Source organism: Gobius niger (assembly GCF_951799975.1).
Source record: "Gobius niger genome assembly, chromosome: 15".
Taxonomy (NCBI): Eukaryota; Metazoa; Chordata; class Actinopteri; order Gobiiformes; family Gobiidae; genus Gobius; species Gobius niger.
Window position 1 is genome coordinate 1,029,428 of NC_136866.1, and position 288,358 is coordinate 1,317,785.

A 288,358-nucleotide genomic window follows, 5' to 3' on the forward strand; every position below is an offset into this window, starting at 1 on the left:
TCTTTGGCACAGTCTCGCAATTGTGCTCATGGATGTAGTAGGAGTAAGTGAGCGAGCCGGCGAGAACGAGCTTCACCGAGAGACGGATTCTGGATGGAGGACGACAAAAAACAAAAACAGAAAAAAACAAAACAAAAACAAACACACGATGCTCGTCTCGCCCGGCGTCGCCGCAGAGATTGCTACAGATCGACATAGAAACAGGTAAGACAAAACAGCCATCTTCGCTCCAGGAAACGCGATTCGATTTAGTCCAAATTAGTGACGACTTTTGTATGGCTTTCATCCCCGTTTAAGAACAAGAAAAAAAAAACAACCGAGACACGTGAGAAATACCCATTAGTGTTGTGGAACATGTAGGAAAACATAGATTTTTGATATTGCCACAAATAAGTAGGATTCACCTAATGCCCTGCAGAGAGATAAAAGTTAGAGGGAGAGATGAGAAGTGTCCGTATATAAACTAATGCTGTTACCTGTTGACCTAGCGATATAGCTTCAGCGGCCCCCGGGGAAAGCTCCTCTGTGGGATACTCGCAGCGGGCTGATTGTGTCGAGTGGGTGCGCTGAACAGAGGGAGGTAGCAACGTGAGGTGCGCCTTAAAGCATAGTTTGACAGTGAGGATTCCCATTCACGTAATACTGTAAGTGTGTAGGCATCTGGGCGTATTTGAAAAGGTATACTGGGTCTGTATCCTGCAGAATCTACTTTTGTGGAGCTTCTAATCATGTCGAAACAACACACACTGCAAAAAGTGAATCAAGCATTGGCTTAAGAGGAAATGTTTCTTGTTTGAAGCAGTTTTATCTCATTTAGACTTTTTTTCCTGATCTGACCAAGTTTATTTTGCTCTTTTGAGGACGTTTGTGACCAGTTCTAAGGTAAATCTCGCTTGAAATAAGAAAGTAAAACTGCCAATGAGATGAGACCAATGTTCTTTCCCCATTGGCAAAGAAAATGACCTGAAATAAGGACAAAATGTGTTGAAACGAGTCAGAAACGTCTCAAAACAAGTGAAATAATCCGGGTCAGGAGCCCACCTACACCTTTCACAGTCAAAACATCTCAAATTGGGATTATTATGCTCAAATTGAGACTTTTATACTAATCTACTTCATTACTTTTTGCAGTGCAGGAAGTGATCAATGACTTTTTTTCTTCTACTGTTTTTTAAAGTCTCGGAACCTTCATCCAAATTGTTCCGATCGTGTCTGTGGCCAAACTCTCCTGGTTAGTGCTAGATGGTCTGCTCCGGAGGGACAGTCTGCTGTGAAAACGTGAGATATCATGACACAAATGAAGGTTAGGGCCAGGGAAATGGTTCACCTCTTAACTCCCGCCTGAACCGAGAGGATCTTTTTCCTCACGTCATCACATTTTTTTTCCAACATTTTGTAGTTGGGTGTTCAACTCATTTTTGTAACTTTTTTGTAATTTTTTTTATCACATTTTTGTCATTTTTTCGTCCATTTTTCGTCAATTTTTTTGTCACATTTTTTGTCACAAATTGTCACATTTTTGACATTTTTTCGTCAATTTTTCGTCAATTTTTTTGTCACATTTTTTAAAATTTTTGGTCCATTTTTTGTGACATTTTTGTGACATTTTTGACATTTTTTCATAAATTTTTCGTCACTTTTTTTGTCAATGTTTTCTCACTTTTTTGTCACATTTCCATCATTGTTTTCGTCTCAGTTTTGTTGCTATTTTCACAGCTTTTTTCCAGAAGCTTTTGGATTGGGGTAAAGCCAAACTGGAGAAAACGTGCTCGGTTCAGGTGGGAGTTAAGGGGTTAACCTTAAGGATTAGGATTATTTGTATTTTTAGACAAACCAACTCCTAGATCTATACAAACAGACTGTCCCTCCGGAGCAGACGATCTAGCACTAAAGCCCTTTTGAATCACTTCCTGGTTCGCCGCAGCCGCAGGGTTACGCCTCATTACAATTAATAACATCCAGATACTTTAAATTGTACGACTAAAGTGTCAAGGCTGAGCTGTCCTACAGTAGTTTAAATAACCTGTAGGACCATTATAGAGTCGTGTGGGCCGTGTCACCAGCGCCCCTAGTGGTCACGTGCTGCCAAAGTGTGAGAGAAGTGAACCACCGACCGCTACACTGCAAAAAGTAAATATCAAGCATTGGCTTAAATGACTTGAATTGAGGAAATGTTTCTTGTTTTGAGCGGTTTTCACTCATTTAGACACTTTTCCTGATCGGACCAAGTTTACTTTGCTTGTTTGAGGACATTTCACACCAGTTCTAGGGTAAATCTCGCTTGAAATAAGAAAGTAAAGTTGCCAATGAGATAAGACCAATTTTCTTTCCCCATTGGCAAAGAAAATGACCTGAAATAAGAACGAAATGTATCGAAACGAGTCAGAAACATCTCAGAACAAGTGAAACAATCCAGGACAAATGCCCAACAACTTCTTAACCAGTCACAACAGCTAAAATGTGGATTATTGTGCTCAGATTGAGATGTTTATACTGATCTAGTTCATTACTTTTTGCAGTTTACAGATTACAGCCCAAAGGAGGATTCTCTAAACTTTGCAAATAAGCCCCAGACGCGTACATGAAGGAGGTGTTGAACATAAATGCATGTATGGACAGAGGCGGGGCGGGGGGGGGGGACTGCAGGTATCCCTCACAGGAGCCTGGCGGGGGCCGGTGTGGACTGGATCATGTGCGTGCTTGTGTTTAGTTTCTCAGAGTGTCTTTCTGCTCCTTCTGGCCCTTGGCGGCGCGGTTGGTGATGTTGTTGAGGCAGGCGCGCACCCCGGCCAGATGCAGCAGGGAGCCCGCCGCCTCCTTCATCTCCTCGTCGTCGCTCTCCGGCTTCTCCAGCGCCGCCGCGCGCCTCTTCTTCAGGGGCAGCGTGTCGCTAATGCCCCGCGCTTTGCTTTTGGTCCAGGGCAAACTGCTCCCGGCTAGCGTCCCGGCCCCGACCGCGGCCGTCGCTCCGGGGGCCGTGCTACTGTTGCGTCTCTGTGCGCGCAGGGCATTCTGGGTAATGTAGGCCGCGCTCGTGATGTGGGGGTCCAGGGGGATCTCGCGGGGCTCCTGCTTGACGTCCTCCTGGATTTCCACGGCGATGATGTCGTCGTCGATGGGGGGGGAGGGCGCTCCGGGCTGGGTGGGGGACTTGGCTGTGCTGTAGGTGTGGTCGATCTGCAGGTCGTCGCCGCAGAGGGGGGGGGAGTATCTCAGCGGGCTGTCCGGTCCTCGACTCAGGTACTCTCCCAGGGACGATCTGCGGAGACAAGGGCGAGGACGTTAGAGACACTTAGCAACGCCACACGTTTCATTCACTTCATTTATTTATTCATTTATGCCAACATTTACAGAAAGAAAAAATACAAAACAAGACTTTGTGCTCAAAAGGAGTAGGAAGAAGTTCAAGAACTGATAGTAAACCCTTATCTCTCATTCAAGTCATCATCACATAAACTTTCCACTAGACTCACGCAAGAAACCGATGCATGAGTCTGGGCTTACATATTGATATAAATCGTTTATGATCTTACAAAATGTCAAAGAATTTCATCATTTACAGTTACCAAAAAATAAAAATAAAGGATTTATCATTTACAGTGGTAAATAAGTAAACACACCATATGGTACATAAGAGTTATACTAAGGCACATCTCTCTTTTGTTCTGATCACACAAAAATATATATAATATCGCTCAGCCCTGCTATACCAACTATACCCAATGTACAAGCTCCGTATGACCATGTGGAAACAGAAACTATCTGTCCATAGTCACTCACTTAAGACTGACAGGGAAAGGGAGAGAAAAAAGACCTGTAAACATCACATTGGTATGTAATCCATGAACATATTGGAAACATGTGTTTTGTCCATTGTCATGTAAACTTGAACTAACAACCTCACTTTGAGTTCACACAAAATGATTTCCAAACGCACAAAAACTTAGTTGTCAATGCAAAATAATGCTTTAGTGTCTTAACTTTCTTTATATTTTGATATTCATATCCAGGCAAATACACACAAAAACGCAAGTGTGTGCCTGTCTAAGAATGTAATAGTAATTAAGATAAGATAAGATAAACCTTTATTAATCTCACAAAGGAGAAATTCACTTGTTACAGTCGGCGTTACTTCACAGTCTTATTGTTCAGTCTGACAGCAGTGGGGATGAAGGACCTGCTCCGTCCTGCACTGAGGGTGTCTCAGTCTGCCACTGAGAGAGCTGCTCAGCTCCTCTACAGTCCCGTGCAGTGGGTGGGAGGTGTTGTCCATGATGGAGGTGAGCTTGGCTAACACCCTCCTGTCCCCCAGGGGGCAGCCCAGGACGGAGCTGGCCCTCCTGACCAGCTTGTTCAGTCTGTTCTTATGATTATGATACTTCTTGATTCTTATGATTATGATACTTCACTAACATACTTTTTAAAGATAATGTCTTTACATGTTCTTTTAAAGTGTCCGAGTGTTTTGCTCCGTTTAGCCTCTTTAACTCATTCCACAGTGTTATTCCTGCTTGGGAGACACACATACTTTTAAAGGTGGTGTGAACACAACGTTTTCTCATCACAAATTCTCCTCTTAAACTATAATGCCCTTCTCTACTGTTGAACAATGTTTGGATGTTTCTAGGGAGAAGATTCCGGCCTTGCTTTATACATTACAATAAGAGTTTTAAATGTAATCAAGTCTTCAATTTTCATTACATGAGCACGTCACAGCCCGGGACACAAAAGACACACCACAAACCTCTTATGTGGATTACGGCGCAGTGAAAAACGCATGTGCTGTGAAGTAAATCCATCTGAAAGGACTGTACATATGTTTCTGGCCTGAGGTGCTCCTCCAGCTGTAAAGGTCTCTAATTGTAAGCACAGATCCACTTAAACAGGGCCGTCAGAGCGGGCCAGGTGGCCTCGCGCACGCTCCACTTCCTGTCAGCGCGCATTCGGCCGCTCCAGTGATAATCTATCAGCCTAAAACACCCCCCGCGGCCCGCACTCATACTCGCGGCTCAGATTAAAACCTTTCGGAAAAGCGCGGACTCATTTGCAGATTGCCACCTCTGCATTTTCGGCGACACGCTTGCATGTCGGGGCGGCTTTCACGCTCCGAGTGCCGCGACTGGACTCAGCACTGCGGGGCCTCGTGATTGTGCAGTGAAGCCGTTTAACCGCTGTCCGGAGCAACGGTGGTTTACATTATCACAGCAGCTCCTTGTTTGTCATATTTTTGTCATTTTTAGTCATTTTTTCGGCATTTTTTTGTCAATTTCTAGTGACATTTTTGTGACATTTTTGCCACTTTTTCATCAATTTTTCGTCCCTTTTTTGTCAATGTTTTCTCACTTTTTTTGGTCACATTTTTATCAAATTTTTGTCACATTTTTGTCCTTTTTTTCGTCATTTTTTTAATCACATTTTTGTCATTTTTTCGTCAAATTTTTTCACATTTTTTTGGGTCACATTTAGTCAATTTTTTGTCATATTTTTGTGATTTTTTGGTGATTTTTTTGGTCATTTTTTTTCAATTTCTAGTGACATTTTTGTGACATTTTTGTGACATTTTTGCCACGTTTTCATCAAGTTTTCGTCCCTTTTTTGTCATATTTCCATCCTTGTTTTCGTCTCAGTTTTGTCGCTATTTCCATTTTCGGCGACACGCTTGCATGTCGGGGCGGCTTTCACGCTCCGAGTGCCGCGACTGGGCTCAGCACTGCGGGGCCTCGTGATTGTGCAGTGAAGCCGTTTAACCACTGTCCAGAGCACGGTGGTTTACATTATCACAACAGCTCCTTGTTTGTCATATTTTTGTCATTTTTAGTCATTTTTTTCGGCATTTTTTTGTCAATTTCTAGTGACATTTTTGTGACATTTTTGCCACTTTTTCATCAATTTTTCGTCCCTTTTTTGTCAATGTTTTCTCACTTTTTTGGTCACATTTTTATCAAATTTTTGTCACATTTTTGTCCTTTTTTTCGTCATTTTTTTAATCACATTTTTGTCATTTTTCGTCAAATTTTTTCACATTTTTTTTGGTCACATTTAGTCAATTTTTTGTCATATTTTTGTGATTTTTTTGGTGATTTTTTTGGTCATTTTTTTTCAATTTCTAGTGACATTTTTGTGACATTTTTGCCACGTTTTCATCAATTTTTCGTCCCTTTTTTGTCACATTTCCATCCTTGTTTTCGTCTCAGTTTTGTCGCTATTTCCATTTTCGGCGACACGCTTGCCTGTCGGGGCGGCTTTCACGCTCCGAGTGCCGCGACTGGACTCAGCACTGCGGGGCCTCGTGATTGTGCAGTGAAGCCGTTTAACCGCTGTCCGGAGCAACGGTGGTTTACATTATCACAGCAGCTCCGTATTGGGCTCTATTAGCACTGACAGTCCTCTGAGTAAAGCGTTACAGGACGGGACCCCTCTGACAACCCATAAATCAGAGCTGCTCCTGGACATTACCCATCCAGACTGAGCACATTCATTTCTTATAAGCAAAACATGCACCTCTTACAGTGATCAAATATTCACTGCATACCTTTAGCGAGCCTTTGGGTATGTTTAATTCATCATATGGCGCAGACCTTCTTACTCCCGTGCTCCGGTGATGGATGTGCATGTCCGGGCCTGTTCCGTGAATCATGAGCCTCTCCCTCCAGTAAACCGGTTTGTGTTTGAGAGAGGTTATATAAACACAGCTGGATGACATGTTATGAACACAATGAAGATATAATTAAACTATCGGGAGGAGTTGTCGGAGCAAGTGGAAGAATGTTTTGTTTTGGTGCTTGGAAAGCCTTCTGCAAACAGCACTTGTGTAACAGTGAGAGTAAAGCTCAGGACACAGAGCGGACCAATCGGCTTGTAGCACAATGTGGCTACGCTAGTTCCTCTGAGCTGAAGCTGTGGGCGCTAGTACTTCCTGTTCGTGTTCATTTCCATTAAGATTAGCTCAGACCAGTGAGTTCCTGGTAGAAATATTTCCGTAGAGGAGACGTTTATGTTTGTGAGGATCAGGGAGTTTGTCTTGAAGCTAAAGGCTAATTTAACCTCTTAACTCCGCCTGAACCGAGAGGATCTTTTTCCTCACGTCATCACATTTTTCCATCATTTTTTTGTTGGATATTTAACTCATTTTTGCAACTTTTTTGTCACTTTTTGTTTTGTTTTTTTTGTCCATTTTTTATCAAATTTTTGTCACATTTTTGTTATTTTTTTTGTCAAAATTTTGTCCTTTTCTGTCAATTTTTTTGTAATTTTTTTGGTCAAATTTGTATCACATTTTGGTCATTTTTTCGTCATTTTTTTTAATCACATTTTTGTCATTTTTTGACACATTTTTGCCTCTTTTTCATAAATTTTTCGTCACTTTTATGTCAATGTTTTCTCACATTTTTGTAATTTTTTAGTCAAATTTTTTCACATTTTTGCCATTTTTTTGGTCACATTTACTCAATTGTTTGTCATATTTTTGTAATTTTTAGTCATTTTTTTCGGCATTTTTTTGTCCATTTCTAGTGACATTTTTGTGACATTTTTGCCACTTTTTCATCAATTTTTCGTCCCTTTTTTGTCAATGTTTTCTCACTTTTTTGGTCACATTTTTGTCATTTTTTCGTCAAATTTTGTCACATTTTTTCACATTTTTTTTGTCACATTTAGTCAATTTTTTGTCATATTTTTGTGATTTTTTGGTCATTTTTTTGGTCATTTTTTTTCAATTTCTAGTGACATTTTTGTGACATTTTTGCCACTTTTTCATCAATTTTTCGTCCCTTTTTCGTCACATTTCCATCCTTGTTTTCGTCTCAGTTTTGTCGCTATTTCCACACCTTTTTTCCTGAAGCTTTTGGATCTCGGTTCAGGTGGGAGTTAAGGGGTTAATGCTTTACACAATTTGAAATAGTGCCTTTTTATGTATATTCTTTTATAGCACGTTAGCCTTTAGCTTCAAAACAAACTATCAACCCTTCATGATCACAGGCGTCTCCCCTGAACTCGCTACATCAGGATTTGAACCGGGAACTCACCGCCCACAACGTCATCTGTAGACAATGTGATTATTAACCCAGGAAAAGAACACAGACAGGAAGTCCAGGCGCTCACACCTTCAGGTCAGAGGAACTAGCATAGCCACACCGTGCAACAAGCCAATACTGCGGCTCAGAGGTGAGGGGGCCGGTCAGACCCGTCCCGTATACTACACGTCTCTGTGAAGCATCTGACTTCTGCTCTGTCTCCATATTACTGATCTCCAATAAGAGGCGCTGACTTGACCCACCTGATCGCCGAGGTCCTGCTCCCCACTGGGTTGACAGGGAGGGGTCTGATCACTGGGAATAGCGCCTGGCTTCTGACGCGAGCTCCGTTTTGGATCACGCCGCGGGGAACTGGAGAAAAGAACAAAGAAAAGACTATGAGAATCACACACAGACAAACGACTTCACGCCCCCCGCGCTGGGACGGGGGGGCCGCACGACGTCACCGAAGTCTCGCGATACTTTAAAGTCTCACAGCGATCAAGTATTGTGATTGGTTAGTGCTAGATCATATGCTCCGGAGGGACAGTCTGCTGTGAAAACGTGAGATATCATGACACAAATGAAGGTGAGGGCCAGGGAAATGGTTTAACCTCTTAACTCCCGCCTGAACCGAGAGGATCTTTTTCCTCACGTCATCACATTTTTTTTCCAACATTTTTTTGTTGGGTATTCAACTCATTTTTGTAACTTTTTTGTGATTTTTTTATCACATTTTTGTCATTTTTTCGGCAATTTTTTCGTCCATTTTTTCGTCAATTTTTAATCCATTTTTAATCCATTTTTAATCCATTTTTAATCCATTTTTTGTCCATTTCTTGTGACATTTTTGTAATTTTTTCGTCCATTTTTTCGTCCATTTTTTCGTCCATTTTTAATCCATTTTTAATCCATTTTTAATCCATTTTTAATCCATTTTTTGTCCATTTCTTGTGACATTTTTGCCACTTTTTCATAAATTTTTCGTCACTTTTTTTGTCAATGTTTTCTCACTTTTTTGTCACATTTCCATCATTGTTTTGTTGCTATTTTCACAACTTTTTTCCAGAGGCTTTTGGATTGGGGTAAAGCCAAACTGGAGAAAATGTGCTCGGTTCAGGCGGGAGTTAAGGGGTTAACCTTAAGGTGGACAAACCAGCTCATAGATCTCTACAAACTCACAGCAGACCGTCCCTCCGGAGCAGACGATCTAGCACTAACCATTGTGATTCCTTCTCGTGTGGTGCAGCCTGACAGTGGAGTGTGTGGAGCTGTTCCAGGACGCCGGCCCGGGCAGAGGGCGCAGCAGCAGCTCGATGCACACTCACTGCCTGTCAGGGGGGGGGGGGGGGGGGGGACACTCACTGCCTGTCGGGGGGGGGGGGGGGGGGCGGGGGGGGGGCCAACAGGGCAGTATTGATGAGCCGGCCTCGGTGAAATTGAGCGGGAAAGCGTCATAACCGAGTTAGGAGCGCTGCGAATCATTCAATTACCAACGACCGCTGGGCCAGACTACATTTGGCCTGTCTGGAAGTGCGGGCGCTACAGAAGCCCAGGAGAACACAGGAGAACACAGGAGAACGCAGGAGAACACAGGAGAACACAGGAGAACACAGGAGAACTGGGGACTGACACAAAGAATACAGAGAGCACAGTACAACACACTACCTACTACGAAAATGTAATTCGATTTTAGTCTAGTTTTAGTCGACTTAAGGCGAGACACTGCAGGTGAATAGGGGAAAAATGTATATTTACAGATATCAATGTGAAACTGTTGCTGTCGATCACTGGCATAAATGTGAGAATAAATACAAGGCAAGTTTTCTGTCATTTTATCTTTTCATATAAGAACAAGGTGTTTTATGCCTAAAAATGCCCCAAATTTCCCATCTTTTCGGCGACGAAATCTGAATAATGGACAGAGCTACATTCAAATGTATGGTTTCATTTTATTGATGAATGAGTTACCAAGACTTTTTCAGAGGGGATTTAGGATTTCTTGTTTAGTTTTAAAATAAGCTGTTTTTTAGTGGAAAAATTAGTAAAAATTAAATTTTCGCCTTATTTTTTGACATTCAAAACTCAATAAATGGGGCTTAAGGGATTAAATAATAAAAAACTTTTAGTCACAGTTTTAGTCTCATGAGAAACTTTTCATTTAGTTTTAGTCCAATTTTAGTCACAAAAATATCACTTTGACTAAAATTAAGACTAAATATTTTAGTCGACGACATTAACACTGATCAGGACTTTATTAGGATTATTTGGCGACGTGTAAACAAGCAACAACTCCCTCTCTCTTGGTACAGCTGTGTTTTTTGTCTCTGTGCTCCACATTGTTTTGCCGGATGCCTTTGTGTTCTGTCGGGTTCGGCAGATTTTATTTTTTACTCCAGGGCCCATAACGGTTCTGAAGAAAACAGCTTTTTAACGTAAACAAACAGCAGCTTATGAGCTAAAGACATGTGAGACCTACACATTTCTTCTTCTGAAACACCTGCAGCACCTGGAGGCGTCACAAGAGGCGCTGCAGGAAACAAGGAAGGGACAAACGAGGGGGTATCCAGGCAAGACTCGCAGCTACGCCTCACAAGCCTAAAGGTGCGTACACACCAAACGTGCGTCCACGCCCCATGTGCCTCTCGTTGGACGCCAAACAACGCCGCTTCACGTACTTCACACTCGCGACAAACGCCTGTTTGCTGCGCGTGAAGTTTTGCAAGCGTCATACATGGAGGCGTGTCTGGTCACGCAAGGCGCACTCACACTTGACATCCGAACCTGCCCTTCTGCTCGTTTGAGGAAAGGCCTGGATGCCCCGAACGGCCCGCGCTCACACTTACACAAACGAACCGAGCCGTGGCCGAACACGAGGAGTTGTTTACAAGTGCACGTGAGCAGCAACAGCGCAACATAATGAGGAAGAAAAAAAAACTATACAGCTGCATGAAATAATGTCTATATGAGCCCTGTCAAATCTCTTCACTCCACTTTTCTTTGCATTTTACTACAGTTTAACAAAAAGGGCTGTGGTGAATATAATAGTCAATTTTAATAAAGCAGAGAAATAGAGAAGTGCGTCCCTCTGTCCCGCTCAGCTGAGGCGGGGGGTGGGGGGTGGGGGGGGGAGCAGCACCTGCCGCTCTGAGCCTTTCTTTGGAGTCATATACAGCCTTCAAAACAACGCTACGAGAACAGAAGATATGACGCTCAGTTTATCATTCATTGCTGCTTCGGCCACTGGTTAAACAGCTTTATGTTGGCGAACTCCTGGAAGTCTTTATGTTACAACAAAGCACTTAACACGAACGCGCACCAAAATCACAAGCGATAAAAGCACCCGCAGGTTTTATCTGTCCGACTAAAGCCTGCGGCCAAACCGGGTACAGTAGCAGAGAGGGCGTGAGAAGCGCAGCCGCTCCCGTATAGTCAGCCCGAGACGCGCGTGAAGCGGCCAGGGCGTCGGGAGTGAGCGGTCGGGGAGAGTCAGCATCTCTGATTGGTTAACAAGGCGTAAATGAACGCACGTGTAGATTGGATTACTTGAGTGCATGAGGCAGTGGGCGTGGCCTCCCTGTTCGCTCACCGCGCTGTTCTCCCTGGCTTTGACGCGCGTCCTTCCTCATCCGCTCGCGTTTGCTACGCGTAATACGCGCGGACAGCTTTGCTTGCATTTCGAAGCGCGTTGAAGCGCCTCTACATAGGGTTAACATGGAAGCTGGAGGCGTGGACGCTTTTGGTCTGTACGCACCTTTAGTGTCCTGGCTAATGGACGTTCACTGGAGGATAAAACAGATGAACCGCTTAGCTCCTCCCAGAAGACGGTGAAAGATGTCCAAAATCAAGCCTGACCTGGATCCTTCATGCAACCGTTGCGGACAAACACCTGCTACACTTTTTCACACATTTTGGACTTGCCCAAGACTTTGTGGTTATTGGCTTTCTATCTTTGAAGCTTTTTCCAGCATTTGTGGGAAATCAGTACGCCCCTCCCTCTGACTGCTTTGTTTGGAGCAATATCCGTAGACGCTCCTTTTGAGAAGCGTCAAATAAGTATGATTGCCTTTTGTTCATTGTTAGCTCGAAGACTTATTTTGTGCAAATGGAAAGATCCATGCCCTCCAACATATGGCCACTGGATGAGAGAGGTTATGGGCCATATACATTTGGAAAAGATCAGATACACCCTTAAAGGTCATACTGGTACATTTTATGAGCAATGGTTGCCATTTATGCAATATTTTGAAAGTATATCTGCTGACAAACCTATTTAAGTTGCAAAGCACTGTAATGTACTGTAATGTACAAATTAGTATTTATCGTTTTGATCCGGTATAGCAGGGGTGGGAGGGGGGGACTTTTTGTTTGTTTGTTTTTATTTGTTTGTTTAAATGTATCAAAGTATGTTTTAAAAAAACAATAAAAAGACCTTGATCTAAAAAAAAAGAAGACGGTGAAAGACTGTGGAGCGGAGGGAGCTGTGCAGGAGGAGGAGGAGGAGGAGCTGACCAGTGCAGGACACCACGCTCGGACACAGGGACAAACCCAGGAGGCTCTGCACTACAAAAAGTGAATATCAAGCATTGTCTTAAATGACTTGAATTGAGGAAATGTTTCTTGTTTTGAGCGGTTTTCACTCATTTAGACACTTTTCCTGATCGGACCAAGTTTGCTTTGCTTGTTTGAGGACATTTCACACCAGTTCTAGGGTAAATCTCGCTTGAAATAAGAAAGTAAAGTTGCCAATGAGATAAGAACAGTTTTCTTTCCCCATTGGCAAAGAAAATGACCTGAAATAAGGACGAGATGTATCGAAACGAGTCAGAAACATCTCAGAACAAGTGAAATAATCGGGGACAAATGCCCAACAACTTCTTAACTAGTCAAAACAACTAAAATTAGGATTATTGTGCTCAAACTGAGATGTTTATACTGATGTAGTTAATTACTTTTTGCAGTGTGCTCAGCTTCAGAGGATCAGAGGAGACTGAAGGCGGCCGGGTTTCCTCCAGAAACACGCGGGTCAGGCTGGCCCACAGTGGCTCAGTCGCAGCGGCTCAGGACTAACACCTGCACACTATGGTTGTACAATGACAAATAAAGCAGTACTGACTTATTCATGAGGACTGAGCTAAACCTAAGACAGTCTGAGAAACCAAGAGCTTCAGAGCAGATGAGACGGTTAATAAATGTTACAATGGAGGAAATGGAAACTGCTCTGCTCCCTGTGCGGCGTGCGCTGCTCAAAGACGAGCGAGGGGACGGTTTTAATAGAAAAACTCTGCCACCGAGTTATAAAAAAGTCACATTTAAATGACGGCAATAAATGCATGGAAGTTTTTAATGTATTCCTGACTGTGTTTGGAGATAACGTGGGAGACGGCGGAGCAATGTCACCTCAGAAGGCGGCGCCATGTGAAGGTTTGTGATGTTCGGTCCGTTTTAGACCTGTTTTTTTAGACCCGGTTTTGTCCCAGTGTGACCTCGACCTCGACCTCGTGTGACCTCGATCTCGACCTCGTGTGACCTCGATCTCGAGCTCGTGTGACCTCGATCTCGAGCTCGTGTGACCTCGATCTCGACCTCGTGTGACCTCGACCTCGACCTCGTGTGACCTCGATCTCGACCTCGTGTGACCTCGATCTCGTGTGACCTCGATCTCGACCTCGTGTGACCTCGATCTCGACCTCGTGTGACTTCGATCTCGACCTCGTGTGACCTCGATCTCGACCTCGTGTGACCTCGATCTCGAGCTCGTGTGACCTCGATCTCGACCTCGTGTGACCTCGATCTCGAGCTCGTGTGACCTCGAGCTCGAGCTCGTGTGACCTCGATCTCGACCTCGTGTGACCTCGACCTCGAGCTCGTGTGACCTTGATCTCGAGCTCGTGTGACCTCGATCTCGAGCTCGTGTGACCTCGATCTCGAGCTCGTGTGACCTCGATCTCGAGCTCGTGGTTCTCGTGTAGGGCTGCGTACACTCAAACAAATAACTGGCCCAAAAAGACAGACTTTAAGTGATTGAATCGGGTGATTTTCCGTGTGAATTTATCACATACATGCCGTCTAAATGATGCAATAAAAGTTAAAGACTTTCTATGAGTAAACTTTAGCCAGTGAAATCACATAAACATTCTCAAGTAAAGGTTCAAAAAACTCCATGTTTTCAAATCACTTAATCTTTATAAATCTAAAAAGTGAACCTTTAAGGGAATATTCACAAAAACAGTAGTATTGAGTCATTGTTTTTAGTTGAAGTTTATGTAAGTGCTACATGTAGTTCTAAACTGAAATGGAAGAAATTACCAAATTGTGTAGATTTTTAACTTTTATTAGAAAACTATAAAAACACTTCAAAAACAGGCTAAAACTTAAAACAACAACAATCAACAAAGTGTAACTCGCTGCTGCCCCCTATCGTCCTGGAGAGAAATGGCTGGAGTCTTTTTACGGGATTCATTCAATTAAAGTTTTTATGTTTTAGTGAACTTTGTCTGAAAAATACACATTCTCTTAGACTTTACTTCTGGAGAGAAATGGCTGGAGTCTTAAGGGATTCATTCAATTCAAGTTTATATGTTTTATTAAAGCAGTACTAAGTAACTCTTCCCCCTAGAGGCCATAAGCGCAACTGCAGGTGTCGTAGCAAGTTACGATTTTTTAACTTATTAATTGTCTTGGAGAGTAAATACTACGCTGACAGGAAAGGCGAAGGGACAGAGGGTCACTGTGCATCCAATTATACAACGGAAATATTTTTTTTCACTCAAACTTGGCTGTAAATACTGTTTAAAGTGACGTTAGCCGCAGTTAGCTTTGCCCGTTAGCATGTTAGCTTCTTCTTCGTGATTCCATTAGTGTGTATTGCTTTCTCCGCACCGGTGGCAGTCAAGTTGCAAACATGGTTTTCTGGCCAGAGACACCAGGGGGCGACGAAAGACCCTCCACTCATCCCATAAACACTTGTATCACCCCCACAGGGACTACGGGGAGGGTTTATTAAGGTAAACACGTTACTTAGTGCTGCTTTAAGTCTTGTCCGAAAAATACACATTCACGTACACTGTACTTCTGTCACATAAATAAAATGCTGTTTTTCAAAGAATTAGTTCATAGTTAACATTTTGCATTTATTATCTTTTACAAGAGCAAAGAATGACTTTTTTGAGTTTACCGTTAAGCGATGCCAGTGCGGTGTCGAAAATGAAGGTTTAGGCACTACCGGTAACGGAAAAATAAAAGTATCGAAAGCAGGTACGGAAAAGAAATGTAAAATCTTTATATTCAAGTGTTTATGCTGTTGGTTTTACAAATTTAAAACAAAACAAAAAAAGTGAAAGACAAGTAAAAGCCCCCAAAAAATCTAAATAGTGGGAAAAATTGGGTTAAATTTGGGAAAAATTTGGGGAATAAAAATATCAAAAAGGGAAATAACGTGGGGAAAAAATGGAAGAAAAAAAAATGGGGGGAAATTAGGAGAAAAAAAAAACACCAAAAAAATTGGGGAAATATTTGAAGAAAAATTTAGGGCGGACATTTTTCTTTTCAATTGTTAAAAATGGGGGAAAAAATAAGAAACGTGGAAAGTTTTTTTCCCGCCTGTTGTTAAAGGAAGTTTCATCTCAAACAACTAATACGAATGTAAAAGAAACTAAATGGAAGGAAAAGAATAAATTAACATTATTCATCTGTTTTGTGGTTCTATATGAAAAGTAATTAAGTATCGGTATCGAAAACTAAGTATCGTTTCACTGCAAAAAGTAATTAACTAGATCAGTATAAACATCATAATTTGAGCACAATAATCCACATTTTAGTTGTTTTGACTGGTTAAGAAGTTGTTGTGCATTTGTCCTGGATTATTTCACTTGTTCTGAGATGTTTCTGACTCGCTTCGATACATTTCGTCCTTATTTCAGGTCATTTTTTTTGCAAATGGGGAAAGAACATTGGTCTTATCTCATTGGCAATTTTACTTTCTTATTTCAAGCGAGATTTACCCTAGAACTGGCCTGAAATGTCCTCAAACAAGCAAAGCAAACTCGGTCCGATCAGGAAAAGTGTCTAAATGAGTGAAAACCGCTCAAAACAAGACACATTTCCTCAGTTCAAGTCATTTAAGCCAATGCTTGATACCGGTATTGAAAGCCCAGAATGGCCGCCGCTCTTGTCTGGCTTGGGCGCCGGGGCTGAGAGATACACCTCCTCCCGGCGACACTCGCACAGCCCGGGATAATGGAGCGGCTTTCCCACAAATCCCCGAGTGGGCCACCGAAAGCCCGGGCCCGAAACCCGCGGGGGGAACGCTCAAAAAGACGCTGTTTACCGACGCTCGGAGATCCCATCAGTCAACGTCCTCATCCCTCAGACGCCGCCGATATATCGTCTCTCTGAAGGGATTCCTCCTGGTTCAGGATGTGAGGAATCCAGATCCCGCCAAGGGAATAAAACACGAGTAAAAACAGGGAAAATGTATGATAAGGATTTGCATCTGCGAGCGAGGGGAGTGCACGGCGTTTTACCAACAGGACACAGAAGCAGAGGAGGAGAGTGAGGAGAGTGCGCAGTGGAGCTTCGGGAGCCGCACTGTCCACCCATAGTAGCCAAGGTCACGGCAACATATGTATTTCAAACCTCCCGGGCATCGAGCGGGGCGGTAATGGTCGCCCGCTGGCCTCTTTGCGGCACACGGCGTCCTATAGTGCGAGTAATGCTACGGACTGGTGCCATTTTTACATGTTTTTCCAGAGTTTTTTGTGCGATTGGATACACAAAGCAAATATCTAAGTCTCTGATGACATGGCAACATCAGAGAAATATCAAAACAAACCGATATGTGGATATGTTTAGGCTTGGTTTATTGAGAAAAGAGAAGCAACGCACACCAGAAGTGCTCTCAGAGGTGCAGATGTTGAGGAAAATCTTCATAAATCAGAAAACAGCATCGCACACTCAAGTAGCCTGTTAGAGGATAACATTAAATCGCTATTTATCACACTGGGTCAGGCTGTACAGTCGTACTATCTCTGTCATAGCCTTGACTGTGCTGCTCAGGCGCCCACTCTCTGCCACTGAATGCTTGCGTATCAGTGTGACGCTCTGAGAGGGTATTTATCCCTCTTCTGTGGAAGAATAGACAGACTTGAATGGTAGGACTAGCACAATGTCTCGAGTTCATGTCTCCGGGTCCCGCACCGATGGTAAATAAACTTCTCCTGCATAAGACATCCAGACTGCTGCCTGTCATTCATCTATCCTCTCCAACACCATTGTTATTTCTCTAACAATTAGAATTTTTTAAATCAAGTTTGACGATAACGTTTCGGCACAGCCTTCATCGGATCATTCTTTCTTCATCTTTGAACCACAGTGTATGTGGTTTATTGTCACCTGTAGAGTCCACAAACACGGAAATCCATCTGCTGCTTCGCCTTTGACTGCTGTACATTTCAAAACTGTTTGATCAAATCTGCAGTCTTTGTGAAGCAGCAAATGAGGCGACAACTGCTGTGATACTGGACTCTACGGCGCCTTCACCTGCTTTAGGCACTCAAAGCGCTTTATCAAGGAACCAGTCACCCATTCACACTCTCATTCACACGCCAACGTACGCAGAAGCTGGAGGCAAGGTGGGCGAAGGATTCGAACCGCCGACCCTCCGATCACAAGACGACCCGCTCTGCTCTCAAATGATCGGAACTGCACAGACACTCATCAGGCTGATCCGCTCCTGGTTCACTCCGGTATATTATTTGTTCCAGGGTCACCTAGTTTTTTCTGTCCCTTAAACACCAAAGAGCACCTTCGCGACGGAGGGGACGGGGACAAGTGCTCCCGTCCAGGCCTTTCCTTCAGACTCACCAAACACCCGAGCCTGACCAACCGCCCGGATCAGCTCCGAGAAGCAACTGCAACAACACTAATGTTCGTTCACAGCTGAAGGTCCCGGGTTCAGAGACCAAACGGGGCCTTCCTGTGTGGAGTTTGCATGTTCTCCCTGTGTCTATGGAGGTTTCTCTTCCCATTCATTCTCAATGGCAAATATGGATGCAGTACACTTTTTGGCCACCGGCGACAAATTGGGGGCGCTGTTTCACTCCTTTCGCAAAGTTAACCTCTTAACTCCCGCCCGAACCGAGCACGTTTTCTCCAGTTCAGCTTTACCCAAATCTAGTGTCTTCTTGGATGGAGCGTACAGCCTGTAGGCCAGAGTAATGTCTCATTTGAAAGCTAAGACCTACAAAACTGATGGGAATGGATCTTTTTTCTTGCGTTATCTTTTACACCACATTTTTGTCTCTTATTCGTCGCTTTTTGTCTGTTTTGTCACTTTTTTGTCACATATTTCATCATATTTTTGTCACTTTTTCTTCATATTTTTGTCACTTTTTCTTCATATTTTTGTCACTTTTTCGTCACATTTTTGTCTCTTTCATCACTTTTTTTCGTCGCATTATTGCCTCTTTTAAGTCATATTTTTGTCTCTTTTTGTTGTGTTTTCAACCGAGTTTTCCTCTCAATTTGTCTCTACTATGTTCAAGAAGCTTCATCAACTCCATATTTTATTGCAAAGGTCGTGACATCTATGACTTATAAAAGACTTTATGCTGAACTGACACTTTCAAATGGGTCTAAAGTGGCATTTTCTTTGACTTAAAGAAATGAATGAGTTAAAGTCACTGTAGGTGCTGCAGGTACAGGTGGTGGTGTTGTTTACATGTTGCTCTGTATTGCTACAATAATTGATTTTGTTCCACTAAAACTAGGCTTTTGTAGCGTGTTATTTGCATAGATAGAATTAAATGCAAATGTAAACCAAAAAAGAAAACAAAGTAACTAGTATTATTTGCAGTTATATGTGTTTCACGCTAACATTCAACAGACGCTTTTTCATTTTGGCCTCAGAGACAAAATGTTTGGGCACTCCTGCTTTAACCAATCATAATCATGGCCCCCAGGATCACCTTCTGAAGCTCCCCTGTCAATCACTCGGCCGTTTCCCAGCCGTGCTGCGACCCTCCTCCGCCTGGCCTCTCCTCGGGTCTCATCCTACCACCCCCAGTGTCCGGGCTGCGGGATGCCATGTGTTCCATATCATTAGTAGCCTGGCATCCAGACTAGTCTCCTGTTTATTAATGAATAAACAGGAGACTAGTCTGGCGACCCTGTCGTAGAAAAGCTACTGCTGGAGGCGGGACTAATGTGGGACGACCGAAGCGCAGCAGCCAATGAGAACAGAGCGGATGTGACGACAGAAACAGCGACATTAACAATGGCGCTCCTGCCACACGGAGTTCAGTAAATCACTTCTGTCGTTTATGTCAGAAACACTTCAGAACACAAGCAAACCATTTTGCATTACGGGAAGCTTGTGTTGAAAAACTACAAAACAAAGGCGCAACAACGTGACGCCCGTTCAGGAGCTGCTCTGATTGGTCGGTCGGCTCCATATCGCTGCGTCACTTCCTTTGAAAGCGCGAGTGTTGCCAGACCCTCTTCAGTAAAGAAGAGTTTCAGGTTGAAACACTTATAGGAACACGATGTCTTTACACATCTCTGAAGGTCGCGCCTCCTCATGTGCATCAGATACAGTTTGATTGATAACCTCAGTCTTACAGCCTCTCTTTACATACATGCTCTGTCCCTTTGTCCCGAGCGAGCAGCATCCGCCGAGGTGCAAAGCCCATAAAGCGGCGCGTGCACCCGGCCCGATACGAGCCTCCCCTTTCGCTCGCCTCCCTCTCGCTTTTAAATCACAGCCCACACGCTCAAATTTATGATCAATGTTATGAGGAGAAATTTAATTTGCCCCGGGAACCACAAGCTCATTAAACCCTACAAGTTGTCATGGGAGAGAGGAGAGAGCCGTGCCCCCCCGGAAAGCCTCGGCCGGGTCTATTTGTCAGCGGGACAAAATGAGTTACGACGGATACCTGTGCGTTTGTCGTTTGTCACGGGAGGGAGGGAGGCGTTCCGGCGTCGCCCCCTCGCCTCCCCCCCCCCCGTCCACACCATTGGAGGGCAGCTCGTGGGAAGCACCGCTCTGTTTGAAGTGGTTTATTAAATTAGGGATTGAATTAAAACCTGGTGAGTGGCTGCAGTGCCATGAGCCCGGTACAAACAATACACAAGTATATACAGTATATACAAAAAAAGCCTGTTGCCTTTGGGATTTACATTTCATAGCTCGCTTTCCATCTCAAAGCAAAAACCCCGCCTAAGTTTGGTGAATCTACAGAAGCATTTCATCCTCTGGCCTCCCCACCTCCGGCCTGGACGTGTCCCTGTCCCCCTGCCCTTCACGTGGATGTTTAGATTTCCCCCGGCCGCCTTCCTCGTGTTTGCCTTTCTAATCCCATCGGCGGTGCTGTGTGTACCGGTGACTCATGCAGCATCTCCGAGCGGGACGCTGCCATCTCCGCAGGTGGAAAGTCAGGAGGCATATGCCGGGGACACGAGGCGGCAGAACCCCGGACAGAGCGGGAAAAGAAGAGGCAAACATGGAGGCGTGTTCTGTTACGGGACACGTGTGGGAACGCAAAGTTGTGTCTCAATTTGGCAACATGTTTACTACAACTTATGCTGAAGATAAAACCTTTTCCTCGAAGTAGAGTGTCATTATTTTGTTGCCATATTGTTTGTTTGGCACAGCTGTGTTAAATAGAAAATGCCCGGATGTTGATTGCTAATAATAGCTACAACTCTCGTAACTTTTCATCTGGTAAAGTTAGCTTTAGTTCATAAACTCCACTATCCTTAAGGTTAGGGCTAAGGTAAGGTTAGCTTTAGTTCATAAACTCCACTATCCTTAAGGTTAGGGCTAAGGTAAGGTTAGCTTTAGTTCATAAACTCCACTATCCTTAAGGTTAGGGCTAAGGTAAGGTTAGCTTTAGCTCGTAAACTCCACTATCCTTAAGGTTAGGGCTAAGGTAAGGTTAGCTTTAGCTCGTAAACTCCACTATCCTTAAGGTTAGGGCTAAGGTAAGGTTAGCTTTAGCTCGTAAACTCCACTATCCTTAAGGTTAGGGCTAAGGTAAGGTTAGCTTTAGCTCGTAAACTCCACTGTCCTTAAGGTTAGGGCTAAGGTAAGGTTAGCTTTAGCTCGTAAACTCCACTGTCCTTAAGGTTAGGGCTAAGGTAAGGTTAGCTTTAGCTCGTAAACTCCACTATCCTTAAGGTTAGGGCTAAGGTAAGGTTAGCTTTAGTTCGTAAACTCCACTATCCTTAAGTTTAGGGCTAAGGTAAGGTTAGCTTTAGCTCGTAAACTCCACTATCCTTAAGGTTAGGGCTAAGGTAAGGTTAGCTTTAGTTCGTAAACTCCACTATCCTTAAGGTTAGGGCTAAGGTAAGGTTAGCTTTAGTTCGTAAACTTCACTATCCTTAAGGTTAGGGCTAAGGTAAGGTTAGCTTTAGTTCGTAAACTCCACTATTCTTAAGGTTAGGGCTAAGGTAAGGTTAGCTTTAGTTCGTAAACTTCACTATCCTTAAGGTTAGGGCTAAGGTAAGGTTAGCTTTAGTTCGTAAACTCCACTATTCTTAAGGTTAGGGCTAAGGTAAGGTTAGCTTTAGTTTGTAAACTCCACTATCCTGAAGGTTAGGGCTAAGGTAAGGTTAGCTTTAGCTCGTAAACTCCACTATCCTTAAGTTTAGGGCTAAGGTAAGGTTAGCTTTAGTTCGTAAACTTCACTATCCTTAAGGTTAGGGCTAAGGTAAGGTTAGCTTTAGTTCGTAAACTCCACTATCCTTAAGTTTAGGGCTAAGGTAAGGTTAGCTTTAGTTCATAAACTCCACTATCCTTAAGTTTAGGGCTAAGGTAAGGTTAGCTTTAGTTCATAAACTCCACTATCCTTAAGGTTAGGGCTAAGGTAAGGTTAGCTTTAGTTCGTAAACTCCACTATCCTTAAGGTTAGGGCTAAGGTAAGATTAGCTTTAGTTCATAAACTCCACTATCCTTAAGGTTAGGGCTAAGGTAAGGTTAGCTTTAGTTCGTAAACTCCACTATCCTTAAGGTTAGGGCTAAGGTAAGATTAGCTTTAGCTCGTGAACTCCACTATCCTTAAGGTTAGGGCTAAGGTAAGGTTAGCTTTAGCTCGTAAACTCCACTATCCTTAAGGTTAGGGCTAAGGTAAAGTTAGCTTTAGCTCGTAAACTCCACTATCCTTAAGGTTAGGGCTAAGGTAAGGTTAGCTTTAGTTCATAAACTCCACTATCCTTAAGTTTAGGGCTAAGGTAAGGTTAGCTTTAGTTCATAAACTCCACTGTCCTTAAGGCTAGGGCTAAGGTAAGGTTAGCTTTAGCTCGTAAACTCCACTATCCTTAAGGTTAGGGCTAAGGTAAAGTTAGCTTTAGCTCGTAAACTCCACTATCCTTAAGGTTAGGGCTAAGGTAAGGTTAGCTTTAGTTCGTAAACTCCACTATCCTTAAGGTTAGGGCTAAGGTAAGGTTAGCTTTAGTTCGTAAACTCCACTATCCTTAAGGTTAGGGCTAAGGTAAGGTTAGCTTTAGTTCGTAAACTCCACTATCCTTAAGGTTAGGGCTAAGGTAAGGTTAGCTTTAGTTCGTAAACTCCACTGTCCTTAAGGTTAGGGCTAAGGTAAGGTTAGCTTTAGTTCGTAAACTCCACTATCCTTAAGGTTAGGGCTAAGGTAAGGTTAGCTTTAGTTCGTAAACTCTACTATCCTTAAGGTTAGGGCTAAGGTAAGGTTAGCTTTAGTTCGTAAACTCCACTGTCCTTAAGGTTAGGGCTAAGGTAAGGTTAGCTTTAGTTCGTAAACTCCACTATCCTTAAGGTTAGGGCTAAGGTAAGGTTAGCTTTAGTTCGTAAACTCCACTGTCCTTAAGGTTAGGGCTAAGGTAAGGTTAGCTTTAGCTCATAAACTCCACTATCCTTAAGGTTACGGCTAAGGTAAGATTAGCTTTAGCTCGTGAACTCCACTATCCTTAAGGTTTGGGCTAAGGTAAGGTTAGCTTTAGTTCGTAAACTCCACTATCCTTAAGGTTAGGGCTAAGGTAAAGTTAGCTTTAGCTCGTAAACTCCACTATCCTTAAGGTTAGGGCTAAGGTAAGGTTAGCTTTAGCTCGTAAACTCCACTATCCTTAAGGTTAGGGCTAAGGTAAGGTTAGCTTTAGTTCGTAAACTCCACTATCCTTAAGGTTAGGGCTAAGGTAAGGTTAGCTTTAGTTCGTAAACTCCACTGTCCTTAAGGTTAGGGCTAAGGTAAGGTTAGCTTTAGTTCGTAAACTCCACTATCCTTAAGGTTAGGGCTAAGGTAAGGTTAGCTTTAGTTCGTAAACTCTACTATCCTTAAGGTTAGGGCTAAGGTAAGGTTAGCTTTAGTTCGTAAACTCTACTATCCTTAAGGTTAGGGCTAAGGTAAGGTTAGCTTTAGTTCGTAAACTCCACTATCCTTAAGGTTAGGGCTAAGGTAAGGTTAGCTTTAGCTCGTAAACTCCACTATCCTTAAGGTTAGGGCTAAGGTAAGGTTAGCTTTAGCTCGTAAACTCCACTATCCTTAAGGTTAGGGCTAAGGTAAGGTTAGCTTTAGTTCGTAAACTCCACTATCCTTAAGGTTAGGGCTAAGGTAAGGTTAGCTTTAGTTCGTAAACTCCACTGTCCTTAAGGTTAGGGCTAAGGTAAGGTTAGCTTTAGTTCTCAAACTCCACTATCCTTAAGGTTAGGGCTAAGGTAAGGTTAGCTTTAGTTCGTAAACTCTACTATCCTTAAGGTTAGGGCTAAGGTAAGGTTAGCTTTAGTTCGTAAACTCCACTGTCCTTAAGGTTAGGGCTAAGGTAAGGTTAGCTTTAGTTCATAAACTCCACTATCCTTAAGGTTAGGGCTAAGGTAAGGTTAGCTTTAGTTCGTAAACTCTACTATCCTTAAGGTTAGGGCTAAGGTAAGGTTAGCTTTAGTTCGTAAACTCCACTATCCTTAAGGTTAGGGCTAAGGTAAGGTTAGCTTTAGTTCGTAAACTCCACTGTCCTTAAGGTTAGGGCTAAGGTAAGGTTAGCTTTAGTTCGTAAACTCCACTGTCCTTAAGGTTAGGGCTAAGGTAAGGTTAGCTTTAGTTCGTAAACTCCACTATCCTTAAGGTTAGGGCTAAGGTAAGGTTAGCTTTAGTTCGTAAACTCCACTGTCCTTAAGGTTAGGGCTAAGGTAAGGTTAGCTTTAGTTCATAAACTCCACTATCCTTAAGGTTAGGGCTAAGGTAAGGTTAGCTTTAGTTCGTAAACTCTACTATCCTTAAGGTTAGGGCTAAGGTAAGGTTAGCTTTAGTTCGTAAACTCCACTATCCTTAAGGTTAGGACTAAGGTAAGGTTAGCTTTAGTTCGTAAACTCCACTATCCTTAAGGGTTAGGGCTAAGGTAAGGTTAGCTTTAGTTCGTAAACTCCACTATCCTTAAGGGTTAGGGCTACCTTGGACGGCCCAGTAGCGCAGTGGTTAGTGCTCTCGCTTCACAGCTAGAAGGTCCCGGGTTCGATTCCCACCTGGACGGGGCCTTTCTGTGTGGAGTTTGCATGTTCTCCCCGTGTCTGCGTAGGTTTCCTCCGGGTACTCCGGTTTCCCCTACCACTAAAAACATGCACAATAGGCCAGGATGAATGATGTGTGTGAGTGTATGGTGGTGTCAGAGGGACCGTTGGCGCAGACGTGTGTACTCGCGAAAGCGCCTCTGACAGTCTCCCCCAGGGGAAACTGAAGCTACAAACGTAGTTTACACCGAGTGTGGAGTGAATGTACAACTGTCTCATGTAAAGCGCTTTGTGACCATGTCTGTGAAAGGAGCTGTATAAATAAAGATCTTCTTCTAGTTGTGAAGCGCTAATCGCTGTACACCCGTGCCGTCTGTAATCACAACCTGTTACATTTCCCTACGGGGACGATAAAACACACCTTACCCACAATTCAATATGAGAAAAGGATGTCGATTCTTTGGCATAACTGACAGTATTTGCTAAAGTGAGAAAAGAGCAATAATGTCTGGGGATGAGCTGTATTTCCTGAGTAAACTTTAGTCTCGTGTAAGCCAGTTTTCAGTCCACTCTGTGCACCTCCCCTGTGCCCCTCCCCTGTGCCCCTGCGCCGCCTCCATGTTTGTAGTCTTTTAAAGGTTCCTCACATGCCCTGCAGCCTACAACACACGCTCCATCCACTCACACGCAGCCCCCGGGAGGTCAAAGATCAGCACAGCTGGGCTGCTGTTTGAGAGAGAGACTTTTGTTGAGTCAAAACAACACTTCCTGCTCCGTGTCAGACCCGGCCTTGTTATTGGGGAGCGGGAGTTTAACCGGACGGCGATAACCAGCCTGTGAGCAGCAGCTACTTAGAGGCCGACTGATGGTGCTTTGACAAACACGGGGGGGGGTAAAATCAACAAGGAGTAAAGTGTCATAAAGCCTCCGAAGCACACAGGGGTTTACATGAACACAAAGAGTGAATGGTGATGGGAAATGATCACAAAATCACACATAAACTCACTCTTGCATAGTGTACAGAGTATTAACATATTAACTTAGTATTAACATAGTAACATAGTATTAGTATTAACATAGTATTCAGCGGGACAAACATATGTGATTTAAAAAAACTACGGGAATCCCACTCTAGTACTTTGGAGACTCCATTGTGTGAAAAACTACAAAGTTAGTTCAATATTGGCCCCAATATTGAAAATATGGTGAAGCTGTGGCCTTTTCAGCAGATCCACTATCAAAACAAAATGAGGAGGAGGAACAAGATGATGAAGGAGGAGGAGAAGGAAACGAGGAAGAAGAGGAGGGAGAAGAAGAGGAAGAAGATGAGGTGGAAGAGTAAGAAGAAGAAGAGGAGAAGAAGAAGAAGAGGAGGAGGAGGAGAATAAGAGGAAGAACAAGATGATGAAGGAGGAGAAGGAAACGAGGAAGAAGAGGAGGTAGAAGAAGTAGAAGGAGGAGGAGAAGAAGAGGAGGGAGAAGAAGAGTAAGGAACAGAGGTAGAAGAAGAAGGGGAGGAGAAGTAGACAAGGAAGAAGAAGAAAGAGAAGAACTAGAAGAAGAACAACAAAATAAACAACAAGCACCACAGACTCCTGAGAACAAGGAAGGAAGTGCTTCCTGCTCATCCACTCACAGATGTTGGCGGCAGTATGTGCAGATGTGGCGTCTGAGCGGGACCTGATCTCACACCCCTGATCCAGACGTGGTGAAAATGAAGGTTTAGTGGGAAAAGGCCACGTTTCCCTGCATCCCGTACAGCTGGATCCTCCTGAAAACAGCCACACTCTGACTCTGACTCTGCAGTTCTACCTCCAGCTGCAGGCACTCGCACAACACCGTATTTCCATGATAATAAATCAGAAAGTTCGCCGTTACTCGCACATAACTAGCGCAGACGTCTCTGGCATCTGGTTTCTGAAAGGAAACGCAGACTCTCGATAAACGCCTGCATCGCGCGACCTCCAGTGACCTCCGCGAATGTCGACTACACAGAAATAACGGCGAAAAGCACATTCAGACAGAGCTCGTGCTGGCGCCGCCGTAATGGGAGCCTGTCACAATATTGCATTTAGCCGCGCTCTGTTCATTTCACAAGTAATAATTTGCTCAATGACCCGATTCAATACAATCAACGCGGCGTTTTCCTCCCCGTGATACGCCGCAATTAAACATTTAACACTTTTGGGCTCCGACGCGCCTTCGCTTTCCCGCGGTTGACAAGTTAATTAAAGCGTCTCGCGATCCGAGTCGGTGAGGTATGACTTGTATCCAGGTAACACGGCGGGAAACACGTGCCACAACATCCTCAAAGAAAAGCCACAACAGCAGAACGTGATTAGCCTCGTTAATGATTCGTCACGCTCAGTTTTTAATGTTATCCACAAAAAAAAAGTTCTTTAAAGTGGACGTAACATTTAAAACTGCTGCTTATAAAGTTAAAAAACGTACTGTGTGTCATGTGTTTCCAGTTAAATGTGTGTGTGGCAAATACACAGAAAGGTCAGGTCTTGTCTTGTATCTTGCATGGAGCGCCCTCCACTGGCCGCAGAAGGAATTACACACAACATTAACAAGATACAAGACACCGATTGTAGCTACAACGGCTCAGAGTGGATCCGGTGATGGTTTCAAGACTTTACAAATGTCTAGGACTCTTCTAGATTCTATAGGCAACACATTCCAGGGTGTAAAGATAGGAGCGCTTCTGTAGTGGTGGAAGAAACGACCAAAGTAAACAGGATTTGAAGGGAAATACTCCAATACAGGTGTGTTTTTGATTATCTTACAGTTTTACAGCATGGTTTAAACTCTTAAGCCCCACCTGAACCGAGCACCTTTTCTCCAATTTGGCATCACAAAATCGGGACAAAAACTAAGAAAAACGAAACAAGAAAACAATGAAAGAGCAACAAAATTGTGATAAAAAAAAGCGATAAAAAAGTGACAAAATAAGCTATGAAAAAGCTTAGGTTAAAGGGACTATATGGGGTTTAAAAATGTTAAAACTAAATATTTTCATCCTCCAACATAAGGTCATATCTTTGCTCTGCCCAATCCCATCAGACCCTGGAAGCTCAGCAGGGACCGGCCTGGTCGACACTTGGAGACCGTTTGGTAACACGAGGAAGCCTGGGTGAGTGAAGTGAGTGGGTGGGGGTCGGAGGGGCCGATGGCACAGACTGGTTGCCTCGCTTCTGTCAGTCTACTTCAGGGCAGCTGTGGCTACAACAGTAGCTTACCATCATTGAGCATGGAATGAATGAATAATAACGACAGTTTAGCGCTTTGAGAAACTTGGTAATACAGGCTTGTAAAGCACATTACAAGTGTAAGGCATCATTATTACATGTTCCTCCATGTCCTCATGTGTAGAAAGAGCTCAGACCTGTTCACCTCAACTGCCTCTGAAACCCTGCACTGTCACAAAGCTGTTACTTCAGGTCTGAAGTCATGCACGAGCTTCATATAGAGACTGCAGTTACATGTAAGACCTGAGGTGGCAGTAGTGAGTGTAAAATGACCAACTTGCATCTAGTCCCTTTAAGGTGCTTTTCTTTATCATAATCCAAATGTACAAAGAAGTTTGTCCTCTGCATTCCATCCTTTACTGGGACGACCCTTAAGCGACAAAAGGGGAACAAAAAAGTGACAAAAAAGTGACAAAACAAACTATGAAAAAGTGACAAAAGAGTGACAAAAAAGTGGCAAAGGAAAAAGATCCATTTAGATCAGTTTAGTAAGTCTTAGCTTTCAAATAAGGCGTTAGACTGGCCCGGAGGTTAAAGCTCCAACAGGTCGATTTTGCCTGATAAGCAACATGTGCTGACGGGGAAGATGTTATTCTTACTGAACCATTCTGACCATCTGAACAAACACGTAAATGACAGAATCCACTGTCTCCATCGTAACGAAGTCCCCGTGACCCGGCAGCTCGTGAACCGGCCGCTCGTGAACACACGGCTCCTCAGCTCCTCCACCTCCGGGGGCGGCGGGGGCGGGTGGGGTTGAGGACACAGCTGCTGTAGCTTTTGTCCTTGCGCGAGGCGTTCGGGGCCACTGGGAGCGGCGGGTTTCAGCCGCATCAGCTCAGCCAGAGCACGGGCAGGTCTGAAAGCTCTGGGAGCGGGAGACGGAGGAAGCAATAATGGGATGGAAAAGGCACTCACTGTGTGGAGTACACGCTCTACCCCTCGTGCCTTTGCCCCGGGCGCTCCGTCACAACTCCGCCGCTAAGCAAACATTATTTCCAACTCTTCGGCAGCGACACTTTCAAATGCGTTTACAGAAGTTCGGGTTCTCCCTGGGTGGTCTGACGGCGCATGATGCAACGAGGAGGGTTTGAAGTCGTGTGATATGGAGGGAGTTCATGCGACTGTCAGGTGCCGGGGTCCAGGGGGTGGGGGGCTTTTATCTTTGCAGTCATTCAGATCAGCATTTCCACCAGAGGATTGTGGGTGATTGTGCCATTCACTGTTTCTCTCTCTACCTTTAACCTCTTAACCCTGAACATGAACCGAGCACAGTTTGGCTTTACCTTATTCCAATTAAAAGCAAACAAGTGGCAAAACTGTACATGATTGTAATTGCTATTGTAAATACTGTAAATATTGTATCTGAATGTTTGATCCTTTTGCCGGTGCCTTATATGTGTTTTATATTGTGAACGAACTCTAAAGTCAGATGCTCATTGGTCACTGTTTAAACCTGCGGTCACTTTGCCTCTGCCCAGGGACCACAGAGGGAAATGAGCTCGGAGCATCTCTGGTCTGTGCAACACATTTGTTGTGCAATGTCCCTGTCAAATAAATAAATAAATAAGATTAAAAAAAGAGCTACAAAAATACACGGCTAAAGGGTGATGAAAAAGCAGCAAAAAAAGACCGGAAAAAGATGCAAAATCAACAAGAAAGAGCGACAATAACGCAGTGAAAAAGTGACTGAATCGCTTTAAAAAAGTGACCAAAAAGCGGCAACAAAACAACAATAAAGCCATGATCAGTTTAGTAGGACTTGGCTTTCAAATGAGGCGTTAGACTGTTGAGCTCTGGTCGAGAAGCTTCTGGATTTTGGGGAAAAGCTGAACTTGAGAATACGCGCTCGGTTAAGACGAAGGGGAAGAGGTTCATTTCTGGGACTCGTCACGTCTGCTTCGAGCGCAAGTCCCAAAACTTTGTCCATTTTGTTTTTATTACATCTCGAGGCTCAAGACCAAGTCATGTCTTGAAAGAGAGTTTAATTTAACGCCATTTTAAAGTCACCGATACTTATGGAAGCACGAAGAAGAAGCTAACAGGCTAACGGGCAAAGCTAACTGCGGGCTAGCGCCACTTAAACAGTATTTACAGCCAAGTTTGAGTGAAAACAATGATCTTAACTGTGTAACTGGATGCACAATATCCCTCTGTCCCTTTGTCTTTTCTGCCAGCGTAGTATTTACTCTCACGGACAATTAGTGAGTAAAAAAACGCAACATGCTACGACACCTGCAGTGGCGCTTACGGCCTCTAGGGACACGAGTTCCTTAGTACTGCTTTAAAGCCCCACACAAATGCAACAAATCTCAAGTATTTACTCTCTCTTCAGACTCGTAGCCCTTCCCTTTGGGGGGTCACACAGTTAGTTTTGCAGGTTTTGCGCCTGTGTTTTGTAAAGCTGAGGCGGCCGAGGTCACGCGGCAGAACGACGCCTTTGTTCTGGGATGAGACGGGCCCACAGACTTCCTCACACACTCCCCTCTGCACACGACGAGCTGGAGATAATACTCCCCATGTTTGAACGATGATAGAGCAGACTGTATACTTCTGTACACACTTCAGTCCTGGGCAGCGCGGCCGTGACTGCTGAAGGCACTTCTGATTCAGTAAAGGCTCCGCTCGTCTCCCTGCCGGTCCTTTCGGGTGTTCCAGTGTGGAGCGGGACGGGACCTTTAACACTACAGACACATGTGTATATGATGCACTATATGTTCATTTGTCCTGGTTTATCAGAGCTCTTTAAGTAAATGGTGGTAACACTTTACATTACGGGCCGGTAAGTCCGTGGTACTTATAGTGTAATTACTAGTAATGACAGTGGTTCTTCTTGGTACTTACTGTGGTAATTACAGTGTAATTACAGTGGTAAGTACTAGTATTTACAGTGACAATTCTAGGTTATTATTGTGGTACTAAAAGTCATAATTACTAGTCATTAGGGTTTAGGGTTAGGGAGACACAGAGTTACCGCTGTATCTCTCATTACTAAGTCATAACTCTTAGTAATGAAGGTCATACTTCTATTTACTTTGGTACTTTAAATCAGTGGTTCTCAACCTTATGGAGCCGCGACCCCCATCATAACAGGTAAAGGGGTTCGTGACCCCCCGCCCGGGTCACACTGTGAGAAATAGGAACATTAGCCGACATCATTCTTAAAAAACAAAGAAAAAAAACAAACGGCTGAAATAAAATTCATCAAACTACAAACAAATAATGGCCCTCTGGTAAAATAGCAAACACATGCTACAATAAAACACTAGATTATACGCTAATGAAAATATGTATATTTTATCTAAATGATGTGGCGACCCCCCAAATTTGTCTCGCGACCCCCAGGTTGAGAACCACTGCTTTAAATGATAGTTTCTAGTAGTTTCAGTGATACATTTATGGTACTTATTGGAAGTCAAGGATACTACAGCAGCAATTCATAGGTAGTGAATGTGCTACTTCTACAAACAGACGTAATTTCTAGGATTGTGTGACTATAAAACAACATAAAACAGCGTTAGAGAAAACAAGAAGTACGACCTTCATTACTAAGAGTTACCACTGTATCTAGAAGTACATACCTTGTAATTCCCACTATAGTATCCTTTAAGTACCACCATAAGTACCTAGAATTACCACTGTAAGTACCAAGGACGTACCGGCCCGTAAAGTAAAGTGTTTCCTAAATGTTTAGTCTGGTTTGATATTGGACTAACTTCTTAAAGAGCGTTTAGGTCTGAGGAGCCAGGCTACGATCCGAGCCGCTCTCCTCGGTCTCCCTTTAAGCCCGACCCCCGTCCCCCAGCAGCTGAGCCCCCCCTGCACACACAGTCTGGGGGGGGGGGGACTCTGGAGCTCAGACTCTCCTCTCTTTGGCCCGTGGGCTTCTTCTTGACCATTACCACTCCATTACGAGGGGGGGCGGCGGAGGGGAAGCCACAGACGCTTCCTAATGTATCCATTTCCCCCTCCATTTGGGAACCGGCAGCCCCAGCGCGTCCCGGAGTGCAGCCTGATTGGGATTGAATGTCCATTTAAGCTGCCGTCCAGCCACCGGAGAGAGGGGGGAGCGGGGGAGGGGGGGGAGGGGGGAGAGAGGAATAAAAGGATGCGCGTAAGGAAAGGAAGTAACTGGATTTATAACATAATGCAAAATGTACTTTTTAGAGCTTTAAACCATGTGTTACGACCCGGCTCTGCTAGTTAAGGACGTAACAAAAACCAAGATGTAAAATGGTAATATAAAGTTGTAATTTAATAAAAGGAGCGTAAAAGGTAAACGAACGAGTGACAAAAATAACCATAAGAACAAAGGCTATTTACAGTGTTTACAAAAAGGTTAACCAAAACAAAGCTAGTCAAACTAAACAGACAAAATCAGGCCTAACAAAACCAAACAAAGTCATGACTAGACAACAAGTGTCACTTGATTCCACGTCACTACTTTATAGTGAACGTCCCAAGAAGTGACACAAACTAAACACAACACACAGAACGAGTGTCTCTGAATACACAAAAGTTAACATTAACAACAAAGAGACACAGTACACAAAATAGCATACTGGCCACAAAGCCCAGCAGCCTACACACACACGAGTGTTCCCTGGACACACACAGTCATTAATGACACGAAGGGACACAGACACTAATACAAATGGCGTACTGGTCACACAGAGACCAGCCGCCCCGAATGAGCCACAGTGGAGTCCATTTATAGGAGTGGCTGCACAGGTGGCTTTAACGAGCTCTCCAGGTGTAGAACTGCTCCCCCAATCAGCAGCCAGGACCCCAATGCACTCCACCAATCGCAGCCCAGGACCACAGCAGCAAATTTACATGGGGGGGGAAACAGGTTTAGGCCACACAAACAAAAATATGCAAAAAGGAGGAAACCTGGAGGCCTGGGGCCGTAACACCATGTTATAAAGTTATTCTCTTGTGATATTAATAATGGCTTTGACTTATATTGCACTTTACAATAGCCTGTATTAGCAAGTCACCAACCGTCGCCATCTCCGACCCCCACCAGCCACTCACTACATCCACCCAGGCTTCCATCCGAGCACCAGCCAGACTCTGCCGGGATCGGGCAGAGCAAAGGCGGGATGCTCTTGTTCATGTTTCATTCCCTTTGCTGCCAACAGGGGGCGCTTCAGCCAAACTTTGAGACACAAACCAACATAGTGTCCACATTTTGTAGTGGCGTCCGAATGTCCAGAGGCTCAGAATTCTTCCAAATCACTCGGAAAAGTGTTGAGGAACGATAGACGGGTCAATATGATGGAGAACAGCCGACGTTTCATGAATAAACCACACAGATCTAACCTGTTATGATGAAAAGTCGCAAACATTATCAGCTTACATTTACTTTAAAGGGGGTCAGTGCTAGATCGTCTGCTCCGGAGGGACGGTCTGCTGTGAGTTTGTATAGATCTATGAGTTGGTTTGTCTAAAAATACAAATAATCCTAATCCTTAAAGTTAACCCCTTAACTCCCACCTGAACCGAGCACATTTTCTCCAATTTGGCTTTACCCCAGTCCAAAAGCTTCTGGGAAAAAAGCTGTGAAAATAGCAACAAAACAATGATGAAAAAGTGGCAAAAATGTCACAAGAAATTGACAAAAAATGGACGAAAAAATGACAAAAATGTGACAAAAAAAATCAAAAAAATGATAAAAAATTGACAGAAAAATGTTAAAAATGTGACAAAAATGTGACAAAAATTTGATTAAAAATGGACGAAAAAATTGACGGGAAAAAAAATGACGAAAATGTGATAAATTAGAAAAAAGTTACAAAAATGAGCTGAACACCCAACAAAAAAATGTTGGAAGAAAAAATGTGATGACGTGAGGAAAAAGATCCTCTCGGTTCAGGCGGGAGTTAAGAGGTGAACCATTTCCCTGGCCCTAACCTTCATTTGTGTCATGATATCTCACGTTTTCACAGCAGACTGTCCCTCCGGAGCAGAACATCTAGCACTAACCTTTAAAGGGACTATAAGGAGTTCAAAAATGTTAAAATGATGTATTTTCCTCCCCCTACATGTTCCTCCATGTCCTGTGTAGAATGAGCTCAGACCTGTTCACCACAACTGCCTCTAAAATCCTGCTCTGTCAGTCAGAAAGGTAATGCACGAGCTTAATATAGGAGGTGCAGTTACACGTATGACCTGAGGTGGCAGTAGTGAGCATAAAATGGCCAATTTGCATCTATCCCCTTTAAACTTGGTAAATAAATGGGCAAAAAGGCAAAAATCCAAGCCGTTTTCGCCATTCATGCAAAATACATGTTAAAGAAAACTTATTTAATCCGTACATATTAAACTGTCTTTTGATTTCGGTCGGTTTATTCATATCACAATCATTTACAAAGAAGATCAGACAAATATATCCTGCTTCTGACTGGACAGGGGAGTGATTTGTGTTGGGATGAGGCTGGAACTGCCCGGCCTGTGGTTCGTGGGTGCATTCGTGTAACAGCGCTTTGTAAAGAGGCAAGTTCTGCACAGCTAAACTCTGCATCACTTCCTCAAAGAATCTCCAGCGTTTGTGTAGTAAATGTGACGACTCTCGAAGGTCTGCCGCTGAACCGTAAGCGCTCCCAAGCCTCCCATTCTGAAGTGGAGCGTTCCTGGCTTCTTTGTAATCAAATCTCTCTGTCTCAATGATTTCTCCGTCTTCTTTTTTTTTCCTCCCCCTCCTCAAACTTAAGAATCCGCCTCGGAAAAAAGGAAAAAGCAAAAGAAGCATCTCTCCTCTGGCTCTGAGCCGAGCGTCTGAACTCAGCGCTCAGTATTCTCAAGGTGTGCTGGGAAAAAAAAGAGGGATTGGAAATTGAGATGATTGGAGTTGGCAGATCCGGAGGGAGAGGGAGGAGCCAGGGCGACGCGAGAGGCGGATCACACGGTAAGTCTAAACCGCCTTTTGTAACGCCGTTTAACCAAGGAATATAGATTATATATATGTATATATATTATTATAATTTAGATTCAGCAAATGAAGCTGAAACGTTGATTGTGGTGTTGGAGAAGTGAAGTTATTTCCCCTGTCTGTCAGTCGGTCACCTCTGACTCACCTCTAAGGTCCTGCAGGTGCAGGAGGCGGGAAGTACTCAGTTACATCTACTCAAGTATGAATGAATGAATGAAGGTTTATTCGGTTACAAAACATAAAACAAAACGTATGTTCTGCAAATTCATCACAGACGAGGCGGGAAACCGGAAAGGTGAAGCTGAAGCCGTGGCTTATTTTGCCCTAATTACAAAACAACAAAACAACATCTACCATCAAAGACGTTACAAAAAACAAATATATACAATATATTATATATATACTTATACATACACACATATACAGTACACATATGTTTTATTCTTTACTAAAATAAAAATATGGTCATTTGTAAATACAAATGCTCGTTTGTTTCTCTGTTCCAGTTTATGCACAACAGTAATGCAAACTTAACCACATTTTCTTAAGCATTTTTTGTATATTTCTCAAAAACATGAACTGAAGTAACTTATCAAAGTGACTGTACTTTTGTAAGTAGTTATTGCCATACAGTACTTCTTACTTCTACTTGAGTAATAGTAATTGTGCTCTTACTGTGACACTGAGCAAATATTTAAGTGACAAATACTGTAAAATAGATGCATTTGTTTTTATTTAACTTAATTCTTTTTATTTGTTTTCATGGTATTTTCTTTGAATATATATAAATATATATATTTTTACATGATTTCATGTTTTGTTTCTCATAATTCATGTCATTACTGAAACATGAATGTTTTACACTCAGTTACTCAGTACTCTCAGTACTCAAGTAAGGTTTTCTCTCTCTTTTTGTTTGTTGAGAAAATACTTTTTTACTCTGAATATTTGGGCCACTTCTTGATACTTCTACTTGAGTATGTTTGAACATTACTAACATTACTTTTGAGTACCTCTGAAGTCTGGATATCAGTGCTGGTATCGGATCTCAGGTCAATACACGATACTTCAGGAATCAATATTAAAGCAGCACTAACGTGTTTACCTTCATAAATCCTTTCCCTCTGGGTTAAAGGGATGATTAGGGGGTCTTTCATCGCCCCCTTTGCAACTTTCCCATCTCCGACCCGGAGCACCAATACACACTAATAGAATCACGAAGAAGAAGCTAACAGGCTAACGGGCAATGCTAACTGCGGGCTAGCGCCACTTTAGCAGCGTTTACAGCCGAGTTAGAGAGAAAAAAATGATCTCCATTATGTCATGGACTTGTGGCACAATATACAACATCCCTCTGTCCTTTGTCCTTTCTGTCAGTGTAGTGTTTACTCTCACGGACGATTAATGAGTAAAAAACCTAACATGCTACGACACCTGCAGTGGCGCTTATGGCCTCTAGGGGCATAAGTTGCTTAGTTCTGCTTTAGAGGAGTTTAGTGCTAAAATTCGAAAATGTTGTCAAGCAAAGGTCAATGAGGATATTATTTTTGTTATAATTCAGTGAGCCTGATTGTATCAACATTATTGCTTTTTTTATTTAATAAAATCCATTATCACTCCTAAATAGCAGCTCTTATTAATTCACACACTGTTGCCAAAGTAAACAGCTTCTGCTCATTTGTCACTCCTCCACACTGAGCCCAGGTTCAGTCTCGGTTCAGACCTGCTCACGGCTCATTCTATCAATCACAAAAAAAAAAAGCCTCCATCTATAAAAGTCTTTTCAAGAAAATGATTGAAAGCAGCAGCATTAATGATGGCTAATTGCCGGCGTGCATATTTAATGCGATACTTACGGTCCTCCCAAAGGTCAGACATATTTGACTCTTGCGTTGACAGCACATTGCAGCTCAAGTCCACCCTGTTTACATCCACCTCACTCTGCAGAAGGGCTGCCAGATCTGACATTTCTATCTCACAAAACTCCGTCTTAAAAGGAAGTTCAAGCTCATACGTTTGCGCTTTAAATTCACCGATGATCCAGACATACCACGTGGCAGGAATTTCACTCCAAATATCGGCAAATAAAACTATACGGATACACTGTCAGGCTCAACAACATCAACCACAAAGTTTCAGTCCAGCAGCTCCAGCCTCAGAACCCAGAGACGAGCGTTAAAGGTAAATGAGTGTGACTTACAAATGCCGGAGCTTTGTAGCAGCACACCGCCGTTCTTCCTGAAGAGCGGACTCCCCGACCACAGCGGAGGACTGCGGAGAAGAAGAGAGTGTGAACAGTTAAGGACGAAAGTTAGACACAAAACGGACACTCACGCACATGAACAGGCACAATCGAAATGACTATCACCGATACTGGAAAAAATACCAAATCGGGAATCGGCGACAAATATCCGATACTATCCGATCCCTCACTTAAAACATGGCTGAAGTGTTGCCTTGGCACATTCACGTATTTCTGAGTAATCTGTAAAAACTGTGATGGCGGCCATTTTAGGGATAGGTTTTTGTCAAATTTTTGTCACTTTTTGGTTAAGTTTTTGTCACTTTTTGTTGAGTTTTTGTCACTTTTTTGTTGAGTTTTTGTCATTTTTTTGTTGAATTTTTGTCACTTTTTTGTTGAGTTTTTGTCACATTTTTGTTGAGTTTTTGTCACATTTTTGTTGAGTTTTTGTCACTTTTTTGTTGAGTTTTTGTCACTTTTTGTTGAGTTTTTGTCATTTTTTTGTTGAATTTTTGTCACATTTTTGTTGAGTTTTTGTCACTTTTTTGTTGAGTTTTTGTCACATTTTTGTTGAATTTTTGTCACTTTTTTGTTGAATTTTTGTGTTTTTTTTGTTGAATTTTTGTCACATTTTTGTTGAATTTTTGTCACTTTTTTGTTGAATTTTTGTCACTTTTTTGTTGAGTTTTTGTCATTTTTTGTTGAATTTTTGTGGTTTTTTTGTTGAGTTTTTGTCATTTTTTTGTTGAATTTTTGTCACTTTTTTGTTGAGTTTTTGTCATTTTTTTGTTGAATTTTTGTCACATTTTTGTTGAGTTTTTGTCACTTTTTTGTTGAGTTTTTGTCACATTTTTGTTGAATTTTTGTCACTTTTTTGTTGAGTTTTTGTCACATTTTTGTTGAATTTTTGTCACTTTTTTGTTGAATTTTTGTGTTTTTTTTTTGAATTTTTGTGTTTTTTTTGTTGAATTTTTGTCACATTTTTGTTGAATTTTTGTCACTTTTTTGTTGAATTTTTGTGTTTTTTTTGTTGAATTTTTGTCACATTTTTGTTGAATTTTTGTCACTTTTTTGTTGAATTTTTGTCATTTTTTGTTGAGTTTTTGTCATTTTTTGTTGAATTTTTGTGGTTTTTTTGTTGAGTTTTTGTCATTTTTTTGTTGAATTTTTGTCACTTTTTTGTTGAGTTTTTGTCATTTTTTTGTTGAATTTTTGTCACTTTTTTGTTGAATTTTTGTGTTTTTTTTGTTGAATTTTTGTGTTTTTTTTGTTGAATTTTTGTCACATTTTTGTTGAATTTTTGTCACTTTTTTGTTGAATTTTTGTCACTTTTTTGTTGAGTTTTTGTCATTTTTTGTTGAATTTTTGTGGTTTTTTTGTTGAGTTTTTGTCATTTTTTTGTTGAAATTTTGTCACTTTTTTGTTGAATTTTTGTCACATTTTTGTTGAATTTTTGACTGATGGCGGCCATTTTAGGGATAGGTTTGCCTGAGTCCTCCTAGGAACGCCCCCACCTCCTGGAGACGCCTCCGAGCTTTGGTCACCAGCCGAGTAACCAACCACTGCTCCTCAGCAGAACCCCCTCCCCACTGATGCCACAGACAGCGTGTGGAGGGGGCGTGTCTAAAGGCTCAGAGGTTCTTAAAGAGACAGAGGCCTATTTCAAGACATTCACTACAGCCATTTTGAGAGAGACATTTTATACAAGGCAGTTATTCTAATTTACTGCATTTACAGACCAACAGAAGGTTTGTCATCATTGTAGTGAGATATAGACTGGTGCTATGGGACTGACAAAAGCAGAACACCCCCTCTTTAAAGCAGAATACCCCCTCTTTAAAGCAGAACACCCCCTCTTTAATGTGAGTGGTTTATAATAATGTAACCTAAAGCCTGTCGTATATCCAAGGGTTTAGTGTAGAAAAGTCACCCTTGTAAAATGTTCATCCAAGAGTTTATCAATTGATAATCGATCTGTAATATGACAATAAAATATGACATCATTGATCTTACAAAGGAGAAGATTCAGTTATTTTCTTCACTCAGAGAAAGCCACTTTTAAGAAATTCTCTTGGTATCGGTAAATATTGGATATCGGCAGATACTTGCGGGGCGAGCGTCAGACGGGGCATCGCGGCCAGTCCGATATCGAAGCAGGACTTTGAGCCTATAAGCCGGCGCTCCTGATTATAGTGATTAGACTCCCGGGTGTCCCACTGTTGCCATTATTCCCTGTGATTACCTCCGAGAATTACAGCCTCGCCGTCCTGGTACCACGGGGGTAATTTCTCACGACAGCCCCCCCGCCGCCCCCTACCCGCCGGCCAGCCCCCTCCCCACTCACACGGCACACACACCAACGCCGGGGAATAAAGGCAGCGATGTGGAGCTCATGAGCGGCTCGACAGACAGAGTTCAGTTCATCCTTTTCCCTCTTTTATACCAAACAGATCTGACTGAACACAAGAAACACCAAGCATCCACTTCACATTGTTGGACCAGAGCGAATGTTACACAGATTCTGGGCCCTGTCACTTTTTGGTGGGTGCAGGTTTGTGCCATTTCCAGGTTTATGATCCTGAAAAACAGTTCATGATGTGGCGTCGACTTCAAACCATGAGGTAAATACGATCAAATAAACAGAACTCAAATCTTAACAAGCAATGATAAGAGGAACTCCCTATCATTGACTTCCTGTTTCAGTCCAGCACGCCAAAATAAAAGCACCATCATATTCACGAGTTCAACTTTCTAGACAAAACACTTAAAATGTGTGTATTTAATTATATTCATGTAATGTTGCAAGAACCTGCCAAACTAATGAGGAACCCGGGTGAACGGAGGAACCGGCCCTGGGTCTCTATAGCCTGTCCGTCCATGGGAGTGGATCTCTCGGGGGGACGGGGGACGCCCACGCCGCTCGTCGCCGCCTCCTATTGGACATTATATTTGCCTGGATTCACCTTTTAATTGTCATATTTATTGCTCTGTTTTATTGCCTTGATGTTTGTTGCAGCTGTGAGGCCACTTCTGTTGTGATATTGGGCGATACAAAACCATTAAACTTAAACTTAAACGAGCTGTGCTTTTACTTTGGCGTGCTGGATCAAAACAGGAAGTCACTTCTTGGGCAGCGCTGTTTTGATTTGAAGTTATGCACAGAGTCAAGTACTCTATAATCTACACAGCTAATGGTTCTGATCTGAGGTTGGTGAGGTTCAGGTCGAGGTTCAGTAACTCTATAAGATCAGGCTGATCCTGAGTGACCAGGTTATTCCATCAGTGGATTTCTTCTTCCCTGATGACCATATTCCAAGATGACAATGCCAGGATTCATCGGGCTCACGATGTGAAAGAGCATCAAAGAGTCTAGTTCTTAACCCCATTGAGAATCTTTGCACAGTGGTCACGCTCTCCCATCATCGATACAAGACCTGAGTGAATAATGAACAACTCTGGATGTTTTTGCAGAGGAGTTTTAAAACGTGCTGTAATCAAAGCTAAAGGCAACACAATATTAAAGCGTCAGTGAAGCTCTTTGCCATTTTTATTTAAATATATACACTGTATATATCAGTGTTAATTTTGACAACATATTTTAATGTAGTTTTAGTCTTTTGACGAAAATGTAATTCGATTTTAGTCTAGTTTTAGTCGACTAAACTTAAGACTAATTGAGTGGACTTTGCATTGATAATATTCATTATAATCATGTTTAATGTTGTTCCTCTGCTTCATGTTTCTGCTCCACATGAACAAAGCTCAGAGCTGATCCTTTAAACATGATCTGAGGCTCTTTCAGACGCTCAATACAAGTTTGGATGATTTTAGTCTCTCCTTTTCATTTTTATTTAGTCTGATTTTAGTCGACTCAAATATCTGGACATTTTAGTCACAGTTTTAGTCTCATGAGGAACTTTTCATTTAGTTTTGGTCCAATTTTAGTCGGAAAAATATCACTTTGACTAAAATTAAGACTAAATATTTTAGTCGACGAAATGAACACACAGTATGTCACAGGAGAAAAGGTTGGATACTTCTGCTTTAAAGGTGCAATGTGCAACATTCTATGAGGAAATACTTGTTGATATTTGTGTGTATTTGACCTTGTAGTGACCCTGTATGAGAGGTCAGCATGGTGCCTTTAACTTCCATCACAGTGGCCTCTACAACGCTCCAGGATCAATTGCTTTGTAGGTTTTCTGCTGAGAGGCTCCGTCAGCAGTGAGGCCCCGTGATGGAAAGTAAAGGCTCCATGTTCACACTCACACCGCTGGGTCACTACAAGGTCAAACACACACATATCAGGGGTTTTCCTGCACAAAAGTAGCATAATGCACCTTTAAATAAGAATACATTCCCTACACGTCCATATGTGCACGTGGATTTCCTCTGTGCTTGTATGTGCCGGTGCCTCGTGCACAGACACAGCCGAGCGGCGCAGAGCCAGTTTAGGTGATCATTGCTCCGCTAATGAGGGAGGTAATGACGGCATTCCTCACAGAGATGGAGACGTCTCCTCCAGCACGCGGCGGCAGCAGACAATAGAGCGGCGCTAAATCTATACGGGGACGCGGGAGGGGGGGGGGGGGGGGGGGTTCTGGGTTGAGTGGTCTTTAGCAGGTCATTAATCAACGCTGCACTTTTCCTGACGCTGCCGGATTCTTTCACACAGGATTATGGAGGAGAGAAGCGGAGACACCTGGCTTTGTGCGCGGAGCTTCAGGTTTCCAGACACAATCGGAAACGCTGATGTTTTGTAAAGGCTCCGGCCAGTCGGAGGCTCGGCGCTCACATGGTCGCAGCTTCTTCCTGTGTCTGGGTTTCCTCCGTCAACTCAAAGCATGTGCCATAAGTTCATCCTCGAGATACGGGAACTGCGGACCAAGATCTTGCTCTTGTAGGGAATAAAGTTGTCATGGTCTGCTTTCTGTTGCCCTGTTTTAGTTTGTTTTCTTGTGTTTATGGCCTTGGTGTTTTATTTTGACATGTCTTTTTGGTCTGTTGTGATTTTCTGTTTGACTTCCCTCTCGTTCTCGCCTGCCCCGCCCTAATGTGCCTCACCTGTGCCCCGTTTCCTCATGTATTTCTACCCCTGTGTTTCCTTTGTTCTTTGTCAGTTCATTGTCTTCATGTCTGTGTTTGTGAGTTGGGTTTTTCAGTTGCTCCTGCTTTATTTTTGTTTTTTGTCAGTTTCTTGATTTTTGCACATATTAAATCTAGTTCTGTTGCAGTCTGCATTTTGGGCCATTTCTTTCTTCATTTTACTTTAAACCATGACAAAAGTCACATTATTGTTCAGGTTTTTGGTTCTTGATGACAAATATTTTGGTATAACAGTGCCCAGCTGTTCATGAGGCACTTTGAGAACAACACAGTCGATAAGTACAAGCAGTGACACAAAAGTACAGTAAAGGTCAAGGAGAAAGAGTAGCTTTTTAACCTCTTAACCATCGACTTGTGCATTTGCTCTAGTTTGGCTTTACCTGAATCTAAAACAGCCCGTAGGCTTGAGTGACGCCTCATTTCGAAGCTAAAACCGACAAAACTGATCCCGTTTCGGTCACATTTCTGTCGGATTTTTGTCACTTTTTGTTGCTTTCTTCCTCTCTTCTTTTTCCTTGCTCTTTTGTCACATTTTTTGCTGTATTTTAGTCGCCTGTTCATCGCACTCTTTGTCGCTTTTTCGTGACTCTTTTGCTGCGTTGCCGCCACAAATTTTGTCTTGTTCTTGTCGCTTTTAAGTCGTGTTTTTGTGACTTTTTTTATTGATTGATTGTTGCTTTTTTTCCCAGCGCGCTTTTGTTCCTTCTTTGTCACTTCACTGTCGCTCTGTCACTTTTTAATTGTGTTTTTGTCGCTCTTTTGTTGCTTTTTAAAAAATGTTCTCATCCTCGTTTCCGTCGTTTTATCGGAGGAGCTTTTAGATTTGGGTAAAGCCAAACCGAAGGCAACGTGCTCGGTTCAGGCCGGGGTTAAGAGTTTAAAAGGGACAGAGGGGGACTCAGTTAAAGCAAATCGCTAACAAAACCCTTGCATCCTCATCCTCACCATTAGGGCAACTAACGATTATTTTGGTAATCGATTAATCTAGCGAATATTTTTACAATTAATCGATTAATCACTTGGCTGTGAAAGGTGTATGAAAATTGTATTTATTCATTTCTTTTAATCACATAAAGCTATAGTGGCATCACTTGAGGACGTGTTGATGGAGTAAACTTAAAGTGAGTGTTTTTGGAGGCTCTTAGTGCCAATTCTGCTTTAGGACTGGACGAGACACAGACAGATATTTATGAAACTGTCAATGTACAAAACACTAAAGACTCTAACTTGTAAAACAAAGTAGGTTTCCATCAAAAATAAGTAAAATGTAATGTCATTTTTGCTCTTTTTAAGTCTGTGTTTACTAGAAAACGATTAATCAATTAGTAAAATAGTTGACAACTATTTTACTAATCGATTAGTTGGCGATTAATCGATTAGTTGTTTCAGCCCTACTCATCATCCTCATCATCCTCATCATCCTCATCCTCCTCATACTGAGACACTGAGTTTACAGAGAGTGAGCTGGAGGTAGAGGAGTTTCTCTCAGACAAACTGTACGTGCACTATAACAAATACAGGGAGCGACATCACTTGGGCCACACCTCACAAACAGGTTCAGTCTCTGGCAGGTTTCTGGTCTTATCGAGCTACAAAACACGTATCTAAGTACTTAAGATCTAAAATAAAAGAAGTGCCAAGTGGAAATAAGATCAGATCAGACTTTATTGATATGACGATGGAGAAATGACTTCATATGAAGGATTAGAGACATATACATATAAGACACATAAACTGTAGAGGTGAAGCTTAGAGGTTCAGTTCAGGTCAATGAAAAGGTGAGAAAACAGAGACACAATGTTGTGGTCACAGTGTTTGCTACAGATGTGCAGGGAGTGAGGAGGAAAACATGGATGAGATGATTGAAAGTCATTTTGAAAGCTCTTCTGACTTCCTTACAGTGTTAATGTTGACAACATATTTTAATTTAGTTTTAGTCCTTTGACGAAAATGTCATTCGGTTTTAGTCTAGTTTTAGTCGACTAAAATTGCAAGTAAATTGAGTGGACTTTGCATTGATAATATTGATTCTAATCATGTTTAATGTTGTTCCTCTGCTTCATGTTTCTGCTCCACATGAACAAAGCTCAGAGCTGATCCTTTAAACATGATCTGAGGCTCTTTCAGACGCTCAATACAAGTTTGGATGATTTTAGTCTCTCCTTTTCATTTTTATTTAGTCTGATTTTAGTCGACTCAAATATCTGGACATTTTAGTCACAGTTTTAGTCTCATGAGAAACTTTTCATTTAGTTTTAGTCCAATTTTAGTCACAAAAAATATCACTTTGACTAAAATTAAGTCTAAATATTTTAGTCGACGAAATTAACACTGCTTCCTTATGGAGACTGCACACCATCCTTTCCGTTTCTAATCACAGACTCCACCTCCGTCACTGCTGTTTACAACCCGACGCTGCTGAACGTCTGCGAGATGAAAGAAGAACCAAATAAAAACAAAACAACAAAAAACAGAAGAAAAAGAAAAAAAAAATGAAGGAGACGGACGGCCCCGCGAGCACCCGCCCCTCTCACATCACAGACCCGACAGCGCAGACAGGCCCGCGCCGGCGCCGGGGCGAGCGCCGCGTTCGCAGCCCCCCCCCCCCCCCCCCCGAGCCACCTGCTGTTGCCATGGAGAGCTGCCACACAGCGTTGCCACGGCGATAACATATTTTTCCCCCCGCGCTAACGGCCTGTCTGTTTTCCCTAGCACCCCGCCCCCGCCGCTTACTCTCCCCCTCCCTCCCCCCTCTCCACTCTCTCTGCACCTAAAACATGCACAACGGGCTACGCATCGTTGCCAAAGCCTGTGTGTGTGGACGGGGGTCGATCGCTGAGGGAGGGGTCAAGGACACCCCCCCCCCCCAGAAGCGCTCTTTAAATGTACATTTCCCAACTTTTCTGAATCCACATTTTTCACAAAGTCACGACAATACAAAAAAAAACAACAATAAAAAGGCTTTGGAATCAGACGCACAAATGTCGTCCACCATCGCCCGCTGGTTCCTCTTCCTCTCCTCTTCCTCCTCCTCCTCCTCTTTTTCCTTTTTTTTTCTCTCCTCCTACAAATGGCTTCACAGCGCGACGGCACCTGCCTTATAAACTACATGTGTTGCCATGGCGGCGTTCCCGTTACCCGGGCGACACCGTGCGTTGCTGTCACCAAGGCAACACCGTGCGTTTTAACGGATGGGGATGAGTAAAAAAAAAAAAGAAATCCGCACATTTAGCCGGACAGATCTGCGATGGGAAGGAACGATGGAAAAAGGGGAGGAAAAAGATAGAAATATAACAAAATAAAAGAGTCGGATGTAGGAATGAAGGCAGGAGAAGGTCATCCATGTGCCTCATCCACATCTTCACCACTAAAATACCACTAGTTCTCCCTTTCCTAATGTAGTTGCACACGACGCCAGCAGAGGGCGTGAACCCGCACCCACATGAGGGCCATAATGAGGCGCAGTCGTTACTACAGTGTGGAGGAGATGCAGGAGGACGTGAGGAGGTGAGGATGAAGAATGAAGTGTGATACAGACGTCCCACGGCGCTCGTCTCTCCTCCCCCCCCGGTGCTCGTCTCTCCTCCCCCTTCACCCCCCCTCCCCCCCTCCCTCCCTCTCTCCTCCAGATGCTGAGGGGTGTGAAGGAATGCACTGCGGAGCTGACCTCGCCTCCTCCACCTCACACGCGCCTCCGTGCCTTTGAGGACTCGTTAACATTTGGGAGGCGCTGCTTTTAATATGTAAACCTAAAAACAACTCTCCACAACGCATGGACACCTTCACGCTCGCGCTCAGGCCGACCGAACCCCGGCGGCGATTACATATCTGTGGGTAAACGTTCAGATGAGTTTTATTTGACATGGATTTTACGTTGAAGAAGAAAACTCACTGGACTGAGAGGGAGAGATATCGATCATGTAACAGCTCGAGCGAAAGGAAAGCTACAGCATCTTTCACTGCACAGGCGGCTCCGAGAAGCTTCGTCAGCGACACTAACGATCTCTGACCACAGTGAGTCTGTAGGTCCGCCTCAGATGTTTAGAAGCAAGTGTGTCTTTACATGAATATGGTGAATGGACTTTTCTACCTTTAGCCCAAAGTGCTTTACAGTCTCATTCACACACCCATGTACACGGGAGGCAAGTGGTGAAGTGTCTTGCCCAAGGACACAACGAAAGTGTGCATGTGCAGTAGCTGGGATTCGAACCCACGACCAGCTCTCCCAACTGTGCCACCGCTGCCCGTACAGCAGTGTTAATGTTGACAACATATTTTTATTTAGTTTTAGTCTCAGTCTTTTGACGAAAATGTAATTCGATTTTAGTCTAGTTTTAGTCGACTAAAATTGCAAGTAAATTCAGTCGACTAAATTTCAGACTAATTGAGTGGACTTTGCATTGATGATATTGATTCTAATCATATTTAATGTTGTTCCTCTGCTTCATGTTTCTGCTCCACATGAACAAAGCTCAGAGCTGATCCTTTAAACATGATCTGAGGCTCTTTCAGACGCTCAATACAAGTTTGGATGATTTTAGTCTCTCCTTTTCATTTTTATTTAGTCTGATTTTAGTCGACTCAAATATCTGGACATTTTAGTCACAGTTTTAGTCTCATGAGAAACTTTTCATTTAGTTTTAGTCCAATTTTAGTCACAATAATATCACTTTGACTAAAATTAAGACTAAATATTTTGGTCGACGACATTAACACTGCCGTACAGTGGCCGTGTGACGCTCGTTCAGCTCTATGGACCTCCCGTCTCATAAGCGAGATAGAGAAGCTCATCTCTTCATTTATTTATTGTCGGGTGGTTTGACTGGGCAGGGGGGCAGGGGGCAGGGGGCCCCCTCTGGGAAAAACATAAATCAGGCCTAAGTGCAACATGCGTTTAAAACAGCGTGTTATGTCCAGGTCAAAGACCTGACGCTTTCGGCTGGTCTCCTCTGACTTTCGCAATGCATTGTGGTCTATATGACCTGGGACCGTCCGTGCTCTCGTCTTTTCCACGTGCATTGTGTGAAATTGTGAGTGCACAGTGTTTCTCTGTGGACTCGTCGTGACCGCTGTGCTGTACAGGCCCTATAGTGCGGACACTCGGATATCTGTCTTTATGCTGTGACTCTCTTCCTAAATCCCCCTTGCCATCCCTCTCAGGCCCCGCCCCTCTCAGGCCCCGCCCCTCTCTACCTCTCCCCCTCTCCCTCCCTCCCTCCCTACACTCCCCTCAATCTCACGTGCACAGTAGCTATAATGTCCGCTGACCCTTGCGGCGTGAGTTATTATGATGACTAAAAAAGCTGCAAAGCCACGAAAGCAGCAGAGGACAAAGCCGCGTTACTGTACCCTCCCCCCCTCCCCCAACCCCCCCCACCAGCCCCCCCCCCCCACCAGCCCCCCCCCCCATCGCCACTCTGCCACTGATCTTTATTCAACCTATAGTTTTCCCCCTCGTCTGTGCGCCTCTCTCTGCACCTTTTCACTCCGAGCGTTCGTCTCCCACTCCAGGTCCTTCAGACAGTCCTTGACCTTAACACAACAGACGCGCCGGGCCACCGCGCAGCCATTACGCTCCATAACGGGATCTCGCGGCGGCCGAGGGCTCTTGAGGGGAGATATTGTGCCGTATTGATTGAGCTCGCCGCGATCCGAGAGGCAACAACATAAACGCGGCGAGTCGGAGAAAAGAGCGCTCTGAATATCTCCGCGTTCAGAAGTCTCGAGGTTAAAATACGGAACGATTCACAAAAAGGCAAACAGTTCATTTCCCGGCGAGAAAAAAGTGAAGAGAGAATGATTTTGTAAAGGCGGCGTTGAGGAGCCGAGGACGCGGCTTTGTAAAGAGTGAATGGACTGACTGTACTTGAAGCTAACGTGTGAGCATCCCCGGCAGTGGAGGAGAAAACTGTGCTTAAAGTGGACATAACTGAGGCCTGCACACACTCCTCTGGGTCCTGCAGCTTTCATATTCTATGTAAGGAAAAGAGAGCGCCCTCTGCAGACAGCTATGGGAATAACACGTGGAAGTATAATGTTTTTTTTACTATTCATTGTTTGTGAGAGTAAATACTGAGAAAAGACAGACGGAGAGAGGGATATTGTATTTGTAATAACTTGGCTGTAAATGGTGCTAAAGCGGCGTTAGCTTCTTCTGATTGTGAAAAAAAACAAAACAAACAGTGTTAAGTAAGTTACTTTAATATTGTAATATATTCTATATTAGTAGTTACAGCTTTAAAGCAGCACTAAGTAACGTGTTTACCTTAATAAACCCTCCCCGTAGTCCCTGTGGGGGTAATACAAGTGTTTATGGGATGATTGGAGGGTCTTTCATCGCCCCCTGGTGTCTCTGGACAGAAAACCATGTTTGCAACTTGACTGCCACCGGTCCGGAGAAAGCAATACACACTAATGTAATCACGAAGAAGAAGCTAACAGGCTAACGGGCCAAGCTAACTGCGGCTAACGTCACTTTAAACAGTATTTACAGCCAAGTTTGAGTGAAAAAAAATATTTCCATTGTATAATTAGATGCACAATAACCCTCTGTCCCTTCGCCTTTCCTGTCAGCGTAGTGTTTACTCTCCAAGACCATTAATAAGTTAAAAAATCGTAACTTGCTACTACACCTGCAGTTGCGCTTATGGCCTCTAGGGGGAAGAGTTACTTAGTACTGCTTTAATAAATCCTTTCCGTAGTCCTTCTGGGGGTAATACAAGTGTTTATGGGATGACTGAGGGTCTTTCATCGCCCCCTGGTGTCTCTGGCCAGAAAACCATGTTTGCAACTTCGCTGCCTATACACACTAATAGAATCACGAAGAAGAAGCTAACAGGCTAACGGGCAAAGCTAACTGCGGGCTAGCGCCACTTAAACAGATTTTACAGCCAAGTGTGAGTGAAAAAACTATTTCCATTGTGTAATTGGATGTTCAATATCCCTCTGTCCCTTTGTCTTTCCTGTCAGCGTAGTATTTACTCTCATGGACGATTCATAAGTTAAAAAAGTGCAACTTGCTACGACACCTGCAGTTGCGCTTATGGCCTCTAGGAGCAAGAGTTACTGCTTTAAAAATGTAATATGTTTGTATTAGAAATCACTGTTTCAAAAATGTAGCTTTGAGTTACTTTTGAGTTACTTTTGGCAAAATATAAACGTCAAAAAGTCAACAATTTCCTTTTCTTTACTTTCCCCCCGTTCTCTTGTGCTTTGTTTTGACGACATTAACTACGCGCAGCTGCAGATCTTACACCAGTGTCCAACATGATTTGGTGCTGCACTCTTTTCATTAGTGTGTATTGGAGCTGCCGGGTCGGAGGCAGGGAAAGTTGCATGTGTGGTTTTCTGGCCAGCAACACCAGGGGGAGATGAAAGACCCTCAGTCATCCCATTAACACTTGTATTACCCTCAAAGGGACTAGGAAAGGGACTCATTAAGGTAAAAAAGTGACTAAGTTCTGCTTTAACGTATGAAGGAAAATGTTTACGCAGAGTGAAAGTGCTACCAAAACAATGTTCATTTAGTACTCGTGACCAGGTTATACAAACCTTGCTGCTCTGGGGCTGAGGTCTCCTGAATGTGACCCTACTGTACATGTTTTCAGAGACCGGTCCCAAACGTGTGGCTCAAACGTGCCCCCCCTCCCCTCACTGAAGGGCTGTCGGGTTTGGTGCAGCCCATTAGAAGTAAATGGTGCATAGGCTTCATGCCGTGCCTCTACTGTACAGAGCTGCTGGGAAATTTCAATAGCACACAGTAAATTCTTTTTATTGATCTGCCACCTCCACGCTGCCCCCGGTCTCTGTTCATTTAAGAAGCATGTAAAAGGAAAAAAAAGTGCGCTTGAAGGGACAGGGAACGGCGGAGAATCACTCAGAGTTTAAGAGACGCCGTGTGTTTGGGGCAAATTGAAGAGAACTGAGAATATGTGGCAAGAAGTGGACACAATAATAACGCTATATATCGGTATAAGTGATGTTTAAGGCCAGACGCTGCAGGTGAATAGAGAAACTTTTTTAGATTTAGAGAAATCAATCTGAAATGTTTGCTGTAGCTTCCTGACATAAATATGAGGGAAAAATGTGTTTTCAGTCATTTTATATTTTCATACAAGAATAAGGCTTTTATGCCCAGAAATGCTCCAAAGTTCCCATGATTATGGAAATCTGAATAATGGATCTAGCCAGGTTTAAATGTATGGAGGGGATTGTGGATCTTGTATAGTTTTTAGTGTGGAAAATCTGTAAAAAATGTAAATTCCGCCTTGTTTTTTTTAAATTCAAAACTCAATCAATCAGGCCAGAAATTAGATATTAAAAAAATCCCTCTTAAAAACCTTCAAAGTATTGTTCAGTCCAATGCTGGGAAGTTTGAAGCCTGTAGCTGCTACTTGTGTGGAGATATTGTCAAATCAGTGAGAAAATAGCCCTTGAAATGACATTTTCATCTATGGTGCACATTCACAATACAGGGCCTAAAGCAGGGGTGTCAAACAAATGGCCCGCGGGTCTGATCTGGCCCGCAAGATGATTTAATCCGGCCCCTGCCTTGTAGAGCATAAATTCCAGAGTATGTAAAAAAATAAAATAAAGTAAGTCTCTTGCCCATTCCTGTGCGGAGTTATGCATTTCTAAAGAAAAAACAGAATGCTCCTTCTTGCCACCAGGGGGCATTACATTTAAAAAAGGAAAGAGTTCCACACGTGTCCAGCAGAGGGCACTGACATAATAAGAGCTCAGGACATGAACAAAACATTATATTAGCCACATGGTAAATGGACAGTCTGCCGCAGGGCGGCTGTGGCTTCAATAACAGCTCACCACCCCCGAGTGTGGAGTGAATGAATAATGACTATGTAGCACTTTGAGGAACTTGTGACACAGGCTTGTAAAGTGCAATACAAGTGTGAGCTGTTGTTATTAATGAAGCTACAGTAAAGTTGACCAAATCACAGCTTATTATTATTCATTTATTGGAAACATTTTCTCTATTATATTATATTTGACCCACCACAGGGGCTCACAAAACAGAAACCACTTTCAATCGCAATGTTTTCTCACATACAGGCCGATAAAGGGTTAAAGTTCTGTCATGGTGCTTTGAGCTTGGGCATAAAACACTGACAGTGAGAAAAGGTAAAAGAGGTAATAATGAATCACGTCCGTACAGTGTGATGCTAGTTCAGGCCTAGCGTATAGTACAGTGTGATGCTAGTTCAGGCCTAGCGTATAGCACAGTGTGATGCTAGTTCAGGCCTAGCGTATAGTACAGTGTGATGCTAGTTCAGGCCTAGCGTATAGTACAGTGTGATGCTAGTTCAGGCCTAGCGTATAGTACAGTGTGATGCTAGTTCAGGCCTAGCGTAAAGCACAGTGTGATGCTAGTTCAGGCCTAGCGTATAGTACAGTGTGATGCTAGTTCAGGCCTAACGTATAGCACAGTGTGATGCTAGTTCAGGCCTAGCGTATAGTACAGTGTGATGCTAGTTCAGGCCTAGCGTATAGTACAGTGTGATGCTAGTTCAGGCCTAGCGTATAGTACAGTGTGATGCTAGTTCAGGCCTAGCGTATAGTACAGTGTGATGCTAGTTGAGGCCTAGCGTATAGTACAGTGTGATGCTAGTTCAGGCCTAGCGTATAGTACAGTGTGATGCTAGTTCAGGCCTAGCGTATAGTACAGTGTGATGCTAGTTGAGGCCTAGCGTATAGCACAGTGTGATGCTAGTTCAGGCCTAGCGTATAGTACAGTGTGATGCTAGTTGAGGCCTAGCGTATAGTACAGTGTGATGCTAGTTCAGGCCTAACGTATAGCACAGTGTGATGCTAGTTCAGGTCTAACGTATAGCACAGTGTGATGCTAGTTCAGGCCTAGCGTATAGCACAGTGTGATGCTAGTTCAGGCCTAGCGTATAGCACAGTGTGATGCTAGTTCAGGCCTAGCGTATAGCACAGTGTGATGCTAGTTCAGGCCTAACGTATAGCACAGTGTGATGCTAGTTCAGGCCTAGCGTATAGTACAGTGTGATGCTAGTTCAGGCTTAACGTATAGTACAGTGTGATGCTAATGCAGGCCTAGCGTATAGCAGTGTGTGATGCTAGTTCAGGCCTAGCGTATAGCACAGTGTGATGCTAGTTCAGGCCTAACGTATAGTACAGTGTGATGCTAGTTCAGGCCTAACGTATAGTACAGTGTGATGCTAGTTCAGGCCTAACGTATAGCACAGTGTGATGCTAGTTCAGGCCTAACGCATAGCACAGTGTGATGCTAGTTCAGGCCTAGCGTATAGCACAGTGTGATGCTAGTTCAGGCCTAACGTATAGTACAGTGTGATGCTAGTTCAGGCCTAACGCATAGCACAGTGTGATGCTAGTTCAGGCCTAGCGTATAGTACAGTGTGATGCTAGTTCAGGCTTAACGTATAGCACAGTGTGATGCTAGTTCAGGCCTAGCGTATAGCACAGTGTGATGCTAGTTTACGCCTAACGTATTGCACAGTGTGATGCTAGTTTAGGCCTAACGTATAGCACAGTGTGATGCTAATGCAGGCCTAGCGTATAGCACAGTGTGATGCTAGTTCAGGCCTAACGTATAGTACAGTGTGATGCTAGTTCAGGTCTAGCGTATAGCACAGTGTGATGCTAGTTCAGGCCTAACGTATAGCACAGTGTGATGCTAGTTCAGGTCTAGCGTATAGCACAGTGTGATGCTAGTTCAGGCCTAACGTATAGCACAGTGTGATGCTAGTTCAGGCCTAACGTATAGCACAGTGTGATGCTAGCTCAGGCCTAGCGTATAGCACAGTGTGATGCTAGCTCAGGCCTAGCGTATAGCACAGTGTGATGCTAGTTCAGGCCTAGCGTATAGCACAGTGTGATGCTAGTTCAGGCCTAACGTATAGTACAGTGTGATGCTAGTTCAGGCCTAGCGTATAGCACAGTGTGATGCTAGTTCAGGCCTAGCGTATAGCACAGTGTGATGCTAGTTCAGGCCTAGCGTATAGTACAGTGTGATGCTAGTGCAGGCCTAACGTATAGTACAGTGTGATGCTAGTTCAGGCCTAGCGTATAGCACAGTGTGATGCTAGTGCAGGCCTAGCGTATAGTACAGTGTGATGCTAGTGCAGGCCTAACGTATAGTACAGTGTGATGCTAGTTCAGGCCTAACGTATAGCACAGTGTGATGCTAGTTCAGGCCTAACGTATAGCACAGTGTGATGCTAGTTCAGGCCTAGCGTATAGCACAGTGTGATGCTAGTTCAGGCCTAACGTATAGTACAGTGTGATGCTAGTTCAGGCCTAACGTATAGCACAGTGTGATGCTAGTTCAGGCCTAACGTATAGTACAGTGTGATGCTAGTTCAGGCCTAACGTATAGCACAGTGTGATGCTAGTTCAGGCCTAACGTATAGTACAGTGTGATGCTAGTTCAGGCCTAACGTATAGCACAGTGTGATGCTAGTTCAGGCCTAACGTATAGCACAGTGTGATGCTAGTTCAGGCCTAGCGTATAGTACAGTGTGATGCTAGTTCAGGCCTAGCGTATAGCACAGTGTGATGCTAGTTCAGGCCTAGCGTATAGTACAGTGTGATGCTAGTTCAGGCCTAGCGTATAGCACAGTGTGATGCTAGTTCAGGCCTAACGTATAGCACAGTGTGATGCTAGCTCAGGCCTAGCGTATAGCACAGTGTGATGCTAGTTCAGGCCTAGCGTATAGCACAGTGTGATGCTAGTTCAGGCCTAGCGTATAGCACAGTGTGATGCTAGTGCAGGCCTAGCGTATAGCACAGTGTGATGCTAGTTTAGGCCTAACGTATAGTACAGTGTGATGCTAGTTCAGGCCTAGCGTATAGCACAGTGTGATGCTAGTTCAGGCCTAGCGTATAGCACAGTGTGATGCTAGTTCAGGCCTAGCGTATAGTACAGTGTGATGCTAGTTCAGGCCTAACGTATAGCACAGTGTGATGCTAGTTCAGGCCTAGCGTATAGCACAGTGTGATGCTAGTTCAGGCCTAGCGTATAGCACAGTGTGATGCTAGTTCAGGCCTAGCGTATAGTACAGTGTGATGCTAGTTCAGGCCTAACGTATAGCACAGTGTGATGCTAGTTCAGGCCTAGCGTATAGCAGTGTGTGATGCTAGTTCAGGCCTAGCGTATAGCACAGTGTGATGCTAGTTCAGGCCTAGCGTATAGCACAGTGTGATGCTAGTTCAGGCCTAGCGTATAGTACAGTGTGATGCTAGTTCAGGCCTAACGTATAGTACAGTGTGATGCTAGTTCAGGCCTAGCGTATAGTACAGTGTGATGCTAGTTCAGGCCTAACGTATAGCACAGTGTGATGCTAGTGCAGGCCTAACGTATAGTACAGTGTGATGCTAGTTCAGGCCTAGCGTATAGTACAGTGTGATGCTAGTTCAGGCCTAACGTATAGTACAGTGTGATGCTAGTTCAGGCCTAGCGTATAGTACAGTGTGATGCTAGTTCAGGCCTAACGTATAGCACAGTGTGATGCTAGTTCAGGCCTAGCGTATAGCACAGTGTGATGCTAGTTCAGGTCTAACGTATAGCACAGTGTGATGCTAGCTCAGGCCTAGCGTATAGCACAGTGTGATGTTAGTTCAGGCCTAGCGTATAGCACAGTGTGATGCTAGTTCAGGCCTAGCGTATAGTACAGTGTGATGCTAGTTCAGGCCTAACGTATAGTACAGTGTGATGCTAGTTCAGGCCTAGCGTATAGTACAGTGTGATGCTAGTTCAGGCCTAGCGTATAGTACAGTGTGATGCTAGTTCAGGCCTAACGTATAGTACAGTGTGATGCTAGTTCAGGCCTAGCGTATAGCACAGTGTGATGCTAGTTCAGGCCTAACGTATAGCACAGTGTGATGCTAGTTCAGGCCTAACGTATAGTACAGTGTGATGCTAGTTCAGGCCTAGCGTATAGCACAGTGTGATGCTAGTTCAGGTCTAACGTATAGCACAGTGTGATGCTAGTTCAGGCCTAGCGTATAATACAGTGTGATGCTAGTTCAGGCCTAGCGTATAGTACAGTGTGATGCTAGTTCAGGCCTAACGTATAGCACAGTGTGATGCTAGTTTAGGCCTAACGTATAGCACAGTGTGATGCTAGTTTAGGCCTAGCGTATAGCACAGTGTGATGCTAGTTCAGGTCTAGCGTATAGCACAGTGTGATGCTAGTTTAGGCCTAACGTATAGTACAGTGTGATGCTAGTTCAGGTCTAACGTATAGTACAGTGTGATGCTAATGCAGGCCTAGCGTATAGCACAGTGTGATGCTAGTTTAGGCCTAGCGTATAGCACAGTGTGATGCTAGTTCAGGTCTAGCGTATAGTACAGTGTGATGCTAGTTCAGGTCTAGCGTATAGCACAGTGTGATGCTAGTTCAGGCCTAGCGTATAGTACAGTGTGATGCTAGTTCAGGCCTAGCGTATAGCACAGTGTGATGCTAGTTCAGGCCTAGCGTATAGCACAGTGTGAGTGTAGGAGGACTCCTCAGGTGCACTGTCATCAGGGACCAACAAATGGACTCTGCACTTCTCCCTCCTCCTTCTTACTCTCTCCCCACTGCAATGCAAATGACCAACCCCCCCCCCCCCCCCCCCCGCTCCCTCATCCCCTTCTCCCCCCCCCCCCGGTGCCGTGTTCCCAATCCGGCCTCCAATTTGTTCCACTTCCCCATACCTCATTGTTCAAAATGACACTTTTACATTTTATGGTGAACCAATTATTCTGTCTTACACAGTCGGCTGGTTACGCGCAAGCTCAACCTGCCCGGATCAGCAGCAGCAGCAGCGGCGAGGGGGGGGCGAGGGGGGTGGCGAGGGGGGGGAGGGGGGAGAGAAGAAGTCCAGAGAGAGAAATAGAGAAAGGGTAAGGGAAGAGGTGTAATAGGAGGGTTCTCTGGCTATATTTTTTGCGGGGAGCAGACATGGAGACCTGGAGTTGTGGGGCGATAAGGACGACGAGAAGGTCAAGGAGCAGGTGTGTCCAGAGAGAATAACATTATTGCCTGAATGCTTAAAGGCACTATACCTACTGCAACCTTGCATTTTAAATTCATGGTTTCCTCTTTCATTGTTTGTAAAAATAATTAATAATAATAAAAAAGGTGCTTATGACACATTAGGCACAATTTTTGCTCAAACATAGTTAACACAATTATTATTATTTAAGATTTAGCTAAAGATTGTACCCAACGTTCTTTAGTTTGGTCCGTTGTGATGTTTATAGTTTCATTTCCTTATTGGACATCGACAGGAAGCGACATAGGAGAAGGTAAACATTTTTTTTAAACTGTTGCCGTGCCGACCATCCACCCATCCACCCATCCATCCATCCATCCAGTGTTAATTTCATCGACTAAAATATTTAGTCTTAATTTTAGTCAAAGTGATATTTTTGTGACTAAAATTGGACTAAAACTAAAGTAAAAGTTTCTCATGAGACTAAAACTGTGACTAAAATGTCCAGATATTTTAGTCGACTAAAATCAGACTAAATAAAAATGAAAAGGAGAGACTAAAATCATCCAAACTTGTATTGAGCGTCTGAAAGAGCCTCAGATCATGTTTAAAGGATCAGCTCTGAGCTTTGTTCATGTGGAGCAGAAACATGAAGCAGAGGAACAACATTAAATATGATTAGAATCAATATTATCAATGCAAAGTCGACTAAATTAGTCTTAAATTTAGTCGACTAAAACTAGACTAAAATTGAAAAGATTTTTTTGACTAAATCTTGACTAAAATGAAATTACATTTCCGTCAATAGACTTAAACTAAACTAAAATATGTTCTCAAAATTACCACTGCATCCATCCATCCAGGTGTTGGAGCTGCCCAAATCACATTGCACCAGCTCCTTATGGCTCCATCCGGGCGCTCAAACCCCTCCAACAGGTTAAGGTGGCGGTTCCAGGGGGGGCCGTGCCGACCATGTTGAGTCAAACAGCTACGAAACTTTACCTTTATCTATGTCACTTCCTGTCAGTAGCCTTTTCTGCCCAACATTTCTCCATTAAAATTCCTGCTTCACTGAAATAAAATGATTTTTATGCCACTGATGTTTTCCTTCTAAATAAGTCATATTTTCTACAGCGTTAAACCCCTCATATACACGTTAAGCGATGCGTTTAAGGTGAGACACTGCAGGTGAATAAGGGAAAGAATGTAACCTCTTAACCCCCACCTGAACCGAGCACATTTTCCCCAGTCTGGCTTTACCCAAATCTAAAAGCTTCTTGAAAAAAAGCGACAAAGTGGTGTCAAAAAAGCCCCATAAATTTGACAAAAAAGTCACAAAAAAAGCCCAAACAAAAAAGTGTCAAAAAGTGATGAAAGTGCAGCAAACGGATGACAAAAGGAAGGTGATAAAAGTGACACAGACATGGCAACAATGCATGGAAAAAGATCTGTTAACATCAGTTTTTGTAGGTCTTAGCTTTCAAATGAGCCGTTACACTGGCCTAGACTGTCAAGAAGTTGCAAAGCTGAACTGGAGGAAATGTTCTCTCATTTTCTCCATCTAATTTACCTGAAAAAAGATCGTTGTAAGTTTTTTTCTTTCTCTTTTTACTTATAGATGCTCAAATCAAGGACAAATTGACTCGTTATTACAAGTAAACGTGACTTTTTTGAGTGGAAATGTTTGATGAAGTGGGACTTGGTTGGTGTGAAAAGAACCACTGTGCTACAGGGAAAACACTCACGGTTAGATTTGTAACACGCACTAAACATGGAGATTTGGCTAATATGTTTATGATGAACGACACTGACGCCGACGCTGCCAGTTAGCGCTTCCAAATTTCAGCCTATAAATAAATCATGCTTTGAATAGTATTGAAACTGAGCGGAGTTTGCTTGTTCTCACAGTGACTTTTCATTCATTCCTGCACCGGCCAAAGGAAAGTCCATAACTGTAGCATTTTTACACATCAACGAACATGAAAACTAACTGAGGAAGTGAAGAGTTCGTCTGTCTCCCAGCCAAGCCTCGCAAACCTCTTCTTCTTTTTGAGAACAGAAACTCGCCCCGTCCTCCCTGCTGAAAGGGGAGGAGGATTGAGGGTGTGGGAGGGGGGGCGGTGGTACCTGTGCGGCGCCCTGGAGGCAGAGGGACAGAAGGATGGGAGTGGACCGGGTGAATGTGGAGGGTCTGGAGAGAGAAACCGCGACAGATGGAGACGCAGCGTCAGGACGAGGGGCGATGTTTGTCTTTCGGAAGTTACTTTGTCAAGTTGGCAGAAGAAACGGAGGCAAAAGAAGCAAGACATTAAAGGGATGGTTCATAGGGCCTAATTTCCTAGTTATCCACAGTGGAGATATATATTATTTTTATTCATGCAGTCCTTATATTTGAAGAGTTTGGTGGTGCTAGGCTAGTGCTAAGCTAGTGCATGTCTATGGTAACTAGTAGCCTGCATTAAAAAACCTCGGATAGTCGTCCAAACGTTGCCATATCTGATTTGCAGAAAGCTCCTTTTTGAATTCCCCTTGTAGTAATGCCGGCCGCAGTCAAACAACTGTAGATCCGGTAAGCTAGCACAGTGGTTCTCAACCTGGGGGTCGCGAGACAAATTTGGGGGGTCGCCAGATCATTTAGATCAGGGGTGTCCAAAGTGCGCCCCGGGGGCCAAATGTGGCCCTCAGACCAATTTTTGGTGGCCCTCTGCCTTCTTGCTGAATCATCAGAGATAGTCCTTTTAATTTGAAATGTAATAATTCCACACAATTCTAACCAAACAACTAACCTGTTACTGTGAGACAGAGCTGCATGAAGGTTTTGAGCAGAAATAGAGGTGGGGCGCAATTTAAACCTCTGCTAGTCAAAGGTTTTGCGGCACTAACTACTGATCTACGGCCCTTCACCCCGTGTACGCTTCAGTATGCGGCCCCCCAGGAAAAATGTTTGGACACCCCTGATTTAGATAAAATATACATATTTTCATTAGCATATCTAGTATTATCTTATTGTAGCATGTGTTTGCTATTGTACCAGAGGGCCATTATTTGTTCGTAGTTTAATGAATTCTATTTCAGCCATTTGTTTTTTTTCTTTGTTTTTTAAGAATTATGTCGGCTAATGTTCCTATTTCTCACTGTGTGACCCGGGCGGGGGGTCACGAACCCCTTTACCTGTTATAAATGGAGGTCGCGGCTCCAAAAGGTCGAGAACCACTGAGCTAGCAGATCACACCGCCTAGCTTACAACCAGGAAGCTGATGCTAAATAAGTTCTTTTAAATGCAAAATGGTCATATTTAAAAAAATATTCAGTCGACACAGACATGTATATGGGTAGTCTGGTGTTATAAGTGATTTGCCTCAGGTGCTCTGTGCTCGGGTCAGACTGTTTTTAATGCAGGCTAGCTGATACCATAGACATACGCTAGCCTAGCACTAGCCTAGCGCCACTAAACTCTTCAAATATAAGGACTGCATGAATGAAAAAAGAAAAAAAGAAATCGCTCTGGATAACGAGGAAATGAGGCCCTGAACTGTCCCTTTAAGCTTTATGATGATAAGTTACACGTTGTACTTGTTGAGAGGTGTGAGTACACGCTAAAGTTGGCGCTCCCGTGTCTCCTCGCTCAACAATACATCCGCTAACTAACCTATTTTCTTGTTTCCCGGCAGTAAATCGCAGAGAAAACTGTCGACAGCTGCGCAGAATGACAAACAACTGCCGAGTCGAACGTTTAATGTCAACAATGGCTGTTTGATGTGACAGCGAGTTCAATATTTTCTCGCGTGTGAAACGAGGAAATGTAAATCCGTCCCTTCAATTAGTCACAACAAGCACTCCAGGTTGACAAAGAGAAGTAAAAAATAAATAAATCGTCCGTTTATTCGAGTGATTTGGCAGAATTTATAAAGGCTGTTTTCACGTTTTCAAAGTTTGACGCCTCGATTTCAATAAAACGGGCACATTTTTCAAAAGCGAAACTGAAAATTCACAATGTTTTCTCTTGTCATTGTTAGTGATTGATTCGCCATATGTGACTTTGAGGAGAGCTTCTGTTTCATGTGGATTCATACGTCCAGTATCTAAGTTTTACACGTGGATCTCAAGCATGTGCAGCGTGGGAAACCGGCCGACGCGCCGTGATGTTGTTGTTACTTCCAGGAAATCTCGGGCTTTGTAAAGATGTTGAGGGAGAGAACTGTGGCTCAGCATCTCCACATGGACCACAGCGTGACCAATCCGTGTTCTCACAGGCCGTGTATCGCCTGAAGGCAGTGACGGCGGCCAAGCTCTGGAGCCGGGGCCAAAAAATGTACACGTGGTGTCGGTCGGGGCCGAAGTGAAACGTCTGTGATGATACAAAAAATATTCATTTGACGACTTTTTATTATTTGATGTAATATGCGTTTAAATAGATTGCACAACCTTTCTCCATTATCCCTATTTTTAAAGCAGCGCTAAGTAACTCTTGCCCCTAGAGGCCATAAGCGCCACTGCAGGTGTCGCAGCAAGTCCGTGAGAGTAAATACTACGGTGAAAGAAAAGACAAAGGGACAGTGTTAATGTCGTCGACTAAAATATTTAGTCTTAATTTTAGTCAAAGTGATATTTTTGTGACTAAAATTGGACTAAAACTAAATGAAAAGTTTCTCATGAGGCTAAAACTGTGACTAAAATGTCCAGATATTTGAGTCGACTAAAATCAGACTAAATAAAAATGAAAAGGAGAGACTAAAATCATCCAAACTTGTATTGAGCGTCTGAAAGAGCCTCAGATCATGTTTAAAGGATCAGCTCTCAGCTTTGTTCATGTGGAGCAGAAACATGAAGCAGAGGAACAACATTAAATATGATTAGAATTAATATTATCAATGCAAAGTCGACTAAATTAAAATTAAATAACATTTTAGTCAAAAGACTAAGACTAAAACTAAATTAAAATATGTTGTTAAAATTAACACTGGTACAATGTGAACCCCGATCATTATTTGTGATTAGGCACAAACACCGGAAATGTCAATCCTGCATAACGGGTCAACATTATGCATGTTTTTGAGAACTTTCACCACCACCTGTATGAGAAAATAATCAATGTGCTGACAGAGAAGATGCGGAACTTTTTACTTTTGTTTCATGCGGATAGACCCAGTTATTTCATAGATACAGTGGGGCAAAAAAGTGTTTAGTCAGCCACCAATTGTGCAAGTTCTCCCACTCAAAATAATGACAGAGGTCTGTAATTTTCATCACAGGTTCACTTCAACTGTGAGAGACAGAATGTGAAAAAATCCAGGAATTCACATTGTCGGATTTTTAAAGAATTTATTTGTAAATTATGGTGGAAAATAAGTAAATTCAACTCAATACTTTGTAATATAACCTTTGTTGGCAATAACAGGTCAAACGATTACTATAGGTCTGTACCAGGTTTGCACACACAGTAGCTGGTGTTTTGGCCCATTCCTCCTGCAGATCTTCTCCAGAGCAGTGATGTTTTGGGGCTGTCGCCGAGCAACACGGACTTTCACCTCCCTCCACAGATTTTCTATGGGGTTGACTTTTAAGTGGGAGAACTTGCACAATTGGTGGCTGACTAAATACTTTTTTGCCCCACTGCATAAGCCATAAACCAGGGCCAAACAGTTGCATTTTGACAGCTTTAGTGATTATAATGAATGATTGACTGAGGATTTATAATGAAATACTAACAAAAAGATCTTATAAACCTTTCGCTTGGCCTCCATTTCAGTATTAAACTAAAGACTCTGCATGTAATGATGTCACGACCCCTGATATCGACTCACAGCTGTAATATCGTACAAGGCTAAGAATAAACAACACAGAAAAACACACAGTGCTCGGAAATGAGATAATGATGTGACCTGGCTTTGGCTTTGGGCACGTTCTAGACTGACCATAAATCAAGGAAATAATAAGCAAAAGCTACACAAATTAGAAATCAGAGGCTCTCTTCTTCTTTCTTCTCATTATATCTGGGTTGAACATAATGTATAGCAAGAGATTGTTGTTCTTCGGCGCTGAACACCTGAAGAAACCGCGTGATGTTTTTCCTAATCCGTGCACAATGCCTTCGACATCAGCGCTTTACACTCCCTCACCGCGCAGGACCTGGATGCAGCTACTTGTTAGTTCTCGCACGGTAAACCGGAGTGAAAGTGCACCGACGGCAGCGGAAATATGTTATATGTAGCGTAAAATTAAAGTGAAAGCCTGACCTTTTTTTGAACAGCTAAAATATGAGTCGGCGCCGCTGCTGCCGCTGCATCCGGGGGCAGGCGCCGCGCTTATGTATAAATACACCGAGTATTCGCACAGGTATTTCAAGTACGGCTACGCGACAGTGGAAAAATCTGTGATCAGGAAAAACACACTGACATGAAACCTCTTCAAATGCCAACGATGTCAGAGTCACACTGAAACTCTCTCACAGGCGGGGGAAGTGTCTTGCCCGAGGAAACATCAATAGCAACAATCTGAGAATCAAAGGTCTCTGCAACATAACATGATGGGCAAAACATGATCGATAGATAGATAGATAGATAGATAGAAAGATAGATAGATAGATAGATAGATAGATAGATAGATAGATAGATAGATAGATAGATAGATAGATAGATAGATAGATAGATAGATAGATAGATAGATAGATATAGATAGATATAATAATGCATCGGTTTTATATAGCGCTTTTCTGGACACTCAAAGACGCTTTACATTGCACTATTCGTTCACTCCATGCTTGATAGTGGTAAGTTACTGTTGTAGCCACAGCTGCCCTGGGGTAGACTGACGGAAGCGAGGCAACCAGTCTGCGCCATCGCCCCCTCTGACCACCACCAACCACTCACTCACTCACTACATTCGCTCGGCTTCCTGGTGTTACTAAACGGTCTCCCATCCAAGTACCGACCAGGCCCTTCCCTGCTGAGCTTCCAGGGTCTGACGGGGCAGAGCAAAGGCGGTGTGACCACCTGTGGCTTGTGGACGGCAGTGGAGCAAAGAGGAGCGAAGTAAAACCATCATAGATCCATGAGGAAAACTCATTGTAAGGTCAGTATGGATCACAGACACCACTCTGGTGCTGTGACGTCACCGTTTTAGTAAAAGTTGCGGAAACATCATGTCAATGGAGCCACGTAAACAGCGTTTTGAGATCTTTCCGCTCTGGGACCTAGTTTGGAAAATGCTAGTCGACAGACCCCCAAAACGCCGGCTCGTATGGACGATACACTGGGTTGAGAGAATATCTTTGCGTTTAGTCCTCACCTCACTCGTGTGGACAGGGCCTCATATTCATGCCAGTAAATCTTCCTAATCGCTGCTTCTGGCTGTTTCAGTCTAGAACCATTTCAACACGATACGCTCCATTCTGATCAAACTCAAATCACCATCGTCACGTTTTTCAGTAAAAAGCCTCAAAAGAAGACTTAAAAAACACTCAAATCAAACTGAATCAGGACATTTTCAACTAAAACTGAACTTTGTCACATTTTTAAGTTCCGTTTATTGTTTGTTTTCGGCAGCAAAATATGTGTCGACCTCAATCAGATGAAGACTTAAGTGATGTTGCGATATATTGCGGCGTCTTGTGATACGATACATGATTTGCAACACAGCCTTAGTGAGTGGTATTACTGTCATCACACCTGCTGATGATAAACCTTAAAGCATCAGCGCAGTCCGTGTGGGCGGCGTGCAGATGGGCTTACCTGCTGTGGAAGGTCGGCGGCAGTGTGGGGGGAGGCGTGGAGGGCGTGGCCATGCTCGGGGGGTACGGGTGGTAGGGCGTCTTCTTCAGCGCCTGGATCAGGTTGTGTCTGTACTCCGGGTCTATGGACCACAGCGAACCTTTGCCTATGCTCTGCAAGACAAGAACAAGGGTGCGATAAAAGAATGATTCATAACGATGTTTAACTCCACAGAGGTGTCGCTGCTGAAATTCGACAACTTAAATGCATTATGTCAAAGGCTTTGCTTCAAAAACTGTAAGTCTGATCATTAGGAGCAGGTTTATCCATCCGTTCATCGATCTTCTTCCTCTTTTTTCCAGTGATGCCAAGACTTCCCTATCGTCCAGCTAAGCCTCCAGCATTTCCTGACTCCTCCCTCTGGCCTACACTCCCAACGCTTTGTTTATTTTACAACATGTATAATATAATATTCCACAGAAGAGACGGCTGTTTCATTGGTGAGCTTCAGGATGACTTTGTCCAAGCCTTAAGAGGAATAAGAGAGAGAGGGAACACGGAGCAAAAGTTATAACAGAGGGGCAGATGTGGAGGAAAATCTGCAAAACATAAAAAGGCATAAATCGTACACTCAGCCGATTAAATAATGATTGATCATCAGACAAAATAGAAAAAATAGGAGTCATTGGAAACTCTTTCGTATCCCTGGCCTCGACATTGACCGATTGAAATGTAACAACAACAACAATGCCTAAAAGATCAGCAGATCATAGAGCAGGACGTCAAAACAACACAACACACATATCATATATTTGTAACACGTCCACGACTTATCAGCCTAACATCATGTGACAAGGAGGGTACGATTCAATATTAGGCTTTTGAACTTTGCTTCTACTCTAGCACTTGTATGTTGTGTGTTGAAAGTGAAAATACTGACATTTCTGAACATTACAATATGTCTGGATGCGTTTATTCTCTGTTCTCTGCTGGTATAAGGTCAGTGTAGCAGTTTAAAGGAACAGTTTTCCAAACTGAAATATGTTCTTACCTGAGCTTAGATGAGTTCATATGTACCTGTCTGGTCTTTGTGTGTGCGCTCAGTCACACACACCGACTAAAGATGTTGTTAGCATTTGGCCTCTCCCTGTATATTCCTATAGCTCCAAACGGGGTGAAGTCAGAAGCTTTTTCCCCGCATTGTTGCCGTGTTTTTGACGAGAAGCTTTTACATGTGTGTAAAGCTGAACTCGAGACAATGCAGTCGGTTCAGGTGGGGGTTAAGAGGTTAAAATACTGTACAAACAATAGTTACCGTTACTATTAAGAATGAAGGTTTGGAGTGGGGGTAATTTGAGCGCTGAAAATACCAAAACCAGCCCATGTTCACGTTACATACGCGCAGTTTTAGATCAAAGCGCTGTCCCGTTCGTTCGCCTGATGAAAACGCAGCCTATCGGTGACACCCACGGGGCGCGAGAGCCGAGCCAGGCTGCCATGTTTCCTTCCCTCTCCCCGAGCCGCCTCCCTCAGCCCGTTTCCCCCGCCTTGTTATCTGAACGGGCCGCGCGACAGAGCAAACACGAAATGAAAGGGCCGTCCCGCGCCGCGCTGCGTGCTCACTTTGTAGCGCTCGCTTTGTAGCGCTCTGTGATGGCGGGGCAGGTACAGCGGCGAGGGAGGGGAGGTGTCAGGGCACTCACACGCACATAAAAAAAAGAGAGAAATCTATTAAGGGGGAACTGTCAGCGCGGCGGATTAATTGGGATCACACAAACATCTCGGAGCGGGAGGAGGACGTGTTTTTGGGGAAGTGCTGCGGTTTGAAAAGGATCGAGCTTGACACGGCACGGCTTAATTAAATCAGGAGAGTTGAAGAGTAAGATACATACACGGAGCATGTGGATTCAAACACGGAGCATGTGGATCCAAACACGGAGCATGTGGATCCAAACACGGAACATGTGGATTCAAACACGGAACATGTGGATTCAAACACGGAGCATGTGGATTCAAACACGGAACATGTGGATCCAAACACGGAACATGTGGATCCAAACACGGAACATGTGGATTCAAACACGGAACATGTGGATCCAAACGCTCTGTGATCACGGCTGATCAATCCCCATCATATTCATCATATTATGTGCTGGAGAAGAGTGTGCACAGTGGTCACGCTCTCACCGTCATCAATGCAAGATCTAACCCCCGCCTCGACCGAGCGCATTTACTCCAGTTCGGCTTTACCCAAATGTAAAAGCTTCTTGAGTGTAACGCCTCATGTGAAGGAAAAGTGATTGTAACTGCCGTGGTTTTGTCACATTTTTAAAGTGTTTTTAGTCTTTATTTATATGTTGCTTTTTGGTCACTTTTCTGTCACTTTTTCATCATGTTTTCGTCACTTTTTTGTCTCTGTTTAGTCACTATTTTGTCATTTTTTTTAATCAGGTTTTTGTCACTTTTTCATCATATCTTTGTCACTTTTTCGTCATGGATTTGTCACTTTGTCATTTTTTCAATCAGGTTTTTGTAATTTTTTCATCACATTTTTGATGCTTTTTTTTTGCCACTTTTTGTCATTTTTTCATCATGTTTTTGTCACTTTTTCGCCTCTGTTTAGTCACTATTTTGTCACTGTTTGGTCACTTTTCTGTCACTTTTTCATCATGTTTTTCTCTTTTTTTTGGTCATTTTTTCATCATGTTTTTCTCTTTTTTCTGTCACTTTTTCATCATGTTTTTTTCTTTTTTTTGGGTCATTTTTTCATCATGTTTTTGTCACTTTTTCGCCTCTGTTTAGTCACTATTTTGTCACTTTTCTGGTAACTTTTCTGCCACGTTTTCATCATGTTTTTCTCTTTTTTCTGTCACTTTTTCATCATGTTTTTGTCACTTTTTCGCCTCTGTTTAGTCACTATTTTGTCACTTTTTTGTCATGGATTTGTCACTTTCTCATTTTTTTAATCAGGTTTTTGTAATTTTTTCATCACATTTTTGATGCTTTTTTGCCACTTTATGGTCACTTCTTCATCATGTCGTCACTTGTCACTTTTTCGTCATGTTTGTGTCACTTTTCTAATGTGTGTGTCGCTTTTTTCTCCTGTTATTGTTGCTTTTGTCGCTGCTTTTGTCTCTGCTTTGTTGTTAATCACTTTTTTGTGCCTTTTTGTCATATTTCCAACACTTCTTCTCACTCCTCTGTTGCTTTAGCGCAGCTGTTTTCAGAACTAAAGGCCTTTTCTTGTGGTGAGTTTTGGTTCTTTTGCTCGTGCTTTGGACACTACAGCTCAGCAGGTGAAGCAGAACAAAAAGTGAAGTATTTCGTATATTTCCTGTGACTTATCTCAGCATCAGGCCTGACAGAATGCTCCTCAGCGCCCCCTGTCTGCTGCTCTGTCACAGCACATGTCCCGTCTCTCCGGGGCCGTGTTTGGCAGAGCGAGCTCGTGGCGTGTGTGGGCGACTGTGTATGTCCACTTCCCCCGGGGAGCGTGATATTACCCAGCAGGCCGTTCTCCTGGGAGGGCTGCTTCTATTACCGCCAGAGACGCCCCCTCCTGGTGAGCATGATATTACGCAGACGTGTGCCCAGCGAGAGGTGAGGCGCCGTGTGCCAGATTCCCTCTCGCGCCTCAGCCGTGTGAGCGTAAGGACTCGAACGGGACTTTCTATAAATGTACATATATACTTCATGTTTATGTCGTCTTCTATTACAAAGGAAATAAGGAAAAAAAGGAGCTAAAACAAAATTCTGTTCAAATAAAAAGTAAAAAAAGAGGATATAGGTTGGCAAGTGTTGTTAAAATTCAGACACATTTGCTGCCCGTGTACAGTGTGAGGAAAAAGTGAGTTCACCATTTGGAATTTCGTACATTTCTGCCTAAATTCTTCATAAAATGAGGTCTGATCTTTATTAAAATCACAAGACTGAATCCACAGCGTCGGCTTAAACTAAAACCACCCAGACATTCACACTTTATCATGTTTTTATTGGCCATAACATGTAAACAACCACAGGACAGCGTGGAATAAGTGAGTACACCCTCAGCTGGTTTACTGTTCGTTGGCAGCAATAACTTAATCCAGATGTTTCCGTTAGTTGCAGATGTGACATTGTTTACTCAGTCTGGTGATTTTAATAAAGATCAGACCACATTTTATGAGCAATTTTGGCAGAAATGTGAGAAATTCCAAACCGTGCACTCACTTTTTCCTCCCACTGTAGGAGTGACGTGACATTTCAGTCAGACCTCGAGAGCAGTGTGTGTTTGAAACATTTACCACAAAGTACCACCAGGTCAAGAAAACTATATCGCAGCCATTATTCATCCTTCAGAAAAGAGCGATAAGAACCATTTACAACGCTGGTTACCGAGACCACACCCATCCACAGTTATTAAAGCCAAAAATCTAAAGCTTCACGACAGGATCACTTTTAAAACTGATAAATGAATGTATAAAGCTAAACATAAGGAACTGCCTCAAAATTCAACAGTTGATTTCTGAAAGAGGGAAAATACATTCTGAGGGGCTTCTGTGGTCCTAACATCTCTGGAACCACCTGAGGAGGAGCTCAGACCTGAGGAGGAGCTCAGGGCTGAGGAGGAGCTCAGACCTGAGGAGGAGCTCAGACCTGAGGAGGAGCTCAGACCTGAGGAGGAGCTCAGGGCTGAGGAGGAGCTCAGGCCTGAGGAGGAGCTCAGACCTGAGGAGGAGCTCAGACCTGAGGAGGAGCTCAGACCTGAGGAGGAGCTCAGGGCTGCAGAGAACGTTCATGTTTTTAAGAACAGCTCAAGACCCGCCTTTTTAGCTTAGCCTTTAACAGACTAATCTATTTATTTAATCCTAATATATAATATATATATATGGGAGGTTGTGCAGGCGCATTGTTTTAAATGTTGTATCTGTAAAGCACTTTGTGATTCCTTTCGGTATGAAAAGCGCTTTATAAATAAAGTTTGATTGATTGATAAAATATGGAGTAAATTACACGTAGACCTCAAACGATGTCCAAACATCAGACAGTTTAAGCATCAACACAAAGAATGGATTTTCTCTAAGTATCTGAAGAAAATCTCTGACTTTTCATGTCCAGCTGTTGTAAACCAGATGTTGATTTGTAGGTAATATTCACACTCTGTTTTAGATCACAGGGCTCAGATGATTGTTACAAGGAAGCCTAATAAGTACATAGAACAAGATACTGAGAGTACTTCAAAGGGGTGGGACTAAATAAGTGTTTACTTCCCCCCACTCCCTCTCGGACAGCCTGTTTGTCCTAAACTGTAAATGTGCTGAGCTGCACATGTGATACTGAGCTCACAACTGCCTCAACCACGGCAGGGTGTTTTTCCAGTTCATATAAGTTTGTGTTTTTATGTTTTGTTTATGGTCCGAATAAATACTCATTCATTTAAGATCAAATCAGGACAAAAACATGTCTCAAAACAAAGCCACGGTCCATCAGACAGTGTGTTCCCTCTGCCATCAGACTCACGGACAGTAAACATATTTGCACTACATGATTATTCACCATTTGTACATTTGTAAATCCTCCATTATGTATATTGTTTTCCCTTGTTGACAATCACAATCAAAACTACTCTGATGCTCATAACAGATACATTGGATACAAATAGGACTAAAAGTGTGTGTAAACCACGTGTAAACCTTACATGAGTAGAGCACAAATCACATTAGAATCAAAATGAATATCGGTAAAACTGCAGATGTAAAAGAGAAATGAGGTATTTATTCAGACAAGTTTCAAAGTTTCTGCTACATGATACTTTTTTGCGAACTGTTTGCAAAGTCATTTTGGGGGTTGAAGCCTGAAAGGTTTGGGAGCCCCGGCCCTATGGCGCCCCCGACATGTCAATCACCGGTATGTAAAGCACAGGATTACAGAACTGATGATCCACAAATGTTTAAACCAAACACATAAAACTCTTATTTTTCCATTAGACTTTAAGCACCGTCTTACTTAAAGGTAATTCACTTAATTTATGCATCCGTGCTTGAAGAGCCCTTAAAAAGGAATTGCTGTAAACGATCGGGCAGATTCAGGTGAAAAGGAGAGAGGAGACTGAGGAGAGAGCAGACTGAGGAGAGAGCAGACTGAGGAGAGAGCAGACTGAGGAGAGAGCAGACTGAGGAGAGAGCAGACTGAGGAGAGAGCAGACTGAGGAGAGAGCAGACTGAGGAGAGAGCAGACTGAGGAGAGAGCAGACTGAGGAGAGAGCAGACCGAGGAGAGAGAGGAGAGAGCAGACTGAGGAGAGAGCAGACTGAGGAGAGAGAGGAGGGAGCAGACCGAGGAGAGAGCAGACTGAGGAGAGAGCAGACTGAGGAGAGAGCAGACTGAGGAGAGAGAGGAGAGAGCAGACTGAGGAGAGAGCAGACTGAGGAGAGAGCAGACTGAGGAGAGAGCAGACCGAGGAGAGAGCAGACCGAGGAGAGAGCAGACTGAGGAGAGAGCAGACTGAGGAGAGAGCAGACCGAGGAGAGAGCAGACCGAGGAGAGAGCAGACTGAGGAGAGAGCAGACTGAGGAGAGAGCAGACCGAGGAGAGAGCAGACTGAGGAGAGAGCAGACTGAGGAGAGAGCAGACTGAGGAGAGAGAGGAGAGAGCAGACTGAGGAGAGAGCAGACTGAGGAGAGAGAGGAGAGAGCAGACTGAGGAGAGAGCAGACTGAGGAGAGAGCAGACTGAGGAGAGAGCAGACTGAGGAGAGAGCAGACTGAGGAGAGAGCAGACTGAGGAGAGAGCAGACTGAGGAGAGAGCAGACTGAGGAGAGAGAGGAGAGAGCAGACTGAGGAGAGAGCAGACTGAGGAGAGAGAGGAGAGAGCAGACTGAGGAGAGAGCAGACTGAGGAGAGAGCAGACTGAGGAGAGAGCAGACCGAGGAGAGAGAGGAGAGAGCAGACTGAGGAGAGAGCAGACTGAGGAGAGAGAGGAGGGAGCAGACCGAGGAGAGAGCAGACTGAGGAGAGAGCAGACTGAGGAGAGAGCAGACTGAGGAGAGAGAGGAGAGAGCAGACTGAGGAGAGAGCAGACTGAGGAGAGAGCAGACTGAGGAGAGAGCAGACCGAGGAGAGAGCAGACCGAGGAGAGAGCAGACTGAGGAGAGAGCAGACTGAGGAGAGAGCAGACCGAGGAGAGAGCAGACCGAGGAGAGAGCAGACTGAGGAGAGAGCAGACTGAGGAGAGAGCAGACTGAGGAGAGAGCAGACTGAGGAGAGAGCAGACTGAGGAGAGAGAGGAGAGAGCAGACTGAGGAGAGAGCAGACTGAGGAGAGAGAGGAGAGAGCAGACTGAGGAGAGAGCAGACTGAGGAGAGAGCAGACTGAGGAGAGAGCAGACTGAGGAGAGAGCAGACTGAGGAGAGAGCAGACTGAGGAGAGAGCAGACTGAGGAGAGAGAGGAGAGAGCAGACTGAGGAGAGAGAGGAGAGAGCAGACTGAGGAGAGAGCAGACTGAGGAGAGAGCAGACTGAGGAGAGAGAGGAGAGAGCAGACTGAGGAGAGAGCAGACTGAGGAGAGAGAGGAGAGAGCAGACTGAGGAGAGAGCAGACTGAGGAGAGAGCAGACTGAGGAGAGAGCAGACTGAGGAGAGAGCAGACTGAGGAGAGAGAGGAGAGAGCAGACTGAGGAGAGAGCAGACTGAGGAGAGAGCAGACTGAGGAGAGAGCAGACTGAGGAGAGAGAGGAGAGAGCAGACTGAGGAGAGAGCAGACTGAGGAGAGAGAGGAGAGAGCAGACTGAGGAGAGAGCAGACTGAGGAGAGAGAGGAGAGAGCAGACTGAGGAGAGAGCAGACTGAGGAGAGAGAGGAGAGAGCAGACTGAGGAGAGAGCAGACTGAGGAGAGAGAGGAGAGAGCAGACTGAGGAGAGAGCAGACTGAGGAGAGAGCAGACTGAGGAGAGAGAGGAGAGAGCAGACTGAGGAGAGAGCAGACTGAGGAGAGAGAGGAGAGAGCAGACTGAGGAGAGAGCAGACTGAGGAGAGAGCAGACCGAGGAGAGAGCAGACTGAGGAGAGAGAGGAGAGAGCAGACTGAGGAGAGAGCAGACTGAGGAGAGAGAGGAGAGAGCAGACTGAGGAGAGAGCAGACTGAGGAGAGAGAGGAGAGAGCAGACTGAGGAGAGAGCAGACTGAGGAGAGAGCAGACTGAGGAGAGAGCAGACTGAGGAGAGAGCAGACTGAGGAGAGAGAGGAGAGAGCAGACTGAGGAGAGAGCAGACTGAGGAGAGAGAGGAGAGAGCAGACAGAGGAGAGAGCAGACTGAGGAGAGAGAGGAGAGAGCAGACTGAGGAGAGAGAGGAGAGAGCAGACTGAGGAGAGAGCAGACCGAGGAGAGAGCAGACTGAGGAGAGAGCAGACTGAGGAGAGAGCAGACTGAGGAGAGAGCAGACTGAGGAGAGAGCAGACTGAGGAGAGAGCAGACTGAGGAGAGAGCAGACTGAGGAGAGAGCAGACTGAGGAGAGAGCAGACTGAGGAGAGAGCAGACTGAGGAGAGAGCAGACCGAGGAGAGAGCAGACTGAGGAGAGAGCAGACTGAGGAGAGAGCAGACTGAGGAGAGAGCAGACTGAGGAGAGAGCAGACTGAGGAGAGAGCAGACTGAGGAGAGAGCAGACTGAGGAGAGAGCAGACTGAGGAGAGAGCAGACTGAGGAGAGAGCAGACTGAGGAGAGAGCAGACTGAGGAGAGAGAGGAGAGAGCAGACTGAGGAGAGAGCAGACTGAGGAGAGAGCAGACTGAGGAGAGAGCAGACTGAGGAGAGAGAGGAGAGAGCAGACTGAGGAGAGAGCAGACTGAGGAGAGAGAGGAGAGAGCAGACTGAGGAGAGAGCAGACTGAGGAGAGAGAGGAGAGAGCAGACTGAGGAGAGAGCAGACTGAGGAGAGAGAGGAGAGAGCAGACTGAGGAGAGAGCAGACTGAGGAGAGAGAGGAGAGAGCAGACTGAGGAGAGAGCAGACTGAGGAGAGAGCAGACTGAGGAGAGAGAGGAGAGAGCAGACTGAGGAGAGAGCAGACTGAGGAGAGAGAGGAGAGAGCAGACTGAGGAGAGAGCAGACTGAGGAGAGAGCAGACCGAGGAGAGAGCAGACTGAGGAGAGAGCAGACTGAGGAGAGAGAGGAGAGAGCAGACTGAGGAGAGAGCAGACTGAGGAGAGAGAGGAGAGAGCAGACTGAGGAGAGAGCAGACTGAGGAGAGAGCAGACTGAGGAGAGAGCAGACTGAGGAGAGAGAGGAGAGAGCAGACTGAGGAGAGAGCAGACTGAGGAGAGAGCAGACTGAGGAGAGAGCAGACTGAGGAGAGAGCAGACTGAGGAGAGAGAGGAGAGAGCAGACTGAGGAGAGAGCAGACTGAGGAGAGAGAGGAGAGAGCAGACAGAGGAGAGAGCAGACTGAGGAGAGAGAGGAGAGAGCAGACTGAGGAGAGAGAGGAGAGAGCAGACTGAGGAGAGAGCAGACCGAGGAGAGAGCAGACTGAGGAGAGAGCAGACTGAGGAGAGAGCAGACTGAGGAGAGAGCAGACTGAGGAGAGAGCAGACTGAGGAGAGAGCAGACTGAGGAGAGAGCAGACTGAGGAGAGAGCAGACTGAGGAGAGAGCAGACTGAGGAGAGAGCAGACTGAGGAGAGAGCAGACCGAGGAGAGAGCAGACTGAGGAGAGAGCAGACTGAGGAGAGAGCAGACTGAGGAGAGAGCAGACTGAGGAGAGAGCAGACTGAGGAGAGAGCAGACTGAGGAGAGAGCAGACTGAGGAGAGAGCAGACTGAGGAGAGAGCAGACTGAGGAGAGAGCAGACCGAGGAGAGAGCAGACTGAGGAGAGAGCAGACTGAGGAGAGAGCAGACTGAGGAGAGAGAGGAGAGAGCAGACTGAGGAGAGAGCAGACCGAGGAGAGAGCAGACTGAGGAGAGAGCAGACTGAGGAGAGAGAGAGAACATCTGTTTCCGCCGTTACATAAGGGCAGGAGGCCGGACTCTCCTGGAAAAAGGGAGACATTCCGGAATAAAAAGTCCTGCTGCTCCTGTGTCCTGAGTGGAGCGGTGGCCATGGCAACCGCGCAGACCAGGAAGTGCCGTTAGCGGTTAGCGGTTAGCGGGGCGGCCGAACTGTACAGCAACGTTTCTTTGGGGGATAAGGTTCGAAAGGACAGGGTTTTTTTTTTTAGTTGAAAAGTGTGAAAAAGGGACATGTTAAAAACCTCTTAACCCTCACCTGAACCAAGCACATGTAAAATCTAAAAGCTTCTTGAAAAAAGCATAAAAAAGAGACAAAAAATCGATGAAAGTGCAGCAAAAAAGTGACAAAAAAATGATGACGACACTGCAACAAGGCAAGGCAAAGATCTGTTTAGATCAGTTTGTAGGACTTAAAGGAACAGGCCAGCGTTTCTCCACACTGAGATATGTTCTTACCTGAGCTGTGACGAGTTCTTTAGGACCTGTCTGATCTTCAGTCACGTAAACACAGCGCAGACGGCGTTAGCATTTAGCCTCTCCCTCTCTCCTCTATAGCTCCAAAACAGGTCAAGATAGAAGCTACCGAGCTCTTCCACGTTTTCCCTATTTAAATATGGTTACGTGAAGTGTTCCACTACAAAGTATAATTACACACAATTAAACAATGTGGATTTTCTAAGCGGATAAAAGGGGGAACTATATTGTAAGGCGTAATAATACCAGGAGTAGTTCGAAATCTGCGCAGTAATCTTCACTTTACTGTGCGGATGCCAAACTACTCCTGGTATTACGAGTGTTTTAAATCTCGTCTTAAGACTCACTTTTATTCTCTGGCTTTTAGCACCGCGTAAGTTGTGTGGTCCCCTGTGTCTTTTTATTTATTTATTTATTTTTTGTTGAGTTTTATTCTTATTCATTGTTTTACACTCATATAGCGGTAGAGCTCATTTGCATTGTTTTGGTTTTATTGATTTTGTTGCATGTGCAGCACTTTGGAAACGTTTTGTTGTTTAAATGTGCTATATAAATAAAGTGGATTGGATTGAAACTCTTGCTCCATAAGCGCCACCGCAGGGGTCGTAGCATTTTGTGTTTTTTTACTCATTAATCGTCCGTGAGAGTAAATACTACACTGACAGGAAAGACAAAGGGACAGAGGGATCTTGTTCATCCAGTTACACAATGGAGATGCTTTTTTCACTCAAACTCGGCTGTAAATACTGTTTAAGTGATGCTAGCCCGCAGTTAGCGTTGCCCGTTAGCCTGTTAGCTTCTTCTTTGTGATTCCATTAGTGTGGTTTTCAGGCCACAGACACCAGGGGGAGATGAAAGACCCCCCAATCATCCTGTCAACACTTGTATTACCTCCAGAAGGACCAGGAAAAGGATTTATTAAGGTAAACAAGTTACTTAGTGCTGCTTTAAGGTCTTAAATTTGAAATGAGGCGTTACTCTGGCCGACTGTACAGGCTGAAAGCTCCAGTCAAGAAGCTTTTAGAAGAGGTTAAGTACAGAGTGGAACAGGGTAGAGCTAAGGTGAAGGCGCTGACCTATCGGGATTCAGATACAGCAGATTGTTTTGGTCGTGAGAGGCAGAGTTGGTTTCCCCTAAAACAGCGGATTTCTACAAAAGATGCCATTTGATCATAACGTGCATGAGTTAAGAACGTTTATGCTGATGAGGTTTGGACCGTCTTGGAATAAGGAACAGAAAAAGAGGATCCGAGACATTCTGACTTACAGTTAAAAGTCCTTATGTTAAAATAAGGAACACGTGTTAAAATGAAGGACTTTTAACCTCTTAACCCCCCACCTAAACCGAGCACATTCACTACCATTTGGCTTTACCCAAATCTAAAAGCTTCTCGAAAAAAGTGTCAAAGTAGCGACGAAAACGCAGCGACAAAGTGTAAAAAATGCCACAAAAGAGCGGCAAAAAACGTGACGGAAACATGACGAAAAGGCAACAAAAGAAGCCATAAAAATGCGATGAAAAACTGACGAAAATAAGACAAAAAAGACTGAAAAAAGGAAAGGAAGAAGCGATGGAAAACACACTCACAAAAAGAGATGAAAACACGCTTCAAAAATGGGATAAAAATGCAGCAGTTTAGCAGGTCTTAGCTTTCAAACGAGCCATTGCACAAGGAGCTTTTGGATTCGGGTAAAGGCGAACTGGGAAGAAATGCACTTGGTTAAAGTGGGGGGAAATTGCAAGGTGTAGTAATATCTTAGCAGCACTTCGACTTTACTGCGGGGAAGTCGAAGTGCTGCTGGTGTTATTACGCTTTGCAATATAGTTCCCTTTTATCCACTTAGAAAATCCACATGTTTGATCTTGTGTAACTAGACTTTAAACGCTCACGTAACCCCATGGAAATAGGGGATAGGGGATACGATCCACATCTGTAACCACCACCAGCCCGATACGATCCACATCTGTAACCACCACCAGCCCGATACGATTCCGTTTAGGCCGATTATCACGATGCATCTCCATGTTTCGTGATCCACGCTTTGCTTGATGCAATGATTCAACAGAAGCTCAAATAAATTAAGATTTGACACATATTCACAACCGCCATTAATTGATATTAGACAACTTTAAAGTTAACTACATATTGTTTTTATGTAGACGGCATGTTTAACTTGTTTTTGGTTTTGTATCCTATATATTCTATGGGTTTATCCACCTTAAGGTTGTTTGTTCTTTGGTTTTTTCAACAATTTTGGAGGGACAATTATTATTAATCTATGATCAGTATTGTTAAATTAAAAACACAAGCTCACATGGTTATGCTAATGAGTGGGCGGGGCTCCCTCTGCCTCAGTCTCACGTGTTCTTCCACCCGGCTCTAATGCAGTAAAGTGGATTTCTCCTCCTGGACTCTTTACGCTCGTAAGTGACATCATGACTTGGGCAAACGAAGATGGCTGATCAGGGCGATGTTTGGAATATTTATCAGCGTTTGTTCCTGCGACTTTTCATCACGTTCTGCACAAGGAGTTTACCGGTAAGAATCGTTTTTTCGTCCCACACATAGTAATAACATATCTCAGTATTTAAAAACGGTGGCCTGTTCCTTTAAAGTGGAACAAAAAGACGAGAAAAATCCTTCCATGTCCATTGGGAATAAGACAGTCCAAACATACTCAGAATTAGCTCAAACTGCGATAATCCAGGCTCTTAAAATAAAGATAAAACAGCATTTGTTATGTAATACTGAAGTGATAACAGTGGAACTTCTCAAACTCTATTGTGAGCAGTTTGAGCAAAGTCTTTTATCAACTCTGTGAAATGTTGCACCGTGAACCGCCCTGAAGGCTTTTCTCTGGCATTTCTCCTTTTTTTTCAGCCAATCGTGTCTTTCTCGCCTCCACTGCAGTAGAACCAGCAGCCGCCTCAGCCCCTCTGACTCTCCACCCCTCACACCTCACTCATGTGTCTGTGCGTCTCCTGAATCCAACACGATACCAATTAATAACCGTGTAAAGCTTTCGAAAGGGGGAAACAAAAAAACAACAACTTAATGTACAGCAAGACATCGAGAGAGAAAATATTCAACCTGAAACATCCCTGACACTTTTTCCTTGAAATCCCTTTGTAATTCGGATGACGCGTCAGGCCTCGCGCTCGGCTGTCACGCGAATAAAAACATCACGCCTGATCCGTGGCAGGTTCTGAGCGCGTTTCAGAGCAAAATCGCAGAAGTCACAGCAGCTTTGACGTCTGGATTCCCAGTAGATACGGCGTCTTTATTATAATTGGCTACAGGGCGACGGGAGCTAAAGCTAGGGCTGCTCGATTATAGAAAAAATAATAATCACCATTATTTTAGTAATAATTGAAATCACGATTATTCAAACGATTATTTGTTCCCTTAAAAACAAAAAAATCTTTGTTTTATTTATTCATTTTTATTATTATTTTGAAAAAACAACAACTATGGACTACATATTCGTTGGACAATAAAACCCTTTTTTTTATTTTTTACTTTTTAATCAGTGTCTAAACTAATCCTATAGGGACAGCCCTCACACCTGCCCCCTGCTGGCCAGCCCTCACACCTGCCCCCTGCTGGCCAGCCCTCACACCTGCCCCCTGCTGGCCTCACACCTGCCCCCCGCTGGCCAGCCCTGACACCTGCCCCCTGCTGGCCAGCCCTCACACCTGCCCCCTGCTGGCCAGCCCTCACACCTGCCCCCTGCTGGCCAGCCCTCACACCTGCCCCCTGCTGGCCGGCCCTCACACCTGCCCCCTGCTGACCAGCCCTGACACCTGCCCCCTGCTGGCCAGCCCTCACACCTGCCCCCTGCTGGCCAGCCCTGACACCTGCCCCCTGCTGGCCAGCCCTGACACCTGCCCCCTGCTGGCCAGCCCTGACACCTGCCCCCTGCTGGCCAGCCCTGACACCTGCCCCCTGCTGGCCAGCCCTGACACCTGCCCCCTGCTGGCCAGCCCTCACACCTGCCCCCTGCTGGCCAGCCCTCACACCTGCCCCCTGCTGGCCAGCCCTCACACCTGCCCCCTGCTGGCCGGCCCTCACACCTGCCCCCTGCTGGCCAGCCCTCACACCTGTCCAACAGGGCCGCGCGGCCTGATGACATCATCACACAGCGCTAATGTTTTTATGTCAGACCAAAGCCTTTAGCTCGTGAAATGCGAAGGAACAGAAACAATCATCTCAGCAGCTGAAGTAATAAGAGTTTGTTTGAGCTCCGTTGATCTGCTCCTGAACAAGAGTTTTAGACTTTTCTACTAAACAAAACCAGGGCCTGAGCAAAGGATGTGGAGGCTTCTGAACAGCTGTTCTCCTTCAGCACAAGGTGAGCTCTGAACAGCGGCGTTTTCTCAAGAGTTAGGTATAAGAAATATTAGTACAATATTATTCACAGTTCTATCACGCTGGTGTTTCAGCTGATCAGACGCGTCACACAAACCGCGTAGGACGAGCGGGAGCATCCTTACTAATCGTTTGTTCTCGATTATGCTATTTTAGTGATCGTCTAGTGTAATAATCGAAATCGTAATCGAATTTCGATTAATTGCACAGCCCTAGCTAAAGCTGCTCCCTGGTTCATGCTCATTGGTCAGAGCGTATAAATGACGCCACATTGAAGGAGGTCGGTCACTAACCTCATATGAAAGAGAGTGTTTGGAGCTCGCGTAAAGGCAATAAACTGGATATGAATAATACAAAACACAAGTCTATGTTTCTGGAGAGTCGGCGACGTTGTAATAAAAACTCTTCATCGATGAGAGCATAAGCCTCATACGTGCTTACATTTGAACGGCGTAATGTAATCATAAAGCGACCACTCGTGTCCAGCCATCAACGTAAGCCGCTTTGTTGACCCTGATATAATATGGAAACTCATCTTGACCCGCCGCGTACACACAGATCTCACGACGGCGTGTTTGACGGACATGCGCGGCCGGACTGAAAGCATTAAAACCTGGACGCGGTTAAGCCCGATTAATCTAGTGCGATTCGAGCGTCCGTCAACACTGGGATGGGAGGCGGCTCATTACATCACAGAGCGCGTGAGATACACGGCGAAAAGCAGAAAACGGAGCAGATATGAAGAGGCGCCGCGGCTTTAGCTTCACGTCTGTCGGCTGAACAATAATTACTGCATTTTGACACTGAAATATACTCGAAATATGTGAAAACCTTCCAAACAATTGATCTGGAAGCGTCCTACAGGCCACTGCTGCCCACTCACACAGCCTCTGGGTCATCACAAGGTCAAATATGCAAAACAAGCTGCATAATGTACCTTTAAAGGGACAAGATGCAAGTTGGTCATTTTATACTCGATACTGCCACCTCAGGCCTTATGCGTAACTGCACCTTCTATATTAAGCTCATGCGTGACGGCTCTTTGGACCCGAATTAACACCTTTTTGAGTGACATGATTTTAGAGGCAACAGGCCTGAGCTCATTCTACACATTAGGACATGGGGGAACGTGTAGGGGGAGGAAAATACTTCATTTTAACATTTTTGAACCCCGTATAGTCCATTTGATGAGTTAACACTTAAAGAGGGGGTGTTCTGCTTTTCTCAGTCCCATAGCACCAGTCTATATCACACTACAATGATGACAAACCTTCTGTTGGTCTGTAAATGCAGTAAATTAGAATAACTGCCTTGTATAAAATGTCTCTCTCAAAATGGCTGTAGTGAATGTCTTGAAATAGGCCTCTGTCTCTTTAAGAACCTCTGAGCCTTTAGACACGCCCCCTCCACACGCTGTCTGTGGCATCAGTGGGGAGGGGGTTCTGCTGAGGAGCAGTGGTTGGTTACTCGGCTGGTGACCAAAGCTCGGAGGCGTCTCCAGGAGGTGGGGGCGTTCCTAGGAGGACTCAGGCAAACCTATCCCTAAAATGGCCGCCATCAGAGTTTTTACAGATTACTCAGAAATACGTGAATGTGCCAAGGCAACACTTCAGCCATGTTTTTAATGAGGGAGTGACAGAATAACATGATGGAAAGCTGGAAAAAGTCAATTTTGCAGAATACCCCCCCTTAACCTCTTACCCCCCGCCTTAACCGAGTCCATTTTCTCAGCTTTACCGTAAACTTACAGCCTCCAGGCCAGTGTGACGCCTCATTTGAAAGCTAAGGCCTACAAAAATGATCACAGCATTTTTGTCGTGTTTTTGTAGGTTTTTGTTGCTTTTTCATCACTTTTTAGACATGTTTTTGTCTCTCGTTGTTTTTTTTTTTCCCCCACTCTTTTTGATGATTTATTTTCAAGAAGATTTTAGATTTGGGTAAAGCCAAACTGGAGAGAATGTGCTCGGTTCAGGTGGGGGTTAAGAGGTTAATTCCTTTGTTAAAGTGCATATAATGCGTTTGCACAGTGATCATTTTATTTGAGTGAAGCAGCCGTTGTATTGAGGAAATGTCGGCCAGAAAAGTTTTGAAAACTCACTTGAAAACAACATTTTGAAGCCGCCGACAGTTTCACTCATTTCCCATTGACATAACATGGTTGGCATGGCAACAGTTTAAAATTGTTTGCCTTCATCTATGTCACTTCCTGTCGGTGAACAATCAGTCATCAAGTGAAACTAAAAACATCACAAAAACAAAGCTGGGTACAATCTTAAGCAAAATATATTTGTGTTTTAGCAACATTGTGTGTAATGTGTCACATGGTTAGCCACATAATTAGCATAGCATAATTAAGTCATTTTGTTTTGTTACAATGGCACTAAGAGAAAAACAATGTGTTTCCTAAACATTTCTTTTTACATGTTTTCCAAAAACAAAACAACTAACTATAAGCACTTTAAATCATTATTTATTAAGGCTGAATGAGATGATTTTTTCTTTTGCCCCAAAGTCTAAGAGCGACACCGTTTCTGTTTCTGTGCATGAGCTTCACATGTGGTAGAACTGACGATAAAGCGACTGAAAGTTCAAAAGTCCCAAAAACTTATGAGCCAACGCGCTTTTTAAAACTGTCAAAGTTTGAGCTGTTCCACAAAAGTTTTCAGAAATCCCAAATTTAACCGAAATCTTTCTGTAGAACCATTTTTAATTTTGACAATTTGAGAGATTCATAAAATAAAATAGAAAAATGACCAGAAAACCTGAGGGTGACGAGAACATTTCACCAGAGCTGGATCAGAACCGACACCTTTCAGAACAAGACACTTCCATCTGCGTGACTGAGGTAAAAAACAAACACATTCCCCCTGCAGCAGCGTCACACGAGGACCACAGGGAGGACCACAGGGAGGTACGGCTCCACCTTCAGTGCAGGTCACACGAGGACCACAGGGAGGCTCGGCTCCACCTTCAGTGCAGGTCACACGAGGACCACAGGGAGGTACGGCCTGACCTTCAGTGCAGGTCACACGAGGACCACAGGGAGGTACGGCCTGACCTTCAGTGCAGGTCACACGAGGACCACAGGGAGGTACGGCCTGACCTTCAGTGCAGGTCACACGAGGACCACAGTGAGGTACGGCTCGACCTTCAGTGCAGGTCACACGAGGACCACAGGGAGGTACGGCCTGACCTTCAGTGCAGGTCACACGAGGACCACAGGGAGGCTCGGCCTGACCTTCAGTGCAGGTCACACGAGGACCACAGGGAGGTACGGCCTGACCTTCAGTGCGGGTCACACGAGGACCACAGTGAGGCTCGGCTCCACCTTCAGTGCAGGTCACACGAGGACCACAGGGAGGTACGGCTCCACCTTCAGTGCAGGTCACACGAGGACCACAGGGAGGCTCGGCCTGACCTTCAGTGCAGGTCACACGAGGACCACAGTGAGGCTCGGCTCCACCTTCAGTGCGGGTCACACGAGGACCACAGGGAGGCTCGGCTCCACCTTCAGTGCGGGTCACACGAGGACCACAGGGAGGCTCGGCTCCACCTTCAGTGCAGGTCACACGAGGACCACAGTGAGGCTCGGCTCCACCTTCAGTGCGGGTCACACGAGGACCACAGGGAGGTACGGCTCCACCTTCAGTGCAGGTCACACGAGGACCACAGTGAGGCTCGGCTCGACCTTCAGTGCAGGTCACACGAGGACCACAGGGAGGTACGGCCTGACCTTCAGTGCGGGTCACACGAGGACCACAGTGAGGCTCGGCTCCACCTTCAGTGCAGGTCACACGAGGACCACAGGGAGGTACGGCTCCACCTTCAGTGCAGGTCACACGAGGACCACAGGGAGGCTCGGCCTGACCTTCAGTGCAGGTCACACGAGGACCACAGTGAGGCTCGGCTCCACCTTCAGTGCGGGTCACACGAGGACCACAGGGAGGCTCGGCTCCACCTTCAGTGCGGGTCACACGAGGACCACAGGGAGGCTCGGCTCCACCTTCAGTGCAGGTCACACGAGGACCACAGTGAGGCTCGGCTCCACCTTCAGTGCGGGTCACACGAGGACCACAGGGAGGTACGGCTCCACCTTCAGTGCAGGTCACACGAGGACCACAGGGAGGCTCGGCTCCACCTTCAGTGCAGGTCACACGAGGACCACAGTGAGGCTCGGCTCCACCTTCAGTGCGGGTCACACGAGGACCACAGGGAGGTACGGCTCCACCTTCAGTGCGGGTCACACGAGGACCACAGGGAGGCTCGGCTCCACCTTCAGTGCAGGTCACACGAGGACCACAGGGAGGTACGGCTCCACCTTCAGTGCAGGTCACACGAGGACCACAGGGAGGTACGGCTCCACCTTCAGTGCAGGTCACACGAGGACCACAGTGAGGCTCGGCTCCACCTTCAGTGCAGGTCACACGAGGACCACAGGGAGGTACGGCTCCACCTTCAGTGCGGGTCACACGAGGACCACAGGGAGGTACGGCTCCACCTTCAGTGCGGGTCACACGAGGACCACAGTGAGGCTCGGCTCGACCTTCAGTGCAGGTCACACGAGGACCACAGTGAGGCTCGGCTCCACCTTCAGTGCAGGTCACACGAGGACCACAATGAGGCTCGGCTCCACCTTCAGTGCGGGTCACACGAGGACCACAGGGAGGTACGGCCTGACCTTCAGTGCAGGTCACACGAGGACCACAGGGAGGTACGGCTCGACCTTCAGCGCAGGTCACACGAGGACCACAGGGAGGCTCGGCTCCACCTTCAGTGTGGGTCACACGAGGACCACAGGGAGGTACGGCTCCACCTTCAGTGTGGGTCACACGAGGACCACAGTGAGGCTCGGCTCCACCTTCAGTGTGGGTCACACGAGGACCACAGGGAGGTACGGCTCCACCTTCAGTGCAGGTCACACGAGGACCACAGGGAGGTACGGCCTGACCTTCAGTGCGGGTCACACGAGGACCACAGTGAGGCTCGGCTCCACCTTCAGTGTGGGTCACACGAGGACCACAGGGAGGTACGGCTCCACCTTCAGTGTGGGTCACACGAGGACCACAGGGAGGTACAGTCACACGAGGACCACAGGGAGGCTCGGCTCCACCTTCAGTGCAGGTCACACGAGGACCACAGGGAGGCTCGGCTCCACCTTCAGTGCAGGTCACACGAGGACCACAGGGAGGCTCGGCTCCACCTTCAGTGCAGGTCACACGAGGACCACAGGGAGGTACGGTCACACGAGGACCACAGGGAGGCTCGGCTCCACCTTCAGTGCAGGTCACACGAGGACCACAGTGAGGTTCGGCTCCACCTTCAGTGCAGGTCACACGAGGACCACAGGGAGGTACGGCCTGACCTTCAGTGCAGGTCACACGAGGACCACAGGGAGGCTCGGCTCCACCTTCAGTGCGGGTCACACGAGGACCACAGTGAGGCTCGGCTCCACCTCCAGCTGCCCTGCTGTTCACACCGAGCGCCTCGTTTGGCTTCTCCGAGACCTGTCACTCCTCATACTTCTGCTCCTCGCTCATTCGTTACAGATGTGCGATCCTGCGCCTCCGGCTACACTCAGGCAGCTCCAGCTAACGCTCCTCAAAGCCCGAAACAGAAGCGGTAATTACTGCACAGACACTTAGTTTAAAGCCCATCACAAACTTTAACCGCTCTGAGGGAGACAAAGACTCTGACGTCATCATCCGTCCTTTGTTGTTGGATGTGTTTCATCCAGGAAGCTTTGTCAGTGACTAATGACCTTTGTTCGGGATGAAACACCATTGGTACATGAACCAGCGCTTGGGAACCCCTGATTTAACACAAAGTTTAAAATGCTTTTACGTGAACGCCGACTTCAGTAATCTCCATTGGGTTATAGTAACTAAGTAACTAAGCTCCGTTAAGAGCATATGTCAGTATGGAAGAACTGTGTGCCCTCAGTCATGCAAAAAGACCAAAGATGTTGCTAGCATGTGGCCTCTCCAGTATATTCCTATGGCTCCAAATGGGGTGAAGAAGAAGAAGAAGAAGAAGAAGAAGAAGAAGAAGAAGAAGAAGAAGAAGAAGAAGAAGAAGAAGAAGAAGAAGAAGATCTTTATTTATACAGCACCTTTCACAGACTTGGTCACAAATCGCTTTACATGAGACAGTTGTACATTCACTCCACACTCGGTGTAAACTACGTTTGTAGCTTCAGCGCCCCCTGGGGGAGACTGTCAGAGGCGCTTTCACGACTACACACGTCTGCGCCAGCGGACCCTCTGACACCACCATACATTCACTCACACACATCATTCATCCTGGCCTATTGTACATGTTTTTAGTGGTCGGGGAAACCGGAGAACCCGGAGGAAACCTACGCAGACACGGGGAGAACATGCAAACTCCACACAGGCCCCGTGCAGGTGGGAATCGAACCCAGACCTTCTAGCTGTGAAGCGAGAGCACTAACCGCTGCGCTACCGCGCCGCCAAGTTAGAAGCTACCACGCTCTTCCACGGGCACAAAAAACAAACAGGTGCGTATCAACTCGTCTAAGCTCAGGTAAGAACATATCTCAGTCTGTAAAAACGGTGGCCTGTTCCTTTAAAGGGATTCCAATGCGTTTGTTAAGTGTGACGCCACGACTTCCGCTTCCGGGTCCTCGCAGACCGGCAAATAATGAGAAAAAAATCTATATTTCTGAAACTCAACGGAGAGTTACTGAACCTACTTATTTCTCAGACTCATTAGCCAAAAATCCCGCACTTACTGCTAAAAAAGTAATAATTGCTAAAGTCGCTACTTCCGGGTTAGCGTAGCTGCTGCCGTTAGCATTTTCCACGCTAAACCTGGATGTAGTGATTTTGGTAAATATTTCTTTTATAGCAGTAGGAGCAGCATTTTTGGCTATTGGCCTGATACATAAGCATGTTCAGTAAGGAGGAGACAGGGCGGCCATCATGGATTTCCTCTCAAATGGAGTAATTGATGTAAATAGGGCGGAGTGAGCACAACTGGTCTATCGATATATAATAATATGACGTCTTTGGTTTTGACGTGACAATCCCGGCTCTTTAATACTGAGCCGCTGCTGTCTTATAGTTGATATATTTGTAATTACAAAGCCCCTTCGTTTCACTGCCACATATTCCTCGTCCATTCCACGCAGGGAAGTTAAGTCTGGAGCACTCAGAGCAGTTTCAACCAAGGCCAAGATTGGAGATCACAGATTGTCAGTGAAATAAACCAATCAGCCATTAGAGGGCGGGACCACAGCTGTTACTCTGACCCCGGACATCACAGTCAAAAATATCACAAAATGTCTGTAACACGGTGAAATGTCAAACTTTTGCTGGATCACGAGACTTCCCCTCATCACGGCAGAGATCCTAACAAAGAGGCACATCTTCATTTTGTACATTATGAAACTTCCAAACTTCAAGGCCCGGGACTAAAAAAACGAGAACAGGCGACGCTTTTCTTTTTTTTTTACAGAATCTAAAGCCGTTGTTTGTTCAGGCGTCATGACAACACTGATCTGCAGCTCTGAACCCGGAGTCTGAGGGCAGCAACACATGTCATTAAAGGCACGGCAGCGGCGCGGGAGGGAGTCCTGTTAGTAAACAAAACCATGGCAACCGCTCGCCCTCGCACTCTCTCACCGCCCCGTCACGAAGCTCGAGGAGACTGGTGGTGTGCGGGACGAGCTGAGTGAGCACGTGCAGCCGAATGCCATCGAAGTTCAGATCTGCTTTATGAAAATGTCCCCTACGTTTACGGCTTACAGTATAAAGTAACCGCTCTGCAAAGCTTTATCCCTCGTCAACAACACGGACCAGCATATCTCTGAACACATGCGTTGAGTCATCCTGTTTCCTTTGCTCATTTCTTCTTCTACTGCTGAAGGGCTCCAGTCTGTGTTTTCGGGAATTTGTTGTGCAACAGATTGAATCCAGAAGCCGAAGTTTGTAAAGCATTAGTGGACCTTTGTGCTGAGCAGCTTCACCTCAAACAACACAGTTATTACCACCACACTTTGTTAGGACGTTTTAACCCCTCCCCTGGACTTAAAATAGCAATTAAACTTAACAAGCTTTAAAAGATTTTATTTTTTATTCACCATTCAGTAATGACTATAGAGCAGGAGTGCCCAAAGTGGGGCCCGCGGGCAAAATTTGGCCCGCCGAAACCATTCTGTTGGCCCGCCAGAGAGTGACGTACTTTTGCTCTTCCATTCATTCTCAATGGTAAATATGGATGCAGTACACTTTTTGACCACCAGCGTCAAATTGGGGGCGCTGTTTCACTCCTTTTGGAAACACTGTTGTGGTGTCTTGGTATTTATTCATCACAGAGCGTTGTAGCATCAACTTTCACAGTTTTCCAAGTTTTATTGCAAAGGTTGTTACATCGACAACAGTATATGTTAAAAACTGACTTATAAAAGAATTGATGCTGAACTGACACTTTCAGAATAATCTAATGTGGCGTTTTCTTTGAGTGAACGAATGAATGAGGTAAAGTTACTGTAGGTGCTGTAGATTTTTTACATTTTGCACTAAATTGCTACAGTTGTTGATTTTGTTCGACTAAAACTAGGCTTATGCCAGAGTTACCATTTGTTTTCACATAGCATGTTATTTGCATAGATAGAATCAAATGCAAGATACAGACGCATCTCTGGAATCGTCCATATATGGTCATGTTTGAAAACAGTTAAAGGGGAAAACAATTTTGAAAAAATCTAAACTTTCTCTAATTATTGAAAAACTACTTTAACAAACGCTGAAGTATGAATATAGTTTCTACTAAATAAAGATACAAAGACATGGGGAGGAGCAAAGTGGTTCAACAGCCCATAAATACATGAATAACGGAGAATGCTAACATGATGCTACATGTTAGCATCGGGCTAATGCTAACGGTTAGCTAGCGCTAGATACAATTGCCGTTTTTTCACTTCTACTGAACAACCTGCTGTGAGAAAATATCCATATGGGCCCGATTTACATTTGACTTTATTTTTATGTGATAAATAAGTTCATATTCCACCAGAAAATGGCTAAAACGAGATCCGTCTGTGTCTATTTGCAGTTATATGTGTTTGGTGCTTGACATCGCCGTGTTTGACTCACGGCACAAAGAGACGGAGACACCCCCGCTGTAGTGCATTAACAATGACAAAGCGCATTCTCTTCAGTTCATCTTTACCCAAATCTAAAAGCTTCTGCACTGGAGCTTACAGCCATAGGCCGGAGAGCAACACCGCATTTGAAAGCTAAGACCTACAAAACGGATCAGGACTTTTTTGTCGTCTTGTTGCCACATTTTTCTTGTGTTTTTTTCCTCGTTTTTGCCTGGTTTTCACAGTCGTTTTTGTTGTTTTTAGTTTAGCTTCATCACGTTTTTTCCTCTGCTTTCTGACGCTTTTTAAAAATTGTGTTATAGTTACTTTTCTGGCACGTTTTTGCTGCCCTTTTTAATTACGTTTTTGCCGCTCTTTTGTTGCTTTGCTTGTTTTTGTTGCTGTTTTTTTTTTTTGTCATTTCGTTTTTTATTATTGTCTAATTTTTTCACATTATCGTCACATTATGGTCAGATTTGCGTCACTTTTTGTCATTTTTGTCACATTATGGTTGTGTTTTTGTCGCTTTCTTTGTCGTATTTTCATCCTTGTTTTTGTTGCTGTTTCTTTTTTTTTAATTATTGTCAAATTTTTTCACACTATTGTCACATTTTATCATATTTTGTCACATTAAGGTCAGATTTGTGTCACTTTTTGTCATTTTTGTCACTTTTTAGTTGTGTTTTTGTCGCTTTCTTTGTTGTATTTTCATCCTTGTTTTTGTTGCTGTTTTTTTTGTAATTTCTTCTTTAATTATTGTCTAATTTTGTCACATTATGGTCACATTTTATCACATTTTGTCACATTATGGTCAGATTTGTGTCACTTTTTGTCATTTTTGTCGCTTTTTGCTTGTATTTTCACCCTTGTTTTCAACGCTACATTCTCTCAAGAGCATTTTAGATTCGGGAAATGCCAAACTGAGGGAGTTTGTGCTCGGTTCAGGTGGGGGTTAAGAGGTTAAAACTGTCTGTACGCCCTGTAAAGCCCTTCTATGTGAATGAAAACCTGCCGTCCCCTCACGTTAATGCCAGTCCTCTGCAGCAGATCTTCCAAAAGCACATGTGTAAACGTCTCTCCTCACCTCTGCGCCGTGTCATCTCTGACCCAGAAACACAGTCAGTGGAACAAATGTGCCGCCGCTGTCACTTATAATCTGCACCTCTGGAAACCAACGGGGGAGATGATTCGCTCAGGGTAAGCCTTGTATTCTCCATTTCTATTTTGCTCCTTGCAGAGTGAGATCTGTGATAGGGACACCTCCCCGGTCGCTGATAACAGAGGGGGGGGGGGGAGTGCAGTTTTGACTCGAGCTCTGAAAACACGCTGAAGTTTGAAGGTGCAGATGCAGATATGACAGAGACTGTGTAATGGCGCAGGTACAGGTCTGTGGAGATGTGGCCTGGATTCCGGCTCACGTGCCGAGGAGAGTGTGCCTTTAAAGGGATGAGAGCAGAGACGGAGAGAGGAAGAGGGGGGTTCGAAGGGTTAATGAGGAAGTATTTTGAGTTACCACTTTTTTATCTGTTGAGTTTGCTTCCTGCTCCGATGATTTCAGCAGAATAAACCGCGGTCTGTTTAGTGTTACCTCGGTTTGAAGCCTAAGCGTTATCCCTAGTTTTACATCGGTAAAGTGATGATTTAAATAGAGAAAAGGGTAACACTTTACATCACGGGCCGGTAAGTCCATGGTACTTATGGCTCGTTTCCACCAGCCCTACCCTTCTCTACTCTACTTGGCCTGGTTGTGTTTCCACTATTCTGTAGAATCTGATACTGTATCCATGGATATGGCTTTGCTTTTGACTGTGTCCATTGGAAACAGTACTTGCTTGGCCTGGTTAGTACCAGGGCCAAGTAGGTACTAAAAAAAGTACCAGTTAACTGTAAAGTGGGCTGGTGGAAACATTTCAGATGCAGGCAAAGTAGAGCAGGGTAGAGTAGAGTAGGGTAGATGGAACCGAGTGGTAATTACTAGTAATGACAGTGGTAATTATTGTGGCACTAAAAGTGGTCATTTCTAGTAATTGGGGTTGGGGTTATGGAGTCACAGAGTTACCCCAGTATCTCTCATTACTAAGAGATACAGAGGTAACTCTTAGTAATGAAGGTTGTACTTCTATTTACTATGGTACGTACTGGTAATTCAAGGATACTACAGCAGCAATTCATAGGTAGTTAACGAGGTACTTCAACATACAGAAGTAATTTCTAGGATTGTGTGACTATAAAACAACATAAAACAGCATTAGGGAAAACAAGAAGTACAACCTTCATTACTCAGAGTTACCACTGTATCTAGAAGTACATAACTTGTAATTCCCACTATAGTATCCTTTAAGTACCACAATACGTACCTAGTAGTACCACTATTATTACTAGTATTGATCAATGTAAGTACCACCATAAGTATCTAGAAGTACCACTGTAAGAACCAAGGATTTACCGGCCCGTGATGTAAAGTGTTACCGAGAAAAGTCCATAAAAAGTTGTAAAAGTATGTTTTCTAGTGTAGTTTTACAGTGTTTTAAAGGGAGGGTGCCATAGAGCTGGGGCAAACTAATATACTTTAATTGTAATGCACTTTACATTTGGCTTCGAATCTCAAAGTGCCACAGTGTTATCCTCTTAAAGGGGCAAGATGCAAGTTGGCCATTTTATACTCAGTACTCCCACCTCAGGTCATACGTGTAACTGCAGCTTCTACATTAAAGGGGGGTATTATGCAAAATCTACTTTTTCAAGCTTTCCATCATGTTATTCTGTCACTCCCTCATTAAAAACATGGCTGAAGTGTTGCCTTGGCACATTCACGTATTTCTGAGTAATCTGTAAAAACTCTGATGGCGGCCATTTTAGGGATAGGTTTGCCTGAGTCCTCCTAGGAACGCCCCCACCTCCTGGAGACGCCTCCGAGCTTTGGTCACCAGCCGAGTAACCGACCACTGCTCCTCAGCAGAACCCCCTCCCCACTGATGCCACAGACAGCGTGTGGAGGGGGCGTGTCTAAAGGCTCAGAGGTTCTTAAAGAGACAGAGGCCGATTTCAAGACATTCACTACAGCCATTTTGAGAGAGACATTTTATACAAGGCAGTTATTCTAATTTACTGCATTTACAGACCAACTGAAGGTTTGTCATCATTGTAGTGTGATATAGACTGGTGCTGTGGGACTGAAGAAAGCAGAACACCCCCTCTTTAAAGGAATAGGCCAAGAGTAGTTTGGCATCCGCATAGTAAAGTGAAGATTACTGCGCGGATTTCGAACTACTCCTGGTATTATTACGCCTTACAATATAGTCCCCCCTTTTATCCGCTTAGAAAATCCACATAGTTTAATTGTGTGTAATTATACTTTGTAGTGAAACACTTCACGTAACCATATTTAAATAGGGAAAACGTGGAAGAGCTTGGTAGCTTCTATCTTGACCTGTTTTGGAGCTATAGAGGAGAGAGGGAGAGGCTAAATGCTAACGCTGTCTGCGCTGTGTTTACGTGACTGAAGATCAGACAGGTCCTAAAGAACTCGTCACTGCTCAGGTAAGAACATATCTCAGTGTGGAAAAACGCTGGCCTAATCCTTTAAAGCTCGTGCATGAAGACTTTCTGAGTGACAGAGCAGGAACATGTAGGGGGAGGAAAACACTTAAAAATACTTAATCTTAACATCCTGTTCGGCTTCACCCAAATCTAAAAGCGTCTCGACTGCAGCTTACAGCCTATAGGCCAGTGTAGCACCACATTTGAAAGCTAAGACCTACACAGCTGATCGTGACGTTTTTGTTGCGTTGTCGCTGATGCTTATGTCTGTTTTTTGTCTTGTTTTTGTCATTTGTCGTTTCTTTATTTGTCGCTTTTTTCCTTTGCTTTTTCTCACTTTTTAGTCGTGTTTTTGTCGCTTTTTCATTGTTTCTTTTCCAGCATGTTCTTGTTGCTGTTTCGGAGCTTCTCTGTTATTTTCTGTGTGTTTTTGTCGGTCTTTGTGTGTGTCGTGTTTACTGTAAAGCCTGATCTCCTGGTCACTGAGCCTCAGCGCTGGTTGTAGTTGTTTCCAGGTGCTTTGTTGGTGTTTGTTGTGTTTAAAGCCTGATCTCCTGGTCACTGAGCCTCAGCGCTGGTTGTAGTTGTTGGTTCATCTCGACGGCAGGTGAGGCGTCTCCTCTGAGCCTTTGTAATGTTTCCCTGTGAGCATAATGGACGGCGGCTCGTTGTGTGTCTGGGAGAGTGTTGTTTTCTTCTTCTTCTTTCGGCGGGCCCTTGACGACGGCGGAGTTTCTCTTGTGTACGCGTCGCCGTGGCAACCCCCGCTGCCGTTGACACGAAAGTATGCTGTTGCCTTAGCGACCGGGAAAACTGATTTTTTTTTTTTCTTTGGCGACGGCTGTGAGTGCGAGAGGGTTTAGCGTGGAAGCGTGTGAGAGGGAGAGAGCGGAGAGGATTTCAGGATAAAAACGAATTTTTGAATAAATGAGAAATTAGAAGGACTTTTATATTGTGGAGTTTGCACGTTAGACCTGAGCGGAGGATACATCACAACTTACTGTAGCTCCTGTATTTCTTAAAACAAACTCAATGCAGTCAAAGATTTAGATCAGCTGTCGTAACATGAAGCTGGAAGGAACAGTCTCATTCCCAAAGTGGGGTCCTCAGAGGCACAGCTGGGGCCCCCGAGAGGCTGCATAGTAAAAAGCATATAAACAGTTTTAATAATTGTGTTTTTACTGAATTTGTATTTACCGTAATTCTTTTTAAAGCAGCACTAAGTAACGTGTTTACCTGAATAAATCCTCCCCGTAGTCCCTGTGGGGGTAACACAAGTGTTTATGGGATGACTGGAGGGTCTTTCATCGCCCCCTGGTGTCTCTGGCCAGAAAACCATGTTTGCAACTTGACTGCCACCGACCCGGAGTCACCAATACACACTAATGAAATCAGGAGAAGAAGCTAACAGGCTAATGGGCAAAGCTAACTGTGGGCTAACGTCACTTTAAACAGTATTTACAGCCAAGTGTGAGTGAAAAAAAATATTTCCATTGTATAATTGGATGCACAGTAACCCTCTCTCCCCTCGCCTTTCCTGTCAGCGTAGTATTCACTCTCCAAGACAATTAATAAGTTAAAAAATCGTAACTTGCTACGACACCTGCAGTTGCGCGTATGGCCTCTAGGGGGAAGAGTTACTTAGTACTGCTTTAATGCTTTTGATTGAAATGTATGGGGTATTGCATGACAAATTGTTAACATACTGAGTGCCAAAAACGGAAAAACTCATTTTTTTTTTGATTACAAAACTCAACACTCTAATGCACCATGTGTGTGATTCTGGCAGCTCTGTGATGGACAGAAGAGAAATAAATGACCATCAAAAACTTGTGAATAGTCACGATCTGGACATTTCATATATTATTATTCCATTTCCCATGGAAGGATGGAAACAGTTGGCCTCTCTAAACGAGCTGTCAGAGCTGCAGTACATCCAAAATGCTGCTGCTCGAGTCCTGACCAAAAGCAGGAAATACGACCACATTAGTCCAGTGCTCCGTTCTCTCCACTGGCTTCCTGTCGCTCAGAGAATAGACTTTAAAACAGCTCTGCTTGTGTATAAGTCCCTTCATTGTCAAGCACCAAAGTCCATCTCTGACATGTTACAACTGTATGAACCACCTCGGGCCCTGAGATCGTCAGGGAGGGGCCTCCTGGTGGTTCACAGAGTAAATAATAAACATGGTCAGGCTGCATTTCAGGTTCATGCAGCAAAAGTCTGGAACAGCCTCAATGAGGATCTGAGACAGGCCTCAACCCTGAGCATTTTTAAGTCCAGGCTGAAAGGACAGCTTTTTACTGCAGCCTATGGAGATTGAAACTTTTTTATTTATTTATTTTATTTTATTTTATGAAATTGTAAGTAATGATTTGTTTTCTTCATTTTCATTGTATTTTTAATGCTTTTTTTGTGTGTTTTTAATGCTTTTTATTCTATTTTTACTATGTTTGGTGCTACTGTGAGGCACATTGAGTTGTCATGTACATGGAATGTGCCATACAAATAAACTTGCCTTGCCTTGAGTTTTTAAATGGTCAAAATGATTCCAAGGACGGCTGAGAAACATCCTGATTAAGTCTTCAACCCTGAGAACCAGGCTGTTTAAATGCACACGCGGTGTTTCAAAACCTGTCAACAATGTCGTCGTTGAAAATTGACTTGAAATGGAAATATTTCGGCTTTTGCCTTTTCCCAAAACGTTAGTGTCCGTCCAGAGAGGAGAGAGGAGTCATTCAGAAAGGAGAGTGTTTCATAAAACCCCTGTTATCTTTGTTTCTAGAATTTTTGGGGGATTTTGATCAAAACTAGCCTCTGTTTAGCTTGGATTTCTCAGGGACCGAGGCACATAAAACTGGCTTCATTTTTCAAACGAGCCACAGCCTGTGTCCATAGATATAACGCAGAATATGCTGTGGTGCTACAAATATCATGAACAATGCTCTGGCTCTGGCTTTATCCATAATTCTGATTTTGTCCTGGAAAATACAGCCTTTTTATCATGTTAACAATGTACAGGTGACGTTTTGTTGCGTGCCTTGAGTCCACCGTGTGTGTTGTTTATCCGGCGCATCCACGGGCGGGAAATACTGTTTGTTTACTGTATCTGGGATGAGAGTGAGATGAGATAAGGCCGACTTCACTTATCCACTGTGAGCGAGTGATCAAACCACGAGAGAGGAGCCGTCACGTCGCCAACATAAATAAAACACACACCGGCGACTGGAAATCCTGTTCCTTCTACTCACTCAATGTTGCTTTAAATGCATTATTCATCCGGCACAAACGCAGTGGGCCATGATTATTATAGGACAGGGAGTTTGGAACAGTTTGGTGAAGATGAGGAGTTGATTTGGTGACTCCGTGTGATGTCTACATGAGTGTGGGCAGCGTTTGGACAACATAGATGTTAAAAGGTTTATTTGGAGCGATACAGCGTCTACAGTTTTAGACAGGGCTCTAATTAACCCTTCAAACAAGTTTAACGCTCATAAAAATAAAATAAAGAGAAACTAAACAGGAAGCATCACGACTGACCACAGTGCCGTCCGTCATTAGCATAAACCAGTGGAGCATTTATCTGCTGTACCTAATCACATAACTGTTGCTAATAACGCGTGGTGAAAGCACAATCGGCTTGTTGCACAATGTGGCTACGCTAGTTCCTCTGAGCTGAAGCTGTGGGCGCTAGTACTTCCTGTTCGTATTCATTTCCATTAAGATGAGCTCAGACCAGTGAGTTCCTGGTAGAAATATTTCCGTAGAGGAGACGTTTGTGTTTGTGAGGATCAGGGAGTTTGTCTTGAAGCTAAAGGCTAATTTAACCTCTTAACTTAACCTCTAACTTTAACCTCTTTTTGTCACATTTTTGTCTTTTTTATTATTTTTTTCATTTTTTCGTCAATTTTTTATCACATTTTTGTCACATTTTTGTAATTTTCTTGTGACATTTTTGTGACATTTTTTCCACATTTCCATCATTGTTTTCGTCGAGAAAACGTGCTCGGTTCAGGCGGGAGTTAAGGGGTTAATGCATTAAACAACTTGAAATAGTGCCTTTATATATATTTTTATAGCATGTTAGCCTTTAGCTTCAAGACAAACTATCAATCCTTCATGATCACAGGCGTCTCTGATCTGAACTCGTTACATCATGATTTGAACACAGTAAATCATCATCTACCGGGAACTCACCGCCCACAACGTAATCTTTGGAAAATATGATTTTTATTCCAGGAAAAGAAAACAGACAGGAAGTCCAGGCACTCACACCTTCAGGTCAGAGGAACTAGCATAGCCACACCGTGCAACAAGCCAGATTAGAGCCATCATATTTTAAAGGGATACGAACAAGCAGAACAAAAGGACTGAGGGTGAGTTTCAGACAGAGATACTCCCCTTTAACCTCTTAACCCCCACTTGAACCGAGCGCTTTTTGTCCAGTGTGGTACTCAAATCTAAAAGCATCTCAAAAAAAGCGAGAAGAAAACGAGGAGGTCTATACATTGCTACTTATATAGTTTAGTTGTGTCGGTCGATCGACATATCGGCCGGCCGATAAAAGCCGATATCTCTGGGGCCGAAAAGTGACAGAGACTTCCCTCAACTCCCTGGGCCTGAGGGGGGCAAAGAAACATCGCCATTTTGAAGCACTGAATCTTGGGGATTCAATTGCTGAACCTTGAGGCGCAAAATACCACGGCTAGCGACTGTATGCTAATGCTAACAGGCCATAAGCGCCACCGCAGGTGTCGTAGCATGTCGCGTTTTTTTACTCATTAATCGTCCGTGAGAGTAAATCCTACGCTGACAGAAGAGACAAAGGGACAGAGGGATGTTGTTCATCCAGTTACACAATGGAGATCATGTTTTTCAATCAAACTTGGCTGTAAATACTGGTGCTAGCTCGCAGTTAGCTTTGCCCGTTAGCCTGTTAGGTTCTTCTTCGTGATTCCATTGGTGTGTATTGGGGCCTCTGACCCGTAGTCAGCGAAGTTGCTATTGTGGTTTTCTGGCCAGAGACACCAGAGGGAGATGAAAGACCCTCCAATCATCCCATGAACACTTGTATTACCCCCAGAGGGACTAGGAAAGGATTTATTAAGGTAAACAAGTTACTTAGTGCTGCTTTAATGCTAACAGTAACTAATCAACAGAAACTATGATTCAATCACCTAAAGTAATCAAATAAAATGGGCCACTGCTGGAGTGGCCAAGTATTTATCCATCCATCCATTTTCTTCCGCTTTATCCGGGGCCGGGTCGCGGGGGCAGCAGTCTCAGCAGGCCAACTGCACATTGTTGGCCCCTGGGTTGGCCCCACCCAGTCCTCTCCGCACCCGACCCCTACGATCCCTCTGCGGGTGGTGGGTCCACAGGAGGGCGGGCCCCGGGGGCAGAGGCCCGGCCACCAGACGCCATAAGAGTCTTTTGAGCTGCTCTTCGTCTGACCCGTCACCTCGGACCTGTTTGCCATGGGAGACCCTACCAGGGGCATAAAGCCCCAGACAACAGAGCTCCTCGGGTCATTCGGGCGCTCAAACAACCCCACCACGTTAAGGTAGCAGTTCATGGGGTTGGCCAAGTATTTATGCTTCAAATAAAATAAAATAGTTAAATAAAACTGTTAGGAACTTCACTTGCAGAGGAGGTGCCAGTACGGGCCCAATAAAAACATCCACACACAAACCACACAGTCAATCATAGACTCTACAGACCAGACATTTGGAAACATCTGCCCAAAACATCGGCATCCCCAAAATCGGCCTTAGAAAAGCCCATATCGGTCTCTGTACATACCTGTGTGGGTCCTGTACCTTTGCTTGAGAACCACTGGCTTGTTATAATCTGCTTAACGTGCAACATTAGCAACGATCCTCCCCCCCCTACTCCCCCCCCACGCTCTTTGTGCCAAATGAAATGCACAATCTGTTAGCATCTGTGTTACAAACTCTATAATATTAATTTAGCTCTAATTGAGTGAGAGAAGCGCTCCCGTTTCCCCCGGCGCTATAGGCCGACAGAACACACCATCCTGGGGAAATCCTGGCATTAAAAGTGAGCGCATCAAGAGCGGAATCAAAAAGGAAAACGCGCGTCCCACCGGGGGGAAAACTGCAGCGCCGCAGTCAAAGAGGTTTGAAAGAAGGGAGGCATCAAGTATTGATAAGCCACGGATCGCGCGAGGGGTAAAACAAAACACAGACGATGTTTGACTTCAACACGGATCGGGCTCACAACTGTCTGAGCGTGAAGGAAGTTAGAACGGCAAACCATAAGAACGATTTAATGGATTATTCACCGGGAAATCTGCACAAACCCCACGTCTGCCATCCAAACACAGCAAGAAACGAGGACTGTTTATTCTTTAAAACTTCATCGTTAGTCATGGTTAAGGTTCTCTGTATCTAAAGATCATTGATGTCGATGTTATTAGAGGAAAAGGCTTTATTGTATTTATTTATGGGAAGTTACTTTAGTCTACGTGTGTTCGGCAAAAAAAAGACACTTAGCACCAGATTGGATACATTAAAGCCGCACCAAGTAACATTTCACCTAATGAAGAGAATAAATAAGAGTCTCAGCTCGAGGTTAATCGTAACTGAACTGGGATTGGGACGTCTCCTGCTCGTCTCCATGGACATGTGGACTAAAGGCGGCCAAAGAGGAGATTTAAGTAGGCAAGTTCCTCATCATTCGAACGGCTCTTTGAAATGAACAGATCCCAATAGACCCGGCTCCCCGTAAAGAGCCGTGAATCCCATCGCTAGTATAATCCAAAATGTTCTGCAGTGTGGCTTTAACAACATTATGAGTTTAAGTAAGGGATAATGTATAGAACGCTGGTCATTATCGGGAAAATAAGCACCGACAGGGCGAACCGGACCGGTCTTGTTTCGCCCTCCTCAGCAACGTTTGGCTAGGCTAGAAGCAGCAAGGCTAGCAGCTAGCCTAGCTACTTAGCTGAAGGCGCAGTTGGAGGAATGGTGGTGAATCTCTGGGTAAGTTGAAAGTCAGACTCACGATTCCCCGACTTCTCTCTCAGTGACGGGACAGAAAGTGTCGCTGCTACGTACGTGAGGAGTGATATGAAAGCAACAACCAAGTTATTTTTCTCAGACGTCCTTTATCAGAAAATAATGACCGGGAGAACGTTGGGAAATCCCATTCAAATCAACGGAGCTTCTACTTACGTTGTGAAGAGCCGTATGATAAACAGTTTTATTCAACCTTTATTTAAACAGGAAAGTCCCACTGATCTCTTTTTAAGTCCTGGCCCCAAAGGAAAACCTATTGTACATGTTTTTAGTGATAGGAGAAACCAGAAGCATCTTCTTGCTGTGAGGCATGAACGAGGGCTGCACGATTTTGACAAAAAAACCTAATTGCGATTTCTCTGACAAATATTGTGATTCGATTTGCAAGTTTTATCTTTGATACATTTAAATGCATAAAGTGATGAGTGAAGGAAGTCATGATCCTTTTACTGTCGAACAATTCGTGCTCAAATTGCCCCACGTTAGAACGATACATATATGGTTTTATGTGGACAGCGCCCTCTTCTGGAGGAGTTTGGCTTCCACCTTTCCCTGGCACTCAGAGTACCTCTGGGGGACAGCCACGTGACTAAAATACGTCCGGGATAGAATCACAGCATCCATCTAAACACTTTAGAATCTGCTTTATGGAAACTCAGACCTTTTATTTGCAGCTGAACCTGACAAGGTTCGACACTTCTGATCTGATCCAATATCGCGATACGATATTTTTTGCGCTACATTGTGCAGCCCTATTCAATATCGATGAACACAGTCACTATGTGTTTATAACTTCAGCTCATCAATACATATTCACATTGATCAGTTACCAAAAAGTGCCACATTCTAAACACTGATAGAAAATACTCCAGAGAGAAACTGTTCAAATCTACAGAAAACTTCACGTAGCTCATAGTTTACAGCCCCCATAGGGACGATAAAGTACTGACCCGCCCCCCGCCCTGCCGTTCTCCTGGGGCAGAACAAATACCAGACGCTGAAATGAAAAAAGAATAGGAGCTGCTTGCATAATTTACACAGGATTTCTCCGTTCCCGCAGCGGACGGTATAATCAATAAACGGGATACGGGATTCTGCCTTTAACCTCCTCACTGACAAAAGCCCGTTCAAACATATAACAACTCACTCCATAACGCCGCCCAAATATTGACCCAAAAATGACGATAACAGAACCGGGAGCAGACTCTACTTTTCCATGGCTGACACACTTTCTTCACATCTTCCCGCGTGTTCCTTTGCTCTCGGCGGACGTTTGCGTGTTTGTTTTCCAATGTTAAACTGCTCATTACGTGACGGCCTCAACGAAAAAAGAAAAGGAAAAAAAAAGAAAAACTCCTGGTGGGAATATTTTCCTTTTCGCATATTTTTCTCTCGCCCGACTTCCTCGCCGTGAACGTGTAATTATAAAGCGGCGCGCTCTTATCTAACGGCTTAATGGGAAATAACGGGCTATAGGATTGTGCGCGCGGGTGATATGGAATCGAATATCAAGGCCACGTGGAGGTTTTTTGAAGAGTCGGGGGCCACGGAGAATCGCCCGAAGGAGACGGAGTGAGCGATGAAAGGGGGGAGTGAAAGGTAACACTGATTATGTTTCAAACAAGTCTATTACGGAGAAGTGGGGATAGATCACGGATGCAGATTTGAGCGGTTTTAATCTGCAAACACATAGAAGCCATGTTGTTTTGTTCAGACCTTGTTGTTCTCATCAGCTGGAGCCCAAAAGTGGATGAAGGAACCGTGGTTAGTGTTTTGAGAGCGTAATAAGTGGGTGCAGAAAAACGCCTTGGTCGTTTTTGAGAGTCTATTGATGAATCGGGAAAACTACAGATAGGGTTAGAAAGAGAGGTAGGAAGGAAGAAAGAAAGAAGGAAAGAAAGGAGGAAGGAAAGGAGGAAGGAATGAAGAAAGGAGGAAAGAAAGGATGTAAGAAAGGAGGAAAAAAAGGAGGAAGGAAGAAAGAAAGAAAGAAGGAAAGAAAGAAAGGAGGAAAGAAGGAAAGAAAGGAGGAAAGAAAGGAGGAAAGAAGGAAAGAAAGGAGGAAGGAAGAAAAGGAGGAAAGAAGGAAAGAAAGGAGGAAGGAAGGAAAGAAAGGAGGAAGGAAGAAAAGGAGGAAAGAAGGAAAGAAAGGAGGAAGGAAGGAAAGGAGGAAAGAAGGAAAGAAAGGAGGAAAGAAAGGAGGAAGGAAGGAAGGAAGAAGGAAAGAAAGGAGGAAGGAAGGAAAGAAAGAAGGAAAGAAAGGAGGAAAGAAAGGAGGAAAGAAAGGAGGAAAGAAGGAAAGAAAGAAGGAAAGAAAGGAGGAAGGAAGGAAGGAAGGAGGAAAGAAAGGAGGAAAGAAGGAAAGAAAGAAGGAAAGAAAGGAGGAAAGAAGGAAAGAAAGGAGGAAGGAAGGAAAGGAGGAAAGAAGGAAAGAAAGGAGGAAGGAAGGAAGGAAGAAAGGAGGAAAGAAAGGAGGAAAGAAAGGAGGAAAGAAGGAAAGAAAGGAGGAAGGAAGGAAAGGAGGAAAGAAGGAAAGAAAGGAGGAAGGAAGGAAGGAAGAAAGGAGGAAAGAAAGGAGGAAAGAAGGAAAGAAAGGAGGAAGGAAGGAAAGAAAGAAGGAAAGAAAGGAGGAAAGAAAGGAGGAAAGAAGGAAAGAAAGAAGGAAAGAAAGGAGGAAAGAAGGAAAGAAAGGAGGAAGGAAGGAAAGGAGGAAAGAAGGAAAGAAAGGAGGAAAGAAGGAAAGAAAGAAGGAAAGAAAGGAGGAAAGAAAGTCTATTACGGAGAACTGGGGATAGATCACAGATGCAGATTTGAGCGGTTTTAATCTGCAAACACATAGAAGCGATGTTGTTATGTTCAGACCTGGTTGTTCTCATCAGCTGGAGCCCAAAAGTGGATGAAGGAACCGTGGTTAGTGTTTTGAGAGCGTAATAAGTGGGTGCAGATTAAGGCCTTGGTAGTTTTTGAGAGTTTATTGATGAATCGGGAAAACTACAGATAAGGTTAGGGTTAGAAAGAGAGGTAGGAAGGAAGGAAAGAAAGGAGGAAAGAAAGGAGGAAAGAAAGGAGGAAAGAAAGGAGGAAAGAAAGGAGGAAAGAAAGGAGGAAGGAAGGAAGGAAGAAAGAAAGAAGGCCGCCATTGTTAGCAAACAACAGAGGAAGAAAGAAAGAAAGAAGGAAAGAAAGGAGGAAGGAGGAAAGAAAGGAGGAAAGAAAGGAGGAAAGAAAGGAGGAAAGAAGGAAAGAAAGGAGGAAAGAAAGGAGGAAGGAGGAAAGAAGGAAAGAAAGGAGGAAGGAAGGAAGGAAGGAGGAAAGAAAGGAGGAAGGAAGGAAGGAAGGAGGAAAGAAAGGAGGCCGCCATTGTTAGCAAACAACAGAGGAAGAAAGAAAGAAAGAAGGAAAGGAGGAAAGAAAGGAGGAAGGAGGAAAGAAAGGAGGAAAGAAGGAAAGAAAGGAGGAAAGAAAGAAGGAAGGAAGGAAGGAAGGAACCATTGTTAGCAAACAACAGAGGACACAATCCAGGGAACACACAGTGGAGCATTTACTGAAGAAGTAGAAGAAGAAACAACCAAAGTGAACATAATAACTCAGACCTTTTCCAGTGTAAAGTTGATTCTTTATGATGTTTCTCTTCACTATACTGTCTACATAACTACATACTATACTGTCTACATAACTACATACTGTACTGTCTACATAACTACATACTATACTGTCTACATAACTACATACTGTACTGTCTACATAACTACATACTATACTGTCTACATAACTACATACTATACTGTCTACATAACTACATACTATACTGTCTACATAACTACATACTATACTGTCTACATAACTACATACTATACTGTCTACATAAGAGCATCCTTCAGCGCAGCCTCCCTAATGTTTTTATTAGAATGTGAAATGAGCCTCTTGAAAGTGGCAATAACCGAGCACATTTCCTCCAGTTTTACCCAAATCCAAAAGCTTCTCGACTGGAGAGTTTACATCCCACAGGCCAGGGCAGGCGGCCTCATTTGAAAGCTCAGACCTACAAAACTCAACAAAGCTTCTTCCTTGTTTTTGTTGTCATGTTGTGGTCGTTTTCACAGCTTTTTTTGTAGCATTTTTTGTCACATTATTGTCACTTTCTGTCTCCTTTTCAACGCCTTATTGGTGCGTTTTTTTAGTAGAATGTAACTGCGATCAAGCCACTGAAAATGTGATGAAAACACGACCGAAAAGGACGAGAACAAAGGCCTGTCACAAATTTGAAGTTCGATATATTGAGGAGGGAAAGTATCGCGATAAACGATATTATTGACTCTAACGATACTCGATACTGTCAACTCTCAGGCATAAAAATGACAGTAAACCATCCTAAAATACCACACAAGCTGCAATAAACATTAAATATGATATAACTCAATTTGCTTTTTACAAAGAAAACATAGGGGGGGAAATGCTAATAAACTGAATAACTGAACAAAACTGAGGAACCTGACCTCACTCCACACTTTTAGAAACTCTGTGAAGAAGTGGCTTTTGGACAATCAGACAAGTGAACACAAGATGGTCTAGAGTCACCACTGATACACGTCTCGCTGTGTGGAAGATTGTGGTGTTTTGTGTATTGTCCCTTTCTGATCTTTTATCTGTGAACATTTACCTACTTTTTACATATTTAATGTTGTCGTTCATCATTCACTGTCTTGTTATGTCTCTGTGATGGTGTTTTTCTGTATGTTTGTGCCTGTGTTTGTCCGTCTGTCATGACATCAACCTGCCAGGGGACGACGGAGGAAAATGAGCCTATATGTCTAACTCTGGCACATTTACATGTTGAAGAAACACATGTTGATTAATGTGCACTGTCCCAATTCAAATAAAGATATTAAAAAAAATGTACAAACGATAAATATGGAGCCCAACAATACATCGTTTCTCCGTTATTGAACGATAAGTGGATATAGTGATGATCGTGACTATGAAAACATAACAATCAAAACGAGGAAGAAGCTTAGATGAGTTTTATAGGCCTATAAGCTGTAAACCCCAGTCTAGTGGCTTTTATATTTGGGTAAAGCCGAACTGAAGAAAACGTGCTCGGTTAACAAGAGTCCAACGATTAACTTGCTGTTTTTTAACTTGGTAAAGGTTTGTTATTGCACAGAGCTTCTTCATCACACAAAGGATCAGCGCCTCGTTCCTCTTGTGCACGACCCGTGTTCTTCTACGAGACGGTCACATCAGTCCAGACGTACAAACATCATTACAATAACGGTGCTTTTAAATATTTGATGCGTTTTTTCTTTACCCTGATGACTCCCTCTTAAAAGCTCTTGAGTCAATGGCTCCGTGCTCTGAGCAGTGCTTCAGCTGAAGTGCCCAGTATTAATTACACGGTCTGTAAGTATAGAAACCAGCAGGATGCAACCAGACAAACCACAGAGCGAGGACCATCGCACTCTTTACTTCACGTTAAAAGCACCTTATCTGGAGCCAGTAAATTCAATCTTGTGTTCAAACTCATTCATGACTTTCCGAGGTTCCACAGGGGTGAGTTTATGTAGCCTGGCATCCAGACTAATCTCCGATGTTTATTAATGAATAAACAGGAGACTAGTCTGGCGACCCTGTGGTAGAAAAGCTACTGTTGGAGGCGGGACTAATGTGGGACGACCGAAGCGCAGCAGCCAATGAGAACATAGCGGATGTGACGACAGAAACAGCCACAAGAAAGTTGTATCATTGGGACGTTAACAATGGCGCTCCTGCCACACGGAGTTCAGGAAATGACTTCTGTCGTTTATGTCAGAAACACTTAAGAACACAAGCACACGGAGCATTACGTGAAGCTTGTGTTGAAAAACTACAAAACAAAGGCGCAACAGCGTGACGCCCGTTCAGGAGCTGCTCTGATTGGTCGGTCGGCTCCATATCGCTGCGTCACTTCCTTTGAAAGCGCGAGTGTTGCCAGACCCTCTTCTGTAAAGAGGCGGAGTCTGGTTGGCGAGACTAGAGTTTATGAGCATGTTTCACAATCTGCAGGGTCACTTCTCAGGGTAGTACCAGAGTCATACCAGATTCTCTCATTTACATATTGGATTTGGAGCTCTAATACTGCGATATTGGCAACTTTAAAAGATAAATGATGTGAGACTCGCCCACAAAGAGCTGCTTTCCAGACTGCGCTCACTATTTAGCACCTGTGTCTTCATCATGGTCCCTGCTGACAAAAACAACTATAACAATCAAAAGCATCACGGCTCTTGCTCTTCCTACTTCTTCATTGGGGCCATGCATGTCCGTGAGCGGGGCGTCCTACCTGGCTGCGGTCCTTGTCGACCTTCTTGAAGCACTTGTTGAGGGACAGATTGTGTCGTACGGAGTTTTTCCAGCCGGTGGGGGCGCTGGCGAAGTACGGGAAGTGCTCCAGGATCCAGCCGTAGATGTCCTTCACCGGGAGCCGCTTGTTGGGCGCGTCCTCGATGGCCATGAAGATGAGGCAGCTGAAGGAGTACGGGGGCTTCCTGTTGGCCCCCGTGCCCAGGTCGTACGAGTGTGCGTCGCCCAGTAAAGGGTCGTCCGGAGAGGGGGAGGACGAGGGCGAGCGCGGGGCGTGCCCCGAGTCCTGGATGGGCGACACGCTGCGCAGCCCCGAGTGACTGAAGCTGTTGAGGAGGTCAGTGCTCTCGTGCAGCCAGGACAGGCTGGTCAGCTCCTCGTCGTCGGCTTTGGAGAAGGAGGCGGACAGCGACAGGGAGAGGTCGCCCGCGTCGGCCTCCGTGGCCTCGCCCTGCCCCCGGTACGGCGGGCTCCTGCCTTCAGACGCACTGGCTCCACTGCTGGGGCTCTGAGCCTTCTTACTGGGGGGCATGGTGGGTCCCATCCAGCCCCGGGCTCACTCCTGTAAACACAGAGGGACAAGGGTCAGGCGGGGGCAGATAGATGTCAGGACAGTGAACCAGTGTTTTTCAACCTTTGTTGAGCCAAGGCACATTTTTATCATTGAAATAATCACGAGGCACCACCAGCAGAACATGTTCTCCTCAAAGTGTCTTGACTAGGAACACCGTATAGTCTCGCTCGCCACAACGCCTCAATACATCACTAATTCTCTTGTCTCAAAGAAATTAACTGCCTGATATGGAAGAGTATAATATGGTTACTCTGCCGATCACTAGACAGCGTAGACACTCGAAAACGGTACATTATTTGCGGATAATAATGCATTTGTTTAAAAAAAAAAAAACAATATCTCACGGCGCACTAGCAACTTCCTTATTACAAGAAGACAAAACATCGAGATCTTCCATCTGATATTCTCCTTTTATAACACTAGCCAAAAGCGAATCCCATCTACAAACCAGCTAAAAATCAACCAACCTACCAGAATAAATGGGCTTCTAGGCTGAAATCTAAACCATTATTGCCAAATCACACTTGTATCACAATTAATCCCTAAACGATCATCTCACACCCCCTCCTCTCCGCATGGCCACGCGACGTCTTTATTCTGTTAAAGCGCGCCGGCAGACGCCCGACAGCGGTCCCCAATTAGACCATGTACAAAGCGAACGCCGGAGCAGAGGACCTCACCGCGCTCCTCTCTGGGGCTCCTCTGACTGGGACGCCAAATTTAGTGCTCCACTGGTCGAGGAAATCTAGCACTTGTAACAACCACCCTCTAATTACTCCTGAAGCGGCGGCGTATTGACATTACACGGGGTTGCTGTCATAACACCCTGGTTATGATCTAACGGGGGGGGCAAAGGGTGGGTCATTCACGGTAAATATGAGGCCTGTGAATCAAACCAACTTTTCTCAGGGACCAATAAGAAAACATTCTCTTTAATTTCATCCCCCAAAAACATGGCTTCAAATTCAAATTCAAATTCACTTTATTTATCCGTTAGGAACTTCATTTGCAGGAGAAGTGCCAGTACGGGCCCGATAAAAACAATACATCCACAGACATTCAACAACATACAGCAATAATAAATACATTAAAAAAACAATATAGTGGGCCTTCGATAGACCAAGGTCCACACAGTCATTTATTCAGCAGGCGGATGGAGGTCGGGAGGAAAGTGGAGGTCGCCCTCTTTGTCCCCAGAGGGCGGGGCCTGAACCTGCGCCCTGACGGCAACAGGGCGTAGTGAGAGTGCAGAGTGTGTGAGGAGTCTGTGGAGATCTGGGTTCCTTTCCTCAGAACTCTGGAGTCATAGATGCTGCTGAGTGAGTCCTGCTCCTGACCAATGATTTTATTGCTGATTTTGATGATTTTATTGAGCAGGTTGCGGTGGGTAAGAGTGAGTGAACCAAACCAGACAGTGATGTTGAATGTGAGGATGGATTCAATGAAACATTTATAGAAACAGGCGAGAATGGACGGGTGGACTTGGAGTTTGCGGAGTTTACGGAGAAAAAAGAGGCGTTGTTGACATTTTGAAAATATGTGTTCAGCATTGAGTTTGAATGTGAGTTTATGGTCAATTATGGAACCCAGGTATTTGTATGAATTAACCTTTTCTATTATTTCGTTGTTGACAGTGAGTGAGGGAGAGCTGGAGTGGCCATGTTGGAAATTGATAGTCATCTCTTTGGTCTTGGATACATTTAAATCCAGACAGTTCTCCCGACACCACCGTGAGAATGAGTCCAGTTCAGTTTGCAGTGATCCCTGTGTGTTTGTAGTTTGTAGTGTCCAAGTGTAGTGTAGTGTGCTTGATGAATGTTTAGAGCTCAACCCGTCTGATCAGGGCCTGGTGTCATTGTACGACAGAATCCAGAATGCTGCATCTCCATCATTGTATCATTTAAAGAGTAAATGGGAGGAAGAACCAGGTGAATTCAGCACAGTCGAATACAGTTCAAAGTACTGCACAGGTTGCATTTCTCCCAAAGGTGCTGATTGGTTATTGGTTATTATTTTTGGGGTGGAATATTTGTAGCAATTTCATTTGTATGTAAGAAAAATCCCCTCCTGGAACCGCCACCTTAACGTGGTGGAGGGGTTTGAGCCCGAATGATCCTGGAGCTCTGTTGTCGGGGGCTTCGTGCCCCTGGTCGGGTCTCCCAGGGCAAACAGGTCCCTATAGGTGACGGGTCAGACAAAGAGCGGTTCAGAATCTCCTTATGAGAGACCAACAGGCCCGGTTAGAACCATGAGGCCGTCCTTCTGTGGACCCACCACCTGCAGGAGGAGCCATAAGGGGCTGGTGGAAGAAAATGGATGGATGGTGGATGGATGTGGCCAGTGCACTAGCTTTCATAACATCTCTGGCAAGACATTTGATTCTTTAATTGGAGAAAAAAAAAAACGCTCCACCTTCTTCAAAGTGCCTTATGGAGGAAGTCATGTCTCACTTAAAACCAGAACATCTACGACAAACCGTGAATGGCTCCCTCACATAAAGTCTGACTTCAGAGTGTGGCCCATATCTCTTTATTTGCTCTCTGTCTACCTATTGTATCATGTGTGTAACCATTTTATTTATTTTGTTGATAATGATCATCAACAATATCACTTATGCTCAATGATGTGCATATGTTTCCCTTTTGTCTCATCTGTCTTTGTCCTCATTTATTTCCAGAGAGAGGTCGAAACATCTGAGCGTCTTCACACGTCCGTATAAATAAGGGGTAAGTTTTGCTTCCAGAAAACCCGGACACCTGCCGTGAACTTTAGCCCAAAGTGCATCAAAAATCAACAAAGGTCGTTGGTCGATAGCGCCGCTTTGACACATCGACCTGTTTGAGAGTTTCCAGACTGTATAAAAGACGACAGCTTTTGGCAAAAAACAATAAAAATCTCCATCCACGTTTGTGAACAGCCGAAAGAAAAAGAGAGAGTGAAGAACTTTCACATCTGGACCCGTTTGTTTCTTTCTCCTGACACAGCTGTGGAGCAGCAGACGGCACCGCAGCTCCAAATGCAATCTGCCCTCTGTCGCCACACAACACACAAACACACAACACACAACACACAACACACAACACATACACACATTCCTGCCACACATCCACACAACACACAAATACATCTCTGCCACACAAACACACAACACACAAATACATCTCTGCCACACAAACACACAACACATAAATACATCTCTGCCACACAAACACACAACACATAAATACATCTCTGCCACACAAACACACAACACACACACACATCTCTGCCACACAAACACACAAACACACAACACATCTCTGCCACACAACACACAAACACACACACACATCTCTGCCACACATCCACACAACACACAAACACACTGAGAAAGCAGACATGGACAACTGTGTTTAGACAAAGTTTCTGACATCATATCTTTAGCTGAATAAACCCAGACCAAAAAATAAATAAATGTCACAATGAGTCACCAGGTTATTGCTGTGGAGGAGCAATATCCACATCAGAAGAAACCACAAAACACTGTCACATCACTAAGGTCTTCCATCTGACGACCAAACACATGTCATGATTCTCCTAATGTAGTTCCAGTTTAGTCTTGGTTAAGTCATTGATGACAATCCAAACAGATTTACTTTAGTGCAAGAACGTGTTGGGCTGTGATGGTTTAACATGGGTTATTTAATCTCTTTACCTCCACCTGAACAAGTACATTTTCTCCAGTTTGGCATCAAACAAATCTTAAAGCTTCTTAAAAAGGCGACAATATAGCGACGAAAACGATGGGTTTGAGTATCTGCCGATATCCGATATTTACCGATACCAAGAGACTTTCTTAAAAGTGTCTTTCTCTGAGTGAAAAATGGAATAGACTCTTCTACATTTTAAGATCAATAAAGTCATATTTTATTGTCATGATGTTGCAGATCAATTATCAATTATAGCTATTGATAAACTAATGGATGAAAATTAAACAAGGATCCTGACTTTTCTACACTAATCATAGATACACACGGCATCTGGAATCGCCCCGATATGATCATTTTTTTAAATAGTTAAACAACTTGGAGAAAAATCTAAACTTTCTCTAATTATTCAAAAACTACTATTTATGAATTATGAATATAGTTTCTACTAAACAAAGATACAAAGACATGGAGACGAGCGAAGTGCTTCAACAGCCCATAAATCCATAAATAACGGAGAATGCTAACAAGGGGCTTCATGCTAGCATCATGCTAATGCTAACGCTAGCTAGCGCTAGCTACGACTGCCGATTTTCACTTCTACTGAACAACTTGCAGTCAATAAACATCCATATGGACCCGATTTAGACCTGACTTTATTTGTGATAGATAACGTTTCTATTTTGCCAGAAAATGGCTAATAAGAATCGCACTGTGATCCATTAAAAACACACCTGCCGTTCCTGATATTCACCTGATATTCACCCATGTTCACTTAGATTTAGGTGGTAAAACTATATTTGTGTTTTTAAGGCATCGAGTTCAGTTTCAGATATTTGTAGTCGATGCCCAATATCGTGTTTTGTCCAGCAGCCGTGCTTCTCTAAAGTGAAAACGCAACCAAACATGACAGAAAAAGCCACAAAAAAAACAACAATAATAAAAAGTGACTAAAGAGTGACAAAAAGGTGACAAAAAATTCAAAAAGTGACAAAAATGCTTAATGGTTGTGAAAATTGCAAAGATATCACACTCTACTTTATGTAGTTCTTTCTCTTCACAATCAAACAGCCCTAAACTATATATAACTATATATAACTATATATAACTATATATAACTAGAACAATCCAACATTCCAAGAACAAGTCCATGCAATGAGAATAATATCCATGGCAACTCTTACAGGAAACACATCAATAAAATAAAAAAGTGTTGTTTTTTGAAGGTCAAATTAATTAAGTAAAAGATGATAAACTGCGGTGAGAATCGCCTCGGTCAGAAACACGAGCCGCTGACGGGGCGGAGCGCTGATATGTATTTATAAATCCACAGGCGCCATGGCGACCCCCGGATTAAGCCTGGATCTGTCGTCTCTGCCGCCGCTGGGGCCTAATCCAAGGTGATCACGGCCCAATCTGACTGGCAGCTGTCACCCGTGGCAACCCGCCGTCCCGTGACAAGTGTCAGCTCGCCGCGGCATCCGCCATGGCAACCGGGGTCAAAACAGCCCCCGCGGCCGCCGCCGGTCCCCCCTCGCGTAAGCTCCCGGTGACAACATACGATTACATGACGGCGGGATTAAACGTGAGGGGCGGAAGACGACACATTGTTCTTCTCGTTTACTTTGATACATGATGAACTCGAGGACTTTAGACACACGTGAATAAATGATAATATCCACATCTAAGAAGCTACTAAGTTAAACTAATGTCCGAAAGGGACGCGAGAGTGAGCGAGGGGAGCGAGAGGAGAGGGGGGGACACGAGGGGACGCTGAAGGATGCTCGTATGTAGACAGTATATTATAGAGGTTTGTGAAGAGAAACGTCATAAAGAATCAACTTTACACTGGAAAAGGTTTGAGTTATTATGTTCACTTTGGTTGTTTCTTCTTCTACTTCTTCAGTAAATGCTCCAGTGTGTGTTCCCTGGATTGTGTCCTCTGTTGTTTGCTAACAATGGTTCCTTCCTTCCTTCCTTCCTTCCTTCCTTCCTTCCTTCCTTCCTTCCTTCCTTCCTTCCTTCCTTACCCTGCACATTCTTTCTCTTTCTTTCTTTTATTTTCTTCCTATCTCTTCACTTTCTTTCTTTTTCATTCATTTTCTTTCTTTCTCTTTTTCTTTCTTTCTTTCTTTCTTTCTTTCTTTCTTTCTTTCTTTCTTTCTTTCTTTTCTTTCTTTCTTTCTTTCTTTCTTTCTTTCTTTCTTTCTTTCTTTCTTTCTTTCTTTCTTTCTTTCTTTCTACACTCTTACACAGACTTTTACAGTTGCTCTGTATTTATTGGGGGAAAAGGAAGGAAGAAACTTGAGTGCCTACCCCTCATTCACCATTATTAATCACCCTCGTGCTGTACATATTCAGTAGTGACTTTTTATAAACCATTTTTTTTTTTTTTCTCCTTTTTCCTTTTTTGTTCAACATCCTGTCAATTTGGAGTTGATTTTGTTTCCACACGCAAGTAGACACATAGTAACACGTGTGCACTTGCCTATGAATTACATTCAGTTCATTCTGTCAGTTATAACAAGGTCATATTCACTGACATCATTTGTATTTATCCTTCCTTCCTTCCTTCCTTCCTTCCTTCCTTCCTTCCTTCCTTCCTTCCTTCCTTCCTTCCTTCCTTCCTTCCTTCCTTCCTTCCTTCCTTCCTTCCTTCCTTCCTTCCTGTCCGAAAGTTCATTTATTTCCTAACTTAGTCCTGCTCTAGTGTTCTTCATCATTTACTAAAAGAAAAAAAAACTTACGATTTTGTATTGTGTTTATGTAAAAAAAAGTAATCCAGCTTTATCTTCCAGAGAGAAAAATGCATCGATTATATTTCCTTAAAGAGAACTCGCTCTGAAGTCGACCTCCTGATGATAACTGAGTAATAAACACATTTTCAGCCGCGTAATCACAAGCTGTAATTGAACGCCGTCTAATTGTTTAGATATGACTCTCTAATATGAAAACCATCACTTGATTAATCTCATCGGCACAGCATCACTGCGGCCTCTTCCCCGCACTTTGCAGAGAAGCTCAGCTCCCGGGTCAGTCCTGATGCTCAGACACAGTCTCCTAATACACAAAATATATATAGTATGTGACCATACTTTAGGACAGCATGAATATATCACTCGTAACAACTTTAAATCATATGTTAAATGTGGAAAACCAGCACTTGTGACCTCATTTCTGAGCACACACGGAGGAACAGCCCCTCATGACATAAGCAGGGGCGAACACGCAGGTAATTTGAGGTATGAAGATTGACAGATTGGGTGGCGCAGTGGTTAGCGCCTCGGCTTCACAGCTAGAAGGGCCGCGGATTCGATTCCCAACAGGACGGGGCCTTTCTGTGTGGAGTTTGCAACGTTCTCCCCACTCTACCACTAAAAACATGTGCAATAGGTGAATCCTCCAGCCAGGGGATTCTGACCATCAGCCTGGCTCCACATCACTGTTGTCGACCACTCCTGACGGGTCGCCTCAGTGGTTTAATGCAGAGGACAATGAAGTACACAAAAAAACCAAGGTATGTCTAAGTCAACAATAACAGTCTTGAATTGGCCCCGACATCAATCTTGCAGTTCATCCAACTCATGACCAACCAATGCTTAATCATAACTTCAAATCAGGACAGTGACTTCCTGTTTCGATCCAGCACGCCAAAATAAAAGCGCACAGCTCGTCTCATTGATAAGTTCAGCAGGTTTTTGCGACATTACAAGAATATGAATATAAAAGTGCTTTTATTTTGGTGCGCTGGAACGAAACAGGAAGTCACCTCTTGGGCGATGCTGTTATGACAGTTATGCACAGAGTCAATTTGATCCCCGTTTTACCCCCCCCCCCCCTTTTAGTTATTCAGGGTTAATGATCCAGGGATCTGTTTCGGAGGATCCGGCAAAGATTTGAGACGATATAAAGGTGTTAAATGAGAGCGTTCCGGAAACTGTTATGGCCCTGTTCCTCGAAAGCATCACAAATAGTTCCCTGAAACGACTAATGTACAAATGAAGCACAGTCTCCAACCAAATCTATATGTTGCAGTAGTCGTTTTTTCAAAGAAGTCCAATGTCTTCACTAAAAACCTCTCTCCGTACACCCTGTATACACCCCCTCCTCTCCCCGTACACCCAGTAAACACCCCCTCCTCTCTCCGTACACCCAGTAAACACCCCCTCCTCTCCCCGTACACCCAGTAAACACCCCCTCCTCTCTCCGTACACCCTGTATACACCCCCTCCTCTCCCCGTACACCCAGTAAACACCCCTCCTCTCCCCATACACCCTGTATACACCCCCTCCTCTCCCCATACACCCAGTAAACACCCCCTCCTCTCCCCGTACACCCAGTAAACACCCCCTCCTCTCTCCGTACACCCTGTATACACCCCCTCCTCTCCCCGTACACCCAGTAAACACCCCCTCCTCTCCCCATACACCCTGTATACACCCCCTCCTCTCCCCGTACACCCCAGTAAACACCCCCTCCTCTCCCATACACCCTGTATACACCCCCTCCTCTCCCGTACACCCTGTATACACCCCCTCCTCTCCCCTGTATACACCCCCCTCCTCTCCCCTGTATACACCCCCTCCTCTCCCCGTACACCCTGTATACACCCCCTCCTCTCCCCAGTATACACCCCCTCCTCTCCCCGTACACCCAGTATACACCCCCTCCTCTCCCCAGTATACACCCCCTCCTCTCCCCTGTATACACCCCCTCCTCTCCCTGTATACACCCCCTCCTCTCCCCTGTATACACCCCCTCCTCTCCCCAGTATACACCCCCTCCTCTCCCCTGTATACACCCCCTCCTCTCCCCTGTATACACCCCCTCCTCTCCCCGTACACCCTGTATACACCCCCTCCTCTCCCCCTGTATACACCCCCTCCTCTCCCTGTATACACCCCCTCCTCTCCCCGTACACCCTGTATACACCCCCTCCTCTCCCCAGTATACACCCCCTCCTCTCCCCGTACACCCAGTATACACCCCTCCTCTCCCCAGTATACACCCCCTCCTCTCCCCTGTATACACCCCCTCCTCTCCCCTGTATACACCCCCTCCTCTCCCCAGTATACACCCCCTCCTCTCCCCTGTATACACCCCCTCCTCTCCCCAGTATACACCCCCTCCTCTCCCCAGTATACACCCCCTCCTCTCCCCGTACACCCTGTATACACCCCCTCCTCTCCCCATCACCCTGTATACACCCCCTCCTCTCCCCTGTATACACCCCCCTCCTCTCCCCTTACACCCTGTATACACACCCCTCCTCTCCCCCGTACACCCAGTATACACCCCCTCCTCTCCCCCTACACCCTGTATACACCCCCTCCTCTCCCCAGTATACACCTCCTCCTCTCCCCCTACACCCTGTATACACCTCCTCCTCTCCCCCTACACCCTGTATACACCCCCTCCTCTCCCCCTACACCCAGTATACACCCCCCTCCTCTCCCCTGTATACACCCCCTTCTCTCCCCCTACACCCAGTATACACCCCCTCCTCTCCCCGGGACACCCCAGTATACACCCTGTATACACCCCCTCCTCTCCCCCTACACCCAGTATACACCCCCTCCTCTCCCCTGTATACACCCCCTCCTCCTCTCCCCGCCTGCACTATATCGTCACGGGGGCCATTTGAATCCATTACGCTCAGTGTCAATATTGGCGGAGGGGGCCCTGTACAGACAGGTACAGCTTGTTGAATGAGCGCACGTGCTGTCGGGGAGCTGAGCGAGAGCGAGGGGGGGGCGAGGGCGAGGGCGGGGGGGGGGGGGCATGATCAAATAGACTCCAAACTCCTCGGGCGGCGGCAAAGGGACACTATAGCCGGCGTGCACGAGCAACAGCACCTCCGCTATATGTGAGCGCGCTATATTTAGCTCAGGACTCTCCACTCCAGCCTATCAACGGTGTTAAGCAGCTGCGAGCGCCGCGAGGAGAGGGAGGGGGGCGAGAGGAGAGGGGGGGGGGGACGCGAGGAGAGGGGGGGGCGAGGGGACGCTGAAGGATGCTCGTATGTAGACACTATAGTGAAGAGAAACATCGTAAAGAATCAACTTTACACTGGAAAAGGTCTGAGTTATTATGTTACTTTGGTTGTTTCTTCTTCTACTTCTTCAGTAAATGCTCCACTTTGTGTTCCCTGGATTGTGTCCTCTGTGGTTTGCTAACAATGGTTCCTTCCTTCTTCCTTCCTTCCTTCCTTCCTTCCTTCCTTCCTTCCTTCCTTCCTTCCTTCCTCCTTCCTTCCTTCCTCCTTCCTTCCTTCCTTCCTTCCTTCCTCCTTCCTTCCTTCCTTCCTTCCTTCCTCCTTCCTTCCTTCCTTCCTTCCTTTCTTTCTTTCTTATTACCTTGCACATTCTTTCTCTTTCTTTCTTTTATTTTCTTTCTTTCTTTCTTTCTTTTCTTTCTTTCTTTCTTTCTTTCTTTCTTTCTTTCTTTCTTTCTTTCTTTCTTTCTTTCTTTCTTTCTCTTTTCTTTCTTTCTTTCTTTCTTTCTTTCTTTCTTCTTTCTTTCTACACTCTTACACAGACTTTTACAGTTGCTCTGTATTTATTGGGGGAAAAGGAAGGAAGAAACTTCCTTCCTTCCTTCCTTCCTTCCTTCCTTCCTTCCTTCCTTCCTTCCTTCCTTCCTTCTGATTGATTGAGCTGTTTATTTGAGCTGTTTGCATTCATATTTTTACAGTTATTTAAACATTTCCTCACAATTATGCTCAAAAGGCGTCGGCTGAAGCAGAGCTTATGAGTGCCGACCCCTCATTCACCATTATTAATCACCCTCGTGCTGTACATATTCAGTAGTGACTTTTTCTAAAAAATAAAAAAATAATTCTCCTTTTTCCTTTTTTGTTCAACATCCTGTCAATTTGGAATTGATTTTGTTTCCACACGCAAGTAGACACATAGTAACACGTGTGCACTTGCCTATGAATTACATTCAGTTCATTCTGTCAGTTATAACAAGGTCATATTCACTGACACCATTTGTATTTATCCTTCCTTCCTTCCTTCCTTCCTTCCTTCCTTCCTTCCTTCCTTCCTTCCTTCCTTCCTTCCTTCCTTCCTTCCTTCCTTCCTTCCTTCCTTCCTTCCTTCCTTCCTTCCTTCCTTCCTTCCTTCCTTCCTTCCTTCCTTCCTTCCTTCCTTCCTTCCTTCCTTCCTTCCTTCCTTCCTTCCTTCCTTCCTTCCTTCCTTCCTTCCTTCCTTCCTTCCTTCCTTCCTTCCTTCCTTCGTAGAGTTTATTCTTCGGTCATTATGTGGAATACACGTCGCATATTCTCTGTAATCTGGTACATTATGCAGCTGGAATACATGTAACTTACTCTGCCTGACCCATATAATCAGACTCAGCTATTCCAGCGACAACTATGGCAACGCATAAACACAAAACATAAACATCAAGGATCGGAAATGTCAAGAGAAGAGACGAGGCAACAGCTACCGTCACACAGCCTTTTATTTTATAACATTTTATTCAAATGTTCTATTTTATGTTGTTTTCCTCCCCCAACACTAGGCATAAGCAATGACCACGGGGGCTTTTTCCAAAACCAAGTGTGTGAAGTGAGTAAACACTGCACGACCTGAAAAGCGACCTGTGAGGCAGCTCGATATAAAAAGCAACAAATCAAATGCAGTTTTATAAATATACATATGAATATAGAGATGTAAAGCTGCTCGTTCGGAGCCGTTTCCTCACATGGCTTCAGACTCGATTGCTGCTGAGTGAGCGAGAAGTGGAAGGCGGAGATGCATAACATGAAGTAAATGTATTCACCCAGCGACAACTACAGAAGTATTTAAGCTCACGGGGTGTATTTCCTAAGGTATGAATATGCTACACAGGAATTACAAATCAGGGTAAACATAAGGAAACATGGTCCTTGAGGTGGGATTGCTAAATGTTTTTAATGTGATTCTTTCATACCAGATGCTGAGAGAAGTGAAGTAGTCACGTTTTTTAAGTCATTTCTCTTGATTTGTTTTCCAGTTTTCCTCCATGGATCGACACATGCTTGAACACCTGCAGCCGACACTCCGCTGATTTGTTTGATCAAATGTGTAAAAGAAACAAAACAAAAAGCATCATTCCTCCAAAGTCAAAGGTTAGTGCTAGATGTTCTGCTCCGGAGGGACAGTCTGCTGTGAAAACGTGAGATATCATGACACAAATGAAGGTTAGGGCCAGGGAAATGGTTCACCTCTTCACTCCCGCCTGAACCGAGAGGATGTTTTTCCTCACGTCATCAGATTTTTTTCCCAACATTTTTTGTTGGGTGTTCAACTAATTTTTGTCATTTTTTTGTCACATTTTGTCACATTTTTTGTAATTTTTTCGTCCATTTTTTCGTCACATTTTTGTCACATTTTTATCACATTTTTGTCATTTTTTCGTCAATTTTGAATCCATTTTTTGTCACATTTTTGTCATTTTTTTGTCATTTTTTTTTTATCATTTTTTGTCATTTTTTTGTCACATTTTTGACATTTTTTCATCAATTTTTTTGTCATTTTTTTGTCATTTATTTATCAATTTTTTGTGACATTTTTGTGACATTTTTGCCACTTTTTCATCAATGTTTTCTCACTTTTTTGTCACATTTCCATCATTGTTTTCGTCTCAGTTTTGTTGCTTTTTTCACAGCTTTTTTCCAGAAGCTTTTGGATTGGGGTAAAGCCAAACTGGAGAAACTGTGCTCGGTTCAGGTGGGAGTTAAGGGGTTAACTTTAAGGATTAGGGTTAGGATTAGGATTATTTGTATTTTTAGACAAACCAACTCATAGATCTATACAAACTCACAGCAGACCGTCCCTCCGGAGCAGACGATCTAGCACTAACCAAAGTCAAAGCGCACAGAGATGTTTTTTTGCCACACGAGAGCGTTAACTCGGCCCATGTGAGGTGAGGACAGGCCGCTCCAGCCCCCCCCCCCCCCCCCCCCTCATTATCGGCGGCACGTGCCCCGCTCGTCCCTCCATCGCGCTGACAGGGCGGGCGTCCGGCGGCATGTGGGATGTGGGCCGGGACGCTCTCTCTCTCTCTCTCTCTCCTCCTCCTCCATCGCCTCCTTGTTATGTTGCCATGGTTGCCAAGGGGAGGGGGAGGGGGGGACGGGGGGGGGCCATGAAACATTACGGCTGACAGCAAAGTCGTCTCATTTTACTGTTGCTATGACGACAAACTCCCCGGCGAAAGCGATGCGTGCGGGGCTGGACCGGGGGAGCGAGAGCGACGGCGGCGGCTCAACGCGCGGAATAAACTTCTGTGTCGCGAAATGTAGAGGAGGGAGGCGGTGTTCGGAGTGTGGTAAATAAAAATAAAATAAAATAGTCAAAGCTGAGGCGCACGAGAGCAGGTTCACAAGCCAACGTCATGCAGGAAATGTCCTTTATAATCAAACAAGAGCCGGAGAAACATGTCGTTAGCCTCTCGTTATTAACGTATTGACCTAATTGATCATTTTCTCCAGCTTTACCCCAATCCAAAAGCTTCTGGAAAAAAAGTGGGAAAATAGCGACAAAACTGAGACCAAAACAAGGATGGAAATGTGAAAAAAGTGAGAAAACACTGACAAAAAATGTACAAAAAATGACAGAAGTGGACAAAAATTTGACAAAAAAATGAGAACAATTTGACGAAAAATTGCAAAAAAAAGGACAAAAAAGTGATAAGAATATGACAAAAAAATGTGAATAATTTGACAAAAAAGTGACAAAAAATTTACAAAAAATTGGCAAAAATTTGACAAAAAATTGCAAAAAAAAAATGGCCGAAAAAGTGATAAGAATTCGACAAAAAATGGGAATAATTTGATGAAAAAGTGACAAAAAAATTCACAAAAAATTCACAAAAAAATGGCCCAAAATTTGACAAAAAAATGAGAACAATTTGACGAAAAATTGCAAAAAAAAAAGGACGAAAAAGTGATAAGAATTTGACAAAAAAATGCGAATAATTTGACGAAAAAGTGACAAAAAAGTCACGAAAATTTGACAAAAATGAGTCGACTGCCCAACAAAAAAAGTGATGAAAAAAAATCTGTTGTGAGGAAAAAGATCCATTTAGTTTTGTAGGTCTTTCAAATGAGGTGTTACACTGGCCTACAGGATTTGGGTAAAGCTGAACTGGAGAAAATGCTCTCGGTTCAGGCGGGAGTTAAGAGGTTAATAAACAGGATTTATGCACAGAAACAGTATTTTGGGGGTAAGTTTCGTCCCTCAGCGCCCCCTAACTAACGGCTCTGCTCAACATGTAAAACAAGTAAGACGAGGATTTGTTTGAGCAAAAACAATCAAGAGTGCGGTTTTCCTCCCTTAAATAAATCTGCTTCTTGTTGATATATCTGTCTGTGCTTTTCTTCCTGCCACTTCCACGGCGGCCCCCTCAGGACAAAAGACGCCGGCGTCGCTCGAGCGTCTGTGTAGATTTCTTTGACAGATGGGCGAGCGCGGGTTTTTAGTCTTCCCTTGGATCTGTTTCCGTGTTTGCCGATTTCAGATTATGTTTGGCTTGTCTGCGTTTGTACAGTATGCATGCGTGTTAGACGCTTACGCCGCCGTGTTTGGATGTGACGGCCGCGCAAACACAACCCTCCGCGTCTCTGTATGTCGCACACGCCGTCACGCTGATACAAAGTTTGGCGATAAGTGGAAAAAGAGATGCTATTGCAATCAGCTAATGGGCTTTAAAGAGGGGGTGTTCTGCTTTTGTCAGTCCCATAGCACCAGTCTATATCACACAACAATGATGACAAACCTTCTGTTGGTCTGTAAATGCAGTAAATTAGAATAACTGCCTTGTATAAAATGTCTCTCTCAAAATGGCTGTAGTGAATGTCTTGAAATAGGCCTCTGTCTCTTTAAGAACCTCTGAGCCTTTAGACACGCCCCCTCCACACGCTGTCTGTGGCATCAGTGGGGAGGGGGTTCTGCTGAGGAGCAGTGGTCGGTTACTCGGCTGGTGACCAAAGCTCGGAGGCGTCTCCAGGAGGTGGGGGCGTTCCTAGGAGGACTCAGGCAAACCTATCCCTAAAATGGCCGCCATCAGAGTTTTTACAGATTACTCAGAAATATGTGAATGTGCCAAGGCAACACTTCAGCCATGTTTTTAATGAGGGAGTGACAGAATAACAGGATGGAAAGCTTGAAAAAGTCCATTTTGCAGAATACCCCCCCTTTAAGCAGTACTGAGTAACTCATGCCCCTGGAGGCCATCAGCGCCACTGCAGGTGTTGCGGTTTTTTACTCATTAATTGTCCGGGACAGAGGGATATTGTACGTCCAGTTACACAATGGAGATCATTTTTTTCACTCAAACTTGGCTGTAAATACTGCATGTACGCTAGCTCACAGTTAGCTTTGCCCGTTAGCCTGTTAGCTTCTTCTTCGTGATTCCATTAGTGTGTATTGGTGGCTCCGACCTGGAGGCAGGAAAGTTGCAAGTGTGGTTTTCTGGCCAGAGACACCAGGAGGGAAGGATTTATTAAGGTAAACAAGTTACTAATTACTGAAGATTACGAAACTAAGATTAAGAAATGAATTATTGCATCTCTGGAACTCAGGGATCTACGTAAAGAAAAGGCAGTCAGTAATGAGAGACTTGGCTGCAGGAGGTCAAACTGGCCCAGAGCCCCCCCTATAGGCTGGAGTGGGTATGCCACATTCTAAAACAGTGGAAACGAGCTTTCACTTTAAGCAACGCAACGATGGCACTGATTTTGAGCACAGAAATGGTGAGAGTGTATTGCAGCGCTTCAGATGTAGAAGAAACGGCCACACAAAAGCACTGAGCTGGATCACTAAACACAGCATGAATGAAGAAAAACATGTGCCATCTTTTTGACCAAGGAACAATGTCATGATATGAAAACTCTGCATGACACAGTATGTCTCCTCCTACCAAGCCGGGTCTTACTCATGGCTTTCCCTGTCGACCTGAAGAACACTCCCTCGGTACTCGTACTCCTGAACATGATCTGGACAAAAGATCTGGAGCTGAGCTGTGATCACCCCGGTTACTCTGACAGGTCACCCCAGCAGCGCAGAAGGATCTGTCAAAGAGGGGAGACATTTCCAAACAAGTTCATAGCATGACTCACACCCCCTCAACATGTTTGGCTCCTCCACTTACCGGTGCAACTCACAACCCTGACAAAGGGAAGCTTTTCATGAGGGTCCAACCATTATAACATGGTAAAAAAACTCCAAAAAGCCAGTTTAGTAAGTAAGGATTAAACAACGAGGAGCCGCATTAGACGGTTCTAACGCCCGACACAGTGTTGTTCCTCCTGCATTATAACGTCTAACGCGGCTCCTCGTTGTTTAATCCGCTTATACCAGGGTCCCACAAACCTAACATTTATAATAAATGTGTTTTTCATTGACTAAAGTCACTAAATCTGCCAGACTACGGGACTATTTTGTGTGGGTTATTAGCCGGTCACTGAAGGCTGGTCTCAGAGCGAGTCATTCTCCGCAGCTATTACGAGGATCTCAGTCAGGCTCAACGACACAACATCAGCACAGAATCACAACACAACAGGACTAACCCGGAAACACTTTTCCCTGGAAGGAAACACCGATATGCGGCACTCGTGGGCAGGAGTTATTTACCTTTTTTTTTGTCCCATTATTTGTCTTTTTTTTGTCATTTTTTGTCACATTTTTTGTCACATTTTTTTTGTCTTTTTTTGTCTTTTTTTGTCTTTTTTGGTCACATTTTTTGTCACATTTTGTCTTTTTTTGTCACATTTTTTTTGTCTTTTTTTGTCTTTTTTTTGTCTTTTTTGTCACATTTTTGTCACATTTTTTGTCACATTTTTTGTCTTTTTTTGTCACATTTTTGTCACATTTTTTTTGTCTTTTTTTTGTCTTTTTTTGTCTTTTTTTTTGTTTGTTTTTTGTCTTTTTTTGTCACATTTTTGTCACATCTTCATCATTGTTTTCGTCTCAGTTCTTTCGTCTCACCTTTTTTCCAGAAGCTTTTGGATTGGGGTAAAGCCGAGCTGGAGAAAACGTGCTCGGCTCAGGCAGGAGTTCAGGGGTTAACCTGAAGAAACAGCTGCGGTGGAGTCGCTCACACCTGGGCCCCCCCAACTCAAACTAACATGTTTGACTTTACTAATCCAGACAAAGATGCTTCAATGCAGGATCATTTTATGTACGCCTGAAAATGATGAATAGCCTTAACCGTTTCCAATAGAAATGTAAAGCTCATATGTTATTAACAGTAGCTAACCTAGCTGCTCACTCTCCTCTACAAACATTTTTGTCATTTTTCATAAATTTTATATCAATCTTTTGTCATTTTTTTGTTACATTTTGGTAATTTTTTTGTCAAATTTTTATCACATTTTGTCACATTTTTGTCATTTTTTTGTCATTTTTGAATCAAATTTTTTGTTATTTTTTTTGTAATTTTATGTCCATTTTTTGTCACATTTTTTTTGCCAATTTTTTTGTCATTTTTTCGTCCGTTTTTATCACATTTTTGTCACATTTTTTGTAATTTTATGTCATTTTTTTGTAATTTTTTGTCAATTTTTTTGTCAAATTTTTGTCATGAAAATGATGAATAGCCTTAACCGTTTCCAATAGAAATGTAAAGCTCATATGTTATTAACAGTAGCTAACCTAGCTGCTCACTCTCCTCTACAAACATTTAGCAAACACTAAATCCATCTCATACGTTCCTGTCAGTCACTAATTCACACAGCGGAGTGATATCCCAGTGATTTAACTACCGGACTACGTGTGCGGTTACACCAAAATAATGCACCAGCCAATCAGAGTCCAGTATTCACCCAGACCATGGTGTAAGTTTAGTTGAAGCGTAACGTCTCTCCCAATAAATATCACATTACACACATTCATAAGTACTTTATTTTGACACCCACTGCATAAATAGCCTCGTCTGTGTTTAGTTTCAGTGGCTTCCAGCAGCCCTCATGTCTGTCTCGTCTTTTAACTCACCGAGGACAGCCTTCCATTACCATCAGTTTCCGCCTCCCTCTCTGAAGCAGCGACATGTCACGCACTCCACTCTGTAATGTTGATTATATCGTCGCAAATCAGAGGTGACAGGTATTACTGAAAATTACCATCGCGACCGCTCCGGGACTGACAGCCATCAAAACACTTCCACCTATGGGGGATTTACACCTGCAGGTCGTGTCGGCGCATGTGGAGTCTTTACGCAAAACATTCCCGCGGGTTCGGACCATTATTGCACATCCACCAGATCTAAACCACGGTCTATAACCTGACTCTTCACATCACAATCTTAGGCTATAATAGGACTTAAATAGGGCTTAAAGGAACAGGCCGCCGTTTTTCCACACTGAGATATGTTCTTACCTGAGCTTAGACGAGTTGATGTGTACCTGTCTGGTCTTTACGTGTGCGCTCAGTCACGCAAAAACACCGCTGTTAGCATTTAGCCTCTTCTCTGCTTCTAACTTCAGCCCCGTTTGGATCCATAAAGAAGAGAAAGAGAACATGTTCGGTGTTTTTGCGTGACTGAGCGCACGCACAAAGGCAAGGCAAGTTTATTTGTAGAGCACAATTCATACACAAGGTAATTCAAAGTGCTTCACAGTTGGCAATGGCAACATTAACTAATTTTAGTAAAAGAAAATCAACCATTGTAGCAATTTAGTGCAAAAAACAACAACAAACACCTGCATCTTCAGCACCTGCAGCGACTTCACCTCATTCGTTCACTCAAAGAAAATGCCACATTAGATTATTTTGAAGTGTCAGTTCAGCATCAATTCTTTTAAAGGTCAATTTTTTACATATACTGTTGTTGATGTAACAACCTTTGCAATAAAAGCTGGAAAACTGTGAAAGTTGATGCTACAACGCGACCAAAGACGCCACAACAGTGTTTCCAAAAGGAGTGAAACAGCGCCCCCAATTTGACGCTGGTGGTCAAAAGGTGTACTGCATCCATAGTTACCATTGAGAATGAATGGAAGAGAGTTAACCAGATGCAGCACAAAAGTAGGTCACCCTCCAACAGAATTGTTTCGCCAGGTCAAATTTGGCCCACGGGCCCCACTTTGGGCACCCCTGCTTTAATCGCTTTAAAAGGTAATGATTTACGTGTGGGTGTAGTAATCATTCTCTCAATCAGTATGAGATTCTCCGTGCAGTCTGACATTTTTCTTTTTTTTTAACCAAATTAGGATTTTCGTTTCCAATGTCTCCAAACATGGCAGCCTCTTTAGTTATCATAGGCTCTGTCCTCCATCTTTATGAGGGTATGGACATGTTTTTTCTTCTATTTTGTCCGAAAAAAGCCTTTAAAGAGGGGGTGTTCTGCTTATTTCAGTCCCATAGCTCCAGTCTATATCACACTACAATGATGACAAACCTTCTGTTGGTCTGTAAATGCAGTAAATTAGAATAACTGCCTTGTATAAAATGTCTCTCTCAAAATGGCTGCCGTGAATGTCTTGAAATAGGCCTCTGTCTCTTTAAGAACCTCTGAGCCTTTAGACACGCCCCCTCCACACGCTGTCTGTGGCATCAGTGGGGAGGGGGTTCTGCTGAGGAGCAGTGGTCGGTTACTCGGCTGGTGACCAAAGCTCGGAGGCGTCTCCAGGAGGTGGGGGCGTTCCTAGGAGGACTCAGGCAAACCTATCCCTAAAATGGCCGCCATCAGAGTTTTTACAGATGACTCAGAAATACGTGAATGTGCCAAGGCAACACTTCAGCCATGTTTTTAATGAGGGAGCGACAGAATAACATGATGGAAAGCTTGAAAAAGTCCATTTTGCATAACACCCCCCTTTAAATACGACCTTCCTGAGCAATTACGTACGCCGGAGCGCCAACAATTACATCTATGTTGGTCTTCCTTCCCTACGCCGTCAATCTGAGCTAATGCTGTTTACCAGACGTCTGCGCCGAAACATTATAGGATCAAATTCTCGATAAACATAGCTTAATGGTACAGCTATAGCTTCTTTCCACTTCCTGTGTTCCTCTTTTCAGGTTCCCCATAATAGCACCGTGTCCTTAAAAGCACAACAATCAATACACGTCCATCACAACAGCTTTAGCAAATCAGAAACGCCCATCTATGCAGACTCACTAAAAGCACCAGAGTGTGTTTGACCTCGCCGTGACCCCGTTGAAATATGTGAACCCGAAAAAGCCGCGCGATGTGGGCGGAGTTCGACGGAGAGGTTAACAAAGCCCTCGAGAGAAATGTCTGTGGGCGTGAGTCGGGCTAATATTTAATTGACAATGAAATCATCTGACAATAGTGTCCGAATCACGAGCCGCAATTACTGAATGGTCGCCGCAGCGGAGGCCGAGCAGGAACTGATGATGGGGGCGTCGTCACGGAAACAAAAGGCAAGAGAGAGAAGATGCTAATGTGAAGCTATGTTGTTTTTTATGACATATGACGCAGAAGAAATGTATTTCAGTTGGTCGTATCCTGCGCACAGTGTTGATATTTTAACTTTTATAATGAGAAATTATGTAAATGAAATTATGGGGGGATTTTGCATGATATGTGTCCTTTTAGTTAAAGTTGAATTCAATTATGATTTGCATATCTGTCCCAGTTCTTCCTGCCTTTTTCTCACAAGTTTACCTGCATAAAGACTGGCCACAATTATAATCTGTGGTTGAATGTTGAAAGGAAAAGGAGGGGGAAAAAAAAGGAAATGTAATTAAAAAAAAAAAAGAAATCCCTATTTGCATTTGAAGTGGATATCTTTGGGGGAATAAACAATGAATGAAATTGGTGCTTTTTTTTTGCTCTGGGTCAGTGAGTTGAATGAGAGCGTTATCTGTAAAAGGCTGAAGAAATTATGTTTCCACAGCGATTCTCCTCAAAGCTCCCCTGGTCCGTGTTACCTCCTCACTCGCGACGCGGCATTCGGAGGTAAAATAAATATGAGAAAAAAATGTGTTGCATTTTGTATGTCTTCACATAAAAATAAGGCATTTTGAGCATTAAAATGGCCCAAATTGCCTATATTTTGGGAAATCAAAATAATGAATTGAGCCAGATTAAATGTTATGGTTTTATTTTATTGACATATTAGTGAATAAGATTTTTTCAGAGGGGATTTTGGATATTTTGTTTAGTGAAAAAATCTGTAAAAACTCAAATTCCGCCTGGTTTTTTGGTTTCAAAGCTGAATAAATCAGGCTAGGAATTAGATATTAAAAAATCCCTCTGAAAAAAACCTTCAAAATCTTGTTAGGCCTCAGACTGTAAAAAATGACCAAAAAAATGACCAAAAAATGACCAAAAAATGACAAAAAAAAATGACAAAAAAATGACAAAAAAATGACAAAAAAATGACAAAAAAATGACAAAAAAATGACGAAAAAAATGACAAAAAATGACAAAAAAATGACAAAAAATGACAAAAAATGACAAAAAATTGACAAAAAATGACAAAAAATGACAAAAAATGACAAAAAATTGACAAAAAAATGACGAAAAAATGACAAAAAAAAAAGACAAAAATTCGACGAAAAAATGAAAAAAATGTGACAAAAAAAATTACAAAAAAAATTACAAAAAATGTGAAAAAAAAATGACAAAAAACCTTCAGAATGTTGTTGTGTCTCAGCCTGTAAAGTGTGGAGTCTGTGGGAGCTTCTATAAGGGCTCAGGCTCTGCCCGAGTGCGGCTTCTCTCATTCAGAGAAAACCAGCCCTGAAGTTTTGTAGCGAGTGCGCATGCTCGGCCCGTTCTTTTTTTGCTCTGGGTCACTGAATTAAATGACAACGTTATCTGTAAAAGGCTGAAGAAATTATGTTTTTCCACAGCGATTCTCCTCAAAGCTCCCCTGGTCCGTGTTACCTCCTCACTCGCGACGGGGGCATTTTAAAGCGTTCGGATGCAAACGCTGTGGAAGCCTGGACTTTTCTTTGTTCATCGCTGAACTAACGCACAGAATAAAGTGCGAACACGTCTGTTATAGCTGGGTTGCAGGTGACATCACAGCGTTCTAAAGGTCTATTATATACTATTATATAGAGGGAAAATTATTTGTTTTTTGAGGAAATTTTTGGTCTTGTCCAGAGAGATCATGGACCCAGTGACTGATATTAATGATGACTTTGAAGAGTAGTCCTTCTTTAGAGCAATTCAAAATTAGGTTCAAGCAGGATTTACTGCATCAATACGCTGGAAATGAGAGCTAAACGATATTCAAGAGGTGAGAAAGATGGAAAAGACAATATGAAAAATAAAAATAAAAATAATAATAATCATAATAACAATGTTCTCTGAAGGGCTATGTACATTAATATATATATTGCTGAATACATATATAAACATGTATATGTACACGATATGTGCTTAAATGGACTATATACATGTATATATGAGCATATACATTTTTATTTTTTTATTTTTATTTTTTTCTCAACAATATCGTATGTATGTTCATGATAAGGTACTGGATGCGCATTTAGTTGACATGCTTTCGAAACGTTACTATGGTAACTAACTGTAAATGTTTACCTTAAACTATGTCACTTTGGAAGGGGGTGGGCGTGTACAAGCACCTTGCTTCTGCCAACTCCTTTTGGGCAGCTTACCTGTTAGTTTGTTTGTTTGTTTTGTCATGTCATCTGCTGAATACTCAGCTGCTCAAATAAAAAAATGAAATGAAAAATGACTTTACTAATTCATACATTTTCTTTTTAGCTACGACTTGTGAAAGTGTAATGCTGTTAATAGGAAAAACTGGCTCCTGCCCCCCGCTGGGTCCAGTGACATCATCATATTCTAGAACCTGCAACCCAGCAATAAGGTGTTTACTGTAGGGAGTTTCCTTCAGGGCCACAGCGGCGCCCCCATCTCCAGCTCTGGAGGAAGGTTTAATCGTCTTTTTTTATGTTTTTATTTATTTGTTTATTTGACAGGGACAGTACAAGGAAACAGTAAGGAAATGTTCTGTACATAAGGCGTCGAGCCATCGGCTAATTTGCAGCCTCCGTCCCTGGTTAGGCTTTTAAGAGAGTTTATAAAAGAACAGAAAGATGAAAAATCAGTGAAAAGCATCAAACAATACAACAATAAAAAGAAAGAAGAGAGACATATCTGACCACTTCCCATCCCAAGTTCAGCCTCACAGTTCAGTGCTCACATTTTTGTTTGTTCTTCAGCCACAGCTTCAGCTTTTGTGAGAAAAGTAGATCAGGTTACAGCACCAGTACTCTACAGATTCTTGGTTTTTCGATACAGATACCAAAATATGTGTCATATAGAAGCATAAAACAGAACCATCATGTTAATCTATTCCATGAAAAGACCTTCTTTCCGTAAAGGAACAGGCCACCGTTTTTCCCACACTGAGATATGTGGATGAGACGAGTTGATGCGTACCTGTCCGGTCGCTACACGTGTGCTCAGTCCACGCAAAAAGACCAATCGTGTTGTTAGCATTCAGGCTCTCCTGCTCTCCTCTTTGGGGCCAAACGGGGGTGAAGTTAGAAGCGACGCAGCTCTTCCACCTTTCCCCTATTTCAGTACGGTTACGTGAAAAGTTACACGATCCAAGTATAGTCACACAAAGTTAAATCAATTTTCTAAGCGGATAAAAAGGGGAACAGTGTTAATTTTGACAAGATATTTTAATTTAGTTTTAGTTTTAGTCTTTTCACTAAAAGGTTGTTTAATTTTAGTCGAGTTTTAGTCGACTAAAATTGCAAGTAAATTTAGTCGATTGATCTAAGACTAATCTAGTGGACTTTGCATTGATAATATTGATTCTAATCATATTTAATGTTGTTCCTCTGCTTCATGTTTCTGCTCCACATGAACAAAGCTCAGAGCTGATCCTTTAACAGAGAATTTACATGATCTGAGGCTCTTTCAGACGCTCAATACAAGTTTGGATGATTTTAGTCTCTCCTTTTCATTTTTATTTAGTCTGATTTTAGTCGACTCAAATATCTGGACATTTTAGTCACAGTTTTAGTCTCATGAGAAACTTTTCATTTAGTTTTAGTCCAATTTTAGTCACAAAAATATCACTTTGACTAAATAAGACTAAATATTTTATTTTAAGGGGAACTATATTGTAAGGCGTAATAACACCTTAGGAGCACTTTGACGTCCTCGCACTTATATCTTTTTGCTAAGAATTCTGCTCCGGTAAGAACATATCTCAGTCGTCTGTTCCTTTAATGACATCCCTGGACACAACACGCATCCATAAATATTCCGACAACAGCAGTACCTAAACTTACATACTGGTGCCTTCAATGGTGCTGAGCCCTAATCTCAGCTGGTGGGTCAGGGCCCAAAAGTGGGTCACGGAACCGTTATCAGTGGGTGAGCCTTTCTGAAAAAGCATAGGAAACACCACCTGTTAACCTCCAAGTCTAAAAGGTCACTGCCTCATTTGAAAGCTACATTTTCATCCTGGTTTCCTTCTCATTTTTGTCGCTATATTGACACTTTTTCAAGAAGCTTTTAGATTTGTTTAAAGCATAATTGGAGAAAAAGTGCTTGGTTTAGACGGGAGTTAAAGGAACAGGCCACCGTTTTTCCACACTGAGATATGTTCTTACCTGAGCTGTGACGAGTTCTTTAGGACCTGTCTGATCTTCAGTCACGTAAACACAGCGCAGACGGCGTTAACATTTAGCCTCTCCCTCTCTCCTCTATAGCTCCAAAACAGGTCAAGATAGAAGCTACCAAGCTCTTCCACGTTTTCCCTATTTAAATATGGTTACGTGAAGTGTTCCACTACAAAGTATAATTACACACAATTAAACAATGTGGATTTTCTAAGCGGATAAAAGGGGGGACTATATTGTAAGGCGTAATAATACCAGGAGTAGTTTGGCATCCGCGCAATAAAGTGAAGATTACTGCGCAGATTTCCTGGTATTATTAATGACAGTTATCACGTAGCTTTTATACAATGTTCCACTGTCGATGCTTATTTAAAACGTTGTGGTGAAAATATATATCTTCTCATTTCACGTTCTATAGATGAACAAGTGTGCCGTCGTCCTAAAATAGAAAACTGTCAAGTCGTCAAAGCGTCCTCCGATCCCCAACGCACAATTTGGGTCAAAAGCGTCTCTGGGTGGAAGTAAATAACGTGTCATACGCTTCTCCCAGAGCGATAATCAAATTTAAAAAAAGCAAAGGAAATTGTGCTTTATTTTTAACCAGGCTGAGCGCGTTCTATTCCCCCGCCTGCCGCAGTATTAGGCCGACTATTAGAGCCCCGTGAAGTCATCAAGGCGCACGAGCCCAAATCCACATCAGAGCGGGAACGGGACATAAAACGGGTCCGCGGGCCTCGCTGGATTAAAGCCACCGTTACACGAGTTTGTGGGAGTGATCGGGCTCCTCGCATGTGTCTCCTGTCACGTCCCCTCGCCGCTCTGTCACTCAGGAAATAAAAAAACATAATCCCCGCCGACGTGGAGCCAAGTGGCAGGACCTGGGTCAATATGCATTTATAAGTGGGAGAAGTTTTTTATGAAGAATGAAAAAACATAAAACTGAAATATATATATAGTAGAAGTAGAAATCCTTTACTCAATTATTAAGGGTTTATCAGTAACAGGTGCAGACCCTCAGGTGACAAAATGATTTAAGGCGAGACACTGCAGGTGAATAGGGGAAAACAAATAAATGTAGAGATGTCAATTTGAAGCTTTTGCTGAACATCACAGATATAAATATGAGAAAAACATGTGTTGCATTTTTTCTGTCATTTTTTGTTTTCACATAAAAAAAGGCATTTTGAGCATTAAAATGGCCAAAATTGCCTATATTTTGGGCAACGAAATCAAAATATTGAGCCAGATTAAATGGTTTTATTTTATTGACATATTAGTGACTAAGATTTTTTCAGAGGGATTTTGGATATTTTGTTTAGTTTTTCAATAAACTAATCATCAGTGAAAAAAAATCTGTAAAAACTCAAATTCCGCCTGTTTTTTTGGTTTCAAAGCTGAATAAATCAGGCTAGGAATTAGATATTAAAAAATCCCTCTGAAAAAAGCTTCAGAATGTTGTTGTGTCTCAGCCTGTAAAGTGTGGAGTCTGTGGGAGCTTCTATAAGGGCTCAGGCTCTGCCCGAGTGCGGCTTCTCTCATTCAGAGAAAACCAGCCCTGAAGTTTTGTAGCGAGTGCGCATGCTCGGCCCGTTCTTCCACTTTTCCGCTCCAGCGTCTCGTAGGAGGAAAAACACCATATTTGGGCGAAAGCGTCATCACGGGGCCCCTTAGCAGGACACGTGGATGTCAAATCTGTCAATATTTATGAATGAAAACCCGCGGGAAAGACGGCCTTTCTACTTCCGGGTCGCCCCCACCTCGCAGACAAAACATCATCAAATAAACATCGTCATTTTTATATCTGACATGAAAACTAAGATGTAAAGGGAGGAAAACAGATACAAATCTCCACTTCCACCACTGCGGGAAACATCAATACTTTCACCTAAAGTGTCTCGCCTTAACTCATGTTTATCTTAGTTTGATGTAAATAAAGGAATGTTTAGAGATGGCAGACTTTCCAGTAGAAGTGGCAGCTAACGACTAGCATGTAGCATGACGCTAACATTAGCATCATGGTTAGCATTCCTTACTTTGCACTTCCGAGTGTCTCTGTATTATTTATTTGGTAGAAAATGCATCAATAATTCAGCATTTATCAAAGCGAACGTTTCCCCCCTCGGACATTTATGGCAGCACAATAACAGCGTCTTTGCAAATGCCCATATATGGTCCTGTTTGAAGCAGCAAAAGGGAAAAACAATTGGTGCATCGGGGTCGGATGCACCAATACACACTAATGGAATCACGAAGAAGAAGCTAACAGGCTAACGGGCAAAGCTAACTACAGGCTAGCGCTACTTAAACAGTATTACAGCCGAGTTTGAGGGAAAAAAATGATCTTCATTGTGTAACTGGATGAACAATCTCCCTCTGTCCCTTTGTCTTTTCTGTCAGCGTAGCATTAGGCTAACACTCACGGACGATTCATGAGTAAAAAAACACAACATGCTACGGCACCTGCAGTGGCGCTTTTGGGCTCTAGGGGCACGAGTTACTTGGTTCTGCTTTAACCAATGCTGAATTCTGAATATATTTACGACATAAAGATACAGAGACATGGAGAGGAGCAAAGTGGTTCAACAGCCCATAAATACTTCAAAAGTGGACAATGCTAACCAGGAAGCTACCCTAGCATCATACTGCACATGCTAGCGTTATCTAAGTCAGTGGTTCTCAACCTTTAGGAGCCGCGACCCCCATAATAACAGGTAAAGGGGTTTGTGACCCCCCGCCCGGGTCACACTGTGTGAAATAGGAACATTTTCCGACATAATTCTGAAAAAATTAAGAAAAAAAACAAATGGTTGAAATAAAATTCATTAAACTACAAACAAATAATAGCCCTCTGGTAAAATAGCAAACACATGCTACAATAAAACATCTGATTATATGCTAATGAAAATATGTATATTTTATCTAAATGATCTGGCGACCCCCAGGTTGAGAACCACTGATCTAAGTGACGCTAATGAGTGCCGTTTTTCACTTCTACTGAACAATTTGCTGTGAAAAAATAATCCACATGGACCTGATTTTGGCTTGACTTTATTGCTGTGTGATACATGTGCTAATAGTCCGCCAAAAACTGACTAAAAAGAGTGAAAAGTTGTGTCTCCCATGAGTGGTTGGCGAGCCTAGGCCACGCTCTCTCGTATGACGCGCTGCCATCTGTAGTTATCACATCCTGGGCCCATTTTACAATAAAGAGGTGAAATCGAACCAGGGAAGACAAGCTTTTTTGTGTTATCTATGTTCTGGTGAAATGTGAAGTATAACCTCTAGTGCTGACACATAAATCACATGCTAATATGATCTGAAAGGTAAAACAGCCAAACAATGTCCAGCACGTGCAGACGATTCCTTATATTTTACACGAGTCGCCCTGTGAACAGCACAACCTTTGCCCGATCATGCCATAGCAGCTGCTGGGACAAAAATGGAAAGAACCGTTTACTGTATTGATATGCAGGAACAACAATACAACGAAGTATTTTGAATTCAAACAAACCCGATCTCACATTACACCATAAAACCCCTGCATCACGACTTCTTCACACCGTCCCACCTGTTTAGCCAGCCCCGAAATTTATGTATCTCTCCTATAGACCCACAGCGCTTACGCACATAATCCGTGCAGCCCGGCCTCGGAATGCCACGGTAATGGCGGTGTCGGAGATAGCGGCGAGAATGGAGAATACAGAGGAGTATATAGAGGCCTGCGCAGTTATTACTCCTCAGAGGGGTGAGCTGAACCCCCGGCCCTCCTCTGGACACCGTGATAAAGCAAGACCGCCAGATGCACCGAGGCAAAACTAATCTGCAGTTTTGATGACAAAGAGACGACCTTTATCCCTTCCCCGCGCCGGCCCGGGCGGACGGAGAGGCATCAGAAAGACTGAGGAATGAGAAGTCTCCGGAATGGGGGAAAAAACATGAAATAACGGTGGCTTCATATATGTCAACAGCGTTTCAAGGTAGCGATGTTCTCAGAATCATTTCCACCGCTGGGCTTTGGGGGCTCGAGCCAATCGTGTCGAATGAGGTCCCGGCCGGGGGAAGCCTTTCATGTGGGCCGGAGCAGAGGGAATTATGGGACGCGGGTGAAAGGTTAGGATGTCCCGGACGAGCCCCCGCGTGACCCTGTGTGTGTTCCTCTGTGTCAGGACATATGGGAAGACAAACACCAGAGAGCTGAGGCCAAAGGGAACATGTGTGTAACAACTTTGGAATATGCAACATGTAACGTTATGACACACGTTCGCCGTGATTTGTAGATTTGTAGAACGATAAAACTGAAAAAATAGGAATTTGTCTAAACCTTTGGAGTTTAAATCAGACATCTATCCAGTCCTTTATCACAAAATTCAATGCAACGGTGAAGGATGTGAGAAAGATGTTGATATCAGTGTTAATTTTAGTTTAGTTTTAGTCTTTTGACTAAAATGTAATTTCATTTTAGTCGAGATTTAGTCCAAAAAATCTTTTCAATTTTAGTCTAGTTTTAGTCGACTAAATTTCAGACTAATTGAGTGGACTTTGCATTGATAATATTCATTATAATCATGTTTAATGTTGTTCCTCTGCTTCATGGAGCTGCTCCACATGAACAAAGCTCAGAGCTGATCCTTTAACAGAGAATTTACATGATCTGAGGCTCTTTCAGACGCTCAATACAAGTTTGGATGATTTTAGTCTCTCCTTTTCATTTTTATTTAGTCTGATTTTATCCATCCATCCATTTTCTTCCACTTTATCCGGGGCCGGGTCGCGGGGGCAGCAGTCTCAGCAGAGATGCCCAAACTTCCCGGTCCACACACACCTCCTCCAGCTGTTCTGACCCCGAGGCCACACCAGGCCAGCTCGGAGACATAGTCCCACCAGCGTGTCCTGGGTCCACGAGGCCTTGTCCCACTAGGACATGCCTGGAACACCTCCCGCGGGAGGCGACCAGGAGGTATCCGGAACAGATGCCCGAGCCACCTCAGCTGCTCCTTTCGACGTGAAGGAGCAGCGACTCTACTCCGAGCTCCTCCCGGGTAACTGAGCTCAAGGTCTTATTTCAGTCGACCAAAACATCTGGACATTTTAGTCACAGTTTTAGTCTCATGAGAAACTTTTAATTTAGTTTTAGTCCAATTTTAAGACTAAATATTTTAGTCGACGAACTTAACACTGGTTGATATTCAATAACTGTTTGAAACCATTACTATCCGATTTCTAAAGCACATTTTATAAGCAAGTGTTTCCAAAGTGCTGCAAAGATAGACTGATTTCAACAAAGCAAGTTCCATCAAATTTAAAGCAAAATGATAAGCAATGTGTTGCTTATATTGTGCAGCCCTGGGTTCAGAGCAGAAGCCAATCATGAAAGCCCCTCATCCTCAAATTATTTAATCTGATTTGCGCCGACTGAGAAGGCATTTCACTTTTGTTTGGTTTTTTGTCAGGCCCAGTAATTAATCACAGAAATCTATAAACCAGCTCAAAATGTCTGGAATGTGTCTGAAAGAGTGCATGCCCTCCATAACAATATGGTTTAAGTTTGGCTAATGTGTTTCCTTTTAAATTCATCAATAGTGCTGCTGTTTGGAGAAAAAGGCCGCTTTAATTGTGGGACACTGTACGTCCAAAAACCTTCTTCATTACATGCTTGATTTGCCGAGTGGAGCCGCGTTTGAAACATATGGACAATCTGAAAGCGTTCACCAAGATCTGACAACACACTTTATTACAAGCACCAACTGTTCCGCCTTTGTTTTTACTACAGTTTGTCCATATTGCTTCAAAGGCGCGTTCGCGTTGTGTGCAGCAGATGCGCCGTCCAATGGCAGTCGCGCTGACGGCTTTGATACGAGAAGGAATAACTATCTAGCAATAAACTATATGTGTGTTGGAAAACTGCTAACATGTTGTTGATGGGGTGAAGTGTTCGGGTTTGCCACTGACTGCACTCACTGCGCTCTGGCCTGACCCGCATGTTTTTTGAGGTGTGGGGAAAGTCTGAGCAGACACAGGGAAAACATCCACACATAAAAGGCCCATCTGGTCGGGGAATGAAATCCATGATCCTCAAGCAGTGTGGCGGGAATCCTAACCACTATGACACCATGCAGCCACAAGAGCAATAATGACAGTGCTGATGTTCAGAAAAACAATAGTAAAAAGGTCACATTCGTCATTTAAAGTGTTAGATTATGCTAAAACCTGCCATCAAATCCAACAAAACACATTTAAGTCCGAACTTTTTGGACAATTTTAGAGAGATTTCACATATTTTTTCAATAGATGCCCTTCCTGCTTATGGGACAGTACAATATCAGGTGCTTGAGTGGATCCCCAGACAAATGCTTGAATAAAGATCGACCAATATGGATTTTTCTCAGGCCGATGCCGATTTTGGGGGATTTTTATTGGCGATAATGCCGATATGCACTAATATTTTTGCTCAATTTATCCAAATGTCTTGTCTATAATCCTGTGCGTGACCCTTCTTAACAGTAAAATGTGCCGCTGTGGAACTGTGACAGCAGGGGGCGCTTTATTTATCATGTTTTTCATGCTTCAGAGGAAGTTTGTTTGATAAAAATCAGCAGAAACCAAAACAAAAACAGTAAGTCTCTGTCTCGTATGGTTCCGAAGTTATAAGCAAAAGTCTGCAGCATAAAATGTAATGAAATATGATCTGAGGTGAACAAGCTCTCGATTTACCGATCGATCTACGTTCCCGCCCTCACCTTATGGGCGTGAGATCTGGGTCATGACCGAAAGGACAAGATCGCAGATACAAGTGGCCGAAATAATCTTCACATCGAAAGGAGCAGCTGAGGTGGCTCGGGCATCTGTTCCGGATGCCTCCTGGTCGCATGTCCTAGTGGGACAAGGCCTCGTGGACCCAGGACACGGTGGTGGGACTATGTCTCCGAGCTGGCCTGGTGTGGCCTCGGGGTCAGAACAGCTGGAGGAGGTGTGGCCTCGGGGTCAGAACAGCTGGAGGAGGTGTGGCCTCGGGGTCAGAACAGCTGGAGGAGGTGTGGCCTCGGGGTCAGAACAGCTGGAGGAGGTGTGGCCTCGGGGTCAGAACAGCTGGAGGAGGTGTGGCCTCGGGGTCAGAACAGCTGGAGGAGGTGAAGTCTGGGCATCTCTGCTGAGACTGCTGCCCCCGCGACCCGGCCCCGGATAAATGGATGGATGTACAAACTTGTGACGCATTTTCCTTCTCAGTTCCCCTGAGGCCTAGGTCAATTAGGAATGTCCAATTCAAAAGAAGAAGAAGAAGAAGAAGATCTTTATTTATATAGCTCCTTTCACAGACATGGTCACAAAGCGCTTTACATGAGACAGTTGAACATTCACTCCACACTCGGTGTAAACTACGTTTGTAGCTTCAGTTTCCCCTGGGGGAGACTGACAGAAGCGCTTTCGCGACTACACACGTCTGCGCCAACGGACCCTCTGACACCACCATACATTCACTCACTCACATCATTCATCCTGGCCTATTGTGCATGTTTTTAGTGGTAGGGGAAACCGGAGTACCCGGAGGAAACCTACGCAGACACGGGGAGAACCTGCAAACTCCACACAGAAAGGCCCCGTCCAGGTGGGAATCGAACCCGGACCTTCTAGCTGTGAAGCGAGAGCGCTAACCACTGCGCTACCGTGCACAGGAAGAGATATCGACCTTTTATCGCCGTTAGATCGGCCAAATATCGGCCTGATAAATAAAGGCCAGCCAATATGTCGACCTGGAGCTTGAACCATCGCACCACTGCCCCCCCAGAGTCCATCAAACACAGTGACGCGGCAATGACACCTTGTAAACAATCATTTACTGCCTTTCATGAACATTTACTGGGTTATTTTAAAAGTAACTCTAGATATGGCTTTTAAACAGCTGTGCATTTCAACGCCGCGTTATTACCATCCTCCAGACCGAGGAGCACAATGACCGATAAATCCTAAATATAGCCACAAATAACCTTAGAAATATGAGTCACCCAGCGCCGCGTCCGCGCAGTCCGCACTGCTGTTACTACAGTGCTGCGTCCTCCGATACGCACACGGTGTACGGGGTATTTAAAGCAACCAGCCCCAGAACTTTCACCGTGAAAAATGAAAGAGCGGGATTTTGCATCAGCGAGAGGCCATTGCTTATGCGATAACAACAACACAAGGACGTTTCTATACCAGGCCGCGCGCAAAAGGGGAGATGAAGTCTGGAGTTAGGAATCAAATGTACATTTTCTAGACAAACTAGCATCGTGTGGATCTAGGACAACCAATGGTGGGGGAGTGGATGCTCTAAGAAAGTGCTTCTTAAACTCTTCACACACCAGATCATAGGGCTGTGCAATTAATCGAAATTTGATCACGATTTCGATTACAACAGTAAACGATTACAAAATTAGCATAATCGCAAAAAAACGATTATAATTTTTATTTATTTATTTTTTTCAACAAAAAAAAATTCACAATTTTTTTTCTATTTTTTTCTTTTTTTTTTCTTCTAATTTTTAATTTTGGGATTTTTGTCACTTTTTTGCTGGATTTTTGTTGTTTTTTTGCTGGATTTTTGTCACTTTTTTTAAATGGATTTTTGTCACTTTTTTGCTGGATTTTTGTTATTTTTTTGCTGGATTTTTGTTGTTTTTTTGCTGGATTTTTGTCACTTTTTTTAAATGGATTTTTGTCACTTTTTTGCTGGATTTTTGTCACTTTTTTGCTGGATTTTTGTTGTTTTTTTGCTGGATTTTTGTAATTTTTTTGATGGATTTTTGTCACTTTTTTGCTGGATTTTTGTCTTTTTTTGACGGATTTTTGTAATTTTTTTGATGGATTTTTGTCACTTTTTTGCTGGATTTTTTTAAAGGCAACAAATAATCGTTTGAATAATCGTGATTTCAATTATGACAAAAATAATCGTGATTATTATTTTTTCAATAATCGAGCAGCCCTACCAGATCACCTCATCAAGAACACACCATGACTACAGTGGGCCTAAAGAGAGACTTACATAGACCAACAGTGGAAATATTATGCACAATAGACTTTTCTTCCCCTCATCAAAGACAAACCTGGAATAGTATTTCACAACATTCACGAAGTTTCGAGTCCTCGGGCAAAGCTACATTTAGCAGATTCTTCTTCTACGGTGTCAGCACTTCGTCCTGCACTTCCTTGATACAACTGCATCTTTGTTAAAACCTTAAAACAGTCCTCCACATTATGAAAGCCCATAATCCAACATTATATCAGTTCTGAGTGTGTGTTCATCACGCCGTGCTGAAGCTGTAAACCACGCCATAATCCAAACCGAATGCTAGCTTTTTGTTTTGTTTTTCCTACAGGAGGAGCCCCAGTCAAAGTCTTCACCAGCTCAAGTGCCTGTATTTCTACTATTGTCTACCACTGTCCTAGACTATTTTAATAGTCTAGGACAGTTCTCAACCTGGGGGACAAATTTGGGGGGTCGCCAGATCATGTAGATAAAATATACATACTTTTTTTTAGCGTATATTATAATATTTTACTGTTGCTTGTGTGTGCTATTTTACCAGAGTGCCATTATATGTTTGTAATTTGATGAATTTTATTTCAGCCATTTGTTTTTTTCTTTGTTTTTTTTAAGAATGATGTCGGCGAATGTTCCCATTTCTCACGGTGTGACCTGGGCGGGGGGTCACGAACTCTTTTAACTGCTATAATGGGGGTCGCGGCTCCAAAAGGTTGAGAATCACTGGTCTAGGAGCTTAAAAATGTTAAAATATATGTATTTTCCTCCCCGTACATGTTCCAGCCATGTCCTAACGTGTAGAACAAGCCCAGATCTGTTCACCACAACTGCCTCTAAAATCCTGCTCTGTCGCTCAAAGTGTTGTTACTTTGGGTCTGAATTGCCGTCATGCAGGAGCTTAATATAGAAGGTGCAGTTACACATATGACCTGAGATGGCAGTAGTGAGTATAAAATGGCCAACTTGCATCTAGCCCCTTTAAGCCCCATATGCTTGGTATGTCACTTTAAATTGTGTCTAAATTGGGTGCAAACCAACCAATAAAAGACATAACTTAAATAATAACTTAGATCTGGGGGCTTTTAAAAATGAACTAAAGTGTATTTTAAAAAGAGATCAAGTCTGCAATCATTTTTAGTCTGCGCTCAATGCACTTCCTTTGTGTAATGTCAGAATTAATTAATTAATGTTACTGTAAATGTATTTTTTGTACTTTCTGTGTGAATTTGAAAAGCCCTTCTAGGGACGGACGTTGCAAATTAGCCTTGGCTATAAATGTTGTAGTGTGCTCATGTTTATTGTTCACACATGTCCCTATCAAATAAATAAATAAAAAAAAATTAAAAAATAAAATGCATTTCTAAAGCATTCGATGAAATGAGTCTAAAATGTCAGACGACCTGAAGAAGCCAAAGCAGCGGCAGTGACACACGCACCACAGCCTGAGCGCCTCTGCTCTAAGGCATGACTATAGGAAGTTCAGCACAGCACACTGCAACAAGTATTTAATCAGTATAAACATCTCAATTTGAGCACAATAATCCAGATTTTAGTTGTTTTGACGAGTTAAGAAGTTGTTGGGCATTTGTCCCGGATTATTTCACTTGTTCTGAGATGTTTCTGACTCGTTTCGATACATTTCGTCCTTATTTCAGGTCATTTTCTTTGCCAATGGGGGTAAGAAAACTGGTCTTATCTCATTGGCAATTTTACTTTCTCATTTCAAGCAAGATTTACCCTAGAACTGGTCTGAAATGTCCTCAAACAAGCAAAGGAAACTTGGTCCGATCAGGAAAAGTGTCTAAATGAGTGAAAACCGCTCAAAACAAGAAACATTTCCTCAGTTCAAGTCATTTAAGCCAATGCTTGATATTTACTTTCGATCCAAAGCCTAATCTGAAGCGTTTTGCTGTTGAGTTTATTGTCCGACGACTTCACAGGATGGAAACAGCGCGACGAGGGCTTATGAGAATGATTTGCGGCGTGCAAAAGCTTTGTCCTTTTAATCTTTCATGCCACGAGAGACCGAGACAAAAAGCAAGTTAATTAGATAGCACCAGGATGGCATCAATAAATGAGGATAAATCTGGAAGCAGAGACCCAGCCGGCCACCTCTGTGCCAGTTCCAGAACAACTGCTCTCATGAATCATGCACACGCGCCATGTTTTCAATGGTGAGGATGTGAGTTTGTGACTTTAGGATGTTGTTTCAGAAGGGGAGGCACTAAAGAAGGAAAACAGGTCAGGTTCACGAGCTAAAATGTGATCTCAAATGGATGGGCCGCTGTGAGAGTGGCACATTTTTGGACAGACATCACAAAACAGTTCTGTGCAAACAGAGATGTTTAAGGCGAGACACTGCAGGTGAACAGGGAAAACAAATAAATGTAGAGATGTCAATTTGAAGCTTTTGCTGAACATCACAGGTATAAATATGAGAAAAAAATGTATTGCATTTTTTTCTGTCATTTTATGTTTTCACATAAAAATAAGGCATTTTGAGCATTAAAATGGCCAAAATTGCCTATATTTTGGGCAACGAAGTCAAAATAATGAATTGAGCCAGATTAAATGGTTTTATTTTATTGACATATTAGTAACTAAGATTTTTTCAGAGGGGATTCTGGATATTTTGTTTAGTTTTTCAATAAACTAATCATCATTGAAAAAATCTGTAAAAACTCAAATTCCGCCTGTTTTTTTGGTTTCAAAGCTGAATAAATCAGGCTAGGAATTAGATATTAAAAAATCCCTCTGACAAAACCTTCAAAACCTTGTTGTGTCTCAGCCTGTAAAGTGTGGAGTCTGTGGGAGCTTCTATAAGGGCTCAGGCTCTGCCCGAGTGCGGCTTCTCTCATTCAGAGAAAACCAGCCCTGAAGTTTTGTAGCGAGTGCGCATGCTCGGCCCGTTCTTCCACTTTTCCGCTCCAGCGTCTCGTAGGAGGAAAAACACCATATTTGGGTGAAAGCGTCATCACGGGGCCCCTTAGCAGGACACGTGGATGTCAAATCTGTCAATATTTATGAATGAAAACCCGCGGGAAAGACGGCCTTTCTACTTCCGGGTCGCCCCCACCTCGCAGACAAAACATCATCAAATAAACATCATCATTTTTATATCTGACATGAAAACTAAGATGTAAAGGGAGGAAAACAGATACAAATCTCCACTTCCACCACTGCGGGAAACATCAATACCTTCACCTAAAGTGTCTCGCCTTAAGTTTTGGGTCGCTCTCTGCAAGCGGAAGTGGGGATAACATGGCATAAAACAGTGGAAACAGACTCTTGCATCTAATGGCATGCTAGGAAAACCCATAAGGAACAAACTTTACAAAGCATTTGCTCATGTGCAGAACAAGTATGAATCAGCAGCAGCATTCTCTTATTTACAGATAAGATTTGTTGCCCTAAAGCTGTAACACAGGCCATTTAAAACAACAAATTAGGTGCAACATAACAGTATATTTTATTTTTCAGCTTCCACTCGCTGTTTAGTCTTGATAAACGGCCCTTAATGAGTGCAAAATGGCTCCGATGATGGATGGCTTAAAGGACCGTTTCATGTCCCATCTTTGACCCAGTACAATCCAGAAGATCGGAGCGCTTCGTGAGTAGAGGAAGAAACGAGCATAGTGAATGGGAAAGGGCTCTCTCGTTGCTACCTCAGTTCTCACGGATGAGGCAGGTGGACCAACGTGAACCCAGCGAACTCCACTAATGCACAAAATCTGTTCAGAATCAATTATTTATCACAAAAAGCCCATTTGGTCCAGCGTCCAAAATGAAGTCCTCTGGTCTGGCTGATATAGGTCAGCTGCCTCCAGCTTCCTGTTTCAGCAAACTGCGAAAGGCCCAATGTAGGTCTGAATGTGACCATATTATACATGTTTGTTTAAATACCATAAATATAAATATAGACGAAAAAATAAACTGGAAAGCGCATATTCAATATATACATAAAAAGTAGCAAAAAGTATAGTATTAAGCAAGGCAAAGCAACGCTTTATTTTTCTCTTCTCTCGCCTTACTTGACATTTTGTGCTGAAATTTGGGGTAATAATTATATAACTACTTTACAACCAATATTCATCCTTCAATAAAGAGCAATGAGAACAATTTTATAACGCTGGTAACGAGACCAATCCACTGTTTATTAAAGCCAAGATTCTAAAACTTCAAGACATGATCACTTTTAAAACTGCGCAATTAATGCACAAAGCTAAAAATAAGCAGCGACCTCTAAAAATTCAGCAGTTGATTTCTGAAAGAGAAGGAAAATATCATTTAAGGGGCTTGGATCACTTTAAAACTGCCCAGGCCCGGACATCCAGAAAAAGTTTGTGTGTGTCCGTTTGTGGTCCTAAAATATGGAATAAATGACACGTAGACCTCAAACCATGTCCGAATATCAGACAGTTTAAACATCAATACAAAGAATGGATTTTCTCTAAGTATCGGAAGAAAATCTCTGACTTTTCATGTTCAGCTGTTGTAAACCTGATGTTGATGGTAGGGAGTATTCACACTGTATATGACAACTTGATTCACAGAGCTCAGATTACTGTTTTAAGGAAGCCTAAAAAGTAAATAGGAAAAGAGACTGACAGTTCTTAAAAGGGGTGGGACTAAATAAGTGTTTACTTCCCCCACTCCTTTTCGGAACAGCCTCATCTCAAAGGTGCAAAAGGTAAAACAAAATTGTTTGTACTAAGACGTAAATGTGTTGAGCTGCACGTCTGAAACTGAGCTCACAACTGCCACAATCATGGCAGGTTGTTTTTTGAGTTCGTATGAGTTTGTGTTTTTATGTTTTGTTTATGGTCCGAATAAATCTTACAAAATAAACAAAACACAAGTTACTGCAGAGATAAAGACGGCATCTCTGGAATTACCCTTAAATGGTCAGTTTTGAAGCAGCCAGAAGGGAGAAATCAAAAACATGTCTCCCTGTAGCCTACTCCAAAAGTACTTGAATGCTTAGTTAAGAATATGTTTTCTTCCAAATAAAGAGTCATGGAGAGAATGCTAACCATGATTCCAACGTTAGCTTCATGCTACATACGCTAACACTAGCTTAGGTGCACGTTTGTAGCTTCTGCTGAACAATTTGGTGTGAAAAAACATCCACGTGGACCCGGTTTGGACTTGACTTCATTTGTGTGCGATAGATATGTTTAAAGTCAGCCAGAAAACGGCCCAAAATAGTGAAAAATGTGATTCCCGTGAGAAGCTTCTTCTACTCGGCTCGGCCACGCCCTCTTGTATGACAAGTTGTGCCTGTATCCAGATTCAGCATCAGTTTATGCAGAATAAAACCACATTGGAAAGAAGGTGCTGGAAGTGCACAAACATTCACTCATAACATAAAAGACAGTCTTAAAGGAACAGTCCACCGTTTTTCCATACTGAGATATGTTCTTACCTGAGCTTTGACGAGTTCTTTAGGACCTGTCTGATCTTCCCCCGTGCCTTCAGTCACGTAAACACAGCAAAATCCGTGCAGTAATCTTCCCTTTACTGTGCGGATGCCAAACTACTCCTGGTATTATTACGCCTTACAATATAGTCCCCCCTTTTATCCGCTTAGAAAATCCACATTGTTTAATTGTGTGTAATTATACTTTGTAGTGGAACACTTCACGTAACCATATTTAAATAGGGAAAACGTGGAAGAGCTTGGTAGCTTCTATCTTGACCGGTTTTGGAGCTATAGAGGAGAGAGGGAGAGGCTAAATGCTAACGCCGTCTGCGCTGTGTTTACGTGACTGAAGATCAGACAGGTCCTAAAGAACTCGTCACAGCTCAGGTAAGAACATATCTCAGTATGAAAAACGGTGGCCTGTTCCTTTAACCCTTTATAGGGCAAGTGACTATTTTTGGTAACTTCCTCACACTTTACATACGGCCTCCCTGCTGCACATCAGTAAAGAAGCATGGAGTCTCACTCAGCCAATCAGAAGAGCTCACCCTACATCACAGATCCCGCCTCTGTGCCTTTTGACCAATCAGCAGAGACCTGTCACGCTCTCAACTTCCTGTTTTCTCTGAAGTCTGAAAAAGACCCAAGTCTGGCTGAACTCATGGAACATTTCTTTACATAACTTCAAAACTAACCCTGGTAAGTCGATGAAACTCACACATTTTATTGCTGAATACTTGTGCTCAGTGATGACATATGTGTTGGTTTTGGAGGACGAAGTGAAATGAGCGAAATGACGGCATGAAAAAGGCAGGCACCATATTTGATCACAGTTCACAGTTAAAAACAAACAGTTAAATAAGTTGAAAAGGTTACAAAGGTTCCGTCTATATTGTAAATGTCCACAACACAAGCACCGACCTATTCCACTTCAATAAACACACATTTCCTTTGCCTAAAACAACTTCCAGCGACTGAAATGGCACCAGCTTTAAGGATAACGGATACGATTTCAACAGTAGAGAAAGATTTAAGCCTCACCTTTTGGCACTGGAGCAAAAAAACAACAACACATCCTCACCTTAAACCTTCGAAATCACACGGACACTTTGCGAGTAGCTTTGTGTATTTCAAACCCAAACGACGCCTCATTGTGAAAACTCAGCAAATCTAAAAAAGGTTATTACTGTAAACAGATCTTTGCCCTTAGCATTTTCATCTAATAAATTCCTCCCGAGGATTCAAATCGATATGTCCGATGAATAATGGATTTAGAGGAGGGAGAAAAAAAAGACTCTTATGATAAAAAGATAACACACGTCTCTGTTCTCTCTGCTACATCCTTGTTCTCTTTCCTGTGGTGGTGAAATGGTTGGGAATCAGACAGCGGAGGTAGACAGGCTGAAACCCTATCCCGTATCAAAAGCCTGTGGTGCTTTGATAGTAGAAGGGGGCGCTGGGGGGTCAGAAGAGCCTAGGACTGGCTGTTTAAGGAGGGGGGCAAGAGGGGGAAGTGTGATCTATCCAAATGCCCCGGTCCGAGGGAGAGAGAGGAGGGTGGATGCAGAGCTTTGAGGAGCGCTTTGTGAGCCCAATGTCCCGCAGTCAGAAGAGGGAAAATCGTTCTCACTGTCTGTCTAGTCGCCTCTGGGTCTTCCACTTATCTTTAACAAACAGCAGCTCAGGCGGGCGCGCAGCCACTGGACCACAGTCTGTCCCAACAACAACAACAACAACAACAACAACATGGCAACAAGAGGAGACGGGACGCTTCCAGAGGTCAGGCCGTGACAGTGAGCGCTCTTCAAAGGAGGAGGCTGCACTCACAAGAGCAGAGGCAACATGTGCTTGTGTCAAATATATACCGTAAAGGCTCTAATAGAGGCCCGGACCTTTATTTACTCAAGGGCATCTGGGACCAGGCCTTTATTGGAACCAGGCCACAGTTAGAGACAGGCCTTTATTTCTATTTGAGCAAAACGGACGACCAGGAAAACAAAGAAAAACGAGATTTGTGTCCATTTGCACCTAAAATATTAGGTTCATTCATTAATGAACATTTCAAACCCTCTCCCAGCGGCTGGAACATTGACGCCTTTTATTTTGTCGGGACAACAGGAAGTGTTTCGTTGCTGTTAGCGGAGCTTTGACATCAGTGTCACTGCAGGTTCTGTTTACCGGACCGGATTATTTGTTGTTCTCTTGTGTAAAAGGCGAGTTTAGACGGAGCGTTTGTGTTTGTGATCGATCATGAGACTGACCCGAGAGAAGACGAGACGCTCGCGCTGATGGGAGGAGTTATTTTGAGGCGTGGGACTGACCTGCACACGGAGCAGCTGGACGTGCTTTGAAGACGCGATGGAGACTTTATTAAAACCCTGGAGGGTCACACAACATTTGCCCTGTTTCCAAATATGGTCACAGGAGGTTTGAAAAGTGGCTAAATCTGTGTCAAAGTTACGCTGGGATCAGCTCCTCCGCAGCGTCGCCCTCGGCCCGGGTTCAGTTTGTTACTTCCTGCACGTGAGTTTTCATTCACACCAGTATGAGACAAACTCCTAACATGGGGAATATTTCTACTGCTATAGTTTCTAATAAAAGCCCCGGCCTGTTTTAGAGACCGGCTTTAATTTGCCTCCGCCAGCCGCAAACCCGGCCCCTGTCGGAGACCCGGCCCCTGTCGGAGACCCGGCCGCTAGTGGAACACAGGCCAGTATTAGAGAATTTACGGCATTCGTATTCCAGTTGCGATGATGAGTTTCCTCCACAGGGTGAGTGTTCTCTTACAGCAGGGGTTCCTAAGGTGGGGGACGGGACGGGTTGTAAATGCGTAAACAACCAAACTTGTCTATATTAGTGTTTGGATAAGCTAGTTATTATTGACAATAACTGTAAAAAGAGTCACATTTTTCCAGTCTACCAGAAAGGAAATGCCCATATTTGGATCTCAGCGTTAAACATGTCAGTGTTTGTGGGAGAATACGCGTGGGAAAGATGAAGGTTCGCCGCCATGTTGTCGAGATGTCCTGCAAAACTACGGCGGGCAAAGGAAGTCGAGAAAAGTTAAAGTCACAGTGAGTTTGTTTTTCTTTCTGACATTAGAACAAAGGTGTTAAAGGATAGAACTACATTGACCACTGTGTGAGAAATCCCAGTTGTTTGCGTTGATACTTTAGGGTTTGCACACGACAGTTTTGGAGTTCAGTCACCAAAGAAGAACGGCTGCTCCTCGATCTTGAGAGGAGCCCCAAAGACCTATGTCAAGCTAAAACAGACCTCAGACTGACCGGGATGGGCTGAGAACGCCTTTCGATCCCCCGTACTCGAGGTGCTATATGCAAATTAAGTAGGAAGTGTCCTGGAAGTCGTTTATGGATGGATGCCCGCCTTGTAGTAGTAGTAAAGTAGTAATTCCTTTCTGTCCGTATTTTTGAGGCTGAATTAAGTTGCCTTCTGACTGTCTGTGTCCTTTTTTTTTCTTCCTCACACTGGAATCCTGCGCGTGACCCAAATACCTGGTGGAGAGCTGGTGTAAAAGAAACGTCCTTGTGAGCTGATGTGAATATAAAAACCCACTGGAGGTGAGAAAGTTTTGCTGATGTAAAAAAAAAGAAAAGAAAAGTGGAGCGTGTGAGGCAGCAGTTTCACTTTACGCTGATCTTGTACAACCCATGATGAAATAATAAAAATCAACAATATCCCGACAACAGCAGCACATTTGTGGAGATTTTAGACTGTGAAACACCTTCGCATTCAGATTTAACATCCAGTTATGAGACATTTCTCCTCATGGAAATATGAACTGCTGATCTAACACCGGCATCATGTGCATTACAGGAAGTGTCTCTAAAGGTTGAAAGTAAAGGCTTTAAAAGCAGAGTGATGAGATTTTCTTCCTCAAATGGATTGATCGATTTACGATTCATAGGAAAAAAAAGGTTTTTGAAGCAAATAAGGACGCTGACAATGAGATAGATGCGCAAGTTCAACCAGGAAGACCTGCCAGCTCATCCAATCATCCAATCACAGCCCCTGCTCAAGCCACACCTTCACGACAGCCAATGTGTCTCGCTCCTGCTCCAGCCACTCATCACCCGGGATCACCTTCTCCTCGGCCGTTTCCCAGCTGTGCTACGACCCTCCTCCACCCCTTCCTCGACTCTGCTCGTCGCCGACTGGTCGTCCCGGGTTCGCCTTCTACCACCATAAGGGATAATGTATAGATAATGTATAGAAATAGATCGGGAAAATAAGCACGACACCACCTGAAGGTGCTTATTTTCCCGATAATGACCAGCGTTCTATACATTTTCCCGCTTATTATTCGGCCATTTGCCAACTGAACACACACAACATAAACTTCGTACGCTTTTATGAAGGTCCAAAGGTTTATTTAATGACTTCCGTGACAAATAGTTCCCAAAAGTTCTGGTTCTCGGCAACGTTTTGCTAGGCTAGAAGCAGCAAGGCTAGTAGTTAGCCTAGCTACTTAGCTGAACGTGCAGTTGGAGGAATGGTGGTGAAGCTTCTCTCTCAGTAACGGGACAGATAGTGTGATATGAAAGCACCAACTTATTTTTCTCAGAGGTCCTTTATCAGGAAATAATGACCGGTAGAACGTTGGGAAATTCCATTCAAATCAACGGAGCTTCTACTTACGTTGTGAAGAGCCGTATAATAAATATTGTTAATTCAATCTTCCCCCGGGGTCTGACACCCAATCATGATTGCAAAATAAATAATCCGCTGCAGTATCATTTAGCACAAGTACACCTGCGTTATGACAATCGGTCCATCCAGAAGTACATGCATTTCAAGCCTCTCGTCCATCGTGGTGTTTGAATTTCCAACACCAGAGCCTACTTTACTGTACAGCTCATGTCACTGTGTCTCATCACTGTCGTCTTTTTAGATCCACTGACAGCCCGAGTCTCCCCTCTCCTCCTTTCCTCGCTCTCTTACAGCGAGCCCTCATAATGTTGACGTTTTAACATCGCTTTAACAAGCCAGTGGAAGGAGGGTTTGTTTTTGTTACGCGTCCCTTAGGTCAGCTGAGAATTAGGTAAAACAAAACACAAAAAAAGAGCTCCAGTTTTGTGCCTGGATGTCTCTTGTTTAGGGCTGGGAGCGGGCGAGTTTGCTCAGTAAATGAAAACACTGGCGGCTGACTCAATAAGGCGCTGTCTCTCTTTTGTTTGGTAAAGATTTAAACAGCTGGCAGAGGGTCGGGCGCTTTTCCCGGCACTCCGGTGGCCTGCTGGAGACAAAACATGACTTTTCCAGGCACAGGAACAGTGCGTTTTAGTGTTGATGGGGCAAATCCAAGCTCTAATGAGAAAGTAGCGTGAGTTTTCCAAATGCAAACAGCTTTTTTTTCCCTCGCAGACGTGAGTACTAGATAAAATAGTGATATTGAGTAATGGAGCAAATGCAAATATCTACAAGGTTCAATGGTTAGTTTTCTAACATTTAGTTAAAGCCACACTGCGGAGCTTTCTAGGCCACATTCACAAAACACTGTTACAAACAAGGATGCCAAACGTTCCTCAGTCAATTATTTACATGGCACCTTTCATGCCCAGAGACAGCTCTCAAGAATGAGTCAAAAGTATGACTCATACCGTAAATTATCTAATACTGGCCTGTATTCCATTAGCGGCCGGGTCTCTGACAGAGGCCGGGTTTGCGGCTGGCGGAGGCAAATTAAAGCCGGTCTCTAAAACAGGCCGGGGCTTTTATTAGAAACTATAGCAGTAGAAATATTCACCATGATAGGAGTTTGTCTCATACTGGTGTAAATGAAAACTCACGTGCAGGAAGTAACAAACTGAACCCGGGCCGAGGGCGACGCTGTGGAGGAGCTGATCCCAGCGTAACTTTGACACAGATTTAGACACTTTTCAAACCTCCTGTGACCATATTTGGAAACAGGGCAAATGTTTATGACCCTCCAGGGTTTTAATAAAGTCTCCATCGCGTCTTCAAAGCACGTCCAGCTGCTCCGTGTGCAGGTCAGTCCCACGCCTCAAAATAACTCCTCCCATCAGCGCGAGCGCCTCGTCTTCTCTCGGGTCAGTCTCATGATCGATCACAAACACAAACGCTCCGTCTAAACTCGCCTTTTACACAAGATAACAACAAATAATCCGGTCCGCGGTAAAAACGAAACAGAAACCTGCAGTGACACTGATGTCAAAGCTCCGCTAACAGCAACAAAACACTTCCTGTTGTCCCGACAAAATAAAAGGCGTCAATGTTCCAGCCGCTGGGAGAGGGTTTGAAATGTTCAGTAATAAATTAACCTAATATTTTAGGTGCAAATGGACACAAATCTCGTTTTCTTTGTTTTCCTGGTCGTCCGTTTTGCTCAAATAGAAACAAAGGCCTGTCTCTAATTGTGGCCTGGTTCCAATAAAGGCCTGGTCCTGATGCCCTGGAGTAAATAAAGGCCCCGGCCTCTATTAGAGCATTTACGGTAATATCACAAGTATAATCGTCAGCTTTCTGTCATTTGCAGATGTGGTCAAGGTGGAAAAAGCAGCCACACGTTTTACTCCAGGAAGAGCCCTGTTACTCAGCTCAGTTTATCTGCCTTTCACACTTTTGCACTTGACATACATAACAAATATAACGCCGCCAATGAGCATTAAGAAGCACTTCAAAGTCAACCACAACCTCTTTAACCAGAGCCCTCGTGGAATATCATTACTGCTGTTCTCTGAAGAAAGCCCATGACCCCCAGCCTTCATGACAGGAGTGGACATAAAGGGACCAAGTGTGTGGAGAGAGAGATGGGAGGAAGAGAGAGGGTAGTTATGTCCTAGGGTCATTAGCAGCAGTTCAAAGTCACCCTGTCTCTGAACGTATGCTGTTTGACAGGACCTGCCAGCGGAATTAGACGAAGCCAGTGATGGCGCCCAGATTACACGTACATGGATGAATGAGGTACAGTACACAAGTGTGCAAGGAGAGAGGCCCCCTTCGGTGACGCCGTTAAAGCATGGCCTTTGTCACGGTGCGCTAATGCAATGCTTCAAAATGTACACATGGGCTTAGATGACATTGAGAAACTGAGCTCAAACATCCACCACTGAACCTACGCTTTGAAACAGAGAAAGTTTCCACAACCTTGACAGTCGCCGTGTGTTAATATTCAGTCAGGCCAAGTCGTCTACGTTTGATCCCTCCCATCCTCTATTTTTTTAATAAGAGCAACTACATTTTCCTGATTTACAAACACACATGAACCAGTCACAGATGCTCAAAAGGAGTCGGCTGAAGCAAGAAGCTCATGAGCGCCTCCCCCACACTCAACATAGTAAACGTTTACCATTTACCATTGGCCTCTCAGACCAGCAGAACCACATCTCGCCCGCCCTGGTTAACTTCTAATTATATTGAGCTGCAACATCACTGACAACATTGGCCAGGTCTGTTACTTTGTCTCAGTGTTACGGATGGGGATTTTCAGCCCCGGTGCGCTCCCGTTATTTCTGTTTATCATTTCTGTTGTGTTTTGTTGTGTTCCGCCGGCTCGCCACGGATTGGACAACCGACACCACGGCGGACCAATCCACGGACCAGGCTCGTCAACCGGCTCGCCAATCAGAATCAGCACCTGGAAGGCCACTCCCGTTAAAGCAATGGACTTTCGCCGTGTTCGAGGCGGCTGGGAGATGAGAAACCCAGTTCGCCTTAGCGTCGTTATGTTCTGTCACTATGGCCAGCCGACATGTGTTAGTGACTTGTTTGTTTCCGTTCAGACCCTTCGTTTAGTATTAGTTCCTTAAAGGAGCTATATCATGCTATTTTAGCCATTCCAAAGTTAAGTATAGGCATTTATATGATATATTGTACCTCTACCATTATGGAGCACTCATTTTTGTGATAAATATAAGTGTTTTCTGGAGGTATTTTTCAAACCCGGAAGACACAACGCTTCGATTCAGTTAACTCCGCCCCCTCTCTCCGCGCATACTTTACCGTAATATAAATAAACAGCAATAAGTGAAGTCACTTCACGATGCAGTTATAAGGAGTTGACATCTGCAACACAGCTTCATAAATGGCTAACACACATGCTAATATGCTAACACACAAGCTAACCCGCGTTTGGATTGACTCACCCTCTGCTCCATCGCTGTTTACATTATGGGACTCGCGTTGGTTATAAAAGTTAATCCACTTTGATTCTGGCGAAGGTTCACCAAACATCCATCAGAGACAGTCACAGAAAAACAATATTTTGGCTGATAGTCGCTGAATCCCGGAGAAAAAAACAGCTAGACGAGTGGCCTCTTCCTGAAAAGGGTTGAATATAAACTCCTCGTCCTCGTAGCCAAACGCGCTTCTTTTTCTCCGTGACATTATCGTTAGGTAAGAATAAGAACAGGTGTGTCCAGAATAGGTAACGAGCTCCATCTTCAGCTGCAGCGCAAACATGACTGATCTGTTCAGACGCGATGTGTTTGTTTTGGCCACAGCTGACCTGGAAGCACCTCGGACACATCCTTTTTTTTTTATTTTTTTTTTTTTATTTTTTTTTTTTTTTACTCTTTGTTTCTCTCTTATGACAGAAATAATGAAAACGCTGTTTTACAAATTAAAATCAGGCCGTAAGCATAGAATTAAGACATTACATTACAGACGTCGAGCACTTCCGTTCCGCCGTTGTTACGACACAACTGAACACTCAGTCGTTCACCAGGAGAGGGCGGAGCCTCAGAGAGCAGGAGGGCGGAGCCTCAGAGAGCAGGAGGGCGGAGCCTCAGAGAGCAGGATTCAGGAGGATTACTGAGAGCTGCGTGAATGAAGCCACAAACCACTCTGGGGGTGTTTTTAATAAGGAAATAGCATAACAACATGGCTAAAAGCTCCAAAAAGTCGATTTTGCATGATATAGGACCTTTAAGTTGTGTTGTTTGTTTGTTTGTTTTAGGAACTAATTTGCATATTCGTTTGAATCTTTGTTTGGTAAAGTAGTTCTTGTTTTGTTCGTTTTCATCTTTTGGTTTTCGTTAGTGTTATTTTTGTTTTACCCGTTGGGCCTCCTTTTGTTCCCTTAATACTTATTTTTGTAAGAATAAAATGTGCAGTTTTAGTTTTAAATCTACCGTGTTCCGTCCTTTGTTCCCTAGACCATAGAGGGCGTAACACTCAGTTGTATCATTTCACAGATCTCCAGACCGAGCAATTCAAGAGAAAATGTGGTCGTCAAACATCAGCGTAAATCTTAAAGATACTTGCTTTAAGTTCTCTTTTAACTTTTTAAATTGTCATCTAGATTATTCCGTAGGCTCACACCTCTATGTGTAATGGTCTGTTTTTTCAGGGTGGTAAGAACGTACTGAACCTTTAGATTGAGGTCCCCTTCCCATCTCTGTTATTAAACATTTTTTGGATGTTGCTTGGAAGTAAGTTATGTCTTGCTTCATATGCTATTATTAGCGTTTTAAATTTGACGAAGTTCGGTTTGTTTTGGAGTTACCTCGCTAGACGACTAACTGTTGATGTAGTTTAATGGGTGGAAGTTGGCACCTTAAGGAAACTCCGGGAGAACATACACTGCAGAAAGACCTCACACGAATCAAACCTGGATATCGATTTAATTTGATTTATGTGTATTCAGAGCAAGGCCTAGTTGTGAGAAATGGCGCTGACCCATAACAGCATGTTTCGAAGCAAGAGCGTGTCGTATCATCAGTGGGAATTTGGCATCTCATTGCCCTTTTCCACCAGGCTGGTCCCGGTGCTGGTTCTGGGCCAGTTCCAGTTTCAGAACCGGTTCTTTCGTTTTCCACTGAAAAAGTGCTGGCTCTTGGTTCCAAAATCTGGGAACCAGTTAAAAGCTGGACCAAGAAACGAGCACCAGTGATGTCAGCGGCTGGGGGCCTGGCTCTCTCCTCCAACAAACAATCAATATCAGTTAGTTTGTGCTTAGAACTTCCTGGAGAAGCCAAAACAGTCTCTGTGGAGGAAACTGTTGCTTTGCTTTATGCTCTTCAGCTAAAACAAGAGTTAGAAGAAATCTAAATGTTAACGGCTGCTGTGACTGAAACATAAACTTATTTTTCTGTGTTTTACAACCAGAAGTGGCTGTAGTGAGATGTTACTATCCATGTTTTATGTTGACTTCCCAAAGCGTTGCTATGACAACAGGCACAGCTCTCATTTTGGTGGAAAACCAAGTCAGTCTGGAACCAACCCGGCACCAGAACCAGCCGAGAACCAGCACCTTGGTGGAAAAGCCCTATGAGAAAGCTCGACATCATTTAAACAGATGGCAAAAAGAAGTGGACCCAAGACAGAATCTTGGGGGACGCCCCCGGCCACAGAGATTACATCAGAACAAACTCTGAGACATCCATCATTAATCATCATTGGCTGGAAATCCATCCGATTGCTTTGTTCTGTACTAAGCAGGTTTGTTGAGGAAAATGCTTTGGTTAAATCGATGAAAAGTGAGGCACAGTGTTGCTAAACCCGACCGAAATCTAATAAAATGACACTTCCAACCTTTCATTACTTGAGTCTTGAGTCCCACGTATCTAATAACTCCAACACAAGCAGGATTCAAAGCCAGGTCTGAAGGGGGGGGGCTCGTCTTTGATTGCAGGTTTGCCAGTCTTTGATTAGATAACCTCAGTCCATTCATTTTTAATACACCCCCCGATAAACAGCACGGCTCCGGGTCTCCCCCCCCGACACACCGGCGCAATCCCCAAATTACACGGCTTAAGATAACATACCTGGCTAAACTGCCGGGCCGTACCGAGCTCCAAACCCTTTGTAGATACCCATCAAAGAGCCGAGGGGCCCCCGACGCGCGATCGGCAGAACAACACATTGTGCTTCATATTAAGGGGCTCTGATCTTCTATCTCTAGTTGCTCGTTTTCCGCTACATTCCTTTGGCCCGGGGTGAAGTGTGTGTGTGAGAGAGAGAGAGAAGGGGGGGTGTCCTTTCCGAAAGCAGGAAATATGCACTCAGCCCTCCCCTTGTTAGCTTCTGAAGGGGGGGGAGGAGGAATGAGAGCAGCCAAAGCAGTCGAGGCAAGTGTGTTGTAGGCGATTGTAGCTACACAGGCACCTTTCAGACCTCGCTTTTCAATCTCAAAGCTCGAGTAACACGTTCCTCTCACAGCTGATCGTCCACACTGAGCGCATGACGATAAATCAGGTTATTCTTTTTCCAAACTGCGAGCTCAGTCAGTTTAGTGTGGGCTTGAGACAACAGGGCAATCTTTTTAAAACGACAATTTATCTTTAAAACGTGCACTCCTTTGGCCCCATAAGAAAATACCGCGTGTGCTCATCCTTCAGAGCCACCAGGGCAAGCGCAGGGCAGAGGGCGAGGAAACCTTTGTGGAGCCAGGATCTTGGTCAGGAAGATTAAGTGGCAGTTCATCCGAGCAAAGGGAGAAGCCACCATCTCAAGTGCGGTCCCTTAAGGGGAGACACTGCAGGCATAATTCAATTTTTTCAGTTTTCAGGTTTTGGGCCAAATTGGTCTCTGAACATACAAGCTTTCACCCGGAAACAGAAAACATGCCTAATCTTCACAATAACATGTTTAAATATTGCGCTGATTCAATGTTCCCCCATAGACTTATATGGGAGAACACAATTTCAAGGGCCTTTTTCTCCAAACACATGTTTCTGTCATTGTGGCGACACTATGTCCACGTCAGTCGGACCTAAAGACTTCACATTTTCCAGCCTTGGACTGAACAATATCTGGAAGATTTTTTCAGAGGGATTTTTTATTATTTAATCCCTTAAGCCCCATTTATAGAGTTTTGAATGTCAAAAAATAAGGCGAAAATTACATTTTTACAACATTTTCCACTAAAAACAGATTATTTTAAAACTAAACAAGAAATCCTAAATCCCCTCTGAGAAAGTCTTGGCAACTCATTTATCAATGAAATGAAACAATACATTTGAATGTAGCTCTGTCCATTATTCAGATTTCGTCGCCGAAAAGATGGGAAATTTGGGGCATTTTTAGGCATAAAACACCTTGTTCTTATATGAAAAGATAAAATGACAGAAAACTTGCCTTGTATTTTTTCTCACATTTATGCCAGTGATCGACAGCAACAGTTTCAAATTGATATCTGTAAATTATTTTTTTTTCCCCTATTCACCTGCAGTGTCTCGCCTAAAAAAACAAAAGCCTGATTTGTGCGTCTTGGTGAGTTCTCTCCGGTGCTCATCGTCCAGCTTGGTTTTACCGATGACGATCAGATCTTGGGTCACGTTTTACTCCTGACAGGTTGTTGTGAAGCAGAGTCTGTTCAGTGTTTAGGCGCAGTGTGGGACAAAAAGCATGTTTCAAAACTGATCAAAACTGTCAAATTCAATGTATCGCAGTTCAGATTATTCGCCCTCACATGAGCACAGACGCAGCCTGGCTTTACATGCAGACCATGATATTTTCACACCTTACATATTGCATTACAACATGGTCTCTATCAACCAACACTGCATTAGAGCCGCTCCAAAGCCTGTACAAACAGGCACTGAAAACTTTAGATAAAAAACCTGTTTCAGACCACGACTGTAACATTGTGAAGAAATACAAATTCGAAAATTTCAGACTAAAATCACAAGTGATATTTAGTCTGGTGACACCAATTCATTTTCTCGTAGGAGAGGTGTGGTTTACGATCGTCCATACTGGTTTATTGGGCGATACGAAAGAAAAAAAAAGTCTATCATGCGTCTGCACGTAGCCATGGCCAATCGTATCATCGTATGAGATGACGTATGACGCTGTAAACTTTTGAGCTAAATTATTTAGAACAAGGTCTAAAGCTTGATAGAAAAATACCATCGCGTCTGCTGCGTCATGTTGGATCCGTAAATAAACTTTTTTTTTTTATCCGTAAATAAACTACAAGCTTCCGTATATCGAAGAGTGCGTCCTCGTCTCGCCGTCCCTCCTCGCTCTGTGATTGGTTCCCAAATCCATGTGAAAATTTGGGCCATGGTCCCCAGGCTGTTGTGCAGTTCCAAATAATTCGAGCGCACACAGCAGCCTGGCGTTAGCCAGGTTAGGAGAGAGCAGCACTTTACAACAGTTCAAACTTAATCTGAAGAAGTGGCTGAAAGACGGTCAGATCTGTGAGCATTAACACGGGGGTAGAAGTAAATATGAGAAGGCTCAAGTTTATAATTGTAATTGCTGTAAATATTGTATCTGAATGTTTGAGGTGATCCTTTTGCCGGTGCCTTGCCCTGTTTTATATTGTGAACGGACTCTAAAGTCAGATGCTCATTGGTCACTGTTTAAACCTGCGGTCACTTTGCCTCTGCCCAGGGACCACAGAGGAAAATGAGCTTGTAGCATCTCTGGTCTGTGCAATGTCCCTGTCAAATAAATACATAAATAAATAGTTGCATAATGACATATTTTTCCTACATGGCCAATATAAAGTCTACACACAAACACATTCCTCTTAATAATCCCTAACTGAACAAAACAATGAAAGGGGAGTTACTGCGCCTTAAACCATAAAGCAAACTCTCACATCTTCATTGCATTTCAAGGTCTCTCCTCGCACAGTCTCCTCCAGGAAGTGTGTTGCATCTAGGTCAAATCCAGGGCATTTCTATATCTTCCCCGAGATGCGAGTCCTTTCAGGGATACATATCTAAACAGCAGCGCTCCGGGCGAAGCAGAAACGGCGCACTTGTAGCTTCGTAACTCCCCGCTCCATCTCTCAACCTCCTCTTGTGTTCCGCGGCTCACACCCTGACACGACCGAGGCGAAAGTTTCGAGTTCCCATCTGCCCGAGCGAGGGGGAGGCCGACGCTCGCCACGTCTGTTGGGTAAACAGAGAAATCATCCATCTGTCGGTCGCATATTGGCTAATCAAAGACACGCCCACATCGCGATTAACCTCCGAGCGGCTCTCCCGACTATAAATAGCTTTGTGTTTTGCGAGAGCCCGAGGAGGTGAGTGGGCGTCGTGCCATGAGACTGTAATCCAAGAAAAGAGAAATGTCGGAATCCAACCTCCAGTGGTGCAACAGCTTTCGATCGGCTCGGCCTCGGTAACTAACCCGCGTTTTGGAGGGCGGCCACTGCGGGGAATTGGGAGAGGTTCAGCAATTAAATTTAGATAACGACTATTGAAACTTTGTCCGATGCACTTAGAGGGAAGAGAGGATAGTTGAGTATGTTAGTTCAACATGAATGTGGATGTGGAGTGCAGGGGCGGACGGGCCATGTGTCCGTTCTGGAAGAGCAGAGAGGGGCCACTGGCTCGAAGGCCACCGGTCCCGCCTCAACCGAGCTTTACCCAAATCTAAAAGCTAAAAAGAAAAGCAGCAAAATAGCGAGAAAAAGAGGATGAAAACATGAGAAAAACACGGACAAAAAGTGATAGAAAAAATAATTAATAATTCAACAAAGATGTGACAAAAATGTGACAAAAATTCTACAAAAAATTTACAAAAATTTGACAAAAAATTTACAAAAATTCTACAAAAATGTGAGAAAAATGTGACAAAAATTCAACAAAAAATTGACAAAAATTCAAAAAAATGTGACAAAAATGTGACAAAAATGTGACAAAAATGTGACAAAAATGTGACAAAAATGTGACAAAAAATCAACTAAAATGTGACAAAAATTCAATAAAAATTCAACAAAAATTCAACAAAAATTCAACAAAAATGTGACAAAAATGTGACAAAAATTCAACAAAAATGTGACAAAAATTCAACAAAAAATCAACAAAAATGTGACAAAAATTTAACACAAATGTGACAAAAAAATCAACAAAAATGTGACAAAAATTCAACAAAAATGTGACAAAAATTCAACAAAAATGTGACAAAAATTCAACAAAAATGTGACAAAAAATCAACAAAAATGTGACAAAAATGAAAAAAAAATATAGAAAAAGAAAAAAAAACATACAAAAGGTGACACAACACAGCAACAGCGCGAGGAAAAAGGTCAGTTTTATGGGTCTTAGCTTTCAAAAGACGACAGAATGCATTTGGTTAAGGCGGGAGGTAAGAGGTTAAAATATGTGTTTGTGGAAGTGTCACATTTACTCTAATTTGGGCCAGGCTGGTCAGAGTCCAGGGCTGTTCTTCAGTCCCAGTCCGGCCCTGGTGTGAGTGTAAACTGGAGAACTGATGAGAAGGAAGAGCTTACTCGGGACGCGACCGACAGCTGAGTAAGAAAGCCATGGCTGGAATGAAAATGATGAGAATCCAAACCATTTATTTAGAAATGAATCAACATCTGACACAAACTGTGTGTAATGGAGAAACTATTTCACCTTCTCAATTCAAAGAAACAAAATCTGCACAATCTGGTCCCATGTGGTCTGACTTTGTATAACAATCATTACAAAATGTTTGACGCTCATTTAATCAGGAAAGCCTTTTATACGTGTGATACGATTGTAATGTGTTGATAGCGCTGCTGATACTAATGCCTCGGTGTTTTTCAGTGGGCCTCCGTCACCGAGATGCTTTTGATTTTGTTTACCAATAACATTCATCTTCAGCCAGTTAATTACACAAGTATTTTCCATCTTCTGAACAGGTGTGACGTTCACAGTCGCAGCTCCGCGGTGGCTGGTAGGGTTGTGTCGATGTATGTGCCCACTTTAAAGGCCCAGCACGTCTTCAAACATGCTCTAATACAACAACGGCGTAAAGACAACATCCGGGAATCATTTGTCCTGTTGATCTTGCCATTCAGAAACTTCAGCAACAAACAGTGAAATCATAAAGCCGTGCACTTAAGCCACACACACGTTACACACATGTTACACACATGTTACACACTATCTCTGGCTACTCTTGACCAAGCGTCTGGATGACATTTGTCCAACACCGAAAACAAACTCCAGGCCAATAACATTCATCTTGAATTAGGGCTGTGCAATTAGTCGAAATTCGATTAATTGTACAGATTAATTCAAACAATTTTTTTTGCAAAGCAGACTTGCGTTATTTCACGGCGCTGGGATTATTTTCCCTTCACATTTCCCGTGCCACGGCTCGTGCTTTTGCCTGACATAAAAACACACAGCGCTGTGTGATGCAGTGTTAATGTCGTCGACTAAAATATTTAGTCTTAATTTTAGTCAAAGTGATATTTTTGTGACTAAAATTGGACTAAAACTAAATGAAAAGTTTCTCATGAGACTAAAACTGTGACTAAAATGTCCAGATATTTGAGTCGACTAAAATCAGACTAAATAAAAATGAAAAGGAGAGACTAAAATCATCCAAACTTGTATTGAGCGTCTGAAAGAGCCTCAGATCATGTTTAAAGGATCAGCTCTGAGCTTTGTTCATGTGGAGCAGAAACATGAAGCAGAGGAACAACATTAAACATGATTAGAATCAATATTATCAATGCAAAGTCCACTCAATTAGTCTTAAATTTAGTCCACTAAAACTAGACTAAAATTGAAGATATTTTTTTGACTAAAACGAGACTAAAATCGAATTACATTTTCGTCAAAAGACTAAGACTAAATGTCATCAGGCCGCGCTGCTCAGTTTGCTTGTGCAGGTGTGAGGGCCGGCCAGCAGGGGGCAGGTGTGAAACAGAGACCTCTCCTTAATCGAGGCAAACATGAAATCATTTGTACTTTTATGACTGTTCAGAAAATATTCAGCAAAGTTTTTTTTATTAATAAATATGTAAATAAAACAAACACTTTTTTTTAAAGGCAACAAATAATCGTTTGAATAATGGTGATTATTATTTATCGAGCAGCCCTGTCTTGAATCCACTTTTTGGCATCACCTGCAAACAAATCTCGATCACGAGCTTACATTTTGTTGGCTTTACGACTCTATCTTGCTTGAAACAAAACAGTTTTTTATGCAAAGTCGTCTTCGTTTCCAGTTCAACAGGCAGTACAAATGTCTCTCTGTGCCTCACTGCCCATCAGAACAAATTATTTCACTTGTTCTGAGATGTTTCTGACTCGTTTCGATACATTTCGTCCTTATTTCAGGTCATTTTCTTTGCCAATGGGGAAAGAAAATCGGTCTTATCTCATTGGCAATTTTACTTTCGTATTTCAAGCGAGATTTACCCTAGAACTGGTCTGAAATGTCCTCAAACAAGCAAAGCAAACTCGGTCCGATCAGGAAAAGTGTCTAAATGAGTGAAAACCGCTCAAAACAAGAAACATTTCCTCAGTTCAAGTCATTTAAGCCAATGCTTGATATTCACTTTTTGTAGTGTGGGGCAGCATCTTATTTTGCAAGGCTGTTACAATTGCTTCATTCAATATGAAATAAAGCCACACATCAACAACTGAACGTAGCGGATGGAGCAACCACAGAGTAAACAAACATGAACTCAGGACGTATGGGGAAACTGCCGTTAACTTGAGGGCACATCCTGCACTCTTCTTCACACTAACAACAACGGAGAACAAGATTTACACAGACAAGACGGAGCTGGAATGTTCCTTCGGGGCTGGGAGGTGCCGGCCCGACTCTAAACAAAATGCCAGGTGGGGAAAATCCACAATCAAGCAAGTTCTCTTCCACAGATGAGGCCGAAAAATGTGGGTTGTGATCCGCTTCTGGAGAATGTCACGGTTTCCAGTCGAGAGCAGTGATGAACACAAGAGAACACAAGACACTGCAGGTGAAGAGGGAAAACAACACATTTATAGACATCCCTTTGAAGCCTGTGCTTTCTCACATGGAGGAAAGTTGATTCAGTGAAATGATAAAAGAGATTATTGTGTAGACTGCATTACTTTTTGCCCAAAACCTGAAAATTTAAGTAACTGAGTTTCGCTCGCAGCCTTAAAACTCTCTCTCTCTCTCTTGTTTTACGCTCTGTTAGCAAAAGAAATGTGTGTGGCTTCTCTGCGATATGGATATTTCTTACCCAACATTGCCATAAGACAATAATTTTCTCCTACGTCTTTGCTTATCCTTTTTTCTTTCCTTCTCAAACCCATCCTTCCTTCCTTCCTTGCACACTCGCTCCCGACCTGCTCATGCTTCATTCAGAGCATGAACGCCTCTGTCAGCAAGTCTGGACAGAGCTGCTGAATATTCAACCCCAGTGCGCCCTACTCTGCTCTGTCACCTGAGACGGAAAGTACGCAATCCTGTGTATTGTGGGGAAAATGGTTTAATCAGCTAATAGCGCGTATAATGCGACGCCGGCTGCCCGATCCCGCCAAGGCTTCCCGGATGACGATTGAACCTTCTAAGCGCAAAGAGCCGATTGCTGTTGTTGTTGTTAGCATCCTTTAGCTTGATATTATTCCCCTTCTCCCCTTTTCTCTCTCGGTTAGTGCTAGATCGTCTGCTCCGGAGGGACAGTCTGCTGTGAAAACGTGAGATATCATGACACAAATGAAGGTCAGGGCCAGGGAAATGGTTCACCTCTTAACTCCCGCCTGAACCGAGAGGAGCTTTTTCCTCACGTCATCACATTTTCTTTTCCAACATTTTTTTGTTGGGTGTTCAACTCATTTTTGTAACTTTTTTGTCATTTTTTATCACATTTTTGTCATTTTTTCGTCAATTTTTCGTCAATTTTTAATCATTTTTGGGTCACATTTTTGACTTTTTTTTTTTATCGATTTTTTGTAATTTTTTGTCACATTTTTGTCACTTTTTTGTCACATTTTTGTAATTTTTTTTATCACTTTTTTGTCATTTTTCGTCAATTTTTGATACATTTTTTGTCACATTTTTGTCAATTTTTCGTCAATTTTTAATCATTTTTTTGTCACATTTTTGACATTTTTTATCGTTTTTTTGGAATTTTTTGTCACATTTTTGTCATTTTTTCGTCAATTTTTCGTCAATTTTTAATCATTTTTTTGTCACATTTTTTTACATTTTTTGGTCCATTTTTGGTCCATTTTTTGTGACATTTTCATACATTTTTGCCACTTTTTCATAAATTTTTCGTCACTTTTTTGTCAATGTTTTCTCACTTTTTTCTCACATTTCCATTATTGTTTTGTTGCTATTTTCACAGCTTTTTTCCAGAAGCTTTTGGATTGGGGTAAAGCCAAACTGGAGAAAATGTGCTCGGTTCAGGTGGGAGTTAAGGGGTTAACCTTAAGGATTAGGATTATTTGTATTTTTAGACAAACCAACTAATAGATCTATACAAACTCACAGCAGACCGTCCCTCCGGAGCAGACGATCTAGCGCTAACCTTCTCTCTCTCCCCCGTCCTCTGTTAGCATCCTTTAGCTTGAGTTTATTCCCCTTCTCCCCTCCTCTCTCTCTCCCGTCCTCTGTTAGCATCCTTTAGCTTGAGTTGATTCCCCTTCTCCCCTTCTCTCGCTCCCCCGTCCTCTGTTAGCATCCTTTAGCTTGCGTTTATTCCCCTTCTCCCCTTCTCTCGCTCCCCCGTCCTCTGTTAGCATCCTTTAGCTTGAGTTGATTCCCCTTCTCCCCTCCTCTCTCTCCCCCGTCCTCTGTTAGCATCCTTTAGCTTGAGTTGATTCCTCGTCTCCCCTTCTCCCTCTCGCCCGCCCTCTGTTAGCATCCTTTAGCTTGAGTTGATTCCCCTTCTCCCCTTCTCTCTCCCCCGTCCTCTGTTAGCATCCTTTAGCTTGAGTTGATTCCCCTTCTCCCCTTCTCTCGCTCCCCCGTCCTCTGTTAGCATCCTTTAGCTTGAGTTGATTCCCCTTCTCCCCTTCTCTCGCTCCCCCGTCCTCTGTTAGCATCCTTTAGCTTGAGTTGATTCCCCTTCTCCCCTTCTCCCTCTCGCCCGTCCTCTGTTAGCATCCTTTAGCTTGAGTTTATTCCCCTTCTCCCCTTTTCTCTCTCGCCCGTCCTCTGTTAGCATCCTTTAGCTTGAGTTGATTCCCCTTCTCCCCTTCTCTCGCTCCCCCGTCCTCTGTTAGCATCCTTTAGCTTGAGTTGATTCCCCTTCTCCCCTTCTCTCTCTCGCCCGTCCTCTGTTAGCATCCTTTAGCTTGCGTTGATTCCCCTTCTCCCCTTCTCTCGCTCCCCCGTCCTCTGTTAGCATCCTTTAGCTTGAGTTTATTCCCCTTCTCCCCTTCTCTCTCTCCCCCGTCCTCTGTTAGCATCCTTTAGCTTGAGGTGATTCCCCTTCTCCCCTTCTCTCTCTCCCCCGTCCTCTGTTAGCATCCTTTAGCTTGAGTTGATTCCCCTTCTCCCCTTCTCTCTCTCCCCCGTCCTCTGTTAGCATCCTTTAGCTTGAGTTTATTCCCCTTCTCCCCTTCTCTCGCTCCCCCGTCCTCCGTTAGCATCCTTTAGCTTGCGTTGATTCCCCTTCTCCCCTTCTCTCTCTCGCCCGTCCTCTGTTAGCATCCTTTAGCTTGCGTTGATTCCCCTTCTCCCCTCCTCTCTCTCGCCCGTCCTCTGTTAGCATCCTTTAGCTTGCGTTGATTCCCCTTCTCCCCTCCTCTCTCTCTCCCGTCCTCTGTTAGCATCCTTTAGCTTGCGTTGATTCCCCTTCTCCCCTTCTCTCTCTCTCGCCCGTCCTCTGTTAGCATCCTTTAGCTTGAGTTTATTCCCCTTCTCCCCTTCTCTCTCTCTCGCCCGTCCTCTGTTAGCATCCTTTAGCTTGCGTTTATTCCCCTTCTCCCCTTCTCTCGCTCCCCCGTCCTCTGTTAGCATCCTTTAGCTTGCGTTTATTCCCCTTCTCCCCTTCTCTCGCTCCCCCGTCCTCTGTTAGCATCCTTTAGCTTGCGTTGATTCCCCTTCTCTCTCTCCCCCGTCCTCCGTTAGCATCCTTTAGCTTGAGTTTATTCCCCTTCTCTCTCCCCCGTCCTCTGTTAGCATCCTTTAGCTTGCGTTTATTCCCCTTCTCCCCTTCTCTCTCTCGCCCGTCCTCTGTTAGCATCCTTTAGCTTGAGTTTATTCCCCTTCTCCCCTTCTCTCTCTCGCCCGTCCTCTGTTAGCATCCTTTAGCTTGAGTTGATTCCCCTTCTCCCCTTCTCTCTCTCCCCCGTCCTCTGTTAGCATCCTTTAGCTTGAGTTGATTCCCCTTCTCCCCTTCTCTCTCTCGCCCGTCCTCTGTTAGCATCCTTTAGCTTGAGTTTATTCCCCTTCTCTCGCTCCCCCGTCCTCTGTTAGCATCCTTTAGCTTGAGTTGATTCCCCTTCTCCCCTTCTCTCTCCCCCGTCCTCTGTTAGCATCCTTTAGCTTGAGTTGATTCCCCTTCTCCCCTTCTCTCTCTCTCCCGTCCTCTGTTAGCATCCTTTAGCTTGAGTTTATTCCCCTTCTCCCCTTCTCTCTCTCTCCCGTCCTCTGTTAGCATCCTTTAGCTTGCGTTGATTCCCCTTCTCCCCTTCTCTCTCTCTCCCCCGTCCTCTGTTAGCATCCTTTAGCTTGCGTTGATTCCCCTTCTCCCCTTCTCTCTCTCCCCCGTCCTCTGTTAGCATCCTTTAGCTTGAGTTGATTCCCCTTCTCCCCTTCTCTCTCTCTCCCCCGTCCTCTGTTAGCATCCTTTAGCTTGAGTTTATTCCCCTTCTCCCCTTCTCTCGCTCCCCCGTCCTCTGTTAGCATCCTTTAGCTTGAGTTTATTCCCCTTCTCCCCTTCTCTCTCTCGCCCGTCCTCTGTTAGCATCCTTTAGCTTGAGTTGATTCCCCTTCTCCCCTTCTCTCGCTCCCCCGTCCTCTGTTAGCATCCTTTAGCTTGCGTTTATTCCCCTTCTCCCCTTCTCTCTCTCTCCCCCGTCCTCTGCCGCCTCTCCAGTGCCTCCGCTCGGCGCTCTCTCCACTTTCATTAAGGGGCCCTCCTCTGATAGCCCTCCACAGCACACTTAATCATCATAACAATACAAGCGCTCTCACGCACCCCATTCACCTCCGGGGCCAGCCCTGAAGACGCTCCCCGACGCTAACGGATGTCATTAACCAGCCGCCGCGTGTGATTGGCCGCCGCGCCACAGCCACAGCCCGCCCTCAGGTGTCTGACGGGGGCGGGTCGGCCTCGTGGGAACGCGTGGCTCGGTCAGGCCAAGGACGATACAAAGAAGAAGGTGTAGTGTAGGACTTAAACATTCAGACGTAGCAGAAATCGAGCCCGTGGCCACACTGTGCGCTGTGGACGCCGCTCTTCTGAACCGGGGGGGGGGGGTGTGGTGACTCAGGTGTTTGCACGGGGACTGTTGTGGGACGGCTTCTGCAGCACACACGACTGTAAATGCATACATTAGGAATAGACAGGTTTGCTCGGGTTTGCAGGGCGGATTTTCTTTGCTGTCAAACCTCCCACTCGTAACCCAAAATAAAGCACCACTTTCCACAGATGTCAGTATAGAACATCATATATATGACTCAATGGGGTGTTATGTCAGGACATTTGGAAGGATTTGACGGTATTTTCCACATTTTTAGTTTACCCAGATATTTGAACTCTTATTACTTGTGTAATGATATTTCTGAACATCATCTTAAAGGATCAGGCCACTGTTTTTCCAGGCTGAGATCTGTTCTTGCCTGAGCCTAGACGAGTTGATACATACCTGTCTGGTCACTAAAGACGTTGTTAGCATTTAGTTTCACCCAGTATATTCCTATAGCGCCAAACATACTGTATCTAAGAACATATCTCAGTATGAGAGTAAAAACTGTGGCCTGTTCCTTTAAAGAGGGGGTGTTCTGCTTTTGTCAGTCCCACAGCACCAGTCTATATCACACTACAATGATGACAAACCTTCTGCTGGTCTGTAAATGCAGTAAATTAGAATAACTGCCTTGTATAAAATGTCTCTCTCAAAATGGCTGTAGTGAATGTCTTGAAATAGGCCTCTGTCTCTTTAAGAACCTCTGAGCCTTTAGACACGCCCCCTCCACACGCTGTCTGTGGCATCAGTGGGGAGGGGGTTCTGCTGAGGAGCAGTGGTTGGTTACTCGGCTGGTGACCAAAGCTCGGAGGCGTCTCCAGGAGGTGGGGGCGTTCCTAGGAGGACTCAGGCAAACCTATCCCTAAAATGGCCGCCATCAGAGTTTTTACAGATTACTCAGAAATACGTGAATGTGCCAAGGCAACACTTCAGCCATGTTTTTAATGAGGGAGTGACAGAATAACAGGATGGAAAGCTTGAAAAAGTCAATTTTGCATAATTAAGCGCCAGAGGTTTAATGCTTGAGGGCAGTTGTCGACTCCTGGCCTTCTGGCAGACACTGCACAGCCCAATGCCCACTTTTCGACAGCCGAGGCCAGGGCCGAACCGGTCTGGCCAGGTATACGTTTTGGGACCGACCTCTCGTTCATACCGCTGTTAAAAGTCTAAAATTGGATTTTGCCGATTTTAGCATTTAGCCGCTGTTAGCGAAACTTTAGCTGGTGTTGGCACAACATTATTTTCTCACCTAAAAACACCTTGTTTACGTCTTTAAGTGTATTTGTAATCTTGTACTTTTACCTCATCTCTTGGAGTTGTTTCCTTTTGATTATATTTCTGTTGTTTTTTATTCATTTATTTTTATGTTATTTTGAAAATCTTGTCTCAGTATCTTGGAGGGGTTTGGGAGGACTATGGAGCAAGTTTGCTGTGTCTGTGCGACCGTCCTAATGTGTGTTTTGTCCCGTCTTTTACTGTGTTTTGTTTAACCGTAACTAGTGTTTTGTGTTAATGGACCCCCTCGCAAACGAGACGGCACATCTCAAGGGGCATTCCATTCCATCAATAAACTTATAAACTTATTTGCATACTTTCATAGTTCGTATTTCAGCTGTTTCTTTCCTGTTGTATTTGCCTTGGCACCTCTGATTCCATAGCCCCCACCAGAATGTAGCATCATTTGTTCTCATCGCAGCCCACAATAACTGCGGTTGTGTTGTGTGGTGTACATGAGAATACAAGTACATAGACCGTGTACCGATCACTAACTACCCACTGGTTACCTCCTGTGAGCGGCCCGTTCCAGTGACTTTCGTGATGCTTTTTTCAGCATGTGAAGCCACTCTGAGATCTCTAGGCCAAGTCCTGCTGCCCCAGGTCATGCTCGGGTCGCTCCCCTCCCTCTGGGCTAAGCTCGCGCCTGCACCAACCATCTGACCCTGGTGAGTTAGGTGGGATTGGGCGGTTGATTGGGAGGTAGAAAAAGCATATGGGGGTGACTCAGATGATGCAGTTTTCACTCGTCTTAAGAGCAAGGCACTTCCATTTCACTTGTTCATTTCTCATTCCAGTCACAAAAAAGGCTGGATGCAAAAGGTACAGCCTGCAATATAACGCGCCACCCCAATGAGAAAACGCAGAGTCCAAAATATTATTCGGTGGAATCATTGTTTTTTTTACTAACCCCATAATAACAATGTTGAAAGTGTTGTGATTTGTGATAAAGCACGGCGTGTTTGGAGCCGTGCAGTCGAGGAGATGAGAAAAGGCAATTTGACAAGGGGGAGGGGCCGGGAGTAACAGGGTTTTACATGAATGGATCTTGAGGGAAATGACGGCTCTATTTAACTCAGAATGGAGTTGACTACAGTGTGTGTGTGTGTGTGTGTGTGTGTGTGTGTGTGTGTGTGTGTGTGTGTGTGCGTGTGTGCGTGTGTGCGTGTGTGCGTGTGTGCGTGCGTGTGTGCGTGTGTGCGTGCGTGTGTGTGTGTGTGTGTGTGTGTGTGTGTGTGTGTGCAGATCGGGTCAAACCATTATCAAATCACAGCTGCTCCTCATGTACTGCCTATACAGCACATGAGGAGCTTCTGCAGGGAATACAGGAAGGAATGATGGTACTTTTAGATAAGTTTAGCAAAAGTTAAGATGCCAAAAAAAGGTCACGCTCTAATACTTTGTTGGATCGTGTTTTAACTTCGATCACAGCTCACATTCACCGTGGCATTGTTTCAAAAAGCTTCTGCAATGTCAAACGATCGAGTGGTGCATTCATTCAAGATCTTGTATTGCTTTTTTTTTTTTTTTTCTTTTTTTTTTTTAGTGAGGTTTACTACGCGCCAGACTCAGGTAGCTTTTATTTATTTTTATTTTTTAAACTATTTATTTTCATTTTTTTTCCTTCTTAACAATAAACAGAAAAAAACAAAAACAAAAAAACAAACAAAAACAAAACAGAAACAAAAAAGGAGAAAACAGCGGCAAAAAAGATAATCAATAGTTTAATCAATAGCATAAAATAAAAATAAATAAATAAATAAAATAATAAGATAATAAAAGTCTCAGCAGTGTGAATTTTGCAGCCTCCTGTATAAGCAGATATTACAAACATAGAAGTTTCTACACATATATATACACACATTCCCACTATTTTTTGTTTTATACAACAAAACACGGGTACGGTATATCTGCATGTAGATTATTATTATTTTGTCAAGGTTTAACTTTAGCGCCCTATTCATTTAGATTAGTTTAACATGAAACTCCAGTTGATTTCATGATTTTTACTTTATTTTTTATTTTATATGTTAATTTAGCTTAAACTACATCAATTATCTATATTATATTATATAGTATGAGTAAGTCTAAGTCTCAAGCATAAATATTTTTTGTACTAAGATCTTGTATTGATGACGGGAGAGTGTGACCACTGCACAAAAACCTCTCCAGCACGTCCCACAGATTGTCACTGGGGTTCAGATCTGTGTAAGCCCAGTGAAGGTGAACTGGAATGTGTCCTTCGAGGCCTCTGGGGCGACTCGTGAGGAGCAGTGGGCGACCACAGTGCAGCGCCCGGGGGCCCATCTCCCTATTGTGTATGTTTTTTTTAATCCTGGCATTGTCATCTTGGAATACACACGTGTCATCAGGGAAGACGAAATCATGTGATGGAATAACCGGGCCATTCAAGAGGATCAGTTAGTCAGCTGATCTCACTCTTCGGGCATATATAGTCCAGGGGTTCTCAAAGTTTGGCTGGGGACCCCAAAAGTTCACGCATAAGCAGCTCTGGACCCTCAGTATATAAAGTTATTGCCTCTTATGCTACATTAGGACATAAAGAACACTTTAACCACTTAACCCCCACCTGAACCCAGCACATTTTCTCCGGTTCGGCTTCAGCCAAATCTAAAAAGCTTCTGGAAAAGATAGAAGCATAAAACGTGCCGGAAAAGCAACAATAACACAATAAAAAAGCGACAAGAACATGACGAAAAAGTGATAAAAAAAAAGCAACAAAAATGCAACAAAGAAACAATACAAAATGTGCCGGAAAAGCAACAGTAACACAATAAAAAACACGACAAAAAAAAAGAGTAAAATGCCTCAGAAATGTGACAAAAATGCACCGACAATGCGGCAAAAAATGTACAATCACTTCTGTAAGCTCTCCAGCACAGAAGCTTTTAGATTTAGGTAAAGCCAAACTGGAGACAATCTGCTTGTTTAAGGCGGGGGGTAAGAGGTTAGAATGTATTTTATGTGTAAACTGTTTATTTGAATAGACTTTCACCAATTATATACTGTTTTACACTCAAAAATATACTAAAAACAGTCGCTTTCTTCTTCTTCTTCCCCTTTGAAATCACCTGGGGACCCCCACCCAAGGCCTAGCGACCCCCAGAAGGATCCCAGCCCCCGCTTTAGGAAGGTTAGTGCTAGATCGTCTGCTCCGGAGGGACGGTCTGCTGTAGTTTTGTATAGATCTATGAGTTGGTTTGTCTAAAAATACAAATAATCCTAATCCTTAAGGTTAACCCCTTAACTCCCACCTGAACCGAGCACAGTTTCTCCAGTTTGGCTTTACCCCAATCCAAAAGCTTCTGGAAAAAAGGTGTGAAAATAGCAACAAAACTGAGACGAAAACAATGATGGAAATGTGACAAAAAAGTGACGAAAAATTGATGAAAAAGTGGCAAAAATGTGACAAAAAATTTATGAATAATTGACAAAAAAATGACAAAAAATTGATTAAAAATTGATGAAAAAATGACAAAAATGTGATTAAAAAGTGACAAAAATGTGACAAAAAAATGACAAAAAATTGATTAAAAAAATGACAAAAATGTGACAAAAAATTGATTAAAAATTGATTAAAAAATGACAAAAATGTGACAAAAAATTGATTAAAAATTGATTAAAAAATGACAAAAATGTGACAAAAAATTGATTAAAAATTGATTAAAAAATGACAAAAATGTGACAAAAAAATGACAAAAAATTGATTAAAAAATGACAAAAAAAATGACAAAAAATTGATTAAAAAATGACAAAAATGTGACAAAAAAATTATTAAAAATTGATAAAAAAGTGACAAAAATGTGACAAAAAATGACAAAAATTTGATTAAAAATTGATTAAAAAATGACAAAAATGTGACAAAAAATTGATTAAAAATTGATTAAAAATTGATAAAAAAAAGTGACAAAAATGTGACAAAAAAATGGACGAAAAAAATGACAAAAATGGGACAAAATGTGACAAAAAAAAGTTACAAAAATGAGTTGAACACCCAACAAAAAATGTTGGGAAAAAAATGTGATGACGTGAGGAAAAAGATCCTCTCGGTTCAGGCGGGAGTGAAGAGGTGAACCATTTCCCTGGCCCTAACCTTCATTTGTGTCCTGATATCTCACGTTTTCACAGCAGACTGTCCCTCCGGAGCAGAACATCCAGCCCCCCCTTTAGGAACCGGTCCTCCATCTGAGACTCTGACCTCCAGTAAGTGCGGCTCGTGAATGCAGCAAACTCCCAAACATGGCCGAACCGTGTGTGTTTTGTGCTGAACAGTGACTCGCAGACACACACGTGCACGCGCCCATCGCAGTGAAATCACAGCTGCTCTCCGTTGCTATGCGGCAGTCCCAGCATCGCCTCACATAACACACACACACACACACACACACACACACGCGCGTACACTGGACTTGGCAGGGTCGCAAGGTCGCCGGGGTATTGTGACAGCGTCGCCTAGCAACAGAGAGTTTTGCGCGGCGCGTGTCCCGTGGCAGGTCTGAGCCGGGCAGATGAGAGTGTTGACACAGTATGATTGTGCTGCACCTGCCTCTTAGCGTCTGCTGCTCCACAACAGAGGACAGTAAATCTTGGCCGTGGGTTCGCACTCCACGGCCACACCGGAGCACACTGAGGCGACACCGGAGCACACTGAGGCCACACCGGAGCACACTGAGGCCACACCGGAGCACACTGAGGCCACACCGGAGCACACTTAGAGGCTACTCGGGCCGCGCGGTGGGACGGAAAAAACGCCGATGTTTGAGGAGTTTGTGAGGGAATGTTAGACAGTGAAGATTGTCAGACCAGTGGTTCCCAAGATGTTTGTCTGACGCTTTGAGTCTTTCGATTATTCCCCTCGAGGGCCGATGACTTAACTCAATTATTAGAGTACTATACTAGTATATTATAGTCAGTTACACAAACTTTTCTCTCTGAAAATCATAATGAAATGCAGTTCAGTTCAGAGCCGTGGGAAGATGTTTTAGTTAGGGGGCGCTGAGGGACAAAATTTACCCTCAAAATACTTTTTCTGTGCATGAATCCTATTGATTAACCTCTTAACTCCCGCCTGAACCGAGAGCGTTTTCTCCAGTTCAGCTTTACCCAAATCCTGTAGGCCAGTGTAACGCCTCATTTGAAAGACCTACAAAACTAAATGGATCTTTTTCCTCACGTCAGATTTTTTTTCATCACTTTTTTTGTTGGACAGTCGTCCATTTTTTGTCCATTTTTGTCATTTTTGTAAAATTTTTTCACATTTTCATCCTTGTTTTCGTCTCAGTTTTGTTGCTATTTTCACAACTTTTTTCCAGAAGCTTTTGGATTGGGGTAAAGCTGGAGAAAATGTGCTTGGTTCTGGTGGGAGTTAAAGCAGCACTAAGTAACTTATTTACCTTAATAAATCCTCCCCGTAGTCCCTGTGGGGGTGATACAAGTGTTTATGGGATGATTGGAGGGTCTTTCATCGCCCCCTGGTGCCTCTGGACAGAAAACCATGTTTGCAACTTGACTGCCACCGGACCGGAGCCACCAATACACACTAATGTAATCACGAAGAAGAAGCTAACATGCTAACGGGCAAAGCTAACTGCAGGCTAACGTCACTTTAAACAGTATTTACAGCCAAGTTTGAGTGAAAAAAATATTTCCATTGTATAATTGGATGTACAGTAACCCTCTCTCCCGTCGCCTTTCCTGTCAGCGTAGTATTTACTCTACAAGACTAATAAGAATAAGTTAAAAAATCGTAACTTGCTACGACACCTGCAGTTGCGCTTATGGCCTCTGGGGGAAGAGTTACTTAGTACTGCTTTAAAGGGCAATGGACTAAAGATGGTACATTTGTTCACACTGAGTTTCTGCATGATATTGAACAAATTTGAAAAATGTTAAAACAGAACTTAAAGTGGCTAGATGCAAGTTGGCCATTTTATGCTCACTACTGCCACCTCAGGTCATACGTGTAACTGCAGCTTCTATATTAAGCTCGTGACACCTTCCTGAGTGACAGTGCAGGGTTTTAGAGGCTGTTGTGGTGAACAGGTCTGAGCTCATTCTACACATTAGGACATGGAGGAACATGTAGGGCAGGGGTGCCCAAAGTGGGGCCCGCGGGCCAAATTTGGCCCGCCGGAACAATTAGGTTGGCCCGCCAGAGGGTGACCTACTTTTGCGCCGCATCTGGTCAATAACTCTCTCTCCCGTTCATTGTCAATGGCAAATATAGATGCAGTTCACTTTTTGTCCACCAGCGTCAAATTGGGGGCGCTGTTTCACTCCTTTCGCAAAGTTGACATCTATGACTTATAAAAGAATTGATGCTGAACTGACACTTTCAAAATGATATAATATGGCATTTTGTTTGACTTAAAGAAATTAATGAGTTAAAGTCACTGTAGGTACTGCAGGTACAGGTGGTGCTGTTGTTTCCACTTTGCTCTATATCGCTACAATAATTGATTTTGTTCTACTAAAACTAGGCTTTTGTAGCAGTTTAACCCCTTAACTCCCACCTGAACTGAGCATATTTTCTCCAGTTTGGCTTTACCCCAATCCAAAAGCTTCTGGAAAAAAGCTGTGAAAATAGCAACAACACTGAGACAAAAACAATGATGGAAATGTGACAAAAAATGTGACAAAAATGTGATGAAAAAAAATTACGAAAAAAAGCCAAAAATGTGACAAAAAATGACAAAATAATGACATAAAAGTTACAAAAATGAGTTGAACACCCAACAAAAAAAATCTGATGACATGAGGAAAAGGATCCTCTCGGTTCAGACGGGAGTTAAGAGGTTAATTGCATAGATTGAATTAAATGCAAAGCTATACCAAAAAAGAAAATAAAGTAACTTTTATCATTTGCAGTTACAGTATATGTTTCACGCTTGACATTGCCGTGTTTGGCCCACGACCCACAGGCACTTTTTCATTTTGGCCCTCGGAGACAAAAAGTTTGGGCACCCCTGATGTAGGGGGAGGAAAATACATCATTTTAACATTTTTAAACTCCGTATAGTCCCTTTAGCTTGTGTTATAATAGCACTAATTTCAAATGATTTATTTCAAAGTATTTCAGTGAGTGCCCTATAAAGGGTTAATATGAAAATCTCATCAAATTTTTGTCAAAACATGACTTCAAAACGCTACGTCATGACCAAACCTGATTAAAACTGAACTTTTTCTGACAGTGCTGTATATATTGTGGCTTCATATCATTTAAAGAAACTGCGACACATTGTGCAGCCCTTTAAGTGACGTGAACGTGTTTGGTAAAAGAGGAATACACACTTTTAGCAGCGCTCGTGCCTTTTTTATAGCCTCTTTTTGTGTTTCCACTAAATCCTTCACAGATAAATACAGCGCGCTGGAGCTGTGAGCGTGAGCTGGCAGCGAGTGTCGATGAGGCTTCTGCAGGTTTCAACAAGTTACATTTAAGGCTGACAAGAAGCTGATGAATGTCGCACAACTTCACCGCCGGTAAACAAGCACAAAGAAGTTTTCCAAAAGCCCTCGTGCCAGATAGTTTTCATCCACGCTCCAGCTCAAAGCACACGGGCACATGACACCCAGCCGGAACTTTACCAACTAAGACCAACAGTTTCATCTAAATCTGGGTTTCTGATAGCACTGCAAAAAGTGAATATCAAGCATTGGCTTAAATGTCTGGAATTGAGGAAATGTTTCTTGTTTAAAGCAGTTTTATCTCATTTAGACTTTTTTCCTGATCGGACCAAGTTTATTTTGCTCTTTTGAGGACGTTTGTGACCAGTTCTGAGGTAAATCTCGCTTGAAATAAGAAAGTAAAACTGCCAATGAGAAAAGACCAATTTTCTTTCCCCATTGGCAAAGAAAATGACTTGAAATAAGGACGAAATGTATCGAAACGAGTCAGAAACGTCTCAGAACAAGTGAAATAATCCGGGTCAGGAGCCCACCTACACCTTTCACTGTCAAAACATCTCAAATTCGGATTATTATACTCAAATTGAGACTTTTATACTAATCTACTTCATTACTTTTTGCAGTGTTGGTCATATATAATGTTAAACTGTGATTCTCTCCTGGGGGGTCGCGGCCCTGAAGTGGGTCACGGAAGCGTTTTCAGTGGGTCGCGAGTCTATAGGGAACTTTTATTCAATATTCTCCATCTGAAACGGCCTGGAAACACTAACTGTGTCTGTTCACCTGTTCACCACTATGACTGGAGACCGTACAGACTACAGGCCAGTGTGATGCCTCATTTGAAAGCCAAGACCTTCACTTGTGTGAAGTTCGCCCCCCCATAGTGTCCGATTTGTTTCAAAATGGTGTCATTCGTTTGTGCTTCGTTTGTGCACGTTTGTGCACATAAAATTAGCGTTTTATGTGCATTTTTACATGCACAAACGAAGAGCTGAACAATGACACTAGTTTGGAGTGAATCGGACACTATGGGGGGGCTGATCAATTAATCAATGATCAATATCTCAAAAACGAAGTGCGCACAAACGCTAATTTTATGTGCACAAACAAAGCAGAAACGAATGACACCATTTTGAAACAAATCAGACACTATGTGGGGGCGAACTTCACACAAGTAAGACCTTCTAGTTTCTGAGAATGTGAGATGAAACACAACATGCATTACATTTGCCATTCTTAACCCTCATCATATCCTGATTATGTTAAACTAACTCTAACCCTAACCCTCGGCAGGTGCCAGGTTAAAATGAATGTTATTGGGTTGTTTTGATCATAAATTCAGTCTTAAAGGGAAATCTACTGCTTGTTCAACAAAAACCTGTGTGGAAAATACAATATTTGATACAATCTATGACAAATTGCAGTTTTATTTGGGTCCTGGGCTCGTCCTCCGAGGGCAATGGTGGAACCCAAAGGGAACCACTGATGGAAAACATTGGCAAAAACTAGTTCTTTACTTTACAATGTCGAGGTTCGGCCCTTGGGTGTTTGAGAATGATGAAAATCGGCCCTTCACGACGCACACTCGCCCCCCCCTGATATACAGTATGTGCCCGGTTTGCCGATGAAAATCCCTCCCTTACTCGGGCGCTAACTTTGTTTACACGCCCGCGCTGAAAAATCACTACAAAGCTGTTTAAAACCATACAAGATTCTGATTTACTTTCCCAACAGTCTTCCAGCGTCGACATCACCGGAAAATGAGTTAGCATTGATTAATTAGCCTCACTAATGAATGACTGCGACTCCAGCGTTTCCCTGTAAACCTCACCAGTAAACCTGATGCTCCTCACTGGGCAAACGTCCTAAAGTCCCTCAGTGAGACGCTTTAAAGCAGCAGCTCCGCCTTGTATAGTGGAGATCGTCAAAGTTCACTGTAGGAGGACATTTTCACAGAGTTAACGCTTCGTATCCGCTGTAAAAAACGCCCTCACGCGTGTTTAATGCGTTCTTAAAAGGGAAGACATGATGGGTAGAACTGTTAGACTCTTCTCTCACACAGAAGAAGGTTTTTTTTTTTAAATAAACTGTATAGAACAATCTCCAAATGTTCAACTTTCAACTACAAATCCATAAATTTACACCTGTTCTTATACAAATGTGTCCCTTGAAAAACAAGCAGTATCTCACATGTTTTAAAGGAACAGGCCACCGTTTTACTGAGGTATGTTCTAGGGAGGCACCGATACCACTTTTTCTAAAACCGACACGAGTACTTTGATTTAAGTACTTGCCGATACCGAATACCGATACGAGTACAAGGCATTTTCTTCAACGTTCTTACTTTTTTCACAGCAGATTGGTTTGTAATTAGTTAATTTACTCATGTACATTTCCTTAAGTAAAGTCGGCGACACATTTAAGAGCAGTTATGTTAGAATTGTGCTGATGACATTTGTTATTTATTTTATTTTCATTCAATATAATGTTTTATTTTTATGTCTCTGTCCATCATAGACAGAAAAGCCCATGTCCTAAAGCTCCCAATGCCTGAGCTTTATTCATTTATGTGTTTTTATTTAACAATAGTATTGAGATGTTTCTTAAATGGTCTCTTTTCGTCTTTACTTCAGCTCCTGTAGATTTTCTCGTGTGTTTGTAGTAACTTAGCGAGTAGCTACAGCGTTTTCATTGTTCTGCTGCAGCTCATTTTCACTCAATATAAACATGCTGTATGTCTTTAGTTTGGATTTTCTGAGGACTTTTTAGTCGCTGGGTTAGTTTTTCAGATGAATAAACCCCTGGGCATAAAACGGCTTCAGAATGGCAGGAACTGTTAGCCGCGAGTTAGCTTAGCAACATTAGCTCCGCGCTGCAGCACAAACAACATGTATCTCTGGTTTAATCCAGCACAGACTCTGATTCAGGGAGTGTCGTCTGTAATAAAGTCAGCTCTCTGTGGAATATTGTGTTTCCACTAAAGAATTCTCTGTTGCTATTTTCTCTCCTCGGCTGAGAGCTGCCGGACACACGTCAGGTGGAATCGGTTTCCGGAGTGTGAGTACGAGCACGTGGTATTGGCCCGATACCCGACACTGGCATCCATAACGGTGCATCCCTAATATGTTCTTACCTGAGCTGAGACGAGTTGATGCGTACCTGTCTGGTCTCTGTGCGTGCGCTCAGTCAACGACCAAAGATGTTGTTCGTTTGTACGTATCCACTCGTCTAAGCTCAGGTAAGAACATATCTCTGTATGGAAACACGGTGGCCTGTTCCTTTAAGAAAACACACAAATATCCATCGACTTTTCCCCCATTTGAACACAGCGTATAGTGAGACCTTTCACGCCAGACTCTGTTACCTTATAGCTTGGAGGCGATCTAAATGCATCTTATTTTCTGAAGTCAAAAGTGCATGGCGTGGTGGAATAATTTGAGCTGTCACCGAGAGCGAATCCTATCTGGAAGCACACACACACACACACACGCAGGCCGTAATCCCCACACACTCCGAGGAACGCCGCTGTTTACATCATAGGGGAAGGTATTTTTTCCCCTCGCTCTGCCAGCGAACAGGCCCACGCACGGACACACAGACGCTGACTAAGGCCTGAAGACTCCGGCCCGCTGTAGAAGGATGGATGGATGGAGGGGGTGTGGGTTTGACAAGCCTGGAGAAAGGGATTTTTTTAAATTTGCACATGTAATTACTGTTTTGCAAATACGCTTTTATGGTCAATTTTGTACGGTGTTTTCCACATTCCCTTTGGCCAGATGTCAAACTGCTTTTGTATTGTATGACCTGATGCTGCACCTTTTGGTTACTTTTGATTTTGTGGCATTTGCTGTGCTGTATTTGTTGTTTTGTGTGTGGATAAGAATGTATGCGGTTAGTGCTAGATCGTCTGCTCCGGAGGGACAGTCTGCTGTGAAAACAGGAGATATCAGGACACAAATTAACCTCTTACCACCCGCCAAAACCAAATGCATTCTCTCCTCTATGCCATTGTCCTCACTTTTTATGTGCCTTATGTGTTTTTCTCACTTTTTTTGTAATTTTTTGCTGGATTTTTGTCTTTTTTTCCGCTGGATTTTTTGTCACTTTTTTGCTGGATTTTTGTCACCTTTTTTAGCTGGATTTTTGTCACCTTTTTTAGCTGGATTTTTGTCTTTTTTTTATGGATTTTTGTCACTTTTTGCTGGATTTTTGTCACTTTTTTGCTGGATTTTTGTCTTTTTTTTCTGCTGGATTTTTGTCACTTTTTTGCTGGATTTTTGTCTTTTTTTCTGCTGGATTTTTGTCACTTTTTTTCTGGATTTTTGTCTTTTTTTCTGCTGGATTTTTGTCTTTTTTTCTGCTGGATTTTTGTCTTTTTTTGCTGGATTTTTGTCACTTTTTTGATGAGTTTTTGTAATTTTTGTCGCTTCTTTTGGTCACTTTCTTAACTTTTTTTGTTGCGTTTACATCCTCATTTTCTTCTGGTTTTTTGCCTCTGTTTTGAAGAAGCTTTTAGATTTGGAGAATTTGGAGAAAACATGTTCAGGTGGGAGTTAAGAGGTTAAGGTTAGGGCCAGGGAAATGGTTAACTTTACAGTAGGATTAGGAATATTTGTATTTTTAGACAAACCAACTCATAGATCTATACGCCATCACAGCAGACCGTCCCTCCCGAGCACACGATCTAGCACTAACCAATGTACGCTTGGGAGTGGCACCGTAGGGACCCTTTTATGGCTTTCTGGTGACTTCAGATGGTGGTTTGGCCTGGAGCCCTTGACAAACAATGCACACAAACACACAAACACAGCTGAACTGCTCTATAGTGCAGTAGTTCTCAACTGGAATCGTCAGAACGACTTACACTTATTGTCTTTTCCTCAAAAAATGATTTAGAATACGCACTGATTAAGCCAAAAAAGATGAAATTATGATACAAATAAAACAGTAGCAGTCCTTTAAACCGTGATTCTTTACTTTTTCTGGACATAAATATTAAAAGACATGTGTTCTAGGGAAAGGCTCGTGACCCACTTTCGGGTCCCAGTTGTGAAGCACTGCTATAGTGCAGACGTCTCCTTTCAGCACAAAGCGAATCTGAGAAACTAGCAAACCTTAAAGGTGCAATATGCTACTTTTTATGTGGATAAAAGTTTATATTTGTGCACATCTGACCCAGTGGCTGTATGAGAGGTCAGCATGGGGCCTTTACTTTCAATCATTGTGGTCTCTGCAACACTCCAGGATCAATCGTTTTGTAGGTTTTCTGAGGAGAGGCTCCGTCAGCAGTGAAAACCTTTTAAACAATTGATCGTGGAGCGTCCTAGAGACACTGTGATGGAAAGTAAAGGCGTGAGGCTGACCGGACATACAGACACTGGGTCAATACAAGGTCAAATGTGCACAAATGTCAAGTTTTTCTCACATAAACTTAAGGGGAGACACTACAGGAAAAACTAAATTTTTTCAGTTTTCAGATTTTGGGCCAAATTGGTCTCTGAACATATAAGCTTTAACCCAGAAACAGAAAATATGCCTAATCTTCACAATAACATGTTTAAATATTGCACTGATTCAATGTTCCCCCATAGACTTATATGGGAGAACACAATTTCAAGGGCCTTTTTCTCAAAACACATGTTTCTGTCATTGTGGTCGGACCTAAAGACTTCACATTTTCCAGCCTTGGACTGAACAATATTTGGAAGATTTTTTCAGAGGGATTTTTTATTATTTAATCCCTTAAGCCCCATTTATTGAGTTTTGAATGTCAAAAAAAAAAGGCGAAAATGAAGTTTTTTACACATTTTCCCACTAAAAAACAGCTTATTTTAAAACTTAACAAGAAATCCTAAATCCCCTCTGAGAAAGTCTTGGCAACTCATTTATCAATAAAATGAAACCATAAGTTTGAATGTAGCTCTGTCCATTATTCAGATTTCGTCGCCGAAAAGATGGGAAATTTGGGGCATTTTTAGGCATAAAACACCTTGTTCTTATATGAAAAGATAAAATGACAGAAAACTTGCCATGTATTTTTTCCTCACATTTATGCCAGTGATCGACAGCAACAGTTTCAAATTGATATCTGTAAATTAAAAATGTTTCCCTATTCACCTGCAGTGTCTCGCCTTAAAGCTGGGTATACACTGTGCTATTTTGGCCATCAGCGATGAAGGTTGTAGCTGAAAAACGCAGGTGATGATATGTCCTTGTCTCACTGCACAACGTAAGATTTCAAAGAGAGCCGTCGTACGACCAAAGCCGAGCCTGACAGACATCAGGCAGCGTTTACATTCTGGAAAACCTGCCATCCTCTCGCTGCAACTATAGGCTCTCTATTGTCTCATCAGCAAAATACAACATCAGTGCAACTATGGCCGGGCATGCACGGGTCCGACCCCTCTTTATACCCGCGGAAACAAACAGCGCTCGCATGCGGCACTTGCCTCAGCTAAACACTCGCCTGAAAGTCGCTCCGATAAACTTTGGTCGTAGCTAATCCTCTCTTTGAACTATCGCACCGCGGAGACAAGAGGAGACTCGAGGTTTTACAGTCCCCGAGTCTTTGCACACGGATCCAGGGAAGTGTCTCCTCTGGGTGGGACAACTGGGAGGGGCTTGTGTGCAAATACGCAGCTCCTCTCGCAGGATCCATGTGAACGTCTGTCAAAGCCTTACGTATACAGCGTGGCTCATGTGAATCAGTTTGTTGGAGAAATGTGTGTGCCTTGGCTCGTGCTCAGTGTGGTTTCTGCTGTCGCTGGGGATGGATACGACGTGAAATCCTTTCGGTCATGGTTTGAGGTTGGATGATATTGAGCGAAGATGGTTACGATTGCCTCTGGTCTTATTCAACAGTCATAGAAGTAATTGCCTCACTTAATAACTCAATAATAATAATTTGACGATAGATCGCACAGCCCTATTTGTGCACATGCTGTTGCAGCTTCAAATCTCTTTCCTTTTCATATCATGATAGATTCGTTAACTTGGCTTTTTTATCAGGAAAGACTCTAAAAATCCATACTCAAACACTCTCTCTCCCCAAACACACTGTTTCCCCCTATCACCTCCAGTCTCACATATCGCCGTCTTCTTTCTCTCTCTCTTTGTCTCTCTTTCTGCTGGATTTTTGTCACTTTTTTGCTGGATTTTTGTCTTTTTTTGATGGATTTTTGTCACTTTTTTGCTGGATTTTTGTCCTTTTTTTTCTGCTGGATTTTTTCACTTTTTTGCTGGATTTTTGTCACTTTTTTGCTGGATTTTTGTCACTTTTTTGCTGGATTTTTGTATTTTTTTCTGCTGGATTTTTGTCTTTTTTTGATGAGTTTTTGTAATTTTTGTCGCTTCTTTTGGTCACTTTTTTAGCTTTTTTTTGTTGCGTTCACATCCTCATTTGCCTCTGGTCTTATTCAACATTCATAGAAGTAATTGCCTCACTTAATAACTCAATAATAATTTGACGATAGATCGCACAGCCCTATTTACACACATGCTGTTGCAGCTTCAAACCTCTTTCCTTGACTGTTTCATGTCATGATAGATTCGTTAACTTGGCTTTTTTATCAGGAAAGACTCTAAAAATCCATACTCAAACACTCTCTCTCCCCAAACACACTGTTTCCCCCTTTCACCTCCAGTCTCACACATCGCCGTCTTCTTTCTCTCTCTCTTTCTCTCTCTTTCTGCTGGATTTTTGTCATTTTTTTTGCTGGATTTTTGTCACTTTTTTGATGGATTTTTGTCTTTTTTTGCTGGATTTTTGTCACTTTTTTTGCTGGATTTTTGTCTTTTTTTGCTGGATTTTTGTCACTTTTTTGCTGGATTTTTGTCACTTTTTTGCTGGATTTTTGTCTTTTTTTTGCTGGATTTTTGTCTTTTTTTGCTGGATTTTTGTCACTTTTTTTGATGGATTTTTGTCACTTTTTAGATGGATTTTTGTCACTTTTTTGCTGGATTTTTGTCACTTTTTTGATGGATTTTTGTCTTTTTTTGTTGCGTTTACATCCTCATTTGCCTCTGGTCTTATTCAACATTCATAGCAGTAATTGCCTCACTTAATAACTCAATAATAATAATTTGACGATAGATCGCGCACATGCTGTTGCAGCTTCAAATCTCTTTCCTTGACTGTTTCATATCAGGATAGATTGGTTAACTTGGCTTTTTTTATCAGGAAAGACTCTAAAAATCCATACTCAAACACTCTCTCTCTCCCCAAACACACCGTTTCCCCCTTTCACCTCCAGTCTCACATATCGCAGTCTTTCTCTCTCTCTCTTTCTGCTGGATTTTAGTGTTTTTTTTGCTGGATTTATGTCTTTTTTTGATGAATTTTTATCACTTTTTTGCTGGATTTTTGTCACTTTTTTGCTGGATTTTTGTCACTTTTTTGCTGGATTTTTGTCACTTTTTTGCTGGATTTTTGTCTTTTTTTTGCTGGATTTTTGTCACTTTTTTGCTGGATTTTTGTCACTTTTTTGCTGGATTTTTGTCACTTTTTTGCTGGATTTTAGGTTTTTTTTGATGGATTTTTGTCACTTTTTTTGCTGGATTTTTGTCTTTTTTTTCCTGCTGGATTTTAGTTTTTTTTTGATGGATTTTTGTCTTTTTTTGCTGGATTTTGGTCACTTTTTTAGCTTTTTTTTGTTGCGTTTACATCCTTGACTGTTTCATATCATGATAGATTTGTTAACTTGGCTCTTATATCAGGAAAGACTCTAAAAATCCATACTCAAACACTCTCTCTCCCCAAACACACCGTTTCCCCCTTTCACCTCCAGTCTCACATATCGCCGTCTTCTTCTCTCTCTCTCTTTCTCTCTCTCTCCACATCTCAAAACCCCCTGAAACAGCAAATGTATTTCCGTCAGCAGGCGGCACGAAAAAAAGAAAAAAAGACCAACCGCATAAAAACTGCTCAGTGACGCCGCTCTTTTCTGTTCCCGAAATAAAAGCTGGCGCGTACAGTATGAGTGTTGACAGCGGAGCATCTTCCCTTTCATTCACCACGCGGCGGGCGCAGGGGGGGGGGGGGGTGGGCGCAGGAGGGGGGGGCGGGCGCAGGGGGGGCGGCAGAGGTCGGCCGCGGCAGGACAAGGGCAGCGCGTGGATGAAGTTACCGAGAAGCTCAAGGATCTATTTCAAACAAGTGAGATGTTACTCGAGGGGCAGCAACGAGAGGAGGACTCCGGGATGTGAGGAAAACGTGGAATATCTGATAACGGGGTTGAATCTGGTGTCGATTCGAGCTTTGGTCAACTTAGCCGTTTCCTTTCGTGAGTTTACTAAAACAAAATAATAATGGTGTCATAGTTTGTAGTCGCAGGAGTAATAGCAGTAGTAGCAGTGACTATTTTAAGGTCTTTTTGATCCCGTCACTCAACACAGCATCCTCACCCTGAAAACAGAGGAGTGAAGGATGTTCTTAATGTCAGCAGCACATGCTTTGTAGTGGCCGCAATTTGAGGGTTAAAAAAGTTTGGTGTAGCAGGCAGCGTTAACAGGCCCAAACGTTAACATAGTAAGTAGTAAGTAAGTAATCTTTATTTATATACTAGCTCCTTTCACAGACAAAGTGCTTCACATCACAGTTAAAAGCAGAAACTACATTCAATATAAAAAGGGTCGAGACAGCACAGAAATCACAGCAGCACAAAAGTAGCTGATTAAAAGCTTGAACAAATAAATGTGTCTTAAAGGAATAGGCCACCGTTTTTACATACTGAGATATGCTCTTACCTCACTTTAGTCGAGTTAATATATCCCCGTCTGGCCTTTGTCCGTGCGCTCACACATACGCAGCCTCTCCCACATGTCACATAGCTCCAAAAAAGCTCACGATAGAAGCTACCAAGCTCTTCCACGTGTTCCCTATTTAAATAAAGTTACGTGAAGTGTTTTCATGGGAAGTATATTTACACAGAAATGTAGCATGTCGATTTTATAAGCAGATAAAAAGGGGAACTATATTGTGAGGCGTAATGATACGAGGAGCACAGCGTCCGCGCACGGACAAAGACCAGGCGGGGATATATTAACTCGACTAAGGTTAGGTAAGAACATGTCTCAGTATGTAAAAACGGTGGCCTATTCCTTTAAGGTCGCTTTTGAAAGAATCATCCCAGAGCCTGGGAGGATCGGTCGCCTCTCACCCGTGGAACCTTTAGCAGATTCTGATCCACAGCCCTCAGAGCCTCACAGGGTGTAAGGCTGGACCAGAGCTCTGATATAAGAAGGAGCCTGACCAAGCACGGCTCTGAAAGCTAGAACAAACCCTGGCAGAGTTTCATCATGGGCCGTCATTGGCCGCGTTGACAACAAAAAAGTGCACCATGCTGTGGAACATGGAGGTGTTTCGCTGATGCCACTGGCTCCAGCAGCATAAAGAGAAGGTCCCGTTAGTGCCATCTCAGTCTCCTGACCTCAATATCACTGAACCACTGTGGGGAGAGCTCACATGTGCAGTTCATGCAAAACAGCCCAGGAGCTGACAGGAACTGAAGGCTTTTTGCCAAGAAGAATGGGCCGCTTTACCAATAAAGAACCTCATCCACATCTAACACAAAAGACTCCAAGCTGTCGTTGACGATAAAGGAGGAAATAGACGGTATAAAAACTGGGGTGTGTAAATTTTTGATCTGGGTCACTTTCTTTTTTCACTATGATTTAAAAAGAGCAAACTCAGTCGATGAATGGCTTCACACAACCACTAACTCTGAGTGAAAAACAAAACAAAAAACTTGTGTGTTATTTTTCTTATTCTTATGAAAAATAAAACATTCTGCCAGTGTATGTAAACCTTTGAGCACGACTGTATGGGATCAACATTATTATGTTATTCAGCACAATCTGGATGGAAAGTCCAACGAATCTTTATGGAAAACGGGCATTTTCTGTCATTACAATATCGCCTCATTATAGGGGAGCTTTATCAGTAAATTGTTGTATATCAAGTGTATGTCAAAGGAAAAAGCATATTGTCATTAGTTTGGTTTGCTGCATTAGCTGACGCTGTTCTAAAACCTCCCACATGTTGTGCGGCTCTGAACGGGAGCGCCTGCGTGGCTCTGAACGGGAGCGCCTGCGTGGCTCTGAACGGGAGCGCCTGCGTGGCTCTGAACGGGAGCGCCTGTGTGGCTCTGAACGGGAGCGCCTGTGTGGCTCTGAACGGGAGCGCCTGTGTGGCTCTGAACGGGAGCGCCTGCGAGAGCCGGAGCGGAGACTGCGGCGGCTTCCACTAAACCCCGCGCGGAGCTAAAAGAAGTGCGCAGCGGGACGGCTTTGAAGCCTAAAGTCTACAGTCTTTACAGGCCCGTTCAAACACAGGCGCTGTAAGTGGAACCCCTGGAACAGTCGGGACATTGACCAGGATGTGCGCCCCGCTTGCTGCCTGAGGGGAAGCTCTTGAAGAGGGGAGTATATAGGACTCAGGCAAAATGCAAGTGTTAAAGTAAAGGCGAATGGTTTACGCTCATGCAGAGGCTATTGGTGGTAATTGAAGACTCTGGGTCATCTGTAATTTTAGACTTTGTTCGTTTTAATCAAAGATAGTCCCTTTATGCTTTAGGAATGCATTTAAAGGCCCACGTTTTTCCATGCTGAGATATGTTCTCACCTGAGCTTACACGAGTCGGTGCGTACCTGTCTGGTCTTTGTGCGTGCGCTCAGTCTGTTGTTAGCGTCTGGCCTCTCCCAATGTATTCCTATGGCTCCAAACGGGGTGAAGTTAGAAGCGACCGAGCTCTTCCACAGGCACAAAGACCAGACAGGTACGGATCAACTCGTCTAAGCTCAGGTAAGAACATGTCTCAGAGCAGAAAAACGGTGAACTATTCCTTTACGTTCAGTGTTTTTCTGGTTTAGACACTAGGGCTGTGCAATTAATGGAAATTCGATTACGATTTCGATTACAACAGTAAACGATTACAAAATTAGCATAATCGCAAAAAATCGATTATAATTTTTTTCTTCAATTTTTTTTTTTTTTTTTCCCCACATTTTTTTTCTAATTTTTAATTTTGGGATTTTTGTCACTTTTTTTTTATGGATCTTTGTCTTTTTCTGCTGGATTTTTATCATTTTTTTTGATGGATTTTTGTCTTTTTTTTGATGGATTTTTGTCTTTTTTTATGGATTTTTGTCTTTTTTTTTTAATGGATTTTTGTCTTTTTTGCTGGATTTTTGTCATTTTTTTTGATGGATTTTTGTCTTTTTTTTGATGGATTTTTGTCTTTTTTTATGGATTTTTGTCTTTTTTTTTTAATGGATTTTTGTCTTTTTTTGCTGGATTTTTGTCATTTTTTTGATGGATTTTTGTCTTTTTTTGCTGGATTTTTGTCATTTTTTTGATGGACTTTTTGTCTTTTTTATGGATTTTTATCATTTTTTCTGATGGATTTTTGTCATTTTTTTGCTGGATTTTTATCATTTTTTTAATGGATTTTTTTAAAGGCAACAAATAATCGTTTGAATAATCGTGATTTCAATTATGACAAAAATAATCGGGATTATTATTTTTTCAATAATCGAGCAGCCCTATTAGACACCGTTTACGCCCAGTTTAGTCCTGGTCTGGCCCTGATCGAGGCCTTGTGGTGATCGGAAGGTCAAATGTTGCATGAGGTGCCACTGCCGATGCTGAAGATAGAGTTCGCCAACAACCAACAATAAGCAAATCATTTCATTCAACAATATCTGCTTGTCAGCTCGTTGAACAACTGAACACCTTAAAAGGAAGTGCACGGGGCAAAATCCAGGTCCCAGATTTAGCCGCTGATGAAATCTGGAGAACATTTTTGTCTCCTGGCGTGTTTTGTCTAATGCGCGGCTTGCACTAAGTCAAATATTTGAACGGTTTTGGCTTTGACTCTCCCCCCCTGTGCTCTCTGCTTCTCCCCGGCAACTTCAGACAAACAGCAGACGTGACTTCTGTAACACTATCTGGACTTAATGCAACAAAATGGCTTAGAAAAATGGGAAAGGGGGGAGGGGGGAGTAAACACATTATATAAATCAGCCGGGTCCTTGGGTCGTTTTCGTCCCGCGCTCGCCCGCAGACACACATGTGCGGCCGCGTCCACTCATGACATCACTGTAACCAGAAGAAAGCCCAGGCCCAAACCCAGGCCGGAGCCGAGCCAGGCTGACGTCACCGCGGCCATTCACTCCATGTCGATTACGTAATGCGGAGCCCGGTGCCTGCAGGACGGTGCGTGTGCGTGTGCGTGTGCGTGAGCCTGTGCGCCCGAGTATGAGCTCGTAGGGAACACATAATTGCAAGCTCATGTGTCTGTCAGGGGGCGAGGACTGGCCGTGGAGTTCGCCATGACACAATGTTTGGGTTATGCAACGTTACAGTAGAGCCAAGAGAGTACACGGCCTTTTCTGGTAGTGGGAGAGCGCAGAGAGCAGCGAAGAGCTCACACACGTTTACAGGGAGGAAACTTTGATAAACAAATCGCAACAATCACAGACCTGAACTCAGACCTGAACTTAAACAGCCACATCAAAGCAATCACATCAGCAGCTTTTTACCATCTGAAAAACATGGCTAAGATCAGAGGAATAGTGTCAAAACCAGACTTAGAGAGACTTATCCATGCGTTTGTCTCCAGCAGGTTAGATACTGTACCGGCTGCTCACCGGCCTCTTTAAACGAGCTGTCAGAGCTACAGAACATCCAGAACGCTGCTGCTCGAGTCCTGACAAGAACCAGGAAATACGACCATATTAGTCCAGTGCTCCGGTCTCTGCACTGGCTTCCTGTCGCTCAGAGAATAGACTTTAAAACAGCTCTGCTTGTCTACAAGTCTTTTCATGGTTTAGCTCCAAAGTACATCTCTGACATGTTACAGCCGTATGAACCATCTCGGGCCCTGAGAACTTCAGGGAGGGGCCTCCTGGTGGTTCCCAGAGTCAGCAACTGCAGGTGTCGTAGCAAGTTACGATTTTCTAACTTATTAATTGTCTTGGAGAGTAAATCCTACACTGACAGGAAAGGCGACGGGACAGAGAGTTACTGTGCATCCAATTATACAATGGAAATATTTGTTTTCACTCAAACTTTGCTGTAAATACTGTTTAAAGTGACGTTAGCCCACAGTTAGCTTTGCCCGTTAGCATGTTAGCTTCTTCTTCATGATTCCATTAGTGTGAATTGGGGCCTCTGACCCGGTGCAGGCAAAGTTGCAAACATGGTTTTCTGTCCAGAGACACCAGGGGGCGATGAAAGACCCTCCAATCGTCCCATAAACACTTGTATCACCCCCACAGGGACTACGGGGAGGGTTTATTAAGGTAAACACGTTACTTAGTGCTGCTTTAAATGTTAACGCGTGGTCCCTTGCACTCATTTCTTTAGATTAGATTCTCCAATCAAGGACACATTTCACTTATTTCAAGATGACTTTTTGCAGTGTAGTGATAATGTGCCGATACACTGCAAAAAGTCACATCTTGATCAGTTAAAATGAGTGGAATTAAGAATATTCTACCCTATTTGGACAATCAGACATGTGAACACAACATGGTCTAGAGTCACCACTGATACATGTCTGGCTGTGTGGAAGATTGTGGCGTTTTGTGTATTGTCCCTTTCTGATCTTTTTATCTGTGAACATTTACCTACTTTTTACATATTTAATGTTGTCGTTCATCTGTCTCTTTCTGTCTCTGTGATGGTGTTTTTTCTGTACGTTTGTGCCTGTGTTTGTCCGTCTGTCATGACATCAGCCTGCCCTGGGACGACTGATGAAAATGAGCCTGTATGGCTAAACTCCGGCACATTTACAACACCTCCCACCCACTGCACGGGACTGTAGAAGAGCTGAGCAGCTCTCTCAGTGGCAGACTGAGACACCCTCAGTGCAGGACGGAGCGCTACCGCAAAGCCTTCATCCCCACTGCTGTCAGACTGTGCAATAAGACTGTGAAGTAACATGTGCAATAATCTCTGGATCAGCTGCACTTTATTAACTCTGTGTGATCTTCCTGAACGCCGACTGTAACAAGTGAATTTCTCCTTTGTGAGATCAATAAAGGATTATCTTATCTTACATGTTGAAGAAACACATGTTGATTAATGTGCACTGTCCCAATTCAAATAAAGATATGAAAAAAAAGAGGGAAGTATAGGGTACTTGCGAAGTGGCGAAATCTGCCAATGGAATGAGTAGTAGTTACACATATTTCAAGTCAAATTAAATTCATGATCTAATTTTAAGCACAAGAAGATCTTTTTTCTTGTTTAATGTTCAAAAATACTTGCTCCACTGGCAGATTATCTTACTCAAACGTACCCACTTTTAGATTCCTTTTTGTCGTGTATATTTTGCCGCCCTAATTGACAATACTCACCCTTACTTCACCAAACAACTAACATCACCGAATCTGCTCAAGACTTCTGCCTCAACTTCGACAGCACCACCGTCACTCCGTCCCCGCTCATCCGCAACCTCGGTGTTCTCCTCGACCCCACTCTTTCCTTCGAACCCCACATCAAGCAAACAACCCGGACTGCTTTCTTCCATCTCAAAAACATATCACGACTCCGCCCATCCCTCACTTTCTCCGCCGCTGAAACTCTGATTCACGCCTTCATCACATCTAGAATCGAGTACTGCAACAGCGCCCTCTACGGCTCACCATCCAAAACCCTCAACAAACTCCAGTACATCCAAAACTCCGCTGCCCGCCTCCTCACGCACACTCGCTCCCGTGAACACATCACCCCTGTCCTTCAGAACCTCCACTGGCTCCCCGTCCCTCATTCAGTTCAAGGTCCTCCTCATCACTTTCAAAGCCCTCCATAATGTGGCCCCTCCAGACCTCACCGACCTCCTCCACCATCACACTCCATCCTGCTCCCTCCGCTCCTCCAACGCCGAACCTGGGGAGACCGAGCCTTCTCCATCGCCGCCCCCACACCCTGGAACTCACTGCCCCCACCGCTCTGTGCCTGTTCTGACCCCCCCACCTTCAAGAAACAACTCAAAACCCACCTCTTTAAAAAGGCTTTTAATACTGAATAACTGCCCTCTATTTTAATGTGCTCATTTTATGTGTGATTTTATTCTTGTTTTCTGTAAAGCGTCTTTGAGTGTCTTGAAAAGCGCTATACAAATAAAATGTATTATTATTATTACTTGTAAGGACAAAGGGCGACAGTCGGCGTGATTCATTAACGCTCGAGCCACAGCGGTTCCTCGGACTGTCTGCTGATGAAGTCTGTGACGACTCCCCCCAACACCGATTACTCACTCAAACATCACATTGTCAAACACAGACAAGGGCCGGCGGAGTGTCTTGCCCAAGGACACGACACACTTGATTTGCTCGAAAGTGAAAACTGCACAAGTTCATCAATCCGGACCCAGATCTAAAGAGATGAATGTCCTGATTTCCAGCCATTGCAACAAAAGCGTGCGCTGCTGTTTTGCTGTGAATGGCCGGGCCTGGAGTGGGTACACAATGGCTTAAGTGACTTCGAGTGCATTAGAAACGGGAGGAGGAGGGGGGGGGGGGAAAGATTCACTTAATGCTGCAGCGCACTTCACTCCACGCACATATCCATAGACAGAGTGGCTCTAGCGCCGCCTCCTCAGGACAGGAAATCCTCCCGCCCACGCACTGCTGTTTCCCCGGCAACGGCAGCAGCGTCAGCGTTAGCATTTCTCCACGGCGGCGGAGGACACTCGAGAGGGAGAGCGGGGAAGAGATCGTCTTTTAAAAGAATCAGATGAACGAGGGGGGTGTTCGTGTCGGTGAAATGTGTCTGAGGAGGCGGCCGCGTTGCCAAGGTCCAGCCAAGGTCAGCCAAGGTGGAGAAAGGACTGACAAACAGGTGGCTCTGAAGCAGTGTGTGACTTTGTGTCGCTGCAGAACTAATCTGTGCCCTTTATAATCACCGCATACTGGACAGGGTTTCCACGAGGCATTAAAAAGCATTAAAAGTGATTCAATTATCCATCCATCCGTTTTCTTACGCTTGTCCGTTGCCAGGTCGTCCCAGCTGCCCAAACCACATTGCACCGGCCCCTTATGGCGCCTCCTGGAGGTGGTGACTCACGGTTCTAACCGGGCCTGTCGGTCTCTCATGAGGGGCTTCAGAACCGCTCTTTGTCTGACCCGTCACCTATAGGACCTGTTTGCCCTGGGAGACGACCCTACATCGACAACAGAGCCCCCAGGATCATCCGGGCGCTCAAACCCCTGCACCACGTTAAGGTGGCGGCTCCAGGAGGGGACGTTCAAATAACTGCGCCAAAACCAAGGCCTTAAGTGTCATTGAAAAGCATTAATTTGGATTCAAACTGACCTTAAATGTACATGTGTTGGAAAATGTTGACATTGCTCAAAAGTTGCCCAAGCTGTATTTGGACTTAAAAGTGGCATAAACCCTGATACGTGTTTTAAAGGAACAGGCCACCATTTTTACACACTGAGACATGTTCTTACCTGAGCTTAGACGAGTTGATGTGAACCTGTCTGGTCTTTGTGCCTGCCCTCAGTCACGCAAAGCGACCAGAGATGTTGTTAGCATTTGGCCTCTCCCAGTACATTCCTATAGCTCCAAACGGGGGTGAAGTTAGAAGCGACCGCGCTCTTCCACGGGCACAAAGACCAAACAGGTACGGATCGACTCGTCTAAGCTCAGGTAAGAACATATCTCAGTGTGGAAAACGGTGGCCTGTTCCTTTAAATGTATTCATTCATTTACTTTTGCAAGGGAAGGACAGCGAGTAAGGACCTGAGGAACCACTGCTCATGGACACAAGTCCCCCCAATTGTTCTCACACTCCTCATAACGTTCATGCAGCTGGTGACGGACGTGTCTCTATTGTTCGAGGTCAGTTCGCTCACGTACCGTGTGTTTGTGCTTCGCTTTTCCCTGTGTTCTAAAGCCACGCAGGGACACGATGCCTTTACATCACCGCAACTACATAATAACTTTACACATTTCTCTCTTCGCGTTCAGTTGTTTGCAGTCACACTAATAAATTGTCTCCGTGTGCAAAATGCCGTCCAGCACCCAGAGATTAACTTGAGGCACTGTTTATAAAGGGCTGTATGTGAGCTTAGAGAACCAGATAGATCATGGAAACAATCTGAAACTTTTGCTTAAGAAGTTGGATCTTTCATCTCACCTTCCATGCGCTTTTGACCTTCCCAAAATGGCCACTGCATCGACACTAGGGCTGAAACAACTAATCGATTAATCGACAACTAATCGATTACTAAAATAGTTGTCAACTATTTCAGTCATCGATTAATCGTTTTTTAGTAAACACAGACTAAAATAGAGCAAAAAAGACATGACAATTATGTATTTTGGATGAAAACCTACTTTGTTTTTAAAGTTCGGGTCTGCAGTGTTTTGTACATTGTAAATTTCATAAATATCTGTCTTTGTCTCGTCCAATCAGAAGCAGAATTAGCACAAAGAGCCTCCCACAAACGTTTACTTTAAGTTTCCTCCATCAACACGTCCTCGAGCGGCGCCACTTTAGCTTTATGTGGTCAAAAAATTGAAAAAATACAATTTCCATGCACCTTTCACAGCCAAGCGATTCATCGATTCATCGTAAAAATGATCGGTAGATTAATCGATTACCAAAATAATCGTTAGTTGCAGCCCTGATCGACACACGCTCTAGCACGCCTTCTTATTAAAATCAATCTTTGTTTTTTTTCCCCCCCAGAAGAGGAGCGTGAGTTCACTGAGCCGCTGATACTCGCCACACTGCAAAAAGTATTTAACTCGATCAGTATAAACATCTCAATTTGAGCACAATAATCCAAATTTTAGTTGTTTTGACGAGTTAAGAAGTTGTTGGGCATTTGTCCCGGATTATTTCACTTGTTCTGAGATGTTTCTGACTCGTTTCGATGCATTTCGTCCTTATTTCAGGTCATTTTCTTTGCCAATGGGGAAAGAAAATTGGTCTTATCTCATTGGCAATTTTACTTTCTTATTTCAAGCGAGATTTACCCTAGAACTGGTGTGAAATGTCCTCAAACAAGCAAAGCAAACTCGGTCCGATCAGGAAAAGTGTCTAAATGAGTGAAAACCGCTCAAAACAAGATACATTTCCTCAATTCAAGTCATTTAAGCCAATGCTTGATATTCACTTTTTGTAGTGCACACGGCCGCCCTCACTATTTGTCATCCATGGCCCTCCACCAAACGTGACATCAGCCCTGGTGAATATAGAAAACTTTTCCCCATTTACAAGGCCTATTTTTGCACCCGCTGACGTCTCTCAGTGCAGCGCGGTTATGTGTGTGTGTGTGTGTGTGGGTGTGTGTGCTGTAGCTTTACACGCTTGGATACACTGAAAAGAATGCCACGCAAAAACTTCATACACACATATCAGCAGTGACTTCTAAGTAAAAACAAACGTCCTATGACTCGATTACGCGCTCGGCCCCGGAGAACGTGAAACACTTTCCCTCCACGATGCCTTTTCAAAGCGGCGTCTTTATGCAGGGGGGGGGCGGGCGGCGGTCGTAGCTCAGCGCGGCTAAGCAGAGGAGCTAATTGAGTAGAAGTGCCCAGTGCTGCTGCCGTGGACAATGAGTCTATTTGGAATCAGCAGGAGGCCTATTCAAGACAATTGGAACCCAGGGAACGAGCGAGCATTATTCTTCCCCAAAGCCACGGCGCACACTTAAGGTCCTCTGCGTGTTCTCCGCAATTTAAGCCTCTCCTGTTGTTTGAACGCATTAACATAAAAGGCGCCGCGGTGGTGTTCAACTCTCGTATGAAATGGTATCTGTAAACGCTACCATTAAGCAGCTTTATGTGCTTTTGAACGGACGATGTGAAGAACAGGCGAGTCTTTTAGCAGCTCCGCCGAATTCGCATCGTTTTTTGTTTCCCTTACTTTGCAAATCCCTACACAAGCTTTCTCCATGATCTGCCTGAGAAATGACTTTTTCCTTTACCTTTACGCTCTCAAGTTACGCCGCCTGATTCTCAAATTTCCCCCCCCCGGCCATTGGGGGAATGTTTTGAAAGACAACACCGTTTATTTGAATTAGCTCCTTCTACAGAAAACATTAGCGCTTGGGCATAAATTAGGTCAACACGAGCCGCGCTAGTTCCTCTCAGATTAGGGCGCTGTTTTTTTGTTTTTTTGTTAATAAGACTTTATTTTTAAATAACAAAACACATACACACATACACAAATAACACTGAGCAGACTATATAAAACAAATTAAACATGAAATAAATAGAAGATGGGCACACCATGAAAAAACAAAACAAAATACAATGATTCTTCCAACACGGGCAACAACATCAAAGTTAAACACGGTATTATTCATCTAAAATATTAGGCTACTGTAGCTGATCCTTTAATAATAACATCTCTAAGATTTCCAGGTAGGTGATCTATAAGAGGCTGCCAAATATCTCAAAACAAATCATCATTTCCTCTCAATTTAGCACTTATCCTTTCCATTGGCAACACTTTAAAAATCTCACTGTACCACTCTGTGACTGTAGGTGGTTTGTCCATAATCCACTTGTTCAATATACTTTTCCTAGCCAAGGAAAGGAATTGTTTCAATAATTTAGAATTAGATTATGTTGTTTTAGTAGGCAGTCCCAATAAAAACTGACCTGGATCTAATAGGGCGCTGTTTTGATAAATAGTCCGAAAAGTGGAAGACGTTTTCAGCTCAAATCCTCACGAAACAAAGTGGCGATAATCTAGTTTTCTGGCGTCATCTCGGAATCGGGAGAAAAAAGAAAGAAAAAAAAACTATTTTGCCAAAGAAATCTATTACTCAGCCCTACAAAGCCACGCGCCGCTTGTACGTTTTTGTCATCGTTTGTAAGCGGGTTATGTTCCGTCGATTTTTTTTTTGAAGGCCTTTTAACCGCGTGAATCATGAGCTTTTAACACGCTCATCAAACCGCCGGGCGAGCGTCGGTCAGCTGTGAACTCGTCGTTTGTCAGAGCGAGATGAAGGTCGCGCGGGGTAACGTCGCCGCCGGGCTTTCAGGAGCCGCTGAATCACTGCTTTCGGGGGCTTTTTTTTTTTTTGAATAAGAATATCGTCTCCTTTATGCCTATTTTGAGAGAGCGGGGCATGAAATTTGCAACGCGCGCCAGCTGGGTTGGATGAATAACTGAACTAGTGGTGGACTCGAAGCATTGTCATACATCGAAGTCGTGTGTTGTTAACAGTGATTACAAAGAGATGATGGCTTAAAGGAACAGGCCACCGTTTTTCCACACTGAGATATGTTCTTACCTTAGCTTTGACGAGTTCTTTAGGACCTGTCTGATCTTCAGTCACGTAAACACAGCGCAGACGGCGTTAGCATTTAGCCATTTTTGTCATTTTTTTGTTGATTTTTTGTCACATTTTTGTTGAATTTTTATTGAATTTTTGTTGAATTTTTGTCGATTTTTTGTAATTTTTTTGTTGAATTTTTGTCCAATTTTTGTCTTTTTTTGTAAATTTTTTGTCCATTTTTTATTGAATTTTTGTCATTTTTTTGTTGAATTTTTATTGAATTTTTGTCACATTTTTGTCACATTTTTTGTTTAATTTTCAGTCACGTAAACACAGCGCAGACGGCGTTAGCATTTAGCCTCTCCCTCTCTCCTCTATAGCTCCAAAACAGGTCGAGATAGAAGCTACCAAGCTCTTCCACGTTTTCCCTATTTAAATATGGTTACGTGAAGTGTTCCACTACAAAGTATAATTACACACAATTAAACAATGTGGATTTTCTAAGCGGATAAAAGGGGGGACTATATTGTAAGGCGTAATAATACCAGGAGTAGTTTGAAATCCGCGCTGTAATCTTCACTTTACTGTGCGGATGCCAAACCACTCCTGGTATTATTACTCCTTACAATATAGTCCCCCCTTTTATCCGCTTAGAACAGGGGTGTCCAAATGCGGCCCTCAGACCAATTTTTGGTGGCCCTCTGCCTTCGTGCTGAATCAGGACACATTGTCAGAGATAGTCCTTTTTATTTGAAATGTAATAATTCTACACAATTCTAACCAAACAACTAACCTTTTACTGTGAGACTGAGCTGCATGAAGGTTTTGAGCAGAAATAAAGGTGTGGGCGCAATTTAAACCTCTGCTAGTCAAAGGTTTTGCGGCACAAACCACCGATCTACGGCCCTTCCCCTGTGTACGCTTCAGTATGCGGTATCTCAGTATGTAAAAACGGTGGCCTATTCCTTTAAGGCCGGTTGAATCCTCCTTTTCGACCATATAGCAAGGTTGCCTCTTCAGTGAACTCCAGCTCGATCAGCACTTGCAATGTTACCCTTTTGTGCATTTACATAGGACTTACTTAGTCCGAAAAGCAACAGGTCCCAATCTGTCAAAAGCTCAAAAACAATGTGACGTCGTCCACTCTTCCCAGCGTCCGTCGTACAGCGTTCCCGCCTTTGACACAGCGGGGGGAAAAGAAAGTAAAGCTTGGGTTTAGACACGAGGGCTTGGAGGTAGTTAATGATGCTTTGATGGTTCTCTTTTTCGGTGGGTGTGAAGGCTGCCTAATTAGTTTAACTATATTTAGTGCGCTGCTGGGATCGAGCTCCACTCAGCTCTCGAACGGCGGAGGAAGGAGAGGCATTATCCCGAGCGCCGGCACACAGGGGGAGGTTTTACACGTGAATGTGGCCCAGCAGTTTCCATCATGGGCACGTCGGGCCACTTTAGCAAGACGTAACAGTAGAGATTTGATCCATTTGACTGTTTCACATGAAGGCATGATCAAACACGGCAACTGCTGGGCTGGAGTTGTGGAAGTAGGACTGGTTTTAACCATCGGATCTGGCTTTCCAGCACTTACCACAGGTTTTTTCAGAGTCGTTTTGTTAGACGACCTTCCCAAACAGAACTTTAAGGAGCAAAAATGAACTTGAGAACTGACAAAAGTGGGATAAAGAGACTCAACCAGGTCTAAGCAAAGTAGGGCTGAAACAACTAATCGATTAATCGACAACTAATCGATTACTAAAATAGTTGTCAACTATTCCAGTAATCGATTAATCGTTTTCTAGTAAACACAGACTTAATTTGAGCAAAAAAGACATGACAATTGTGTATTTTGGATGAAAACCTACTTTGTTTTTAAAGTGAGGGTCTGCAGCGTTTTGTACATCGTAAATTTCATAAATATCTGTCTTTGTCTCGTCCAATCAAAGCAGAATTAGCACAAAGAGCCTCCCACAAACGTTTACTTTAAGTTTACTCCATCCACGTGTCCTCAAGCGGCGCCACTTTAGCTTTATGTGATAAAAAAAATGGAAAAAAAATACAATTTCCATGCACCTTTCACAGCCAAGCGATTAATCGATTCATCGTAAAAATAATCGGTCGATTAATCGATTACCAAAATGATCGTTAGTTGCAGCCCTAAAGCAAAGGGAAGCAAACCAACCTACAGGCATCCTCACTGCAAGATCAGGAACTACAGTGTTGTTTGTGGGCCTTTCGATGTGCAGTTTAGGACCGTTTTTGTTTCTTATCTGTTGGGACAATACCGTAACCTGATGATGTGCATGCGTGGCTGATCGAGAACTACCGACTTTTGAGGTTTTCTTCCACAAAACGCACATAGTGACAGCCCGTCTATGCCCCTCCTGTCGTCGCAGCACCTGGCGTCCTCATTCTACAGCAGGGGTCTCAAACTCATTTGGACTGGGGGCCAAAAATGTGAACCCAGTGATGGTCGGGGGCCGCAACAGCCTTTTATATTAAGTCAATTATGATTTAGCAACTTTTAATTGTTTGCTATAATATAACTTAAAATACCCTGTACATTACCTATCTGCACATGTTTAAGCTTCACTGACCTCAGGCCTTTGTGTGACCGACAGTTAGAGAGCTGATATGGTTTATATTTTTTACTGTCAATGTTGCTGTAGTTATTTGTAGTGTTTGAATACATTTCCATATTCTCTATTTTTTATTTAACTATGGATCATGTGTCCTTAATAAAGATTATATTTATTGACATGATGATGTAGCTCTGAGAGAAAAGGCTCCTCACTTTACTGTTGTGACTCTTTTAAACACTAATACAATGTATTCGATTTACAATGTCATAAAGATGGTGTAGATGGTGACAATGAAGTGACTGATTATGAATTAATAGCAACAATAATAATAAAATAATAGGATAATAAATTAACCAATAATGATATAATAGCATAAAATATCAAATAAATTACATTTATTAATCAATCATATAATGTGGTCGTAATTAATATAATCAATAATATTGTGTCCACTAAAAGTACTTAACTAAAAACAAAAAACAACAAGGAACAAATGTTCAACTTAAGATTGGTGACTCGTTGTTTTTGGCAGTGATGGGTATTTGTAATTATTGAGTTTTCTTTCCCTGTCTTTGAACCAGCAGAATGTTGTAACATAAATATTGATGATGGTAAAGTCACTGGAATATGATAAAATGACTTTATGTCATATCTTCTTTGTGCATAGTAAATGAATGTATCTATTTCTTAAGTACGAAAGGGGGTAGGCTCTAACAAGCTGAAGCTTCTGCCTACTCCTTTTGAGCATCATATCCACGTTATTTATTTATCTATTTGGCTATTTATCTATTTGGCTATTCACCTATGCATGTATCTCTCTTTTGCTGAATTACTGTGCTGAACTCTGTTCCTATGAAGAACTTTGTGGAGCTCAGATGCTCAAATAAAAAAGATGAATTGAATTGAATAAAGGTGCTTTTTGTCCTGTTGCAGAGCTGAAACTTTTCCAGCACATGTTTAGCTGCACAACTGAAGTTTCTCCTCATGTTCTGACGTCTCCATCTGTTTCAGAAGCTCCTCTCTCTCAGTCGCTGCTTTTAGTCTGTTTTTTTGTTGAAAAAAGTTGATAAGTCGTCTGCAGAAGCGCCGCATCTCCCTTCCCCGTCTGATGTTGACATTCTCCTGGGAAATGTAGTTCTAACGTGTTTAATGCAATTTACCGGCGGGCCGCATATAATATAAATAAGCAATTATCTCACGGGCCGCAAAAAATTACCTCGCGGGCCGCATTTGGCCCCCGGGCCGCATGTCTGAGACGCCTGCTCTACAGGATATTCTCGTCGCTCGTCTTCGTGCGATGTACAGCGCGGACACCCAGCGCCATATGGGCCTCGGCTCCCCCACCGCTTTGTGCAATCAGATATCAAAGGAGCCGTTTTACACTGTTTATAGGGAGTATATTATAGTCCGGCGAAGAAGAAAGTGAAATCCTCCTTTTCTATTCATTCATACATGAATTATAGATCCATTAGGGAGCGGGGCCGAGGGAATCCGACCAACAACAGCGGCGCGCCTGGCAATAACCCGGCGATTTAGACGTTTACATTAGGCCGGTGTCTGGGGTGGAGTCTGGGGTTCAATATTCAATTTACACACATCAGACAGCGCTCAATGAAGAACGGCCGCCGTCTAATGACTCTCTTAGCGCTACTTTACAGAAACACTATGTCCAAGACCGGTGTGGGAATCTGGAGAGGATCGTGCGCTCGTGTAGAAAGAGCTTCTCCTGATGCCCTTCCTGAGGATCACCAGGATTGAGCGATGGGGTTTAAAGCTGCTACCCACACTTCAAAAAGTATTTAACTAGATCAGTAAAAACATCTCAATTTGAGCACAATAATCCAAATTTTAGTTGTTTTGACGAGTTAAGAAGTTGTTGTGCATTTGTCCTGGATTATTTCACTTGTTCTGAGATGTTTCTGACTCGTTTCGATACGTTTCGTCCTTATTTCAGCTCATTTTCTTTGCCAATGGGGAAAGAAAATTGTTCTTATCTCATTGGCAATTTTACTTTGTTATTTCAAGCGAGATTTACCCTAGAACTGGTCTGAAATGTCCTCGAACAAGCAAAGCAAACTCGGTCCGATCAGGAAAAGTGTCTAAATGAGTGAAAACCGCTCAAAACAAGAAACATTTCCTCAATTCAAGTCATTTAAGACAATGCTTGATATTTACTTTTTGTAGTGTGACTAAAAAGTAAAAAAAAAAAATGACCACAAAAACTGCAAAAATGACAAAAAACTACAAAAATATGACAAAAACCTACAAAAATATGACAAAAAAATACAAAAATATGACAAAAACTACAAAAATATGACAAAAAAAATGACAAAAATATGACAAAAAAACTACAAAAATATGACAAAAAAATGACAAAAATATGACAAAAAAACTACAAAAAAATGACAAAAAACTACAAAAATATGACAAAAAAAATGACAAAAATATGACAAAAAAACTACAAAAATATGACAAAAAAACTACAAAAATATGACAAAAAACTACAAAAATATGACAAAAAAACTACAAAAATATGACCAAAAACTACAAAAAAATGACCAAAAAAAATGCAAAAACATGCACTGCAAAAAGTAATTAACTAGATCAGCATAAACATCTCAATTTGAGCACAATAATCCAAATTTTAGTTGTTTTGACTGGTTAAGAAGTTGTTGGGCATTTGTCCTGGATTATTTCACTTGTTCTGAGATGTTTCTGACTCGTTTCGATACATTTCGTCCTTATTTCAGGTCATTTTCTTTGCCAATGGGGAAAGAAAATTGGTCTTATCTCATTGGCAGTTTTACTTTCTTATTTCAAGCGAGATTTACCCTAGAACTGGTCTGAAATGTCCTCAAACAAGCAAAGGAAACTCGGTCCGATCAGGAAAAGTGTCTAAATGAGTGAAAACCGCTCAAAACAAGAAACATTTCCTCAGTTCAACTCATTTAAGACAATGCTTGATATTTACTTTTTGTAGTGCAGGAACAAAACTACAGCTCAAGCCAGACAAATCCCCAAAATGACAATTGAAAACAGTGTGTCACATGGAGGCAGCGTGATTTGGATGTTTTGTCGATAAAAAGGTTTCCATCCCTTGACTTCGATCAATCAAATGTTATTTGTTTAGCGCCCGACAACAACCAGAAGGTGCCCAGAGCGCTTTCCAGGATAAAAACAAGAATCACAGTAGACGACAATAAAAACAACAACACATAAAAGCAGCAGTGGAGTCGGTGGCTCTGGATCGAAAGCTTTTCTGAAAGGATGTGTGATTTAAAAACACTCGGCTCAGCGATGTTTCGAGGCTGGACCGGAAGTGCGTTCCACGGCGAATGACCGGCCTCCAAACTTTGTGTGTTTGGGAGTGACGAGGGAGGTGTGTTCAGAGGAGGAAGAGTTCTGGCTGGTTCGTAGACCGATGCTAAGGTCGGCCGGGGCCAGACCATCGACGGCCTTGAACACAAACATCAGGACCTTAAAGTCCACCAGCTGGAGACAGTGGAGAGAGCGGAGGACTTCACTTCTGACAGGCCAGAGCACCGGAGTGGAAACTTTCTTACTCACTCATCAGCTCCTGAACATAATCCTCTCTGGCTGCTACACCTTCAGCGACAAACAAACATTTCAAATCACTTGTGCCGCGTTCAAAGCCTGATGAAACGGCAGCGAACGCTCAGCACTCCGACCGTCCGGAGAGCCGGGAAGAGGAACCGTGTCTGGCTCTGACCGAGTGTCTCTCCACGGGAGTGTCCATTGAGAGACGGGCCGGGGTGGAGGGCCAAGAACTCACATTGAGCGCAGCCATGGGGGGTCAATATGTGAATGAACGTTTGCCACGGAGGTGAATTATGAATGAGGCAGCACTCAGCCTCCCCAGTCTCTACAACCCCCCCCCCTGCACTCTGCTTCCTATCACCTCCTTCACTCCCTCCCCTCTCCATCTGATCCTCCCTTCCTTCCAACCATGCTCCACTCACTCCCTCCCTCCCTTCTCCTCCCCCCCCCCGTCTCAGACACGCCACATCTGAAAACATTCTCTCCTCTGCACATGCACATTTACCCAGAAGTCTAAGGGGCTTCTCTCACAGATAAAAGGCAAACAAGGGCTGCTGCACGTGCGCTCGCTCGCAGTCTCCCAGCTGTTTCCGAGGGGGGGCACTGGGCTGTGTAATCCAATGTGCTCGCGCTCCAGCCCCGCGTGCCACGCTCTCTCCCTCTCGCACGCTCTCTGTTGCTGTGCGTCGCGTCAGATCTGCCCGCTGCCCGCGCCTTCACGACCTGTGTGAGGGGAACTCTGGTTCGGCGGAAATTCCCTGAAACGTTGCGTCTTTTTTCCTTCCTTTCTCTCTCCCTCTCTCCCTCTCGCGCGCGCTCTCTCTCTCTCTCTCTCTCCAGGCAAAACAACTTTACCGGAGTGTCTGCTTCAACTTGAGCGCACAACCATTCATAATTTCCCCTTCTCCTCTGGAACCCTTCACTCCAGCTCGGTCACTCGCGCGCACACTTCCGTCCCCCTCCTTTTGGCACCAGCAGCGCATAGCAGTGCACGCGGGGGGACGTAACATACATCGGGGCAAGTCTATAGGCGTTTGCGCACACTTGGAACGCACGAGCCACACGAGCCACACGAGCATGCATCAACCCCCCCCCCCCCCCCCGAACCCCCAGAAAGTCACCTTAGAATATCCTCCCGACGAGCCCCTTCTCTCGGACTTCTCCTCGCGCGCGCCTCCTCGTCCGTCCGTCCGTCCTCGCTTCCTCTCTCTCCCACCGTTTCCCCCAAAATCCGTATCCTCTCGCGCCGCGCGCTCTCTCTCTCTGGCTTGCTCTTCGGACGCGTCGCAGCGATATCACTTCCCAGCGGTTTCCCGGAGCCCCTCCATGTCCGACCCGCGCCAGGCGTTCGTTTCCAGCAAGCCGAGTCCGGGGAGAGCCTACGTAGTTCCACGCATACGCACGCACGCGCACCGCCGCCGCCACACAGACACGAGCCCTCGCCGCCGCCGCCGCTGCTGCTGCCGCTGCCGCGTTCCTATGCTCTCCCTCTCTCTCTCTCCGCTCTGTTTACGGCTCGGCGGCTCGCTCTCTCCGCGCGCTCTTCACTGTCGGGGAAGAGCTACGGCGTGCGTGAGCGTGCGTGCGTGCGTCTGTGTATGTTTGTGAGTGCGCGCGTGTGTGTGTGTGTGTGTGTGTGCGCGCGCGCTCCGTGTGCCTTGCCCCGCCAGCAGCAGAAGAGAGGACTTCCCCCGGCGCGCGCCCCGGGTCCTAACGTCGGCCCGTTTCCACTGAAAGAATGTTGTTGTGGACGGAAGGCGCGCGCAAAGATCGTGTATGGCCAAGGAGATCCTATAGTTATGGCTAAGGAGATCCTATAGTTATGGCTAAGGAGATCCTATAGTTATGGCCGAGGAGATCTTATAGTTATGGCTAAGGAGATCCTATAGTTATGGCCGAGGAGATCCTATAGTTATGGCTAAGGAGATCCTATAGTTATGGCCAAGGAGATCCTATAGTTATGGCCAAGGAGATCTTATAGTTATGGCCGAGGAGATCCTATAGTTATGGCTAAGGAGATCTTATAGTTATGGCCAAGGAGATCCTATAGTTATGGCTAAGGAGATCCTATAGTTATGGCTAAGGAGATCCTATAGTTATGGCCGAGGAGATCCTATAGTTATGGCTAAGGAGATCTTATAGTTATGGCCAAGGAGATCCTATAGTTATGGCCAAGGAGATCTTATAGTTATGGCCAAGGAGATCCTATAGTTATGGCTAAGGAGATCCTATAGTTATGACCAAGGAGATCCTATAGTTATGGCCAAGGAGATCTTATAGTTATGGCCAAGGAGATCCTATAGTTATGGCCAAGGAGATCTTATAGTTATGGCCAAGGAGATCTTATAGTTATGGCTGAGGAGATCCTATAGTTATGGCCAAGGAGATCCTATAGTTATGGCCAAGGAGATCTTATAGTTATGGCCAAGGAGATCCTATAGTTATGGCTAAGGAGATCCTATAGTTATGGCCAAGGAGATCCTTTAGTTATGGCTGAGGAGATCCTATAGTTATGGCCGAGGAGATCTTATAGTTATGGCCGAGGAGATCTTATAGTTATGACCAAGGAGATCCTATAGTTATGGCTGAGGAGATCCTATAGTTATGGCCGAGGAGATCTTATAGTTATGGCCGAGGAGATCTTATAGTTATGGCTAAGGAGATCCTTTAGTTATGGCTGAGGAGATCCTATAGTTATGGCCGAGGAGATCTTATAGTTATGGCCGAGGAGATCTTATAGTTATGGCCAAGGAGATCTTATAGTTATGGCTAAGGAGATCCTATAGTTATGGCCAAGGAGATCTTATAGTTATGGCCAAGGAGATCCTGTAGTTATGGCCGAGGAGATCCTATAGTTATGGCCAAGGAGATCCTATAGTTATGGCTGAGGAGATCCTGTAGTTATGGCCGAGGAGATCCTATAGTTATGGCCAAGGAGATCCTATAGTTATGGCTGAGGAGATCCTGTAGTTATGGCCGAGGAGATCCTATAGTTATGGCCAAGGAGATCCTATAGTTATGATCAAGGAGATCCTATAGTTATGACCAAGGAGATCCTTTAGTTATGACCAAGGAGATCCTATAGTTATGACCAAGGAGATCCTATAGTTATGGCCGAGGAGATCCTATAGTTATGGCTAAGGAGATCCTATAGTTATGGCCGAGGAGATCCTATAGTTATGGCCGAGGAGATCCTGTAGTTATGGCTGAGGAGATCCTGTAGTTATGGCTGAGGAGATCCTATAGTTATGGCCGAGGAGATCCTATAGTTATGGCCAAGGAGATCCTATAGTTATGACCAAGGAGATCCTATAGTTATGACCAAGGAGATCCTATAGTTGTGACCGAGGAGATCCTATAGTTATGGTCAAGGAGATCCTATAGTTATGACCAAGGAGATCCTATAGTTATGACCAAGGAGATCCTATAGTTATGGCTGAGGAGATCCTATAGTTATGACCAAGGAGATCCTATAGTTATGACCAAGGAGATCCTATAGTTATGACCAAGGAGATCCTATAGTTATGACCAAGGAGATCCTATAGTTATGGCTAAGGAGATCCTATAGTTATGGCCGAGGAGATCCTATAGTTATGGCCGAGGAGATCCTATAGTTATGGCCGAGGAGATCCTATAGTTATGGCCGAGGAGATCCTATAGTTATGGCTGAGGAGATCCTATAGTTATGGCTAAGGAGATCCTATAGTTATGGCTGAGGAGATCCTATAGTTATGGCTGAGGAGATCCTATAGTTATGGCTAAGGAGATCCTATAGTTATGGCTGAGGAGATCCTATAGTTATGGCCAAGGAGATCCTATAGTTATGGCCAAGGAGATTCTATAGTTATGACCAAGGAGATCCTATAGTTATGGCCAAGGAGATCCTATAGTTATGACCAAGGAGATCCTATAGTTATGACCAAGGAGATCCTATAGTTATGACTAAGGAGATCCTATAGTTATGACTAAGGAGATCCTATAGTTATGACCAAGGAGATCCTATAGTTATGACCAAGGAGATCCTATAGTTATGACTAAGGAGATCCTATAGTTATGACCAAGGAGATCCTATAGTTATGGCTAAGGAGATCCTATAGTTATGGCCGAGGAGATCCTATAGTTATGGCTAAGGAGATCCTATAGTTATGGCCAAGGAGATCCTATAGTTATGGCTAAGGAGATCCTATAGTTATGGCTAAGGAGATCCTATAGTTATGACCAAGGAGATCCTATAGTTATGACCAAGGAGATCCTATAGTTATGGCCGAGGAGATCCTGTAGTTATGGCTAAGGGGATCCTATAGTTATGGCTGAGGAGATCCTATAGTTATGACCAAGGAGATCATATAGTTATGGCTGAGGAGATCCTATAGTTATGGCCGAGGAGATCCTGTAGTTATGGCTAAGGGGATCCTATAGTTATGGCCAAGGAGATCCTGTAGTTATGGCTGAGGAGATCCTATAGTTATGACCAAGGAGATCCTGTAGTTATGGCTGAGGAGATCCTATAGTTATGACCAAGGAGATCCTATAGTTATGGTCAAGGAGATCCTATAGTTATGGCCGAGGAGATCCTATAGTTATGGCCAAGGAGATCCTGTAGTTATGGCCAAGGAGATCCTATAGTTATGGCTGAGGAGATCCTATAGTTATGGCCAAGGAGATCCTATAGTTATGGCTGAGGAGATCCTATAGTTATGGCCAAGGAGATCCTATAGTTATGACCAAGGAGATCCTGTAGTTATGGCCAAGGAGATCCTTTAGTTATGACCAAGGAGATCCTATAGTTATGACCAAGGAGATCCTATAGTTATGGCCGAGGAGATCCTATAGTTATGGCTGAGGAGATCCTATAGTTATGGTCAAGGAGATCCTATAGTTATGGCCAAGGAGATCCTATAGTTATGGCCAAGGAGATCCTATAGTTATGACCAAGGAGATCCTTTAGTTATGGCCGAGGAGATCCTATAGTTATGGCCGAGGAGATCCTATAGTTATGGCCGAGGAGATCCTATAGTTATGGCCGAGGAGATCCTATAGTTATGGCTAAGGAGATCCTATAGTTATGGCCGAGGAGATCCTATAGTTATGGCCGAGGAGATCCTGTAGTTATGGCCGAGGAGATCCTATAGTTATGGCCGAGGAGATCCTATAGTTATGGCCAAGGAGATCCTATAGTTATGGCCGAGGAGATCCTATAGTTATGGCTAAGGAGATCCTATAGTTATGGCCGAGGAGATCCTATAGTTATGGCCGAGGAGATCCTGTAGTTATGGCCGAGGAGATCCTATAGTTATGGCCGAGGAGATCCTATAGTTATGGCCAAGGAGATCCTATAGTTATGGCCGAGGAGATCCTATAGTTATGGCTAAGGAGATCCTATAGTTATGGCCGAGGAGATCCTATAGTTATGGCCGAGGAGATCCTGTAGTTATGGCCGAGGAGATCCTATATAGAGGCACAACATCAGCCGCTGACCCCCCAGTCACAAGGCGCTCTATATCTGTGCCACGTAGCCTTTAACATACAAGCTCAACATTCAGTCAGTGCTGCTCTCCAGGAAAACATCTCCATGTCATACAGTCACTAACTGGACATCAGTGTTAATGTTTTAGTTTAGTTTTAGCCTTTTGACTAAAATGTCATGTAATTTTAGTCGAGATTTAGTCCAAAAAAACTTTTCAATTTTAGTCTAGTTTTAGTCGACTAAAATTGCACGTCAATTTAGTCGACTACATTTAAGACTAATTTAGTGGACTTTGCATTTCTAATATTCATTATAATTATGGCAATGGCAACTTTATTTATAATGCACTTTAAAACAGGGTCAGTGCTGGATCGTCTGCTCCGGAGGGACGGCCTGCTGTGATTTTGTATAGATCTATGAGTTGGTTTGTCTAAAAATACAAATAATCCTAATCCTTAAGGTTAACCCCTTAACTCCCACCTGAACCGAGCACAGTTTCTCCAGTTTGGCTTTACCCCAATCCAAAAGCTTCTGGAAAAAAGGTGTGAAAATAGCAACAAAACTGAGACGAAAACAATGATGGAAATGTGACAAAGAAGTGATGAAAAATTGATGAAAAAGTGGCAAAAATGTCACAAAAATGTCACAAGAAATTGATAAATAAATGACAAAAAATTGATGAAAAAATGTCAAAAATGTGACAAAAAAAATGACAAAAATTGATTAAAAAATGACAAAAAAATTACAAAAATGTGACAAAACACGGATTCAAAATTGACGAAAAAATGGCAAAAATGTGATAAAAATTTGACAAAAATTTGACCAAAAAATGACAAAAATGAGTTGAACACCCAACAAAAAATGTTGGAAAAAAAATCTGATGATGTGAGGAAAAAGATCCTCTGGGTTCAGGCGGGAGTTAAGAGGTGAACCATTTCCCTGGCCCTAACCTTCATTTGTGTCCTGATATCTCACGTTTTCACAGCAGACTGTCCCTCCGGAGCAGAACATCTAGCACTAACCTTAAAACAGCTGAGTTGACCAAAGTGCTACAAAGGTCAAACATAACATAAAATACAATACAAAAGGTGCATCGAATACAAGTGAATAAAATCTGGTAAAATGTCAAAAACTCAAGCTGTGTTAAAAGCCAAAGTGAACAAGTGCGTTTTAAGAACAGCTTTAAAAACAGGCACAGAAGAAGCCGGTCTTATGTGTAAGGGCAACTTGTTCCATCATTTTGGTGCAGCCACAGCAAAAGCCCGATCCCCTCTGAGCTTTGGTTCGGTCTTTGGGACGCTGAGGAGGAGCTGATCAGCCGACCTGAGAGACCGAGAAGGCTTGTACGGGTGTAAGAGCTCAGAGAGATACAGAGGAACAACATTAAATAATCATATTTAATGTTGTTCCTCTGCTTCATGGAGCTGCTCCACATGAACAAAGCTCAGAGCTGATCCTTTAACAGAGAATCTACATGATCTGAGGCTCTTTCAGACGCTCAATACAAGTTTGGATGATTTTAGTCTCTCCTTTTCAGTTTTATTTAGTCTGATTTTAGTCGACTTAAATATCTGGACATTTTAGTCATAGTTTTAGTCTCATGAGAAACTTTTAATTTAGTTTTAGTCCAATTTTAGTCACAAAAATATCACTTTGACTAAAATTAAGACTAAATATTTTAGTTGACGATGTTAACACTGCTGGACATCACGTACCATACTGAAAGTTCATAGTTAAGAAGCAAAAACCAACGACCAAATATGCTAAACTAAAGCCATTAGAAACAAATAATAATGTGGTGGGAGCGTTCTTTCTTCCAGCAAATTGTCTATTTTTAGATTTGGCCCTGCAAAAGTGAAAAGAATCCTAATTTGCCCACACACAGCAGTTGTTTTTCATTTCACTTTTTTCTTTTTTTTTTTTTGTCTGAAGTCTATTTTTGCACCAATTTGCATTTTTGTTTCTCAGTGTGTTGTTGTTCTGCCGGACGGCCATTCCACAAACAACAACAGTCCTCCTCCGTCAGGTCCCGACCGACATCTGGGGAAGAGTTCATGCCCACCGCTCCTCACACAGGTCCACAGGGTACAGGTTTCTTTCTTTTCAGAATTTCTTTTCATGACTAGTGGAACCTACACTGGCTTAAATGTCTTGAATTGAGGAAATGTTTCTTGTTTAAGGCGAGACACTGCAAGTGAACAGGGAAACAATGTATATTTACAGATATCAATGTGAAACTTTTGCTGTCGATCACTGGCATAAATGTGAGAAAAAATACATGGCAAGTTTTCTGTCATTTTATCTTTTCACATAAGAACAAGGTGTTTTATGCCTGAAAATGCCCCAAATTTCCCATCTTTGCGGTGACGAAATCTGAATAATGGACAGAGCTACATTCAAACTTATGTTTTCATTTTATTGATGAATGAGTTACCAAGACTTTCTCTGAGGGGATTTAGGATTTCTTGTTTAGTTTTAAAATAAGCTGTTTTTTAGTGGAAATTTTCGCCTTATTTTTTGACATTCAAAACTCAATAAATGGGGCTTAAGGGATTAAATAATAAAAAATCCCTCTGAAAAAATCTTCCAAATATTGTTCAGTCCAAGGCTGGAAAATGTGAAGTCTTTAGGTCCGACTGACGTGGACATAGTGTCGCCACAATGACAGAAACATGTGTTTGGAGAAAAAGGCCCTTGAAATTGCATTCTCCCATATAAGTCTATGGGGGAACATTGAATCAGCGCAATATTTAAACATGTTATTGTGAAGATTAGGCATGTTTTCTGTTTCCGGGTGAAAGCTTGTATGTTCAGAGACAGATTTGGCCCAAAACCTGAAAACTGAAAAAATTGAGTTTTGCCTGTAGTGTCTCCTCTTAAAGCAGTTTTATCTCATTTAGACTTTTTTCCTGATCTGACCAAGTTTATTTTGCTCTTTTGAGGACGTTTGTGATCAGTTCTACGAAAGTAAAACTGCCAATGAGATGAGACCAATGTTCTTACCCCATTGGCAAAGAAAATGACCTGAAATACGGACGAAATGTATTGAAACGAGTCAGAAACGTCTCAAAACAAGTGAAATAATCCGGGTCAGGAGCCCACCTACACCTTTCACTGTCAAAACATCTCAAATTCAGATTATTACGCTCAAATTGAGACTTTCATACTAATCTACTTCATCACTTTTTGACACAGAGAGAACATCCGAGCCCCACCTGACCCGGTGATCGAACTCGGGACCTTCTTCTGTGCCCCACATTACGGGAACACTGCGGGCGAGCTGCACGTTCTATAAAATGCAAATGAGAGGCAGTTTTGTCCATAAAACTCCACAGATAATTATTGGCAGTGGTGCTGATCTTTGGCGAGGGGGGGAGCCTGCGCCTATAGCCTTTAAAGCGCTGATTGATGGCATCTGCAGGACTAAACACCCCCCCCCCCCCCGAATCGCCAGGAAAGGAAAAAACACGACCACTGCTCGTCTGATAATCTCATTCAGGCCAGTTAACATCCGTGAGACTTCAACGTCCTCTCTCCCCCCCCCCCCTTTTTTCTCTCGCTCGCCGCTTTTTTTTTTCTTCCTCAGCAACTTGTTTTGTACCCAAGTGGTTACTATGGCAACAGCAGCAGGGCAGAGCACGCGAAGGGGCGCAGGAAGCCTTTACATTACATTAACGATTATTTGTTGCCTTTAAAAAAATCCGGCAAAAAAGTGACAAAAATCCAGCAAAAAAAAGACAAAAATCCAGCAAAAAAGTGACAAAAATCCAGCAAAAAAGTGACAAAAATCCAGCAAAAAAGTGAAAAAAATCCAGCAAAAAAATGACAAAAATCCAGCAAAAAAGTGACAAAAATCCATAAAAAAAGTGACAAAAATCCAGCAAAAAAGTGACAAAAATCCAGCAAAAAAATGACAAAAACCCATAAAAAAAAGACAAAAATCCATCAAAAAAGTGACAAAAATCCATAAAAAAAAGACAAAAATCCAGCAAAAAAGTGACAAAAATCCATCAAAAAAATGACAAAAATCCATCAAAAAAGTGACAAAAATCCATCAAAAAAATGACAAAAATCCATCAAAAAAGTGACAATAATCCATCAAAAAAAGTAACAAAAATCCATCAAAAAAATGACAAAAATCCATCAAAAAAATGACAAAAATCCATCAAAAAAGTGACAAAAATTCATCAAAAAAATGAAAAAAATCCATCAAAAAAAGACAAAAATCCATCAAAAAAGTGACAAAAATCCATCAAAAAAGTGACAAAAATCCATTAAAAAAGAGACAAAAATCCATCAAAAAAGTGACAAAAATCCATTAAAAAAGAGACAAAAATCCATCAAAAAAAGACAAAAATCCATCAAAAAAAGACAAAAATCCATCAAAAAAAGACAAAAATCCCAAGTGGTTACTATGGCAACAGCAGCAGGGCAGAGCACGCGAAGGGGTGCAGGAAGCCTTTACATTACCGTCGGTACGTACAGAGGCAGGGGACGTTTCCTCCAGCGTCATTAAACCCGCTCCGTCTGACCTATATGGGCGCGCCGTAAATCACCGCTTTTACGCGGCGGCGAAGAGCGCGAGAACCTGCAACGCTGGATTTCTGACAACTTTTCTTTTTTTTTTTTTTTGTAGAGCTCCAGCCCCCTTTTCAAAGCGGCCATACCCAAAGACTTTGTGTGCATTCTCAGGAACACTATGTGCCCACAGAATGAGGTCAGCTGACGACCTGAACGTCCTTGAATGACCAGGTTATTCCTCCTTCCCCGATGGCGTATTCCAAGATGACAGTGCCAGGTAGGGCTGCTCGATTATTGAAAAAATAATAATCACGATTATTTTTGTCATAATTGAAATCACGATTATTCAAACGATTATTTGTTGCCTTTAAAAAAATCCAGCAAAAAAGTGACAAAAATCCAGCAAAAAAAGACAAAAATCCATCAAAAAAGTGACAAAAATCCAGCAGAAAAAAGACAAAAATCCATCAAAAAAGACAAAAATCCAGCAAAAATTGACAAAAATTAATCAAAAAAGTGACAAAAATCCAGCAAAAAAATAAAAAAGTGACAAAAATCCATCAAAAAAGTGACAAAAATCCAGCAAAAAAAGACAAAAATCCATCAAAAAAGACAAAAATCCAGCAAAAATTGACAAAAATTAATCAAAAAAGTGACAAAAATCCAGCAAAAAAATAAAAAAGTGACAAAAATCCATCAAAAAAGTGACAAAAATCCAGCAAAAAAATGACAAAAATCCAGCAAAAAAGTGAAAAAAATCCATCAAAAAAATGACAAAAATCTATTAAAAAAAGACAAAAATCCATCAAAAAAGTGACAAAAATCCAGCAAAAAAGTGACAAAAATCCATTAAAAAAAGACAAAAATCCATCAAAAAAGTGACAAAAATCCAGCAAAAAAATGACAAAAATCCATCAAAAAAGTGACAAAAATCCATTAAAAAAAGACAAAAATCCATCAAAAAAGTGACAAAAATCCAGCAAAAAAATGACAAAAATCCAGCAAAAAAATGACAAAAATCCATCAAAAAAAAGACAAAAATCCATCAAAAAAGTGACAAAAATCCATCAAAAAAGTGACAAAAATTCATCAAAAAAGTGACAAAAATCCATCAAAAAAGTGACAAAAATCCATTAAAAAAGAGACAAAAATCCATTAAAAAAAGACAAAAATCTATCAAAAAAAGACAAAAATCCATTAAAAAAGAGACAAAAATCCATTAAAAAAGAGACAAAAATCCATTAAAAAAGAGACAAAAATCCATCAAAAAAAGACAAAAATCCATCAAAAAAAGACAAAAATCCCAAGTGGTTACTATGGCAACAGCAGCAGGGCAGAGCACGTGAAGGGGGCGCAGGAAGCCTTTACATTACCGTCGGTACGTACAGAGGCAGGGGACGTTTCCTCCAGCGTCATTAAACCCGCTCCGTCTGACCTATATGGGCGCGCCGTAAATCACCGTTTTTACGCGGCGGCGAAGAGCACGAGAACCTGCAACGCTGGATTTCTGACAACTTTTCTTTTTTTTTTTTTGAAGAGCTCCAGCCCCCTTTTCAAAGCGGCCATACCCAAAGACTTTGTGTACATTTTCAGGAACACTATGTGCCCACAGAATGAGGTCAGCTGACGACCTGAACGTCCTTGAATGACCAGGTTATTCCTCCTTCCCCGATGGCGTATTCCAAGATGACAGTGCCAGGTAGGGCTGCTCGATTATTGAAAAAATAATAAACACGATTATTTTTGTCACAATTGAAATCACGATTATTCAAACGATTATTTGTTGCCTTTAAAAAAATCCATCAAAAAAGTGACAAAAATCCAGCAAAAAAGACAAAAATCCATCAAAAAAGTGACAAAAATCCAGCAAAAAAATGACAAAAAATCCATCAAAAAAGTGACAAAAATCCATCAAAAAAGTGACAAAAATCCAGCAAAAAAAGTGACAAAAATCCATAAAAAAAGTGACAAAAATCCATCAAAAAAAATGACAAAAATCCAGCAAAAAAATGACAAAAATCCATCAAAAAAGTGACAAAAATCCATCAAAAAAGACAAAAATCCAGCAAAAAAAGTGACAAAAATCCAGCAAAAAAAGTGACAAAAATCCAGCAAAAAAGTGACAAAAATCCAGCAAAAAAGTGACAAAAATCCAGCAAAAAAAGTGACAAAAATCCAGCAAAAAAAGTGACAAAAATCCAGCAAAAAAGTGACAAAAATCCAGCAAAAAAGTGACAAAAATTCAAAAATTAAAAATTAGAAAAAAATATTTGAAAAAAAAAATTGAAAAAAAAAATTAGAAAAAAAAAATAAAAAAAATTGAAAAAAAAAATTATAATCGATTTTTTGCAAGAGGCATAAGAGCGTGGATTGGCCGCCGCAGAGCGCAGATCTCAGCCCCCGTTGAGGATCGTTTGTGCTGGAGGAGGCTTTGCTCAGTGGTCACGCTCTCCCATCATCAATGCAAGATTTTGGGGGGAAATGAAACTGTGCACAGCCTCAGGATCAGCTGATGACCAGAAACGTTCAAATCAACTATGAAAAGTGTTTGTGTTTCCATCACCGGTGCCGGATTATGGAATGATTTCAGCTCAGATCTAAAACTGTGCTCAAGCACGAGTCAGTTTAAGAAGAAATATAAAGAATTTTTTTTTTTAAATATGAGACGACAGAATTTACAGATTAGTGATTGGTCTCATGTATGAGCCGTGTTACTGTGGCTACTGAGCCATTTTCTTTTGAGTTTTGAGTAACTTTGTAGGAAGAGGAAACTGATGTTATCGATCTGTTTTTGAAATAGGGGGTGGGGTTAATAAGTTTAACTTCTGCTCACTCCTTTTTGGACATGTGCGTTTGTATTTGGCTTTTCAGGGGAACTGACAAGTTTGCTTTTGTCTTTCTGATTTGTAACACTGCAAAAAGTGAATATCAAGAATTGTCTTAAATGACTTGAACTGAGGAAATGTCTCTTGTTTTGAGCGGTTTTCACTCATTTAGACACTTTTCCTGATCGGACCGAGTTTCCTTTGCTTGTTTGAGGACATTTCAGACCAGTTCTAGGGTAAATCTCGCTTGAAATAAGAAAGTAAAATCACCAATGAGATAAGACCAATGTTCTTTCCCCATTGGCAAAGAAAATGAGCTGAAATAAGGACGAAATGTATCGAAACGAGTCAGAAACATCTCAGAACAAGTGAAATAATCTAGGTCAAATGCCCAACAACTTTTTAACCAGTCAAAACAACTAAAATGTGGATTATTGTGCTTAAACTGAGATGTTTATACTGATCTAGTTTTCAGTGACTAAGGAACACAACATATTACTTACACAAAATGCGGGAATATATTAGCGATTACTTTCAAATAACTTATCAAGAGCATTTCGATGTGTTTAATGTAACGCAGCAAATCCAGCTGGACACTGGTGTTTGAGATCTGCAGCTGCACAGACGTAAGGTCAAAACAAAACACGAGAGAATCGGGGAAAGAGAAGGAAAGAAATCTTTGCAGTTTTGCTCGGTGGCATTGTTCAATCAATCAACACTCAATCACATTTTATTTCTAGAGCCCTTTACAACACTCAAGGCGACCAAAGTGCTTTACAATAAAACCACATCAAATCCATTAAAAACATTCATACACCAATTGTTACCATGTCTACCATAATATTTATCTTTTGCCAAAAGTAACGCAGAAGTTACACATGCAAAAAGTATTGAACTAGATCAGTATAAACATCTCAATCTGAGCACAATAATCCAAATTTTAGTTGTTTTGACTGGTTAAGAAGTTGTTGGGCATTTGTCCTGGATTATTTCACTTGTTCTGAGATGTTTCTGACTCGTTTCGATACATTTCGTCCTTATTTCAGGTCATTTTCTTTGCCAATGGGGAAAGAACATTGGTCTCATCTCATTGGCAACTTTACTTTCTTATTCCAAGCGAGATTTACCCTAGAACTGGTCTGAAATGTCCTCAAACAAGCAAAGGAAACTCGGTCCGATCAGGAAAAGTGTCTAAATGAGTGAAAACCGCTCAAAACAAGAAACATTTCCTCAAATCAAGTCATTTAAGACGATGCTTGATATTCACTTTTTGTAGTGTGCAAAAAGTATTTAACTAGATCAGCATAAACATCTCAATTTGAGCACAATAATCCAGATTTTAGTTGTTTTGACTAGGTAAATTGTTCTTGGGCATTTGTCCCAGATTATTTCACTTGTTCTGAGATGTTTCTGACTCGTTTCGATACATTTCGTCCTTATTTCAGGTCATTTTCTTTGCCAATGGGGAAAGAAAATTGTTCTTATCTCATTGGCAATTTTACTTTCTTATTTCAAGCGAGATTTACCCTAGAACTGGTCTGAACTGTCCTCAAACAAGCAAAGCAAACTTGGTCCGATCAGGAAAAGTGTCTAAATGAGTGAAAACCGCTCAAAACAAGAAACATTTCCTCAGTTGAAGTCATTTAAGCCAATGCTTGATATTTACTTTTTGCAGTGTTGGAGTTACATGTGACGCCTCATTCAATTAAATCTATGTGTAAATAAATAATAATAATAATTCCACACAAACTATTCAATCTCATGACGGCCACGCTAAAAGAGAGCGTGAGAATATTCCGTCGACACTGAATGATGTTACTCAGTGCTCCTGATGGTAAAAACCTCCTGTATTTGCCTCTTGGAAAAGGCTTGAACGTGAACAGACGGCGGTCGGAGTGAGACGCTCTCTCCCGCACAGACGATCTCTCTCCGTCTTCCTCATATGGCCACCCCTCCCGCGCTCTCCCGGCTCTCCCTCAGAGCGTCATCAGGTTACCCATGGCAACGGCTCGCCAATGGGAGGCGGCCGTGCGACCACTGTGGAGCACGGGGTTTGTAAAAAAAAGTGAAGGACAGGAGATAGGCTTTTTCTCTCTCTTTTCTTTTTTTTTTTTTTTTTCTGGCGGAAACTATTCGCAGCCGGGAGGACGGGTTCGGTTAAACAAGCGGCCGAGTGTCAGTGTGGAAGAAAAGACATCGGGGGCTAAAATTAGACACAAGTTTGTGCAAGTCTGAGTGGGTATAATAGGAGATGCTGAAGTGACATAGGTTTAGCACGATCGTTTGTAATAAAGAAGAGTAATGTGAATCATCTTATCATTGCTTCTGAACAGTGACTTATTTGCCTCCAGCAAAGAAAGACAAAAATCCAGCAAAGAAAGACAAAAATCCAGCAAAGAAAGACAAAAATCCAGCAGAAAAAAGACAAAAATCCATCAAAAAAATGACAAAAATCCATCAAAAAAGTGACAAAAATCCAGCAGAAAAAAATGACAAAAATCCATCCAAAAAAAAGACAAAAATCCATCAAAAAAGTGACAAAAATCCATCAAAAAAGTGACAAAAATCCATCAAAAAAGTAACAAAAATCCATCAAAAAAATGACAAAAATCCATCAAAAAAATGACAAAAATCCATCAAAAAAATGACAAAAATCCATCAAAAAAAAAGTTTGCTTTTGTCTTTTTGATGGTGTGTTGTGTTGCTCACATGTTCAAAATAAAATAACGAACGAACGATCGATCTGCTGACGTGGCAGGTGCTTCTTGAAACGATGCCCCGGCGAAGGTAAGGCTGTGATCTAAGCTAAAGGGCGGCCCGGTACAGCGGTTAGCACTCGTGCTTCACAGCTCGAAGGTCCGGGTTCGATTCCCACCAGGACGGGGCCTTTCTGTGTGGAGTTTGCATGTTCTCCCCGTGTCCTCCTCCTCTTTCCTCCAGGTACTCCGGTTTCCCCTACCACTAAAAACATGTACAGTAGGTGAATCCTCCTGCCAGGTGTTTCTGACCACCAGCCTGGCTCCACATCAGAGATGGGTCCCCGAGCGCCGGCCCACGCTGGCAATGAGGATGGCATCTGGGACAAATGCCCGACAACTTCTTAACCAGTCAAAACAACTAAAATGTGGATTATTGTGCTCAAATTGAGATGTTTATACTGATCTAGTTAAATACTTTTTGCAGTGTAACTTCTGAGTTACTTTTGATTTGGATTTTATGTGGTTTTATTGTAAAGCACTTTGGTCGCCTTGAGTGTTGTAAAGGGCTCTAGAAATAAAATGTGATTGATTGATTGATTGATTGATTGATTGATTGATTGATTGATTGATTGATTGATTGAACAATGCCACCGAGCAAAACTGCAGTCAAAGATTTACTTTCCTTCTCTTATTTGCCTTATATATAACCACTCCCTATTACTTCCACCAGTATATAAAAAAAAACAACTCCCTCTTTGATCTGTACCTGGGCGTGAGCATCAGAAGACTTCCATTCTGTAACCTGTCATTTTGCCTGTTTCTGCTTGAGTTTTCTTTTGGCCGGAACCGAACTGCGCACGACGACTCGATGCAAATGACAGGGTTCACTTTTCCGAGATCCGTGCCAAGACCAATCCACTCTGGAGCAAACCGATACCTTCAAAAAGCACGGGGGATGAGTGCTGCTTTAAAGCGCGGGTACAACTTGATAAGATACGTGACCTTTCAAGCATCACCAGAAGTAGAGAATAAAACTGATCTAAATCCGAGGAAGTTTGTTTAAACTGGGGGGCTGACCCAGAATAACACGTGTGTAGCTTAAAGAATCGATTAAAGAGGGGGTGTTGTGCTTTTTTCAGTCACATAGCACCAGGCTGTATCACACTACAATGATGACAAACCTTCTGTTGGTCTGTAAATGCAGTAAATTAGACGAAAAAATGACAGAAAAATGACAAAAATGTGATAAAAATTTGACAAGAAAATGACAAAAAATGACAAAAAAATGACAAAAAACCCCCCAAAAATTACAAAAAAAATGACAAAAAATGACAAAAAAATGACAAAAATGTGATAAAAATTTGACAAAAAAAATGCAAAAAAACCCCAAAATTACAAAAAAAATGACAAAAATATGACAAAAAAATGACAAAAATTTGAAAAAAATTGACAAAAAATGACAAAAAAATGACAAAAATTTGATAAAAATGAGTTGAACACCCAACAAAAAAAAAATCTGATGACGTGAGGAAAAAGATCCTCTCGATTCAGGCGGGAGTTAAGAGGTTAAAGAGGGGGTATTCTGCTTTTTTCAGTCCCACAGCACCAGTCTATATCACACTACAATGATGACAAACCTTCTGTTGGTCTGTAAATGCAGTAAATTAGACGAAAAAATGACAAAATAATGACAAAAATGTGATAAAAATTTGACCAAAAAAATGCAAAAAATTGACAAAAAAATGACAAAAAAATTACAAAAATGTGACAAAAAAAATGACAAAAATTAAATACAAATACAAATTTAAATACAAATTTGACCAAAAAAAAATGCAAAAATGTGACAAAAAAAGACAAAAAAAAAAGACAAAAATGTGACAAAAAAATGACAAAAATGTGACAAAAAAATGCAAAAAATGGACAAAAAAATTACAAAAATTTGATAAAAATGAGTTGAACACCCAACAAAAAAAATCTGATGACGTGAGGAAAAAGATCCTCTCGATTCATTAAGAGGTTAAAGAGGGGGTGTTCTGCTTTAAAGAGGGGGTATTCTGCTTTTGTCAGCCCCATAGCACCAGTCTATATCACACTACAATGATGACAAACCTCCTGTTGGTCTGTCAATGCAGTAAATTAGAATAACTGCCTTGTATAAAATGTCTCTCTCAAAATGGCTGTAGTGAATGTCTTGAAATAGGCCTCTGTCTCTTTAAGAACCTCTGAGCCTTTAGACACGCCCCCTCCACACGCTGTCTGTGGCATCAGTGGGGAGGGGGTTCTGCTGAGGAGCAGTGGTCGGTTACTCGGCTGGTGACCAAAGCTCGGAGGCGTCTCCAGGAGGTGGGGGCGTTCCTAGGAGGACTCAGGCAAACCTATCCCTAAAATGGCCGCCATCAGAGTTTTTACAGATTACTCAGAAATACGTGAATGTGCCAAGGCAACACTTCAGCCATGTTTTTAATGAGGGAGTGACAGAATAACATGATGGAAGGCTTGAAAAAGTCCATTTTGCATAACACCCCCCCTTTAAATGATCTCTGAATAAAGTCAAGAGTTGAGAATGACCTTGAGGACCAGCTGAAGGAGCCCAAGTACAGGATCCAGGTTGAAGCGGCTGAACTCTCCCCTCCCCTCCTGAAAGAATGGCCCTGACAGACTTGGCAGTGATTGGTTGGTTCGCAGTCAGGGAATCCGAAAGTCTTCCGTGTAATTTATAGTTGGAGGAAATCGACGTTCGCTCCGGCGCTCTCTGGAAGATGGAAGCGCCCGGCGAGGAGGAAGGGGGGAGTGTTTTGTCTGATAAGCATCAAAGAGAACAGCGGCGAGTGTTTACGATCCCGCCGCTGTCTCGTTTCGGGCCCCGTTATTAGCGATGAGGCCGCGGTGAGTCCGGCGCAGTCAGGCTTCAGGAGCGCCGCTAAGCTGAAGCGACAGACTCGGACGGCGAGAAACTTTCTGAACAGCGACGTGGAGGGAGGAGGCAGCGGTTCAGTGGTGAAGCAGTCGATCCGCCGTCAGTTTACCCCAGGGCGGGACGGTTTCAGAGAGAACAAATACGAATAATGTCAAAAGTGGAAAGCAAATTTGTATTAAAGAAGAGTGAGAAGAGTAAGAGTGAGCCAGATCAAACGTCGACGGGACACACTCGGGGTTGAGATATAGCTATTGGTGCTGCAGCTGCTGTGAAGTTGGGAGGAAATTGGGAGAAGCAACCTTTCCAGATAAATAATAACAAGCCAGTTCAAAGGGCCAGCCTAAGAACACTCTCTCAGTGGCCACGGTTACATGGAGATTTGTAAACAGCATCATCTGATATTTATATCATCCGATTTCTTCCTGATCTTTCACACGTGTGCCTAAACTAACCAGAAAAATGCAGCAAAAAGGCCCAAATCATTTCATTGATGTAAAAGCAGTACTAAGTAACTCATGCCCCTGGAGGCCACAAGCGCCACTGCAGGTGTCGTAGCATGTTACGGTTTTTTACTCCTTAATTGTCCGTGAGAGTAAATACTACGCTGACAGAAAAGGCAAAGGGACAGAGGGATATTGTACTTCCAAAGACACAAAGGAGATATTTTCTTCACTCAAACTTGGCTGTAAATACTGATAAAGTGGCGCTACGGGTGTGGGTTTTAAAATCAAACCTGCAACCTGCAACAAACCAGCTGCCCCGGGACTACCATCCCAAACTCCAACAAATTTAGATCAACAATTTTAAGATAAATCAATATAAAACAATCAATAAACACTCCAAACAAGATAAAAATGTGGATAAGGATGAACAGAACAAAGGAAGACTGGTGGAGTGCCCATTCTTTGAGAGCCACTGCAAAATATAAAATATAATGTAAAATATAATGTAATAATGTAAATATAATGTAAAATATAATGTAAAAAATTATATGGAATTGATGCAAAATATGTCAAGGACTTGTATGTCTTGTCTTTGTCTGGAATTCTTTCTGAAATGTGAAATGTATTGTGATTTTGGTATTGTTGTGTTATTTATGTTTTTCTTTTATTCAATGTCTACTGTGACTGTGTCTATGTCTGAGGTGAATGAATGAACAAATAAATTAAAACAACATTTAAAAAAAATACTGCTAAAGTGGCGCTAGCCCGCAGTTAGCTTCTTCTTCGTGATTCTATTTGTGTGTATCGGCAGCGAAGTTGTGGTTTTCCATTAACACTTGTATCACCCACAGACGGACTACGAAAAGGATTTATTAAGGTAAACAAGTTACTCAGCGCTGCTTTAAAGTCAGTTGACTCTAAATCCAAATCTGCACCGGCTCATGTAGAACCCGGAGTTTTGGATTCTCTGATTTCTGAAGAGAAAGTAAACGTATCAGATCTACAGTCATCAGATTATTTCAGACCATGTGAATGTAACCAGTGTTTCTCCTAGATACTTAAAGGGGCTAGATGCAAGTTGGTCATTTTATACTCACTACTGCCACCGCAGGCCATACGTGTAACTGCAGCTTCTATATTAAGCTCGTGCGCGACCTTTTCTGAGTGACAGAGCAGGATCTTAGAGGCAGTTGTGGTGAACAGGTCTGAGCTCATTCTACACATTGGGACATGGCTGGAACATGCAGGGGGAGGAAAACACATCACTTTAACATTTCTAGGCAAGGCAAGGCAAGTTTATTTGTAGAGCACAATTCATACACAAGGCCATTCAAAGTGCTTCACAGTTGCATAAATATAAGAAAACAAACACAATAAATAAAAACCTCAACATAGAATTAATCAATTACAGTAAGAGGCAAGAGTCTAGATAAAATACTTTCAGTTATATGCATTTTTAAGTCTTGTTTTGACTCGCTCCGTCTTGAGCACTTTCTAAACTCTGCATAGTCCCTTTAACCCTCATAACTTAATCAAGTCAACATAATACCTGTAGTTATGTGAGAGAAAGGGCGTCTCACTTAAGAAATCTGACCAATCTCCATGCGACTGATTCCCTTTGTCGACTTATTGAAATAAATGGAGATAAGTATTTATATTTATCTGAGGTTCGAGAGCAGGACACACCTCCCGTACGCCTCTTCCGGCCACTGGCCTATTTAAGCCGCCGTCTACTAACCTCATCCTCTCGTTCGAGGTTTCCGGCCCCTCCCTCCCTCCCTTTTTTACTAAATTTCTTCTGCTTTTCCTTCAGGTATGGGGACGCGAGCCCGTGAGCTTCCCTTATCGAAGCCCCAAAACGACATTTATTACGTGTTTATCAATAAACGTTTCTATACATCGTATCTGAGGATGTGGTCCTTTTGAGCGAACAGCTCCAAGTGGGATGAAATGTTCCCTTTGTTCTGCCATAACACTGCATTCTGTAACGATGGGCCACATTTTAAACCCTCTCAATGTCATTTGGTAACTACACCCTTTTAACTTTAGATCTTTCGAGCACCTCAGCCCTTAGTTCAATCCACTTTCTTTATTTTGAACATGTGAAACTCCCAAACTTCCTGTGCGTCCTGTCCCTACATCAGACACTCTCCCCCGTGGCCCCTCTCATGTGTTTTCCTGGAGGCGCGGGGGTATCTGAGGAGTCCTGAGGAGCCGGGGCTGTTGTCACACGAGGTGATGATGCCGTTCTCAGAGGCGGAGAGGGTGCGGTGAGTGTAGCTGTGTTGTGGTACTGCTGACTGCTGCAAAGAACGCCGCTTCTGAACAGTCAGGTCCCACACGCCCCAACGGCGTCACATGACCAACTGTGCGCTATCCATCATATTGACAGGAAAGGTGTGAGGGAAAGAATACAGTAAGCCCATAATATCTCCACATTAAACACACGGGTACGTACACGTTAAAGATCCAACTGAGTTTTTACAGCAGTGATTTCCCTGACATTTTACTCTGTCTGAATATGCAGGAGGTGCATGTAGGCTCCACTCATAAAGGCCCACACAGTCTTGGGAATCAAACCAACGGCCCTCGTGCTGTGGGACAATCCCGTGATCTTGTCTCCACAGGTTCTGGATCACAGGGGTCTGTCGGCATGAGGACTTTCCTTCTCTCCAGCTTTAAGGGGAGACACTACAGGAAAAACAGTTTTTTCAGTTTTCAGTTTTTGGGCCATATTGGTCTCTGAACATATAAGCTTTCACCCGGAAACAGAAAATATGACTAATCTTCACAACAACATGTTTAAATATTGCGCTGATTCAAAGTTCCCCCATAGACTTATATGGGAGAATGCAATTTCAAGGGCCTTTTTCTCAAAACACATGTTTCTGTCATTGTGGCGACTCTATGTCCACGTCAGTCTAGAGTGAAGTAAAGACTTCACATTTTCCAGCCTTGGACTGAACAATATTTGGAAGATTTTTTCAGGGGGATTTTTACTCATCTAATCCCTACACTGCAAAAAGTATTGAACTAGATCAGTATAAACATCTCAATTTGAGCACAATAATCCAAATTTTAGTTGTTTTGACTAGGTAAGAAGTTGTTGGGCATTTGTCCTGGATTATTTCACTTGTTCTGAGATGTTTCTGACTAGTTTCGATGCATTTCGTCCTTATTTCAGCTCATTTTCTTTGCCAATGGGGAAAGAAAATTGGTCTTATCTCATTGGCAATTTTACTTTCTTATTTCAAGCGAGATTTACCCTAGAACTGGTCTGAAATGTCCTCAAACAAGCAAAGGAAACTCGGTCCGATCAGGAAAAGTGTCTAAATGAGTGAAAACCGCTCAAAACAAGAAACATTTCCTCAATTCAAGTCATTTAAGACAATGCTTGATATTCACTTTTTTTTAGTGTAGCTCCATTTATTGAGTTTTGAATGTCAAAAAATAAGGCTATTTTTTTTTTTTTTTCACATTTTTCCACTAAAAAAACAGCTTATTTTAAAACTAAACAAGAAATCCAAAATCCCCTCTGAAAAAGTCTAGGTAACTTATTTATCAATAAAATGAAACTTTATACATTATTCAGATTTCGTCGCTGAAAAGATGGGAGGACATTTTTAGGCATAAAGCACCTTGTTCTTATATGAAAAGATAAAATGACAGAAAACTTACAATGTATTTTTTCCTCACATTTATGCCAGTGATCGACAGCACAAGTTTCAAATTGATATCTGTAAATATACATTTTTCCCCCTGTTCACCTGCAGTGTCTCGCCTTAAACACTGTTTATAAAGAGCCTGATTTAACAGTAACGCATTAGCTAAATCGACCTGTGCTCAGATGCTCTCAGCAGATCAATGTGTCCTATCAGCGTTATGGCGGAGGCGCTCTGGGATTTTATGTGGCAAATGACCATTTCTCAACTTTATGCTTCCTGCTTTTGGTCATTTTTAAGCACTCTCATTTTGCCCCGCGGACACGGCAGCAGGACAGGAGTCGAGGTGCTGCTAGATCGCCTCTGATAATGCAATGCTATGGGGGAGAGCACAGGTGTGGGAACGTGTGTGTGTGTGTGTGTGTGTGTGTGTGTGTAGGTGTGTAGGTGTGTGTGTGTCGGTCTCCAGGGGCGACAGCTACAAAAATGTGCCCAAATAAAGCCAAAAAGTATGAAACAAGTCGAGACAGGAGCGCGCTGTGCACTGAGAATATGAAAACCTTTTTTAAATTAAACAGGGGAAGTGGTGTTAATTGTTGTAAGCGCCTGCTGAGCCCCTTGGACAGAAATAAATGGGAGAAGTTTGAATTTCTAACAACAAACTTTTAAGCAAATCATGATCTGTAAACATATTTAAAGTGGGTGTGAAGCTGTACATTGGATACGATCTACTTAAAGGGGGGGTATTATGCAAAATGGACTTTTTCCAGCTTTCCATCTTGTTATTCTGTCACTCCCTCATTAAAAACATGGCTGAAGTGTTGCCTTGGCACATTCACGTATTTTTGAGTAATCTGTAAAAACTCTGATGGCGGCCATTTTAGGGATAGGTTTGCCTGAGTCCTCCTAGGAACGCCCCCACCTCCTGGAGACGCCTCCGAGCTTTGGTCACCAGCCGAGTAACCAACCACTGCTCCTCAGCAGAACCCCCTCCCCACTGATGCCACAGACAGCGTGTGGAGGGGGCGTGTCTAAAGGCTCAGAGGTTCGTGACCTCTTAACTCCCGCCTGAACCCAAGGGATCTTTTTCCTCACGTCAACACATTTTTTTCCCATCATTTTTTTTGTTGGGTATTCAACTCATTTTTGTAACTTTTTTGTCAAATTTTTGTTATTTTTGTTGTCACATTTTTGCCACTTTTTCATACATTTTTCGTCACTTTTTTGTCACATTTCCATCCTTGTTTTCGTCTCAGTTTTGTTGCTCTTTTCACAGCTTTTTTCCAGAAGGTAAAGCCAAACTGGAGAAAATGTGCTCGGTTCAGGTGGGAGTTAAGGGGTTAAAGAGACAGAGGCCTATTTCAAGACATTCACTACAGCCATTTTGAGAGAGACATTTTATACAAGGCAGTTATTCTAATTTACTGCATTTACAGACCAGCAGAAGGTTTGTCATCATTGTAGTGAGATATAGACTGGTGCTATGGGACTGACAAAAGCAGAACACCCCCTCTTTAAGTAAAATTGCAGTGAGACTTTTCATATTGTTTCTATGATAAACATGAATAGGTTACAAAGGGTGCAGGAATGGCCTCTATATCGTTGACATTATTGACCTATAAACCCGCTGACATTAGCCGCTACGTCTGCATGATGCGTTTGGCGATAATAAGACGTACATTGTTCATATATCTGCACTTGTTTCTGCTGTCGAACGGCGTTTAAACTCTCAGCGATGGTTTGGTGTAATTCTTGGATACCCCACAGCCCGCAGCGAGCACACACAGAGCGGGTGCTTAGGCCGCCGCTGGGATGTTCATGCCCAGAATGGGGGCCTCTTGGCGGGGGACGCTGTTAAGACACGCTGGGTCAGGCCGTCCAGTCGGGAGCCCAGTGCTGAGCGGAGGAGAGAGAGCTGCACTTATCCAGCCGCCGGCGGGTCGAGGGTTCCTGTGCAGGAGCGGGAGTGTTAAGTGCTGAGATTTACACTTCCGTTCGCCACAATGACAATCAAACAGTGCTCAAACTGCAGACTTTCATTTTGTCCAAATCTCAGATGGAGGGGTGGGGCCATCACAGCTCGATGGGTCATTTTCTACTTAGTGAAACACCTCCTTCACCCTGCCTGATGGAAGCTGAGCGGGCTGGATCTGATGAGCGTTAAGATTGGAGGCAACATGGGAAAGTGAGATGGTGCTGGTCGAAGCGTCCAGCGGCAACTGTGGCTACGAACGTGACTTTACTGCCACCAAGCACGGAGTGAAGGAAAGATCGTGAACTGCTGACTAACCAAATCCCTTCCTCAGGACATAGAGCAACCACAGCTTAATATCACTGAGTCCTGCATCAAAACACCTTTGTTTGGCAAAGTTTGATCATCAGGAGGGGCAGAGGCTCTGGTGTTTGAACGGTTTTCAAACGCCAGAGGAGGAACAGTTATTGAGAAAAAAGAAAACCTATTACAAACCTATTATTTTTAGTTTGACAGGGAATTCTAAAATGAAAGAGGGATGTACAGTATGAGGCCTCGCTCCTCTCATTTGAGCAATAAGAAACAATGTCTGGGAAAACAGTGGAAATCAAACTTGAAAACTTGAGCAGTAGATACTGACATAAATATGAGGGAAAATATATCATTTAATTGAATGATTTCACATCAAAAACAGGCAGTCTGAGTAGAGATGCCAAAAAAAGGCCTATATTTTCTGTGAACCAGTCATGACAGAGCCTCCTGAAGAGAAAGAAACTTTGAATATGCAAGCTGAGTATTGGCCTGACCCATCACAGTGGTGACAAGCCCCCCCCCCCCCCCCTTTCCCCCCAAACCGGTCCAAAGTCCAAACCGCTCCAGACCCCATGGCTGAAGTGGTCTGGGACCGGAGCAGTTTGGACTTTGGACCTTTTGGAGCGGAGCAGTTCACTTTTGGAAACACCTTCAAACCGCTCCGGTCCGGTCCCGTCCGGTCCGGTCCGGTCCTGTTGAAATGGGGCTTTAACTTGAAGTTATCAATTTTTGTGATCAATTTTTTATTAATTTTCCATTAAAGTGTAGGGGTGAGAATCCACATATTCAGCATGTATATAGCACAGCGAGAGATGCACAAAAAAAAACCCTGACCCCATTGTATTTTCGATGGTTATTTGTACTGTCCATTTCAGACCCTTAATGAATGAACAAAGATTAGATTAGACACATAGATGCGGAGATACAATAGTAAAATGACAGTGGTGAAATCAAGGATATGGATGTTCAATGGAACATCCCAGGATTTATAGCAGTAAATACTTAAAATTATATTTTTTGACCATGTGTGAGGCCCATTGTTCCAGTTTTGCCAAATGTAAGAAATCACTAAGCCATTTTTGCCTGGTGACCAAGTATTCGTTTGGCTGTGAGACCAGCTGACCACACACGCTTCTCCATCACACTGAGGTCTACAGTGGAGCTGTCACTGAGGAGCAAAACTTCAGGAGTGCAGGGAATATTCTTCAGCAACAGGTCAGTTAGTGTTTTCGAAACACCCATCCAGAAAGTTAACATTTTGACAGTCCCAAACCATATGCATAAATCAGGCAAAATAAAAGACTTTTTACTTTTGAAATACTTATCCCCACAGGAAACACATAAACACTGAACCTCATCATCGTTATTATGCTGTAGTCGTCCTATGGTGAATTCCTTTCCAATAACAACACCACGGCCGTGTGTTAAGTCTGTCTTATCTTCATTTTTTAAAGTGCATAAATGTAACCTGGCAAGAGCCACATCGATATGAGCCGTCCCAGATCGACATCATTAGCACTGATATCACTCTGGGACGGCTCCAGCTCAAAACGTTCAGGGAGAGGGCACACTTTTGGTGCGGCTTTTGCTACTGATTGGATCAAGCGCATTGCAATCCATTAAATATTTAGTTTTGGAAAAATGTTATGTGTGTTTGTAAAGTAGTTTCCACTTAGTCCAAACCACTTGGATAAAATAGATCAGCACGAGATGTAGGAACTCACAAATACACCAAATCTCTCTGGCAAGGTTAGCAGATAACACAATCAACGTATTTCATATTCCAGACGAAACAAAAAAACACCACTTTTAACATTTTAACCCAAAACAAATGAAATTAAGATGTTTAGTCACCAGTTTTGACACTTCTGGCTCTACTTAAATCAGCGATGTCCGTCCTTTTGACCTTAAAGTTCTGGGAAACACCAGAAAAAACAATCCTCTTAAGTGTAAGAATAACAAAACGCTGCTCACTTTTGGACTGGTGTGTTTGAGACCCTCTCCTCCTCCCCCCTCCTCTGAAGTGAGTGGAAATCTGTCTCCTGTCAGGCTGCAGGCAGAGACGCCGCCGCCGAGAGACGAGACGGCGAGAAGTGGAAAAACACACGGACGAGATGGAAGCAGGGATCGGAAATAAAGCGCCGCTTGATTGACAGCCAATACGTCTGCCTTTAGCCTGTCACACATGAGTGCTGACCCGCCCCGCTGCCCCGCTAAGACCTTCCAGCAGACAGGCTGAGGAGGCAACTCCATTCAGGGGATGCGATCGCTGACAGTCAACGTCTGCGCTCACATTTCTATACAACAGGGGAGCTGGAAACTTCTGCAGCATCCAGGACGTCCATGTGTGTTTTAGCCTGAAAACCTCCACCAGACACAAGGAAAGTGCACAGCGTTACGGCATTCACCAAACGCATTACAAGCCGTGCAATCATTATTAAAACAATATGATTTACTATTTCAGCAATATGACAACAAAAAAACACAAGGAACTGTATTTCAAGCTCTTAAAGGCAGTATACCTGATTCTTTTTTTCTAGTGGCCCAGTGGAAAGCAATTTGATTTGTCTTATTTTAGTACATTGTAAACTGTTCATCTAATTCAGGAGTGCCCAAACTTTTTGTCTCTGAGGCCAAAATGAAAAAGCGTGTGTGGGTCGCGGGCCAAACACGGCGATGTCAGCGAGAAACACATATAACTGCAAATAATACTAGTTACTCTATTTTCTTTTTTTGGTTTACATTTGCATTTAATTCTATCTATGCAAATAACCTGCAACAAAAGCCTAGTTTTAGTGGAACAAAATCAATTATTGTAGCAATATAGTGCAAAATGTAAACAACAGCACCTGTACCTGCAGCACCTACAGTGACTTTAGCTCATTCATTTCTTTAAGTCAAAGAAAATGCCACATTAGACCCATTTGAAAGTGTCAGTTCAGCATAAATTCTTTTATAAGTCATAGACGTCAATGACCTTTGCAATAAAATTTGGAAAAATGGCAAAGTTGATGCTACGACGCTCTATGCCAGAGAAATACCAAGACACCAGAACAGTGTTTCCTTAACTTTGCAAAAGGAGTGAAACAGCGCCCCCAATTTGTCACTGGTGGCCAAAAAGTGTACTGCATCCATATTTACCATTGAGAATGAATGGGAGAGAGTTACTATTAACCAGGTGCAGCGCAAAAGTAGGTCACTCTCTGGCGGGCCAACCTAATTGGCTAACCAAATTTGGCCCGCGGGCCCCACTTTGGGCACCCCTGATCTAATTATAAGGCATTTGTATCAATTTCATGAACTTGCAGGCAGTTTTCCATACTGAGATATTTTCATACCTGAGCTTAGACGAGTTGATGTGTACCTGTCTGGTCTTTGTGCGTGCGCTCAGTCACGCAAAATGACCAAATATGTATTCCCATGGTTCCAAACGGGGGTGAAGTTGGAAGCTTCCACGGTTTTCCACGGGCACGAAGACCAGTCAGGTATGTATCAACTCGTCTAAGCTCAGGTAAGAACATATCTCAGTGTGGAAGAACTGTGTGCCGTCAGTCACGCGAAAAGACCAAAGATGTTGTCGGCCTCTCCCAGTATATTCCTATGGCTCCAAACGGTGTTGAAGTTTGAAGCGACTAAGCTCAGGTAAGAACATATCTCAGTGTGGAAAAACGGTGGCCTGTTCCTTTAAACTCATCCTTTTGCAGAACTGGGACTCTACAAAAATGTAAGAAAGATAAGAAAGCCACCAAATGAACATGTTCGCTTTCTCTTTCATGGTTTGTAATAACAGGAAATCAGGTATAGGGCCTTTGAGCAAACTTGTTTATTTTTTTCATCCAAATAGGTTTTAAGTTGGACGCGTTATACAAAGGGGGCGTGGCCTCGCCTAGGGGTAAGGAAGTATGTTTTGGGATAAAAATATAAACTTATTGATCACACACAAATAAAGTCCAGTCTAAATCAGGTCCATGTGGATGTTTTTCCCACAGCAGGTTGTTCAGTAGAAGCGAAAAAGAGGCAGCCGTAGCTAGCGTTAGCATGTAGCATGATGCTAACATGGAGCATTATGTTAGCATTGTCCGTTTTTTTATGTAATTATGGGCTGTTTAATTACATTGCTCATCTCCATGTCTTTGTATCTTTATTGGGTAGAAAAGTATATTCATTTGAAGTACTGGAGTAATTATAGAAAGTTTGCATTTTCCCCCTCAACGGCTTCAAACATGACCATATATGGGCGATTCCAGAGATCCTGTATCTATATAGATACAGACGCATCTCGTCATTCGCCCCTTCGAGGGGGAAAACAGAGAAACACAATTGTCTCTCTTTTTAGCCATTTTCTGGTGGAATATGAACTTATTTATCACATAAATAAAGTCAGGTGTAAATCAGGCACATAGGGATATTTTCTCACAGCAGATTGTTCAGTAGAAGTGAAAAAACGGCAGTTGTAGCAAGCGCTAGCTAACCGTTAGCATTAGCCCGATGCTAACATGTAGCATCAAGTTAGCATTCTCTGTTATTCATGTATTTGTGGGCTGTTGAACCGCTTTGCTCCTCCCCATGTCTTTGTATCTTTATTTAGTAGAAACTATATTCATAATTCAGCGATTGTTAAAGTAGTTTAGAGAAATTTTAGATTTTTCTCCAAATTGTTTTCCCCCTTAACTGTTTTCAAACATGACCATATATGGGCGATTCCAGAGATGCATCTGTATCTTTTGTTAACAGTTAAGGGGGAAAACAATTTTGAAAAATGTATATTTTCTCTATTTATTCAAAAACTACTTTAACAAATGAAATATGAAAATAGTTTCTAATAAATAAAGATACAAAGACATGGGGAGGAGCAAAGTGCTTCAACAGCCCATAAATACATAAATAACGGAGAATGCTAACTTGATGCTACATGTTAGCATCGGGCTAATGCTAACGGCTAGCTAGCGCTAGCTACAACTGCCGTTTTTTCACTTCTACTGAACAACCTGCTGTGAGAAAATATCCATATGGGCCCGATTTAGACTTGACTTTATTTATGTGATAAATAAGTTCCTATTCCACCAGAAAATGGATAAAAATGTTGTGTCTCTAAAGATTCTATTTTCCCCCTCGGCGAAGCCACGCCCCCTTCTATGACGAGATGCCGTCTGTATCTATCGTAGCGCTCAGCTGGTGAGAGCGGACGCCCCGATGGCAGCCCCGCTTCCGTTAGTCCGCCCTTAAAGCAGCTATTCCCGAAAGTTATACTCCCGCGCCCCCCCCCGGCTGTCCGTTAGGTGTGTGTTTAAATGCCACCAATTCACAGCCGAGAGTAACTTCCACAACCCGATTAGCATTGCATCGAAAAGGTCAGTGAAGGAAAGAGTTGATGACATGTGTGTGGACTGATCGACCATGTATCCCCGTCTCTCTCTCCCCGCCCCCCCCCCCCCTCCGCCGCTCGGCTGTCCCTGGGTGGGATGACTCATCGAACAGTAGAAGAAAGGCTGAGGGAGTGTGTGTGTGTGTGTGTGTGTGTGTGTGTGTGTGTGTGTGTGTGTGTGTGTGTGTGTGTTGTGTCCTTGGCGCTGCTCCTTGTGTAACAGTGTGCGGGCGTCACACACACCAGCCCTACATCTCCATATGAAGGCAGGCGCATCACAGTCTCACTCCCCTCCTGGCTGTGACTTGTGACATGCATTTTTCATGGCTTTAAATTGGGCTATATTTAAACGTGACGGCGTAAAAACCACCGCGAGACGAGGTACAAATCTGCAGCACTTCCTCGGCCGTAAAGGGCGAGCGAGAAGCACAAAGCCTCATTAATTTAAATCATCAGGTTCAAGCGCTTTGTCACTGAGGGCTGTGTTGGATTTGCGTCTCAGTGTTTGGTTGTAACACCTTTCGCGGGCAGCAAGGGGAAGAAACGTGTTAAAAACAACGTGTGAGACTCCGTTTTGGTCAACAGCGTGCTGATAAGTCGATGCCGTCGTCATAAATGTGGTTTGAGTGAAGAACTGATAGGTCGTAGGACCTCTGGCCCTCAAGATTATTTCAGGAATATTATTTAGAGGTGGGATTAAGTAAGGGATAATGTATAGAAGCGTTCTTTACATTATCCCGCTTATTATTCGTCCATTTTCCAACTGAACACACAACATAAACTTCGTACACTTTTCTGAAGGTCGAAAGGTTTATTTAATGACTTCCGCGACAAATCGTTCCCAAAAGTTTGCGCGTTGCTCGGCAACGTTTTGCTAGGCTAGAAGCAGCAAGGCTAGCAGCTAGCGGCGCAGTTGGAGCAATGGTGGTGAATCTCTGGGTAAGTTGAAAGTCAGACTCACGCTAACTTCACGAGCGATTCCCCGACTTCTCTCTCAGTGACGGGACAGAGATAGTGTCGCTGCTACGTACGTGCGGAGTGATATGAAAGCACCAACTCCGTTGGCAGCGTCATTATTTTTTTCAGACGTCCTTTATCAGAAAATAATGACCGGGAGAACGTTGGGAAATCCCATTCAAAGCAACGGAGCTTCTACTTACGTTGTGAAGAGCCGGATAATAATGGCAGTTAATTATGGACTTTGTAATTAATTAAGGCCACACCCCCACCTCAGCCATCAGTGTAAGAGCCGCACCTCCGCAGCAGCTAATCATCGCCCTCGGTCCCACTTTTAAGCCCCAGCAATTATGGTTTGTTCGCTTCCCGGCTGTGCTACGACCCACCTCCGCCCCATCTCCGCCTCTTCCGTCCACGGCTTCTCCTGCTGCATCACGGGTCTCCTACACCACCACCAGTGTCCAGGCTCAGGGGAAACATCCCTAACTTCAAACCTGTTCATCCAGACTGACTTTCATACATCGATGTTACGCCGGGTCTGATCACCAACACTAATATACACGTCAATAAATCTTCATAATCGCTGCTTTTGTTTGTTTGAGTTTATCCAGGTTGAATAATGTACAACTCTGGCATTTGTAGAAAGTGATGCTTTCAGTCAATCAAACTTTATTTATAAAGTGCTTTTCACACCGAAAGGCGCCTGCACAACCTCCCATATATATATTTATATACTGTATTAGGATTGAATAAATAGATTAGTCAGTTAAAGGCTAAGCTAGAAAGGTGGGTCTTGAGCTGCTCTTAAAAACATGAACGTTCTCCTCAGGTCTGAGCTCCTCCTCAGGTCTGAGCTCCTCCTCAGGCCTGAGCTCCTCCTCAGGCCTGAGCTCCTCCTCAGGTCTGAGCTCCTCCTCAGGCCTGAGCTCCTCCTCAGGCCTGAGCTCCTCCTCAGGCCTGAGCTCCTCCTCAGGTCTGAGCTCCTCCTCAGGCCTGAGCTCCTCCTCAGCCCTGAGCTCCTCCTCAGGCCTGAGCTCCTCCTCAGCCCTGAGCTCCTCCTCAGCCCTGAGCTCCTCCTCAGGTCTGAGCTCCTCCTCAGGCCTGAGCTCCTCCTCAGCCCTGAGCTCCTCCTCAGCCCTGAACTCCTCCTCAGGCCTGAGCTCCTCCTCAGCCCTGAGCTCCTCCTCAGCCCTGAGCTCCTCCTCAGCCCTGAGCTCCTCCTCAGCCCTGAGCTCCTCCTCAGGTCTGAGCTCCTCCTCAGGTCTGAGCTCCTCCTCAGGTGGTTCCAGAGGCGAGGGCCGTAATATTGAGTCTTTTTGTTGACTTTAGGAATAACTAGGAGACCCCTGAGGAGCGAAGCGGCTGTGAAGGTTCATAAGATAAAAGCAGTTCTGAAAGATAAGAAGGACCAAGACAATGAAGACATTTAGAACCCATTAAAAGAACTTTAAAATCGATCTTGAAACACACGGGAGCCAATGCAGCGATTCTCAAACCGGTGTAATGTGGTCCCGCCTCCTGGTCTTCGTCAGGTGTAATGTGGTCCCGCCTTCTGGTCTTCGTCAGGTGTAATGTGGTCCCGCCTCCTGGTCTTCGTCAGGTGTCATGTGGTCCCGTCTCCTGGTCTTCGTCAGGACACGAGCTGCTGAAGCTTGTAAAAGTTGCTTTGCTCAGGTCTACAGTCGGAGGGTCTGGCCCTTGGTCTTTTGTCGATGAAGTCTATGAGTAAGACACGGATTATATCTCTAAAGCAACAAACTCCAGGACATACAGATCAAAGCAGTTCAGCAGTAAAAGAAGAACTGACCCAAGTACACAGGATTATTCAAAACTGTCAAATACATGAGGGACTGACGTTATAACATGGTCAAAAGTGAAAAAGGCTTTGACCTCCCAGTGGTTCTGACCCTATTTTCATTTTTCATTTTTTTATTTATTTCATTCATTTAGAAATGCAACAGCAGCATTTAGCATGAATGAAAAGGAGCAGAAAGAAGTAAAAAACTTATAATGTCTGCCCCTAATCAACACAAAATCATTTACAGTTCCAGTTCATTTAAATGTTAAACTGTCTCATGCAGCCGTCTTTCTTTTTTTTTTTTTCTTTTTTTTCTTGTCCAAGACATCAAAACACAAAATACAAATACATAAATAAAGTTGATCTGCTCCTCCGCAGTGTCATATTTTTGTAACATTGATAATTTTACATATTTCTTAAACACATCAATGGACTTAGAAGTTTTAACTTTACAATCAAGACTGTTCCACAAAGCGACTCCTTTGATTGAGAAACATCTTTCCTTTGCTGCCGATGGAAACCTGGGTTTTGTAAAAACCTCAGTACCTTTTAGTTCACATCTGCTTTTTCTCTTATTGAATCTGCTTTGTAAATTATTTGGTAAACTTTCCAGGTGAGCTTTATACATGGTTTTTAAAAGGTTAAACTCTACTAATTCACAAAATTTCAGTGTTTTTAGTTGTATGAATAAAGGATTGGTCTGGTCTCTGTATCCACTTCCTCTGGCGACTCTAATCGCTCTTTTCTGTAACAGAAAAATTGGATTAATGTATGTTTTGCAGGCACTTCCCCGCACTTCAATGCAATAGGTCAGATATGGAACAATCAATGAGTTATACAACAAAAACAATGCATTCTTATTGAGAGAATCCTTGACTTTATACAGCACAGCTATTATTTGGGATACCTTTACTTTGACATTATCAATATGAGATTTCCATGTCAAGTGTTCATCAATCATGATGACCCTATAAACTGCACAGAGTGACCAGGATGAAATGTCATAATCTGCTAAAACATCGCTCTAGACGTGTATAAGATTCAAAGGCTGACGTTACGCTCTAAAGTTTTCGGTGTTGTCAGTTTTTGGAGGACACTGGGACTCTTCTGGAAAACCATTTGGCATGAAGCACCGGCGATAAGTACCTGGAGTATGCAGCGTTGTTCGAGGAGGCCCCATACGTCTTAGTCATTTGTCTACCTGCCGCTTGTCCACTTGTGAGACAGTCGTTTAGATGAGATTTATCAGCACTGTCTGTGTGGCGAGTGATGGATTAGCGCCAGTGCTCCCCGAATGAGCAAAATGAAGAGCGTGAAGTGACAATAACGCACCGCGAAGCGCTGTTTCCCTCTGAGGAAGTTGGTTCAGTTCAACACTTTCTCAGGGCAGTGAAGGATGTTTCGGGCGTTACACAAAGACATAACAAAGAACATGCACAAGAGATGGACATGTTTGTGTAAACTCAAGTCTTCCATCACACTGGAGGATCTGATATCAAGTATTAAAAGTCCTATGTCAAACTATAGAACAGTCCATGATCCAGGATTGAACAGCTGCACTGCAAAAAGTATTTAACTCGATCAGTATAAACATCTCAATTTGAGCATAATAATCCACATTTTAGTTGTTGTGACTAGTTACACTGCAAAAAGTGGATTCTAAGCAAGTAAAACATGTCTTACTTTAAGAAATAAGTTCTTTTTTTTTCCCTAAAAAGTAATAATGTTTTGCCGAGCAAAGTTTTCTTGAGAAAAAAAATCTTATTTTAGGAAATAAAATCTAGCCATTTCTTGTTCAGATAAATTTGCTAAAAAATATGCTAATTTTTCTTGTAACAAGAAAGAAAAACTTTTTGAATCTTCTTCAGCTTAAATTTTGCTTAAATCAATCAACAAGCAAATATCCCACAATTTTTCACTAAATAAGAATGTTTTCCTTAAATTATTCCATTTTCTGACATTTTGCTTAATTCTCGTTATTTATTTGCTTAAATTTAGTGTTTCTTTCTCGTTTTATGATGAGAAAAATATTCTAGAAATAAGAATTCTTAGCAAGAAAAAAATGCTGACCCCATTGGCAGAATTTTTTCCTTAAGACAAAATGTCTTATTTTAAGATTTTTTTCCCTTGTTTTTAGGAGGGCACTTTTTGCAGTGTAAGAAGTTGTTGGGCATTTGTCCTGGATTATTTCACTTGTTCTGAGATGTTTCTGACTCGTTTCGATACATTTCGTCCTTATTTCAGGTCATTTTCTTTGCCAATGGGGAAAGAAAATTGGTCTTATCTCATTGGCAATTTCACTTTCTTATTTCAAGTGAGATTTACCCTAGAACTGGTCTGAAATGTCCTCAAACAAACAAAGTGAACTCTGTCCGATCAGGAAAAGTGTCTAAATGAGTGAAAACCGCTCAAAACAAGAAACATTTCCTCAATTCAAGTCATTTAAGCCAATGCTTGATATTACGACCCCTCGGTGAAAAGTCCCGCCCGGAGCCTTCGCGTGTCCCTGGAAGCTGCTCGAACATGTTTGTCCTGTGACCCGGCGCTCTGTTTACGCAGCCAAGTCCGTGTTCCCGGAGTCCTGAATGGCGTCTGATGACTGACTTCTCGATGTCATTTGAAGTTGAAGAGGGTTATTTCATCGAGCACCAAAGTTTCCTGAGCAGATGTGGATGTTGGAGGCGCGCCGCTCCGAGCGCCGCTCTCCAGATCGCTCAGGAGGGGAGCGGCCGACTTCAGCTGTCACACTTTCCAGCGACTTTCTGCTTTGAATCGCATGAGACCGGCAGGACTTGTTTTAAAGTAGAGCTAAGTAACTTCTTCACGTTAATACATCCTTTTCATAATGTCTCTACAAGTGGGATGATTGGAGGGTCTTTCATCTCCCCCTGGTGTCTCTGGCCAGAAAACCACAATTGCAACTTTCCCTGTTCTGATCCGGGGACCCAATACACACTAATAGAATCATGAAGAAGGAGCTAACAGGCTAACGGGCAAAGCTACAGTGCAAAAAGTCAATATCAAGCATTGGCTTCTTTTATTACATTCATTATGTCTTCTTGAGTAATAAACTTTAGTTATTTGGTTTCTTTTTGAGAGACACTGGGTAGAAACAACAGCTTTGTTTGTTTCTACCCAGTGTCTTTCAAAAAGAAACCAAAAAACTAAAGGAAATGTTTCTTGTTTAAAGCAGTTTTATCTCATTTAGACTTTTTTCCTGATCTGACCAAGTTTATTTTGCTCTTTCGAGGACGTTTGTGACGAGTTCTGAGGTAAATCTCACTTGAAATAAGAGCACTGCAAAAAGTAAATATCAAGCATCGGCTTAAATGACTTGAACTGAGGAAATGTCTCTTGTTTTGAGCGGTTTTCACTCATTTAGACACTTTTCCTGATCGGACCAAGTTTCCTTTGCTTGTTTGAGGACATTTCAGACCAGTTCTAGGGTAAATCTCGCTTGAAATAAGAAAGAAAAACTGCCAATGAGACAAGACCAATTATCTTTCCCCATTGGCAAAGAAAATGACCTGAAATAAGGACGAAATGTATCGAAACGAGTCAGAAACATCTCAGAACAAGTGAAATAATCCGGGTCAGGAGCCCACCTACACCTTTCACTGTCAAAACATCTCAAATTCGGATTATTATGCTCAAATTGAGACTTTTATACTAATCTACTTCAGTACTTTTTGCAGTGTAATTACGGGCTAGCGTCACCTAAACAGTATTTACAGCCAAGCTTGAGTGAAAAAAATGATCTCCATTGTGTAACTGGATGTACAATATCTCTCTGTCCCTTTGTTTTTTCTGTCAGCGTAGTATTTACTCTCACGGACAATTCATGAGTAAAAAAACGCGACATGCTACGACACCTGCAGTGGCGCTTATGGCCTCTAGGGGCAGGAGTTACTTTATTCTGCTTTAATCTCTTAACCCCTTAAAGGCATTAGAGAGGATTCTGCGGTTTAAGATTTGTCCAGCGGCTGTTTGTGTATGTTTGAATAGTGCGTCAGAGCCCCCTCCTTCGCATCAGCCCCCTACGTAAGATACGCCTCCGCCGTTGCATTCACTTTGTTGTAAACATACAACTTTATGAGTTTTCTACTTCACATGTTTCTTAAAGAGCTAAGTACAGTACTTACTCAACAATTAAACAGAATGTACCTGTCCAGCAGAAGTTTAGCGACCAAAGCATCCGTTTTAAGATTCTTTTGCACCTTCAGCGCTCGAAACAATCTCCCAGACAGACACTCACTCGCAGTTTCTCTCTTCCTTTCAACCACCTCAAACAGTGGCTTTCTTTACGGTTTTTCAGGGTTCTTTTCTGCCATTTCTGAAATAATTCTGACAGAACTAGGTGGTAGTGTATCCGTCGTCCTCGGCGTAATGGCGGACTGCGGCCAAACTGCGTGAGAGTTACGCTTAGAGCCTACGTAAATAACGCACTTGGGGCATGTACGCTAAATGTTTGATTGACAAACCAGTAGCCAATCGACTTTGGAAAGGTGACAAAGTCGATTGGCTACTGTTTTCCAGGCCCCACTACAGCCACAGTTTATGGATATTCATTTATTTTTTGGGGTGAACCATAATTACAAGAGTGCCATCGATCAATTAAGTCATTTTAGTTGTATCTGGGAACTTAATTTCTGGGAAAAATCCTCTCTAATGCCTTTAAACAAGTGCATTTTCTCCAGTTCAGCTTCACCCAAATCTAAAAGGCTACAGCCTATAAGCCAGTGTAAGAAGAAGCTAACAGGCTAACGGGCAAAGCTAACTGCGGGCTAGCACCACTTTAACAGTATTTACGGCTCATTTGAAAACAAAGGCCAACAAAACGGATCTGAGCGGATATTTCTCCTTGTGTTGTTGTCGTGTTGTCGCAACCTTTCTTGACATTTCTTTTCATTGCTTTTTTGTTGCTCTTTTGTGGCTTTTTGTCACTTTTCTGTTGCTCTTGTGTGGTTTTTCTGTAGCTTTTTCGTTACACATTTTTGTCATTGTTTTGTTGTGTTTTTGCTTTTTTGTTACACATATTTTCATCACGTTTGTGTCATGTTGTCGTCACACCGTCGTTGCTCTTTTTGTTGCGTTTTCATCCTCGTTCTCGGCTCATTTTTGTCGCTCTTTTGACACTTTTTTCAAGAAGCTTTTAGATTTGGGTACAGCCAAACTGGAGAAAACGTGCTCGGTTAAGGCGGGGGTGAAGAGGTGAACTTATATCGTCAGAAAATATGGGAAAAACAACAACGATGACTGAAAATAAGGAGGTATATCTGAGTCAATACAGAGATGGTTCATGGGTGCCCTTGGGCAAAACACGTACAGCCAAAAAGCCTCACACCATTTCCATAGATTCTCCCAAAAAAAAAAAAAAAAAATCTTGCGCCAACACTAAGCAGGGGTGCAATTTCCTTCTGGCCACAAACACAAAAAAGCCTTTGAGGAGAAGGAGAGGATGACCCACTTCATGGAAAGATTTGGAGAGTCCGCCTGGATGTGGAGTGAAAGGCCTCGCGACGCCTCCAGACAAACATGGGCAAATCCACTGGGACGCAGAGACGCGCTGTGTGGTAAAGCATGTGAGTCACTGTATATCCCATGTTTGTGCAGGGCAATGTGGGCGAGCAGCAGGATCTGGACACTGAGACAGAAGGCAGAGTTCATGTGATCTCTATCGTTGTGTGTTCGAGCCAACAAAAGCAGAAAACTTAGGTCAAATGCCAATTTTTACACACTATATATAATCCAACCAAAAAATCTTAAAGGGGGGTATTCTGCAAAATCTACTTTTTCAAGCTTTCCATCATGTTATTCTGTCACTCCCTCATTAAAAACATGGCTGAAGTGTTGCCTCGGCACATTCACGTTTTTCTGAGTAATCTGTCAAAACTCTGATGGCGGCCATTTTAGGGATAGGTTTTTGTCACATTTTTGTTGAATTTTTGTCATTTTTTTGTTGAATTTTTGTCTTTTTTTGTATAGTTTTTGTCACTTTTTTGTTGAATTTTTGTGACTTTTTTGTAGAGTTTTTGTCACTTTTTTGTTGAATTTTTGTCTTTTTTTTTTTAGTTTTTGTCACTTTTTTGTTGAATTTTTGTCACTTTTTTGTTGAATTTTTGTCACTTTTTTGTTGAATTTTTGTCACATTTTTGTCACATTTTTGTCGAATTTTTGTCATTTTTTTGTTGAATTTTTGTCTTTTTTTTGTTGAATTTTTGTCACATTTTGTTGAATTTTTGTCACATTTTTGTTGAGTTTTTGTCATTTTTTTGTTGAATTTTTGGCTGATGGCGGCCATTTTAGGGATAGGTTTTTGTCACATTTTTGTTGAATTTTTGTCATTTTTTTGTTGAATTTTTGTCTTTTTTGTAGTTTTTGTCACTTTTTTGTTGAATTTTTGTGACTTTTTTGTAGAGTTTTTGTCACTTTTTTGTTGAATTTTTGTCTTTTTTTTTTTAGTTTTTGTCACTTTTTTGTTGAATTTTTGTCACTTTTTTGTTGAATTTTTGTCACATTTTTGTCACATTTTTGTCGAATTTTTGTCATTTTTTTGTTGAATTTTTGTCTTTTTTTTGTTGAATTTTTGTCACATTTTGTTGAATTTTTGTCACATTTTTGTTGAGTTTTTGTCATTTTTTTGTTGAATTTTTGGCTGATGGCGGCCATTTTAGGGATAGGTTTTTGTCACATTTTTGTTGAATTTTTGTCATTTTTTTGTTGAATTTTTGTCTTTTTTGTAGAGTTTTTGTCACTTTTTTGTTGAATTTTTGTCTTTTTTTTTAGTTTTTGTCACTTTTTTGTTGAATTTTTGTCACTTTTTTGTTGAATTTTTGTCACTTTTTTGTTGAATTTTTGTCACATTTTTGTCACATTTTTGTTGAATTTTTGTCATTTTTTTGTTGAATTTTTGTCTTTTTTTTGTTGAATTTTTGTCACATTTTGTTGAATTTTTGTCACATTTTTGTTGAGTTTTTGTCATTTTTTTGTTGAATTTTTGGCTGATGGCGGCCATTTTAGGGATAGGTTTGCCTGAGTCCTCCTAGGAACGCCCCCACCTCCTGGAGACGCCTCCGAACATGTAGGGGGAGGAAAACACTTTTAAGTAACATTTTTAAACTCCTTATAGCCCCTTTAACCGAGAGCATTTTCTCCAGTTCGGCTTTGCCCAAATCCAAAAGCTTCTTGACTGGAGAGCGACACTGTAACGCCTCATTTGAAAAGCTAAAATCTAGAAAAGTGATGGTAACTTTTTGTCACGCCTGGCATTTTTGTTTGTTGATGTTTGTTTTTGTTGCTTTTATGCTGCTTTTCCAGCACATATTTGTTTTCAGATGCTTTTCTTTTAAGCTTTTTAGATTTGGGTAAAGCTCGGTTGCGCCCGGGGGTAAGGGTATAAGGTAAAGTGAGGGGCCAGACCGGTGGCCCTAGAGCCAGTGGCCCTTCTGTGCTCTTCCAGAATACAGGACACATGGCCAGTCCGCCCCCGGCAACAACACAAGGAAAAAGATCCATTTGTAGCTTTCAAATGAGGTGTTACACAAGCCCAGGGGTTCTCAACCTGGGGGTCGCGAGACAAATTTGGGGGGTCGCCAAAGCATATAGATAAAAATGTATTTTTTAATATTATTATGATGGTGTTGTTATTATACTATTATATTATACTAGGGTGCCATTATTTGTTCTAAACGTGGACATAGTGTCGCCACAATGACAGAAACATGTGTTTTGAGAAAAAGGCCCTTGAAATTGCGTTCTCCCATATAAGTCTATGGGGGAACATTGAATCAGCGCAATATTTAGCGCTTGTTTCCGAGGGCCAAAATGAAAAAGTGGCGCTTTGAGTGCCTAATGTAGGTGGAAAAGCGCTACATAAGTTGAGACCATTTACCATTTAAACATGTTAGTGTGAAGATTAGGCATGTTTTCTGTTTCCGGGTGAAAGCTTATATGTTCAGAGACCAATTTGGCCCCTCTAAATTTCATTCATTTTATTGTAGCCATTGTTTTGTCTTTGTTTTTTTTAGAATTATACAGGTTAACCCCTTAACTCCCGCCTGAAACCGAGCACATTTTCTCCAGTTTGGCTTTACCCCAATCCAAAAGCTTCTGGAAGAAAGGCTGTGAAAATAGTAAGAAAACTGAGACGAAAACAATGATGGAAATGTGACAAAAAAAGCAAGAAAACATTGGCAAAAAAGTGACAAAAAAATGACAAAAAAGTGACAAAAATTTGATTAAAAAATTGACGAAAAAATAAAAAAAATGTGACAAAAAAAATTACAAAAAATTGATACAAATTTGACAAAAAAGGACAAAAATGAGTTGAATACCCAACAAAAAAAATGATGAAAAAAAATGTGATGACGTGAGGTAAAAGATCCTCTCGGTTCAGGCGGGAGTTAAGGGGTGAATATCCCTGTTTTTCCCATGGTCTGACCCAGGCGGGGGTCACGATCCTAATGAACTGTTATGATGGGGGTCGCGGCTCCAAAAGGTTGAGAACCACTGCACTGGCCTATAGGCTGTAAGCTCCTGTCGGGAAGCTTTTAGATTTGAGTAAAGCTAAACTGGAGAAAAGGTGCTCAGTTATGGCGGGGGTTAAGAGGTTAAGAGAGAAAACTATGGCTAAAAATCAATGTTTTCTCACGTAGATACATTGAAAAGGCACATTCTGGAAAGTGTCCCAGCTGAATAACACCGCACATACATCGGGATTGAAAACCGTTCCTCCAAATGTATTTCTGTGGATTTAGCGGCGGCTCCGCGCTGGATTTGGGCCGCTTTTAAAGTTAAAGCTGATCAGTGCTGCTGGGACGGTGCATTTGTTGCTAGGAAACCAAGCGTTCCACAGCGGGGGAAACACGTGACCCCTGACAGTTTCACACATAAATAATCTCAATGTTCACACGCTCCTATATTTCAGCAGCGGCGGCGCATTAACGGGACGATCGATGCCGCTATCGGATAAAAAAGGGCCCGCGTTCACGTTGCCAGTTTCGTGACGTCGGAGTCTCTGACGGAGGACGGGAAATTAAATGCAAAAATAACTTATCGCAGCGCCGGGGAAAAATACCGAAGCGATAAAACACTGTGTGGCATGTTTTATTGTAAATGAGCGGGGAAAAAATACACAAAACCGATAGTGGGCTGATGCCTTATCGACCAGTAACCTCACCGCTGTGTCTGAATAGTGTCACTGTGACCGTTTACCGTGGGGGGGGGGGTGACCTACTTTAGCGCCGCATCTGGTTAATACCAACTCTCTCCCATTCATTCTCAATGGTAAATGTGCATGCAGTACACTTTTTGGCCACCGGCGTCAAATTGGGGGCGCTGTTTCACTCCTTTTGCAAAGTTTCCCAGTTGTCCAACTTTTATTGCAAAGGTTTTTGACATCAAGAAAAGGTACATGTTAAAAATGGACTTACAGTATAAAAGAATTTATGCTTTTAAAATGATCAAATGTGGCAATTTCTTTGAGTTAACAAATGAATGAGGTAAAGTCTACTGCAAAAGGCTACTGTGAAACTGTGTTGTCAACATTTTGCACTATATCGCTACAATTTTGTTCGACTAAAACTAGGAATTTGCCATAGTTAACGCTTGACATCGCTGCCACTTTTTCGTTTTGGCCCTCGGAAACAAAACGTTTGGGCACCCCTGGTTTAGAGGTTCTAGAAATGGTTGATAACGAAATAACTCAATGGTCAATTTCCTGTTTTTTTAAATAAATGTACAAATATGTTCTAAACCTGATCGTCATTTGTTAATATCAATGCCAATATGTTCTTAAAGAGGGGGTGTTCTGCTTTCTTCAGTCCCACAGCACCAGTCTATATCACACTACAATGATGAGCAAACCTTCTGTTGGTCTGTAAATGCAGTAAATTAGAATAACTGCCTTGTATAAAATGTCTCTCTCAAAATGGCTGTAGTGAATGTCTTGAAATAGGCCTCTGTCTCTTTAAGAACCTCTGAGCCTTTAGACACGCCCCCTCCACACGCTGTCTGTGGCATCAGTGGGGAGGGGGTTCTGCTGAGGAGCAGTGGTTGGTCACTCGGCTGGTGACCAAAGCTCGGAGGCGTCTCCAGGAGGTGGGGGCGTTCCTAGGAGGACTCAGGCAAACCTATCCCTAAAATGGCCGCCATCAGCCAAAAATTCAACAAAAAAATGACAAAAACTCTACAAAAAAGTGACAAAAATTCAACAAAATGTGACAAAAACTCTACAAAAAAGTGACAAAAATTCAACAAAAATGTGACAAAAATTCAACAAAAAAGTGACAAAAATTCAACAAAAAAATGACAAAAATTCAACAAAAAAATGACAAAAACTACAAAAAAAAATGACAAAAATTCAACAAAAAAGTGACAAAAACTCAACAAAAAATGACAAAAATTCAACAAAAAAGTGACAAAAATTCAACAAAAAAATGACAAAAATTCAACAAAAAAGTGACAAAAATTCAACAAAATAGTGACAAAAATTCAACAAAAAAATGACAAAAACTCAACAAAAAAATGACAAAAATTCAACAAAAATGTGACAAAAACCTATCCCTAAAATGGCCGCCATCAGAGTTTTTACAGATTACTCAAAAATACGTGAATGTGCCAAGGCAACACTTCAGGCATGTTTTTAATGAGGGAGTGACAGAATAACATGATGGAAAGCTTGAAAAAGTCAATTTTGCAGAATACCCCCCCTTTAAAGCCAGACCTGTGTGTTGTTTACGTACCTGACAGTTTCTGCTGCGACCGTTGCCTTCCTCAGAGGCGTTGCTTGGTGTTGCTGTGATGTGTCCGGTCAGCTGATGGAAGCAGTTCTTGGCTCTTGTCTGTCTCGGGCTGACAGCGCCATCCGCAGTCCAAAACTTCTCTGACTTCTTCAGAACTGTGTCCCAGCTGTGTGAAAGTCGGTACGCCCCCTCGTCCCGGTTCACAGTCTGGGGAGCGGGCGCTTCTGGATCTCGATGGAGTCTCTGATCCGACGGTGGGACTCGTTGCCCTCTGGTCGATGACATGGGCACTGTCCCAGTCCATGAGGTGGTTCTCCTTCTTGCAGGGGTCTGATGTGGTCCACTTTAGCTCCTGAGCTTTCGATCTTTGCTGTGTCACCTCTGAGGAAGGCCACCGCGGTATCCGACACTGTCAGCTATGAAATAACACACAAGTCTGGCTGTGAGAACACATTGTCATCATTAAGACCTAATGAACCTAATTGGACCACCATTATAACGTTACTGGCAGAGCCGGTTCTTCCTATACGCAAACTACGCAAGGTGCGTAGGGCCCCCGCAGCCGCAAGGGCCCCGCACCTCAGTCAAACTACGGTGTTGTTTCACTGATTAATCAACGCGTTGTTACGGGACAGGCTCTGACAGCGCGCACTCACTCTCCGCCTACTTCGCCACATATAACACCAAAACGGAGTAGTCTGCAGTGAATGAGCAGGAGAGACCGACCGCCTTCCCCCTGTCTCTTCCAAAGCACGAGTGCTTCTCCGCTCATGTCCCGCTCGGCCGTCTGTCTCCCGGTGCTTCGCCTCATGCGCGGCTCCTCCGCGGCTGCATCACGTCACCTGTGTCCCGGGCGCAGCTCTCATGTTTTCTCTGCTCGGACTCTGGGCCTCACTCTCATTTAAACCCTCATCTTACTGTGTCTGGTGAGTCTAGAGTATCAGGACTGTAGTTTGGCGAGTCGACGAGAGTAAAAAGCTGTGTCCGTGGCCTTTTTGTTGAGTTGAATCCACATGGTTCTCATGAGCACAGTAACTTACAGTAACTCTGGTTCTCTGAATGTGCACAGTCTAAAACGGGTTGGGCGACTCACAGGCTAATTCTCAGTGTTCAGACAGAAACAACCGTCAGGAGCAGGTTTCAGTTAGTTTTCCCAATCTGTGGGTCAGGGACCAGAGGTGAGAGAATGGGACCATTTGCCATTTACTATTTTAAAAAGGGAAATAGACTAGTAGTCGTCCTAAATACCAGTCTCACAGTGGTTTAGTGGTTAGTGGTCCTCACACAGGGGGCAGGGCCTGAATTGAAGTCTGTATGTTCTGCTTTTGCCCTGGAACAGTGGAACTGTTTTGACCATAAATGGATTCTCTCTTCGTCAAATAGCCATGGGACGCTACTGTAGGGCCCCCGTGTGGATTTTTGCTTAGGGCCCCAGAAGGGCCAGCACCGGCTCTGGTTACTGGACTAATCACGCCTGTATAATGTCACATGCTCATCTAAGAAAGTCCTTTGAGAGTCATGTGTGGGATTATTGACATTGACAAAGACATTTTGCTTTGGATAAGTTTTTGTTTCATGTGAACTGGCTAAGAAACTACAGGCAAATTGCTGATACACTGTTCCCGAACATCTGCATTTCGATGATTTAAAGAGGCATTTGTCTCCACTTTACAATGGACTCCTAACATCAGGGAAGAAGAAGAGATTTGGGAACATAAACTAACAGCCTAACAACTCCACTAACAAGAAATAGTTGTGTCATGGTCCTGGTCCGTCCTCTCGGGGCCAGAGCTTACACAGGCCTGTAACTCGTGTGTTTAATCAGTTTTACTTCTGAAAACAAGAGCGAGAAGAAGCTTCTAATCAACCCAGTCCAATCTGCAATATTTGAAAATCTTGAAATACCGAGTGCCCAGTGCCACACAAACATATTTCCTCTTTATTACGTCTTTTTTCTTCTTGTACCGTGATTGTCAAACCCTCCGGTGTCCATTTTCATTTGTGGCAGATGAAAAAAAAAGGCACTCGGGTAATGACGCCGTGAGGACATCTGCGGCTCCTCCCAAACTCTTTTATTTTGTGGAACTTTCTTCTAAATCCTCTCCCTCTCACTATTTGAGCAGTCCAGACCCACTTTCATCTCCTTTTATAAAGCCATCAAACATAAGGCGGCCGCATAAATCTGCGCCGTGACGGATGGAATGACCAGGAGCCGCCGCCGCGTGATGGAGAAACGGACATCAGTGCAGACAGACGCCGGGCCAAGGCTGGAATAAATGCATCGACTCCAGGGAAGAAGAATGGACGATAGTGTGGGGGGTTTGTCGAAGGAAACACAGGAAAATTTGCATCTCATCACAAAGGAAAAGCCAGAACTCGTTTGTATTTATGAATCAAGATCTATGGAACGGGATACGTCGCAATTGTCGTCTTTTCATGAGCCGCAAGTGAAGATAAATTAGGATTGTTGCCGTAGCAATTAAAGGTAGGGTTTTTCATCAAACGGTGTCAAAACAAACAAAAGTACTAAATCAGGAGCAGAATGTAACTGAAGGAAATGAGGAATATCGTGACTAGAAGAAGAACACAGTTTGAAGTTGTTGTTTCAGGATGTGTTTGCACAAAATGTGTTGATATCAGTGAGAAGGAAGAACTCAGGGATTTTAAAGGAGCAGGCCAGCGTTTTTACACACTGAGATATGTTCTTACCTGAGCTGTGACGAGTTCTTTAGGACCTGTCTGATCTTCAGTCACGTAAACACAGCGCAGACGGCGTTAGCATTTAGCCATTTTTGTCATTTTTTTGTTGATTTTTTGTCACATTTTTGTTGAATTTTTGTCAATTTTTTGTTGAATTTTTATCATTTTTTTGTTGAATTTTTGTCACATTTTTGTTGAATTTTTATTGAATTTTTGTTGAATTTTTGTCGATTTTTTGTAATTTTTTTATTGAATTTTTGTCCAATTTTTGTCCAATTTTTGTTTTTTTTGTTGTATTTTTATCATTTTTTTATTGAATTTTTGTCATTTTTTAGTTGAATTTTTGTCACATTTTTGTCACATTTTTGTCACATTTCTTGTTTAATTTTCAGTCACATAGACACAGCGCAGACGGCGTTAGCATTTAGCCTCTCCCTCTCTCCTCTATAGCTCCAAAACAGGTCAAGATAGAAGCTACCAAGCTCTTCCACGTTTTCCCTATTTAAATATGGTTACGTGAAGTGTTCCACTACAAAGTATAATTACACACAATTAAACAATGTGGATTTTCTAAGCGGATAAAAGGGGAAACTATATTGTAAGGCGTAATAATACCAGGAGTAGTTTGAAATCCGCACAGTAATCTAAAGAACTCGTCAAAGCTCAGGTAAGAACATATCTCAGCATGTAAAAACGGTGGCCTGTTCCTTTAAGATGAATTGTTGCTTCTTGCGATATTGATGTTGCCGCACCTTTTGACTGTGATGTGGCGATATTGAACAGGTATGTCTACAATATGTTCTAATATTTTGCAAACTTCACCTGTGTCCACAAAGGATGATGATGGCTTACACTTGTATTGCACTTTGCAAGCCTGTGTTACCAAGTCTCTCAAAGCTTGGTAACACACTGTAGTCATTATTCATTCACACCATACTCGTAGCCACAGCTGCTCCAGGACAGTGTTGATTTCGTCGACTAAAATATTTAGTCTTAATTTTAGTCAAAGTGATATTTTTGTGACTAAAATTGGACTAAAACTAAATTAAAAGTTTCTCATGAGACTAAAACTGTGACTAAAATGTCCAGATATTTTAGTCGACTAAAATCAGACTAAATAAAAATGAAAAGGAGAGACTAAAATCATCCAAACTTGTATTGAGCGTCTGAAAGAGCCTCAGATCATGTGAATTCTCTGTTAAAGGATCAGCTCTGAGCTTTGTTCATGTGGAGCAGCTCCATGAAGCAGAGGAACAACATTAAATATGATTATAATAAATATTTTCAAAGCAAAGTCGACTAAATTTGTCTTAAATTTAGTCGACTAAATTTACTTGCCATTTTAGTCGACTAAAACTAGACTAAAATCGAATTACAGTTTCGTCAAAAGACTAAGACTTAAACTAAATTAAAATATGTTGTCAAAATTAACACCACTCCAGGAGCACACTGACGGAAGTGAGGCTGCCAAATTGCGCCACCAGCCCACCACCAACCACTCACTCACACTCTTATTCATTCCGACCTATTGTACATGTTTTTAGTGGTAGGGGAACACCGGAGAACCTGAAGGAAACACAGGGAGGACAACCGGCCGGGGATCGAACTCAGGATCTTCTCGCTGTGAAGCACAAATATCAGTTTCATGCAGCTAAAATCTGGATCAGTCTTCACGAGGATGTGACAAGCCTCGACTCTGACAATGTTCAAATCCAGGCTGAAAACAGTTATTTTACCCGATGCATATGACTGAGAGTATTTTATCTGCACTCTCGCCTTTTACTGTAATTGATTAATTTTATGTTGACGTCCAGAGGAGAAGGAGCGACAAAACAGAGGTTAGGAAACTTTGTGTGAACGAGCAAGAAAACATAGTTCTCAAGACAGAGCGAATCAAAACAAGACTTAAAAATGCAAATAACTGAGTAACTATTTTATCTACACTCTCGCCTCTTACTGTAATTGATTAATTCTATGTTGATGTTTTTATTGATTGTATTTGTTTTCTTATATTTATGCAACTGTGAAGCACTTTGAATTGCCTTGTGTATGAATTGTGCTCTACAAATAAACTTGCCTAGCCTTGCCACAAACTACCGTACAAATATGAGGTAAACATATTCAACTATTTGTGATCAAAGCCTTGAGACAATCCACTGTCGATTGTCCAATTCTGAAGCCGAGAAGGAACTTAATCTATGAAAATGAGCTTTATTGTTTTAGAACCTCAAAGACACAGCACTCTACTCCCCTTCATCCCATCATCTCCTCCAACGTTGACCCCAAACCTATGCTGTTGGCACCTGTGGGGTGACTGGCTAATTGCATGTGGAGTCATGGGGGAAATTAGACATTTTTCATTTAAAGCGCTCTTCCTTTTCATTCTCTTTCCCTGACTCTCGAATGTCCCACCAAACAGGTTCAGGCGGCGGCAGCTGAAGCCACCGCTCCACACTTTCCACTTCTGCCGTGTCACAGGCTTCACGTTTACGCAGCGAGAGTGGATTTCTGATGTCAGAGTCAGTCGTTGCTCTCGCGCACACTTCTGGCTCGCAAATCGCTCTTTTTATTCCGAATCAGACAAACGTTTTGGCACGCGTTCCGCTTGATCCTGTTCCAGACAGTGCGTGGGAGTTTGACATACATCGGGGCTGCTCCGTTCTCTCCCACGCACACGTCTCAAGAAATATGTGCAATTTCTGTTTTATTTTGTTCCTGTCTGGTGATGTTTCTCGTGCATATTCAGATTATGTGCACACGAGCTGCCAGCGAGCGTTTACCGCCAATGCGAGGGTGATAAACCGCACCGCGGAGGAGCTCTGGTACAGTAATGGGATTTTCACTTTCCTGCCTGGTATTGCCCGTATTTCCAATCCCCCGCGTGCAATCCAGCTCAGTTATCAGTCGGCGCGCCCGATATACCGACATTCATTTGGTGGAAAATAAACGTGTGCGATAATTATCAGGCAAACACTTTATTTTAACTTTTCACCCAGAGTTCAGCCCGTTGATAACGACTGCACTGCAAAGAGTACCCGACTAAAAACAAGGAAAAAAATCTTAAAATAAGAGACTTTGTCTTGTTTTAAGGAAAAAATTCTGCCAATGGGATCGGCATTTTTTTCTTGCTAAGAATTCTTATTTCTAGAATATTTTTCTAATCATTAAACAAGAAAGAAACACTAAATTTAAGTAAATAAACAGCTAGAATTAAGCAAAATGTCCTCAGAAAATGGAATAATTTAAGGAAAACATTCTTATTTAGTGAAAAATTGTGGGATATTTTACTCAAATGTTGCTTGATTTAAGCAAAATGTTCTAAATTACTCACATTATTGAGCAAAATGTTGTTAATAAACACTAATATTTAAGGAAAGTATTGCCCGGGGACCCACCTCCATGATGTGGAGCCAGGCTGATGGTCAGAATCACCTGCTGGAGGATTCACCTATTGTACATGATTTTAGGGGCAGACACAGGGAGAACATGCTCCACACAGAAAGGCCCCGTCCTGGTGGGAATCGAACCCAGGACCTTCGAGCTGTGAAGCTGAGGCTCTAACCGCTGTGCCACCGAGCCGCCCACTTTAAAGACACTTTTCTTAGTTTTTCTTAAAATAAGATAAAATATTATTTGTCTAAAGCTGAAGAAGATTCAAAACATCTTACTTTCTTGTTACAAGATAAATGATCATGTTTTTTAGCAAATATATCTGAACAAGAAATGGCCAGATTTTATTTCCTAAAACAAGATCTTTTTTCTCAAGAAAACTTACGGCAAAACATTATTACTTTTTAGGGAAAAAATAAGAACTTATTTCTTAAAGTAAGACATTTTTTACTTGCTTAGAATCCACTTTTTGCAGTGTGAAAAATGAAATTCGACACCGCAGGAAGCAGATGATTTACAACAGTGCAATGAGGGGTTTTGCATTTCGGCCTCAAGTTGTCCAGAAACCACAGAGCAGCAACAGCACAAGCGCAGCACCTTCGCCAAACTCCAGCCTGAGCCCAGAGCTGGTCTGGCTCAATCCGGCGCCGTTTTATGGTGTGTTTTTTTTGTCTAACGTGGCCATAACACTGTGGACAGCTGTTTTTAGAGCAAAAACTCCACCCGTGTTGACCATAGCTTGTGGGTAAATACGGAAAATGTCATTGTGTTGACTTTACAATATTGAACCACACGCTTTTGCTAAAATGAACCTCCCCATGCGTAATTATCTCAGTGCATTAGCCGCTGTGCGTCGCGTGAGAGTGTGAATTATGTCTGCTGCGGTTCAGAGAGGTCGAAGAGGTTAATGTTGCTGTAGCACAACCTCTATAGTGCACTGTGCACGTGAATCATGCAAATGCGGTAATGATTTTAGGCATGCCTGTCAATATGTCCATCCTCCAAACAGGGATAGCATCCATATAGTTTCTCCAGGTGAAGGTGGGGCCATCACAAAGCCTGAAACCGTGTTGGTGTGGGCTCCCCTGATGGCTCGTACACCTTGCATATCATGTATAATTCCTCCCTTCCGAAATACGTGCTTGGTCAATGTTAAGTCGAACGACGGCTACTTAGGACATAAACCTGAAGTATTTCCCAGAATTTAGAACACTACAGCAGCAGCAGCAGATGCAGATGCTGATGCAGTATTATAACTCTCACTGTGACAGACACACTGTTTAAAAGAGCTGGGACAAATCAGATCGCAATAACTTGTGCTTCAATACCAAGACTCCATACTTTCACAACACTTTGAATATGTTTGGAGGCGTTTTTATCCTGCACTTTATCCAGTGACAGCACTTTGTTTGTTTTAAGGCACTTTTCAATCTTAACACTGTTGTGAACAAGGCCAATGATGACCTATGAAGAAAAGTGGCCCATGCTGTGACATATGGAGGTGTTTCGCTGATGCCACTGGCTCCAGAACAAAGTGAAGGTCCCATTAGTGCCATCTCAGTCTCCTGACCTCAATATGTTATGATAAATAACAATAACTACCAATTACATGTATTACTATTTTTTATTAACATGCTGTGTTAATGATATGAAAAGGTAAAACCTCCTTGTTTGCCAGTGCTGCAAAAGTCTGTTGATTGTATGTTGACAATTGTAGCAACAGTAGGATAAAACTTAACTCACAAATACATATAGGTGTATATTTGTGTTCTGACACTGATATAGAATACTCAGAAAGGATTGTACTTTGTTTATTTAATGTAAATGTAAAAGTAATGTATAACTGTAGCATCATGAATTGCAAATGTAATGTACATGAACAAGGGGTTGGCGCTTATGAGCTTTTGCTTCAGTCGACTCCCTTTGAGCTTCCATTAACTGTATGATTGTGAAACTCTGGAGGAAGAGAAAATGTTAATTGCTCAAATAAACTACACAAACAAACAAACAAACAAACAAACAATATCATTGAACCAGTGTTAATTTCGTCGACTAAAATATTTAGTCTTAATTTTAGTCAAAGTGATATTTTTGTGACTAAAGTTGGACTAAAACTAAATGAAAAGTTTCTCATGAGACTAAAACTGTGACTAAAATGTCCAGATATTTGAGTCGACTAAAATCAGACTAAATAAAAATGAAAAGGAGAGACTAAAATCATCCAAACTTCTATTGAGCGTCTGAAAGAGCCTCAGATCAGGTAAATTCTCTGTTAAAGGATCAGCTCTGAGCTTTGTTCATGTGAAGCAGCTCCATGAAGCAGAGGAACAACATTAAACATGATTATCATCAATATTATCAATGCAAAGTCCACTCAATTAGTCTTAACTTTACTTGCAATTTTAGTCGACTAAAACTAGACTAAAATCGAATTACATTACAATTACAAGACTAAAACTTGTAATTGCAGTGTCAAAATGAACACTGCATTGAACCACTGTGGCTCAAACGTGCAGTTCATGCTAGACAGCTCAGGAACTTACAGGAACTGGAGGCTTTTTGCCAAGAAGAACGGGCCGCTTTAGCATTAGATTATATACAGAACCTTCTCCACAACGACCACAAAAGACTCCAAGCTGTCATTGATGCTAAAGAGGGAAATACTGTTCCCCTGTTACTGTACTGAGGCCCTCGCACCTTTTAGACAATAGGCCCCAAATGGCTCGTCTCCTCAACATGCCAAAGATCTCCTTCTGCCTCCAAACGCCACCCTGATGCATTACCAAGCAAAGCGCCTTTTGGTTGCCTGCATTGACATCCCCAACTGTACTACCATTTCTCTGTGTTTCTGTGCTTCCCTTTATTGTGTATGACCCGTGTCCTGCTGCTCTGTCTTTGGCATCAACTATAAAAGGTGATGCCAAAGCTGACTCGGGCAGAGCTTACCATGAACTCGCGTTATGTGCAACCCTCTCCGCAATGCATTGTGTAATAAACTTCACATCTTGACTAGACAAACACCTCCTAAGCTTTATTAAGCAAGAAAATCCACAACAATACACAGTGTTAGGAACTGGGGTGTGTATACTTTTCAACAGGGTCATTTTGGTATTTTATTTTGTCATGGGGATTTGAAATGAGTTCACATTTTATTCACAATAAATGGCTTCACAACATCACTGACCACGAGTGAAAAAAAGTGTTTTCATTCCTATTCTTTGAGAAATGGCAAAAAAATAAAGAGAAAAGAAAGCAATGGGTGAGAAATACAACAGGGTTCCTCTTCATAACGACTGCTCTGCCACACATGATCCCTGTGCATCTCCCTCCCGGTTCAAGTGCTCTGAAAAAGACAAGTCGCATCCCCGTCCGTCTGGCCTAATGCTTTTGGCGGCGCGAGCGTTAAGTGCGTCGCCATTGAGACAGGCCTGACCCCGAAGGCAGCACCTCGGGCCCCGCATCACTGTGACCTTTCAGAGGAACAAACACAGCGGCCCCCGTGCGCCTTTGTTCAGCTAACGGGACAAAGTCAGGAGCACAATGCCACTTCTGACCGAGGACGGAGCAGGAAGTGGGATCTTAGATGGGGAGATACGAGGGGGGGGTGGTGCTAATGGCCCTGGACTGTGGTGTCATTAGGCGGAGTGTCACTGCTGTGGTGGTTATAGGGACAAAATAAAGAAAACCTGCCTTCCCATCCTCGTTCCTCCCTTTGATATCTCGCCAAACGGTTCACAGACAGACGGGATGGAAGCCGGAGATAACAGAAATATGATCTTAGGAAAATACACCTGCCTGACCTAAAAAAAAAAGATCACAAGCTTTAATGTTCTGTTGAACCATCTTTAGCTTTGGTTACAGCACACGTTTGCTTTGGCGTCGTTTCAGGAAACTTCACCACAATAACTAAATATGAAGCGTGAATCAAGAATATAATCTTATTTTCAGCTCATTTAGACTTGTTCAGACCAAGAATACTTTGCTTGTTTGATGACGTGTCAGACTGGTTCAAAGCAGTGTTAGTTTTGACAACATATTTTATTTTAGTTTTAGTTTTAGTCTTTTGACTAAAATGTAATTTAATTTTAGTCAAGATTTAATCAAAAAAAACTTTGCAATTCTAGTCTAGTTTTAGTCGACTAACATTAAGACTAATTTAGTCGACTTTGCATTGATAATATAATAATAATGCATCGGTTTTATATCGCGCTTTTCTGGACACTCAAAGACGCTTTACATTGCATTATTCATTCACTCCATACTCGGTGGTAGTAAGCTACTAGTGTAGCCACAACTGCCCTGGGGTAGACTGATGGAAGTGAGGCAACCAGTCTGTGCCATCGGCCCCTCTGACCTCTCACTCACTCACTACATTTGCTAGGCTTCCTGGTGTTACTAAACGGTCTCACATCCATCCCATACCGACCAGGCCCTTCCCTGCTGAGCTTCCAGGGTCTGACGGGATTGGGCAGAGCAAAGGCGGTTTGACCACAATATTCATTCTAATCATGTTTAATGTTGTTCCTCTGCTTCATGTTTCTGCTCCACATGAACAAAGCTCAGAGCTGATCCTTTAAACATGATCTGAGGCTCTTTCAGACGCTCAATACAAGTTTGGATGATTTTAGTCTCTCCTTTTCATTTTTATTTAGTCTGATTTTAGTCGACTCAAATATCTGGACATTTTAGTCACAGTTTTAGTCTCATGAGAAACTTTTAATTTAGTTTTAGTCCAATTTTAGTCACAAAAATATCACTGTGACTAAAATTAAGACTAAATATTTTAGTCGACGACATTAACACTGGTTAACAAGGTCATCTTGCTGAAAATAAGAAAGTAAAACTGCCAATGGGACATTTTCTCTTACACTATTGGCGAATGAATTAACCTGAAATAAAGACAAAATGCGTTGAAATGAGTCAGAAGCTTCTCAGAACAAGTGAAATAATCTAAGTAAGTCAGTGTTTTTGGAGGAAGGGGAAACCGTAGCACCCGGAGGAAACCTGGCTGCCTTCAGTCTCCTCTGACCCTCTGAAACGGTGCAGCACCTCCTGGGTTTGTCCCTGGTTCTGAGCGTGGTGTCCTGCACTGGTCAGCTCCTTCCTCTTCCTCCTGCGCAGCTCCCTCCACACCACAACAGTCTTTCACCGTCTTCTGGGAAGAGTTGAGCAGTGAATCTGTTTTATTCTCCAGTGAACGTCCATTAGCCAGAACAATAGAAGGCATGTGTGGCTTTGCTTTGAGTCTTGCCTGGATACCTCCTCGTTTGTCCCTGCCTTGTTTCCTGTAGCTCCTCTGGTGACGCCTCCACTGTGCTGCAGGTGTGGGGGGCTCTTTTTTGGAGTGTTTTGCGATGTCAAAAGTGTTGCATTTATTTTTCACCAGGATCTTGTTTTGATGATGGGAGAGTCTGACCACCTCTCTTGCTCATCCCCTCAGTGGGGTTAAGATCTCACTCAATACACGTGAGACAAAGATGTTTCATGGTCCCTGAACCACTCTTTCACAATGTGAGCCTGAAGAATCCTGGCATTGTCATCGTGGAATATCAGGGAAGAAGAAATCCATTGATGGAATAACACTTGCTAAGCTTAGACCTGACCTGAGCAGCAGCTCGTCTCCAGGCGCTCACACATCAGCCCAGTCCTCCGCTCGCTCCACTGGCTCCCGGTGGCGTTTAGGGCGGACTTTAAGGTCCTGATGTTTGTGTTCAAGGCCATCAATGGTAGTGGGTGAAGGCCCGCACATCCACAGTTCTAAACAAGTGTGCAGGATCAAAAAATGGAAAATGTCACAAAAACGAATAAATAAAAGATCCGCACAACTTAGTCGCTCCAAAGCTTATTTAATGCTCACCAGGTTAGTGACGTTTCAGGCCTTCTTCAGACAATAAAAAACAGCTCTGACACACCTGTATATATGTACACAGCTTAATTGTAGGGGTCATGTGTCCTTGTCACATGACACATGTCACATGATATGAGTTTCACAAGGAGACATTACATAAAATGTGGCCACGCACAGGAAAAAAAACTAAACAGGTTCCCGTGCAGGACAGTAGAGACAGATGAGTGTAGGCTTACTTTAACACGGCAAGTGACAACCACAGGATGATTTGTAAAGACGTATGTATATACGCACCAGTGAATGTGCAAAATTTACAAAATTTACATTTCATATTTACATGTACTTATATTTACATCAGAGTTACCCCGGGGTAGATAGAAGCTGAACATGAACACTGTTGATACCTTGTTAGAACGAAAAAAACAGACTGGATTTAGAGAAAAGGTCTGAGATCAAATTCTTCATTCATGCCTTTGGGACTCATGTCTAATGTGTATATCCAATAGGCCTCCCTTTTTAATAGTTGATTGTTTATGTCACGGCCTCGGTTCGGAAGTTTGACGTGTTCTATGCCCACATACCTGAGTGTGCTGATATTGTGTTGTGCTTCGGCAAAGTGTGTCGCTACAGGGCTCCTAGAATCATTGTTACGAATGTTCGATCGGTGTTCAGTGATTCTAGTTTTGAGGGGTCTTGCGGTCTTTCCAATGTAGGCAAGCCCGCACGGACACTTGAGCGTATAGATGACGTTGTAGGTGTTGCAGGTGATAACTCCTTTTATTTTGTATGTTCTGCCGGTCAGCAAGGCCATCAATGGTCAGGCCCCGGCCGACCTCGCCGAATTAGTATCGGTCTACGAACCAGCCAGAACTCTTCCTCCTCTGAACACACCTCCCTCGTCACTCCCAAGCTCAAATACACAAAGTTTGGAGGCCGGTCATTAGCCGTGGAACGCACTTCCGGTACAGCTTCGAAACATCGCTGAGCCGAGTGTTTTTAAATCACACATCTTTTCAGAAAAGCTTTCGATCCAGAGCCACCGACTCGACTGCTGTTTTTATGTGTGTTTGTATTTATTGTTGTTTACTGTGATTCTTGTTTTATCCTGGAAAGCGCTCTGGGCACCTGGTAGTTGTCGGGCGCTAAACAAATAAAATGTGATTGATTGATTGTTTGACTGACTTAGACCAACCCACAGATCATAATTAGTTGGTCAGGCATTGTCGATCACTTGCATTTGAACATTGTCTTTGTGGTGGGGGAAACCTGCACAGACAAGATGACGACATGCTCCAAACTGAAGCAACCTGAACCTCTCGACGACCATCTGCAACTCTTCTCGCACATTTCCCTTTACATCCTTCTGACCTGTTTCAAAAGTCCCGGCTGCACCCCCGCCGCGCCGACACGCCGACAGAGGAAAGCCACCGTCTAGGAAAAAAAAAAAAAAAAGAAAGACGGGAAAGTGGAAAGCCGGAGATTAGGGGCCAATTATGAGCAGACCGGAGTGAACGGCTTCTGAGGAGAGCCGCGAGGAGAGGCCCCCGCCGTCCAATCGGTAATTGATCTAACGCCATTGTGGTCGCGCGTGTTAATGTGTGTGCGTGAAGTGAAAGAGCCGACCTCGAGCGCCATTAGGCCGGCGGAGCGTGCGCTTCTGCGGGGAAGTGGAACAAACAGCGCGGCGCGATAAGTGCGGCACATGCGCGGCTCCAACGCCAAACGCTTAAATGACTGGGCCGGGCCCGACTCACTCCAGGGAATCCGCCTGATAATGGGGGAATGTTTAAAGGAGCGCTTGGTGATTTGTCAGATTGGTTTTCTTGTTTTCGTCTGCGGAGCTCACACGACTTTATGGAGTGAAGTTGTGTCATTGATTCGACTCATATTTGGCTCCTCTCTGCGGTTTTACGGCTTTTGTTTTACTGAGGCAATTCATTATTTTCAGTTTGCTGATGTAGCGGACAGTAGGGGGCTCCCTCCCGAAACTATTGGGTGAGGCCGCTTCCTGCCTAATGGCGGAAGCGGCCTCTTTAAATCTCCCCCGCGCCTGCACTCACTCTCGACTGCTGCTGGCTGGTGACAGGTGCGTTTTTAACTTCTCTCGGTTTTAGTATTTTTAATGTTCCTTTTATCTTTCTGGTTTTAGAGCTTTTTTAACGTACTCCGGTGGCGGCTATTTCCCCCCCTTTTTATACCAGTTTTAAGGTGGGACAAGCGTTAATATTTTGTTTACCTTCATTATATTTCGGTTTTAATGTTTGTTTCCATTTTAATTGCAGATTTTAGCTGCGGTTTTGTCTAGAGTTCGTTTTAGGGTTTATTTTGGTTGCATTTGAGTTTGTTTTTGTTGCCTTTTAAACCCTTTTAGCTCTGCACCAGTTTTGTACAGCAGTCCCTGGGTCTGTTAGTCTTTAGATTTCAGTTCCCTTGGATGAGCTTGAGTGGGGGATTCGGCCCGTTTTCTGTTTTGCACTTGGGATTTTTGTTATTTAGTGTGTGTTTGTGGGGAGCACTTTCCGTTTTGTCTGGGGTGGGGCTCCTCCCCCTCTCAAGCCATTCAAGTTCGGTTATTTTCTAACGTTTATTTGTGTTTTCAGATTCCCTTTGGTTCTGGCCCAGGGGCTGCAAGGTTTTCTTTGTGATTTTGCACTTTTAACATTGGCCATTTTTAATATAAATTTTAATCATAGTAATATTTTTTTTTTTAAATATCGAACTCCTGGTCCTTTTAAATAAACTTTTAATGACATATTTTAAAAGCACCGTCTCTGCCTCTGTTTTTACAAATCCTTATCTGCGTGGCCTTTGGTTTTATCTTTGGGTTAATTCTTTTTTTTTTAAACGTACCTCTGGTCACACTGAGTTCTGTGCAAATTTGTTGAGCACTTTGGAGACGTCTGTGTGTCTGACGCGCTATCAGACCCTGGATGGACTGGAAGATAGAGTTTGATTGGAAGCCCCAGAGCGCTTGGCTTTGTTTTGGCTTTAACACGTGGAGCATGAGACATCATTTTACAGACATGGATTGGCCGCCACAGAGTCCAGATCTCAACCCCACTGAGAATCTTTGGGATGTGCTGGAGAAGGCCACACTCTCCCATCATCAATACAAGATCTTGGTGAATAATGAGAGTATGTATTAACTTGAATCATTGTCAGATTGTGATCATTTGATTACCACGATAACCTGACTATTGAGGCAAAAGTCCGATATAAACAGAAATTGGACTTAAAGGTCCTATATCATGCAAAATCGACTTTTTGGAGCTTTTAGCCATGTTGTTATGCTATTTCCTTATCAAAAACACCCCCAGAGTGGTTTGTGGCTTCATTCACGCAGCTCTCAGTAATCCTCCTGAATCCTGCTCTCTGAGGCTCCGCCCTCCTGCTCTCTGAGGCTCCGCCCTCCTGCTCTCTGAGACTCCGCCCTCCTGCTCTCTGAGGCTCCGCCCTCCTGCTCTCTGAGGCTCCGCCCTCTCCTGGTGAACGACTGACCTGCTCAGTTGTGTCGTCACAGCGGAACGGAAGTGCTCGACGTCTGTAATGCAATGTCTTACAGTCTGATTTTAATTTGTAAAACACCTTTTCATTATTTCTGTCGTAAGAGAGAAACAAAGAGAAAAAAAAAGGAAAAAAAATAAATAATTCCAGGTCAGCTGAGGCCATCCCTGAGCGTCTGAACAGATCAGTCATGTTTGCGCTGCAGCTGAAGATGGAGCTCGTTATAACTGGACACACCTGTTCTTTATTCTTACCTAACGATCATGTCACGGAGAAAAAGAAGCGCGTTTGGCTACGAGGACGAGGAGTTTATTCAACCTTTTTCAAGAAGAGGCCACTCAGCTGTTTTTTTCTCCGGGATTCAGCGACTTTCACCAAAATATTGTTTTTCTGTGACTGTCACTGATGGATGTTTGGTGAACCTTCACCTGAACCAAAGTGGATTAACTTTTATAACCAACGTGGTAGGGCATTTGTAAGTTGTGCTCTGTCTGCCAACCTGCCCCTCCTTTCCCCCCCTATGTTGTCCATTGTCATTTTTGTTTGTGGAATGTATAAGTTTGTCTTTTATGTCTGTTATTGTCAAATAAATTAACAAAAAAAAAAAAAAAACCTTGTGCTGAATTTAACACATTTATGTTCGCATTTCGGGAAATAATCATGATCCAAGTTAAATGTAATGCTGACAAGAACAAGCTCTTAAACGACGTTCTTTCTAGTTTATTCAGCTTTAGGTTTAGCTAAAGCATGATTTGGCTAATGCGTAAAAGTAAATTGCAGAATTTGGAGCCTGACGTGTCCGGAACGGTTGCATAAAACTTTAAAACACAGACCACACAATCTGTTTAGATCTGGAGACGTCAGTTCGAATCATTAAACGCTGTCTAACACCGCCGTTGTTTTGCGGCGCTCTCGAAATGACCCGGATGTTGGAAAAGCCCTGTTACAAACAAGAAAAGAGACACTCGAGCTGGAGATTGTTTGGTTGGTGAACAAAAAGTAAAGCTAAAGAAAATTCAGATGACATAATAATAATTACACCATGGTCTGGGTGAATACTGGATTCTGATTGGCTGGTGCATTATTTTGGTGTAACCGCACACGTAGTCCGGTAGTTAAATCACTGGGATGTCACTCCGCTGTGGCGTCGCCATAGCAACGCCTGACACAGCTGAATCAGATAAAGGCGTAATTAGTGACTGACAGGAACGTATGAGATGGATTTAGTGTTTGCTAAATGTTTGTAGAGGAGAGTGAGCAGCTAGGTTAGCTACTGTTAATAACATATGAGCTTTACATTTCTATTGGAAACGGTTAAGGCTATTCATCATTTTCAGACGTACATAAAATGATCCTGCATTGAAGCATCTTTGTCTGGATTAGTAAAGTCAAACATAACAGTTTGAGTTGGGGGGGCCCAGGTGTGAGCGACTCCACCGCAGCTGTTTCCATAAACAGTTGAGCTGGTTGAGCTAGCTAGCTTTAGCTTCAGGTTAAACCTTGTAAAAGGTAAATAACTCCTGCCCACGAGTGCCGCATATCGGTGTTTCCTTCCAGGGAAAAGTGTTTCCGGGTTAGTCCTGTTGTGTTGTGATTCTGTGCTGATGTTGTGTCGTTGAGCCTGACTGAGATCCTCGTAATAGCTGCGGAGAATGACTCGCTCTGAGACCAGCCTTCAGTGACCGGCTAATAACCCACACAAAATAGTCCCGTAGTCTGGCAGATTTAGTGACTTTAGTCAATGAAAAACACATTTATTATAAATGTTACGTTTGTGGGACCCTGGTATAAGCGGATTAAACAACGAGGAGCCGCGTTAGACGTTATAATGCACTTCGCGGAGTAACAACACTCCGCTGCGCGTCGTGGTGTTCTTGACTCCACGTCGTGCATTATAACCGTCTAATTTACGGCTCCTCGTTGTTTAATCCTTACAAAGTACATTGATAATGTTGTATTGTGTACCTTGGCATGATTGGAGCGCCCTCTGGTTGGACTTTTGAGTTTGGTTTGCAAATGTTTTAAAGCTAACTTAACACAATAATTATTAAATCCGCCTCTTTCATCCTGTCTTCATTTCCTCACTCGCTCCTGCGCTGTAACAAAAGCTGTGTAAATACCAGCCATGTGTCTTGTCCAATATATGCAAACACGCTGGCGTCCGCCGGCCCCTCGGCGCCGCGATGAGGGATGGACACGAGCAGGGCAGCGCTCAGACTGAGGAAAAAAAGATCAGTCAGAGACGGAAAGCCCGTTCCCCAGCGGAGCACGCGGACCGGCTTTGATGTGGATGCGAGCAAATAAAAGGGCGTCAGAACGAGCCGGACGCGCCGTTATCGGCAACGAGGAAGTCACCCGTGGGATCGAGGAAAACGGGTGTGCGAGGGAGAGAGGGGGGGGGGGGGCGGCAAACAGATGGAAGATGGAAGATTATCGATTTCATTCTTGCGCTGAAGGGTTTTATGTTTGCAAAAGTCTACCGCCGCTTACAAAGGGCATTTGTGTTTGCCTTTCCACTTTAGCAAAGCCAGAAATCAACCGGGGCCAGTCGTCACCGGCACCGGCACCAAGACGCAGGATGTGGAACTGTTGGAGAGGCAGCACTTTACAACAGCTCAAACTTAACCTGAAGACGTGGCTGAAAGACGGTCACATTTGTGAGCATTAACACGGGGGTCGTAGTAAATATGAGAAGGTACAAGTTGTAAATACTGTAAATATTGTATCTGAATGTTTGATCCTTTTGCCGGTGCCTTATATGTGTTTTATATTGTGAACGGACTCTAAAGTCAGATGCTCATTGGTCACTGTTTAAACCTGCGGTCACTTTGCCTCTGCCCAGGGACCACAGAGGAAAATGAGCTCGTAGCATCTCTGGTCTGTGCAATGTCCCTGTCAAATAAATAAATGAAATGTCCGTTCTGATGTCATGGCACAGATAGAGCAGACTGGACATCGGCATCAATTAGTTGTGGCTGTTTTTAGGTCGCAGGACTTGCAGATCTATTGCCATTTTCATTTTTAAATCAGAGGTTGTGTTTGCACCAAAGCAAAACTCAAAGCTAAACATTATGGCAGAAATGTGATTATCAGTGAAGGGTCTGTGTGGATGGCAAAAAGGAAAGCCCTCAATGAAACACACTACAGGACAATGGGCTAATCCTGACAAAGCTCACTTCACTGTCCATCCATCCGTCCGTCCGTCCGTCCGTCCATCCGTCCATCCATCCATATGTCCGTCCGTCTGTCTTCAAAGTAGTGTATTTACCATGTTGCGTTGTTCTCTCATCAAAACATACCGAAAGCAGCACTTCTACCCATTCACGCACATTTGAGTGATCTTTGGATCTTCACCCGTGCTCATTCTCCTCCCAAACAGAAAATGCTTTCCTCACCTCTCGATCTCTTGCTTAATCCCCAACTTTAGCGTTTTCACCACATTTTTATCACATTATTTGTCACTTTTTGAAACGTTTTTCTGGCTTTTGGCTTCTGCATTTTCACCACTTTTCCATCAGGTTTGCGTTGCCTTTTTAGTTGCTCTTTTGTGGCTTTTATGTTGCTTCATCATCACTCTTAAGTCGTGTCTTTGACCCTTCTTTCTCGAGAAGCTTTTAGCTCTGGGTAAAGCTGAACTGGAGAAAATGTGCTCGGTTCAGGTGGGGGTTAAGAGGTTAAACAAGAAACATTTCCTCAATTCAAGACATTTAAGCCAATGCTTGATATTCCCTTTTTGCAGTGTACGGCTTTAAGAAGCTTGTCAACTCTTGTACTGCAAAGCGCAATACTATCGAGGTTGTCTATAGAGGTGTACAGATGATGCAACAGCATGGCAGCAGAAACCAAAAGCGTGTCAAAACTGAGTTATGTTTGGACATCCTGGAGTGAAGCTTTACGTTCATTGTGTCTGTGTGTTACTAATTTAACATTGAAGGTTTGTCTCGGTTTAGTCTTGTGTTAGTCCAGGTTTAGACATGCTCTCTCCCGATTGGGGAAACAGCCGCGCCACCAAGGTCTGCCATCTAAGGTGCATACACACCAAACGCTGTTCGGGCGTCAAAAACGCGGCTAAAGCCCGTAGTTAGACGCTTGAGCTTGACGCTTGTCTGGCCGTACGTCAGCGTGTGTTCGTAGCTACAACAGTCATCGTCAGCCTCGAGGCCCAAACACATTCCCAGCGCAGATTCAGCCACTGAAGCAAGTTTTCTTGTCGCCGCTTTTAATCCTGGTGTTTAGGTAAAGAAACACTGAAGTGTGTCGTTGTAAAAGTCCCAGAGCTGCTGTAGCTCCGGTTCACAATGAAGCTCCGTGACTTGTTTTCATTTTTTTTTTTTTTTTTTCTTCGCCCGGCACAGAATCTGCCCCGGTGGCTCAGCTACAACGTACGTCACTGTTGGAGAAAGCTCCTGATTGGTCGACGCTCGCAAATTTCTTCAAAAAGTTGATGCCCTGGAGGCGTTAAAAGCTTACCACGCTTCGGAACGCGCCACACAGGAGGCGCGTGACTCGCTGCTCCCTGAGGCGCGTCCTCCAGGTATTTTCGATGTAAACCTGACGCTTTGCCGCGCTTGGTGTGAAAGCACCTTTAGTGTCCTCTGTCTTACCCCCAGATTCCACATTCTCCGTGCTCGCCCCGCTCCGCTCCGTTCCACTCCGCCCCGACCTCCGCAGCAAATGCGTTGCTATGTTGAACGTTCAGAAACATTCCACATCGTCCACTCCGCTCCGAGGGGCCTACGTCGCCTCTCCGCCGCTCCGCCTCGCCACGATAAAAATACGGATCAACCCTATTTTCAGGTCCGTCTGCGCCGCGTCAGCTCCGGCCGGATCAAGCTCCACAGTTCAGACGCACCAAACGGGAAAGAGAACGACAACAATATCCGTATTTTCAAAGTAAATACCCCCCGAGCGGACTTTATTTTAACGAAAATGTCACTATTTCACACAAAGTGACCACGATAATTCCCTCTGCGGAGTTTGTTATCACAAAAACAATCACACGACCCGATTAAGCTTCTGTTGCTTTCGTTCACGTAACTTTTTTTTCTGCCTCTCTCTCCCTCGCGCATGAGGGGGGCACAGGCTTCATGCTTCAACGTGGTATAGCTCGCGTGCTCATAAATAGTTGTTTATTATTTTATTGGGAGTTTTATTTCTCAAAGTCGTTGCTTTGTGCGCGTGCTCCTCGTGGAGCTGGAGCACTGGCGGAGAGGACCGGGGCGGACTGAAGCGGAGACAGTGGGCGTTGATGTCGCAGCCGTTCGGAGTCGGGGCGGAGCGGAGTGGAGCTGAGCGCACAGGCGGATGATGTGGAATCCCGGGGTTAGGGCGACAGAGGGAGTGATCTCTGGAGAAAGGTGTCCCAGGTGTACGGCAGGAGAAATGCTCCTTCATCACCATTGATGCCGTCTGTAATTCAAGCACTGGATAAAAGAAGCCAGGAAACAGAAATCAGGAAACGGAGAAGTGACACTTAACTGCAGCCGGTGATACTTCTGAGGACGGCTTGCAGAATATCAACGGCTAAACATGTAAAGGTGAAATAATACAACATCTCTGCTGCTCGTGTATGACTAAATGTACCTTGAAAGTTATTCTAGAGTTGTTGTTTTTTTCATTTTGTGGACTTTATTACTATTCTGTGTTTAGTAACATGATAACAGGTTAAAGCACTGGCGTATCATCCACACGTCTAACACACTGTAACAGGATGACACTTGCAGCTCTGTACCACATGTCCCTGGACCTCCACACATGTAGCACTAGCCCGGCTGATGTAGCGCTGTCTCTTTGACCACGACGCCTTGTATTTCCCAGTGTCATTTTACGGCCCATTAGCGCCGCTCGTGTTCATTGAAGACGACTGGCCTTCAGCAGATGTGGCACCAACAACTAATTACAACTTTTAGCAGCCGACGCCCCCAACGCTCACTCACTGTCAGCGCTCCAGAAGACACAAACAGAACGTGCTCACCGGAGTCCCGCAGTGGATTAGGCTCGGCTGAACGCACGCTTAAAACCAGCCACCAGATGCGTTACACTCGGAGACCTTTGCTGCTAATCCACCGGCAGTTTGCCTTGGAGATATAATACGGCTCTTGCCTCACATGTAGAAGGTCCCAGAGTCGATTCCCTGACTACATGAACCTTTATTTGTGGAGTTTAGTTCTTCTCCTTGTGTCTGTGGGGGTTTTCCAGGCACTCCAGTTTCCACCATGAACCAGAAACTTGCACCAACATTATTGTTTATCCATATGAAAGAGCAGAGGACAGATTTTATACCGGGTCAATACATTAGGCCTTATTGAGACATTATGGCAACATGTAAACAAGCTGCAACCTCCCTCTCTATAGGTACAGCTGCATTTGAAAGTATTGATGTTTCCCGCAGTGGTGGAAGTGGAGATTTGTATCTGTTTTCCTCCCTTTACATCTTAGTTTTCATGTCAGATATAAAAATGATGATGTTTATTTGATGATGTTTTGTCTGCGAGGTGGGGGCGACCCGGAAGTAGAAAGGCTGTCTTTCCCGCGGGTTTTCATTCATAAATATGGACAGATTTGACATCCACGTGTCCTGCTAAGGGGCCCCGTGATGACGCTTTCACCCAAATATGGTGTTTTTCCTCCTACGAGACGCTGGAGCGGAAAAGTGGAAGAACGGGCCGAGCATGCGCACTCGCTACAAAACTTCAGGGCTGGTTTTCTCTGAATGAGAGAAGCCGCACTCGGGCAGAGCCTGAGCCCTTATAGAAGCTCCCACAGACTCCACACTTTACAGTCTGAGACACAACAACATTCTGAAGGTTTTTTCAGAGGGATTTTTTAATATCGAATTCCTAGCCTGATTTATTCAGCTTTGAAACCAAAAAAACAGGCGGAATTTGAGTTTTTACGGATTTTTTCACTGATGATTAGTTTATTGAAAAACTAAACAAAATATCCAAAATCCCCTCTGAAAAAATCTTAGTTACTAATATGTCAATAAAATAAAACCATAACATTTAATCTGGCTCAATTCCCCTCATATTTATATCTGTGATGTTCAGCAAAAGTTTCACACTGACATCTCTACATTTATTTGTTTTCCCTGTTCACCTGCAGTGTCTCGCCTTAACTGCTAAGCTCTTCCCAGGAGATGCTGACAGACTGTTGTGGAGCGGAGGGAGCTGCGCAGGAGGAAGAAGAAGGAAGTGGTGGAGGAGCTGACCAGTGCAGGACACCACGCTCTGAAACGGGGACAAACCCAGGAGACTGAAGGCAGCCAGGTTTCCTCCGGGTGCTGCGGTTTCATCTACCTCCAAAAACATGGCGACGCGGCTCAGTCACAGCGGCTCAACTTACAACATACGCCTCTTTCTTTCACACTTGACCCCTGAAGTCTCCATAGTCATGTTTGTGCTACACCAGCATAACCGTGCACGATACGACATGGCCCAGCCCTCATGACCAGAGAGTCACCAACTCCTTTTTTTTTTCCACCATGGGATACTTTTACATAACCTAAATGAGCTACTGCTGGAAATAAAGCTACCTGACCTTTTTCATTCCAACAAGTGTCCTCACTGGAAAACACTTCCATATTTCCTGACCACATTTAGAACCCGTGTTATGGATCAGGCCCTTTTAATTATTCATCAGTAAAGCCTTTCCCGCCACACTCCATCATAACAATCCATTATCGAACATCCGCAGACCACTCCGGGACGCTCTCGGACTCTCATTTACTCACCAGCCCCTGAAAAACAATTACTGGAAAAACAACCTGTGCGCATTACGGCCCGAAAAGGATTGAATTTAGTTTTGTCATTTGGGGCATAACATTGCCTTTCATTAATGACCTGTTGCTGTATCTTCTGTTAGAAACGTAATGAACACAGTGGCATATTAATGATTTTGATTGGACAGTCTATTCATTTAGCGAGCTTCAAAAATAGCTTCCGCGCTGATGAGGTTGGGACGGGAGCGAATGGTAAATACTCCAGACATGATAATTAATCTGTCTGGCTTGTGTTACTTTGCAATGGAGCCATTTCTCTTTCACTATAACCGGAGTTTATGCACCGTCCAATGCTATTTTATAAAACGACGGTAGCTTTGATTCTGAAAAGGGTTATGCTAAGTTTTGCAGAGCCCTTTGCAGAATATTTGATGGCTAATTACTTCAACTTGCTCTTTTCTCTGCCCAACGGACCGACTGGCATTTCCGCATCACTCATGGGACCAGGTTAATGTTGAATATGTAGCCATTTTCTTCGGACTGTTTAAAGATCTATCCCTTCATTCTTCTTTCAGTCTCAGTGTTTTAGATTTTGGAAGTAACTTTGTGTTTCAAGGAAGGACAAGCTTTACTTTTCTTATCCATGTTGTGGAAACAGTTGTGTCCTTATGAGCCGTTAATGCAGTTAATCCAGCTGGACAATCGATCAGAATGTAATAGGAATCGCAATCTCTACTTTGGTCAATCTCAATAATCGTCGTCGGACTTTGTAATCGTCAGGTTTACAGCCGTTTATTTGGCCCAAACAGTTTTGGAGTTTGAGACAATGGCAGATGTTTGTGTTTAATGACACTGGAGTTTTTGTTAGAGCTGAGGTTTCTCCTTATGCTGGAAGTTCGCGTGGGTGCCGCCATGAACAGTGCCCACCAGAAGTGTCAATGCAAAAGAAGTGCCGATCTGTGGCAGAAAGAGGCAAAAGTGGGCGGGGTGGAATGAAACACACAGCCTGTTTTAAGTTCATAAATCAGCTACATGTGTTATTATGAAAAACAAAACAAAATCCAACCTCCCAAAAATAATGTAATTAATGAAGCTTCTGCACAAATTCAACCTGGACGACCTGCCAGCTGCTTCATTCATCACCTCATCAGCGGCTCCTCTCTCCAATCATCCAATCACAGACTCTGCTCAAGCCGCACCTTCACCACAGCCAAACACCGCAGCTGCTCATCCCGCTCCATCCGCTCATCGCTCAGGATCCCCTTTATAAACTCCCTGGTCAATCACTCAGCCGTTTCCTAGCCGTGCTATGACCCTCCTCTACCCCGTTCTCCGCCTGGCCTCTCCTCGGCCTGGCCAACCCAGGTCTCCTCTTCTACCACCGCCAGGGTCCAGGCTCCGGGGGAAGATTCTGGCCATCATATTTATGGCTATTTCAATCTTCCGCCGGGGTCTGAGCCCCAATAATGACTCATGTTCTTAGACTGTCCAAAGACGCCTCTGCTCAACACAAATACACTTAAAACATATGTGTTAAAAATGAACCTTCGCAAGCAGAAAATGGATGTGGAGAAAACAATGCTGGCCCTCAGGCAAGTGTTAATTGGTGACCCTGCCATGGCCTCCTGTCTGGTCACGCTAAACTCAGCATCTCTCTCCCCATAGTCACTGTACACGCCAAGAGGACACCTCACAAACCATATCTGGGTGCGATATCTACAAAACATCGAACAGGCCTGTCACCATAGTTCGATATATTGAGGCAGGAAAATATCATGATAAATTATAGATTTAGATAATGACAACTCTAAAGCATAAAAATGACAGTAAATCTTCGTTCTAAAAGTGCATAATCGTACCGTAAAATACTACATGAGCTGCAAAAAAACATGAGATATAATCAGGGGCGGACTGGGACTGAAAAACAGCCCTGGACTCGGACCAGCCCGGCCCAAATGAGCGTAAATGTGACACTTACCACCCGCCTTCACGGAGCGCATTTTCTCCAGTTCGGCTTTACCCAAATCTAAAAGCTTCTCGGCTGGAGAGCAACAGTGTAACGCCTCATTTGAAAGCTGAGACCTACAAAAGTGATTGTAGCTTTTTGTCAAGTCGCCGCATTTTTCGTCATAGTTTTGTTGTTTCTTCATTACTTTTTGTGGCTTTTTGTTGTGTTTTTGTCACTTTTTTGTCACATTTTTTGAATCATTTTTTTGTCACGGTTTTGTGGCCTTTTCGTTGCTTTGTCGTCGTGTTTTTGTTGACTTTTCATCACATTTTTTGTCACTTTTTTTGATGCTTTTCCGGCACATTTTTGTTTTGTTTTCATCCTCTTTTTTGTCACTATTTTGATGCTTTTCTTTTTAGCTTTTAGATTTGGGTAAAGCTCGGTTAAGGCGGGACCGGTGGCCCCTCTGTGCTCTTCCAGAATGGGCACATGGCCAGTCCGCCCCTGGATATAATGTAACCCAATTTGCTTCAGTTAAAAACCTAAGTTTTCCAAAGACAAAATGAGAGGAAAAAACTGCTGCTGGTCTCATCACCGTCTCACGCCTTCCATTTTATTTTTTTGCCGCAGAGTCTACAGCGTTTAGAGAATTTTAACCCAGTTTTTTGGAGGATTCGTCGATGCCCTGGTGTATTGCCTCACTTCGCGTAGGCCAAGACTTTGACCTTTGTAAAACACGCCAACGTCTTGTCTACAAAACGACTTTAGCCACCGGGGGAATGAGAAGATCTCGGCATCGCTCCATCCAGCCGGAGCCCCGCTATAGCCAGGCCTCTCGGCTGAATAACAACTCCAATTTGTACAAGTTTATCGACTGTCCGACTCACCTTTGGGTAAGTGATCGTCTCCACCAACCAAGCCACTGTTGCTCTAATACAGGGCTTCTCAACCTGGGGGTCGGGACCCACTAGGGGGTCGCCAGAGCATACAGATAAAATATATGTTTTAATATTATTATTATGGTGTCGTAGCAAACATGCTGTTTTACCAGGGTGCCATTATTTGTTTTAAATGTAATTCATTTTTGTTTTTTTTGGTTTTTCTTTGTTTTTTAAGAGTTGTATAGGTTAACCTCTTAACTCCCGCCTGAACTGAGGGGATCTTTGTCCTCACGTCATCACATTTGTTTCCATCATTTTTTGGTCAATTTGTCGTCACATTTTTGTCCATTTTTTGTATTTTTTTGTCAAATTTTTATCTTTTTTTTGTCACATTTTTTTCATTTTCTCGTCAATTTTTTATCAAATTTGTGTAACTTTTGTGTCATATTTTTGTCATTTTTTTCGTCGTTTTTTAATCAAATTTTTTGTCATTTTTTTTGTCACATTTTCATTTTTTTTGTCACATTTTTGTAATTTTTTGGTCAAATTTTTATCACATTTTTGTCACATTTTTGTCACATTTTTGTCATTTTTTGTCATTTTTTTGTCACATTTTTGCCATTTTTTCATAAATTTTTTGTCACGTTTTTGTCAATGTTCTCTCACTTTTTTCTCACATTTCCATCACTGTTTTTGTCTCAGTTCTGTCGCTATTTTCACAGCTTTTTTCCAGAAGCTTTTGGATTGGGGTAAAGCCAAACTGGGGAAAATGTGCTGGGTTCAGGCGGGAGTTAAGGGGTTAAATGTCCCTGTTTTTCCCACGGTCTGACCCGGGTGGGGGTCACGATCCTAATGAACTGTTACAATGGGGGTCGCGGCTCTAAAAGGTTGAGAACCACTGCTCTAATAAACACACGTGTCCTTTGTGCCTCCGGTTCCATCCTGCCCGGTCCAGAACGGGGCTTTTTCTGCACACACGCCGCACCACTCGTTTGTAATAATAAAACGCTGAGCACACGTTCCTCGCCGCCTCGGTCAAAAGAGGAACTTTCCCCTGGTCAGTGTTGCGTGACTCTTTCCTCTGTCTCAGTCTGGGAGCTCTGTACACGGTGACCCAGATTTTCCAGCCGCTACAAAAGATGGTTAACATGTGTCTGCGTGTGCGAAGCTCCGTTCGTTTAGCATAAATTACAGTTTTGGCAAAGTCAGGTTTTGGAGTTGGCCCGGGACACAAACACAGAGGAGCGTGGCCTAGTTCTTATTTTTTTTTTTTTTTCCTGGTGACTGGTTAATGTAATGGAGGGACTGGTATTTTTAAATGTGCTCCTTCAGCCTCAGCAGATTTGGCTCTTGGATCTGCTGCGCTGGCAAAGGGCCGAGCGTCTTCCGGAGTGGGTTAACATTTGCAGCTCCAGCTTGGTGGTATTATTAGCAGGTTAAATACTCTGCCAGACACAACTTCTTTTTTAGTTCTGTTATGGAAACTCAACTGGGGGATTGATGCCTAAATGTCTTCTTTTTTTTTAGAAATGGAAATAGAATAGAAAAAACTTGCACAAGATAGATGCTAGATCGTCTGCTCCGGAGGGACGGTCTGCTGTGAGTTTGTATAGATCTGTGAGTTGGTTTGTCTAAAAATACAAATAATCCTAATCCTTAAAGTTAACCCCTTAACTCCCACCTGAACCAAGCACATTTTCTCCAGTTTGGCTTTACCCCAATCCAAAAGCTTCTGGAAAAAAGTGATGGAAAAAAAAACAATGATGGAAATGTGACAAAAAATGACAAAAATGTGATAAAAAATGACAAAAATGTGACAAAAAATGACAAAAATGTGACAAAAAATGACAAAAAAATGACAAAAATGTGATAAAAAAATGACAAAAATGTGATAAAAAATGACAAAAATGTGACAAAAAAATTACACAAAAAATTATAAAAAATGGACAAAAAAATGTCAAAAATGTGACAAAAAAATCACGAAAAGATGACGAAAAAACTACAAAAAAATGACAAAAAAATGACAAAAAATTGATTAAAAATTGACAAAAAAATGACAAAAAATTGATTAAAAATTGACAAAATGTGACCAAAAAAATGACAAAAAAGTTACAAAAATGAGTTGAACACCCAACAAAAAAATGTGATGACGTGAGGAAAAAGATCCTCTCGGTTCAGGCGGGAAGTTAAAGCAGTTTTATCTCATTTAGACTTTTTTTCCTGATCTGACCAAGTTTATTTTGCTCTTTTGAGGACGTTTGTGACGAGTTCTGAGGTAAATCTCACTTGAAATAAGAAAGTAAAACTGCCAATGAGATAAGACCAATGTTCTTACCCCATTGGCAAAGAAAATGACTTGAAATACGGACAAAATGTATCGAAACGAGTCAGAAACGTCTCAAAACAAGTGAAATAATCCGGGTCAGGAGCCCACCTACCTTTCACTGTCAAAACATCTCAAATTCGGATTATTATGCTCAAATTGAGACTTTTATACTAATCTACTTCATTACTTTTTGCAGTGTACACTGTAGTTACTATTATACCTTCATGCTCGGTGGTGGTAAATTATAGCCACAATTGCTCTGAGGCAGGAAGCGAGAAGCGAGTCTGCCAATCTGCACCATCAGCCACTACCGACCACTAACTCGCACAGACGAGGTGGGACAAGCGTCTTGCCAAAGGACACAGCGACAGTCTGCACTTGTGAGTCATGAGACGACCCCCTCCACCAGACTCATAAACGTCCAATCCCCCGTACACAGATCCCCTGAGTTTCCTAAATCCTTCTGCTCCTCATCGTTTTGTTAATCCCTGAACACTTGACTTTTAATTTCCAAACACATCTAAGTAAAACATGTAGATTTGTGTGTAATTCGCCGGAGTAGCTTTTCCCTGTAACCGCGCTCTTAAAACATTAAAGTGCGCGTGGTCTAACATCCCCTGACTGCTCGACAACTCGTTCTGTCAGCTCCGGTAAGAACTGACTGTCTGAGCTGGCCTAGTTCTCGCGCCTCCGATCTCTCCGCTCGTATGTGTTTTATTTTTCGCGCGCGTGTTTCAGGATTTTAATAACTTTGAGCTTTTTCCCCCCAGGTTGCGCGTTGTAAACTGGCAGAGGAACACGCAGCTTGACCCGTGTTTTGGTTTATTCATGAGGTCCAATGAGGAAGGTCTTTGAAGTGCATGAATTATTTAAAGGCAACACACGCTCTGTTTTTTTGGGAATAATCTCTCACTTTGGAGAAGTTTTAACACACCTTGGCTCCGCCGTGGCAAAAAAGGATCAAAATGGCCGCCTGATAGTGATGGGATTTGCGTCTCTTTAGAGGGGGCTGAGTTCTTTGGGATCTGCTCATTTCAAAGAGCTCAGAATATCGGTTTATTTCTCTATTGGCGGTGGGACAATTATGGCCTTTGTAATAAATTAATCTAACCGTCTTCACTGGAAAAAGAAATGGCTTGAAATGCGTGAAAAAAGAACATTAAAGGGGGGGTATTATGCAAAATGGACTTTTTCAAGCTTTCCATCATGTTATTCTGTCACTCCCTCATTAAAAACATGGCTGAAGTGTTGCCTTGGCACATTCACGTATTTCTGAGTAATCTGTAAAAACTCTGATGGCGGCCATTTTAGGGATAGGTTTTTATTTTTGTTGAATTTTTGTCATTTTTTTGTTGAGTTTTTGTCTTTTTTTTTTTTTGAATTTTTGTCACTTTTTATTGTTGAATTTTTGTCATTTTTTTGTAGAGTTTTTGTCATTTTTTTGTTGAATTTTTGTCTTTTTTTTTTTAGTTTTTGTCACTTTTTTGTTGAATTTTTGTCATTTTTTGGTTGAATTTTTGGCTGATGGCGGCCATTTTAGGGATAGGTTTGCCTGAGTCCTCCTAGGAACGCCCCCACCTCCTGGAGACGCCTCCGAGCTTTGGTCACCAGCCGAGTAACCGACCACTGCTCCTCAGCAGAACCCCCTCCCCACTGATGCCACAGACAGCGTGTGGAGGGGGCGTGTCTAAAGGCTCAGAGGTTCTTAAAGAGACAGAGGCCTATTTCAAGACATTCACTACAGCCATTTTGAGAGAGACATTTTATACAAGGCAGTTATTCTAATTTACTGCATTTACAGACCAACAGAAGGTTTGTCATCATTGTAGTGTGATATAGACTGGTGCTATGGGACTGACAAAAGCAGAACACCCCCTCTTTAATGCTGATTTTGAGTAGGTTTGGATTGTCTTGAACTGTGATCACCAATGGAACAAGCATTAATTTGCTTAAAGGGGCTATGCAGAGTTTAAAAATGTTAAATTTATGTATTTACCTACATGTCCTAATGTGTAGAACGAGCTCAGACCTGTTCACCACAACTGCCTCTAAAATCCTGCACTGTCACTCAGAAAGGTGTTACTTCGCGTCCGAAGTCATGCACAAGCTTAATATAGAAGCTGCAGTTACGCGTAAGACCTGAGGTGGCAGTAGTGAGTATAAAATGACCAACTTGCATCTAGTCCCTTTAAAGTAAGAGAAATTTACTTGTACACTTAAAATAAGACATAAACCCTTGATCTGAGACGAAAAAGTCAAAGGAAAGAGAAAAAGAACAATTATTTCTTGTTCCATTGGTAATAACAGTTCAAATCTACTCAAAATTAGCAGAAATTCAGATACTTCAAGCACTTTTAAATGTTTGTCTTATTTATAACACATCTGGTGTCGTATTTTCCTTCATTCTAACAGTTTTGAGTATTTCTGTGAACCACGGTAGTTATTATTCTACAGATGATGCACTTCCTGGATTTTGTTGCGTAATAAATAGAACCCAGAAGTGGCTTCCATCATTCTAAAAGTCTGTGAACCATCTTCGGATCCGCTAAAAGCTCAAAATGTGTATATTATGGTGCGTGGTGTCCTGCACTGGTCATCTCCACCTCCTTCTTCTTCCTCCTGCGCAGCTCCCTCCGCTCCACAACAGTCTTTCACCGTCTTCTGGGAAGATCTCAGCAGTTAATCTAATCCAGTGATCGTCCATTAGCGAAGACACCAGAAGACATGTGTGGCTTAGCTGTGAGTCTTGCCTGGATACCTCCTCGTTTGTCCCTTTTTTGTTTCCCGTAGCGCCTCTTTTGACTTGGTGTGTGGGGCAGTGTTAATTTTGACAACATATTTTATTTTAGTTTTAGTCTTTTGACCAAAATGTTACTTAATTTTAGTCGAGATTTAGTCAAAAAAATCTTTTCAATTTTAGTCTAGTTTTAGTCGACTAAATTTAAGACTAATTTATTGGACTTTGCATTGATAATATTGATTCTAATCATATTTAATGTTGTTCCTCTGCTTCATGTTTCTGCTCCACATGAACAAAGCTCAGAGCTGATCCTTTAAACATGATCTGAGGCTCTTTCAGACGCTCAATACAAGTTTGGATGATTTTAGTCTCTCCTTTTCATTTTTATTTAGAAGAAGAAGAAGAAGAAGATCTTTATTTATATAGCGCCTTTCACAGACATATAGTCACAAAGCGCTTTACATGAGACAGTTGTACATTCACTCCATACTCGGTGGTGGAAAGCTACGTTTTGTAGCTTCAGTTTCCCCTGGGGGAGACTGTCAGAGGCGCTTTCGCGACTACACACGTCTGCGCCAACGGACCCTCTGACACCACCATACATTCACTCAAACACATCATTCATCCTGGCCTATTGTGCATGTTTTTTTAGTGGTAGGGGAAACCGGAGTACCCGGAGGAAACCTACGCAGACACGGGGAGAACATGCAAACTCCACACAGAAAGGCCCCGTCCAGGTGGGAATCGAACCCGGACCTTCTAGCTGTGAAGCGAGAGCGCTAACCGCTGCGCTACCGTGTCTGATTTTAGTCGACTCAAATATCTGGACATTTTAGTCACAGTTTTAGTCTCATGAGAAACTTTTAATTTAGTTTTAGTCCAATTTTAGTCGACGAAATTAACACTGGTGTGGGTTCTTGGTTCCTCTTCCGTGTTTCAGAAGAAGAAATTTGTAGCTTTCAAATGTTTAAAAATATGTTTATTACGGTGCCAATGATTTGCCGACATGCAAAAAAACGAAAGCTTGTATTTACTTAATAACAGGTACAATTCCCAGTGCTGCCAGGAGAGGAAGGTGCAACCAAATTATCCAGATTATTCAGAGTTATAACATGTGAAATGTCAATGCTGAAGTGCCCAATAAAGCAGGTTTATAAGCCTCAGTTATGTGTTTTTATTCAGTTCAGTTCAGATCAAATGTTTTATTCAGCCATGGCGTCATTACAGACATAATAATAACAACAACAGCAACAGCAAAGTATTCAGTGCTGAACAGGAGCGTGAGGAAAACATTGTCTTATACATTTCATGCCCCTTTTTTTCCCTTCAAAATCTGAGCTGGCTCTGAACAGACGACTCGCCCGTTTTTGATTTGTTTTAGCCGATATCACGGTACAATAATACTTTACATCTAAATCAACGACTATTTCAAATTTGTCAAAACATTGGTTCTTATGTTTCGTCGCCTTCGTATTTTCCAAGTACATTTTTTTAATACATTTGATTGAATGGAGTGATCGTGTTACATGATTTTTGAACAATGTCCAAAGAGTTCCATAAGATAAGATAAGATAAGATAAGATGGTACTTTATTGATCTCACAGATGGAGAAATTGCATTCGATGAGAGAGCATCCGGCAGCAGCACCCATTCAGTGTGCACCACTCTTTAAAAAAAAACTGATCACAAAAACAAAAGGAGTTTCTTGTAAAAGGGAAGTGTGTGAATACGGTTCCCAGAAATGGCCCTTTCTTCTGTTGTTACTGTCTGTGATTAACATACATTTGTTTTGGATATGTATTGGCACCAACTTATTTTTCACTCTCCACATAATTTGTAGTATTTTAAATTCGACCAATTCATTAAATTTCAAGGTCTGCAGTTTCATAAACAGTTTGTTTGTGTCTCGTGGACCTTTGAGAGTCACAATTCTTATACTTTTCTTCTGGAGTAAGAACAACCTTTCTGTATAACTGGTGCCTGCATTACCCCACACTTCAGTACAGTCTGTTATATAAGGAACTATTAAGGTTGAGTGTAAAAGCTGTAATGAAGCCTCATCCAACGTGTGTTTAACCTTATATAGGAAACCAATATTTTTACTAACTTTACCTTATTATTATTATCATTATTATATCTGGCCACAACTCTGCTGCGATGCTGTTTCTTGTGTTTGATTGACATGCAATTATATGTACAAAAAAAATCTATCAATGAGTAAAGTAATAATAAAGAACTTTGCCTGTTTTCACACACGAGATCTGTCCTGTTTGTTGTCGCGGCGTGCGCAGGATCCCATTCTCACGAGTTGCCGACGCTGTATTTCTGCTCAGAGCTATTTCTGTCATCTGACTCATGAAATAAGTTTTGCTCCGAGTGTTTTTTTATTTGTCGCAGTAAATTGTCTGGTTGGAGCAGGTGTCTGTTTTATAATTTACAAATGGTGGGCACAGCGTCCTGGAACACGGCTCTGTTTATCACAGTTGGAGCCGGACGCTTCCAAGTCCCTGATAACTCCGTCTCTCTGCATTTCGATCAGAAGCGTGGGAACTTTCAGGAACTATTGGACGCGCTGTTTTGTTTTGGGAAAGTAAATTCAGATTCATTTTTCTGTTATGCACATGTTAGGCTGACAGTGTGTACGTCTCATATTAGATCCAGCGCCTCCTAATTATGACTGACTCTAAGTTAGGGCTGTGTAATTAATCGAAATTGGATTACGATTTCGATTACAACAGTAAACGATTACAAAATTAGCATAATCGCAAAAAATCAATTATCATTTTTTTATTTATTTTTTTCAATTTATTTTTATTTTATTTTTTTTAATAAAAAAAATCTAATTTTTAATTTTTGGATTTTTGTCACTTTTTTGCTGGATTTTTGTCTTTTTTCTGCTGGATTTTTGTCTTTTTTTTGCTGGATTTTTGTCACTTTTTTGCTGGATTTTTGTCTTTTTTTAATGTATTTTAGTCACTTTTTTGCTGGATTTTTGTCTTTTTTCTGCTGGATTTTTGTCATTTTTTTGCTGGATTTTTGTCACTTTTTTGCTGGATTTTTGTCTTTTTTTAATGTATTTTTGTCACTTTTTTGCTGGATTTTTGTCTTTTTTCTGCTGGATTTTTGTCATTTTTTTAATGTATTTTTGTCACTTTTTTGCTGGATTTTTGTCATTTTTTTAATGTATTTTTGTCACTTTTTCTGCTGGATTTTTGTCATTTTTTTAATGGATTTTTGTCACTTTTTTGCTGGATTTTTGTCTTTTTTTAATGTATTTTTGTCACTTTTTTGCTGGATTTTTGTCACTTTTTTGATGGATTTTTGACACTTTTTTGCTGGATTTTTGTCACTTTTTTGATGGATTTTTGTCATTTTTTTTTGCTGGATTTTTGTCACTTTTTTGATGGATTTTTTTAAAGGCAACAAATAATCGTTTGAATAATCGTGATTTCAATTATGACAAAAATAATCGTGATTATTATTTTTTCAATAATCGAACAGCCCTACTCTAAGTTTTGTGCAGTGTGTGTAATGCGTGTTCTCCTGGAAGTGGAAAGTCATTGTCTCCGTGTCCTTCGTGTGTGTATGATGTGTGTATGATGTGTGTGTGATGTGTGTGTATGTGTGTGTATGTGTGTGTATGATGTGTGTGATGTGTGTGTGATGTGTGTATGATGTGTGTATGATGTGTGTGTGATGTGTGTATGATGTGTGTGTGATGTGTGTGTGATGTGTGTGTGATGTGTGTGTGATGTGTGTATGATGTGTGTGTGATGTGTGATGAGTGCTCGCCGGCCCCCTGCTGGCGCTGCAGTCCAGCCGCCGCCCGCTCTAATCTGAGCCGCTCTGTGTCATGTGATTTGTTGGACCAGAGAGAGGACTTCTATTACACAGAGCGGCGGAGTGTGTGTGTGTGCACGTGTCTGTAGCGTCGCGTGGGGACTCGGCCCCTGTGAGGGTTTTAGAGCCATCGACCGCAGGGATGTGGTCCGGCTTAAAGTGCTCTTATTCTGCTTTACTTATTTACACTGACCAAAAATAATCATTTGTATTTAGTTTTTATTACAGCTCATAGTCACTGGGGCATTGCTTCAATAGATACAGACGGCATCTCTGGAGTCGCCCATATATGGTCATGTTTGAAAACAGTTAAGGGGGAAAACAATTTTGAAAAATGTAAACTTTGTCTAATTATTAAAAAACTACTTTAACAAACGCTGAATTATGAATATGTTTTTTACTAAATAAAGATACAAAGACATGGGGAGGAGCAAAGTGGTTCAACAGCCCATAAATACATGAATAACGGAGATGCTAACACGATGCTGCATGTTAGCATCGTGCTAATCTGCTGTAAATAAACATCCTTATGGACCCGATTTAGACCTGACTTTATGTGTATGTGATAGATACGTTTATGTTCCACCAGAAAATGGCTAAAAAGAGTGAAATGTTTCCCAAAAGCTTCTGTTTTCCCCCTCGGCGAAGCCACGCCCCCTTCTATGACGAGATATCTGTATCTACAAGCTTTTGTGATGTGAAAGGTTCCAGTGGTGCATTCATTTTTCACAGAGATCCTGGTGTAGATGTTGGGTGAGAGTGACCACTTTGTAAAGGGTTAGCGCTAGATCGTCTGCTCCGGAGGGACGGTCTGCTGTGAGTTTGTATAGATCTATGAGTTGGTTTGTCTAAAAATACAAGTAATCCTAATCCGAACCCTAATCCGTAAAGTTGACCCCTTAACTCCCACCTGAACCGAGCACATTTTCTCCAGTTTGGCTTTACCCCCAGTCCAAAAGCTTCTGGAAAAAGCTGTAAAAATAGCAACAAAACAATGATGGAAATGTGACAAAAAAGTGACGAAAAATTGATGAAAAAGTGGCAAAAATGTCACAAAAATGTCACAAAAAATGGACAAAAAATTGATAAAAAATGGACCAAAACATGTAAGAAATGTGACAAAAAAATTGATTAAAAATTGACGAAAAAATGTCAAAAATGTGACAAATTTTTTTACAAAAATGTGACAAAAAAGTGACAAAAAATTGATTAAAAATTGACGAAAAAATGGACAAAAAAGTTACAAAAATGAGTTGAACACCCACAAAAAAATGTTGGAAAAAAAAATCTGATGACATGAGGAAAAAGATCCTCTCGATTCAGGCGGGAGTTAAGAGGTTAACCATTTCCCTGGCCCTAACCTTCATTTGTGTCATGATATCTCACGTTTTCACAGCAGACTGTCCCTCCGGAGCAGAACATCTAGCACTAACCTTTGTAAAGCCTCGTCCAGCACATCCCAAAGATTCTCAATGGGGTTCAGACTGGACTCTGTTGTGGTCAGCTGATTCTTGTGTCTCAATACCCCTGACCAACTGCACTTAGCAAAATCCTGCTGGCCACTTTTCTTTTTGGGCAGGCAGTGTGTTTATGCATCTATTTTTTTTATATATAATAAAGTACTGCACCAGAACACAACTTGAGATTTTGAGCAACCAAGTAGTTTACGGTTAATCATTGTTTACTCATTGTCCGTGAGAGTAAATCCTACGCTGAAAGAAAAGATAAGGGGGCAGAGGGATATGGTACATCCAATTACACAATGGAAATCATATTTTTTGCTCAAACTTGACTTGGTAACAGCCCGCTAGCACCACGCGGGCTACAGTGCGGCGCTAGCCCGCAGTTAGCTTTGCCCTTCAGCCTGTTAGCTTCTTCTTCGTGATTCCATTAGTGTGTATTGGGTCTCCGGGTCGGAACAGGGAAAGTTTCAAGTGTGGTTTTCTGGTCAGAGACATGAAAGTCCCGCCAATCATCCTGTTAGCACTTGTATTACCCCCAGAGGACTTACGAAAAGGATTTATCAAGGTTAAAGAGTTACTTCTTTAACTATTACAAGCCCTAATAGCTCCAACGTTATCCGTGAATGGAAACACAACTCCAGGTCGGGAATAGCATGTTTATTATCAGATCTATGGATGTTGTAAGTCGGGTTAAAGGTTTGGCAAATGTCTCTTGAAAATGTACTGTACTGCCCCCTTGTGGGAACTCTTGTTTGTGTTTTGATTTTTGTGTGTTTTGTCCTTTTGGTGCTTCCGTAGTGCTGTAATGTTCCAAGGTTAGCGCTAGATCGTCTGCTCCGGAGGGACGGTCTGCTGTAATTTTGTATAGATCTATGAGTTGGTTTGTCTAAAAATACAAATAATCCTAATCCTTAAGGTTAACCCCTTAACTCCCACCTGAACCGAGCACAGTTTCTCCAGTTTGGCTTTACCCCAATCCAAAAGCTTCTGGAAAATAGCAACAAAACTGAGACGAAAACAATGATGGAAATGTGACAAAAAAGTGACAAAAAATTGATGAAAAAGTGGCAAAAATGTCACAAAAAATTGATAAATAATTGACAAAAAAATGACAAAAATGTGACAAAAAAATGACAAAAATGTGACAAAAAATTGATTAAAAATTGATGAAAAAATGACAAAAATGTGATAAAAAAGTGACAAAAATGTGACAAAAAAATGACAAAAAAATGATTAAAAAAATGACAAAAAATTGATGAAAAAAATTCAAAAATGTGGAAAAAAAATGACAAAAATGTGACAAAAAATGGACAAAAAAATGACCAAAATGAGTTGAACGCCCAACAAAAAATGTTGGGAAAAAAATGTTGTGACGTGAGGAAAAAGATCCTCTGGGTTCAGGCGGGAGTGAAGAGGTTAACCATTTCCCTGGCCCTAACCTTCATTTGTGTCCTGACATCTCACGTTTTCACAGCAGACTGTCCCTCTGGAGCAGAACATCTAGCACTAACCATGTTCCAAGCATTGAAAGCAGTCTCTAAAACTCCACAGTGTTCCAGCCTGTACTTTTCAATGTGGCTCTACAAATATATCTGTCTGTAAGTATCGAGATTATATTGATGTTAGCTTCCATTAGACACCACATTTAGTAATTTTAGTAAGTTTCCAATTCGTGATTTCCAAGAATATATTAGGCGCTAATTTCGTTAGCATCCCTATGGGTTTTCCCATGCATGTTAGCATCGTGCTAATCGCTCACAGATGAGATCGTTTTTTATGGGTTTTAGTTTTCTCTGAGCTACTTATTCTATATTTTCCACCAGATGAGATCGTAATATGGACCTTTTGTGTTTCTATATGTTACAGTTTTACAGTCCTTCAGTAAATCTGCACCAAAACAGCAAGACGCTTCCTGGTGTTTTATTGGAGACTGTTCGCTATCTGTGAAGCTAGTTGACACACTAGTAAAGGCAGAATAGGTAGCGTTCACGTGACATCACAACATTCTAAAGAGCCATAGTTTAACATTGAGGTGGAGGTCAACTGACGGTAACTATGGTAACGGTGGTAACTGACAAAATGCATAGTTTTATGTCTTTGTTTTTTGGCTCATATCTCAGTCATTACTGGAGGAATCCACATGAAACAAAAACTGTCACAAACTTCATCGTCTCCTCTGCCGGCTCATATGAACAAATGTCCAATTATTATCTCTAAAAAATGTCAAAAAGTGGTGACAATATGCGAAAACATGACCATGATGTTGTCCAATAGAAAGGACTTTCAGACAAAAAAATAATATCACAGGTTTGTGAATCCAATCACGATCAAATACTGATGAGGAAAAACATTTGTCAATTTTCGTTTTGGAGATTTCTTCCAAAAACTGCATTTCTCCCATAGAGTTGTATTGGCCCCGCCCTCCATCTGACATTATGACATCATCACATTCTAAATCGTGAACGCTACCTATATGTACAGTATGTAGTAAATAAATCTAATGTCCTCTCGAGACCCATGAACCCACCCCGTGTGTGTACGTGTGTGTGTGTGTGTAATGTAGATCGCCACGGTAACGCGATTCTTTCTGCTCCAGCACTCTCCGCTTCACACACGCTGCCACTAGTCCCCGTCTTCTGGGTTTGAACGCTGATATTATGCAGTACCATTGAATAACATGGACCACGGAGCTCCACCAGCGTGCCCTCCACCACCGCGCCCTCCACCAGCGCCGCGCTCGCCACCGCTTTACCCCATGTGGCGGGAGGGACGCAATATCAAGAAGCAGCGGTTCTCAAAATGTGGAGTCTGGTTGTTTTTTTTAAACTCCTTGGTTCCCGAGAGTCTTATTCGTGATGTTGCTGATCAGTTCAGTCATTTTTCTGAATCCCTGATGATGATGATGAGAGAAGTAAAAGTACTTTGCTGTTGGTTGTATAGAAGTAGTTCATGTTCAATGGTCCAAGTAAATTGAACACGTATTCCCAATGTTAAATGTTCATTCGTATGTATATTGTCCAAATGTATGTAAGTGCACACTACAAAAAGTAAATATCAAGCATTGGGTTAAATTACTTGAACTGAGGAAATATATCTCGTTTTGAGGAGTTTTCACTCATTTAGACCTTTTTCCTGATCTGACCAAGATTATTTTGCTTGTTTGAGGACATTTCAGACCAGTTCTAAGGTAAATCTCGCTTGAAATAAGAAAGTAAAACTGCCAATGGGACAAGAGCATTTTTCTTACCCCATTGGCAAAGAAACGTACTTGAAATAATGGTGAAATGTATTGAAACGAGTCAGAAACATCTCAGAACAAGTGAAATAATCCAGGTCAAACGCCCAACTAAATGTTAACTAGTCAAAAGAACTAGAAATTGGATTATTATGCTCAAATTGAGACATCTAAACGGATCTAGTAAATGACTTTTTGCAGTGTATGACTGACTATAGGCAGATACTTTCTATTTCTATATACGGTTATACAGAGTTTGTACACATGGGTATTTGGTATAGCAGGGCTGAGCGATACTGAAGTGTGTACGTGTATATTTTTGTATGATCAGAATGAAAAAGAGATGTGCCTTGGTGTAAATCTTAAAGGGACTATATGGAGTTTAAAGATGTTCCTCCATGTCCTAATGTGTAGACTGAGCTCAGACCTGTTCACCACAACTGCCTCTAAAATCCTCAAAAAGTTGTTACTTTGGGTCTGAAGCGCCGTCAGCACAAGCTTAATATAAAAACTGCAGCTACATGTAAGACCTGAGGGGGCAGTAGTGAGTATGAAATGACCAACTTGCATCTAGTCCCTTTACGTACCATATAGTGTGTTTATTTTTGTATTTGCACGATCATAAATGATTTATATTAATACATGAGACTAAGGCACCGGGTTCTTGCATGAGCGTCAGATTCTGTGATGTTTCTTGAATGAAAGATAAGTTTATTAGAAGTTCTCCTTTCGAGCACAGTAGTCTTGTTTTGTTTTCTTTCTTCAGTAAAATTGTTTGAAATACTAAAAAACTATTTTAAAAAAAGGAACAAAAATGACTCAACACTGACCCAAAGTGTAATTTTAGAACAATTATAAAACGTTGTTTATTTTGGATTCCACTGTAAAGAGGTTTATAAGATGTTTCACTGCAGTCAAGGTGTAGAATTCTACCACCAGGCGCAAGATTTTATAAAGGAATACGCCTTACAATATAGTCCCCCCTTTTATCCGCTTAGAAAATCCACATTGTTTAATTGTGTGTAATTATACTTTGTAGTGGAACACTTCACGTAACCATATTTAAATAGGGAAAACGTGGAAGAGCTTGGTAGCTTCTATCTTGACCTGTTTTGGAGCTATAGAGGAGAGAGGGAGAGGCTAAATGCTAACGCCGTCTGCGCTGTGTTTACGTGACTGAAGATCAGACAGGTCCTAAAGAACTCGGCAAAGCTCCGGTAAGAACATATCTCAGTGTGGAAAAAACGCTGGCCTGTTCCTTTAATTTGACCTCAGACATTCCGTGTAAATTGGATTTTAAATGTACCATTTTGGACTGTGCTGTTTCCAGCAATAAAGAAATAAAGAAAATGATATTTTTGCAGTTGGTGATCAAAGAATGGATTTGGATGGAGGACTTAACCTATTTAAATCTCCCTCTAAGGAACGACAGCAAAGACAAACGTCTGTTTGTATTTGATTCAATGTATTGGTGAAATGTTATGTGGTGCACTGCAAAAAGTATTTAACTAGATCAGTATAAACATCTCAATTTGAGCACAATAATCCAAATGTTAGCTGTTTTGACTAGTTCTTGGGCGTTTGTCCCAGATTATTTCACTTGTTCTGAGATGTTTCTGACTCGTTTCGATACATTTCGTCCTTATTTCAGGTCATTTTCTTTGCCAATGGGGAAAGAAAATTGGTCTTATCTCATTGGCGATTTTACTTTCTTATTTCAAGCGAGATTTACCCTAGAACTGGTCTGAAATGTCCTCAAACAAGCAAAGCAAACTCGGTCCGATCAGGAAAAGTGTCTAAATGAGTGAAAACCGCTCAAAACAAGAAACATTTCCTCAATTCAAGTCATTTAAAACAATGCTTGATATACACTTTTTGCAGTGTGTGGCTTTAAGTACACGATGTTGGCCCTAAATACAATGTTTGAACAAGAATCAGAGTAGTCGTATCTCTTGTTTGAGGAAGAAAAACTGTTTCCCTTGATATCAGTAATCTACACACCTCTTCACGTGCAGTTTCTCGCCTGATAGATGTAGAACCCAGATCATTTTGACCCACGTAGCTGTTTCTTCGGATCCCTGTATACACAACTAGTCAATGTTTATTTTATTTAATTCAAACAGACTCAGCAAAAAACAAAAAAATGGAGCAAAGTGAAATCCAGCAAAGTGACTAAAGCGCGTGAGTAATGCCGGGCGGTGACGCAGCATGACTGTTTCTACCCGAGCAGCCCCGTCCTGTCCTTGGAGTGTGCGCGTGTGTGTGTGGCCTATATCCCAAAACCCGGGTACCTGAAGCCGGGGGCAGGCGGCTGGGCTGGCAGGCGCCCTCGCCCCGCCTCGCCCCCGCCACGCTCCGCCGTCTTAGCCCCATGCGGTGGCACCGGGACGGAGCCAGGACTTGATATAATTAGAATGGAAATTACAGAAAGTTACGGGCGAGCTAAATCCCCCCAGCGCGCGTCGTGTGGCTAAAAATGTCCCGGGCAACGCTAGTGGATGTATCACCATAGCAACAGCCTTCTTCTGCACTCTATTTTCAGAAGAGAGGAGTCGCATCCAAAGAGAGAGGGGGAGAGAGAGGGAGAGAGAGGGAGAGAGAGAGAGAGAGGAGGCGAGCGTCAACCAAGAAATGCAAACATTGGCTTTTTCCGTATAAAAATTGATACATTATTCAAGAAAAAAAAAAAAGATATTGGAGAGGAGCGCGGTGTGCGGCGTGTCGAGGCACAGCCGTCCGCGGGGCCATTAGTGTGATGGTCATACAAGGACGACGGGTGCAGCGGGTTGACTTACATGCATCGGCGTAGAGGTCACTGCTGAGATCCACACTGGCAGAAAGAAAGGGGACGGTGAAGTCGATGCAGGGGGGGGGGGGGGGGATCAATCGCACATCAAACCGTTAGAACAGGGAGGTCAGGAAGTGCACTTACTTGGGTGATAGGTTGTGGTTTTTGATCATGGAGAGATAATGGCGTCTGGAATGCGTACACAGGGACTCGCACTACAGCAGCTGACACTGTCAGGCGTCTGTAAAGCACTGGTTTATTTATACAAACATGTGAACAGTCTTCATCATCATCTATGTGCACCAGT

At 42.9% G+C, this 288,358-nt stretch overlaps 1 protein-coding gene across 1 annotated transcript; it reads right to left on the reverse strand.

The window, feature by feature from the left end:
• Positions 1 to 2,635: 2,635 nt before the first annotated feature.
• On the reverse strand, positions 2,636 to 203,185 carry ches1 (checkpoint suppressor 1). The gene is made up of 6 exons (XM_079571824.1): positions 203,110 to 203,185; positions 104,529 to 105,110; positions 63,730 to 63,881; positions 36,872 to 36,942; positions 8,276 to 8,384; positions 2,636 to 3,259 (listed from the first exon to the last, which is right to left on the reverse strand). Exons 2-6 carry the CDS (start codon positions 105,090 to 105,092, stop codon positions 2,707 to 2,709), a joined length of 1,449 nt encoding a protein of 482 aa, XP_079427950.1. The 5' UTR covers positions 105,093 to 105,110; positions 203,110 to 203,185; the 3' UTR covers positions 2,636 to 2,706.
• Between the last annotated feature and the right edge of the window lie 85,173 nt (positions 203,186 to 288,358).

What these genes read in the sequence shown, in the direction of transcription:
- ches1 (XM_079571824.1), bottom strand. Translation starts at nt 105,092, where the DNA reads ATGGGACCCACCATGCCCCCCAGTAAGAAGGCTCAGAGCCCCAGCAGT. An exon ending in GCTACAAAGCTCCGGCATTT is followed by an intron (nt 8,385 to 36,871) that starts GTAAGTCACACT and finishes TCTTTTCTCCAG; the next exon opens with TTCCCCGCGGCGTGATCCAA. An exon ending in AGCAGGACCTCGGCGATCAG is followed by an intron (nt 3,260 to 8,275) that starts GTGGGTCAAGTC and finishes TTGTCTCCGCAG; the next exon opens with ATCGTCCCTGGGAGAGTACC.